Source organism: Eleutherodactylus coqui, chromosome 4 (genome assembly GCF_035609145.1).
Source record: "Eleutherodactylus coqui strain aEleCoq1 chromosome 4, aEleCoq1.hap1, whole genome shotgun sequence".
In the NCBI taxonomy this organism is placed as follows: Eukaryota; Metazoa; Chordata; class Amphibia; order Anura; family Eleutherodactylidae; genus Eleutherodactylus; species Eleutherodactylus coqui.
Window position 1 is genome coordinate 45,285,534 of NC_089840.1, and position 288,358 is coordinate 45,573,891.

Sequence of the window (288,358 nt, forward strand, 5' to 3'; positions counted from 1 at the left end):
CTGCCTCCTATGTGCAAGAATATAACTACTATAATACTGCTCCCTATGTACAAGAATATTGTGAGGGTATATATATATATTGCCATATGTTTTTTTATGCTTTTATACCTTTATGCAAGTTCTATTCAAAGTTAAAATGAGAAAAACATAATCTGTCGCCTTACATCAGATATTCCAAAGGCCTTGCAAGGCGAAGACAAAAAGTATCATAAACACCGCAAGGAAGAACCGGAGACGAAGGCCGCGTGCTTGGCTGTTTTCCCAGAGGCGCCGTATCAAGATAACGACTGTTTAACTACGTATATGACTATCAGTGCCTCAGCCGGAAATCCGGACTTAACATATATGGTTATGCGGTGAATTTGAGCCAATGAGACCATTACCCATTCCTAGTGATGAGACCAAAGGGTATAAGATCCCATGTAATCTGTAATAAAGTGCACAGTTATGTCCCCGTGTGAGGAACTATACCAGACCTCCGTTTGTGGTGTCTCTTCTTTACCGCCGGCAGCGGGGCATTGGGGTGGGCCTGATTGGTGCTGTACGCAGAATTTCCCTGACAAATGGCGCCCAACAAAGTGGGGCGGTAAAACCGGAGCCGTGCAGCCCTGTCCACTGGGATCCACGCCACGGGGAAGCCGTCCTGCTGCAAACCGAGCCTGATCAACTCACAGAACTCCAGGTAAGACCGGCATATATTTATGTTGTGTTTTACACTGAGAGTCTTGCAGCAGGAGGGACTATCTGTGTTTTGTGACCGGACGGGTTGGGTTAAGAGTTCTACACGGTAACTCGTGGGCTTCGGGTTTGCCGTCACGGACCACTGACCGTGATAAGCGCACCAATCGCTCACCCAGGGACTAGTCATTAGTCTATTTGTTGCTGAAGTCCATAATGTTTTTAACGATAGTGGAGATTGTTTGTTGTATCTGCAGAATTTTTTTCTCTTTCTTTTCATTTAGTCTCATAAGCGAAGGGACCCTCGGTTGTTTTGCCAGTATATAAGGGGATAACAATTTGATTTAAGAGGGATGCATTTTGTGAGACAGGCTTCATAGGAGAAGGAACTCTCGGTTGTTTTGCTCTATATATGGGGATAACGATTTGATTTCAGAGAGATGCATTCTGTGAGGCTGGTTCCATAGGACAAGAGACCTTCGGTTGTTTTGCCAGTATATAAGGGGCTGACAATTTGGTTTAAGAAGGATACATTCTATGGAGCGTGTTATTATTATTATTGTTGTTCTAATATGCGTAAGACCTTATTAAAGAAGATGGAGCCCCTCAAGGGCTACCGCCGTGCGGATGAATTGGTGGAGGAGAAACAAGGGTCCCAATCTGTAAAATGTAAGAAAACTCTTATGAAAATGTGTGACATCGACCCGCACGGTAGATTACAGTATGGTGACTGGGAGGAGGTCTTTAGAACCAAGAAGGGCGCCTTGAAAGACCAAGGGTTGCTAGAAAAAGCTGAAGTGAAAAAGAGAGAAATAGGGGAAACAAGCAAATTTGAACGGAAAGTTACAAAGCATGTGATTTGTTGGCAGAGAGAAAGAGGAAAAGGTGTATAATACTAGATAGATATAGATGTATGTGTGTGTATATATATGTATATATGTGCAAATGGTTAACTGAGCTCGCTTTTAGTGGGAGAAGGATTGTTTACTTGAAGCTGCAGCTTGTGTCTAGCTTTCAAGGTCAAGAGATAACAAAGCAGAGAGAATGCAATACTAACCCTGAAAACTATCTTTGCTTGCTGTAATGAAATGGAAGCTTGTAATGAATCTAATGAATTATAACATTTGTCTTAGAAGGCAGGAAATATAGCAATTTCTAAGGTATATTCTTACTGAGTTCTGAGGTCACAAATGGACACGTCTTGGTCTCTGTCATACAGCTGTAAGAAAGTTATACCCCACTCACATCCTGTGGGGGCTTTTAAGAATACAGGGGTTGAAAATCTAGAACATGTTGCGCTGTCAGAAGGTCCCGGCATATGTATTATTTATGAGTTCAAATGCAGGGAATAGTTAAACTAAAACAACTCTGTTCAGTCGGTGAATGCATATTCATGGAGAGATAACAGTTATTTTGCAAAGGTGGGGGCTTTCAGATTCACTCTAAGCTCAGGGTCACAGAGAAGGAAAGGAAGGGGGGATGAAAGATACCCACGCATTCTAAAATACTTCAGCGTTTAATAAAGCATATAATAGCTTCAGTAAATAAGAAATATAGAATGTCTCAGTCACTCAAACTTTTTCACATAATTTGTCAAAAATAGCGCTCATTCACAATCTCATCTCAATAGAATCATGTACTTTATAACATTATAGCACTCACCTCAATGTTTTTCAACTGATGTATGTATGTTTGTCAAACTTTTTATCTGTGCATCTGTATGTACTGGTACACCTTCAATAGGTGGTGGCGGGGCAGACTTGAGCGCATGGATTGATGAGAGTTAATGCCCAGTGTTCAGGCTGTGGTGAATGTAAAATGTGTGATGCAGGTATTGACTGGGGATAAAAGTCCCCCCCCCCCCCATGCATAAGACTTTACTTGGTTGTGATGTGGATGCGCAGACTGTGGAGCTTAAATGAAGGTGTGAAAATAGAAGCAAGCAGCCAGTATCGAGGGGGTGGAGCTAGATAATGTAAAAGTACATAGTAATGGGTCATCCCTCTTGTCCACAAAGGAGGGGTCTGAGAATCTTGAGCAGCTAGTAAAAGTTTTTTTTTTGTTTTTTTTGTTTTTTTTTCTCTCTCAAATTTGATAAGATATTGCAGGCAGGATCAGATTAATAATGAATTTGCTTAAAAGATATCACATTTCCAATATTAATAGGTGTTTGTAGATTATTCTGCCCTGATGTAACTCATGTCTCTGTTATTGGTGCTAACTAGAGATGAGCGAACACCAAAATGTTCGGGTGTTCGTTATTCGTAACGAACTTCCCGTGATGCTCGAGGGTTCGTTTCGAACAACGAACCCCATTGAAGTCAATGGGCGACCAGAACATTTTTGTATTTCGCCGATGCTCGCTAAGGTTTTCATGTGTGAAAATCTGGGCAATTCAGGAAAGTGATGGGAATGACACAGTGACGGATAGGGCAGGCGAGGGGCTACATGTTGGGCTGCATCTCAAGTTCACAGGTCCCACTATTAAGCCACAATACCGGCAAGAGTGGGCCCCCCCCCTCCCAACAACTTTTACTTCTGAAAAGCCCTCATTAGCATGGCATACCTTTGCTAAGCACCACACTACCTCCAACAAAGCACAATCACTGCCTGCATGACACTCCACTGACACTTCTCCTGGGTTACATGCTGCCCAACCGCCCCCCCTCCCCCCCACAGCGCACACCAAAGTGTCCCTGCGCAGCCTTCAGCTGCCCTCATGCCACACCACGCTCATGTCTATTTAGAATTGCGTCTGCCATGACGAGGGACCGCAGGCACACACTGCAGAGGTTGGCACGGCTAGGCAGCGACCCTCTTTAAAAGTGGCGGAGCGATAGCCCACAATGCTGTACAGAAGCAATGAGAAATAGAATCCTGTGCCACCGCCATCAGGAGCTGCACACGTGGGCATAGCAATGGGGAACCTATGTGCCACACACTATTCATTCTGTCAAGGTGTCTGCATGCCCCAGTCAGACCGGGCTTTTTAATTCATAGACACAGGCAGGTACAACTCCCTATTGTGAAGTCCCTGTCGACCCACAGCATGGGTGGCTCCCTGGAACCCACCGGCGGTACACAGAAATATCCCATTGCATTGCCCAACACAGCTGAGGTAGTAATGTCGTGCTTAATGCAGGTGGGCTTCGGCCCACACTGCATGCCCCAGTCTGACTGGGGTTCTTTATAAGTGTACAGATGTAGTAAAAACTCCGTGTGCACCTACAGCATGGGTGGGTGCCAGGAAGCCACCGGCGGTACATAGAAATATCCCATTGCATTGCCCAACACAGCTGAGGTAGTAATGTTGTGCTTAACCCTTTCCAATCCAATTTGTATATGGTTTTCCTAGGGGGCTTACTCTTTTTCTGCTGTTATACAACGGCGCTATATGCTGGCTAAAGCCAGTACTGCATGAGCTGACACGTAGGATAGGCTCCGACAGCAGAGAGGCTGGCAATATACAGTAAGAGAACCCCGACGGACGTCTACCAACAACGGAGCTGTACAGCCTTAAACCCTAATGTTTTCACAGGTCACACAGTGGACTGGAAAGGGTTAATGCAGGTGGGTTTCGGCCCACACTGCATGCCCCAGTCAGACTGGGGTTCTTTACAAGTGGACACATGTAGGTTTAACTCCCTGTGGACCCACTGCCTGGGTGGGTGCCAGGAAGCCACCGGCGGTACATAGAAATATCCCATTGCATTGCCCAACACAGCTGAGGTAGTAATGTCGTGCTTAATGCAGGTGGGCTTCGGCCCACACTGCATGCCCCAGTCAGACTGGGGTTCTTTACAAGTGGACACATGTAGGTTTAACTCCCTGTGGACCCACTGCCTGGGTGGGTGCCAGGAAGCCACCGGCGGTACATAGAAATATCCCATTGCATTGCCCAACACAGCTGAGGTAGTAATGTCGTGCGTAATACAGGTGGGCTTCGGCCCACACTGCATGCCCCAGTCAGACGGGTTCTTTAGAAGTGTACAGATGTATTAAAAACTCAGTGTGCACCTACAGCATGGGTGGCTCCCTGGAACCCACCGGCGGTACACAAAAATATCCCATTGCATTGCCCAACACAGCTGAGGTAGTAATGTCGTGCGTAATACAGGTGGGCTTCGGCCCACACTGCATGCCCCAGTCAGACTGGGGTTCTTTACAAGTGGACACATGTAGGTTTAACTCCCTGTGGACCCACTGCCTGGGTGGGTGCCAGGAAGCCACCGGCGGTACATAGAAATATCCCATTGCATTGCCCAACACAGCTGAGGTAGTAATGTCGTGCGTAATACAGGTGGGCTTCGGCCCACACTGCATGCCCCAGTCAGACGGGTTCTTTAGAAGTGTACAGATGTATTAAAAACTCAGTGTGCACCTACAGCATGGGTGGCTCCCTGGAACCCACCGGCGGTACACAAAAATATCCCATTGCATTGCCCAACACAGCTGAGGTAGTAATGTCGTGCGTAATACAGGTGGGCTTCGGCCCACACTGCATGCCCCAGTCAGACTGGGGTTCTTTACAAGTGGACACATGTAGGTTTAACTCCCTGTGGACCCACTGCCTGGGTGGGTGCCAGGAAGCCACCGGCGGTACATAGAAATATCCCATTGCATTGCCCAACACAGCTGAGGTAACGTCAGCTGTAATGCAGGTGGGCTAAAAATTAATTTGATTACACTGTAGGCGAGGGCCCACAAAAATTGCTGTATCAACAGTACTAATGTACATCCCAAAAATTGGCCATGGCCAGCCAAGAGGGCAGGTGAAACCCATTAATCGCTTTGGTTAATGTGGCTTAAGTGGTAACTAGGCCTGGAGGCAGCCCAGTGTAACGAAAAATTGGTTCAAGTTAAAGTTCCAACGCTTTTAAGCTAATTGAAACTTATAAAAATTGTTCTGAAAAATTATTTGAGTGAGCCTTGTGGCCCTAAGAAAAATTGCCCGTTCAGCGTGATTACGTGAGGTTTCAGGAGGAGGAGCAGGAGGAGGAGGAGGAGGAATATTAGACACAGATTGATGAAGCACAAATGTCCCCGTTTTGGATGGTGAGAGAGAACGTAGCTTCCATCCGCGGGTGCAGCCTACGTATTGCTTACGTATCGCTGCTGTCCGCTGGTGGAGAACAGAAGTCTGGCGAAATCCAGCCTTTGTTCATCTTGATGAGTGTTAGCCTGTCGGCACTGTCGGTTGACAAGCGGCTACGCTTATCGGTGATGATTCCCCCAGCCGCACTAAACACCCTCTCCGACAACACGCTAGCCGCAGGACAAGCAAGCACCTCAAGGGCATACAGGGCTAGTTCAGGCCACGTGTCCAGCTTCGACACCCAGTAGTTGTAGGGGGCAGAGGCGTCACCAAGGATGGTCGTGCGATCCGCTACGTACTCCCTCACCATCCTTTTGCAGTGCTCCCGCCGACTCAGCCGTGACTGGGGAGCGGTGACACAGTCTTGGTGGGGAGCCATAAAGCTGGCCAGGCCCTTAAAGACTGTTGCACTGCCTGGGATGTACATGCTGCTCGATCTACGCACATCCCCTGCAACATGGCCCTCGGAACTGCGCCTTCTGCCACTAGCGCTGTCGGCTGGGAATTTTACCATCAGCTTGTCCGCAAGGGTCCTGTGGTATAGCAACACTCTCGAACCCCTTTCCTCTTCGGGAATCAGAGTGGGCAGGTTCTCCTTATACCGTGGATCGAGCAGTGTGTACACCCAGTAATCCGTAGTGGCCAGAATGCGTGCAACGCGAGGGTCACGAGAAAGGCATCCTAACATGAAGTCAGCCATGTGTGCCAGGGTACCTGTACGCAACACATGGCTGTCTTCACTAGGAAGATCACTTTCAGGATCCTCCTCCTCCTCCTCCTCCTCAGGCCATACACGCTGAAAGGATGACAGGCAATCAGCCGGTGTACCGTCAGCAGCGGGCCAAGCTGTCTCTTCCCCCTCCTCCTCATCCTCCTCCTCCTCCTGTACGCGCTGTGAAATAGACAGGAGGGTGCCCTGACTATCCAGCGGCATACTGTCTTCCCCCGCCCCCGTTTCCGAGCGCAAAGCAGCTGCCTTTATGGTTTGCAGGGAATTTCTCAAGATGCATAGCAGAGGAATGGTGACGCTAATGATTGTAGCATCGCCGCTCACCACCTGGGTAGACTCCTCAAAATTACCAAGGACATGGCAGATGTCTGCCAACCAGGCCCACTCTTCTGAAAGGAATTGAGGAGGCTGACTCCCACTGCGCCGCCCATGTTGGAGTTGGTATTCGACTATAGCTCTACGCTGTTCATAGAGCCTGGCCAACATGTGGAGCGTAGAGTTCCACCGTGTGGGCACGTCGCACAGCAGTCGGTGCACTGGCAGCTTAAAGTGATGTTGCAGGGTGCGCAGGGTGGCAGCGTCCGTGTGGGACTTGCGGAAATGTGCGCAGAGCCGGCGCGCCTTTACGAGCAGGTCTGACAAGCGTGGGTAGCTTTTCAGAAACCGCTGAACCACCAAATTAAAGACGTGGGCCAGGCATGGCACGTGCGTGAGGCTGCCGAGCTGCAGAGCCGCCACCAGGTTACGGCCGTTGTCACACACGACCATGCCCGGTTGGAGGCTCAGCGGCGCAAGCCAGCGGTCGGTCTGCTGTGTCAGACCCTGCAGCAGTTCGTGGGCCGTGTGCCTCTTATCGCCTAAGCTGAGTAGTTTCAGCACGGCCTGCTGACGCTTGCCCACCGCTGTGCTGCCACACCGCGCGACACCGACTGCTGGCGACATGCTGCTGCTAACACATCTTGATTGTGAGACAGAGGAGGAGGAGGAGGAGGAGGGTGCTTTAGTGGAGGAAGCATACACCTCCGCAGATACCACCACCGAGCTGGGGCCCGCAATTCTGGGGGTGGGTAGGACGTGAGCGGTCCCAGGCTCTGACTCTGTCCCAGCCTCCACTAAATTCACCCAATGTGCCGTCAGGGAGATGTAGTGGCCCTGCCCGCCTGTGCTTGTCCACGTGTCCGTAGTTAAGTGGACCGTGGCAGTAACCGCGTTGGTGAGGGCGCGCACAATGTTGCGGGAGACGTGGTCGTGCAGGGCTGGGACGGCACATCGGGAAAAGTAGTGGCGACTGGGAACTGAGTAGCGCGGGGCCGCCGCCTCCATGATACTTTTGAAGGACTCCGTTTCCACAACCCTATACGGCAGCATCTCAAGGCTGATGAATTTTGCGATGCGGACGGTTAACGTTTGAGCGTGCGGGTGCGTGGCGGCGTACTTGCGCTTGCGCTCGAACACTTGCGCAAGCGACGGCTGAACGGTGCGCTGAACTACACTGCTGGATGGGGCCGAGGACAGCGGAGATGAGGGTGTGGGTGCAGGCCATGAGGCGGTAGTGCCTGTGTCCTGAGAGGGGGGTTGCATCTCAGTGGCAGGTTGGGGCACAGGGGGAGAGGCAGGGGTGCAAACCGGAGGCGGTGAACGGCCTTCGTCCCACCTTGTGGGGTGCTTGGCCATCATATGTCTGCGCATGGTGGTGGTGGTGAGGCTGTTGGTGTTGGCTCCCCGGCTGAGCTTTGCGCAACAAAGGTTGCACACCACTGTTCGTCGGTCGTCAGGCGTCTCTGTGAAAAACTGCCAGACCTTAGAGCACCTCGGCCTCTGCAGGGTGGCATGGCGCGGGGGGGCGCTTTGGGAAACACTTGGTGGATTATTCGGTCTGGCCCTGCCTCTACCCCTGGCCCTGGCCACCGCACTGCCTCTTGCAACCTGCCCTGCTGATGCCCTTGACTCCCCCTCTGAAGACCTGTCCTCCTGAGTAAGCGTTGCACACCAGGTGGGGTCAGTCACCTCATCGTCCTGCTGCTCTTCCTCCGAATCCTCTGTGCGCTGCTCCCTGGGACTTACTGCCCTTACTACTACCTCACTGCAAGACAACTGTGTCTGATCGTCATCGTCCTCCTCACCCACAGAAAGTTGTTGAGACAGTTGGCGGAAGTCCCCAGCCTCTTCCCCCGGACCCCGGGAACTTTCGAATGGTTGGGCATCAGTGACGATAAACTCCTCTGGTGGGAGAGGAACCGCTGCTGCCCAATCTAAGCAGGGGCCCGAGAACAGTTCCTGGGAGTGTTCCCGCTCCTGAGCAGGTGTCATTGTAGTGGAGTGAGGAGGCTGGGAGGAAGGAGGAGCAGCAGACAGAGGATTCGGATTGGCAGCAGTGGACGGCGCAGAACTGCGGGTAGACGATAGGTTGCTCGAAGCACTTTCTGCCATCCAGGACAGGACCTGCTCACACTGCTCATTTTCTAATAACCGTCTCCCGCGTGGACCCATTAATTGGGCGATGAATGTGGGGACGCCAGAAACGTGCCTCTCTCCTAATCGCGCAGCAGACAGCTGCGACACACCTGGATCAGGAGCTTGGCCTGTGCCCACACCCTCACTTGGCCCTCCGCGTCCTCGGCCACGTCCACGTCCACGTCCTCTAGGCTTACCCCTACCCCTCAGCATGCTGTATTACCAGTGATTAGATTTCCCAGGCAGGAAATAAATTGGCGCAAGACTGCAGGCCAAATATAATTTTTGCCCTTTTTGGAAAACGAAAGGCCCCACTGCCTCTAGTGAATGAATTATCTAAGTTTAATAACTGCGCTGTGTCCCTGCTTATGTGTCACAGAACGTGAGGGTAGCAGAGTTATTAACTGTGGCAGAGCAGGTATTTTTTTTCCCAATTAAGGAAAGCAAATGGCGAACCCAGCAGTAAACCGTAGCTGGCTGCGTATGATTTAGCAATGTTTTTCACGCAGCTCACACGTCTCCACAGGCGTAAGGACGGACACAGGCTGGACAAATAGATTTCTTTTCAGTTTTTTCCCACCAACAGGCAGCACTGCGTATATTCAATGAACCTGCGAAGTTTAATAACTGCGCTGTGTCCCTGCTTATGTGTCACAGAACGTGAGGGTAGCAGAGTTATTATAACTCTTGGAGAGCAGGTATTTTTTTTCCCAATTAAGGAAAGCAAATGGCGAACCCAGCAGTAAACCGTAGCTGGCTGCGTATGATTTAGCAATGTTTTTCACGCAGCTCACACGTCTCCACAGGCGTAAGGACGGACACAGGCTGGACAAATAGATTTCTTTTCAGTTTTTTCCCACCAACAGGCAGCACTGCGTATATTCAATGAACCTGCGAAGTTTAATAACTGCGCTGTGTCCCTGCTTATGTGTCACAGAACGTGAGGGTAGCAGAGTTATTATAACTCTTGGAGAGCAGGTATTTTTTTTCCCAATTAAGGAAAGCAAATGGCGAACCCAGCAGTAAACCGTAGCTGGCTGCGTATGATTTAGCAATGTTTTTCACGCAGCTCACACGTCTCCACAGGCGTAAGGACGGACACAGGCTGGACAAATAGATTTCTTTTCAGTTTTTTCCCACCAACAGGCAGCACTGCGTATATTCAATGAACCTGAGAAGTTTAATAACTGCGCTGTGTCCCTGCTTATGTGTCACAGAACGTGAGGGTAGCAGAGTTATTAACTGTGGCAGAGCAGGTATTTTTTTTCCCAATTAAGGAAAGCAAATGGCGAAGCCAGCAGTAAAGCGTAGCTGGGTGCGTATGATTTAGCAATGTTTTTCACGCAGCTCACACGTGTCCACAGGCGTTAGGACGGACAGAGGCTGGACAAATAGATTTGTTTTCAGGTTTTTCCCACCAACAGGCAGCACTGCGTATATTCTATGAATAATAACTGTGTTGTGGCCCTGCCTATACAATTCTTTCCCTGCAGTATCAATGGAGGGTGGAATGCTCTGCAGAGGCGATTTTGAGAAGCCCAAAAAAAATGCAGCACAGCCAACAGCAGCCTGGACAGTACTGCACACGGATAAATATGGCCCTAGAAAGGACCGTTGAGGTTCTTGAAGGCTACACTCACTCCTAACACTCTCCCTGCCTATGCAGCACTTCTGTCCCTAATGCCAGGTGCAACGGTCTGCAGAGGCGACTTTGAGAAAAAAAAAAATCCCACTGCTAACAGCAGCCAACACACAGCTATCAGTGGCCCTAATAAGGACCTTTGGGGGGTCTTGAAGCCTACACTAACTACCAATTCTTTCCCTACAGCAGCTCCGGTATAAACAGCACTGTCCCTCATCTAACTCACACCGCATCTGAGGCGAGCCGCGGGAGGGGCCGACTTTTATATTAGGCGAACACCTGATCTCGCCAGCCACTCACAGCAGGGGGGTGGTATAGGGCTTAAACGTTGCAGGGGGAAGTTGTAATGCCTTCCCTGTCTTTCAATTGGCCAGAAAAGCGCGCTAACGTCTCAGGGAAGGAAGTGAAAGTAACCAGAACACCGCATGGTGTTCGTCACGAATAACGAACATCCCGAACACCCTAATATTCGCACGAATATCAAGCTCGGACGAACGCGTTCGCTCATCTCTAGTGCTAACATCTTACAGGCCTTATCTGCATCCATCAAATCTTTTTACAATGTTGTACTACCTTAAACCCGGCTACTCTTCTTACAATTGAGTACCCTGGTTCAAAGGGGGGGGAGGAGAAGGCATAGGTGATCTAGGTATTGTAAATCAGCCATTTTTAATTTTTTTGCAACAAGATTCTGATCTTTTTGAAATAGAATATCAGCCTGATTGTCTAGCAGTGATGCAACAAGAAAATTTAAGTTTTAAAAAGTTATTGAAAGCCCTTGTTAACAATGCATATTTTGAGTTGTTTTTTATAGATGGTACCAGGGGTGATTGATGACTCCACACTGGATATGCAGTGGTCACACAACAAGATGTCCTAAAAGCAGAAGCTCTGCCTCCGCATGTCTCAGCACAAGAAGCGGAACTGAAGGCCCTCACTGAGGCGTGTAGAGTGGCAGAAGGTAAGACGGCAAACATTTACACTGACTCCCGGTATGCATTTGGCATAGCTCATGATTACAGCCCAACATGGAAGGCCAGACAGTTTTTTACCTCAGCAGGACAGCCAATTAAGAATGGTGCAGCGGTGCAGAGTCTCACGGAGGCCCTACTTCTACCTGACAAAGTGGAGAGCTCACACCAATTCCTACACTGGAGAAACAAGAGGCAACGCCATCACAGACCACACAGAAAGGCAGCGGCCCTCAAGCCATGGAAGAAAAGAAGAAAAGAAGAATTTAACAATAACTTTGGACTTTGACTAAACTTTGGACATTGACTAAAAACTTTGGACTTTGATAAAAACTTGGACTTTGATATGCTAAAGACTTTACAGTTAAAAGCCAGCAAGAAAGAAAAAGACAAATGGACTAAATATGGGAGCAGCAGAAACAGTACGGCGTATGGCGAACAGTCAACAGAGCTTGCCTACCACGGTCTGTGTGCCCCATGATGGCCCAGCTGACGCACAGAAAGACGCACCTCTCAAAGCAGCAATGATGTCGACGCTTGAACGAGGACGGGTTGCTCCTGGGTTTTCTGTAGCTGCTGCATCATTTGTCCAATTTTGCATGATCTTTGCCGTAAGCAACAGGGCAGAAGTAAAATTTGCCACATCACACTTGCCGGGGCCACTCTACCCATTTCAGGGATTGCAAATTGGCTACACTCAGCTCCCACTTGTTGGGAAGTATGAATATGTGCTTGTTGTTGTTGATTTCTTTTCAGGTTGGAGAGACCTACTCTGTTACCAAAGTAAATAAGCAGGTAACCGCACAGAAGCTCATGAATGAGGTAATCTGCAGATATGGGGCACCGGAAGTGATTGAGTCAAACAAAGGTACACACTTCACAGGTGAAATAATACAACTCATCATGTCTGTTTTGGGTATATTCCAGGCTTTTCACACACCCTACCATCCGCGGAGTAGTGGGAAAGTAGATACAAAAGGCAATGAAGAAAACGGGCAAATCTTGAATTGAGTGTCTTCCATTAGTTTTTCTTTTTCTCCGGAGGGTACATGCCTCAGTAGCAGAGTTTGGGGAATGATTTTCTTGTTAATTTTGTCATAGGCCTCTCCAAGGAATTGTCAATAATGCATTCTGCAGTCTCTGCTTTTCTCCCAGGTCTTACAGATGAGTGTCACAATCTGAAACCAGGTGACAGGGTCTATGTGAAAACGTTTGAGAGAGAAACCCTGTTTGAATGTCCCTACCAGATGTTGCTCACCACCCCAACTGCAGTCAAGCTCGAAGGAAAGCCCACTTGGATCCACACTTCGCACTGCAAAAAGGCCCTGGGTCCCGGAGCACAGAACTCATGATCCTGCATATCCTTTACATGCTATAATGTGGTACAATTCCTCTAACATACACCTTTTGACTACTGTACACTAGCCCCCTGTTTCAGGGATCAGAACAAAAGTAATACAATCAAATGTGCAATATGAAGAGTACACTGAGGGTGAGAATCCAACACCGCATCGTGCTAAGAGACAAGTTGACGCTCCAGGTGGTAACTTTGATCCACATGTATACATAGATGCAATAGGAGTGCCAAGGGGGGTGCCAGATGAATTTACTTCTAGAGATCAGGTTAAAGCAGGTTTTGAGTCCTTATTTGCTATTGTCACTGTTAATAATAATGTAGATTGGATGAATTATATCTATTACAATCAGCAGAGGTTTGTAAACTACACCAGGGATGCTTTTGCAAGGGTTAGCTGACCAGTTAGGGCCCACTGCATCCATGGCGTTCCAAAATAGAGTGGCCCTGGATATGATTTTAGCTGAAAGAGGTGGGGTATGTAACTTCCTGTATGTGTATTATGTGTATTATCCCTTTGATTAGAAAGAGTATGAGTAAGGGACTGGATAATGTGACACCAAAATTTCCCTTGTTTGAAAAAGATGAAGAGCCAGTTCCGATAATGCCAACCACGTACGATACCAGAAGAATGGAGAAATGCACTAGTACTGCGCCTGCCCCGATCTCCTAAGATGGATTGTCAGTGGAATTCCCATTTGCCTAGGGATAGTGCAGAAGACCTTACGTTCCGGCGAGGGCGCACACTGTGGGGTGTTAACTTGTACAGATAGAGGGTATGGATGCCCGGAAATAAGCCCAGGGAATCCATGGCCTCCTTCTGAGGTGAGGTAGGGATCCCCCCTCCTAGGAGTAGGGCCTTACGGGCAGTGGGGAAACCCTGACGCACGGGAGAGGCGACCGAGGAAGAGTGCAAGGTCTGGCACTTGAGCTCCATATTAAGTTTTTAGGGGGGTTTGTGAGGGTATATGTATATATTGCCATATGTTTTTTATGCTTTTATACCTGTATGCAAGTTCTATTCAAAGTTAAAATGAGAAAAACTTAATCTGTCGCCTTACATCAGATATTCCAAAGGCCTTGCAAGGCGAAGACAAAATGTATCTTAAACACCGCAAGGAAGAACCGGAGACGAAGGCCGCGTGCTTGGCTGTTTTCCCAGAGGCGCCGTATCAAGATAATGACTGATTAACTACATATATGACTATCAGTGCCTCAGCCGGAAATCCGGACTTAACATATATGGTTATGCGGTGAATTTGAGCCAATGAGACCATTACCCATTCCTAGTGATAAGACCAAAGGGTATAAGATCCCATGTAATCTGTAATAAAGTGCGCAGTTATGTCCCCGTGTGAGGAACCATACCAGACCTCCGTATGTGGTGTCTCTTCTTTACCGCCGGCAGCGGGGCATTGGGGTGGGCCTGATTGGTGCTGTACGCAGAATTTCCCTGACAATATAACTACTATAATACTGCCCCCTATGTACAAGAATATAACTACTATAATACTGCCCACCATGTACAAGAATATAACTACTATAATACTGCCACTATGAACAAGAATATAACTACTATAATACTGCCCCCTATATACAAGAATATACCTACTATAATACTGCCCCCTATATACAAGAATATAACTACTATAATACTGCCTCCTATGTACGAGAATATAACTACTATAATACTAACTCTTATGTACAAGAATATAACTACTATAATACTGCCCCCTATGTACAAGAATGTAACTACTATAATACTGCTTCCTATGTACAAGAATATAACTACTATAATACTGCCCCCTATGTACAAGAATGTAACTACTATAATACTGCTCCCTATGTACAAGAATATAACTACTATAATACTGCCCCCTATGTACAAGAATATAACTACTGTAATACTGCCTCCTATGTACAAGAATATAACTACTATAATACTGCCCCCTATGTACAAGAATATAACTGCTATAATACTGCCTCCTATGTACAAGAATATAACTACTATAATACTGCCCCCTATGTCCAAGAATATAACTACTATAATACTGCCTCCTATATACGAGAATATAACTACTATAATACTAACTCTTATGTACAAGAATATAACTACTATAATACTGCCCCCTATGTACAAGAATGTAACTACTATAATACTGCTCCCTATGTACAAGAATATAACTACTATAATACTGCCCCCTATGTAAAAGAATATAACTACTATAATACTGCTTCCTATGTACAAGAATATAACTACTATAATACTGCCCCCTATGTACAAGAATATAACTACTATAATACTGCCTCCTTTGTACAAGAATATAACTACTATAATACTGCTCCCTATGTACAAGAATATAACTACTATAATACTGCCCCCTATGTAAAAGAATATAACTACTATAATACTGCTTCCTATGTACAAGAATATAACTACTATAATACTGCCCCCTATGTACAAGAATATAACTACTATAATACTGCCCCCTATGTACAAGAATATAACTACTATAATACTGCCTCCTTTGTACAAGAATATAACTACTATAATACTGCTCCTTTGTACAAGAATATAACTACTATAATACTGCCTCCTATGTACAGGAATATAACTACTATAATACTTCTCCTATGTACAAGAATATAATTAGTATAATACTGCCCCCTATATACAAGTATACAACTACTATAATACTGCCCCCTATGTACAAGAATATAACTACCATAATGCTGCCCCCTATGTTCAAGAATATAACTACCATAATACTGACAGCCGACATTCTGGCATGCGTTTCGTGTACTGCGAGATGCACAAAACCTGCACAAAAAAAGGCCCCTATATTTTTTAACAGGTCTATTTACATGGGGGATGCTGCGAGATGCAAAACTTGCAACATATCCTATATTTATGTGATTGTTGAGCGAGAATAGTCCATGCAGATGTGCAGTCTCCCACACACCGCACAGAACACAGATGCAGTCGCATCCGAGAATCTAAGGTGTGATTTGGTATTAGCCTTGTTAATATGGCCTAATAATGCTATCCTCAGTGGTTTTCAGATGCTGCAATTTATCAATTTCAAAGTTCACAATAATTAATTTGATGCAGAAATTTTCTAATCATATTATCAACAGACCTGCGATAATTAATGTATCTCTTCTCTTCCGTTCCTTTGCAACATTTCCTTTGTTTTATCAGCTCTGTGCAACTTCCTCCCAGACAGCAACCAACCTTAAACGTTGAGATTCAGGCCGCATAAAAATAATATATTTTCTAGAGAGGTATGTGCAATTTCCTGTAGATATAAAGGCGAGGGCTTCCCTGTAACAATCAGCTTCCGGCTGAAAAACAGCCGCACAATTATATTATTGGGTGATAAATAACGTGCTGGGAATAGACGTGTAATTCTCTTGTTTGTAGCTTTGATCTACAGTATAATTAAGCTTCAGACCCCTCTTCACAACAAAGGATTGAGCTAAGCGGGTAGGTATTCTGCTCACAGAATGGGAACAAAGAACCAACAAGGTTTTATTACCTCTAATTCAATTAAATCTACAACTAACATATTCACAAAAGTCCGGCTTGTATCCACTTTTTCTAATTCTTTTGCTCCTTTTTGTAAAGCACAAATGTGGAGAGCATCTCAATAGTTTCCTTTCCCACAGTAAATGGAATACAGGCATTCTTTTAGGCACTAGACCCTGACCTTATGCACTCCTAAGTAAAGTACAATACAGCCATACATGAGATAATGGTCACCCGAAGTAGCCAATTTTAACCATTTTGGGTGGCCATCGCCTGAAAAAGTGATGCAAACGATTGTTTGTGATGGACGGTGGTAGACCATAGTTTGCCAAAGACCAGATCCATCCTGCTGGAAAACTTTTGGAGGCTGCGGCCAAAATTGAAAGGATTTTGCATCATCTGTCAAAAATTTGGCAATCATTTGCCAGACTGTTCAAACCTATAATAATTAATATTCACTGTCTCCTCACTGTTCCTCTAGTGGCCTGTCCCCACTGGCTTTCACTTCCAGGTGCATGTACTGATATAGGATCATGTGATCACATCAGAAGACCATCAGAATGTGCATGTGGTAATGAGGACTGGCCACCAGAGGAATGACTGGCAAGTGAGTGTTACTTCTGTTATGGTTAAAGGAAAAAGTTTGGTACCATGTTTGCCAGTAGAGCAAAAGGTGATTGTTCCCAGCAAGAGAAACCAAGTAATCCTCTAGATAGGCTACCTTTTAAAGTCTAACAAAAAGACAAGATATTATTGTGAGCTTTTGAACCTACTTAGGGTTCTTTTTCAGGCTTAACCGAATAGATCAGAAGAGGCATATGTATACACACATACGGAATTAGCATCGGAAGTGGATTCATGCACCACTGGACATCATGAGAAATCTATAGTACAGATAACAAACAGTCCTGGTGACCTCCTAACACCAATTTAGAGACCATAAAATGTTCTCATCCCTTATTAGTGGACAAATTAAGTATTTACTCCCCTACTCATCCTGTTCTGGTATTGTTTTAAGCGCAAATTAATCACACTATGTCTGTGCCATTACATATGTATGTGCATATACATACACAGGAAAAGGCGTATATATGTGTACATATACACATGTGTATGTCTCTTCAGATCTATTCCATTAAGCCTGAAGAGAAATGAATAATTAGGGACAGCATTTTGTGAGGTGGTCAAAAGTTAAATCATTTGTTATAAGGGTAATATATAAAAAGGATTTACCTAGCATTAGCGGCCAAACCAAGAGGTTTCAGGCAGGCCACTAAGACTAAGAATGTCCCATTGGCAATGAAAAACCTTAATCCTCACGTTTCCAGGTACATACATTAGATATGGAGAGCATCCAGATGTCATGAAGGAATCCAGGAATAGACAAGTAAGTGTAAGAAAAAGATCCAGCGCTCGTAAGGAGAAAGGGTAGCAAACCAAAATGGAAAAATGACTTATTTCAGAGGGAAGTTTCATAATCCTCAAGACCCCCCCTTATTTGGAAATTTTAGCCATTAGACAATTGAATGTTCTTTTGTCAAACCATCAATGCTATACAAGTGGATTTGTAGAAGTACAGGTCATGAATGCAATGCATTTTGGGGCGCCCTTTTCAAACATATAGAGCAAAGGAATGTTCTTACTTTTATAGGTGGAGATTCATTTCAGGAAATGGAGTGGTGCAGGTATCCCGCGGACGCATGTGAGTGACGTCACATGGCGACCGAGGAGCGTCACTGGGCTCCATGTATGTTCCACTACAGTTTGACTACAGTAACACCTCATAGGGGTGGGCGCACCTGAGTGACATCACACAATTGCACAGGAAGCGAGGCTGCGCTCCACTAGGAATCCACAAGCGTCGTCTGAACGATGTAATCCTGCTGTTGATGTGTTCCAGAGAGCATGGCTAGGTTCCCTGGACACATTAACAGCGGACAAATGGTTTAAATGGAAAAGGCATTGATCATAATAAAATAATGAAGATAATATTATATCTGGGATAAGAAAATGAGAAAGAAAGGGAAGTTGGGGTATGGAAAAAGAAAAAAGAGGGGGGGAGAGGAGGTGGTTCAAAGGCATAATTTTATACAGAAGTTAAACATATCAATAATTCTCATAAAAAAATTAATAAGCTAAAGATCTATACACAATGCTTTGTTATAGCTACGGATCTTAGAAAACAGCAATATATGAAAAAGTATTCTATATACCCATTATTCATAAAAAAATATATTATTTTTTCCCAGAAAAAAAGGTGTGGAATAGAAAATTAATGACTATAGAGGAACATTATCTAACATTGAATATTATAAAAATGTTTTTAAAAGCGAAGTTATTTCTAAAATCATTAAAACATACAAATGTAGACAATTGTAAATAGATTTCTATAATGAATCATGACCCTACTAAGTACAGACATAAGAACAGGTTTAGTGGAGGAATGATGTAAAAGTGTAATAGTTGTACAACGGGAAGGAATACATGAAAAACTAGATTTTTTTTCCCAGAACCTCATTAAAGCCATAGGGGACCAAACAATTTAAACAAAAAATCCAGAACATTTATTTCTTCCGCAGTCAATAGAAATTACCAGAGGCCACTTTACTTTTTGCACATGGATCACCTTCAGACCTGTAATATCTTTATTGTAGCAATGGAGGAAGTGTTTCGAAACGCCATGTTTGGGATAGCGTTCGAAATGTTAAAACGGTGTTTATTCATCCTACTGCGTAAAGTATTGGTGGTCCTGCCTATATATTGAAGTTTGCAGGGGCACTCAATCAAGTAAATTACATAGGAGGAACCACAGTTTAACGAATCCTTAATGTTAATGGGAGGATGACCTAAAGCAGTAGGGATCTCTATTATCACGTGTTGTATTATTTGGCAACACTTACACATTTTGGATCTACACTTATAAGATCCATTTGAGCCATTAGGAGTAGTTTTCTTCATTGCTGGTGAAAAAGAATGTAGACAAGAGGGGGCCAAGATGTTTTTAAAAAAGTTTTACTCCTAAGAAAAACAATCTTAGGACCATAAATCTTTCACATGCCTTATCACTGGACTAATTTAGTATTTACTCCTCTACACATACCGTTCTGGTTATTTTTTCAAGTGCAAATTAATCATACCATGTCTGTGCCTTTTCATATGTATGTGTGTATATATGTATGTCACTTGAAATCTATTCCATTAAGCCTGAAGAAGAACTCTAAGTAGGTTCAAAAGCTGCTATAACATCATGTTTTTTTGTTAGCCATTAAAAGGTATCAAATCTACAAGATCACTTGGTTTCTTACTGAGAACAATCCCAGATAGCCTTTGTTACTGTTGCTCGTGGGATAATTCATATAAGATCACTGACAGTATAATACAATATTTCTACTTACATTAGACCACTATCACTGCCAAAAAAGTAGAAACCAAAAACATAGCTTTTATTAAATTGTTTAAAAACTTAAAGTGGTGAAATACACAGAAATAATAATGCATTTATCCCTGACTAATGCATTCCACTAGAGGAACCTGAATATCTTAGATCAGTGGATAACCATTCAGTCAGATGGACCACAAGAACTAATATCTGTCATAGCAATCAATAGAACACCTAATAATCCCTAATAAACGCTATGATGTCCCTGGGCCTAGATGAGGTATGTGTTGTGGAAAGAAGGGCCCTGTGCTAGAACCTGCCTCTAATAGCCCCCTAAAAACTGATACAGCAAACAGGATAATCCACAAATGATGCCAACTGGCAACTAAATAGTTATCTATGTTATTGATGTAAAATATTCTGGGTCACTCTATTGAATGGATTATCATTTCCATTTATTTAACCACTTGACGTTTTCAAACAATGTTAAAAAGCTACGTTTTAGCTATGTTTCTACTTTTTTGGCAGTGATAGTGAAATTGTTCTTATAAATGATCCCATAGATGATCGACCATCTGCGTAGCAGCCAATCATTCTGGAATATTTTTGGGCACTCAAGAAGGATCTTGATTGGGTACAAAGGTGAGCAGCCAAAGTAACAAATGGAATGGATGGACTTCAATACCCAGAGAGGTTATCAAAATTGGGGTTATTTAGTTTAGAAAAAAGTTGGCTAAGGAGCGACCTAATAACTATGTATAAATATATCAGGGGACAATACAGAGATCTCTCCCATCATCTACTTATACCCAGGACTGTGACTGTAACAAGAGGGTGCCCTCTACATCTAGAGAAAGAAGGTTTCTACAACCACATAGAAGGGGGTTCTTTACTGTAAGAGCAGTGAGACTATAGAATTCTCTGCCTGAGGACATGGCGATGGCAAACTCAATAAAAGAGTTTAAAAGGGTTGGACACCTCTGAGTGTTACAATATTATATGTTTATATCAAGTCCGCAGTCAGTACATGAGAGCAGGTCTTGCAGCTCCTTATATTGCAGGAAGTAAGTTTATTTTTGTGTGTCAGAGGGTAATGCACTCCTGATTATAAAGTTCCTCAAATTTGGAAGTTGTTTGAGGGAGGGGAGGGTCCAGGAAAATGTTTTTCAGACGGTCATCCTTGTGTAGTGTATGATGGAGTTTAGTACCCCTAGCTGTGGATTGTAAGCACCACAAGCAGAAATGCACACATTTACATGCTTTGGCATGCTATAAATGCAGCTAATTATGGTTGTCTGAGGAACGTTCATGCATGCTGAATGCACTTGGGCACGCGAATCATCAAGATGTGCTGCTGGCACCTCTTCATGCGATTGCCAACCAATGACATCCCAGACGTGCTTGATGGGAGACGAGTATGGAGAAGCTGCAGGCTATGGAAGCATGTTTGGGCAGGCTACTCAGAATTGCACAAGCAACATGCGCCTAAATTCACAATGAAAAACGACTCTTGGGAGACGTCGGAGAAATGGCCATACTACTGGTATCCTTAACAAAATCAACATAACACTGAGCTGTTATTATACCTGGAATGAAGACTCTAGGGTGGTCCGGCTACCATACATTATACCACCCCACAACAAAATCTCAGAAGTGAAACCTGTGTGACATTCCCTTATGAAGACTTTTTCATGGCGTTACCCACGTGGGCTTCAGACAATCTCTGGCTATCATTACATCCAAAACAAAAAGTGAGACTCATTACTGAAAAGGATACGCCTCCATTCCACCCTCCATTGCCGTCTTGCTCTGCACCATGAGAGTGGTAGCGTGAGGTCAGTGGAACACTTGTTGCTTAACGTCTGGCTTGTAGCCTAATGTCGAGCAAGCACCTTTCGATGGTTTGTGTAGACACTGTTCAACGCCATGGTCTTGAGACGTAACGTCCTATTTCACTGGCAGTACAGAATGGATCACTACGCGCCATTCTTGTAATCTAATGATTTGTTCGTGCAGAGGTTCACTTCTGTGCACCTCTTGCTGCCATACAAGATCGTCGTTATTTTCCCAACCACTGGGACATTCAATGTTGAACAGTGCTGACATATCGACCTACAAACTGATGGAATGATAAACCAAGGTCTCTCAGTTCAAGGATTTTGGCCCTCTCAGTTTGCAATAAATGGCGTTAACTGGCACATCCTCAAACAGGAGGTATCACAGAAATCTACCACAAGATTTTATCCAAATTTTGAGGTTTCACGTGGCTGAAAAAATTTGCTTTTAATCTGGCTTTAATACCCTTGAAGTCTCTCCCACATGCCATAGCTGGAGCTAGGTGCTTGAAAATGTGATCATTTGCATATCTTAGCGACACCTTCAACTTTCTCGATTTGCATAACCTTACAGCTTGTCCTTCTTGGTGTTGCAATTTCAATGTTGAGGAGTGTATATCACAATCTAATAATTAGTACTGACATATTGTGTCAATTTCGTCCTGAAGCTTTATTAAATGACCATACTGTTTAAAGTAATTGCCCAAACTTTCTGCTAATGGGATCTCTATCCCGATGGTACTTTTCCAGCAAGGAATAACTATCATAATCATGATGGATTTTCTTCAGCAGAGAACTTTTTGATCTCTTGTGCAACTTCTTTCAAAGTCATCGGAGAAACTTTCAAAACTCAAGGTCTACTGTGATTAGTTGAAAAGATCACTAATGTCGTTCTGATGGTTGGGAACTTTGAAAAAGAAAATTCAGCAGAGTGTGGAAGGTAATAGATAGTGAAAACCTAAAGTACTCTGGCAACAGTTTGCAGCGAGGGAGGCACGACTGCAGAACGAGTGAGGTCACTGATAATGAGCTGCGCTGACGACGAATGCAAATCACACTCAGATTTATGAAACGCTTTCTGCTCACTGAGCAGGTCCTCTATATGCAAGCTGCTAATAAAGCAGGCAGGGGCTTAGCTAATGCAGATGTTACAGAGCCATTCATGTATCCGATGAGTAGTACTTATCACAACTACAGCTGTCACTATGAGCTGCTGTTCCTTGACTCATAGAAGGGGATAACAGTTTATGGAATACAATGGTCTAAGAGGATTTCATAGAACGTTTACCTCAAAAATAAAATCACGCATAAATATAAATCCTTGAGTCGTCCTTTAGTGTCAAGTTGTCCAAAACTGTGCTTATCAATTTCCTTGCAAGTACTCCAGCTCCTATGGAGATGTGACCTGAATTTCCCAAAGTCCTATATCCATAGAAAATTGGGCAATTGATGTTGTTATATAATAATAATCTTTATTTATATAGCGCCAACATATTACGCAGGGCTTACAAAACAAGGGTGAATAAAAACAAGACCACAGTTACATCTAGTAATCAATTGATGGAAACAGTAAGGGTGAGGGTCCTGCTCCAACGAGCTTACATACTACAGATAATGGGGTGATAGAGAAGGTAAAGGGGCTGGGGATGTGTATGGTATGGCGAGATGGAGAGTGAGGGGTGCTAAACACAATAGTCAAATTGGGCCGTATAGTGGCTGAATCAGTATGACTGCAGGGGGTGCTTGATTGCAGCTAACAGGGATTGCAGTCGGTCGGTCGGGGAGCATGCTATCAGGCGAAGTAAAGAGGATTTGGTTTAGAAGATGTGGTATGCCTCCCTGAAGAGGTGCGTTTTTAGAGCACACTTGAAGTTTTCTGTGTCAGTGATTGCCTGGATAGTTTTGGGTAGCGCGTTCCAGAGGACTAGTGCTGCTCTGGAGAAGTCTTGAAGTCAGGAATGAGAGGTTCGAATTAAAGGGGCACTTAGTCTGATTTCATTAGCGGAGCAGAGGGTGTGGGATGGGTGGTAGTTTGAGATGAAGGAAGCAATGTAGGGTGGTGTGGTGCTGTGGAGAGCTTTATGATTGAGGGAGGTGAGTTTAAATTGTATTCTGTATTTGATGGGCGGACAGTGCAGTGACTGGCACAGGGCAGAGGATTCCGAGTACCGGCTGGACAGGAAGATTTATATAATAAATCATAGGTAAGACGCTTGGGTTCTGTTGGGATATGATTCGGAATAATGAGTCGTGGGAACAAAAATAAACATTTACTTTTTTGAATGATAAATAAGATGGAACAGTTCACACCACGACACAAACAAATAGGATGACTAATTATAACTGCCTAGCAACTACTAGCTATGTTTATCTCTCTCTAACTCCAAACTCAGCAATAACTTCAAGGTAATACTGGGTAGCATTGTATTCACAAGCAAACATCACACATCAAAAGTTTACTATAGACATCAAAGATATCACAATAATGACTTTTAGCCCTTTCCAATCCCGTTTGACTTCTTAAGACATTATGATTTAAGGCTGTACAGCTCCAATGTTGGAAAACATCCGTCGGGGTTCTCTTACGGTATATTGCCAGCATCTCTGCTGTCGGAGCCTATCCAACGTGTCACCTCATGCAGTACTGGTTTTATCCAGCAGATAGCGCTGTTGTAAAACGGCAGGAAAAGAGTAAGCCCCCTAGGAAAACCAGGATACAAATTGGATTGGAAAGGGTTAAACCACTGAGGAAGTGAACAAATTAGCAGCCACAAGCAAGACAGACCAAACGGTATGCTAAGCATAGTACTTTTGAGGAGATACTCTCCTGACTTGCCTCACTCTAGAGTAATCAGGACTTTGTGAACCATACAGTCCATATAGCAATTGTCCCTAGTAATTTGCGCACACTAGCTAGTCAGACACCGGTCTCTTATGTGTCTAGCAGCTGTGTCTCAGTTCATGTATAGCTCAAGTGGCAAGGGCTAGACCTGGTTTCCACCCTCCTGAATAGTCACTGTCTGTGGTGGGCAAGCTGGATGAAGCTTGTTGGACCCGAAAGAGCAGGACTGTCACCCTTGAACCCTTCACCAGCTACAATCACCACTGATCTGCCCAGTTCCTTATGCATTTCCTTAGAGCTCTCTTTCTATATGTTTCCAGTACATTTCTATTGACCCCTTAAGGACATGGCCTATTTTGGGCTTAAGGACACAACGATTTTTGGGGGATTTTCATCTGCATTTTTCAAGAGCCATAACGTTTTTATTTTTCTGTTGACGCAGCCGTATAAGGGCTTGTTTTCTGCATCGCAAAATATAGTTTTTAAAGGTACCATTTTGAGGTGCATACAATATATTGTAAAACTTTTATTATTTATTTTTTGAAAGCAGGAAGACAAAACACATGAATTTTGCCATTGTTTTTTATTTATTTTTTTACAGCTACAGTCAAACAGCATAAATGACACAATACATTTTTTCTGTGTGTTGGTACGATTACAACAATACCAAAAACATAATTTTTTTAGGTTTTTCCACTTTAAAACCCCCCTTTTTTGAAATTTTAATTATTTTTGCATTGTTACATTCAAAGTCGAATGACTTTTAATGATACCACATATGTGGGTTTTTCTCTTAAATGTTTTATTTTTTTTTTCATACAAATAGGGGAACATGAGCTGAAAAGGAGTTTTGATGTTTTTTTTTCTACACTATTTCATTAGTTTTTTTTACACAATCTATGTCCATGCAGGGGATTTGTACCATAACACCTATGATCGCTATGGTAAGGTATTGCAGGACCTACATCCTGCAATGCTTTATCGCTGGTTATAACGATCATAGGCACTAGCAAAGCAGGATGCCTGTATCTGGCGTCCTGTTGCCATGACAACTTTTCAACCCTCTGATGACATAACAGAGGTAACAGCTTACCTCTGTGAACCCTTTACACGCCGGGATCTACATAGCGGAGGTCGCTGTCCCGATGCAACCCCGCTGTTGCAGCGGGAGGCCGGCTATCAGTAATAACCAGTTCCTCTGCTTGATGCCATGGGATCTCTTCAAATCCCGCGAGATCCACATGAGATAAGGTTATGTCATGTGGCCTTAGTCCCTTAACGACCAGGCTGTTTTGTACCTTAAGGACCAGATAGTTTGAGGGATTTTAAACCCATGTGGTGGTATAACTGACCTATTTTTTTCTTTCAGCTACTAAAATTATTTTTGCTGCGTTTTTTTTTTGTGACATATAGTGCTATTTTTTAATATCGTTTTCACTTTCTTTTCTTCTGTTTTTTTAGTTTTATTGGAGGTAAAAAGACAAAAAAAGATTTTTTTTAACATTTCTAGTTATTTTTTTTTAATTATTATATTTACAATTAAATAAAGTATGGGAATGGGTTCCTCATTTTCCTTCGGAAGTTTTGATATATAATATGTATGGTTTTGGATTACAGAGCACATACGGTAACGGTTTTGGTTGGCATCGGCTTTGGTTCATTTTCTTTCTTATGTATATATTTTTATTTTATTCTGTAATTTTGTTTTACTTATTTATGCAATTATTTTTTTTTACTATCTATGTCCCCGATGAGGTCATATAAGACCTCTGAGTGACATTCACATCCTCTTTTTTTTGTTTGACATTTTTCCATTGTAGTGGGGCATCCATAGGAGCCGCATCAATAGGAGCCCGAGTTACAGGGAAAATATCCTCCTGTAGTGACAATAGTCACTGGCAGAGCTCTGCTGTGCCAGGGGATCCCAGTGGTCACATGACCACCGGCTCGTGTAGTGGAAGAAACACTTCTACTTTCACTCTTTAGTACATAGCATTCATTACTAGTGAAAGGAGAAGGCAGAAGGAGTTAAAAACCAGTTATCCCTCCCCCTCTGGATTATCAACTGTGTCTAACAGCTGACAACCTGTCCTGCTTCTGAATGATTGCAGAAGAAGGGGCTTTAATCCCGCTTTGTTATTTTTAATATCAACCGCAATAAAGCCCAGGACCAAGCACCATAAATTTACTGTGCTTGGTCCTAAATGGGTTAAGTACCAGCCTGTCATGACTTAACCAGTACTATTGTACCTTGTCACCACTGGAAGCTAGGGGTTTGACAGGGCTTGCATGGAAGAACGCCCCTGTCAGGCCCCTAGCTGAAGGTCCTTGAAGGTCCTAGTAGTGTCTGCATTGACTTTTGGCTGGCCTAGAGGGTTAGGGTTAGTTTTGCAGTTACGCTTACATTATTAGCTCTAAATGCTTCCATGTTACTGCTGTAATTTACAACAAATAATGTAAGCCTAACAGGAAAACTAACCCTAACCCTCCAGCACAGCTACAAATCAATGCAGACTTTGGAGCTACCACTCTCCTCAGATCAAGCATCCCTCTTGCATCTTTCTTGGGCAACCGCTCCCCACCAGCCGTACATAGTGGAAGGACAGCTTACCACCGCGAGTGGTGAGTCACAGCGGCCCCCACCACATAGGAGACCAATACCAGAGAGGACACTACGGCAGGGAGAGCAGCAGGGACCCCAGTGACAGCTGCAGTGTGCACGAGGGGGGAACAGGAGCCCAAATTATGGTTATGGCATGGAGAGGAGGGTGGAGAACATTTTCTGTGGTTGTACAGCGTGGAACAATTCAGCCAATCGGGAGCTAGGGGCATAACAGGGGCATTCGTCCATGCAACCCCTGTCAAACCCCTAGCTTCCAGTGGTGACAAGGTACAATAGAACTGATGTAACCTTATGTCCTGTGGTGGAACAGGGTTAAGTATGTCCAGTAAAGTCCAAAGAATATAATAGCTCCTTTGAAAGCATTGAATTAGATTTTATGTAGTAGTGTCATGTGTATAACATTTGTCTGTTTGCATAACAAGAAATATGTGAGTAAAAGACATTTAGTTATATTTTGCTAACTGGGTCGCAGATGGTGAGCATGCAGCTTTGTCATAATAATCTTTGTAATGTTTTATTAAGATAGAAGTATCACACATGCTGTGGACTTTGAATTGTTGACTTGTTGATTTTGTGGGGGTTGTTAAACTACATAACCTCTTGCAGTGCAACTATAAAACACAAGAGCTTGGAAACAACACTTAAGTGTTTCTCATTGTTCTCTTCACTGGTGCATTGAAAAAAATTAGACATAACTGATTACTTTAACACTCCTAATCATTTCTATTGGCAATAATCTCTGCCTGTGTTGGAGATCCTTCTAGTGGCCAACTTGACTACAACAGTCTACATAACTGTCCATTGACTTTAATGCGGCTGGCTTTATACTAATTGTAGCAGGGGCAGCCTGCCACCTTGCTAGAGATATACAGGGTGGATCACTTGTCTTGGCTCTAATGACTTATGCACCTGTAGCTCGCATCACCAATGCCACATTTTATACCTGAGCTTGTGGGCAGGTAGCTGAATAGGATCCTTCCAAAGTTTTTTTTAAATTATGGAATTGTTACTTGAGCCCATTTTCCATTGTTACTTGTACACTATATTTATTGTATTGTGACAGTCCGTAAACCAAATTCAGGGATCTCAGCACTTTTGCCAAGTTGTGCCCAGGCCACTGTAGGTTTTGCAGCCTAACCTTATCATACGGCTTCAGGTCACTGAGGGGATACCCTCTATAGCACAGCTTACTCACCAAATGTATAGATGTACTAGTTCCACTTTGGAAACCAGCGGGCACCTCCCTGGGGCCTAGTGGATGTGAAATGACTACGTTTCATGGAGTCAACTTTCTTGGCAACAAAGACTTCACAGTGCTTTGCTGACTCATGGCTATACATAAATTAGACATATCTGAAATGCAAGAGTCCACTTCCATATAGAGTCCTAATAAACTGGGAGTTGTCCCTTTAAGGGCTGCCCATGTAGGGTTCAAACTTTAACAGTTAACATGATGGAAATTTGCAATGTTTAAACTTGACATTTGGCTTCTAGCTTTGTGCAAGTACGTTTAGCCCAAGGACAGAAGGAGATAGTTTAGCTGGTTGGTCAGCTACTTGAGTCCCCACAGCACATTCACTTTCATTGACAAACTGAATTTTGATGGAGGGCAGATAGTGCAGGTCTAGCAGCAGACCCTTATTCTTTCCGCACTGACTAGGATGGCACTAACTGGCTCAGCACTCTAGGATCCACAGTTGCACCCACATGGTGCCTCTCAGCCAATCATATCCAGGGGCAATTTATTTTGTATACATCTTAAAATATAAATGGGGGCCTCTGAATGGATTTTTGTAGTCCTGCACAGCAGATGTAATCTTCTGTATGCTCTCTTTTATAAAAGCCTCAAGAAAACACCATGTGAAAATGATGCATCATGTTATCATCTGCATGGACTGTAGCATACAAAGGATTGGAGATCCTTTTTAGATGATGTACGATACAACATCTGACGTGACACCCAGAAATCCTTAGGAAGTGAAACTTTATTACAGTGTCGACACTTGGCACAGAGGGACACTACTTATCTCAAATCTCTGAGTGGCTTGTTCACACATGGAGTAAGTACTCTTATTGTATATGCAACCCCCAGCTTGGCTCCCCTTACATGTGCAGTAAGTATGGTACATTAATGTTCTTGTAATGCGTGGACCCATTCTAGCTTATTGTATACATTTATCACAATTATTGGCATAACTCTAAATCTCGTGTATGAGAATAATCCCACCCCCCAACACAGTCTTTAGTAGGTTTTTCATTTTTCTTGTTGTCTTGCAGCTGTAGTTCTCCCACTCTCCTGGGTATTTGAAGCTAAAGCAATAGCTCTGTGCAAAAAAACACTCTCTCTGTATAGTAAACTTATCTGTCACGGCTTCCAGCAGGGGAAAGTCTTTGTTTGGTCCAAGGTACTTCTGGAGGTTTTTATGGTGAGCTTCAGGGAATCTGTCGGGTGTGGTATGCAGGCACAATCATGTAGGCCAATTTGACTCTGGTTTGGTGGATCCAAGATTCTATCTCAGCAACTTTAACAACGGTTAGAGTAGATATAATAACGGTGTATGGCACCTTGGCTTAAGAGGTCTCAGGTGCCAATCTTTCACCCAGACTTCTTCCCCTGGAAGAAAAAGAATAGAGATGAGCGAGCACCAAAATGCTCGGGTGCTCGTTACTCGAGTCGAACTTTCAGGCGACTCGAGCATTTTTGTATATCGCCGATGCTCGCTAAGGTTTTCATTTGTGAAAACCTGGGAAATTCAAGAAAGTGATGGGAACGACACAGAAACGGATAGGGCAGGCGAGGGGCTACATGTTGGGCTGCATCTCAAGTTCCCAAGTCCCACTATTAAGCCACAATAGTGGCAAGAGTGAGACCCCCCCCCCCCCCGCACTGTCAGCATAAAGATCGTTCTCCTCTGCCACAGCTGTAACAGCTGTGGCAGAGAAGAACGATGTTAGCCCATTGAATTCAATGGAGCCGGCAATACAGCCGGCTCCATTGAAAGCAATGGGCTGCCGGCGATCGCGGGATGAATTGTCGGGAAGGGCTTAAATATATAAGCCCTTCCCTGCAATTCATCCAGAAATGTGTAAAAATTAAAAAAAATATATATACTCACCTGGTCCCGGCAGACGGAGTTCAGCGCGGCCGGCAGCAGTCCTCCTGAACTGCTCTGAACAGCTGTGAGTAGTATTCAGCAGCCGGGGATTTAAAATCCCCGCCTGCTGAATGAGCTGCCTCTGATTGGTCACAGCCTGACCAATCAGAGGCAGATCTCACTCACACACCCATTCATGAATTTATGAATGGGTGAGTGACTGCTGCCTCTCATTGGCTCAGCGGGACCAATCAGATTCTGAGCTAGTCCTGGATTATCTTCTGCCCATACTCCTGGTATTTTCATTACTAGGTCCGGGGTGGGGCCTGAGTGATCTGGCTCATGAATTACAGCAAACAATCTCCATTGTTCCTCTTGAGGAACTGTGAGTGAGAAGATGTGGGCAGGAGTTGGAACATCTTTTCCAAGTTGTAAAGTCATCTGGTCATCCTGTTCAAAGGAAACGTTGGTGTGTAGTTTTGTCAACATATCCCATCCCAAAAGTGATATTGTACAGTCTGGTAGGTACAGGAATTGCTTTTCTGTCTCCCAAGGTGCAGTGCCGTGATACAATAAAGTTCCCTCCTTGTCCAGTAGCTGCCACAATCTGAGCTGTTCTGTGTGAAAGAGATGCTAGTTGTTGGGTTATAACTGAATGTTCAGCACTGGTATCAACCATAAAGTTCACAGAATGGTTCCCTACATTTATTCTGCCAATAGGTTCCTCGGGGAGCAGCAGATAGAAAACCGGTTGCCCTTATTCAGAGTTATCTTCATACAGTAGAGCAATAGGAGCAGAGTAAGATGGAGGTTTGTGGGGGCAGGCTTGAGTGGCTCTCCCATGTGCTTGTCTCTTTTGGGCCCGCCCCCTTCCTTCTTCCCTTCCTGTATGAGCAGTGAAAGTGAGGGGGCAGTATCTACTCCAGTTACCATACTTCCTGCACACTGTGCATTGGTCTCTATCAAGGGGTAGTCTTAGGGCCCACCCTTCTGTACTTATGAAGTTGGTGGTTCGTTTTGTGAATTGTATGAGGATGGGAGCTGTTTTGACTTGATTGCTACAGCAAGTAAGTCAGCGTTCTTTATCTTTCACACTCTTGATCTCTATTCACATTCTATTGTATGGCATTCATTTCAGCAAAACCTTCCTGTTTCTGAAACTTTCTTCTAATGTCACTAGCTAAATGAGCCACAAATGATAAATTAACCATACATTGGTTTTCAGCTTGGGACGGGTCAAAGCTGTGTCACCTCTGCCACTTTAGACACATACATAGTCTTCTTTCAATTTTATCGACATCTTCAATTATAGCCTTCCCATATACGATTGGGCTGTGTCCTCCACCATCAGACAAGGCAGTTATATGAGCAGCTGCATTTAATATATCGTGTGGGATATTCTCAATCAGGAACTCCCCAAAACTTGTGTCAATACAGCGACATTCTTCATTACTAAACAAAGGATGAAGAAGGTGCTGGCAACCTCCATAAGTGAGTTTGTGGGTGCTCCTGATACTTTCCAACAGCTCTGTTATTTTCTGCAGCTTTTCAGAGAATGAGAGAGTGCTGATCTTCCAGTTCAGAAGATCCAAACTGGTAAAAGAGGATATACAGAAAAACAGTATATCCATCTGCAAAACCAGTTTCTTGGAGGGATGTTTTGGGTTTGGCATTCTTAGATCTTGTTACATCTGGGGAGGATCTTATGAAGGGGCGGGGGCATATTTCCAGTGGTGTGAACCCTCCTGTCATGTCTGCTGGATCTGTAACCTGAAACACTATGTTACTGCACACCAAACAGTACAAACTAATAAAGACGACAGCAACAAGGAAACAAACTATCCCTAATGAATTTTCCCCAGGGAGGGTGCCTGCCTATATGCAGGTTACTCGTCCTGACCACGTACCTCGGCCACTAGCTGACCCTATGTGGATTAGGGGAACAACAAAGAAAACAAGATGAAACAGATATAAACAGCTGTATCTATTTGTGTGTAGTCACAGGTAAACAGGAGAACCAGCTCTAAGCTCTGGCTTCCTCCACAGCTAGCAGATGACAGAAAAACGACCCAAACACTCACCTTGCATACCTGCATGCATAGCCAGATGGAATAGCTATAGAATATATGAGGTATCAGTTCATATTTTGGCCAAGATACGTAAGTCCACTAGATTCCATTTCACACAAATATTGTAACCTTTTGTTGCTGAATTTCACATTACTAACTTTACGATACAGTTTACTAAAGTTTTGCAGCATGCATTGAAATGGTGATTGTGAGATCATACTGTCTATACTTGGTTGGTAATACTATGCATTTCCCTTATCTGCTGAAAATAACCGTTGAATTTTACAAAGTTTGGCAACTCTTATTTACCACAGTTTTTTTCCGCTGGTCTTTAACCACGATATACTTAAAGGAGATGTCCCGCGCCGAAACGGGTTTTTTTTTTTTTAACCCCCCCCCCCCCCCGTTCGGCGCGAGACAACCCCGATGCAGGGGTTAAAAAAACCACCCGCACAGCGCTTACCTGAATCCCGGCGGTCCGGCGTCTTCATACTCACCTGCTGAAGATGGCCGCCGGGATCCTCTGTCTTCATGGACCGCAGGGCTTCTGTGCGGTCCATTGCCGATTCCAGCCTCCTGATTGGCTGGAATCGGCACGTGACGGGGCGGAGCTACACGGAGCTACACGGAGCCCCATAGAGAAGAGGAGAAGACCCGGACTGCGCAAGCGCGGCTAATTTGGCCATCGGAGGGCGAAAATTAGTCGGCACCATGGAGACGAGGACGCCAGCAACGGAGCAGGTAAGTATAAAACTTTTTATAACTTCTGTATGGCTCATAATTAATGCACAATGTACATTACAAAGTGCATTATTATGGCCATGCAGAAGTGTACAGACCCACTTGCTGCCGCGGGACAACCCCTTTAATGACAAGATGTCTTCTCTTAAAAAATCTAATAAAGGTAATAAGATTTGTCTAGGATTTGATCAGGATCCTCTTCTATTCCAACGGGAATCGATTATTTACCTGCGCCGGCCTCTAACCTCACGCTTACATTACTTGACAGGGCATACTATCTCACAGTCACAAAACATATTATTTCCCAACTTCAGAATATATTTTATAACCCGGGTTCCTACCTTTTTTTAGCTGATTTTAGAATTTCCCTATATACCATTCAGCTCCATAGTCCCTTCGGGTTCCTATCAATTGCTTTGAGGGTTCAGGCAGAGCAGCTTGTGAGAGCATTCCGAAGTTCCCAGAGAAATCTGCTGAGAGGGATTCCTTCTGATCCAGTCTCCACACACTGTCTTCACTTGCAAAGAAGAGCAGACACAAAAAATGAGGTCTCCATCAGATGATCCCGGCAAGAGCCCCCATTTGATGTACGATACGACATCTGACGTGACACCCAGGAATCCATAGGAAGTGAAACTTTATTACAGTGTTGATACTTGACTCAGAGGGGTATTTAGGATCTCAAATCTCTGAGTGGCTATTACATTACATACGCAATGTTTATATAGTGAGTAGGCTTGGCTTTTTAAATGTTAACATTATTGGTTGAAGTTATCTCCTTCTTCAAACAAAGACCATGAAGTATATTAACTTTAACTAACAAAGGGAAAGGGGAGAGAGAGGTTGTTAGTAGGGGCATTACAGCTGCATTCCTTTTGGTATCCAATTACACAGTGTTTATCAGCTACATCTCGGGAGACAGTATCACACAGGATAGGATTAGATACATAGCTCAGCAGACACTGTGTTATATGGATAGAAGAAACCATTTTTTAGTCAACTACATTTTACACACAGAGTAATAGAATTTAAAAAGGTTCTAGTTAGTATGCAGTAGGCTACATTTAGAGATGAGCGAGTATACTCGCTAAGGCCTACTACTCAAGCGAGTAGTGCCTTAGCCGAGTATCCCCCCGATCGTCTGTAAAGATTCAGCTGCCGGCGCGGGTGACAGGTGAGATGCAACAGTGAGCAGGGGGGAGCGGGGGGGAGAGAGGGAGAGAGAGATCTCCCCTCCGTTCCTCCCCACTCTTTCCCCCACTGCTCCTTGCTCCCCGCCGGCCCCCGAATCTTTAGAGACGAGCGGGAGGATACTCGGCTAAGGCACTACTTGCTCGAGTAGTTAACCTTAGCGAGTATACTCGCTCATCTCTAGCTACATTACCTTTGATAGACACATATGTAATAAACAGAACAATATATAATATGCTTCAGCTGTTCGGCTGATACCAGAGAAACAATAGTTTCTTATAGGTCCTTGTACCACACAGATACAGAACGCTAAATCCTCTGTATAATTATAGAACTAAATGATACAATTCTGTCTATCTGCAGCCACCACTAGAGGGCGCTTATTGCATACTGTCTTATTATTGTGCTCAATGTGTACTCTGTGTGCAGAAAGCTACCTCTGGTGATAGCAGGTGGACAAAATGTCAATGCAAAGCATTTGGAGTTCTGTATGAGAAGAATGGAGGTCTGCCGACTATAAATAATTAATAAGCACAGAATTTTGGACCTATTTAGGGTGATTGTTGGGTATTCAATACAGAAATACATGAAAACTGTAAAAGATTAGAAACACTTTACATTGAATTAATGATTTCCACTTAGCCACATATATAATAAGAAACAGTAGTAGAAAACTCGCCGTTTCACAGGATGGAAATTTTAAATGTATTTATTTATTTTGACGAAAGACAGCAAAAATTGAACAAAGAAAGCCGAATGAAAATGTGAGTAAAAACTATCATTAAGTCAAATCTGAAAATTACAGGGGTGTGGATAACATTTTTTCACTAATAAATACTCAGCGCAAATTCCTTCTCCTCTGAATGTTTCTCCTACTGCTTATAATCCCTAATTAATGGAACTTACAAAGGCCAGAATATTAGCAGCAAGTTTTCAATATGTGAAATTAAGGGATAAAGGCAGGGAGACTGTGAAGGTCAAATAAGATAATGACAATAATTATGTGGATGGTGTAATTTCTCCGTGTTGTGGCAGCTTCTCAACCTCTGACGTCTATTCATTAGAATGGTATTTTTAATAATGGAAAATGTTGCACTTTTTTTTACTTGAGCCGTGTAGTGGCATTTGTATTGTGAGCGGAAAGTGATTTGACTGGTTGGATGTAACAATAGTGCTGCAATCACCTTTACAATGTCAGCAATTAGTAGTATGAAAATCATATAATCTTCCAAAAAAAAGACCCAAAGACCTCAAATAGTCAGCATTATGAAACAAAGAATATTACAATAAAGGGACTAGTAAAAATATTAAACCTCCAATTGTTCGTTTTAGAAGGCACAACACATTTGCTAACTGTACATATATAATTATATACAGAAAATGCCCAAGGTATACTAGCATGGTGCATATCGCTGTATATATAAGAACATGTATAACATATACAAGCTGTATATATATATATATATATATATATATATATATATATATATATATATAAAGAAGATGCCTGGGTTATACCAGCATGCTCCATATCAGTATATACGAGACTGGTATATAACTTATACCAGTTGTACATATAGAATTATATACAGGAGATACCCGGGTTATACCAGCATGCACATATTTAATTACATACAGAAGATACCCAGGTTATACCAGCATGCTCTATATTAGTATATACGAGAGATGTATAACTTATACCATCTGTACATATATAACTATATACAGGAGATACCCAGGTTATATCAGCATGCTCCATATCAGTATATACGAGAGATGTATAACTTATGCCAGCTATACATATAGAATTATATACAGGAGATACCAAGGTTATACCAGCATGCACATATTTAATTACATACAGAAGATACCCAGGTTATACCAGCATGCTCTATATCAGTTTATTCAGGAAGATGTATAACTTATACCAGCTGTACATATATAATTATATATAGGAGATTAACAGGTTATACCAGAGTGGTCCATATCATTATATACAGGATGCATAACTTATATCTTCTGTACATATATAATTATATACAGATGATGCCCAGGTTATACCAGCATGCTCCATATCACTAAAGACTAGATTTATTACTTGTACCAGCTGTACATATATAATTATATACAGAAGATCCTCAGGTTATACCCGCATGCTCCATATCACTATATACAGGATGTATAACTAATACCAATTGTAAACATATAATTGTATACAGAAGATACCCAGGTTATACCAGCATGTTCCATATCCATATATACAAAAAGAAGTATAACTTATACCAACTATACATATATAACTATATACAAAAGACACTCAGGTTATACCATCATAGTCGATATTCCTACATACAGGAGATGCATAACTTATACCAGCTGTACATATATAATTATATACAGGAGACACCCAGGTTATACCAGCATGCTTCATATTCTATATACAGGATGTATAACTTATACCAGCTCTCTATATATAAGTATATATAGAAGATGCCTGAGGTATACCAGAGTCATCCATATCACTATACACTGTAGAAGAAGTATAATTGTGGGTTTATTATGACACACTCATGCTTGATGTTCTTCTAGTATTACTTTGTAGGATATGGACGGCAGAGGTTATTCAGGTTTCTGACACCGGATATTGTTTTATTTTATGTTGTATTACTTTTAGCCTGTTTTTTCACTTTAAACTTTTTAAGGTGTCACTGTATAAAGCGCTCTACATTGTCCTTTTATGTTATCGATAGAGCAGTTTCTTTAAAAACAGCCTCCTATAAACAGCGATACCAGATGTTGCTGAGCCCAGGAAGCAGCTATCAACAAGTTCTGACAGTGCAGCTTTTCAGTATGCAAATCAGGCTTAAGAGAAGTCAAAGAGAAACAGCGGAGCGCAGTTCAATAAAGGACGTCGGATCTACATGCCACAGCGGGGACCATGAGGCGAATATTGAAGCCAAAGGCATTTTCAAAAAGAGCTTAGGCAGCCTTGCGTGTTTACCATCAAATGTAAAATCATTTCTATTCCAAACCACTCACACATATACTGTGCAAACATGAAAGTGCTGCATATAGTCACTCCACAAAACACAAAAATATACTGATACATAAATATAATCCAGATAGACAGTTAGGCCTAGAGATAGATAGATAGATAGATAGATAGATAGATAGATAGATAGATAGATAGATAGATAGATAGATAGATAGATAGATAGATAGATAGATAGATAGATAGATAGATAGAAAGAATAGGTGCATCAAGGAGGAAAGAAACACTAAATAAGTGCATAAACATATAAAGAAAGACAGAGAAATAATACATGTATAAAATGGAAAGATAGAGATTAGATAGATAGATTATACATTCAATTTAGGTGATACTCGATGGGTATCGTAGCCTTATCAATCAAGTATGCCTAATTATTGTTTAGTGCATCAAAGAAGATACAATGAGAAACACTCAGGTGATGCTTCCAAACTCTTGTGAAGTGTTTTATTATTTTCATAGTTTATATAGAGAAATCCAAGCAGTGATAACAATTGTTTTGTTACGCATTACAGATTGTGGATCCACTGGACCAACCAACCAAGCCTAGACCAGTCCTGGAATTGTTGACTGCTGACTCTTCGGATAGAGGGATCGAAGCCAGGAATTCAGAACAAACTACAAATAAGGAATACCGACAGAACTCAGAGACAGGAATAAATACAGAACTCAGAACAAAGAGACGGATACACACTAGCGGACAGACTAGAAGCAATACAGGCAGCCAAACACCCAAAATATTCACCAGCACACTTACACGAACAGATGGAATCGCTATAATAAGTACAAGTAATTAGTTCATGCATTGGCCAAGTTACTTAAAGGGGTTGTCCCGCGCCGAAACGGGGTTTTTTTTTTTTTTCAACCCCCCCCCCCCCACCCGTTCGGCGCGAGACAACCCTGATGCAGGGGTTAAAAAAGAACACCGCACAGCGCTTACCTAAATCCCCTCGCTCCGGTGACTTCTTACTTACCTGCTGAAGATGGCCGCCGGGATCTTCTCCCTCGGTGGACCGCAGGGCTTCTGTGCGGTCCATTGCCGATTCCAGCCTCCTGATTGGCTGGAATCGGCATGTGACGGGGCGGAGCTACCAGGAGCCGGTCTCCGGCACGAGCGGCCCCATTGAGAAAACAAGAAGACCGGACTGCGCAAGCGCGTCTAATCCGGCGATTAGACGCTGAAAATTAGACAGCTCCATGGAAACGAGGACGCTAGCAACGGAGCAGGTAAGTGAAAAACTTCTGATAACTTCTGTATGGCTCATAATTAATGCACAATGTACATTACAAAGTGCATTAATATGGCCATACAGAAGTGTATAGACCCACTTGCTTTCGCGGGACAACCCCTTTAATCCACGAGCCCACTTCAAGGGTCCTCATTGTCTCATGGTCTCCACTCTAACAGACAACTAACTGCAGGTTACCTGCCTGCAAGCAGGGCAATTGCCCCAATAAGGGTGGCCCTGCGCTGGAACCCTGGGTCTGACTATCCCTGATGGAGTAGCAAACACAGGGGCTGGTAACAGATGGAGAAGCACACAGAAGAAGGACAGAGCAAGGGACCAAAAACAGGGATGGGTACTGACAGAAAAATGACAAAAACAAATGTACACACAGATGCAGAGCTCAGACAGCATAAACTGAACCCAGAGACAAACTAAGGAATATAGAAAGAACTCAGACTGCATGCACAGAATACAGAGAGTGGGACAGAACTAAGATGGCACAGACAATCCTCAAACTCAGGACTACAAACACAATTCAGAGAGGGAGGCAGAACTGAGATGGCACAGGCAGAAATCAAAATCAGGAATACAGACAGAACTCAGACTGCATATAAAGAACTCAGAGAGCAGGGCAGAACTGAGATAGCACAGATAGAACTAAAACAGAAGTAGGTGACCAAAAAAGCTGAGTGTAAGAACACACACCAATTCTGAGGTAAAGGGAATTGCCACAGCTCACCTTAAATAGAGGAGTAATGCCTATTTAACCCCACAGGTGAGCAGAGAGCTGGTTAACCCTCTCAATGCTGGACAGAAGCAAATAGGGAGAGCAGAGATGTTTGCAGCTACCTGGAACCGAATGGGCGGCAGACATGAGTAGCGACTAGAGATGAGCGAGCATACTCGTCCGAGCTTGATGCTCGTTCGAGTATTAGGGTGCTCGAGATGCTCGTTACTCGAGACGAACACCACGCGGTACTCGTCTCGATTAAACGAGCACTGACCATTGAATTCAATGGAGCCGGCAATACAGCCGGCTCCATTGAAAGCAATGGCCTGCCGGCGAGCGCGGGATGAATTGTCGGGAAGGGCTTAAATATATAAGCCCTTTCCTGCAATTCATCCAGAAATGTGTAAAAAAAAAATATATATATACTCACCTTGTCCCGGCAGAACGATGTTAGCCCATTGAATTCAATGGAGCCGGCAATACAGCCGGCTCCATTAAAAGCAATGGGCTGCCGGCGATCGCGGGATGAATTGTCGGGAAGGGGTTAAATATATAAGCCCTTCCCTGCAATTCATGCAGAAATGTGTAAAAATAAAAAAATATATATATACTCACCTGGTCCCGGCAGACGGAGTTCAGCGCGGCCAGCGGCAGTGCTCCTGAACTGCTCTGAACAGCTGTGAGTAGTATTCAGCAGCCGGGGATTTTAAATCCCCGCCTGCTGAATGAGCTGCCTCTAATTGGTCACAGCTTGACCAATCAGAGGCAGATTCCACTCACACACCCATTCATGCTGCACAGGAGCGAGCATCGCTGGCTCTCTGACAGAGCGGCCAGCAGGGGGCTGGAGCGGCTGGAGGAGATTTCTCTCCTCGCTCTCCCCCACCCCTCTCCATTCACTTAACACAGCGGCTGTTCAGTACTGAACGGCTGCTGTTTACAGTCAATGATCATCGTTTAGCTCACCATTCCTCGTTTAGGCTGCATAAACAATGGACAATAACCTGAACAATGATCGTTCAATTAAAACAGCAGACATTCAGTACTGAACGGCCGCTGTGTTAAATGAATGGAGACCTCCGGCTGGCTCTCCTGCACTGCTGTCCAGCCCTTTCAGCAGGCAGGGATTTTTAAATCCCCGCCTCCTGAAAGGGCTGTGCTGATTGGCTGAGCGCTCAGCCAATTACAATCAGCGCTTAGCTAGTCATTCATGTCATTGGCTAAGCCGCTGGCCCCATTGAAAACACTGGCAATATTCCAGTGCTTTTCTTACGCTGCGATGCGAGTGTTTTCACTTGCTCTTGCAGCGCAAGAGAGAATAAAACGCAAGTGGGTGTCCACCCTAATACAAAAATCACATTTTTAACTTCTGAAATCCTTTCTAAATAAATACTGTGGAGCCAAGAGTGAAAACTTATATTAAAGTTGCTTTTGTCAGGCACATGGTAACATAGTATATAAAGCCGACAAAAGACATATGTACATCCAGTTCAGCCTATTACCCCCAATTTTTCTTATTTAAGGGAAAAAAATCCTTCCCGTCTCCAAGCCTGACAATTGGAATAATCCCTGGATCACCAACCCTTCTGTAGTAATTATCTATATATATAAAATTGAATGTATGCGTGTATGTCTGTCTGCCTGCGTGTCTGTCTGTTTGTCCTTTATGCGCTACTACACCATTCATCCGATCGCCATGAAACTTTGGGAAGTTGTTGAGTACACTCCTGGGAAGATTATAGGCATAGTACATTTATGCTATGATAAATGGCGCGCGTGCGTGCGTCGTCGACAGTTATGAACACCCCCCCACGTAGATCGTTCGATTTCCATCATTGCCACTAATTCTCTCACTTCCCGATGTCGTAGAAACATGAAATTTGGCACGAGCATTGATTATGTCATACATAGGAAAAGCTAATGGGTCCCAACTCGATTTTTCAATTCTATGCGCAAAAGAATTAACGTCCAAATTTTATGTACGGAATGTAATTTTCTCACATAGAAACATTAAATTTGGCACGGGCATTGAATTTGTCATAAATAGGAAAAGCTAATGGGTCCCAACTCGAGTATGCAATTCTATGTGCAAAAGAATTAGCGTCCAAATTTTACGTACGGAATGTAATTTTCTCACATAGAAACATTAAATTTGGCACGGGCATTGAATATGTCATAAATAGGAAAAGCTAATGGGTCCCAACTCGATTATTCAATTCGAAACGCAAAACAATTAGCGTCCAAATTTTACGTACGTAATCTAATTCTCTCACTTCCTGATATATATAAATGAATGTCTTTCTGTTTGTCTGTTCTTTATGCATTACTACACCATTCATCCAATTGCCATGAGACTTTGGGAAGTTGCTGAGTACACTCCTGGGAAGATTATAGGCATAGTACAACTATCCAACGATAGGTGGCGCGCGTACGAGCATCGTCGACAGTTATGCCCCCCAGACAAAGATCGTTTGATTTCCATCTCAAGCACGAAAGCAAAAGGCATTACGAGCAATGGGATGCGTGTTCAACCACAAAATGATGCATCCGCCGAATGTTTCGCAAGACAATTGCTGGATATTGAGAATGCTGAGGTAAAATGAAAGCTGTGCTGTGATTGGTTGCTATTTCTTATACTGCTGAGGTAACATGAAAGCTGTGCTGTGATTGGTGGCTACTTCTTATACTACTGAGGTTGCATGAAAGCTGTGCTGCGATTCTTTTTATATATTATACCACTGAGGTAACATGAAAGCTGCGCTGTGATTGGTTGCTATATATAATACCGCAGAGGTAACATGAAAGCTGCACTGTGATTGGTTGCTATTTTTTATATTGCTGAGGCAGAATAAAAGTTGCGCTGTGATTGGTTGTTATTTCTCTTACTGCTGAGGTAACATGAAAGCTGCGCTGTGATTGGTTGTTATATTTTATACTGCTAAGGTAACATGAAAGCTGCGTTTTGATTGGTTGTAATCTAGATATATAAAAACGAATGAATATATGTCTGTCTGTCTTCGCAGCAACGCGCGACGGGTAAGCTAGCAACATATAATATAACACTCAAGAAAGGCGTCCAGGCCCCTTTTGAACTGTTCTATCGAGTTCACCATCACCACGTCCTCAGGCAGAGAATAACATAGTCTCACTGCTCTTAAAGTAAAGAACGCTCTTCTATGTTGTGTAGAAACCTTCTTTCCTCTAGATGTAGAGGGCACCCCCTTGTTACAGTCACAGTCCTGGGTATAAGTAGATGATGGGAGAGATCTCTATATTGTCCCCTATTATAGTTATACATAGTTATTAGGTCGCTCCTCAGCCATCTTCTTTCTATACTACATACTCACACTTTTGATAAACTCTCTGGGTATTGTAGTCCACCCATTCTATTTAATATGTTAGTTGCCCAACTTTGTACCTACTCAATCTCTAATATGTCTTTCTTGAGTACCGGGGCCAAAACTGTCCACAATATTTTATGTGTGGTCTGAGCAGTGACTTGTAAAAAGGAAGAACAATGTTCTAATCATTGCCCCTAGACCTCTTTTGATTCACACCATGATCCTATTTGCCTTGCAGCAGCTGCCTGACACTGATTGCTCCAGGTAAGTTTACAGTTAACTAAAATCCCCAAGTCCTTTTCCATGTCAGTGTTTCCCACTGGTTTCTCATTAATATGTAACAGTGGCATATATTTCCCTGCCCATGTTCATAACTTCACATTTATCAGTGTTAAATCTCATTTGACACTTTTTTGCTCAAGCCCCCAACTTATCCAGATCCAGTTGCCACCGCCTTGCATTCTTTCTGGTGTTAATTTATTTACATAGTTTTGTAGCATCTGCAAATATTGATATTTTACTGTACAATCCATCTACCAGGTCATTAATCAAAAATATTAAAAGATTAGGGCCCAATACTGCCCCCTTTGGTACCCCACTAGTAATGGTGAAGCCTCCAATACTGCCCCTTTGGTACCCCACTAGTAATGGTGAAGCCTCCAATACTGCCCCTTTGGTACCCCACTAGTAACGATGACCCATTCAGAGTATGTACCATTAATAACCATCCTCTGCTTTCTATTATTGAGCCAGTTACTTACCCACTTACATATATTCTCGTCGAAACCAAGCATTCTCATCTTACATACCAACCTTTTATGCGTCACAGTGTCAAACACTTTGGAAAAGACCAGATACACAAGATCCAATGACTCTCACCGTGCCAATCTAGAACTTACCTCCTTATAGAAACTGATAAGATTGGTTTCACAGGAGCGATCTCTTACAAACCTATGCTGATATGGAGTTAAACAGCATTTTTCCTTGAGGTACTCCAGGAAAGCATCTCTTAGAAATACTTCAAACATTTTACCCACAATAGAAGTAAAACATACTAGCCTGTACTTTCCATATTCACTTTGTGACCCCTTTTTTAATATTGGCACCACATTGGCCATGTGCCAATCCAGTGGAACAGACCCTGTCACTATGGAGTCCTCAAATATAAGAAATAAGAGTCTGTCTATCACATTACTTAATTCCTTTGAAACCTGGGGTGTATTCTATAGGGACCCAGTGATTTGTCTATTTTAATCTTTTTAAGGTGGCTCTGAACTTCTTCCTGTGTTAGACTGGGGACATTTAGTGGAGAGTTTACTTTGTCACTTTGCATCTCATCTGACATTTCATTTTCCTCTGTCAATACACTGGAGAAAAAGCTAATGGATTTGTTTTCTCCTCATCACTACAACTTTCCTGCCTTTTTTATTAAAGGGCCAACACTTTCAGTATTAATCTTTTTACTATTCATATAGTTGAAGAACAGTTTAGGGTTAGTTTTACCCTCCTTGGCAATAAGTCTCTTAGTCTCCATCTTTGCTGCTTATATCTGATTTTATTTAATTTATTACATGTTGTAATGATAACAGCGGCAGTTGACACTGACAGTGGAAGTACCATAATACCATAGCAGGAAAGCCTGGTAGCACTTCCTCGAACAAAGTGGATTTGTCTGCATGCATTCAACCTTTTAAACTGTGGCACATGTGGATTTAGCCCTTTTCAATGTGCAAATCTCCATTGCTGATGCCGATTCTGCGTGGAAATGGTGCAGAATCCACATTAAGAAATCATGTCACTTGTCTTTTTTTCTGCATGCAGATTTGAAATTCACATGCAAAAAATACATACCATAAGGTTTAGATTCCCATTGAAAATAACAGGATGCATATTTCTGTGGGATTGGTGAGGAATCCATGAGGATTCTGTATCAAAGCCACTGTGAAATTCCACCATGTGAACATGAGTCAAGAGTATTACTATGTGTGGCTCAAATGGAGAACAAAGGAAGGCACTTTTACTGTGTAGGTGTCACATCCAACCTGGACACGCTGGATCTGTCAATCGCAGATCTTCCACAAGTGGAAATAAAGACAAAACAACAATGGAACCAAAAGATGGGAAGCATTGTCCCTATACAACTAAACACTGGGAAGGAGATCGCCCCGATAACAAAGGCACCTAGTTGACCCTACGTGGGAAAGGAAAACAACACAAGAAAACCAAAATTAGAAAAGAAAACAAACGCGGTACTTAGCTTGAGATGCAGCAAGTAACTAAACACTCCAGGAGCAAGCTTCTGACTTCTAGCCCAGTCAGAGAGAGACTGAAAATCAACAGCAGTTCAGCCCAGTATCAGGCCAGGCCAAATAGCCCTGACAATCACCCACAGGTGTGACCAAGCATGTCACACCTAACACCACACCAAGTGAGCCAGAAAATGTTGAAACATCTCCAAAAGCAGAACCAGACTTATCAGCAAGGCAGCAATCCCAGAACCGCCACAACAGTAGGACACCAAGTGGGCCACTATTGTCATCTGGGGAATCTACTGGAATTATTATTTATTTTTGCAGTGTAGTATTTTTGTGCAGTAGAACATAAACATTCATGGCGAAAATGGGTCAGCACCAGGCACAGTGTTGGGGGTCTCAGCAGCATTTGGAGTCTGTGTAACGTGTGGAGAATAGCTGTGGAGGGTTCTGCATAAACAAGGAGAGATAAGTGTGTGGACAGCAAACTCTATAGATGTGAGTCATGGCAGACATCTTAGCATTCTGGGCCGGACAGAGAAGAAAAGGGAGAAATACAATTTTGAGGAGGTGGTGGGGGGACCAATGTGTTAAACAGCCCTGGGTAGTCGGACAGATCTGGGCAATACATTTAGTGGCTTCTTGTGTCTGGCAGCTGAAACACTGCGTCCTTGAAATAGAGTTGTGTTTTTGTAAAGGTGGTGCATTTTATTATTTCTTTTTTTTCCTCGCTTTTCCAGCCAGGAATCTTCTCAGCACATTTTTAATAGTTTACGGTAATCATCAAGAAAATAATTTTTGTAGATTCCTTTTTTTTTTTTTACTAGAGAGAAATTACATTTTTCGCTATTAGGAAAAGAAATTGTGAAGACTGTTTAACTGTTGATAGATTTTAAAAATAAATAAATACACAGCATTGTGAATGTTTTCTGCAGGGTGACCTGGAGCATTCCACGTAATCCAATATTTAAAGAGTGATGTGTGTAAACTAAAAAGTATGTAATTTTACACAGTCTTCATAAAAAAAAGTCTTCTACTACTTTTGGTCTGCATCTTCTATGCAGATATCTGGGTCCCCATGGTAACAAACTACAAACAAGCCATGTGCAGTCTGATCATGCTGTCATACTCCATCCATCTGTCCCCTACTTGTAATCTATGCAATGAGTATTGAAGATTAGGAGGGGACAGATGGAATAGAGTAGGCCTCAAGAATCTGACTACATGGGGTTTGTTTGTAGTCTGTTACCATGGAGAGGAACAGTAGGAAATTTTTAATCCTTTTCCACACCATGCAGTAATGAAAGGCAGCAAAGTTTATAATGCAGTGGCCATTGACTGCAGGAATGTACTGTGCCTTCAAGGTGGCTGTAGACTGCAACCCATGGCTAGAAGAAGAAACATGAATGAACGTTCATAGCAGAGGTGAAAAGTTGAAGAGTGCCACTGGCCGATAAGAAGTCAGCACAGCATGCCTTTGCAGGAGCTTATGATGGAGTCCCTGCAGCAGCTTATCTTAGAGAAGGAGTCCTATGAGGGTCATTTATGGCTGGAAAATATTCTGCAGAGGTGTCGGCCATCTGATGCACTGGTAGATGTGGGTTCATGATTTTAGAAGGAAGGCAAAGGTAGGCTGTGGTGCCAGCCCAGGTCCTGCCAAGTGGGGTAGCAGGTAAAGAAACAGAAGCCTCAAGCCCAGAGCGCTTGTATGCACTTCTACCTGTCAGAGCCCCCCTGAACAGTGCGCCAGTAGAGCAGTAATAGTGGGAGGCGGGACTTTGGTGGGCACTAAGGCAGAGTGGGGGGTGACTGAATTGCGATCAGATGAGCAGTGGAATTCTTCACCCAGTGGCTCTGTTCCTGGTGCAGGGTTCCAGGCTCATCAGTGTGGTTGTGTGCTTTTATGAAGAGATCACAGAGCATGAGGCTTCAGGCAGTAGACCCACCCACCATCTTGATCAGCCAATATGTGCAGTACGGGGAGGGTTAGGGGAGCAGCAGAAATTTACAGTTCTGAAGGCCTGCATTGCCTAGCGTTCCCTTTCTTCCCTGGTGCCCCTGGATACCTTGGGTCTTATTGTGCTGGGTACCCAGTAGGGGTCCATTGCAGTGGCATTCATAAGGACAGAGAATAGAAGATTTGACTTCTGACCTAGCAGTTTTCCTCGGATTGAGGATCATCTGTTACAGGTTACATTACATTTTTTATTATTGCTACAAAATAGGAGGTTGTCTCTTGGGGCTTCTGAAAGCATCTTTCCTGCATTGTGTTTTTGCTTCGGCTACATGGTAGGAGTCATGTTACTAAAGATTTTGCGGTACTTCAGATAGCTAAGGGTTAGAGAAAAGAAAAGGTTGGAACTAGAGATGAGCGAACGCGTTCGTCCGAGCTTGATATTCGTGCGAATATTAGGGTGTTCGGGATGTTCGTTATTCGTAACGAACACCATGCGGTGTTCTGGTTAATTTAACTTTCTTCCCTGAGACGTTAGCGCTTTTTTTTGGCCAATATAAAGACAGGGAAGGCATTACAACTTCCCCCTGCAACGTTTAAGCCCTATACCACCCCCCTGCTGTGAGTGGCTGGGGAGATAAGGTGTCACCCGAGTATTGAAATCTGCCCCTCCCGCTGCTCGCTATGGATGCATTCTATATGCGCTCAATGGGGCCAGCGGCAGCAGCGCTGACCCCATTGAGAACATATAGAAGACAAATCCTTCTTCTCTGGCACAGCTGTAACAGCTGTAGCAGAGAAGAACGATGTTTGCCCATTGAATTCAATGGAGCGGCAATACAGCATGTTCCACTGAATGCAATGGGCTGCCGGCGATCGCAGGATAAATGGTCGGAAAGGGGTTAAATATATAACCCCTTTCCTGCAATTCATCCAGAAATGTGTTACACTAAAAATATATACCGGCGTATAAGGCGACGGGGCGTATAAGACGACCCCCCAACTGTCACCTTATACGCCGGCAATACAGTGGAGCAAAGAATAAAAATCATTACTTACGTTTTTAGATGATCTGCGGCGCTCCTGCAGGCTGTCACTCCCTCCTGGTCTACGGCAGAGTATTGCTTTCTCCACGAAAGACTTTAAATCCCTGCCTCCAGAAAGACACGTGCCTTCAGCCAATCACAGCCAATGACAATGATGTCATTGAATGGCTGTGATTGGCTGTGTTTCTGGAGGCGGGGATTTCAAATCTCTCTGTTATGTCAGTTATTTGGCATTTTGGAACTTGCATGTGTGGATTTATAGGAGTTTGCTTATTTTGGGCTGTGTTTTCTCTTGCATTTTTAGTGATTTTGCTCTAGCAAGCAAACATAAGAAGGGTGGGTTGATGGTTTTGTCGTGCAAAACATTTTAAAAGTTTGTGTTAGACAATCAAAAATGGATGATTTTGACAAGGGGTCATAGTTATCAATTAAAGCTTTGGGTTCTGGTTGGTGTCCAGCGCATTTAGGGGATGATTTCATTAGTGATCAATGAGGTGATGATCAATTTTTAGTTCACAGGTCGGGCTTGTGCTCACCTGGTTCCAGTTTGGTGCTGTTTTCTGTTCTTGCTTGCGAGAGTTGGGTTTGAACCCTGAAGAGTTTGGAACTCATTCATTTAGGATTTGTGCTGCAACTACAGCAGATGCTTGAGGTCTTGATGTGCCTACGGTTAAGTGGCTTGGCAGGTGGAAGTCAGAGTGTTATGCATCATATGTAAGACCAAATTTGTTGACTTTATAGTATACCTAGGTTCTTTTTTATAGTACTGCAAGGTTCTCGTAATAGTGATACATGCTAGTTTCAGTCTCAGATTATCCATTTCTTTGGATCATTGGTCATTCTTATATTATGGGTTGAGCAGAGAGCAAAAGAACATCCATTTGGTTTTTTACTGGGTTTCCACAACATTGAAGTACACTGGCGTGGCATTAGAGATCTCTGGTGGGTGAAGTTGTTATCCAAAGTAGTTTTCACCCAGCCAGTAATTTTACTGCTGCATGTTGGAGGTAATGACCTGGGTTCATTTAAAACTAGGGAATTGATTGTCTTGATAAAGCAGGACTTAGGCCGTTTTGGGGACTTGTTTGCCAAGACTACGTTGATGCTGTCAGAGTTGGTTCCGTGGAAAGGCTGGCAAGGAGCCAGAAAACCTTCAGCTATCGAGAAAGCCAGGAAAATGTTGAACATTCGGGTACTAAAACGCGTGCAGGTGATAGGGTGTGTGTCTATTTGACTTAGAGAATTGGGGGAAGATAATGCAAATGAGACGGCGTTCATATAAACCCAGTAGAGATGGCCATTTTTCTCTAATTTTTTACTGTACTTTTTTGAGACTTTAAAGCATGTTTATTTTTGCACAACTAACAAAGATGCATTAATTGAATTGACAAACGATCCTTAATAAGTTCCAGACGTGTTCCAGATGTGCGATTTTTCTTAGTGCGCCTATTCAGGTGCTAAAAAAATTGCTTGTCTGATCGAGCCCTAAAGGAATGGCTGCCCCCATATGTGTGCAGAAGTCTATTTCGCCATATGCCTCAGGCCTTTTAATTAGAATTAGAGATGATCGAACATGTTCGGCCCCGCCCCTTTTCGCCCGAACACCGAACTTTGCGAGTACTTCCGTGTTCGGGCGAAAAATGTTCGGCGGTCGCCGTGGCAGCGCGGGGGGGTGCGGCGGGGAGTGGGGGGGAGAGGGAGAGAGAGAGGGCTCCCCCCTGTTCCCCGCTGCTGCCGCCCGCGCTGCCACGGCGCCCCCCGCCCCCCGGCGGCCCCCGAACATTTACGCCCGAACACTGAAGTGTTCGGGAAAGCCGGTGTACAGGTGCGTAAGTGTCCGTAACGGACACGTTCGATCATCTCTAATTAGAATATATAGCTGTTCTAGAAAATAAAACTTAAAAAATGTGTATTTGAAAAAAATCTAAATCATTGAGCTGTATTTAATTTTCTAATTCAGACAGATTTTAAAAAATATAATAAAAAAAAAAAAAAAAAAAAATATATATATATATATATATATATATATATATATATATATATATATATATATACACTACCGTTCAAAAGTTTGGGGTCACCCAAACAATTTTGTGTTTTCCATGAAAAGTCACACTTATTCACCACCATGCGTTGTGAAATGAATAGAAAATAGAGTCAAGACATTGACAAGGTTAGAAATAATGATTTGTATTTGAAATAACATTGTTTTTACATCAAACTTTGCTTTCGTCAAAGAATCCTCCTTTTGCAGCAATTACAGCATTGCACACCTTTGACATTCTAGCTGTTAATTTGTTGAGGTAAGCTTGAGAAATTGCACCCCACGCTTCTAGAAGCATCTCCCACAAGTTGGATTGGTTGGATGGGCACTTCTGGCGTACCATACGGTCAAGCTGCTCCCACAACAGCTCAATGGGGTTCAGATCTGGTGACTGCGCTGGCCACTCCATTACCGATAGAATACCAGCTGCCTGCTTCTGCTGTAAATAGTTCTTGCACAATTTGGAGGTGTGTTTAGGGTCATTGTCCTGTTGTAGGATGAAATTGGTTCCAATCAAGCGCTGTCCACTGGGTATGGCATGGCGTTGCAAAATGAAGTGATAGCCTTCCTTATTCAGAATCCCTTTTACCCTGTACAAATCTCCCACCTTACCAGCACCAAAGCAACCCCAGACCATCACATTACCTCCACCATGCTTAACAGATGGCGTCAGGCATTCTTCCAGCATCTTTTCATTTGTTCTGCGTCTCACAAACGTTCTTCTTTGTGATCCAAACACCTCAAACTTGGATTCATCCGTCCACAACACTTTTTTCCAGTCTTCCTCTGTCCAATGTCTGTGTTCTTTTGCCCATCTTAATCTTTTTCTTTTATTGGCCAGTCTCAGATATGGCTTTTTCTTTGCCACTCTGCCCTGAAGCCCAAAATCCCGCAGCCGCCTCTTCACTGTAGATGTTGACACTGGTGTTTTGCAGGTACTATTTAATGAAGATGCCAGTTGGGTACCTGTGAGGCGTCTGTTTCTCAAACTAGAGACTCTAATGTGCTTATCTTCTTGCTTAGTTGTGCAACGCGGCCTCCCACTTCTTTTTCTACTCTGGTTAGAGCCTGTTTGTGCTGTCCTCTGAAAGGAGTAGTACACACCGTTGTAGGAAATCTTCAATTTCTTAGCAATTTCTCGCATGGAATAGCCTTCATTTCTAAGAACAAGAATAGACTGTCGAGTTTCAAATGAAAGTTCTCTTTTTCTGGCCATTTTGAGCGTTTAATTGACCCCACAAATGTGATGCTCCAGAAACTCAATCTGCTCACAGGAAGGTCAGTTTTGTAGCTTGTGTAACGAGCTAGACTGTTTTCAGATGTGTGAACATGATTGCACAAGGGTTTTCTAATCATCAATTAGCCTTCTGAGCCAATGAGCAAACACATTGTACCATTAGAACACTGGAGTGATAGTTGCTGGAAATGGGCCTCTATACACCTTTGTAGATTTTGCACAAAAAAACAGACATTTGCAGCTAGAATAGTCATTTACCACATTAGCAATGTATAGAGTGCATTTGTTTAAAGTTAGGACTAGTTTAAAGTTATCTTCATTGAAAAGTACAGTGCTTTTCCTTCAAAAATAAGGACATTTCAATGTGACCCCAAACTTTTGAACGGTAGTGTATATATACTTTTTAAGCCTAAGCTTGAAATTGTAGTTTTTAATTCACAAGAATAAATAGAAGATTTTAATAATTATTTACATGTTTGTAAATTCTGATACGATAGATAAATAAGATTAACATTTGAGAAAGCATGTCAAAAATCCAAAAATCATATAAAAAAAACAAATTACAAAAATATAGGAAAAATGTCCAATAAACATCTTATTCTCACAGATAAAAAATGTGCTTATATAAATACAGAAATTATAAAATTATAATATAAATGATATGAAATTATAAAAAATGAAGACTACATTGTGTTATAATTCATTAAAACATCAAAAAAAGTATGCAAAAAAATCTCCAAAAACAGTATTTTTCTTTATTTGTGCAGGTTTGAAAAAATAATAATGTCACAAAACAAAAGGACAAAAGGTCTAAAGATTACAGTATTTTACTGAGAAATAGACGCAGTTTTTAGCAAGATAAAATCTTGCTGAAAAATGTCTGCACCTTATCGTCCAGAGGCAGGGGGGTCTGATAGATCCAGAGATCCCTGACCGCTGCCCGAGCATGTATGTGCATGTATGTAGCAGAGCTGTACGAGCTGTGTGTGTGCACATGGAGTAGATTTGTGTGTTGTGGTAATGTGAATGTATGTGCTTGCATCATTGTTTGAAAGGACACGCTGGGTTTGATAGAGGCTGACTGTTCACCATTAACCCCCTTTTCTATAGTAGAACACCAAAGTTGATGACGGTAGCCCCTCCACATTGTTAGACCCCCAGAGACTTTTCAATTAGAATGAAATATTTTTTCCTGTTTGCTGCTGTCTAAACCTGGGGTGCAACTTATAGTCCGGTGGGTCTTATAGTCCAAAAAATATGGTAATTGCACTCTTTAGCTGCTAACAGGTAAAACAAAGCTGTTTCTGCTGAGAGTGTCGGAGGCTGGTGACACGGTGTTAAGGCTGTTCAGATACGCTAGATGAATATCTGTTGAACCGAAATAGCGAAGGAGGTTATTTTAATGAATTGAGTGCCAGAGGGGGCTTCTAACGGGAAGCATACTGTACCTGTCTGCCGAGCAGATGTGCTGAATCTTAATCATTATTTATAAGGAGCTTGCAGTCTTGCTATATACGACGCTGCGCCTTTGTCCCCGCAATACGTGCCCGTCTCTGTGCATTTCCTGCGCTCTATATAGTTTAACAACTCATTTTGTTGCTGCTAATTTAATCCCCACTGACTTTATGATGAGAAATATTGTTGTGATTCGGTGACTTATGCAAATCACAGCGGCTACATCTGGCGCCGGCAGTTGTATTTCTCATCTGCTCAAATCTGGAGATGAGTCGGAAACAAATGGTAAAGAGAAGATTCTGGAGTTTTATGCAAAATGTATGTAGGAAAGAGGAGATATTCTGGATTGTTGGATATTAAGGGGGTGCCAAATGAAAATACTGAACAACACAACTTTTAGGGGTTCTTTACCGATTCAGATGTTCTTCAGAGAGCCCAATAGTAGCCCAAGAAACTTCTCACGGCTTTATCTTCATTGTTAATCCACCTTCCACCATTGGACCTCCTTTATTCGGAACTAGGAATGGTAGAATTGATTCACCAGGTTTGAGATTTACATCAGATAAGGAAAAAACAGAGGAGAATCTCTATACTGAAACATTGGGTAAATCTTAACTAAAGTTGAGTATGGAGCAGTTGAGAATGGAGCTGAATACTATGATCATTGGGATTTTCTTGGGTGCTATTTAAGGTGGTCTTTGTATACTCAATTGTGCAGTCACTAAGAAGTCATTGATGTTAAAAATAAGAGATTTTTTTTTGTCCAGAAATACTGTTGCTTCAATAGGGTCAGGTTGGGTGGAGACCTAAAAGCAAAAGGAGGGAGGGTGAGTGATGTTATGGGAATAAATCATATCCCTCTGACTTCACTGTACTGCTCCAAATTGGTTACAATGAGAAGTGCATGCATGCAAAATAACTGACAGTGAAACAATGCTGGTCAATCATTGGTGTCCTTCTGGTTTATTAACATCATCACGGTACAAATATACCCCAAATGACGCAGCAATAGAAATACATGCCCCCGGAAACGATGAGAACTCATGATTGGCTCTAGGTGCTAATAGTTTAACATATGTTAACACCTTAAGGTGTGTGTTACAAATAAATATTCTGAGGAAACTAAACTGATTCTGTGTTAAATGTTCTATTAGCTTCTCTCCAAATGGAGGGGGTCATAAACCACTATCTGTGAACATTCCTAAGCCTGGAAAGATTTGTGGGAGTATGTGCAAGTTTCTTGCATGCACATACCAGCATATAATATTGAACAGGCTAACCATTTAGAAGCTGTCTTTTACTAAGAAGGAAGATATACCAATATATACGTTAGCCTGTAGTGTCAAAGACCTTTTTTTGTCAGAATAGAAGGCATATTTCAAGTTTTATGTAATCGAGTATGCTGATTTCAAAAATCAAGACAAAAAGAATTCTCCGCAAACTGGAACACCTCCCTAAATGACCGGAAAAAACGGAAAAATTCACTGCCATGTTTCGATACAAAAAAAATACTTTAACTATCCTTCTCCTAAATAGTATATGAGTACATTGAGTAGGCTAATGAGTATATGACTGTTGTAAAGATTGTAATTTTTTTTTGTACTGTACGTACAGAAATATAAATAACAAATAATGTGGTTATAATGTTTCATGTATTTTGGTTTTAATTAATAAGAAACAACAAATAAATATGTTTTCTTTTATTTTTGAGTATAAAATAAATAATAAACAACATAAATAAATGAATATATAAAATATGAAAATTGTTGATACAAATATGATTTTTCGTTTTTTCAAGTGTAAATAGGGAGGTGTTCCGGTTTTCGGAGAATATTTTTTGTCTTGATTTTTGAAATCAGCATACTCAGCATACTTGATTACGTAAAAGCTGAAATTTGCCTTCCATTCAGACAAAAAAGGTCTCCAACACCACAGGCTAATATATGTGTTTGCATAGGCTGATGTGAGAAACATATGAAAAGATATATATATATATATATATATATATATATATATATATATATATATATATATATACAATAGAATACATATATTATTACTATAACAGAGTCTTGGGTGGGCAGAGTTCGTGTGGTTTCTGCACATAGAAAACGTGTGTGGAAGCTTCTTCCAGTGGGCATGGAGTAGCCTCTGCAACTTTTGGGCCTTCAAACTGCAAGTAAGTGAAGTCAATTGGGCTGCAAATCACCGGGATACTAAATACGGAGTTAGAATCTCCAGACAGCTTCCTGCAACTCGACCTTGCCACTCTGCCTTGGGATAGGGGAAATAATGCCCAGGTGCTTCAAGTTACCCCCCTAGAGCAGGAGTTGACTAACAGCAGGAGGTGTGGAATTATTAGCAAAGAGGGTGTGGCTTGGTGGACTTAATGGGTCTCAAGGGCTGGGCTTTTTCTCAGCAGAAAATGTTTTTCTGCTACCTGCAGGGATTTAAAAAGAGTCAGCAGTGGACAAAAGAGATCAGGTAAGTCAGGTAAGTATGCTTTATTTGTTTGAAGTGTGAATGGATAAGATTAACCCCTTAATAAGGGGATTATTTTGCACCCTAATAACTGACCTATTTCCCTGTTATTTTTTTTTGTTGTTGTATTGAAAGAGCCATATCCCTTTTTTTTATCGACATAGCCACATGAGGGCTTGTTTTTGTGTGAAAAGTTGTATTGGTTAATGGCACAACTTTGGAGTCATACAAAGTGTTGTAAAGCTTCTATTTCATTTTTCGTGGGAAGTTATGTACAAAGAAAAAAAATTCCCCCATTTTTTTATGCAAACAAGGAAGATGGTGAATGTCAATAAAAAAAAAATAATTCCAACTGGTAAAGCAAATTATGAAGTTATTCTCTGGATCAGAATAATTACAGTAATAGCAAGATTATATTGTTTATGTTATTGAACATTTTAATATATATATATATATATATATATATATATATATATCTTGCTCAGTTAAATATATAACTCAGTTAAAAATATATGAAACTGAGCACTGCCTGTGATTGGCTGAGCTCTGTGACCAATCACAGGCAGCGCTCAGCTGTCATTAAACGAATGGCTGAGCGCTGCCTGTGATTGGCTGAGCGCTCAGACAATCAGACGCAGCCCTTTCAGCAGGCGGGGATTTTAAATCCCTGTCTGCTGTAAGAACTTCACTACAGTACAGGAAGAACAAGTGGCTAGATGCGCCTGAGCCCCGGCAGAGGCGGACAGGTGTCTATATCTATTTTATTTTTTACTGTAACTAAGGGTGATTTTCAGGGAAGGGCTTATATTTAAAGCCCTTCCCCGAAAGTCACTGTGGGGGGGCCGGCATCCTATTGCTTTTAATGGGGTGGTCAGCAGCAGCGGCCCCATTGAGAGCAATGCTGCATGGGGAGCGGCCTAGAAAAGGTGGCCTAATTGTTGTTCATCACAGCTTTTCTTCCAGCTGGCAAACCGCGGTCAGCTGGTCACCATTACATCGTGATCATCCAAAACAAAACAAAGTCATAAAACCTTTTATTGTTGCCATTTGGAATATAAGAACGCTTTTAGACAATGAAACAAACTTATGTCTGGAGAGAAAAAACGCACTAATAGCACGCAAATTTCCCGTTATAACATTGACATTGCAGTCATAAGTGTGACACATCCGGCGGGTAGGGGAAAGCTATGTGAGGTCTTGGCTAGCTATACATATTATTTGGTCGGAAAACCTACTTCAGCTAAAGCGGCCAGCAGAGTTGGATTTGCAATCAAGAGCTATCTTGCTAAATCCTTAATAAAGCCTCCAAAAGGTGTCAACGATAGGCTTATGACTGTTCATGTACATGTGTAGTACCAGGCAGTCGTTCATCTATGGTTGACTGTCTGTTTACTGTGAAAGTGTAGTACCCCAGAGTTGGATACTACTGCACTTCTGTGGTTCTACAAAGGTTTAATTCATGTTTATTGACATGCATTATGAAGCTGCTATTTTGCTGTAATAATGATGTGATTTCATGCCTCACAGTGTGTTGTTTACTGGCAATGTTCTCCAGTCCTTTAGTAGTACAGGTCACCTAGCAACAGACAGGGCAGTAGTTAGCCAGGTTCGGAAGGAAAGAGGGCCTGTGATAGGTAGATTGCCTTTATAGGCTGAGTTAGAATGACAGTACAAAAGAGAGGAGTGGTCAGAGCTTGGTCAGTCTAGTCAGCTCAGAGGAGACTGAAGAAGGCCCAGGAGAAAGAGAAAACATCTGCAGGTCATCACAGAGCAAATCAGTGCAAAGACTGTTACCTGAGAGCATCAGAAGGAAAAGGAGAAACTAAGTAAAGTAAAGGAAACTAAGTCAGCCATTCATAGGCACAGCCAGGGAGAAAAGCTAGAAGGAACAGCAGAGAGTAAAAATGTAGTTTTCTTGTGCCAAATCCCCTGAGGAAAATGCAGAAGTGATTAATGCCTGCAAACATAATTGTCTACCACAAAGTCATCTCATGTGAATAGTGTAGCGCTAGTTAATCTGAACTCTCCTCTGTTCTGGAAGATTAAAGCTGTTTTAGTTTACTTTGCAACCTGACTCCTGGAGTCCCTTACCACCAACTTTAGACCTAAGTACTGAGGTACCACACTACGTGCTCCAGAAGCATGGAGGTTCTACCCTGTTATAATTATTTCTCCACTTTATGTATTTTATTATTATTTATTGGAATGGGTCCCTACTCATTTATGGACTGGTGTCACAACAAAACAACATCTTTCCCTACCCGACTCCACAGGTAGCGCCCCACTGGGGTATCACCATCTCACCCTGCCTGACCCCATGGACAGCATGCAATAAGAACTGCCAAATTTACCACTATGCAGGGAAGAGCCAGGCCACATTTTCAATTGGAGAGGAGCAGCCTTGCCACCATGACTACCACCGTTTCACTGCCCTCCTCCTAGGTCTGGCCCACTGCACATGTGGCCCATAAGAAATATCTCCACCAAATAAGCGTGTATGCCCCTACATTCACATCACCAGACGAGTATACGGCTAAATTTTATGAAGACCTGCGTGGAGTCTTGCAAAATATTCCTTCTATCAATAAGATTGTTCTGCTCTTAGACTTTAACATGCAACAAGGGACCAAATATCTGGCCTGGAACAATGTTACTAGGACGACAAAGTGTTTCAAAAAGCAACACAAATGGTACAGACTTACTAACTCTCTGAGCAGAATTTGACCTCAGCATCACTAATACTTTCTTTCAGTTATCAGAGAAATATAAAAACGTGATGAATGCATCCTTGCTCCAAACATTGGCATCTACTAGACTATATCATCGTACGTCAAAAAGACATCAAAAATGTTGTCATAAATAGACCCATGCGCAGACCTAAAGGATGGACTGAAACATTGAAGTATTGCTTCTAGCCAAGTTGGCTGGCATGGAATGCATGCTTGTGCAGGGACAGCTTGGATGGTGAGGACATGTAGTGCGGATGGACTCTTCAAGACTGCCCAAAGCTGTGTTATATTTGAAACTTTTCTGTGGAAAACACAAAAAGGGAAGCCAATACCTTAGATATAAGGATTTCTTGAAGCGGTACTTAAGTCCTGTGGTATTTCACATGACACATGCTCAGCGAAGACCAGAATGGCGAAATGCTGTCAAAACAGGCACTAATGCCTTTAAACAATCCCGCCTTAAAGAACTTGACGCCAAACGCCAAATTTGGAAAACTTGCTCAAAGCCCTCCTACAACTACACCTACAATTCTAGTGGACTACTATACTGTGCCACCTGTGACCTTTTAGATCAAGTTCAGTTTTGAATGCATGCCAGAAGCTAGAGTGTCACAGTCGACGGACCCATCGTGCAGGACATTGTCATCATTATTGGTAATGTTAGTCTTGGTATAATGGGATTTGCTCAGTGACAGGATGGAAGTATTTATATGGGCCGTAATGATTACAGTAATACCATGTGTGTATGTTTTATCTTTCTTCACTTCTATAAAAACATTTTATTAAACTTTACTAACGTTTGTTGCATCATCTATTTAGACCCATGAGGGATGTCACAATGTGATCTTTGGCATACTCAGTATAGTAAAGAATTAAAGCAATCTATTAAGCTTTGCTGAAGGATTAGCCTAATAGGAATATAGCTGAGGCATGCCCGCAGGTCTTTCCTTGGCCTCTAGCTGACATGGTTACCCATCGGCATCCCACAATTTCATTTGTGAGGGGAGCGATGAGGCTCGAGGGAGTTGCCTCCCTCTGTCTAACTACCTAGATACCAAGGTCGCTATTGGCATCAGGGGAATTAAAGGACAAGGATCAGGGTTTCTCTGCTCCTGGCCATTACAGTCAACATGGGGGATCATGCAGAACACAGGACATGTCTGTCATGGAAGCTAAAGACAAGCCAGTTTATAATGTTCATTTGTATCATATAGCCTTAATGGCTTCGAAATAGGCAGCACCTTAATATATACCTCCAATTCTAACGTCTTCTGTGCTTCATAGTAAATTTGGCCCCAGCAGCCATATTTATTAACAAACATAACATTAAACATAGTAAACATTTCACCCCAATAGGAAAACCTAGAGAGAGATCCTTGGAGCCCTGAAAATTCTGTCACCTCCCCAACACGGGAAATAGTTGTAACTGCCACCCATCACATCCTAACCAACTCAGGCGATACTACTTCCCTAACCACGCCTTCCGATGCAAACCAACTGATTCGGGATGCCCACCACTCACCAACTAGCCTGTAGTCAACAAACTCCCGACACTGAGGCCGGCTAGCCATACCCTCTCTATCCACTCCCACCAGCTTTGCAGGGCACCACCCTGTCAAAGCCAAAAGGCGACAGACCCACATACTAATCAATCAAAGGGGGAAGGTAGCTATCCAGCCCCTGCCTTCCCCCACTATACTTTTATGCTGACTCCAAGGACCCCTTCCCCTCACTGCTGCCATAACAAGTTTCCCAAAAAATCCCCCCTAACCCTTCCCCTAGGGTGTGCCTCATCTCAGCTCTGCTGCCCTTCTTCTTCTTGCTTCTTCTTTCTGTCAGCTCCAACTGACTCCTCCTCACGTCTTTCCGATGTTTGTCCCCCATTCCCCTCTTTCTCCACCTCCCCTTTTACCCAGCATTCCCTAGCAAAGTTAACTCTTTCCCTCCCCGTTAACCCTGTCATGCCTGCCTTCCACTTATGCCCTGTGGTCTTCAGTTCTGGCATTCCTGATTCTGCTGCGTTCTATCCTGGATAGATGCCCTGGAATTACTTATACTCTTTACTTGTGTTCATAGTTTTCTTTTACTTTCTCAAAAAACAAATTGCATTTTTTTGTATTTTTTTGCATTTGTTAGAAATGTCGATGGTGTCATTCAGGAAACATAAGATCAATTGTTATGTTTTATATTCTATGTACAGACCATAAAACATACGCAGCCCTCAGGGACAATTCTTGTGCCAGGTCCCCTGTTGGAGCTATAATTTATTACTCTGTATATTTCCTTCTCTCTTGATTTTCTGTTAAGGAAATGATTGATATATTTCTTCTACATATAAACCTATAACAAGTCCAAGACCTTCCTGCTGGTATAAAATGTCACACATTATGTCACTGTTTATTAAAATGTTAATCGACTGTGAAGCAGCGCTGTGAAAAGTATGTGCGCCTTTTCAAGTGTCTCTTGTTATTGCATATATGTCACAATGCATGGTTTTGTATCTTAATGTATATATTGCATTAACAAAGTTTCCATGACTCACATAAAAAGGTAACTGCCCCCTTATCCTTAGATCTGGTTGCACAAATTATTTTTATGCCAAAAATCCATAATGCTATTACTATCCATTTTAAAGGCATTTCCAGCATTTCTACCATAAAAAATACTTTTTAAAATTTTTTTTTGGCTTTCATGCGTCTCAGTTGGTGCTACTAGGGGTGTGTTCTGAACATAATCAGTCTCCTTCCCCTCTGGCACCCCACTTGCTTGTTGCAGACAATTTTTGGTTAAACAGGAACAATTTGTTTTCTTATGTAGAGGCCCATCACTCTTTGCGGTTACTGTCACTGTACGTGGCACACATGTGTAATAGTTACAGTGTCTAGATGAGGTATACAGCTTGGTGGTTGCACTTACCAATAGCAAATTACAATTGGGGTAGTTTCGGCAGCCTACTAGAGACTGAGGTTTCCAGGGGGCCAATGGCCACCCAAACTGCCCCAACATCTAAGCAATTTAACAACCTGTATTCCAGATACTGGCTGCAGCATCATGACATCACGGTCCTAAGTTCAGGATAGCCGACTCCTTCCCCTGTCTCCTCTCTCTCAGTATAGTACATGTAGGAGAGAAGGAGGAGAGAGAGGCTATACCCAGCCCCAGACCGCAATGTGATAGAGGAATACAGGTTATTCAGTGTGACCAGTGTTGTGGGGGTAGTAGAGGGTCAACAGAGCAGTACTATTGTGTGTAACAGAGGGATAATACAGAGGGGCACTATTTGTGGCGGTAAACAGAGGGACACCATTATTTTTGGAGACACAAAGGGGGCTCTATTATTTGTAAGTTTACAGACAGTGTTCTATTATTTTGTCTGGGCACAGAGGGGGCTCTATTACTTTGATGAGCACATAAGGAATATTATTACTTTTCCATGGCATTAAGTGCACATTATTACGTTGTAACAGGGGCACAAAGGCATAAAGGGCAAAAGGAGGGTGCTATTAAAGTAGATGGAAAAGGAGACATAATAAGTAGTGGGCAATATGGAGGAATTATTACTCTATTGGGGCACTATTATTTTGAGTCAAAAAATTGAACACTAGTACTCAATGAGGCCACTATTGCTATGGGGAAGCACTGAGAGGGGTATTAAGGCTATGTATATTGCTGACTATAATAATGGTGGGCTACTTAATCCACCATTGGCACTTACTGTATGATGGACACAGTCTCCTAAATGGCACAACAGAAGAACAGTTGTAGTCAACTTGAAAAATCCATTAAGGGCTTATACTTAAGGTCACATCATGACCTAATATAGCTGATGTCTTTTGTCTGAACCTTTGTTCACTAGAGGTCTAATGGAGGACATCTAATAACAGCATGCCCCAAGAAGTTGTTGTTGGCAGAGATGCACTAACCTCTTGTATATCAATACCTAGGTGCCTTTGGGGTGTCTGTGATGGCTAAGTCACTACCTTTTCTTCAGAAACACCTTGACTAGCCCAGTGTATGCCTACAATGTGCATGTGAACAGCAACTGCAGATAAATAGAGAGCAGTCCCTTTAACCCCTTAAAGACTCAGCCTATTTTGGCCATAAAGACGCAATTATTTTGGTGGCATTTTCCTCTCCACTTTTCAAAAGCCATAGCTTTTTTTTAAATTATTTTTCATTGACATAGCCATATGAGGGCATGTTTTTTGCATGCCAAACTGTAGTTTATTCGCACAATTTTCTTCGTACATGTAATGTATTGTAAAACTTTGTTTTGGAGGGCAGGGAGTAAAAAAAACAAATTCTGCCACTGTATTCTCATTTTTACTCATGCAGTATAAAGGCTCATTCAGACGAGCATGTTTATGTGTGTACATACGTCCGCACAAAACCACGCATCTATTGGAACCATTGGTTCCCTATGGTGTGTTCACATGTCTGTGTTTTACAGGAATGCAAATGCACGTACCTGCAAAACATAGGCCATGTGTGCACCATAGGTCCGTGGTGCATGTCAAAATTCCCCACAGGGAGTCTCCTTGTCACTGAACACTGTGACAGCATTGTCACTGTGTTCAATGACAAGGGAACTCTCCGCTGGGAGAAAAGAATCCCTTGCCACAGCTGGGACAGCTGTGACAGCTGTGGCAGAGGATCACAATTTTCTGCCATTGCTTTCAATGGGGTCGGCACTGCTGCCAGCGGACCCATTGAAAGCAATAGGATTACGGCACCCCTGCAGTAATTTTCAGGGAAGGGCTTTAAATGTAAGCCCATCCCTGAAAAATCATTCCTAGCAGGTATAAAAAATAAAAATACTCACCTCTCTGCTGCTGCCGGGTCTCAGGTGCATCTAGCATCTTGGGTCCCGGCACTGTAATGAAGTTCTTTCAGTGGGTGGGGATTTGAAATCCCTGCCTTCTGAAGGGGCTGCGTTTAATTGGCTGAGTGCTCAGCCAATCACAGGCAGCGCTCAGCCTTTCATTGAACAACAGCTGAACACTGCCTGTGATTGGTCACAGCACTCAGCCAATCATAGGCAGCACTCGGCCATTTATTGAATTCCCTGGAAAAACTAATTAGCTCAGTTATGTGCACAAAATAGTTTTTCACTTGACATTTTTCCTAATCACGCCATTCTCATTATACTGTCTTGACTGCTGCATTTGAAAACCCCATAAGGTTGGCAGTGTATGAAATCCTGGCCCCGGCTAGTCTAGCACTAATGACCAGGCCTCCTTGGAAGACACTCATCTGGATTTTCCCATTCTTATCTGGATTCACATTTAAACTGATTCAAAGAAAATTTACAAATTTTATGCTGTGCTCTGGGGTCACAGGTCTAATTTCCATTCGGGGAAGCTCCAATCATGAAAGGGCTGATGTCTCTAATAAAGTGTCTATTTAGTGTACACGCTTCTAAATATCATATTTCTCATTCACCTTAGATAAAGTAAATTTTCACTAAATTTACTGCTTAATAAAGAGGCGAAACCAACCTCTCTGGTAGCTTCCAGGCTGCATTTTTTCCAAAAGTTAGGACCATGAGTTAATATTTAGATTTTTTTTCAAATTCTGAATCTCTTCTAAATCCATACTCCTCCACATATGCTAATTGCATCCATGAATAAACATGTTATGGGTAGAGTTGGTGCACTTAAGAAATACTTACTGCACACTTTCCCTAGATACAAGCCGTGACGATCTGGAGTTAGGAACGATTGTGTGGCTTTTATATGAAGTGTAATGGATTTTTTTTTTCACATTGGGTATTGAGGACCGGTTAGAATCGTGTACATGGAGTTCTCAATTTAGCGCTATCCTCTGAGACTTTTGCATTATGGCAGTTTAAATTGAGACATTTCATAAAATATTAACTTAAAAACTACTGTTTTAGTTTGTCGAATGAGAGTGCTTGTGTTCTACTCAACAGGGGATGATGAAAGTGAGATCCGGCCAACCGTGGGATGGAATCGGCTCGTTCCAATTACACGGCATCCTAATCATAAAGACGTTGACTCATATATATCAATCTGTCATTTTTATAGCTTTCATTTCAGTCTCTTCTCTATTAATCTTTTATTATTTCACTTTAAATGGTACGATCCTCCTAGGATGTGCTGATTACCTTATGTAATTCCTCCACGCTTAGATCATAGCAGAGCCGAATGCTCCCTGTAGCAAGTCACACTAATCAATCTCCCGGTGCTTCTATTCCATCCCGATGCCATTGGGGGGTACAAATTCCCGTCGTCTCTTGATGTCCTATTATTCGGGGGCTATAAAAAAATAGGTTTCAAAAAGGTAAAGATGATCATGCATGGCATATCAGGAGTATTAAAAGTTTACGGGGAACAATAAAAATTGTATTTCATCTTTCGCAATTAGATTTCTAGGGAATATGAAAACAACAGTTACATGATGGGAAGCCTGACAATGGGAAGCAGAAAGGAAGTGACAGTATATGACAAAACCAAAAACACAAAAGAGCAAAGGATGTTCAAAGATTTTCATCAGCACTGCTGCTGGGATGAGACATGACTCAATGGAAAACTGTTTTTAAACGTTCAAATTTATTTGACACGGTACAACTGCTGATTGGAGTCTTCATCAGGTATGCCAAAACAATGGCATCAGTCCACTTTTATACAGACTGTAATTACTGATATCATAGTTCAAAAGCCATGCATCAAAAAGGACACAGTACACATATAACTAAGATCATTAGTGTTGAGAGAACCAAACTAGTAGAACCCTCTTTTGGGTCAAACTTTGCTAAAAGTTTGGTTTGGCATACACCTGAACCGAGCTTTTATCAAAGGTCTACTCGAAACAGGGTTCTACTGGTTCAGTTTGGTAAGCACTAATAATATTTGTTTTACTGGTGTATAGCACTGTCAAAGCACCATAAAAGCCCCTTTAACACTCTCAGAATGTTATGTAGGGCTTTAATGGCTCTTAGGTGGGGTTATACACCAGTTTCAGGGATTTTTGTGAACTTCTGGTTCAAATTGAAGAAATTCAGACTCAACCATACATTTTGAAGAAGTTCAGCTAACTGGCCAAACTGAACTGTTAAAAAGTTTGCTTATCAGTAAACATCGTAAAAGAATAAAATAGAGGTCACTATTAGAGATGAGCGAACACCAAAATGTTCGGGTGTTCGTTATTCGTAACGAACTTCCCGTGATGCTCGAGGGTTCGTTTCGAACAACGAACCCCATTGAAGTCAATGGGCGACCAGAACATTTTTGTATTTCGCCGATGCTCGCTAAGGTTTTCATGTGTGAAAATCTGGGCAATTCAGGAAAGTGATGGGAATGACACAGTGACGGATAGGGCAGGCGAGGGGCTACATGTTGGGCTGCATCCTAAGTTCACAGGTCCCACTATTAAGCCACAATAGCGGCAAGAGTGGGCCCCCCCCCCTCCCAACAACTTTTACTTCTGAAAAGCCCTCATTAGCATGGCATACCTTTGCTAAGCACCACACTACCTCCAACAAAGCACAATCACTGCCTGCATGACACTCCACTGCCACTTCTCCTGAGTTACATGCTGCCCAACCGCACCCCCTCCCCCCCACAGCGCACACCAAAGTGTCCCTGCGCAGCCTTCAGCTGCCCTCATGCCACACCACGCTCATGTCTATTTAGAATTGCGTCTGCCATGACGAGGGACCTCAGGCATACACTGCAGAGGTTGGCACGGCTAGGCAGCGACCCTCTTTAAAAGTGGCGGAGCGATAGCCCACAATGCTGTACAGAAGCAATGAGAAATAGAATCCTGTGCCACCGCCATCAGGAGCTGCACACGTGGGCATAGCAATGGGGAACCTATGTGCCACACACTATTCATTCTGTCAAGGTGTCTGCATGCCCCAGTCAGACCGGGCTTTTTAATTCATAGACACAGGCAGGTACAACTCCCTATTGTGAAGTCCCTGTCGACCCACAGCATGGGTGGCTCCCTGGAACCCACCGGCGGTACACAGAAATATCCCATTGCATTGCCCAACACAGCTGAGGTAGTAATGTCGTGCTTAATGCAGGTGGGCTTCGGCCCACACTGCATGCCCCAGTCAGACTGGGGTTCTTTACAAGTGGACACATGTAGGTTTAACTCCCTGTGGACCCACTGCCTGGGTGGGTGCCAGGAAGCCACCGGCGGTACATAGAAATATCCCATTGCATTGCCCAACACAGCTGAGGTAGTAATGTCGTGCGTAATACAGGTGGGCTTCGGCCCACACTGCATGCCCCAGTCAGACGGGTTCTTTAGAAGTGTACAGATGTATTAAAAACTCAGTGTGCACCTACAGCATGGGTGGCTCCCTGGAACCCACCGGCGGTACACAAAAATATCCCATTGCATTGCCCAACACAGCTGAGGTAGTAATGTCGTGCGTAATACAGGTGGGCTTCGGCCCACACTGCATGCCCCAGTCAGACTGGGGTTCTTTACAAGTGGACACATGTAGGTTTAACTCCCTGTGGACCCACTGCCTGGGTGGGTGCCAGGAAGCCACCGGCGGTACATAGAAATATCCCATTGCATTGCCCAACACAGCTGAGGTAGTAATGTCGTGCGTAATACAGGTGGGCTTCGGCCCACACTGCATGCCCCAGTCAGACGGGTTCTTTAGAAGTGTACAGATGTATTAAAAACTCAGTGTGCACCTACAGCATGGGTGGCTCCCTGGAACCCACCGGCGGTACACAAAAATATCCCATTGCATTGCCCAACACAGCTGAGGTAGTAATGTCGTGCGTAATACAGGTGGGCTTCGGCCCACACTGCATGCCCCAGTCAGACTGGGGTTCTTTACAAGTGGACACATGTAGGTTTAACTCCCTGTGGACCCACTGCCTGGGTGGGTGCCAGGAAGCCACCGGCGGTACATAGAAATATCCCATTGCATTGCCCAACACAGCTGAGGTAACGTCAGCTGTAATGCAGGTGGGCTAAAAATTAATTTGATTACACTGTAGGCGAGGGCCCACAAAAATTGCTGTATCAACAGTACTAATGTACATCCCAAAAATTGGCCATGGCCAGCCAAGAGGGCAGGTGAAACCCATTAATCGCTTTGGTTAATGTGGCTTAAGTGGTAACTAGGCCTGGAGGCAGCCCAGTGTAACGAAAAATTGGTTCAAGTTAAAGTTCCAACGCTTTTAAGCTAATTGAAACTTATAAAAATTGTTCTGAAAAATTATTTGAGTGAGCCTTGTGGCCCTAAGAAAAATTGCCCGTTCAGCGTGATTACGTGAGGTTTCAGGAGGAGGAGCAGGAGGAGGAGGAGGAGGAATATTAGACACAGATTGATGAAGCACAAATGTCCCCGTTTTGGATGGTGAGAGAGAACGTAGCTTCCATCCGCGGGTGCAGCCTACGTATTGCTTACGTATCGCTGCTGTCCGCTGGTGGAGAACAGAAGTCTGGCGAAATCCAGCCTTTGTTCATCTTGATGAGTGTTAGCCTGTCGGCACTGTCGGTTGACAAGCGGCTACGCTTATCGGTGATGATTCCCCCAGCCGCACTAAACACCCTCTCCGACAACACGCTAGCCGCAGGACAAGCAAGCACCTCAAGGGCATACAGGGCTAGTTCAGGCCACGTGTCCAGCTTCGACACCCAGTAGTTGTAGGGGGCAGAGGCGTCACCAAGGATGGTCGTGCGATCCGCTACGTACTCCCTCACCATCCTTTTGCAGTGCTCCCGCCGACTCAGCCGTGACTGGGGAGCGGTGACACAGTCTTGGTGGGGAGCCATAAAGCTGGCCAGGCCCTTAAAGACTGTTGCACTGCCTGGGATGTACATGCTGCTCGATCTACGCACATCCCCTGCAACATGGCCCTCGGAACTGCGCCTTCTGCCACTAGCGCTGTCGGCTGGGAATTTTACCATCAGCTTGTCCGCAAGGGTCCTGTGGTATAGCAACACTCTCGAACCCCTTTCCTCTTCGGGAATCAGAGTGGGCAGGTTCTCCTTATACCGTGGATCGAGCAGTGTGTACACCCAGTAATCCGTAGTGGCCAGAATGCGTGCAACGCGAGGGTCACGAGAAAGGCATCCTAACATGAAGTCAGCCATGTGTGCCAGGGTACCTGTACGCAACACATGGCTGTCTTCACTAGGAAGATCACTTTCAGGATCCTCCTCCTCCTCCTCCTCCTCAGGCCATACACGCTGAAAGGATGACAGGCAATCAGCCGGTGTACCGTCAGCAGCGGGCCAAGCTGTCTCTTCCCCCTCCTCCTCATCCTCCTCCTCCTCCTGTACGCGCTGTGAAATAGACAGGAGGGTGCCCTGACTATCCAGCGGCATACTGTCTTCCCCCGCCCCCGTTTCCGAGCGCAAAGCAGCTGCCTTTATGGTTTGCAGGGAATTTCTCAAGATGCATAGCAGAGGAATGGTGACGCTAATGATTGTAGCATCGCCGCTCACCACCTGGGTAGACTCCTCAAAATTACCAAGGACATGGCAGATGTCTGCCAACCAGGCCCACTCTTCTGAAAGGAATTGAGGAGGCTGACTCCCACTGCGCCGCCCATGTTGGAGTTGGTATTCGACTATAGCTCTACGCTGTTCATAGAGCCTGGCCAACATGTGGAGCGTAGAGTTCCACCGTGTGGGCACGTCGCACAGCAGTCGGTGCACTGGCAGCTTAAAGTGATGTTGCAGGGTGCGCAGGGTGGCAGCGTCCGTGTGGGACTTGCGGAAATGTGCGCAGAGCCGGCGCGCCTTTACGAGCAGGTCTGACAAGCGTGGGTAGCTTTTCAGAAACCGCTGAACCACCAAATTAAAGACGTGGGCCAGGCATGGCACGTGCGTGAGGCTGCCGAGCTGCAGAGCCGCCACCAGGTTACGGCCGTTGTCACACACGACCATGCCCGGTTGGAGGCTCAGCGGCGCAAGCCAGCGGTCGGTCTGCTGTGTCAGACCCTGCAGCAGTTCGTGGGCCGTGTGCCTCTTATCGCCTAAGCTGAGTAGTTTCAGCACGGCCTGCTGACGCTTGCCCACCGCTGTGCTGCCACACCGCGCGACACCGACTGCTGGCGACATGCTGCTGCTAACACATCTTGATTGTGAGACAGAGGAGGAGGAGGAGGAGGAGGGTGCTTTAGTGGAGGAAGCATACACCTCCGCAGATACCACCACCGAGCTGGGGCCCGCAATTCTGGGGGTGGGTAGGACGTGAGCGGTCCCAGGCTCTGACTCTGTCCCAGCCTCCACTAAATTCACCCAATGTGCCGTCAGGGAGATGTAGTGGCCCTGCCCGCCTGTGCTTGTCCACGTGTCCGTAGTTAAGTGGACCGTGGCAGTAACCGCGTTGGTGAGGGCGCGCACAATGTTGCGGGAGACGTGGTCGTGCAGGGCTGGGACGGCACATCGGGAAAAGTAGTGGCGACTGGGAACTGAGTAGCGCGGGGCCGCCGCCTCCATGATACTTTTGAAGGACTCCGTTTCCACAACCCTATACGGCAGCATCTCAAGGCTGATGAATTTTGCGATGCGGACGGTTAACGTTTGAGCGTGCGGGTGCGTGGCGGCGTACTTGCGCTTGCGCTCGAACACTTGCGCAAGCGACGGCTGAACGGTGCGCTGAACTACACTGCTGGATGGGGCCGAGGACAGCGGAGATGAGGGTGTGGGTGCAGGCCATGAGGCGGTAGTGCCTGTGTCCTGAGAGGGGGGTTGCATCTCAGTGGCAGGTTGGGGCACAGGGGGAGAGGCAGGGGTGCAAACCGGAGGCGGTGAACGGCCTTCGTCCCACCTTGTGGGGTGCTTGGCCATCATATGTCTGCGCATGGTGGTGGTGGTGAGGCTGTTGGTGTTGGCTCCCCGGCTGAGCTTTGCGCAACAAAGGTTGCACACCACTGTTCGTCGGTCGTCAGGCGTCTCTGTGAAAAACTGCCAGACCTTAGAGCACCTCGGCCTCTGCAGGGTGGCATGGCGCGGGGGGGCGCTTTGGGAAACACTTGGTGGATTATTCGGTCTGGCCCTGCCTCTACCCCTGGCCCTGGCCACCGCACTGCCTCTTGCAACCTGCCCTGCTGATGCCCTTGACTCCCCCTCTGAAGACCTGTCCTCCTGAGTAAGCGTTGCACACCAGGTGGGGTCAGTCACCTCATCGTCCTGCTGCTCTTCCTCCGAATCCTCTGTGCGCTGCTCCCTGGGACTTACTGCCCTTACTACTACCTCACTGCAAGACAACTGTGTCTGATCGTCATCGTCCTCCTCACCCACAGAAAGTTGTTGAGACAGTTGGCGGAAGTCCCCAGCCTCTTCCCCCGGACCCCGGGAACTTTCGAATGGTTGGGCATCAGTGACGATAAACTCCTCTGGTGGGAGAGGAACCGCTGCTGCCCAATCTAAGCAGGGGCCCGAGAACAGTTCCTGGGAGTGTTCCCGCTCCTGAGCAGGTGTCATTGTAGTGGAGTGAGGAGGCTGGGAGGAAGGAGGAGCAGCAGACAGAGGATTCGGATTGGCAGCAGTGGACGGCGCAGAACTGCGGGTAGACGATAGGTTGCTCGAAGCACTTTCTGCCATCCAGGACAGGACCTGCTCACACTGCTCATTTTCTAATAACCGTCTCCCGCGTGGACCCATTAATTGGGCGATGAATGTGGGGACGCCAGAAACGTGCCTCTCTCCTAATCGCGCAGCAGACAGCTGCGACACACCTGGATCAGGAGCTTGGCCTGTGCCCACACCCTCACTTGGCCCTCCGCGTCCTCGGCCACGTCCACGTCCACGTCCTCTAGGCTTACCCCTACCCCTCAGCATGCTGTATTACCAGTGATTAGATTTCCCAGGCAGGAAATAAATTGGCGCAAGACTGCAGGCCAAATATAATTTTTGCCCTTTTTGGAAAACGAAAGGCCCCACTGCCTCTAGTGAATGAATTATCTAAGTTTAATAACTGCGCTGTGTCCCTGCTTATGTGTCACAGAACGTGAGGGTAGCAGAGTTATTAACTGTGGCAGAGCAGGTATTTTTTTTCCCAATTAAGGAAAGCAAATGGCGAAGCCAGCAGTAAAGCGTAGCTGGCTGCGTATGATTTAGCAATGTTTTTCACGCAGCTCACACGTCTCCACAGGCGTAAGGACGGACACAGGCTGGACAAATAGATTTCTTTTCAGTTTTTTCCCACCAACAGGCAGCACTGCGTATATTCAATGAACCTGCGAAGTTTAATAACTGCGCTGTGTCCCTGCTTATGTGTCACAGAACGTGAGGGTAGCAGAGTTATTATAACTCTTGGAGAGCAGGTATTTTTTTTCCCAATTAAGGAAAGCAAATGGCGAACCCAGCAGTAAAGCGTAGCTGGCTGCGTATGATTTAGCAATGTTTTTCACGCAGCTCACACGTCTCCACAGGCGTAAGGACGGACACAGGCTGGACAAATAGATTTCTTTTCAGTTTTTTCCCACCAACAGGCAGCACTGCGTATATTCAATGAACCTGCGAAGTTTAATAACTGCGCTGTGTCCCTGCTTATGTGTCACAGAACGTGAGGGTAGCAGAGTTATTATAACTCTTGGAGAGCAGGTATTTTTTTTCCCAATTAAGGAAAGCAAATGGCGAACCCAGCAGTAAAGCGTAGCTGGCTGCGTATGATTTAGCAATGTTTTTCACGCAGCTCACACGTCTCCACAGGCGTAAGGACGGACACAGGCTGGACAAATAGATTTCTTTTCAGTTTTTTCCCACCAACAGGCAGCACTGCGTATATTCAATGAACCTGCGAAGTTTAATAACTGCGCTGTGTCCCTGCTTATGTGTCACAGAACGTGAGGGTAGCAGAGTTATTATAACTCTTGGAGAGCAGGTATTTTTTTTCCCAATTAAGGAAAGCAAATGGCGAACCCAGCAGTAAAGCGTAGCTGGCTGCGTATGATTTAGCAATGTTTTTCACGCAGCTCACACGTCTCCACAGGCGTAAGGACGGACACAGGCTGGACAAATAGATTTGTTTTCAGTTTTTTCCCACCAAAAGGCAGCACTGCGTATATTCAATGAACCTGCGAAGTTTAATAACTGCGCTGTGTCCCTGCTTATGTGTCACAGAACGTGAGGGTAGCAGAGTTATTATAACTCTTGGAGAGCAGGTATTTTTTTTCCCAATTAAGGAAAGCAAATGGCGAACCCAGCAGTAAAGCGTAGCTGGCTGCGTATGATTTAGCAATGTTTTTCACGCAGCTCACACGTCTCCACAGGCGTAAGGACGGACACAGGCTGGACAAATAGATTTCTTTTCAGTTTTTTCCCACCAACAGGCAGCACTGCGTATATTCAATGAACCTGCGAAGTTTAATAACTGCGCTGTGTCCCTGCTTATGTGTCACAGAACGTGAGGGTAGCAGAGTTATTATAACTCTTGGAGAGCAGGTATTTTTTTTCCCAATTAAGGAAAGCAAATGGCGAACCCAGCAGTAAACCGTAGCTGGCTGCGTATGATTTAGCAATGTTTTTCACGCAGCTCACACGTCTCCACAGGCGTAAGGACGGACACAGGCTGGACAAATAGATTTCTTTTCAGTTTTTTCCCACCAACAGGCAGCACTGCGTATATTCAATGAACCTGCGAAGTTTAATAACTGCGCTGTGTCCCTGCTTATGTGTCACAGAACGTGAGGGTAGCAGAGTTATTATAACTCTTGGAGAGCAGGTATTTTTTTTCCCAATTAAGGAAAGCAAATGGCGAACCCAGCAGTAAACCGTAGCTGGCTGCGTATGATTTAGCAATGTTTTTCACGCAGCTCACACGTCTCCACAGGCGTAAGGACGGACACAGGCTGGACAAATAGATTTCTTTTCAGTTTTTTCCCACCAACAGGCAGCACTGCGTATATTCAATGAACCTGCGAAGTTTAATAACTGCGCTGTGTCCCTGCTTATGTGTCACAGAACGTGAGGGTAGCAGAGTTATTAACTGTGGCAGAGCAGGTATTTTTTTTCCCAATTAAGGAAAGCAAATGGCGAAGCCAGCAGTAAAGCGTAGCTGGGTGCGTATGATTTAGCAATGTTTTTCACGCAGCTCACACGTGTCCACAGGCGTTAGGACGGACAGAGGCTGGACAAATAGATTTGTTTTCAGGTTTTTCCCACCAACAGGCAGCACTGCGTATATTCTATGAATAATAACTGTGTTGTGGCCCTGCCTATACAATTCTTTCCCTGCAGTATCAATGGAGGGTGGAATGCTCTGCAGAGGCGATTTTGAGAAGCCCAAAAAAAATGCAGCACAGCCAACAGCAGCCTGGACAGTACTGCACACGGATAAATATGGCCCTAGAAAGGACCGTTGAGGTTCTTGAAGGCTACACTCACTCCTAACACTCTCCCTGCCTATGCAGCACTTCTGTCCCTAATGCCAGGTGCAACGGTCTGCAGAGGCGACTTTGAGAAAAAAAAAAATCCCACTGCTAACAGCAGCCAACACACAGCTATCAGTGGCCCTAATAAGGACCTTTGGGGGGTCTTGAAGCCTACACTAACTACCAATTCTTTCCCTACAGCAGCTCCGGTATAAACAGCACTGTCCCTCATCTAACTCACACCGCATCTGAGGCGAGCCGCGGGAGGGGCCGACTTTTATATTAGGCGAACACCTGATCTCGCCAGCCACTCACAGCAGGGGGGTGGTATAGGGCTTAAACGTTGCAGGGGGAAGTTGTAATGCCTTCCCTGTCTTTCAATTGGCCAGAAAAGCGCGCTAACGTCTCAGGGAAGGAAGTGAAAGTAACCAGAACACCGCATGGTGTTCGTCACGAATAACGAACATCCCGAACACCCTAATATTCGCACGAATATCAAGCTCGGACGAACGCGTTCGCTCATCTCTAGTCACTATATCATTCATAAGCAATATGGAAAGAATAAAATTAGCAATAAGCTGTTAATTATAAGCAGCTAGGTAAGAAATGTATGATCTGAAAAGAGGCTATAAAAGATCAAAAGGATGCAAAAAGAAAACTTAGCTGTAAGTGCCAGGGTAGTAAGAGGACGCTACCAAAGGATCTGTGGTACAAAAGTTTAAAATAAGACTGCAAAGGGTAAAGCAGGAAGAAAGCGGAATAGACTGCTTGTAGATTGTAGCTAAGCATTTACAATTGCAAGAAAAACTAAGGGAACCCTTTGGAATACCCTGTATTTCTGAATTGATTACCAATAAAATGTGTGATTGTTATCTAAGCACAATTGCAAACACAATGTACTTAAAAATACACAAACAGTTGTACAATTCATGTATTTTGTTGAGTCCATTAAATAATCATCCAAGTAAGTGAAACCTTGAGTTTAATAACCTGTCTATTCCCCGTTAGCAGAAAGCCCTTCCACCAAACGTTTCTTGTAGCTACAGATCACATTTGCACAATGTTGAGGAGGAATTATGGACTATTCCTCCCTGCAAATGTCTTTAAGTTCAACAATATTTCTGGGATGCTTTGCATGCACAGCTCTTTTCATGTCATGTCACAGCATCTCAATACAGTTAAGGTCAGGACTCTGACTTTGTCAATCCTTTTGCAAGGCTTTTGCAGCCCTTTACACATAAATGCATCTCTATAACACATCTTCTGAAAGTTGTTTGATTCGAGGCATGGTTCACACTAATCAAACTTTCTGCTGAACAACCAACTTGTCACTAACTGGACTTCTGCAGAGCAACCAATTAGTCCCTAACCAGACTTCCTGTGCCTTTATTCAATAGGCAAAGCACTTGTGAAACCCACACATCCAATCCCATCTCCTTAACTGAAAAATCTTTTCCCAATTACTGTACCACTTACTTAACACAAAGTTTCACTTACTTTTTCTCCCTGCACTGTGGATATTTAGTCAATATGCTCTGTAAAAGACATGAACGGTACAAATGTTTGGGTACAGTTTCACCGATGCAGTAATAGTATGCAGTTGAAACCCCACCGATCACCATTGGCTAATGGCTAGATGATTAGGACAATAGGAGGACAGTGTTATCACAAAAATGTGTGGTCACAGGTGAGTGGAGTTTCGGACACATGCAGTTTACCCCATTGTGGGACCTTTGTGTGTTATTAGTTTAGACTGTGTTTGACTATAATTATGATTTAGATATTAAGTCCACATCTTATTAGTAATTAATCCAGAAATCCAGGTAATTGCAAAGGGCTCGCTTTTTCTTACAAAATAAATTGATCATACAATGTTGTTTTGGATATATATGGAAAGTATGAGAATTACAAATATCTAAATAATAAAAACTTTTATATTATACTAGACTGACACAGCCTGAAGGTGTAAGATGTAATTTGGCTATATAGATACTAGTTTAATTTATCAGTGTCAAGGGTATGACATTTATAAATCCAATATGATACTCTGCATTTTAAGACTCAAGTGGTTTTGGCAGAAAGGCGAGATTTGCTTACAATGCACAAGTCACATCGTTAGATTGACATATGACAAGATGCATAGCCTTTTCGGTGGGGCTGTGTGTGGATTAATATGTACAGCATATGGTCCCAAATACAGTAATGGTAATGTACATTTCAGCAGACTGTTTTTGCCGGTAATTATCTTTTATCCCCCCCGACCTCAGAAGGATGGAAGGCTGAGTCAACCTTGAGCCAGCTACCTGACCCAAGTGGGGATAGAACCTGCAAACTTCACATCATGAACGTTGCAGGTTCAATCCCCACTTAGGACTGCACTTCTGTTGCTTTAGCACTCTGTGCCACACGAGGTCCAGCCCTAGTGTTGGGCTAATGCCTATTAGGGTGTGCTCAACTGGTCCTACTTATATTTTACAATGCACATTCAAATTCAATCACGTGAACTACAAACTCTGACTCAGAATTTAAAAAAGCTTTATCTAGAATATTTTTATATTCTGGGAAGTAGAAGCACAACTCAAGCGTCTTGGCTTCCTACATCCAAAGCTTCTAATAACTGGTGGAAATAAAGAGGTCCTACTTGGAGTCAAGATACTTTTTAATGCCTTTGTGCATTAAAGGGGTTATACAGGATTAAAAGTTATCCCCTTTCCACAGGTTGGAGGATAACCTTTAGACCAATGAAGGACCAACCACTGGGAGCACCATTGATTCCATGACAGGAGCTGTTATGGACTAAGATATACCTAGGCTCATATATCCTGTCTCTCCTAGAGACAGGCTATATGACATCATTTAATAACATAACATTATCAAATTAGCATCTCCCATCCTCTCCAAGCCAGGCTTGTGAATATTCATTGGCCTCCTGCTCACACCTGAAAAAAGGCTCTGACCCTGATCATCCTCCCTTTTTCGCCTTAGCCAGACTCTGTGTCTCTGAACTGCTCCAGGATAGAGGTTCCTGGTAGAACAAAGGGAAATGTAAAAACTAAAAATTACAGGTTATCCATTAGAGATGAGCGAGCACCAAAATGCTCGGGTGCTCGTTACTCGGGACGAACTTTTCGCGATGCTTGAGGGTTCGTTTCGAGTAACGAACCCCATTGAAGTCAATGGACGACCAGAGCATTTTTGTATTTCGCCGATGCTTGCTAAGGTTTCCTTGTGTGAAAATCTGGGCAATTTAAGAAAGTGATGGGAACGACACAGCAACGGATAGGGCAGGCGAGGGGCTACATGTTGGGCTGCATCTCAAGTTCACAGGTCCCACTATTAAGCCACAATAGCGGCAAGAGTGCCCCCCCCCCCCTCCCAACAACTTTTACTTCTGAAAAGCCCTCATTAGCATGGCATACCTTAGCTAAGCACCACACTACCTCCAACAAAGCACAATCACTGCCTGCATGACACTCCACTGCCACTTCTCCTGGGTTACATGCTGCCCAACCGCCCCCCCTCCCCCCCCACAGCGCACACCAAAGTGTCCCTGCGCAGCCTTCAGCTGCCCTAATGCCACACCACCCTCATGTCTATTTAGAAGTGCGTCTGCCATGAGGAGGAACCGCAGGCACACACTGCAGAGGTTGGCACGGCTAGGCAGCGACCCTCTTTAAAAGGGGCGGGGCGATAGCCCACAATGCTGTACAGAAGCAATGAGAAATAGAATCCTGTGCCACCGCCATCAGGAGCTGCACACGTGGGCATAGCAATGGGGAACCTATGTGCCACACACTATTCATTCTGTCAAGGTGTCTCTGCATGCCCCAGTCAGACCGGGCTTTTTAATTCATAGACACAAGCAGGTACAACTCCCTATTGTGAAGTCCCTGTCGACCGACAGCATGGGTGGCTCCCTGGAACCCACCGGCGGTACATAAAAATATCCCATTGCAGTGCCCCACACAGCTGAGGTAGTAATGTCGTGCTAAATGCAGGTGGGCTTCGGTCCACACTGCATGCCCCAGTCAGACTGGGGTTCTTTACAAGTGGACACATGTAGGTTAAACTCCGTGTGAACCTACAGCATGGGTGGCTCCCTGGAACCCACCGGTGATGCACAAAAATATCCCATTGCATTGCCCAACACAGCTGAGGTAGTAATGTCGTGCTTAATGCAGGTGGGCTTCGGCCCACACTGCATGCCCCAGTCAGACTGGGGTTCTTTACAAGTGGAAACAGATGCATTTATAATTCCCTGTGGACCCACAGCAGGGGTGGGTGCCAGGATGCCACCGGCGGTACATAGAAATATCCCATTGCAGTGCCCAACACAGCTGAGGTAGTAATGTCGTGCTTAATGCAGGTGGGCTTCGGCCCACACTGCATGCCCCAGTCAGACTCGGGTTCTTTACAAGTGGACACATGTAGGTTAAACTCCGTGTGCACCCACAGCATGGGTGGCTCCCTGGAACCCACCGGCGGTACACAAAAATATCCCATTGCATTGCCCAACACAGCTGAGGTAGTAATGTTGTGCTTAATGCAGGTGGGCTTCGGCCAACACTGCATGCCCCAGTCTGACTGGTAATATGTACCTTAACAGTAACCGCGTTGGTGGGAAATGGCCTCGCCGCCATCATGTCTTTGGGAAGCCTCTGTTTCCACACCCCAGAGACATACCATTAGCAGCGGTATAGGCAGAGCCCATAATTAGTAACATTTCAGCCGTAGCATTAGCGACAGGCCCCACTAACATATCACTAGCAGCATTATAGGGGGAGCACAGTCTTAGTTCCATTTCAGTAATAGTAGCAGCCTACACAGGCCCCAGTAACAATTCCGAAGCAGCAGTATAGTGGGAGCGCAGTCTTCGTTCCATTTCAGTAATAGTAGCAGCCTACACAGGCCCCAGGAACAATTCCGAAGCAGCAGTATAGGAGGAGAGTAGTCTTAGTTCCATTTAAGTCATTGTAGCAGCCTACACAGGCCCCAGGAACAATTCCGAAGCAGCAGTTCAGTGGGAGCGCAGTCTTAGTTCCATTTCAGTAGCTGCAGTATAGCCAAGGCCCAAGTTACATTTATGTAGCTAAAGTGTAGGCCAACCCCACACACACTTCTGTACCATGAGTGCAGGCGAAGAACATACAAATTGCTATGATTACACTGTAGGTGAGGGCCCAAAAAAATTGGTGTACCAACAGTACTAATGTACCTCAGTAAAAATTGGCCATGGCCAGCCAAGAGGGCAGGTGAAACCCATTAATCGCTTTGGTTAATGTGGCTTAAGTGGTAACTAGGCCTGGAGGCAGCCCAGTTTAACGAAAAATTGGTTCAAGTTAAAGTTTCAACGCTTTTAAGAGCATTGAAACATATAAAAATTGTTTAGAAAAATTAGATGAGTGAGCCTTGTGGCCCTAAGAAAAATTGCCCGTTCAGCGTGATTACGTGAGGTTTCAGGAGGAGGAGCAGGAGGAGGAGGAGGAATATTAGACACAGATTGATGAAGCAGAAATGTCCCCGTTTTGGATGGTGAGAGAGAACGTAGCTTCCATCCGCGGGTGCAGCCTACGTATTGCTTACGTATCGCTGCTGTCCGCTGGTGGAGAAGAGAAGTCTGGGGAAATCCAGGCTTTGTTCATCTTGATGAGTGTTAGCCTGTCGGCACTGTCGGTTGACAGGCGGGTACGCTTATCTGTGATGATTCCCCCAGCCGCACTAAACACCCTCTCCGACAAGACGCTAGCCGCAGGACAAGCAAGCACCTCCAGGGCATACAGCGCTAGTTCAGGCCACGTGTCCAGCTTCGACACCCAGTAGTTGTAGGTGGCAGAGGCGTCACGGAGGACGGTCGTGCGATCGGCTACGTACTCCCTCACCATCCTTTTACAGTGCTCCCGCCGACTCAGCCTTGACTGGGGAGCGGTGACACAGTCTTGGTGGGGAGCCATAAAGCTGTCCAGGCCCTTAAAGACTGTTGCACTGCCTGGCTGTACATGCTGCTCGATCTCCACACCTCCCCTGCTACCTGGCCCTCGGAACTGCGCCTTCTGCCACTAGCGCTGTCGGATGGGAATTTTACCATCAGCTTGTCCGCCAGGGTCCTGTGGTATAGCAACACTCTCGAACCCCTTTCCTCTTCGGGAATGAGAGTGGGAAGGCTCTCCTTATAGCGTGGGTCGAGCAGTGTGTACACCCAATAATCCGTAGTGGCCAGAATGCGTGCAACGCGAGAATCACGAGAAAGGCATCCTAACATGAAGTCAGCCATGTGTGCCAGGGTACCTGTACGCAACACATGGCTGTCTTCACTAGGAAGATCACTTTCAGGATCCTCCTCCTCCTCCTCCTCCTCCTCAGGCCATACACGCTGAAATGATGACAGGCAAGCAGCATGGGTACCGTCAGCAGTGGGCCAAGCTGTCTCTTCCCCCTCCTCCTCATCCTCCTCATGCTCCTCCTCCTCCTCCTGAACGCGCTGAGATATAGACAGGAGGGTGCTCTCACTATCCAGCGACATACTGTCTTCCCCCGGCTCTGTTTCCGAGCGCAAAGCGGCTGCCTTTATGGTTTGCAGGGATCTTCTCAAGATGCATAGCAGAGGAATGGTGACGCTAATGATTGCAGCATCGCCGCTCACCACCTGGGTAGACTGCTCAAAGTTTCGAAGGACCTGGCAGATGTCTGCCAACCAGGCCCACTCTTCTGAAAAGAATTGAGGAGGCTGACTCCCACTGCGCCGCCCATGTTGGAGTTGGTATTCCACTATAGCTCTACGCTGCTCATAGAGCCTAGCCAACATGTGGAGCGTAGAGTTCCACCGTGTGGGCACGTCGCACAGCAGTCGGTGCACTGGCAGATTAAAGCGATGTTGCAGGGTGCGCAGGGTGGCAGCGTCCGTGTGGGACTTGCGGAAATGTGCGCAGAGCCGGCGCACCTTTACGAGCAGGTCTGACAAGCGTGGGTAGCTTTTCAGAAAGCGCTGAACCACCAAATTAAAGACGTGGGCCAGGCATGGCACGTGCGTGAGGCTGCCGAGCTGCAGAGCCGCCACCAGGTTACGGCCGTTGTCACACACGACCATGCCCGGTTGGAGGCTCAGCGGCGCAAGCCAGCGGTCGGTCTGCTCTGTCAGACCCTGCAGCAGTTTGTGGGCCGTGTGCCTCCTATCTCCTAAGCTGAGTAGTTTCAGCACGGCCTGCTGACGCTTGCCCACCGCTGTGCTGCCACGCCGCGCGACACCGACTGCTGGCGACGTCCTGCTGCTGCTGACACATCTAGATTGCGAGACAGAGGTTGAGGAGGAGGAGGAGGAGGAGGGTGCTTTAGTGGAGGAAGCATACACCGCCGAACATACCACCACCGAGCTGGGGCCCGCAATTCTGGGGGTGGGTAGGACGTGAGCGGTCCCAGGCTCTGACTCTGTCCCAGCCTCCACTAAATTCACCCAATGTGCCGTCAGGGAGATGTAGTGGCCCTGCCCGCCTGTGCTTGTCCACGTGTCCGTAGTTAAGTGGACCTTGCCACTAACCGCATTGGTGAGGGCGCGTACAATGTTGCGGGAGACGTGGTCGTGCAGGGCTGGGACGGCACATCGGGAAAAGTAGTGGCGACTGGGAACTGAGTAGCGCGGGGCCGCCGCCGCCATCATAGCTTTGAAAGACTCCGTTTCCACAACCCTATACGGCAGCATCTCAAGGCTGATAAATTTGGCTATGTGGACGGTTAACGATTGAGCGTGCGGGTGCGTGGCGGCGTACTTGCGCTTGCGCTCCAACAGTTGCGCTAGCGACGGCTGGACGGTGCGCTGAACTACACTGGTGGATGGGGCCGAGGACAGCGGAGGTGAGGGTGTGGGTGCAGGCCATGAGACGGTAGTGCCTGTGTCCTGAGAGGGGGGTTGTATCTCAGTGGCAGGTTGGGGCACAGGGGGAGAGGCAGCGGTGCAAACCGGAGGCGGTGAACGGCCTTCGTCCCACCTTGTGGGATGCTTGGCGATCATATGTCTGCGCATGCTGGTGGTGGTGAGGCTGTTGGTGGTGGCTCCCCGGCTGATCTTGGCGCGACAAAGGTTGCACACCACTGTTCGTCGGTCGTCAGGCGTCTCTGTGAAAAACTGCCAGACCTTAGAGCACCTCGGCCTCTGCAGGGTGGCATGGCGCGAGGGTGCGCTTTGGGAAACAGTTGGTGGATTATTCGGTCTGACCCTGCCTCTACCCCTGGCCACCGCACTGCCTCTTGCAACCTGCCCTGCTGCTGCCCGTGCCTCCCCCTCTGAAGACCTGTCCTGTGTAGGCGTTGCACACCAGGTGGCGTCTGTCACCTCATCGTCCTGCTGCTCTTCCTCCGAATCCTCTGTGCGCTCCTCCCTCGGACTTACTGCCCTTACTACTACTTCACTGCAAGACAACTGTGTCTCATCGTCATCGTCCTCCTCACCCACAGAAAGTTCTTGAGACAGTTGGCGGAAGTCCCCAGCCTCATCCCCCGGACCCCGGGAACTTTCCAATGGTTGTGCATCAGTGACGATAAACTCCTCTGGTGGGAGAGGAACCACTGCTGCCCAATCTGAGTAGGGGCCCGAGAACAGTTCCTGGGAGTCTTCCCGCTCCTGAGCATGTGTCATTGTAGTGGAGTGAGGAGGCTGGGAGGAAGGAGGAGCAGCAGACAGAGGATTCGGATTTGCAGCAGTGGACGGCGCAGAACTGTGGCTGGACGATAGGTTGCTCGAAGCACTTTCTGCCATCCAGGACAGGACCTGCTCACACTGCTCATTTTCTAATAAAGGTCTCCCGCGTGGACCCATTAATTGGGCGATGAATGTGGGGACGCCAGAAACGTGCCTCTCTCCTAATCGCGCAGCAGTCAGCTGCGACACACCTGGATCAGGAGCTCGGCCTGTGCCCACACCCTCACTTGGCCCTCCGCGTCCTCGGCCGCGTCCACGTCCTCTAGGCCTACCCCTACCCCTCAGCATGCTGTATTACCAGTGATTTGATTTCACAGGCAGGAAATAAATTGGCGCAAGCCTGCAGGCCAAATATAATTTTTTAACTTTTTTTAAAAAGGAAAGGCCCACTGCCTCTAGTGAATGAATAATAAGTTTAATAACTGTGTTGCGGCCCTGCAAAAGTGTCACAGAACTTTACTGTTGCAGAGTTATTAACTGTGGCAGAGCAGGTATTTCCCAGGCAGGAAAGAAATTGGCGCAAGCCTGAACTCAACCGTAGCTGGTTGCGTCTGATTTTTTTACGTTCTCCACGCAGCACACACGTACCCAGAGCCCTGATGGCTGTCAGAGGCAGGGCAAATATACTTTTTTCCCTTTTGTTTAAAAGGAAAGGCCCACTGTGCCTATTCAATGACTAATATAACTGTGTTGCGGCCCTGCAAAAGTGTCACAGAACTTTACTGTTGCAGAGTTATTAACTGTGGCAGAGCAGGTATTTCCCAGGCAGGAAAGAAATTGGCGCAAGCCTGCACTCAACTGTAGCTGGTTGCGTCTGATTTTTTTACGTTCTCCACGCAGCACACACGTACACAGAGCCCTTAGGACTGACAGAGGCAGGGCAAATATACTTTTTTCCCTTTTGTTTAAAAGGAAAGGCCCACTGTGCCTATTCAATGACTAATAACTGTTATGTGGCCCTGCCTACACAATTCTGTGCCTGTAGTATCAATGCAGGGTGCAATGCTCTGCACCGCCGATTTTGAGAAAAAAAAAAAAAAGCAACACAGCTAACAGCAGCCAGCACAGTACTGCACACGGTTAAATGTGGCCCTAGAAAGGACCGTTGAGGTTCTTGAAGGCTACACTCACTCCTAACACTCTCCCTGCCTAAGCACCACTTCTGTCCCTAATGCCGGGTGCAATGCTCTGCACTGCCGATTTTGAGAAAAAAAAAAAAATTTCTCCACTGCTAACAGCAGCTTGCACACACGTAGATGTGGCCCTAAGAAGGACCGTTGGGGTTCTTGAAGCCTACACTCACTACAAACACTCTCCCTACAGCAACTCCAATAGAACAGCACTTTCCCTCAGCTAACTCACACGGCATCTGAGGCGAGCCGCGGGAAGGGCCGATTTTTATACTCGGGTGACATCTGATCTCCCCAGCCACTCACAGCAGGGGGGTGGTATAGGGCTGGAACAACACAGGAGGAAGTTGTAATGCCTTCCCTGTCTTTCAATTGGCCAGAAAAGCGCGCTAATGTCTCAGAGATGAAACTGAAAGTAACCCGAACACCGTGTGGTGCTCGTTACGAGTAACGAGCATCCCGAACACGCTAATATTCGCCCGAGCATCAAGCTCGGACGAGTACGTTCGCTCATCTCTATTATCCATGTGAGGATAGGTCATCAGTAGTATTCTCCCTGGAAAACCCCATTTAATCCATTGCATTCACTTCCATTGTTGTGTAATATCAAAAACAAGCCGAATTGTATATCTGCTGGACTAATGATGCCTTGCACACCATGTTTGATGTCTATTAGTAGATTAAATCATGTTCTAAAATATGGCAGTCATAGTTCCTCTCCTGGAGAGCCTCCTGAGGAAATATGACCGAAACATGAAATTGTATTTCCTTCTTGCAACTTTGTGCACGCAGACAGCTTTTCTCTGCTGTCATGGTTGGAGGTCAGAGAATAGTATGTGTATACTGCAACTGTCCAGAGATTTCTGCCTGTCTTCTCAAATACAGTTTTGACTGATCTGATCCATAAGAACTGACTTCATGATTGTTATTCCTTTTATTTTCAATAGCTCTCTTTTGTATATCTATATATATAAAGACGAAAGCCCTCACTGACTCACTGACTCACTCACTGACTGACTGACTGACTCGCCAAAAGTTCTCCAACTTCCCGATGTCGTAGAAACATGAAATTTGGCACACGCATAGATTATCTCCAAAATAGGAAAAGTAATTGGGTCCCAACTCGATTATTCAATTCTAGCGCAAAAGAATTGGCGTCGAAATTTTACGTACATAATCTAAATCTGTCACTTTCCAATGTCATAGAAACTTAAAATTTGGCCCGAGCATTGATTATGTCATAAATGGGAAAAGCTAATAAGTCCCAACACGAATATTCAATTATATGCGCAAAAGAATTAGCGTCCAACTTTTACGTACGGAATCTAATTCTCTCACTTCCCGGTGTTATAGAAACTCGAAATTTGGCAGGAGCATTGATTATGTCATAAATAGGAAAAGTTAATGGGTCCCAACTCGATTATTCAATTCTATGCACAAAAGAATTAGCGTCCAAATTTTACGTACGGAATCTAATTATCTCACTTTCCGGTGTCATAGAAACGTGAAATTTGGCAGAGCATTGATTATGTCATAAATAGGAAACGCTAATGGGTCCCAACTCCATTATTCAATTCTATGCGCAAAAGAATTAGCGTCCAAATTTTACGTACGGAATCTAATTTTCTCACTTTCCGGTGTCATAGAAACGTGAAATTTGGCACGAGCATTGATTATGTCATAAATAGGAAAAGCTAATGGGTCCCAACTCGATTATTCAATTCTAGCACAAAAGAATTGGCGTCGAATTTTACGTGCGGAATCTAATTTTCTCACTTTCCGGTGTCATAGAAACGTGAAATTTGGCACAAGCATTGATTATGTCATAAATAGGAAAAGCTAATGTGTCCCAACTCCATTGTTCAATACTAGCGCAAAAGAATTGTCGTCGAAATTTTAAGTGCGGAATGTAATTTTTTCACTTTCCGGTGTCATAGAAACGGGAAATTTGGCACGAGCATTGATTATGTCATAAATAGGAAAAGCTAATGGGTCCCAACTCCATTATTCAATTCTATGCGCAAAAGAATTAGCGTCCAAATTGTACGTGCGGAATGTAATATCTTCACTTTCCGGTGTCATAGAAACAGGAAATTTGGCACGAGTATTGATTATGTCATAAGTAAGAAAAACTAATGGGCCTCAACTTGATTATTTAATTCTATGCGCAAAAGAATTAGCGTCCAAATTTTACGTACGGAATCTAATTTTCTCACTTTCCGGTGTCATAGAAACGTGAAATTTGGCACGAGCATTGATTATGTCATAAATAGGAAAAGTTCATAGGTCCCAACTCGATTATTCAATTCTAGCGCAAAAAAATTGGCGTCAAAATTTTACGTGCGGAATGTAATTTTTTCACTTTCCGGTGTCATAGAAACGGGAAATTTGGCACGAGCATTGATTATGTCATAAATAGGAAAAGTTCATAGGTCCCAACTCGATTATTCAATTCTAGCACAAAAGAATTGGCGTCGAAATTTTACGTGCGGAATCTAATTTTCTCACTTTCCGGTGTCATAGAAACGTGAAATTTGGCACAAGCATTGATTATGTCATAAATAGGAAAAGCTAATGTGTCCCAACTCCATTGTTCAATACTAGCGCAAAAGAATTGGCGTCGAAATTTTACGTGCGGAATGTAATTTTTTCGCTTTCCGGTGTCATAGAAACGGGAAATTTGGCACGAGCATTGATTATGTCATAAATAGGAAAAGCTAATGGGTCCCAACTCGATTATTCAATTCTATGCGCAAAAGAATTAGCGTACACATTTTACGTGCGGAATGTAATTTTTTCACTTTCCGGTGTCATAGAAACGGGAAATTTGGCACGAGCATTGATTATGTCATAAATAGGAAAAGCTAATGGGTCCCAACTCGATTATTCAATTCTATGCGCAAAAGAATTAGCGTCCAAATTTTACGTGTGGAATGTAATTTTTTCACTTTCCGGTGTCATAGAAATGGGAAATTTGGCACGAGCATTGATTATGTCATAAATAGGAAAAGCTAATGGGTCCCAACTCCATTATTCAATTCTATGCGCAAAAGAATTAGCGTCCAAATTTTACGTGCGGTGTCCAAATTTTATGTACGTTATCAAATTCTCTCACTTCCTGATGTCATTTTATATAAAGGAAACGTCGCATGGTTACCTCCCCGTGGTGTTTCCCGGGTAACGCAGATAACTATGCAAAATGGTGAACATATTTTTTCCCTCAGTATCTCTAAAGTAAGCACGACTTCATAAGATTTTCCGTGTGAACACCAGATAAACACCAGTACCAAATTAACTCGGGCGAAGCCGGGTATATCAGCTAGTATATATATATATATATATATATATATATATATATATGTATGTATATATATATATATATATATATATATATATATATATATATATACTGTATTTCGCTTTCCCTTTGCTTATTACCCCATATGTAAAGTACTCTTTATAAGCACTGTATTTAAAAGGTTATGAGCTATCTAGGTTATAGGGAAGCCGTACTAAAACCAAACCATTTTCAAGGCATGCAGTTGCAGTTCCTTTTTTTCAAGATAAACAGGATTTTTGAGTGGTACAGCATTGTGATATCCGTGTGTGCTTCTTTTATTAATTTCTTTGGTTAGCCCTCTTCTAGAAAAATGTTGTGAAAATTTGTGTCTGATATTTCTATATACAGTAGTATGTCTCTTAATTCAAACATTTTTTCTTACCCAGTGATATTTGCTAAATGGAATGCTTTTATCCTATTTTTGAGTATTTTTAAAATTTGGAGGCTGGATGACCTATTTTCTATCACTTTTCTATTTTGGTTTCTTTTCACTTATTCTCCATGTCCTTTTTGTTCATTATTACCTATTCCCCATAACTTATTCAATGTTTTAGTCCCTTATGACCAATTGCTGAAAACATTACCAGCCCTAATGGTGGGATGCTCCATCATTTACTATCAGTCCACCATCAGGGCTGATGGTGATTTCCTCTTACCTGCACTAATCAGTAGCTTTGCTACCAGTCCAACATTAGGGCTGGTAGCATTTTTATCTTACTTGCATCCACCAGTCACTTTGCTACCAGTACACCATCAGTAGTAGATTTAAACAGTCCTTTTTTCCTTGCTGATTTGGCACGCTTTCCATCAGAATGTGCCAAATTCTATCATCTTCTCAAAAAAACAACTGACTACTAAGAAAACTCTAGCAGTAGAAATGCGTCAAGCCATTTTTTTTCTTGGGACTGAAAAGTCTAAATGATAGATTTCAAATCAGCACAGAGAGACTTACTCAAAGCCTCTCCTGCTAGAAATGCAGCTAAGAACCGCAGCCTGATTAGACAGCTGAGAGCGAATGTCAGTTAATCCTGACATTGTTCTCTGGACCACCATATTGTGGTGAACAACCAAAGTGTATATTCGCTAGAAGGCTAGCAACCCATTTAATAATGAGATTAGTGAGATATCAATATTTCACTCAGTCTGAGATAATCTCCTGGGTTCTTTTAAATGGTTGCTAGTCTTTCATCTGTGGGCCATTTTTGTGAGAATTATTTTCTTGAGGTCCCAGCAAATGTAATTTAATTATTGTAGGATAGCTACGATCCATGTCTAACATTCTCTGTATGTAGGGAAGGAAAAGGGAAAAACAATGCCTATTCTTAGTTTGGGGAGAAAAAAGAAAACAACCATAGCTCATATATCTACTAGGTCAAAAAAGTCTACTGGCCATTTTCTCAACTTCTATATCTCCTGCTGAGGTAGTGTTGCTATTTTTGGGTCTGTGGCACTAAAAATACGAAACTATACATGGTCAGGGCTGACCTACGTATTCACAGCTTGTCATTCACTTTTTGATTCATTATGACCTATTTTCCTTATTTTACTTTTACGACATGATTTTACGATACTCTGTTGGGAGTTGTATGTACTATAAGTGTCTAATGTGGCTACCAAGTGATTGTGATGTTGAGTGTTTTGTTAACGTGCAACAATAATGTATTGAATTTGTATTGTGAGGAATTGGAAACCTTCATAGAAATTCATAGAAGGATAGGTGTACACATCACTACGTCCTAGTAATATGGCTTTTGGCCTAGCGATACCTGCCATTGATATGGCCTTGTCCCTGGTGCCAAGCTGTAGTAATGATAAGATATTCCTGGTGTTTCTAGTGCCCAATTGTTTGTATAGCTGCTAACATGTAGAGAGTCACATGCGGGATGCTGAAGACACTGGCTGAGGAATACTAACATAAAGGGGTTCTACCAAAATTGACTTTCATCATCGATTCATGGGATGGGTGATAAAAGTCTGACTGGAGGAGATCTCACCAGTAAGACCCCAACAGATCTTGAGGACGGGCATCTACATCCTACTCTCCTTCTCGCCACAGGCTCACTGCTCCCCTCACAGTGAAGAGCAGAGTGAATGAACTGGCAGTCAAACAAGTGCAATGTTTCTCCATTCATTCTCCGTGGGACTGCCAGAGATAGCCGAGTACTTCTATTTCTATTCTATTCTATGAAATGAATGGAGACAAGCTACACACATGCAATCACCTCTCCATTCAATCTCCACATCACTGGGTGGGTGCTATGAGCCCATGATGAGAAGAAGAGGGGTCACAGGACCTCATTCCCAGAATCAGCAGGAATCTCAGTGGTGAATTCCCCAGCGATCAGCCTTGAATCACCTATCCTATGGATAGGTGATAGAACTGAAATTTGGTACAATCTCTTAAATTTAAACTGCAATGTATCATTTCCTTCTGTCTTGTTGAAATACAGTATTTCTTGGACCATTATGAACTGTCAGAAATGTCTTGTTGAGCACTGTGGTCCGTAATAATTAACTATTCTCAATGTCTTGTTGAGCTTCATGGTCTGTAAAGACCTATTCTTCATGTCTTGTTGAACTAGATGGGTCATAATTAGAGATGAGCGAACGTACTCGTCCGAGCTTGATACTCGTTCGAGTATTAGCGTGTTCGAGATGCTCGTTACTCGAGGCGAGTACCACGCGATGTTCGAGTTACTTTCACTTTCATCTCTGAGACGTTAGCGCACTTTTCTGGCCAATAGAAAGACAGGGAAGGCATTACAACTTCGCCCTGCGACGTTCAAGCCCTATACCTCCCCCCTGCAGTGAGTGGCTGGCGAGATCAGGTGTCACCCGAGTATATAAATCGGCCCCTCCCGCGGCTCGCCACAGATGCATTCTGACAGAGATCAGGGACAGTGCTGCTGGTGCCGGAGCTGCTATAGGGAGAGCGTTAGGAGTTATTTTAGGCTTCAAGAACCCCAACGGTCCTTTTTAGGGCCACATCTAACCGTGTGCAGTAGTGTGGAGGCAGCTTTTTGCACTGTTGCACATTTTTTTTTTTTTTTTTGTATATCGGCCGTGCAGAGCATTGCGTCCTGCAGTAATTTTCCATTGTCCAGGGCCAGTAGTGGTGAGGCAGGGACAGAAGACATATTTAGTGTATATAGGTAGTGGGCCTTTCCAAAAACATTTGGGAAAAAAAATCTATTTGGGCTGCCTGTGACCGTCCTCTGTGTACTGGGTCTCTGCTGGGGGTAGTTGTCCTAATTCATACGCAGCCAGCTAAGTGTTACAGCAGGCTTGCGCAAAATTCTTTCCTGCCTCTGTGTTGCCTTTTACATCACCGCTGTATTCCTGTCCACAAGTGTACTGGGTCTCTGCTGGGGGTAGTTGTCCTAATTCATACACAGCCAGCTAAGTGTTACAGCAGGCTTGCGCAAAATTCTTTCCTGCCTCTGCTGTGCGTTTTGTAAGCGAAGTCAGCCTCCAACCACAGGCCAATAAGCGGCACATTTAATTACAGCGTTCTGTTTCTGCACTACTGGTAATACAGCATGCTGAGGGGTAGGGGTAGGCCTAGAGGACATGGACGCGGGCGAGGACGTGGAGGCCCAAGTCAGGCTGTGGGCACAGGCCGAGCCAGTGCAGTGGCCAGGGGTAGAGGCAGGGCCAGACCGAATAATCCGCCAACTGTTTCCCAAAGCGCCCCCTCGCGCCATGCCACCCTGCAGAGGCCAAGGTGCTCTAAGGTGTGGCAGTTTTTCACAGAGACGCCTGACGACTGACGAACAGTGGTGTGCAACCTTTGTCGCGCCAAGATCAGCTGGGGAGCCACCACCACCAGCATGCGCAGGCATATGATGGCCAAGCACCCCACAAGGTGGGACGAAGGCCATTCACAGCCTCCGGTTTGCACCACTGCCTCTCCCCCAGTGCCCCAACCTGCCACTGAGATCCAACCCCCCTCTGAGGACACAGGCATGAGAGCCTACTGGCCTGCACCCACACCCTCACCTCCACTGTCCTCGGCCCCATCCAGCAATGTCTCTCAGCGCAGCGTCCAAACGTCGCTAGCGCCACTGTTTGAGCGCAAGCGCAAGTACGCCGCCACGCACCCACACGCTCAAGCGTTAAACGTCCACATAGCCAAATTGATCAGCCTGGAGATGCTGCCGTATAGGCTTGTGGAAATGAAGGCTTTCAAAAGCATGATGGCGGCGGCGGCCCCGCGCTACTCGGTTTCCAGTCGCCACTACTTTTCCCGATGTGCCGTCCCAGCCCTGCACGACCACGTCTCCCGCAACATTGTACGCGCCCTCACCAACGCGGTTACTGCCAAGGTCCACTTAACAACGGACACGTGGACAAGCACAGGCGGGCAGGGCCACTACATCTCCCTGACGGCACATTGGGTGAATTTAGTGGAGGCTGGGACAGAGTCAGAGCCTGGGACCGCTCACGTCCTACCCACCCCCAGAATTGCGGGCCCCAGCTCGGTGCTGGTATCTGCGGCGGTGTATGCTTCCTCCACTAAACCACCCTCCTCCTCCTCCTCCAACGCAACCTCTGTCTCGCAGTCAAGATGTGTCAGCAGCAGCACGTCGCCAGCAGTCGGTGTCGCGCGGCGTGGCAGCACAGCGGTGGGCAAGCGTCAGCAGGCCGTGCTGAAACTACTCAGCTTAGGAGAGAAGAGGCACACGGCCCACGAACTGCTGCAGGGTCTGACAGAGCAGACCGACCGCTGGCTTTCACCGCTGAGCCTCCAACCGGGCATGGTCGTGTGTGACAACGGCCGTAAACTGGTGGCGGCTCTGCAGCTCGGCAGCCTCACGCACGTGCCATGCCTGGCCCATGTCTTTAATTTGGTGGTTCAGCGCTTTCTGAAAAGCTACCCACACTTGTCATACCTGCTCGGAAAGGTGCGCCGAGTCAGCGCACATTTCCGCAAGTCCAAGACGGACGCTGCCACCCTGCGGACCCTGCAACATCGGTTTAATCTGCCAGTGCACGGACTGCTGTGCGACGTGCCCACAAGGTGGAACTCTATGCTCCACATGTTGGCCAGACTCTATGAGCAGCGTAGAGCTATATTGGAATACCAACTCCAACATGGGCGGCGTAGTGGGAGTCAGCCTCCTCAATTCTTTACAGAAGAGTGGGCCTGGTTGGCAGACATCTGCCAGGTCCTTGGAAACTTTGAGGAGTCTACCCAGATGGTGAGAGGGGATGCTGCAATCATTAGCGTCACCATTCCTCTGCTATGCCTCTTGAGAAGTTCCCTGCAAAGCATAAAGGCAGACACTTTGCGCTTGGAAACGGAGCGGGGGAAGACAGTATGTCGCTGGATAGTCAGAGCACCCTCATGTCTATATCTCAGCGCGTTGAGGAGGAGGGGGAAGAGCATGAGGAGGAGGGGAAAGAGACAGCTTGGCCCACTGCTGAGGGTACCCATGCTGCTTGCCTGTCATCCTTTCAGCGTGTATGGCCAGAGGAGGAGGAGGAGGAGGAGGATCCTGAAAGTGATCTTCCTAGTGAGGACAGCCATGTGTTGCGTACAGGTACCCTGGCACACATGGCTGACTTCATGTTAGGATGCCTTTCTCGTGACCCTCGCGTTACACGCATTCTGGCCACTACGGATTACTGGGTGTACACACTGCTCGACCCACGATATAAGGAGAACCTTTCCACTCTCATACCCGAAGAGGAAAGGGGTTCGAGAGTGATGCTATACCACAGGACCCTGGCAGACAAACTGATGGTAACATTCCCATCCGACAGCGCTAGTGGCAGAAGGTGCAGTTCCGAGGGCCAGGTAGCAGGGGAGGCGCAGAGATCAGGCAGCATGTACAGCGCAGGCAGGGGAACATTCTCCAAGGCCTTTGACAGCTTTATGGCTTCCCAGCAAGGCTGTGTCACCGCTCCCCAGTCAAGGCTGAGTTGGCGGGAGCACTGTAAAAGGATGGTGAGGGAGTACGTAGCCGATCGCACGACCGTCCTCGGTGACGCCTCTGCCCCCTACAACTACTGGGTGTCGAAGCTGGACACGTGGCCTGAACTCGCGCTGTATGCCCTGGAGGTGCTTGCTTGTCCTGCGGCTAGCGTCTTGTCAGAGAGGGTGTTTAATGCGGCTGGGGGAATCATCACAGATAAGCTTACCCGCCTGTCAACCGACAGTGCCGACAGGCTTACACTCATCAAGATGAACAAAGCCTGGATTTCCCCAGACTTCTCTTCTCCACCAGCGGACAGCAGCGATACCTAAGCAATACGTAGGCTGCACCCGCGGATGGAAGCATTGTTCTCTATCACCATCAAAAACGGGTACATTTTTGCTTCATCAATCTGTGTATTCTATTCATCCTCCTCCTCCTGAAACCTCACGTAATCACGCCGAACGGGCAATTTTTCTTAGGCCCACAAGGCTCAGTCATATAATTTTTGTAAACAATTTTTATACGTTTCAATGCTCATTAAAGCGTTGAAACTTGCACCTGAACCAATTTTTATTTTAACTGGGCTGCCTACAGGCCTAGTTACAAATTAAGCCACATTAACCAAAGCGATTAATGGGTTTCACCTGCCCTCTTGGTTGGGCATGGGCAATTTTTCTGAGGTACTGTACATTAGTACTGTTGGTACACCAATTTTTTGGGGCCCTCGCCTACAGTGTAATCCAATTAATTTTTTGCCCACCTGCATTAAAGCTGACGTTCCATCAGCTGTGATGGGCAATGCAATGGGATATATTTATGTACCGCCGGTGGGTTCCTGGTACCCACTCATGCTGTCGGTCCACACGGAGTTGTAACTCCATGTGTACACTTCTAAAGAACCCCAGTCTGACTGGGGCATGCAGTGTGGGCCGAAGCCCACCTGCATTTAATCAGACGTTACCTCAGCTGTGATGGGCACTGCAATGGGATACATTTATGTACAGCCGGTGGGTTCCAGGTACCCACTCATGCTGTCGGTCCACACGGAGTTGTAACTCCATGTGTACACTTCTAAAGAACCCCAGTCTGACTGGGGCATGCAGTGTGGGCCGAAGCCCACCTGCATTTAATCAGACGTTACCTCAGCTGTGATGGGCACTGCAATGGGATACATTTATGTACAGCCGGTGGGTTCCAGGGAGCCACCCATGCTGTGGGTGCACACAGAATTCCCATTGCGGAGTTGTACCTGCCTGTTACTATTTATAAAAAACCGTGGTCTGACTGGGGCATGCAGACACCTTGACAGAATGAATAGTGTGTGGCACATAGGTTCCCCATTGCTATGCCCACATGTGCAGCTCCTGATGGCGGTGGCACAGGATTATATTTCTCATTGCCTCTGTACAGCATTGTGGGCTATCGCCCCGCCCCTTTTAAAGAGGGTCACTGCCTAGCCGTGCCAACCCTCTGCAGTGTGTGCCTGCGGTTCCTCCTCATGGCAGACGCACTTATAAATAGACATGAGGGTGGTGTGGCATGAGTGCAGCTGAAGGCTGCGCAGGGACACTTTGGCGTGCGCTGTGGACACTGCGTTGTGCGGGGGGGGGGGGGTTGGGCAGCATGTAACACAGGAGAAGTGGCAGTGGAGTGTCATGCAGGCAGTGATTGTGCTTTGTTGGAGGTAGTGTGGTGCTTAGCTAAGGTATGCATTGCTAATGAGGGCTTTTCAGAAGTAAAAGTTGTTGGGAGGGGGGGGGGCCCACTCTTGCCGCTATTGTGGCTTAATAGTGGGACCTGGGAACTTGAGATGCAGCCCAACATGTAGCCCCTCGCCTGCCCTATCCGTTGCTGTGTCGTTCCCATCACTTTTTTGAATTGACCAGATTTTCACAAATGAAAACCTTAGCGAGCATCGGCGATATACAAAAATGCTCGAGTCGCCCATTGACTTCAATGGGGTTCGTTACTCGAAATTAACCCTCGAGCATCGCGAAAATTTCGTCCCGAGTAACGAGCACCCGAGCATTTTGGTGCTCGCTCATCTCTAGTCATAATGAATTATTGTCTACTGTATGTCTTGTTGAAATCCCCAGTCTATAATGACTTATTATCTATGTCCTGTTGAACTACTTTATATATAATGTGATGTACAGTAGTGTTCTTAATGTCTGGCTGAACTACTTGGTCTTTAATAATCTATTCTCCCTGTCTTTATGAAATATTTAGACCGTTAAAAAAATATTCTCAATGTCTTGTTGATCTTTTTGGGCCATTTTGACTTATTTTTCATGTCTTGCTGAACATTTTGGACTATAATTAACTATTTCTACATCTTTTTTGACTGCTTAGCCTGTGATAAATTATTTCCTATGTCTTATGAAGCTGCTATTTGTTATCATAGTGGTTCAGTGGTTATCACTGTTGCCTTACAGCACTGATATCCTGGGTTAAAATTTGATTGTGCAACATCCGCATGGAGTTTCCATGCTTTCGTAGTTTTTATGGGGTTTTTTTGTTTTTTTTTACAGGTTGCATGGTTTGCTTCCACATAAAAAAACATATTGGGGCATATATACTTAGACAGAAGGTTCATATAACGGTCTAAGTAGACTCTGTATTGGTATTTCTGCCATAAATGTAATAAGAGGCTTGTGCCTTTTAATGCATTTATGACATCTGGTGGCACCTCCATGTTCCAGAACTGAAACGTACGCCACCTCAAAACAATCCCTGGCTTTAGTAACAGGGATTGCTGTAAATGATGACAGTATATGTGTAGCATTGCTGAATATGCTAATGCTATTTAAAGGCTATATACACCTTTGCACTCTTTTTTTTAAATCAATGTGCTTTTGTAAATGAGGACTTTTTGTAATTGATTTTCTTTAAAAATTTCAGATTCTTTGATTTGTACACTTGAATTGTTTTCCAAGACAATGCAGACCGGAGGACTAAATCTTAGCAAATTCCGTCCATCAGATTAAAATGATTGGCTCCTCCTCTAGGTTCCCTGTTGTGAATGGGCATTAACTGTATTTCCACTGAGCTATTACAGAAGGCTGTAATGGGGGATGGTAGAAGGGAGGCAGAGCTCAGAAAGCTAATATTGCAGGGGCTGTAAATCACTCTGGATAAATTTCTGGCTTTTATCAGTAGTGTGGGAAAACGGACGAGCAGCTACTCAGACTGAGGGTGGGGTAGCTGTGTAATATTGAGTGGGCGTGGTTATGTGGTGCCCACCCACGGAGAAGTTGGTGACTGGGTTGGCGGTGAATCCACTGCCCCTCTCCTGACTATGGCAGCACCAACAAAGTAATTAAAATGGAGGCAATTTTTTAATTTGTGACGCCAGCCTGAAGATGGGTCAAAACATGTTCCAGGCAAAATAAGAAGCCAAATGATTAAATTAAAATAAAATGGAAGTGGTAGTCCTTCCCCCTGGAGAGGGGTGTGGTACCTGAGTGCAGAGGGTGATGTGGTGAGAAGGGACTCCAGGAGTCAGGATGAACGGTGAAACAATAAACGCTTTATTTACAGAGCAGAATCTTCGGTGGCGAACACGTTATACAATGGGCATCCCTGTATGTCCTGAGATGGACAAATCCACGCCATCACAATAATCACATCTGCTCAGAGAAATCAGTCGAGCTGCTACATGTGTACAGTTGGACTTTTTCATAAGTTCAAGCTCAGGAAACGTTTCTGTACCCTAGGCTTTTACTCCTTCTGTTTCTCTCTCTTTATTTGCTCTGTATTTCTTCTTCTATCTACTTCTTCTTGCCATTAATTCACCTCTTCACTTTATTTCATTACACATACAAACTCTCTTTTTCTTCTCTTGCTACTGTTAGACGAACTATCTCTTTCCTCCTTGATTAATGCATAAACTGGTTCTCTTTCCTTTTCTTTGTTGTCTATGTGAACCATTGCTCATGCTTTCTCTCTGTCGTCTCAATGCAAACTTTTTTTGTACTCACACTTCTACTTCTCACCGCACTGTATCTCTCTTTAGCTCTGGGCTTTGCTACTGCTCTCTTCACTTGCTTTTTCTGTCTTCTCCTCAACTTCCACTTCCTCTGTTCTCACTAAATTCACTCAACCAATCCGTGAGGAGGAGTCATCCTCCAATCACAGAACAACTATCTCCCTGTTACCTAACTAGCCAATAGGGTATCTCCCTGTTACCTAACTAGCCAATAGGGTACAGTGTGAGTTACCAGACAGAATATGCATGAAGAACAAACATTTAACATTCTTAAAGTAGTATGCACATATTTCAGTAAAGGAACTGCATTGCCTTCTGTAGGGGGATACTACAGTTATGCTACGCAGACTCTGAAAGTGGAGAAGGGAGGTGGAGTTGAGCTGTGTACATTCATGTATGAAACTAGGTGATCAGTTCTAGGAACGCCCCCGGAACTAGGAACCTGAATTTAGGAGAGCCAGCAAACCAATCACGAGGCTTTCTAAATGAATAAGAAGGAAAACTCAATTGAAAAAAACAGTTAGGTGCATCATTTTCTTTCTGCATAGTAAGATGTGTATTGATTTTTCATGCACAAAAGTATCCATAACCTTTAAAAAGAATCCATAACCTTTAAACAACAGTAAACAAATAGAAACGTAAATGATGAACCATTTTTTTAAATCTTGCTGAACTGCTTAGCCCATTTTCATGTCTTATTGAACAATATTACCATAACAGGGATGTAGATATGGTATAGAGGTTCATAGGTAATGCATAGGTGTGTTGTCAATAGTCCCTAAGGGTACTCAGCCAGACTTGTCACCAAAGAAGAGATAAGTACAATAATCCATGGTGGATAGGGGGTCCTAATACTACTTCTGCACTGGTTCCCAGAGGCTTTTTTTGTCAATTGGTTTGGGTTTCATTTTCATGGTCCTTGCATCTAAAACTCCCCATGCAAAAAAAACCCCTGAAGAGTGAAGGAAATCTATTTTATATATACTTTTATTCTCTTAAAAGCAGTACCTGGAATAACGTCACACCTGGGAATTGTACAAGTGTCAGCTCAGCAGTTATAGCTTGAAATGTTCTATAGCAAAAGGTCAGAATTTTGTGTGGAACAATTGTAGTCAAGGAAACCCGTATAGCGCACATGCTTTTATTATATCCCAAAGTGGTTTATGTTCTGAAAGGGCAAAATAAACCACAATCTCCTATTTGTTTTTGTAATTGGAGAATATACTGTGGACAAAAGGGAATTAAAAAAAATCAGAACCATTACTTACAATATCTCTCCAGTATCCATATCTTTACCATGGCTTCCAACAGACCTTGATCTAGAAAAACAGTCTTACATTTTGGGCTCTGCCTGATATGTGCAAAATATGGCACTCTTTGGCCACTTTTTTCACAATGTGGGTACTGTTTGGTTGGATGTGAGCACTATTGGGATATACATTATATTGGCATAGTATACCGCTATGTGCACTATTTGGATTTTTTTGGTTCTTCTTGGGCAAAGTTTGGCTTTATGTGGACTACACAGTTGCAATCAAAGTTATTCAGCATCAATTCTAAACTAGGGTTATTTGCCAAAACTATAGATTTTCAGCTGTTTGCAAATAAAAAAAAACTGGAAGGGTTATATCACCTGCAGTTGTTCAACCCTCCAATCTGCCGGATCCGTGTTCTGTTTTCAGTCATCCAAGATGCTCAATGCAATTTTAAGATTACCTAATTCCCACAGTGTATTAATAGTTTTAGGACTACCAATGCACTATACTTGCTCTCTGATTAGCCAGAGCTGCTCATGCTAGAAGCGCTGGCCAGTCAGACAGCAGTACACAGTGTGCATTACCTAGATAGAAAATTTCTGCAGCCATCATAGACAGCTAATATAGGGCCCGAAACGGGTGTATTGGAGAGGCGGCAGAGAAGAACAACTGCAGGTAATATACCCCCCTCCACCCCTCCCCCCCCCCCCCCCAAAAAAAATAAAAAATACATCTTAGAATTGCTGTTTTTTCTTCATTTCACTCCACTTAAAAATGTTCAAGTTTTTCAGTATGTTATATGATACATTAAATAGTACCATTGAAATATATAACTTAACAAAATAAAACCTTTAGACGGCTACAGTAACGAAAAAATAATTTTGGGGAAAGTGGAAAAGAAAAACAAAACAAAAAAAGGGACGCATGTTTAAGTGGTTAATTACTATTGCAGTCTCAGAATACTTCAACCCCCTGAATAGAACCTCTCATTAGAGCACTCATTTACAAATCAATTGTTGTCTCAAGCATACTTGATGCAACTAATCAAGAGCTTCATCACTTACATCAGGTGTGCTTAATTTAAAACACATCAAATACCTGCACTGGCTTGTTTGTAAATTTAGAAAATAAACCTAATTTGCAAGGAGATTAAATAATTTTCATTGCAACTGTATATGTCTGATGTTGATAAAGTACGGCACTCTTTGAAGACTGATATTGTACTAAGTATGCAGTACGTAGCTATGTTGGTAATGTTTGGCACAATCCAAGTACTGTTTACAACTGTATCAACATTAAATGGGATTCTTTTTTGACTGTTCAGAAATGTGAGTGCAATTTGCTTTTATTTAGATAGTATCTGACTAAGGCATATCGGCCGGCCATTTTCACAGCTGGCTGATATACGCTTTGCTGGGGGCAAAAAAACTGGTGAATGGGCGCACAAATCAAACGTTTGTGTACCTGTTCATATGGTCTGTTGAGGCCGGCGCAAATGCGCTGACCTCACTAGGCCATCTCCCATTTCCCCAACCTCCCCATCACAGACTTACCATTTCTTCATCCCTGCTCGGTCTGTGCTATGTGAGGGGGCAGAGCTAAGTGTCGGTCCGCCCCGCCTCCTCCCATTGATGGCTATGGACAAGGGGCGGGGAAAGGGCGGTCATTTAGATCCACCCACGTCCCACCCCTTGTCCATAGCCATCAATGGGAGGAGGCGGGGCGGATTGGCACTTAGCTCTGCCCCCTCCCATTGCACAGACCGAGCGGCAGGAGAGGTAAGCCTGCATGGGGAAGGGGAGTAGAACAGAGGGAGGTAGTTTAGCACCCACGCTGCTAAACTCCCTCCTACCTACGGTCGCTGCCCATGCAGCGGCCCGACGTATTCCGGCCCAAACATAGTTGCAGAACTATGTTTTGGGCTCGACGTAAAAATGCCCAGCGCTATATTGGCCGGCCGGGCTTTTTTACGTCTGGCAAGTACGTCCATGTGATCTGATGTATTGGAATCCGGCCGTGAAAATGGCCGGCCGATATGCGCTCGGGGGAAAGAAGCCTCAGCATGCCAATTATATACTACGTGCGTAATATTTGGCTTTATGTTGGCTCTATGTATTTGTACACTGCATACTGTACATAGGTTCCATGTAGCATTGCCTGGGCACTACATAGCATTCTTTGGTAATGTGCACTAATTTTCTGGGTACTGTATAGCACTATTTATCTAAGCACATTATGGCACTTGGGGAATATATGCATTATAGGTGTTATTAAGGTGGAGTCAAATTCTGAAATTCTGTGCCATGCTGTGCTGCTCCTCATGGGCTTGTAATTGTTTAGTGCTTGTTTTGCCATTTTATTTGGCAAATCAAGCACCTACAAGGAGTTGTCCTTTTGCTGCAAAACTCGGCATGCAGTTACATCTCAGGCAGATATGCAAATGATTAGAGTTGTGGTGTGATTAGATGGACGGCCTTACTACCTGAGACCATAAAAGTGGTTCCACCCTTGGCCTATAGAACGCCTCTCAGAAGCTACTTGTGTGTAGTCACCTCTTTTTCCACTTGTGTAGAGCTTGTTGACCACTAGACGCCTCCACGATGCAATCACAAAGATTTCATCTAGTTAACAGAGTTTGAGAGGGGCACATGATTGGAATGTGAGAAGCTGGATGGTTGTATTGACCATATTTGTATTTGGAAGCAAAGGGTTGAGTGTAGAGATGAGCGAGCACACTCGTCCGAGCTTGATGCTTGTTCGAGCATTAGGGTGCTCGAGATGCTCGTTACTCGAGATGAGCACCACGCGGTACTCGAGTCAATTCCATTTCCTTCCCTGCATGTTTAGCACCCTTTTCTAGCCAATAGACAAGCAGGGAAGGCATTACCACTTCCTCCTGTGACGTGCCAGCCCTATCTCACCCCCCTGCAGTGAGTGGCTAGCGAGATCCAGTGACCGCCGAGTATTTAAAGCGGTCCCGCCCGCGGCTCGCGTCAGACACACACTGGGAGAGTATAGGGAAAGTCCTGCTGCTACTATAGGGAAAGTGTTAGTGTAGGATCCTGTCTTCAAGAACCCCAACGGTCCTTCTTAGGGTCACATCTGACCGTGTGCATTACTGTTGTGGCTGGCTGGGAGCAGTTTTGCACAATTTTTTTTTCATCTCGGGCTGTGCAGGCCATTACAGCTATAGCGTTCTCAGTCTGCAGTGTATTATACAGAGTATAGGGAAAGTGCTGCTGAGATAGGGACAGTGGTAGTGTAAAATCCTGTCTACAAGAACCCCAACGGTCCTTCTTAGAGCTACATCTGACCGTGTGCATTTTACTGGATGGCTGCTGGGAGTTGTAGTGCTTCCATTTTAGTATTACACAGCTAGGCCTGTTTGCAGCCTTCCGTAATATTTTTTTCTGACTGGAGTTTGCGTTAAAAAAATGCTCTCAGGGTGAAAGTGTACGCAAATAATTCCATACTTATTTACACCGTTCTGTGTCTGCAGTGAATTAGACGCACAGCGTAGGGCCAGAGCCACTTCTAAAGGGAAAGTGATATACACTATACAGCCTGTATCCTCTGTGCAAAAAAAACAAAAGCTCCTTCGTTGGGCTACATCTGACTGTGTGCATTTTACTGGGTGGCTGCTGGGAGTTGTAGTGCTTCCATTTTAATATTAGCAGCTAGGCCTGTTTGCAGCCTTCCGTAATATTTTTTTCTGGCTGGAGTGTGTGTTAAAATACCGCTCTCACCGTGAAAGTGCACGCAAATAATTCCTTACCTATTTACACTGTTCTTTGTCTCTCACCGATAAACAGTACTATAATATTACCGGGGCCACTGCAAAGTATTATAGCTCAGCCGCTGTGCAGAGCGTCTCATAATACCATTTCCGTTGGTGGGGTTGAGATCGCCGCAGTTACCAGCACTATCCACTGGCTTTACAGTCTTCTCCCACTCCACACAGCCTCTATAATCTACAAGTCTCTGCAAGCGGTAAATTACCCCTAGGTATCAGCGCAAGACCGCGGGTTACTTTTTTCTAGTCACACCATAAAGCCTCCATTATCTACTGTGTGCGGTGAATTAAGGCCCAGTTGTTAGTACTGTACAGTGGGGTAATTTATTTGGACCCTGCTCTATTCGTAATCCGCCATGATGAGGAGTAGGGCTAAGGGTCAAGGACGTGGACGCGAACGCGGATGTCCAAGTGAGGGTGTGGGCACAGGCCGAGTTCCTGGTCCAGGTTAATCACAGCCGGCTGCTGCGGGATTAGGAAAGAGGCAAGTTTCTGGGGTCCCCAGCTTCATATCACACTTTAGGGGTCCACGTGGTAGACCTTTATTACAAACCGAGCAGTGTGAGCAGGTCCTGTCGTGGATGGCAGAAAATGCATCCAGCAATGTATCGACCACCCAAGCTTCTACGCAGTCCACTACTCCCGGCTTAGGGGCTGCAACTCTGAATCCACTGGCTGCTGCTCCTCTTTCCTCCCAGCCTCCTCACTCCATGAAAATGACATATTCTGATGAGCAGACAGACTCCCAGGAACTGATCTCGGGTCCCTCCATGAGTGGGAAAAAATGGTTCCTCTCTCACCTGAGGAGTTTGTCGTGACCAATGCCCAACCTTTGGAAAGTTCCCGGGGTCCGGGTGATGTGGCTGGGGACTTCCGGCAACTGTCTCAAGAGCTTTCAGTGGGTGAGGAGGAGGATGATGAGACACAGTTGTCTATCAGGGAGGTAGTAGTAAGGGCAGTAAGTCAGAGGGAGAAGCGCACAGAGGATTCAGAGGAAGAGCCGCTGGATGAAGAGGTGACTGACCCCACCTGGTTTGCTAAGCCTACTGAGGACAGGGCTTCAGAGGGGGAGGCAAGTGCAGCAGCAGGACAGCTTGGAAGAGGCAGTGGAATGGCCAGGGGTAGAGGCAGGGCCAGAGTGAAGAATCCCCCAACTGTTTCCCAAAGCACCCCCTCGCGCCAAGCCTCCGTGCAGAGGGCTAGGTATTCAAAAGTGTGGATGTTTTTCAGTGAGAGCACGAACGACCGACGAACAGTGGTGTGCAACCTGTGTCACACCAAGATCAGCCGGGGAGCCACCACTAGAAACCTCACCACCACCAGCATGCGCAGGCATATGATGGTCAAGCACCCCACAAGGTGGAACGATGGCCGTTCACCGCCTCCGGGTCACACCACTGCCTCTTGCCCCGTGCCCCAACCTGCCACTCAGATCCAACCCCCCTCTCAGGACACAGGCACAAGCGCCTCCTGGCCTGCACCCACACCCTCACCTCTGTTGTCCTCCACCCCATCCAGCAATGTCTCTCACCGCAGTGTTCAGCTGTCGCTAGCACAAGCATTGGAGCGAAAGCGCAAATACACCGCCACGCACCCGCACGTACAAGCTTTAAATGTGCACATTGCCAAATTAATCAGCCTGGAGATGCTGCCGTACAGGCTTGTGGAAACGGAGGCTTTCAAAAACATGATGGCGGCCACTATTTTTCCTGGTGTGCCATCCCAGCCCTACACCAGCACGTCTCCCTCAACATAATTCGTGCCCTTACCAACGCGGTTACTGAGAAGGTCCACTTAACCACCGACATGTGGACAAGTACTGGCGGGAAGGGCCACTATATCTCCCTGATGGCACATTGGGTGAATTTGGTGGAGGCTGGGACCGAGTCAGAGCCTGGGACCGCTCACATCCTACCCATACCCATAATAGCGAGTCCTACCTCGGTGCTGGTATCTGCGGCGGTTTATGCCATCTCCTCCAAACCATCCCCCTCCTCTTACGCAACCTCTACCTCTCAATTAAGAAGTGTGAGCAGCACGTTGCCAGCATTCGGCGTGGCGCGGCGTGGCAGCACAGCGGTGGGTAAGCGTCAGCAGGCCGTGCTGAAACTACTCAGCTTAGGTGACAAGAGGCACACGGCCCCCAAACTGTTGCAGGGTCTGACAGAGCAGACCGACCTCTGGCTTTCGCCGCTGAGCCTCCAACCGGGCATGGTTATGTGTGACAACGGCCGTAACCTGGTGGCGGTTGTGCAGCTCGGCAGCCTCACACACGTGCCATGCCTGGCCCACGTCTTCAATCTGGTGGTTCAGCGGTTTCTGAAAAACTACCCTCACTTGTCTGACCTGCTCAGCAAGGTGCGCCATGTCTGCGCACATTTCCGCAAGTCCAACACGGATGCTGCCACCCTGAGGGTGCAACATCAGTTTAATCTGCCAGAGCACCGACTGCTGTGCAACGTGCCCACACAGTGAAATTCTACGCTGCACATGTTGGCCAGGCTCTATGAGCAGCATAGAGTAATAGTGGAATACCAACTCCAACATGGGCGGCGTAGTGGTAGTCAGACTCCCAAATTCTTTACCGAGGAGTGGGCCTGGATGGCAGATATCTGCCAAGTCCTCGGAAACTTTGAGGAGTCTACCCAGATGGTGAGCAGCGTTGCTGGTTTCATTAGCGTTACCATCCCGCAACTATGCCTGCTGAGACGTTCGCTGCAAGGCATAAAGGCCGACGCTTTGTGGTTGGAAAAGGAGACGGGGGAAGACAGTATGTCACTTGATAGCCAGAGCACCCTCATGTCTATATCTCACCGCGTTTTGGAGGAGGAGGAGGGGGAGGAGCAGGAAGAGGAGGAGGAGGGGGAACAGACAGCTGGGCACACTGCAGAGGGTACCCATGCTACTTGCCTCTCATCTGTTCAGCATGTATGGGCTGTAGAGGAGGAGGAGGATCCTGAAAGTCATCTTCCTAGTGAGGACAGCCATGTCTTGCATACTGGTACCCTGGCACACATGGCTGACTTCATGTTAGGCTGCCTTTCTTGTGACCCTCGCGTTAGACGCATTCTGGCCAACATGGATTACTGAGTGTATACCCTTCTTGACCCAGGGTACAAGGAGAACCTTTCCACTCTCATTCCCGAATAGGAAAGGGGTACGAGAGTGATGCAATACCACAGGGCCCCGGTGGAAAAAGTGATGCTAAACTTCCCATCTGACAGTGCTAGCGGCAGAAGGCGCAGTTTCGAGGGCCAAGTAGCAGGGGAGGCACGGAGATCAGGCAGCATGTTCAGCGCGGCAGGGGAACACTCTCCAAGGTCTTTGCCAGCATTATGGCTCCCCACCAAGTCTGTGTCACCACTCCCCAGTCAAGGGTAAGTCGGAGGGAGCACTGTAAAAAGATGGTGAGGGAGTACGTAGCCGATCGTACCACCGTCCTACGTGATGCCTCTGCTCCGTACAACTATTGGGTCTCAAAGTTGGACACATGGCACGAACTTGTGCTGTATGCCCTGGAGGTGCTGGCTTGCCCTGCCGCTAGCATCTTGTCTGAAAAGGGTGCTTAGTGCGGCTTGGGGAATCATAACGGATAAGCGTACCCGCCTGTCAACTGCCAGTGCCGACATGCTTACACTCATAAAGATGAACAAAGCCTAGATTTCCCCAGACTTCTCTTCTCCACCGGCGGAAAGCAGCGGTACCTAAAGATTCTTTTTGATGCAACCGGATAAATAAGCATTCTTGATCACCGGAAAAAAAAGGGGGAATTAGCTTTGTCAATCACTCTCGGATATTAGTCCTCCTCCTCCTACTCCTCCTCCTGAAACAACATGTCATCATGCTGAACTTCCAATTTTTCTGCAGCCCAAAAGGCTCTGCTTACAATTTTTTTTACAATTTTTCTAAGTTTCAAAAGTATTGATACTTTACCAGAAACCAATTGTTTTTACTGGGCTGCCTCCAGGCTCTGTTGCAAATTAAGCAACAGCGAGCTGTATCTTTAAAAAATATTTCTGGGTTTCACCTGCCCTCTCGGGTGATAAATTTTTCAGAGGTACACTTCTACTTCACAAGTAAAGACCTATGCGGAGCATCGATCATATACAAAAATGCTCGAGTCGCCCATTGACTTCAATGGGGTTCGTTACTCGACACGAGCTCTTGAGCATCACGGAAAGTTCGACTCGAGCAACGAGCACCCGAGCATTTTGGTGCTCGCTCATCTCTAGTTGAGTGTCTTAATCCTGCCTTTACTGTGAAGCAACACAATGCCCCCACTACTATTATCATGGTCTGGGGGCCATCACAAACCTACAGTTGGTCACTCCTAGTGGTGTTATGAGGGACAATGACAGTTCACAGATATGTTCAGGATACCATGCAGCCGCATGTGTTGACTGTCATGGCAGCTTCCTAGAGGCATTTTTCAGCAGGATAATGCTCAGCCGCACACAAAAGTGGGTCACAGGAATGCCTCTAAAATATTGCCACACTTCAGTGGCCTGCCCAATCACCAGATGTATTGCCAATACAAAATCCATATTAGCATCTTGGACGCCAAGTTCAATAACCTACGAGTTTGCACAATCTAGAGGCTCTAGTTAAAGCAAATGTAGACCGAAATGCCGCAGGATACCATGCATAATCTGTATGCCTTCATGCTAGCCCGCACAAATCACTTACAGTATCCAAGTTAGGGGTTGCCCAACAGGGTACTGGAGCCTCCATTCCCACCAATATCACATCTTGTATCCAAGCTAGAGGCAGTACAACAGGATACCAGAGCCTCCATGCTGCCAGTATCACATTCTACATCAAAGGCAGAGGTCGTACAAGAGGGTACTAGAACCTCCATGCCTGTTCATATCACATCTTGCATTCAAGCAAAAAGCAGTACAACACGGCACTAGATCCTCTATGCCCGCCCTTATCACATCTTACACCCAAGCTAGAAGCATTACAACAGGGTGCAAGAGCCACCATGCCCACCCATGTCACATCTAGGCTATAGGTGACCAATAGGGTACTAGAGCCTCTATGCCCACTCATATCACATCTTGTATCCAAGCTAGAGGCAGTAAAACACATTTTTAGAGCCTCATTGCTGCCTGTATCACATCTTACATTCAAGCTAGAGGTGGTACAGTGGGATATTAAAGCCTTCATGCCGGCTTGTATCACATTTTGTATCCAAGATAGTGGCAGCCAAACAGAGTACAAGAGCTTCCTTGCCCACCTATTTCACATCTAGTATCGAAGCTAGAGGCAATTCAACAGGGTACCACAACCTCCATGTCCACCAGTATCCACAGGGTACTAGAGCCTCCATGCCACAAGAATCGTATCCTAAATCCAAGGTAGAGGTGGTACAACAGGGTATTAGAGCCTCTATGCCTGTCTATATCACTTCTTACATCCAAGCTAAAAGCGGTACAACAGAGTACTAGAGCCTTCATGCCCGCCCTTATCACATCTTGTATCTAAGCTAGAGGCAGTACAACAGGATACTAGAGCCTCCATGCCAACCCGTAACACATGTATTGTCAGGCTAGAGGTGTCCCAATAGGGTACCAGAGCCTCCATGCCTGCCAGTATCACATCTTGTATCCAAGCCAGAGGTGGTAGAACAGGGTACTAGAGCCTCTATGCCCACCCATATCACATCTTGTATCTAAGCTAGAGGCAGTACCACAGATACGAGAGCCTTCATGCCCACCCATGTTGCATCTAGTATGCAAGCTAGAGGCGGTCCAACAGGGTGCAAGAACCTACATGCCCGCCCGCATCCCATGTTGTATCAAAGCTACAGGCGATACAACAGGGTACTAGTGCCTCTATGTCTGCCCGTATCAATTCTTGTATCCAAGCTAGAGGTGGCAAAACAGGGTACTAAAGCCTCCATGCCAGCCATTATCACATCTTTCATCTAATCTAGATGCGGTACAACAGGGTACATGAGCCTCCATGGCCGCACGCATCACATATTACATCCAAACTAGAGGCAGTACATTAGGGTAGTATAGCCTCCATGCCCACCCGAATCACATCTTGTATCCAAGCTAGAGGCGGTCTAACAGGGTACAAAGCCTCCACGCCAGCCTGTATCACATCCAAGATCCAAGCTGGAGGCGGTCCAACAGAATACTAGAGCCTCCATGCCACCCATATGACATCTTACATCTAAGCCACAGGTGACACAACAGAGTACTAGAGCCTCCATTCCTGCCCGTACCACATCTTACATCCAAGCCGAAGGCAGCACATTGTGGTACTAGAGCCTCCATGCCCATCTGTATTTCATCTTACATCCAAGCTATAAGCAGCCTAATAGGGTACTAGAGCCGCAATGCCAGGTAGTGTCACATCTTGTATCCAAAAGCTAGAGGCAGTACAGCAGGGTAGAAGAGCCTCCGTGCCCACCCACGTCACACCTACTATCCAAGCTAGAGGCAGCACACCAGGATACTAGAGCCTCCATGCCAGCCAGTATCACATCTTGTATCCAATCTAGAAGCTGTGCAACAGGATACTAAAGCCTCCATGCTGCCAGTTTCACATCTTGTATCCAAGTTAGCGGCAGCCCATTAGGGTACTAGATCCTCCAGGATCACCCATGTCATATCTATTTTCAAGATAGAGGTGGCCCAACAGTGTACTAGAGCCTCTATGCCTGTCTGTATCACATTTTGTATCCAAGCTTGAGGCAGTTGAACAGGATACTAGAGCCTCCATGTCCACCGATATCAAATCTTATATTCAAGCTAAAGGTGGTACAAAAGGTTACTAGAGCCCCCATACTGCCTGTATCACATCTTAGATCCAAGCTTGGGGCGGTACAAGATGGTACTTGAGCTTCCCTGGCTGCCCGTATCACATCTTATATCCAAGCTAAAGGCGTCACAACAGGGTGCTAGAGGCGGCACAGCAGGGTACTAGAGCCTACATGCTCATTCGTATTACATCTTGTATCCAAGCTAGAGTGGTACAACAAGGTACTAGAGCCTCCATGCCGACCAGTATCACATCTTACATCCAAGCTAGAGCTGCAATGTTAGCTAGTATTATGTATTGTATCCAAGATAGAGGCAGTACAACAAGGTAATAGAGCCTCCATGTCCATCCATATCACATTTACTATCCAAGCTTGAGGTGGCTCAACAGGGAACTAGAACATCCATGCTAGCCAGTATCACATCTTATATCTAATCTAGAGCCAGTACAATAGGATACTGGAAATTCAATGCCACCCATATCATATCTTAGATCCAAGCTTGAGGCAATACAGCAGGTTACTAGAGTGTGTCACATCTTGAATCCAAGCTAGAGGCAGTCAAACAGGGTACTAGAGCCTCCATGCCCGCCCATATCACATCCCAGATCTTGTATCCAAGCTAGAGGTGGTGCAACAGAGTACTAGAGCCTCCATGCCCCCTGTATAACATCTAGTATCTAAGCTATAGGCGGTTCAACAGGGTACTAGAGCATCCATAACTGCCCATATCATGTCTTACATCCAAGTTAGAGAGGGGTTCCCACAGGGTACTAGAGGCAGTCCAACTAGGTACTAGAGCATCTGTGCCAACCAATTTCACATCTTACTACCAAGCTAGCATCAGTACTTCAAGGTCCTCGTGCCTCTGCCTCCATGTCCACCCATTTCACATCTAGTATCCAAGCTAGAGGTGGTAAAACATGGTACTACAGCCTCCACGCACGTCCATATCACATCTAGAATCCAAGCTAAAGGTGGTCCAACAGGGTACTAAAGCCCCCATGCCTGCCCGTGTTACATCTAGTATCCAAGCTAGAGGCAGTACAACAGGCTACTAGAGCCTCCATGCTACTCATATCATAGCTTACATCCAAGCTTAAGGCGGTATAAAAGGGCACTGGAGCCTCCATGCCCGTAAATATCACATCTAGTATCCATGCTAGAGGTGGTACAACAGGGTACTAGAGCCTCCATGGCTGCCTATATCACATCTAAAATCCAAGCTAGGGACGGTACAACAAGGTACCAGAGCCTCCATGTCCACCTATATTACATCTTACATCTAAGCTAGAGGCAGTACAGCAAGGTACTAGAGTCTCCATGCTTGGCCGTATCACATATGTTATCCAAGCTAGAGGCAGTCCAGCAGGGTACTAAAGTCTCCATGCCCACCTGTATCACATCTTGTATTCAAGCTAGAGTTGGCCCAACAGGCGATCAGAGTCTCCATGTCCCCCTGTATCACATCTACTATCCAAGCTAGAGGCGGTACTACAGGCTACTGGAGCCTCCATGCTACCTGTATCTCATCTTACACCCAAAACTATAGGCAGTATATTAGGGTACTAGCACCTCCGTGCCTGCCCATATCACATCTTACATTCAAGCTAAAGGCCGTACAACAGGGTACTAGAGCCTCCATGTCTGCACATATCACATCTAGTTTCCAAGCTAGAGACGGTCCAACAGGGCACTAGAGCCTCCATGCCTGCCTGTATCACATCTTGTATCCAAGCTAGAGGTGGTGCAACAGGGTACTAGAGCCTCCATGTCCACCCATATGACATCTATTATTCAAGCTAGAGGCGGTACAACAGAGTACTGAAGTTTCCATGCACACTCGTATCACATCTAGTATCAAAGCTAGGGGAGGTACAGCAGGGTGCTAGAGCACCTCTTCAAGTATTACTCCCTTTCTGCAATTAATTATCCTCTTGATCACTTACTTATATTAAGAATACTATCACATAGAGAAACAATTTCTAGGTGCCTAATTTTTTTGACGATGAGTGTATATTAGCCTAAAGTATACCGATTTACTGATTAATTGCCCAATAACCCAACATTCTTCAAAATCCTTTTTGCTACAATGTAATATTTAGGCACTATCATATGATTCTGCTGTGACCCAATGTCAAAAATCGTATGTCAATATATCATAGGATTTGCCTGTGTGTCTGTAATCTCACCAGTCCGGATCAATTCTTGTTGGCACATAAATTTGGGACCTGGATGAGCAGCCTCTTATCAGAGTAAGATTGCAGAATGTTTCAATTCCCTGACAACAAGCAGAGATCTTGAAGAGCATACACAAGGAATATTAGAAAACTGAAGAATATTTAAATAGACAATTAATAAGCTTTAATCATATAAAAGTGCAAAACGGCTGTAGAGACAATAAGGAAAAAAGCATTCAATACCCAATTTCACATCGGCTGGTAATACCGGGCACTGAAGGATTTTCAGACTTGGCAGTATTGTATTCTATGTCTTCACATCAGTGAATTTCTACAAAGCAAAAGAGACCAGTGATTATTCTGGCTGTAATCCCTGTCCCGGCCTCGGTGTCTTCTCCCAATATAAATTTGTGCTTGTGATTGCATTGTTCAATAAACTGGCAGGACTTTCCGTTTTCTGCAGTGTGTGGAATTTTGCATCGAGAGATAGAATGCTGATTGGATTAGGATGTAAGGGGCTATCCAAGGGTTAAAGTGCTGCTATGGCAGTGAACTGAGAGATGCACCAAAATGTGCTCCAAATTATTGCATATCTGCACCACATTTTGGCATGACCAAACAGAGCATGCCTGAGGCACACTTTTTGATTTGCTGAGGCTCCGCACTTAAATGGAGAATTTCTGCTGCACCACAGGAGGAGCGTACGGACTGAGTAAGAAAGCAGATATGCTGCTGTAGATTTGCTGCAATAGTCTGCAGATGAGCTGCTATGGTCAAAGAGAGGCAGGACTGGGCAGCAGGAGTCTGGATTTCTAGGGGTGAAAAGCCTGTTTGAAGAGGGCAAATAGTGCTGTGCAGAGAAATTGGAGACTGCCTGGAGCTGCAAGGGGAGAGAAAGAAAGATAGTCTTTGCTACAGTCCCAGGCTGGTAGAAGTATCATAGTTGCTTCATGGATCCAATGGAACCATAGTGGATTTGTACTTTCATGATTGGACAAGCCTAGGCCTGTAGTAGTGATGATTTCCATGCAAAAAACTAAGTAAAGCCAGCCTCACTTACAACTCACTGGCAGGAGGTTCAACCTCAACCGCTACTCTATACCATAGTTTCTATTGCTACTCCAACTTCAGCCGCAGTTTCCTCAGGGCCCTTTTGGTCCTGCATCCTTAGCTCCCAGTCATCAGAGCCCTTTTTATCCTTCAACTTCAGTCACTGGTCATCAGAGCCTTCTCGGTCCTGGGGAAAACACAGCCCCTGCAGAAAGTGGTTTCTGTAACTTGAAGAGTAGACCTCTTGGATGCTGCTCTCACTTGTGACGCAGCTCTTTTAACTTTTATAGCAGGAGGCTAATGCACCTGGAACTCTTCCAGTGCTTTGAGGCTGGGGGTGGGGCTTAGCCTCATACATTGTCTCTGTTAGGGGGGCAGTCTTCGGGGTGCTGACAAGCTATGAGCTTCACCGTCGTGTGATCCTGGAAGTGGAGCCTCTTTTACATTGCACTTCCTGTACCTCTACTAGTGCTGTAAGTGCTGTTTCCCCCTCTCCCTGTTGTTACACTGGCAGGGAAGTGGGGCTTTGGGTACCTTCACCACTTCCCCCCCCCCCCCCCCCATCTGAGGCTCAGGGTGGAGGGGCAGAGCTTCTTCCCAGCAACTAGACCGGTCTCTTGTCACAGCGGCTGAGCCGCTAGCATAAAGGGGAGCATGGGACAGCGCTTTACCCTTACATTATGACTAAATTCTAACCACCTTATATAACAATGTGTGATGTACTACATGTACAAAGTTGCAAAAGTGCATTTAATTTTGCACAGGAGAACAAGGGGAATTTTTCAGTTGCTGTAGTGGGCACTAATGTACTTAGAAACCTCCATTTAAAGTGTAACTGCGCTTTCTAAGAACTTTTGTCATGTGAAAGAGAGAAGCGTCAAAAGTCTTGAACGGTGGTGTTCTGGCTGCTAAGACCCACACTGAATTGCTAGAAAAAGTCAGCTGCAGCGCTCATTTGAGTGCTAACATTGCACACTAGCTGAAGACGAGCCTATAGATTTTCTATTGAGCCCATCTCCAACTAGCGAGCCATAACAGCAGTTGGATGAACGCTTCAGCTGCCTCATTCGAGCGTTTGGTGGCGGCTGGACCTCAGTAGTCAAAAAATGTTGACATGTCAGAAGTTTTCAGATAGGGCAGTTACACTTTAAATATCCTGGTTTTCAGGTCTTTGCTCACTTAGCGCTGCCGCATTTCAACTTAACTCAGAAGCACTATAGGATGGGTCCCATCACCAATTGAAAAAGGTTTTCAAGTTCATATCTGTAATGATGGAGAACATAATAATAATTACAGTAAAATTCCATAAATCTGGCAATGTTGTATTTAATGGGAACCAGTCACCACCATCTTACCCCCCAAAACTAACTTCACTGGCCGGCAGGGGATAAAAAATCATTCACTTCTAATACCAGCTCTTTTTTCCTAATGAGCCAATGTACCACTGCAATTCGGTTCTGAAGTTATCCCACACCACAAGCAGATCCACCGAGAAGAGTTATCTGGCCAAGAAGGGTGATGCCGATTCATGAGCTAACCACGCCCCCTTTCTTCACTAGACTGGATTTCCTGTTTAACTTGAGATTATAAGACCTTTCTATATGGAGGAAGCGGCTGTTAGCTCAGCAGCTAATGAATCGATGTGACTTTTCTCTGCAGATTTGTATATGATGTAGGATAACTTTAGAATCGAATTTCAGAGGTGCGTAACTCATTAAGAAAAGAGAGGGTAATAGAAGTGATGACATTTTCATCCCTCGCCGGCCAGTGAAGATAGTTTTGGGGTTAAATGGTGGTAACAAGTTTCCTTTTAAAGGGTTTTTCTACCAAAGACATTTACTCCTATCCACAAGATAGGAGCTGATTACTGAGGGTCCAACTGCTGGGACCACCTGATATTCTGAGACCCAAATGCCCCATGTGAATAGAGCAGTGGTGCTCATGTGTGATGACCACTTCATTCATTTTTATGAGATAGGAGATAGCTGTGTGCATCAATCTCCACCTATCCCATAGAAGTGAAAGGAGTGGTGTTCGAGCATGCTGCTTCATTCCCATGGGGTATTTGGGACACTGTTCTCAGGATTGCTGGGGGTCCCAGTAGTCAGACCTCTATTAATAAGACATTTATCCACTTTAAAGGGTTTTACCACTAAATACATTTATCCCTATCGATGCACTTGGCTATCTGCCTTCGCCCCATAGAAGTGAATGAAACGGTGGTTGAGCATGAGCACCACCTCTCTATTCCTATGTAGCATTCAGGGTGCACCATTGTCTGGATCACTGGGTGTCCCGACAGTCAGACCCCCAACGATCAGCCATTTATCCCTGATCTTGTGGATAGTGAATATCTTAAGTGAGATGATCAACCTCCAAGAAGATGACTCAAAATAAAATGCTACCAGAAAATGGGCCTCCACTGAGATTTTCTAGAAAAACATTCAGGACTGCATGCCAAATTAAAGGAATTTTACTAAACTGTCCCAGAAACCCACCTTCAAGTATTGGATAAAATCAGCTAGCAGCCAAGGATGAAGAATTGGCACTAAATACTTCACTACATGAGACGATAATTGTATCAAAAATACTATATGCGGGCCATTGTTTAATAGTAGTAATAGAATATGAATGGGAATCTTTAATTCTGCGCATTGTCCCTTTAAGATTTCAACTACACAGGTTAGTGACGTGTTTAGCTCTGCTTCATCCTATACCAGCAGAACAGGGAGCAGAACTTGCCAGGCCTGATTGATGTTGATAGTGAACTGGATTAGAACAGTAATCCAACAGAACAAATACCGGCAAGACATGGGTCATTGAGTAACCCTTCAAGACTGTCCCAGAACAATGAGAAGGAAACACAGTCCTTTTCTTACAGATATCATTTTTATTTCGGTTCCATCTTTGCCGGCTGCCTATTAATTTACACCTGAACAATTGGAAGGTAGATAGGAAGACGGCGGATGATTAAGGGCCGGTCGTGTGACAATGGACGGATTGATTCTTCGCTGGTATTACAAATCTGTAGAGCGGAACTGAACTTTTTCCCCCCTTATTACTTTTTTTTATTTTTGAGGATCAAAAGAAAATGTGAGAAGAAAAGGTTCTTTGGAAGGAGAAAAGAAAGGACATTAATGCGGAAGAAAGGAGACTCGAAGACGTGTGGAGAAGAGTGATGTAACCCTGACTTGAGACTGGGAGTGAATAAAGACTCTGTTATGTTCAATGCTTCACTTTCAACTACGCTCAGACTGACCGCAGAACAATGTCCTAGTTGTGAATCAAACAAGCATCGAGGTCTCCTGGCGGGAACTGGTGGGCAAAATGGAAACCAACCAAGCTCTCTTCTAACTAACACAAGCAAAAGGCACTTGTCCTTTGACAGCCAACACGTTACATTCTTGGGCCTGGTGTTCATGGGTCACCTTTGTACTGTATATAGAGAAATGCTCTACACTCAGAGTGTGATCTGTATCCCTTTTACTTATTCTATCATGTCCTAGGAATAGTCAACAAAGAAAGTGACACCAGTACAGCATGTCTCCATCCAAGCGACCCCAATAATAGTGTCAGACAGCTCCCTGCAGCAATGCTGCAAGAAAACTATTAGTTATATTCTTGTATATAGGAGGCAGTATTAGAGTAGTTATATTCTTGTACATAGGGGGCAGTATTATAGTAGTTATATTCTTGTACATAGGGGGCAGTATTATAGTAGTTATATTCTTGTACATAGAATGCAGTATTATAGTAGTTATATTCTTGTACATAGGGGGCAGGATTATAGTAGTTATATTCTTGTACATAGGAGCAGTATTATAGTAGTTATATTCTTGTACATAGGGGACAGTATTGTAGTAGTTATATTCTTGTACATAGGGGACAGTATTATAGTACTTATATTCTTGTACATAGGGGGCAGTATTATAGTACTTATATTCTTGTACATAGGGGGCAGTATTATAGTAGTTATATTCTTGCACATAGGAGGCAGTATTATAGTAGTTATATTCTTGCACATAGGGGGCAGTATTATAGTAGTTAAATTCTTGTACATAGAGGGCAGTATTATAGTAGTTATATTCTTGTACATAGGAGGCAGTATTATAGTAGTTATATTCTTGTACATAGGAGGCAGTATTATAGTAGTTATATTCTTGTACATAGGGGGCAGTATTATAGTAGTTATATTCTTGTACATAGGGGGCTGTATTATAGTAGTTATATTCTTGTACATAGAGGGCAGTATTATAGTAGTTATATTCTTGCACATAGTGGGCAGTATTATAGAAGCTATATTCTTGTACATAGGAGGCAGTATTATAGTAGTTATATTCTTGTACATAGGAGGCAGTATTATAGTAGTTATATTCTTGTACATAGGAGGCAGTATTATAGTAGTTACATTCTTGTACATAGGAGGCAGTATTATAGTAGTTACATTCTTGTACATAGGAGCAGTATTATAGTAGTTATATTCTTGGACATAAGGGGCAGTGTTATAGTAGTTATATTCTTGTACATAGGGAGCAGTATTATAGTAGTTATATTCTTGTACATAGGAGGCAGTATTATAGTAGTTACATTCTTGTACATAGGAGCAGTATTATAGTAGTTATATTCTTGTACATAGGGGGCAGTGTTATAGTAGTTATATTCTTGTACATAAGGGGCAGTATTATAGTAGTTATATTCTTGTACATGGTGGGCAGTATTATAGTAGTTATATTCTTGTACATAGGTGGCAGTATTATAGTAGTTATATTCTTGCACATAGTGGGCAGTATTATAGAAGTTATATTCTTGTACATAGGAGGCAGTATTATAGTAGTTATATTCTTGTACATAGGAGGCAGTAATATAGTAGTTACATTCTTGTACATAGGGGGCAGTATTATAGAAGTTATATTCTTGTACATAGGAGGCAGTATTATAGTAGTTATATTCTTGTACATAGGGGGCAGTATTATAGTAGTTATATTCTTGTACATAGGGGCAGTATTATAGTAGTTATATTCTTGTACATAAGAGGCAGTATTATAGTAGTTATATTCTTGTACATAGGGGCAGTATTATAGTAGTTATATTCTTGTACATGGGAGGCAGTATTATAGTAGTTATATTCTTGTACATAAGAGGCAGTAATATAGTAGTTATATTCTTGTACATAGGGGCAGTATTATAGTAGTTATATTCTTGTACATGGGAGGCAGTATTATAGTAGTTATATTCTTGTACATAGCGGACAGTATTATAGAAGTTATATTCTTGTACATAGGAGGCAGTATTATAGTAGTTATATTCTTGTACATAGGGGGCAGTATTATAGTAGGTATATTTTTGTACATAGGGGGCAGTATTATAGTAGTTATAGTCTTGTACATAGGGGGCAGTATTATAGTAGTTATATTCTTGTACATAGGGGGCAGTATTATAGTAGTTATATTCTTATACATAGGGGGCAGTATTATAGTAGTTATATTCTTGTACATAGAGGGCAGTATTATAGTAGTTATATTCTTGTACATAGGGGTCAGTAATATAGTAGTTATATTCTTGTACATAGGGGGCTGTAGTATAGTAGTTATATTCTTACACTTAGGGGGAAGTATTATAGTATTTAGAGTGTGGTATTATGTATTATTATGTTATATTCCTGTTAACATTGGATGTTAAAATAATAATAATTGCTGCTCCACTAGTAATAATATAATAGCAATTAATAGATCTTTGTCCTTTTTTCCATAAAGAATAGAATTATTTTAGATCAACAATATTCTTTATTTTCTCAGTTGTCAACTTACTTTGCAAATGACACTATATTCAGGATTTTAGTGTAAGTTTCCAACAGTTAAATATTCTTCAGTATTTCCTGATATTTTTTGAAACTACAGATCTCTTGTCTAGCATCCAGGGAGATGTCTTAAGGAATATATCAGTGAAGTGCCATTACCAAATAGGTGACATAATACTGACTGTGTCCCCTGGGAGGGGAGCACAGGATCTCAGTTGTGTTTCCACCTTCTGTTCACTGGTAATAATAGCTCTGAATGTGGGTGCAGGAATGACCTTGCCTATTATATAGAAATACATCTGGGAGATCACATAAAAATCTGTCCATCATGCAGAATTTTAAGTTTTCAGTATGCACTTTTGAAGGTTACCAGCACTGAGCAATTGTTTTATTTTAGGTACAAAAGGCAGAAAACTAGAATTTAAAGTACCATCTATCCTGGAAAATTACATTCAGAATACCATAATCTTAAACCTGATAGTCTGGAAATCTCACTGTATACTGTAGGAAAGACACAAATAGCAGTGTTTGACGGAGGTGGTTGCTAAAAGTAAAGGTGACAAGTTTTTCGTCATTGTCGTGGTGCTACCTATGTCATGTGACCTTTTATTCCAAAAATATTCCAATTTTAGGGCAGATTTACTACTGAAAATGTGCCTGTTTCCTTACACAAATTAGGACACAAAAGTGGCTTATACGCTTTGCACCACATTTATGATATCTTTTGTGCAGTTTTTAGAGTCTTTTTTTGTTGGCCAAGCCCGAAAAGGGGGTGTGGCTTTGTGGGAATGGGCGTGGTTTCACTTGAAAAGTAGGCTTGGCTTTAATGTGACTTTTCCTGCTATAATGTTGTCACAGAATCTGTTACAAAACTAATAGAACTAAAGGTGGTAAAACGTTAGAATAGACGGCCTTAAACATTGACAGTTTTATCATTCAGCAAAACCACTGTGATAAACAAGCCACATTCTAAGACTGTCTTGCCAGAGTTTGCACTGTCTAACAGATAGTATTAGTAAATCTCCCCCAATGTGCTGACGCATTTTGAGACTCTGATACAGGTTTACTGAGAGCTGCAGATTTGCTATTGAAAATGCACCAGTTTTATGATGTGTTTTAGACAGATTAGACACTGTTTTCAGCATGGCTTCATATGAAGCGCAGTGCCTTTGCAGGTAAAGGGGAGTGGCTTAATAAATTTTCCCATCAAAAACCCGTTGGGTAACTAAGGTAACTAATAAATGCTGTCTATTAAGTTACACTAGACAGTCTAAAGATCCACCAAATTTATCATCCAGCAAAGTCACTGTAATAAATCTGTTACATTTTAAGACTGTCTGGGGCAGATTTAGTACTGAGAATTCGGCAGCCTCTGTCTGTGTAAATCTACTCCTGTTTGGAAATGGCCCCTTTGTGTCTATTTCTTCCCCTGGACACCCGTTGTCTCCAGATTTGCTGTGTGAATGCACTTCCCTTAATTTGATGCTATAGTGCTGAGCCTGGCACGTTGAGCCATTTGGATATGTGCCTTGTGCCTCCACTCCTCTCTCACAGCATGAAGACTCACAGAGAGAGAGAGAGAGAAAGCCGCTGCATCTCCATCCTCTCCGAAAGTAATTTAATGTATTTTTCTTTTTTTTTTTCTTCAAATCAATTTTTATTTAGTTTTCTCGATACAAAACATACATCGTACAGCGGTGACAGTGTTCTAACAAAGCGGCGACTTCCACATTTGCGTTCAACATGCCTATGAGTTAGCTTCATAGGTGCCGCACTATCTTGAGGGTGATTAATGTATACAGTGCTGTCCTGTCATCAGAGGTAACTCCGTCACAAAGGGACAGCATTATAGCGGGCCGTACAAACAGCATACCATCGTGAAGAACAATGAGTAACATCGTAAATTACACTTGTAAGCATAGGGAGTGTGGTGGGACCAGACGGGAAGGTAGTGATCGGGGGGAGGGGCAGGGAATGGGTGGGGGGAGGAGACAAACCTTTAGTTCGTAAAGATGTCCAAGAGCCTCAAACTCCTCCAGGGGTTCCATATCTTAATGAAATTATCGTGGGTACCCCTATTCCAGCTCAATAATTCTTCCAGGTTATAGATCCTGTCCACTTTTTCCTTCCATTGTTTCATGGTGGGGGGTGCATCGCACTGCCATAGCGAGGGGATCAGAGCCTTTGCAGAATCCATGAGAAAGGCCATAAGTTTGTCCCTGCGGCGTTGGAACATCGAATTGGGCTTCCATAAGAGCAGCACCTCTGGAGTTAGCGGAAAGTTCTGCTTTATCCTACCCAGTATCCCCTCCACTCCCCCCCCAGAAGGATCCCAGAGACGGACAGCTCCACCATAGATGTAGGTAGGAGCCAACCTCTCTCTTACACCTCCAGCATATGTCTTGGTCAGCTAGTTTGTATGCATGGAGCCATTGCAGGGTCTTGTACCACCACACAAGTAGCTTATAATGGGATTCCTGAGAAAGAATGCAGGGGGAGATGCCGAACAAGGTGCTTAGTATAGATTTGATCTCATCCTGGGTAAGTATTATATTCAATTCCTTTTCCCACGAGGAGATGAACGTTGGCTTACTCATAGACTGGGGAACAATATAATTTTTGCGGATCAAAGGGATTTTCCTCGAGGTGATATTCTTGCTGCTCAAAGTGCTCTCGAATGGTAACAGAGGTCTGGTGGATTTAAAAGTTTTAATAAAATCCCCTAATGTTCTAGTTAGTGAGGCCTGTTGTAGAAATGAGAATTTGTCGGCAGGTAACAGCGTTTGTAGGATCTCTGTGGGGTGGGGGTGGGCCTGCGCTTGTAGGTCCCCTACACAGTATTTATCAAGTTTGTTCCACCACGAGATGGTGGCTGGATCTGACCTACAGCCCATTAATTGATGAACTAAATTAAGCGGGGTGATAGGAGATGGGGTTGGAGCTAATCTGCTCCTCAGACAGTCCCAAACCTCGCAGGGGCCTCTCAGAAGAGGATTAAAGTTCCTTGCTCTGTAGCTATTTTTCTCTGGAAACCAAAGCATTTCCATTAGTGTTTTCCCACTCTGTCCACTCGCCAGCTCTGGGAGTAAGCTGTCTTTTATCGGGTAGGCCAAGTTCATTCAATAACTTAGTTGAGCTGTTCGGTAATAGTCTGGGATGTTAGGGAGATCAATGCCACCCTCCACCCCCTCCTGATCATGAGACTGCATGCCAGCCTCGGTCTTCTTTGCCTCCAGATGAAACCTGAGAAGACTGTACGCAGGGGTTTGAAGTAGCTTGATGGGATGTGTATAGAAGGCATTATAATCCTATAAAGGATTATTGGGAGAATATGTTTTTAGAATGTTCTTCCTGCCGAACCAGGAGATAGTTGGAATATTGTAAGCTCTCAAGAGGTTTTTTATTTTATTTAAAATTGGTGTAAAATTTGTCGCGAACAGATCTTCTGTTTTTTTTGTTATTGTGACCCCCAAGTAGTCCAATGAGGTCTCCGACCATGTAAATGGGGAGTTCGGTTTCAGAGTTCTGAAGAGAGTTTGGGGTATAGATATATTTAATGCGGAGGACTTGTAGAAGTTTATTTTGAAGTTTGAGAATTCTCCAAATTGGTTCAAATGTTCCACAAGTCTGGGTAGGCCCTCCTTAGGATTGGTGATTAGGAAGACTATATCATCTGCAAAAGCAGCTGAAGATAGTCGTTTATCTCCTATGGATAGTCCCTTTATGTTCGGGTCCTGTCTGATTTGGGCTAGAAGAGGCTCTAGGGTTAGAATGAATAGAGAGGGGGAGAGAGGGCATCCTTGACGCGTTCCATTTTTGATTTCAAACGGATGAGATAGTCCGTCATTTATTTTTATTCTTGCATGCGGGTTGGAGTAGAGCGAAAAAATGGCAGACACGAATTCCGTGGGGAATCCGAAATTGAGTAAGACACTTTTCATATAGGCCCAGTTGACCCTATCAAACGCCTTTTCAGCGTCAGTTCCTACAAAGGCGAGAGGGATATTATGGTGTTGGGCATACTGGGCCGCATGAAGAAGTCTATGGCAGTTGTCTCTGCCCTCTCTCCCCTTCACAAACCCCTCCTGCTCCTCGTTGATCAAGCGAGGGAGAAACCTCTCCAGTCTCCTAGCTAGGAACTTCGCCCACAGCTTAGTATCAAAGTTGATGAGAGATATGGACCTATAATTGCCGCATATAGTGGCATCTTTGCCTTCCTTATGGATTAATGTAAGTTGGGCTTCCTGTGCTTGTTTGAGTAATTTAGCACCGGATAGGAGGGCATTGAAAAGGTCTGTTAGCTTGAGGACCAGGACCTGTTGAAAGGTTTTATAATAGGCCAGTGTGAGGCCGTCTGGGCCTGGGCTTTTGTTTGGAGGACACGAAGCCAGAAGTTCTTTTACTTCATATTGTGAGACGGGGGTCAATAGTGAGCTTGCTTCGTCTTTATCCAGTTTGGGCATGCTCAATTGGTGTAGAAAGGAGTCTATTTGCTCCTTAGTTTTGGTAGCCTCCCCTGCTGGCCTAGATCTTTGTAGATTATATAAATCTGCATAGAAGAGTTGGAACTCTTTGGAAATTTCTGGGGTAGTCTCAGCTAGTCTCCCAGAGCCAGTTTTGATAGATTTAATTAGATATTTCATCTGCGCTTTATTAATTAGGGACGTCATGAATTTACTGCCCTTGTTTCCCTGAGCATACACTACATGCTTCATAAATAATGTCTTTTTATTAAACCTGGATTCCAGAACAATGCATATTTTCCTTCTCATTTCGTCTAATTTTGCTAAGTTAGTGATTGTTTGGGAAAGTTTGGCCGTCAATTCCAATGATGCGATTTGGATGAGCATATCGTCTATCTCTTTTTGTGCCTTTTTTTCTGGTCCTGGAACCCAAGGCTATCAATAAGCCCCTGGTGAAGGCTTTATGGGCCTCCCAGACCGTGGGGATGCTGACCCCTCCATTCAAGTTAAGGAGGAAGTATTCCTCGATTGCCTTGGTAAGGGCCGCATTATCCTTATCGGAGTCCAATAATGAAGGGTTAAGCCTCCATCTCCATTCTCTACTGGTATATTGAAATGGGCGCAGTGTGATATGAATTGGAGCATGGTCGGCGACCGTCATCGGTTCCACCGTGGCTTTTATAAGGGACGTGAGGAGGCTAGAAGACACGAGGGGGTAGTCCAACCTCTGGTAAGAGGAGTGGACCGGGAAGAAAAAGGTAAAGTCCTTCGCTGAGGGGTGGAGCAGTCGCCAGGCGTCAACCAGTCCCAGTTCCTGTATAGCCTGTATAGTTCATGTACTGAAAGCCTGTAATGTACATAAGGAAGTGGCCATGGACTGCAGGGATGGAGCATGCCTTTAAGGCTAAGAAGGGCAGCAACCTCCAGTCTGGGGGTAAATTTGAGTACAAAGGGGTGTTACCTTTAGAGGTAAAAAGTGAGAAGAGTGGGAGGGGTGGCACATTCTGCAGAGGGACATCAGTACATGCAGTCTGAGGAGGCCTTGGTCACCTGGTATGTCTTTAGCATTGCTGCAGAATACTCCCTAGCCCAACCTCTTTTCCTGGGAGAGAAGGGAGGGGCCAACCAACTGACCTCAGGCCTACGGTGAAGAGATAGTGCTATTCGACTCTCATGGCAATGAAGCTTTCCTGCATGCGTCCTGCTAGGTACGGCATGATAGGTCTGAACCGTGAGTAACAGTTATGAATATGACCATACAGTCTGCCAATCTGAATAGATCCTACATAGCAGAGATTAACCTAATATGGGCCGGGCACCGCTAAAACTAAATTCATAACTATTAGCAACCATATTCCCAATAACAACTAAGCAAGAGAAAAATGTTGCTAAAGCAGCAACATTTAAAGGGATATTAACCAAGTAATTATTCTTCTACTTATATGCTGTAATACTCCATGTTGTACTATAATGACTGTTATTCTGGAATTGCACCAGAAGTGTTAGTAAAGTTCTCAAAGTTGTTTCACGAAATTCATGTGTCAGAAGTCTCATTTCTGCTCTCTGCATCACTAAACAGCTACCTTGACAAAAGGGTAGATTGGGACCCAGGGACCTCAGGTTAGCAACACCACCCCGGCACATGACATAGAACTTCAACACCCAGCTAGCCTGCGGTATCATCCCACCGGTTACCACACTTGTATACAAATCATATGGCATATATATGCTATACCATTTTCTTAACGCTCCCATAAAAAATAATGGACAATCCTTGAACACAAATTGCTCAAAAATAAGCCACCCTGTGATTTAACTCGCAATTGGACAGAACTTGGGCATGAAAATTGTTTGCGTACATATGGTCTAAGAGCCAAAATGGACAGCCATTCTGCATGAGTAGCTACCTTTCTGACGGTCTTGCGCTAATCGTATCTTCTATTGATGGCCATTTATATGAATAGTTGCCCTGTAATTCTAAAGTCCTCTAGGGGGCTTCATTTTGTACGGGACTCTCAAAGGACAAAACCCCTTTAAGGCTTGCAGGTTTTAGTCGCTGAAATATTGCATACTTCAAACTATAAGAAACAAAGTTGCAGCATACTATAGTGACCATCACAAAAGATCTGATCTGGTTGCCGTATAAGTTCAGCCGAAACTTCTTCACTCAGAGAATATATAGTTAAGTCCTATTCTAGTTTTAATAGACATTCTGTTTATCGAGTAATGCTTTTTTATAAATGATCTGCAGGAGGGAATTGATGGAAAACTGATCAAATTTGCCGACATCACAAATAGCTGACACTAGGAAAGAGAGAGAGTATTCAAAAAAATCTAGAAAAGCTTGCACAGTGGGCAGCGACTAACAGAATTGTATTTAACAAGGAGAAATGCAAAGTCCTACATCTGGGCAAGAAAAATGAAGAAAGCACATACAGAATAGGAGGAATTGAGCTAAGCAGTAGCACATGTATAAAAGACTTGGGTATACTAATAGATTATAGACTGAACATGAGTCAACAATGTGATGCAGCAGCCAAAAAGGCAAAGACAATTCTGGGATGTATTAAGAGAAGCATAGAGTCTAGATCACGTGAGGTCATTATCCCCCTCTACTCTTCCTTAGTCAGACCTCATCTGGAATACTGTGTCCAGTTCTGGGCACCCCACTTTAAAAAAGACATAGACAAATTCGAGCAAGTTCAGAGAAGAGTTACCAAGATGGTGAGCGGTCTGCAAATCATGTCCTATAAAGAATGGTTAAAGGATCTGGGAATGTTTAGCTTGCAAAAAAGAAGGCCGAGAGGAGACTTAATAGCTGTCTATAAATATCAGAAGGGCTGTCACAGTGCAGAGGGATCAGCCCCATTCACATTTGTACAAGGAAAGACTAGAAGCAAGGGGGAGGAAACTAAAAGGGAGGAGACACAGATTAGATATCAGAAAAAACTTTCTGACAGTGACGGTGATGAATGAGTGGAACAGGTTACCATGGGAGGTGGTGAGTTCTTCAATGAAAATGTTCAAACAAAGTCTGGACAGACATCTGTCTGGGATGATTTAGTGAATCCTGCACTGAGCAGGGGGTTGGACCAGATGACCCTGGAGGTCCCTTCCAACTCTATCATTCTATGATTCTATACTTAACTTTTAATGATAAATACCGATTTTACAAAAAAATTAGTGTTTTTATGACAAGTTGATGCATTTTCAGCACAATGAAAAACTAAAGCAGTGGCCGCCACATGTATTGTAAAATCCCATTATAAAGCACACACAGCCGAAATCAGCTTTGATTCTCCAACTGAAATTCTAATGCAATATTAATAGCTACTCAGTAGGGTCAGAAATAGACTACTCTTAAATTTGCCCATTTCTCAGTCCAGCTGGCGTCGTTCCCTGGTGATAGAGTGAATCAGAAAATTGATATTAGCATCATTAAACCAAGAAACTTTAATAAGTGAACCACGATATAAATATTATGCGAGGAGCGCCTACAAACAAGAACATAGGGGATACTTGACAAATATATCTATTACATATACACAATAGGGGGCCTGAAATAGGTGTGGAAATGTTAAATTGCAGAAAGGTTTTGTCCGGCATATTAAGAAGTCAAGTTGATTTATGTTAAGAATAGTTTGGGCTCATATGAGGATGTAATAAAATCAGATTACCCCCACCAAAGTCATGCTCCCTCGAAACCATAGCTCACACCTAAACTACCAATGGAAGAGGTTATCCGGGATCAAAAAATATTTCAAGGCTTTTCACAATGCTGTAAAACAATAATAGACGCTATACTCACATCGCCAGCTCCCCAGACACTCATGCTTCACTGGTGCCCGCTCCGCCACTGGTTTTCACTTCTGGCTGCAATGATTCAGTGATGACGTCATCGATGCCAAAGACGTGACTGCTGCAGTCAATCCCTGAACCGTACTCACTTCTGTGAGTGGTTAGCTGCAGTGATCACATGTCCGTCATAGAGACAATATTGCTGCTGCAGCCAGTAATTAAGACCAGCAGAAGACCAGACACCAGAGAAATGGAACTTTCAGAGAAGTGGGTGACGTGACTGTAGTGGCCCAGTAGATCTATTCCTGTCCCCCTCTATAATATCATACATGTTATGTCTTATGTTGGTGCGCTGTGCAAATCTGTCTTGTCATTCTGTTATGTGTATAGCACAGCTGCAGTGTGTGATGGGTTAAGTGTTTGCAGGAGCCTGCAGATTGCTTGTGAATGTATCAACTTATGTCCTGTCATATGTTATGAGTGAGAGTATAAATAGGAGTGTTTGGGAGCGGGAAAGGGTCCATGTCTTCTGGGTTTCTGATAAAGAGTGCTGGCTGCATAGGGGTACCTTCAACCCTCATGCAGTGAAGAATGAACGAAGAAGAGAGGTTTCCTGGATTGACTGTTCTAGCATGAGAGAAGCATGAGCGCCCAATTGGAGAGAGAGATCGTGAGCAAACTGTGAGTTTTTCCCAAGGCCCAGTGCAGAGGTACTCTTTGCTAATTGTTCGCACCCAAGCGTCCTGAAGTCTGGGACTGCCGGTTGGATGTACTCCTCTCCAATTGTTCATGCCCAAGCGTCCTGAAGTCTACGACCGCTGGGTGGAGGTACTCTTCTCCAATTGTTCAGGCCCAAGTGTCCTTAAAGGGGTTGTCCCGCGGCAGCAAGTGGGGTTATACACTTCTGTATGGCCATAATAATGCACTTTGTAATGTACATTGTGCATTAATTATGAGCCATACAGAAGTTATAAAAAGTTTTATACTTACCTGCTCCGTTGCTGGCGTCCTCGTTCCCATGGAGCCGACTAATTTTCGCCCTCCGATGGCCAAATTAGCCACGCTTGCGCAGTCCGGGTCTTCTGCTCTCTTCAATGGAGCCGCTCGTGCAGAATGCCGGCTCCGTGTAGCTCCGCCCCGTCACGTGCCGATTCCAGCCAATCAGGAGGCTGGAATCGGCAATGGACCGCACAGAAGAGCTGCGGTCCACGGAGGGAGCAGACCCCGGCGGCCATCTTCAGCAGGTAAGTATGAAGACGCCGGACCGCCGGGATTCAGGTAAGCGCTGAGCGGTTTGTTTTTTTAACCCCTGCATCGGGGTTGTCTCACGCCGAACGGGGGGGGGGGGGGGTTAAAAAAAAAAAAAAAATGTTTCGGCGCGGGACAACCCCTTTAAGTCTAGGACCGCTGGGTGGAGGTACGCATCTTCAATTGTTCACATATGAGCATCCTGAAGCCAGGGATTGCCGTGTGGAGGTACTCCTAATCAAGTCTGTCTAAATGCCTGCACTTGGAATATTGTCTTCTTTGCCTTGTACTGTTGGAATTATATTCAAGTAAAGTTCTGCCAAGCCCTGAACATTCGCAGGGACCTGAGGTACATTATATCTGTCTGCGGCTCCCTTATTTTCTGCCAAAAGTCAATCTGGTGTGTAATGGAATGGTGACGTTACCCGTGACAATACCTATCCCTGTTCTACCATTTATTGGGAATTCCTCTTCTGGGGTGTCCGAAAGAGGCCCAGTGCTGCCCTGGCTGCGTGTGTCCCTTTGGGAGGGAGCTTGGTAAGGGCCACCATGACAAGCCAGCATCTTACCCTTCCGCTCCTCAACATATGCCCCGTGTCCGGGGACGCCCTACGGGATGCTGCATGAGTATGGCACAAAATATTTTCTATTTTCCTGCGTATTTTCGCACCAAAGAAGTCTATGGGAGGTATGCAAGTGCACACTCAATATGCGCACAAGTGCACAGTAGGCTGCACAGTTCTGTGAAAAAAAAAATATGTGGACCTCATTAGGCTAAAAAAAAACTTTTAAATCACTGTAAGGGTGTTTCATGCACACAGGTAAACTAGCCCTGCCTGCACAAAAAGTACATTACTATGCACCGATATGCAGGCAAATCTATCTCATCAGGTCTTATCTAGCGTATGTTTCTGGTATAATTTACACTAGTTTCTCCCAGTTTCAAGCATTGTACCAAATTGTCCAACTTTTTTACACCAGAAACTGGCATAAAATGTTTTATAAATATCCCACAATGTGTTTTAATTGTGATCAGGAATCTTCCCCAGGCATTGCAGACAATGAACAAACTCTGCTGACTGACTACAGATCCACTAAAGGTAATTAGATTATCGGCTGGCTGATGAACTTGTCATAGCATCACATACTATGTCCATTTAGGTGATTGTTCTTTATGGTGATAGCTCGTTTATGAACATTGCCCGTCTACAGAGCGGAAAGTCATCGGATGTCATTGTGACACATAGCATTCATCACACAGGATATAAATGACGCCTACCTAAGGATAAACATATTAATCTCCATATAACCCAAAGGGCAAAGCCATTGTCATTTCTTGGTGGCTCAACGGTCACCACTTCTCCTACAACACTGGGCTGGGAGCTCAAATTTAACAAGGAGCAACATCTTCATGGAGTTCATAAGCTTCTACATACATATGAGGGCTTCCTCATGGTACTGTAGTTTCCTCCCGTACAGAGAAAAAGGCACCGTAGCAAAAATGAAAATGGTGCTATGTACATACTACCCTGTAAGTCAATTCCTTTTGTAAGACAGTGCAGTGACCCAGACCTAGGAGGCATTGAGGAGCAAGAGTAAAAAGAAGATGGTAGTCATGGTGGCTCTACTGCTTCTCCTGGCAGATGGCAAGAACAATGTCTATGGGCCAAGCTACAGCCAGTGGTAAAAATGATAAAACAAAACAATAAACTAAATAATATGGGCAGATGTTGAAGCCCACTACCCATGGAGTCGGGTAAGGTAGGATGGTGGTTTGTCATGATGCCAGCCTGTATACAGGTAGGAATAATAAACACAAAAAATTGGGGAACTATTGGGGGAAATAGTCCTTGCTCTCCTGTAGTGTTGTGTGGTACCTCAGTGCGGTTGATGCAGATGATGGGGAGTACTTCAGGAAGAAGACTTTGGATGGTGAAAGCAAGTTAACACTTCTTTTGAGATCAATATTCATCTCATGTGCACAATTACAAACTTCTCCTCAGTGTGATATATTTTAGATCACAGACTCCATGTACGTCATTCACAATAGATAGAGTTAGTATCTGGGAACGTGAAGGGTTAACTGGTGTCTCGCTCCTTTCTCTGTTCCTTCTCCCCAGTTAACTTTCTCTTCTTCTCTCTCTCTATCAACTCTCTCTCCAGCATAAATTTGGTTTAGTACTTACACTTGGATGTTGCTTCCCACCACACCGGCTATGGTAGATGTTTTTCTTGGGGAGCCCCGGTCTCTATCTCTGTCTTCTCTCTACCAGCTCTAGGACTAGACTAGCTAACCCCACCCAATCTCTGTCTTTTATTCCCTACCCACTAACCAATCCTGAGCTAGGAAAATACTGACTAACCAATCCTTCATCTAACTAGGGGTAACTGACAGATATAGGAGTAGGTTAGGATGTATTCTGCAAAGTCATGCAGTGTTAGTAGTAGCAACACCAAAATTAACCCATTATCAACCATTTTACACAATACACATAATTTCACGCAGTTACAAATAAATAACCATATCAACATACATTGAATTAGGTTGTAGTAGTAGTGCTGTAGGACCCCAACTTTGGGGTACTGCAAAAGCGTCTTTTATTTTTCTGTTGGCGTAGCTGTTTGAGGGCTTGTTTGCTTCAGGATGAGTTGTATTTTTCAGCGGCACTATTTAATGTACCATATAATGTACTGAAAAACATTTAAGCATTTCCATATGGAATGAAATGGGAAAAAAAGTGCAATTCCACTATCCTGTAGTTAGGGGCTTTTTTTAACGGCGTACACACTGCAACAAAAATGACGATACCTTTATTCCATGGTCAGTACAATTATGATGATACTAAATTTATTTAGGCTTTTTTTCCTGCTGTATGGCTTTTTAAAAAATAAGGTATCGTAAAAATAATATTTTCTGCCGCCTAGTGGCAAAAATGGGGCTAGGTGTAGCTACAGCAGGTGCAGAGGTAGCAGTGGCACTAAAGCCCAAGTGCTGCATATGAAGACACCAGTATTATAAGTGGCACATAGTCGTGGGGACTGTTATACAGCAGTGTACTGATTCGAGCGCAGGACTTCTGTCGAGCCGTACAGCAGCTAGCCTCGAGACAGTTTCACAATATTATCAGAAATCATAATAATGTGTTTGCTCGTGCTGTGAATCTGACTCGTGTGTACAGTTCTCGGGCTCCAGTAGACAGTATAGATGTTCTCTGCATCTTTCAATTATCTACAAAGCCGACTGGTGCGAATCTCATGATAAGAGAGCTGTACAGTACAATGGCTTTATAATCAGATGGTGACTCAACTGTTCGGGAGTAAATTACATCTCATGCTGGTTAAGTTATAAAAAAAAAGAAAATTAAGGACTTGTCAACACTTACATAATAAACACAGAGTATACAGCTCCTCGGCCAGGGGTATATAGCAGTCTCTCAATGTACAACATTAATTGGTTCCAGGAGGACCATTGTATGTTAAGACTACAACTCTACGCAAAAGTGGTAATTGGTTTGAGAGCCCCCAAATGTCAATCAGAAGTGACATAAAATGAGGATTAAAGAGCACTAGGCAGATAAATACAAATAAAGCAAGTTACATGTAATAGTCAGAGAGCTGCTGGAGGCTGTAAATCACTTTCTACATAGAGGACAGGAGCTTCTTCAGGCTCCTGTACAGTTGTCGCGGGTTAGGGGGTATCACGATGCTGATTCAGGTTACGATGCAGCAGAAGGAGTTACAAAACAATAAAAGTTTTATTTGCATACAAAGAAATGAAAATAAGTAATATAATAATAATAACAAGGAAACAATTTACCTTGTGTTGTAGATTTACCCTTTTCTGACAAAATCCTGAGATAAATAGTACTTTACGTACTTGTAAGAAAACAGTAAAAAGTTCACACACAATGTATCACAACAGCAGGGCAGGAAACAATATTAGGTATATAATATTTCATATCTACACTGGAACTTCCGTTTGGAGGTTCTGTCGCAGATCCGGCACCAAATAACGGTAAGTGCCGTAAAATGCCGAACAGCTGAGCAGAAATCAAACAGACCCCATTATAGTTAATGGGGTTCATTTGGCGCTGTTTGGTTCCATCATAAGATGGATTTGTTCGGCCCGGGGATTCCTCTTTCCTGTTCTTATAATGGAGCAGGAAAACTGAACCCCCTAGTGCAGATGTGAAAGCAGCCTTAATATTACTATTCAGTACTCAATCCTTTTTACACAGAAACATAGATCACACAGTCCCCTCTTTAAGGGGTTAACACTTTGACGGCAGCAAACTTGACGGCAACATACAACCCCAACCGAGATATTATGAATGCGATGGCACACGTTCCTATGGCTCTATCTCAGCCCATAGGCACAAGCACTTGACCAGTTCAAACTCTACTAAACAGTCCTGTGTTATTAACGGTGTGCACACCTACAGTCGAATTGGGACCAGCCTCACTTATGTATATCATGTAGGAGTACTAACTTCAACCGGCTCAGGCTAATCCAAAGTCGGGAGTGTTCCTTTACCATGGTGTCTCGAAGTCCTTGTTGCTGTTCTGTCCGGTCTCCTGATTTCTCAGCAGGTCATCCTAGGTCCTTTGGTGATTTTCCTCTCTCTTATGGCTCCTGCGGCAGGACAATGTTGATTCATATCTATGGCATATACTGTGTGCTCCGAGCTGTTCCTTGCCCTACAGTATGCAATCTGGTCCCATGCTGCATCTTCACTGTGCAGACAATTCTAACCCAATATATTTTTGTGCCTACTGGGACCAGCAGTACTCCAAACTACGCTCTGCCTCTGCACTCCGTCTCTTGCAGCATCTCAGCTCCTTACAACTCTGATTCTTTCCTCTTGTGATGCAGTTTTTTCATTTTTATATGACATCCTACTCCTCCTGAAATTTTTGGGGCACTTCTAGGGAGGGGGCGGGGCTTAATTCTTCAGCACTGCTAAGTGCTAAGAACTTCCACCACAACTCACCGCTGTTCTTCTGAACCTAGCACATGGCTCTGGTTCTGTAGTCCATCACCTCCCCCTGCCGATTTGACAGAGTGGCAGAGCCTAGCGCAGATAAAGTGGCCACTTGTCAGAGCAGCTGGAAGCCGCTATAGTAAGAGGCAAAAACCAAGGCATATGCTCCTCCTCCTAAACAGTACACAGTGTACCAGAAAATGGCATGGAGCCATCTCTCATGTGGTGTCTAATAGAGCAACTCATCCTGCCCCACATAAAGGCCAATGCAAGACATGTAGCACTGTATTATAGAAAGGCGCTACTAGACAGCCAATCAGTGTATGCATTTAACTAATACTGGTGTTACACCAGAGAAATGTCCGTGCCGATTGGTTGGATTTTCCAGCAAAGTGTATTTCCCACTGATCTCAACTGTATAGACACATTATATGTGAAGTTTTGTTTTAAGTTACAGTGGCCATAGAAAGACCAATGTAGGATGACAATATTGTATCTTGAGGCCATTGTAATTTGAGGAAATACTGTATCTTCCACTGATGCAGACACAATCCAGCAATATCTTGCAACCATCACTAGGGGAGCTCACTGCATGCAATTTGCTTTACACTTCTAACTGAATTCAATAATAGTTACATAAATCTTAAAACAACAAGCTCCCCCTAGTGGTGGCTGCAGATGGCCAAGATTTTATCATGTATCTCTTTGCCTGTTTAAACGAATTGTGACATCAACTCCTTTACTGCCCTATACCACCAGGGTTGCAGACAATGGCCTTCACTACACTAGACCTAGACCTGGGTGCAGTTTAAAATTATTTGCCTGGATGCAATGTGTCAATGTACTGTATATCTGGCTGATCTAGCCTTAAAGGGGTTGTCCCGCGAAAGCAAGTGGGGGTATACACTTCTGTATGGCCATATTAATGCACTTTGTAATGTACATCGTGCATTAAATATGAGCCATACAGAAGTTATTCACTTACCTGCTCCGTTGCTAGCGTCCTCGTCTCCATGGTGCCGTCTAATTTCAGCGTCTAATCTCCTGATTAGACGCGCTTGCGCAGTCCGGTCTTCTCCCTTCTGAATGGGGCCGCTCGTGTCGGAGAGCTGCTCCTCGTAGCTCCGCCCCGTGACGTTTGCCGATTCCAGCCAATCAGGAGGCTGGAATCGGCAATGGAACGCACAGAGCCCATGGTGCACCATGGGAGAAGACCTGCGGTCCATCGTGGGTGAAGATCCCGGCGGCCATCTTAGCAAGGTAAGTAAGAAGTCGCCGCAGCGCGGGGATTCGGGTAAGTACTATCCGTTTTTGTTTTTTTTTACCCCTGCATCGGGTTTGTCTCGCGCCGAACGGGGGGGGCTATTGAAAAAAAAAAACAACCTGTTTCGGCGCGGGACAACCCCTTTAATTATAAGGGCACTGTACGTTAACATTTATTTAATGCGGTTCTGTGTTATCTGAGAGAACAGTGTCTAGGTCTCTAACTCTTACCCACTACCTAAAAAGCCTAGAGGGAGCATTACTTATCCTGTGCAGCTTTTCAAGATGATCATGTAATAAATAGAGGGAGATAATGATCTTTTATAAAAGCAGACTGCTTTTGAGAGAAGGTCAGGAACTGATCTGCTTTGTCTACTCATGCACATGCAGTCCTTGCACTTTTGTTCAGCCACCACTAGTAGGAGCTCTCAGCATTCAGATTTTTTTTCATCTCTCATTGAGTTCGTCTATCTGTATAAATCCATATGCAGTGAGCTCCCCCTAGTGGTGGCTGCAGGCGGCCACAGTTTCATAATTTGACCCTATGACTGTGTGAAAGGAAGCAAGGGATTTGGAGTTTTGTGTAAAAAAAAAATGTAGATCTGATTTCTTTCAAAATATACATGAAGCAGTGTGTGTAGATAATAATAAAAAAATCTTTCTTTACATAATGCCAACATATTGTGCTACAGTTTAAAGATCAAATGGTACACAACAGACAAAATAAGACATTGGATACAGAATTTAACTAATAAATAGTTGATGATAAGGACCCTGCTCACAAGAGCTTACAATCTATGCGGAAATAGGGATGATACATGAGGTACACGTTCTTGTTCTGTACAATAGTCCAGCCATCTGTTATATAACTAGGGTAGTATATATAAAGCTGTATGAGCCGGTCACCAGCTAGTATCTGTATATGTACAGATATGAAGTGCATTAGGGCGTATGAGGTGTAGGGGATACAATGGGATGGAGGGGTCAAGTTCTGGGAGAGAATGTAGAAGAGTAAATGCAGAAGAGTTAGATTAGGCAATGTGATGAGCCTCCCTAAAGAGGTGTCCTTTTAGGGCATGCTTATAACTGTAGGTGTTGTGGATTAACCTAATAGTGTGGGGTAGAGCATTCTAGAGAGCAGGTGCAGCTTGGAAAAAGACTTGGAGACACGAGTGGGAAGTTTGGATTATGGAGGAACTAGACTAAGGTCATTAGCAGAAAGGAGAGCATGGGTAGGGCGGTAGAAAGAGATGGGGGAGGAGATATAGGAGGTGCAGCTCTGTGGAGAGCTTTATGGATGAGCGTTATCAGTGCAGTGACTGCCACAGAATGGAGGCATCGGTGTGGGATGGAAAGATGAGCCTGACTGCTGCATTCAGATAAATATATCACTCATACCTAGAGTACACTACTTTGTCCTCATTATGCACACAGCTGAGCCTGTATGAAAAGTCCCTGGGAATTGTGTGCTTTATATGGTGCCATAACAGGTTTTCGTATTGTGTTCCATATGTCAGTGTATTATGGAGATTTTCCCACTTAAAAGCACCATATTCCTCCATCATTAACAGAAAACTTTTCATACCCTCCATATTTTACCCCATCTATTTAGGGTTTTTTTTTCTTCTTTTTTTCCCTTTTGCCCCTTTCTTTTCTGAAGAAATGCATCTGGTTTTCAAGAGGAGAAATCTGTGTTGGTTGATTATTTTTAAACTTCCTGATGCGGAATCAGCTGAATAGAGAAGCAGAGTCATTAGCATCATGCAGAGGAGGAAGACTGATGATTTCATTGTGTGCCGTCTATGAGACTAAATGCCACAACGATTTGCTCTATAATACCCGTCTGATAGAAATGACATTATTTAGTCTATCGGACGTTGAAGACGCTTGTCACAAAGACTTCAAAATGACACAGCGCAACTTAAAGGAAGTCTGCCACCTATTTTTTTGTGCCATAAACCAAATGTACTGTATAATGTGAGATGTTAAGTGGAATCCACAGATACCTTTATTTAGGTTTGGAATAATTTCACAGTTCAGATTATTAGCCTTTATGTTTATCCCGCACCATATGTAAATGTTACGTTTGTGCAGGCTGTGGGAACAGCGAGCTACACGAATGCAACCTCTTTAAAGCTGAAGAAAAACCAGAAGGGAAGGATATGCATGATCACCATTCACAACAAACATAAACTAAACATCCTATCACCTAAGGATGAAAGGGGTTATACCAAACATAAACCGAACATGCAAGCAACAAGGGAAAAACAGGGACATAGGACCTACACCAACACCAGGCTCCAAACACTTACCAATGTACTAAAACATCAAATATCAATTACTACAAGGTATTAGCCCATATTTGGGCCAAAATACTGTACATACTCGAGTATAAGCCGAGTTTTTTAGCATATTATTTTGTGCTGAAAAAGCCCCCCTCGGCTTATACTCAAGTGAGGTAAAAAGAAACAAAACGCAATACTCACCTCCCAGCCAGCATTTGTGTCCATGGCGCGATGCTCATCCCAGTGGTGCGGCAAGCTGCTTCAGACTTCTCCCCGCTGTCATCTCCCTGGCTTAGTTTTGAATTGCCTTGCTATTAGCGCTGTGTGAGATAGTGCTGTGATTGGATCGAGAGCCAGCCAATCAAAGCCGGCACTCAATCACTCACAGCCATTCAGTGAATGACATCACTAAATGGCTGTGATTTGTTTATCGTGTACCCGCTATGATTGGCTGGCGCTCGATCCAATCACAGCGCTTCCTCACACAGCACTGACGGTGGGGGAATTCAAAACTGAGCCAGGGGACACAGATGCCGACTGGGAGGTGAGTACTGCGTTTTTTTTTACCTAGTATATACTCGAGTATGGCTAGGTTTATACTCAAGTCAATAAGTTTTACCAGTTTTTTGTGGTAAAAGTTATTGACTCAGCTTATACTCAGGTCGGCAAATACTCGAGTCTATACAGTATGTAAATTCACAAGCCCATGTCAAAGGTCCTCATTATCTTGTAAATCCCAAATCTAACTAGCACAGATAAGGAAATCCTGCCTACAATCAGGGCGATTGTTCTAATAAGGACGGCCTTACACTGGAACTTAGGGGCCTCGCACACCCTAGATGGGAATAGGCAGGAATACCAGACAAGGAAAGAGCAAATCAGACAAGGACATGATACACTACAGGCATCTGCACGCCTACGGATGCATGGGAATTCCAACATAACACACATCAAGAGTCTGCACACCTATAGACATACACTGAAAAAGACACTATTCATACCAGGTCCACATACATTCACACCAGGTCCACATACTTTATTCTTCCTCCATAAAATGTATGCATTTTATGGAGTGTGAATAAAGTTCTACAATTTAACTTACTAACATGAATTGAGTTCCTGAGTGGTGCACCCTTATATGTATCTTGGACTGAATATTGAGGTCTGAGGCATCTAAAGCCTTATACTATGGAGCCAGCACCTCTGATGATTACTTCCCCACAGAGTGAACTTATTTGGTGTGCCACTGACAACAGCTGTTCCTCTACTATTCACACCAGGTGTCTGCACACCTACAGACAGAGACTGAACAAACAGACACTAAACAAGTTATTGTTCACATCAGGTGTCCTCACACCTACAGACCCTGAACAAGTCATTGTTCACACCAGGTGTCTGCACACCAACAGACACAGGTAAATTGCACCCAGAACCTTATGCATGGATACATACACTGAAACAGACATAGTTTAAGCGCCCACACCCAAACACATAAGGAGCAGAGCATCAGACATTACCAATCTGACTGAGTAAAGGACATCCGATGTCTGAAACCACACCTGACAGAAGGGTAAAAGAGCAAGTTTAAGTTGGTCTAATCTGTGCTTACCTTTTGTGCCTGTCTTCTGTTATTCAGCTTCATAATTGTGTTGGAATCACGCCCACATTTTCAAGAAAAAAATTGTCAGTCATTCGTTCTTTTCAGCGCAAATCAGTTGTAAATATGTTGTAAAAGTGGTGCGCAAGTTACACCTCAAATCTGGTGGAAAGAGCTTCATAAATAATGCAAGAGTAGCAGGCATTGTCCTCTCATTCTGGTGACTATAGTAAAGTTGAACAAGACTTTAATGCTCTGACCATGTCTGGTTAATACAAGACAAGTGCAACAGGTTTGTGTGTCTAAGGGCTCCCACCCACTGGCGATATTTTCTCTACTGCGATGCGATTCTAAAGTTAAAGTCTAGCATGGCAGTGCGAGAAAAAAATCGGCATGACGCCGGGATATCGGCATCACATCGACATATCGCCAGTTTTTTCAATGAGGCCAGCGGCAGCAGCGCTAGCCCCATTGAAAAGAGATGGAGAATGCCAGGGACTTTTGCCACAGCTGTGACAGCTGTGGCAGAAGTGCCCGGCATTCTATTCCATTGCTTTCAATGGGATCGGCAGCTCTGCTTTCTGCCAAGCCTCGTGGAATGATTATCGGGGAAGGGCTTGAAATATAAGCCCTTCCCCAATAATCATCAATAAGTGGTGAAAAAATAAAAAAAATTATTACTCACCTCTCCTGCGCTCAGCCGCGTCCTCCTGCTGGCTCCCCGGCACTGCTATGAAGCTATTTTAGCAGTCAGGGATTTAAAAAGCTATATTTAAGAGCTATATGTGATTGGCTGAGCGCTCAGCCAATAGCTAAGCAGTAGCTGCTATTGGCTGAGCCCTCAGCCAATCTGCACAGCCCTTTCAGGAGGCGGGGATTTTTAAATCCCCGACTGCTGAAAGAGCTTCATAGCAGTGCCGAGGAGCCAGCAGGAGGACGCCGCTGAGCGCAGGAGAGGTAATATTTTTTTTTATTTTTTCACCACTTATTGATGATTATCGGGGAAGGGCTTATATTTCAAGCCCTTCCCCGATAATCATTCTGCGGGGCTTGGCTGAAACCATTGATTTCAATGGGATCGGCAGCAGTGCCGATCCCATAGAAAGCAATTGAATAGAATGTCGCGGACTTCAGCCAGAGCTGTGACAGCTGTGGCAGAGGATTCCTTCATCCCCGAGGTCCCCGCAGGTATGAAGGAAACTCCTGCCACAGCTGTCACAGCTTTGGCAGAAGTCCGCGGCATTCTCCCTATGCTTTCAATGGGGCTAGCGCTGCTGTCGCTAACCCCATTGAAACCACTTGCGATATGCCGGTTCTATACCGGCCTCTTTCTTGCGCTGCGAGAGTTTTCTCGTGCTTTCGCAGCGCAAGAAAGAAAATATCGCAAGTGGGTGGGAGCCCTTAGTAATATAGTAGAAGCAAACTTTAATGCCTTTGCTCTCTGCTTAATATAAAGCCAGAGAAGTTCTTGTTTAGAGCTGAGAGAACTTTCAAAATTTGGGTCAGTTGAATTTAGTCAAAAAGTTTCGTTCAAATTAATTAGAACTGTCTTGTAGCACTCTCACCCTAGGTTCAAATCTGACCAAGGACAACATCTGCATGGAATTGGAAACCTCCATGCAGATGCTGCCCTTGATCAGATTTGAACCTAGCACACCAATGCCACAAGGCAACACTGCTAACAGAGCTACTCCTATTAGGGTGTTCAATGGTAGTTTTAGGGGTTTTTTTTATGAACTTTAAGTTCAGCCGAAACAGACCACCTGAGATCTGTTTTTTTGGGCAAATTGAACTTTTAGTAATGTTGAACCACAATTTCGGGTTCTACAGGTTCACTTCACTCATCTCTGGTGTACTGTAGATGCCATATCTGATAAAAAAAATACTGTATATCTAGCATCTTTTACTATTCTCTGTATCTTCACTATCAATTGCGAGGCTGTGCTATTATTCCAGTAACAGACCCATTTTGTTATTTTTACCGTTGTATTGTACGGCGGACGATTCTAGAATTGATTCTAAAATAATTTTTCTATTATTCTTTTTCTTCTTTGATGAAGCCGAGAGCCTTGATTTTTCTGCAGCTCCAAGGCTGGAGGTGTAGAAGTGATTTTCTTGTACAGCCGTGTCTGACGTCACTGCAATGTGATATTATAGCCAGGTGTTACCATAGCAGCTCTATTCACAAAGCCTGGAGTCACTTCAAGACACAGTCTGCAACAATGACCATCGGGTGTCGGAAGTGAACGGTAACAATGAGGGTAGGAGACTGTGCAACATCATCAACATTGTACCTCTGCTTTATGTCCCTGACTTTATCCCCCCCCCCCCACATATCATGATGCTTGCACCCCCTATAGCAGTGATGACGAACCTTTTAGTGACTGAGTGCCCAAACTGCAACCCAAAACCCACTTATTTATCGCAAAGTGCCAACACGTCAGGGGGAGGGGCTTTTCACGATGTACTATTTTACTCCCAACGTTCTAAAAAGGACAGGGCTGCTTTAAAATAGACAGCGTGCAGATTTTGACTGCTTTTTGGATGCGGAAATGCTGCAGAATGTCCTCAGCGGAAATTTCTGTCGCAAATTCTGCAGCATTTCTGCATCCAAAAAGCAGTCAAAATCTGCATGCTGTCTATTTTGAAACAGCCCTGCCCTTTTCTGCCGCATGTAAACATACACCAGCAGTAATAGTGACATTCCCCAGAGCAGCCCCCGCGGTAATAGAGACATCCCCCAGAGCGGCCCCCGCGGTAATAGTGACATCCCACAGAGGCCCACAGTATAATAGTGAGACGCCACAGCGGCCCTGAGTATAGTAGTGAGACCCCACAGCAGCGCCCAGTAATAATTGTGCCCCCACAGCGTCCCCCAGTAGTGACAGTGCCCCCCTGAGGCCCATATACTTACCCTCTCATCCTCGTGGAAGCTCCACTATTCTTCTGCCTGGCGCGCCGCCAGCAGCGCTGATCGCAGGTGCACACTGTGCCGTCAGTGTGTTGCCGGATGCCTCCTCCCCCTGCTCCCGCGGAACCTAAGAGGAGACGTCAGGGTAGGAGAAGGCGGATCCCGGCTTCACACTGACATCACAGTGTGTGCCGGGATCAGCGCCGCTAGCAGTGCAGTAAGTGAATACCAGCAGAGGCGCCGCGGCCCCTGCCGGTATTCATTGCTAATGTGGTGAGCTGCTGGCGACAGCGCATGCCAGCAGGGCGGGCTCGCCACCACTGCCCTATAGCAACACTCCTGTTGTCCTCACTAACATCCTCACATGAGGAAGCAGGTCAGTGCACTCCTCTCCTCAAACTCTTTTATTGTAAAACTAAAAACCATACAGCCAAAAAAATGCAAAAAAAAAACTTGTGCAATTTGCAACAAAACATGAATAGACTTGTAATAAGTAGGGACACAGTTTTTTGGGATGGCGCAAAAAATGACTAGGGTGAAATGGGGCATGTTTTGGGGTGTTGTGAGGGGCGTGGCTTATAATAACATATGTTTTTACCTCCAATATTCTAGTGACAGCAACTAGTAATATTACCCCCAGCAGTGGGCCAAAAAGTAACAGTGCCCTCTGTAGTATCCCCAGTAGTAACAGCACTACCAGTAATGACCTCAATAGAAAGAGCACTCTCAGTAGTGGCTGCAACAGTAACAGTGGCCCAGTAGTGGGCCAAAAAGTAACAGTGCCCTCTGTAGTAGCCCCAGTAGTAACAGCACCCCCAGTAATGGCCCCAATATTAACAGTGCCATCAGCAGTGGCTCCAATACTAAGGGTGGACACACACTGGCATTTTTTCTCCACTGCGAAGCGAGACTAAAGTTAAAGTCTCGCATCGCAGAGCGAGAAAAAAGCCAGCATCACGTCGGGACATTGGCATCACGCCGGCATATCGCCAGTCTTATCAATGGGGCTAGCGGCAGCAGCGTTAGCCCCATTGAAAAGAGAAGTAGAATGCCGGAGACTTCTGCCACAGCTGTGACAGCTGTGACAGCTGTGGCAGAAGTCCCCGGCATTCTATCCCAATGCTTTCAATAGGATCGGCACTGCTACCGATCCCATTGAAAGCAATAGTTTCTGCCAGCCCCACGGAATGATTATCGGGGAAGGGCTTGAAATATAAGCCCTTCCCCGATAATCTGCCAAAAGTGTGTAAAAAATGTTTTAAAAAATTATACTCACCTCTCCGGTGCTCAGCCGCATCCTCCTAGTGGCTCCCCGGCACTGCTATTAATCTCTTTCAGCAGTCGGGGATTTAAAAATCCCCACCTCCTGAAAGGGCTGTGTAGATTGGCTGAGGGCTTAGCCAATAGCAGCTACTGCTTAGCTATTGGCTGAGCGCTCAGCCAATAACACACTGCCCGTAGCTATTCATTCATGCCGATCCCATTGAAATCAATGGGCTAGAATGCCGCGGACTTCTACCACAGCTGTCACAACTGTGGCAGAAGTCCGCGGCATTCTCCCTATGTTTTCAATGGGGCTAGCACTGCTGCCGCTGGCCCCATTGAAAACACTAGCGATATGCCGGTCCTATACCGGCGTCTTTCTTGCACTGCGAGGCAGGAGTTTTCTCGTGCTCTCGCAGCGCAAGAGAGAATATATCGCAAGAGAGAATAGTGCCCCAATAGTAGCAATGGCCCCAGGAGTAGTCCCAATAGTAATAGTGCCCCCCAATAGTAACAGAGACCCCAGTAGTGGTCACAATAGTAATAGTGTCATTAATAGTAGAACCAATAGTAATAATTCCCCAAATAGTGGCTGCAGTCTTAATAGGGCCCCTTGTTTGTGCCCTCCCCATCCTAAACCTGGGCCCTGGGCAGCAACCCCACAGCTTCAAGTATGTCATTCATCTTGTCTTGCTTCTATGTGGCTGCACTGCTAGAATTAGAGGCTATGATCCCCAACCTCCCCTCACACCATCTGTTCTGCGTACAGGACATTCAGAACGTAGACGCCGGGAGGACAAGTTGGGGGTCACAGTCTCTGCTTCCAGGGAGTGACATACTTCATGCTGTGGGGTTGCTGCCAATCTGAACTCACAGAAAGCAATGGCAGGTAAAAAATAAATACCGGCACCAGCTCTTCCACTTAACTACCGGCTAGTGAGTCCACAGTGGCAACCATGCACAGAGGTGATTAGGAGTGGCAACCCTCCACGGAGGTGATTAGGAGGGCAATTTATAGCAGCTTTAAACTTTTACTGTACATGCATTTATATTTTAACACTCCATGGAGGCCGCATTCCCTTTATTGCTACAAGCAAAGTGTCTATCAGACCTCACAGCCACAATGGTTAACACGTCACAGGCCACAACTTTCAGGTCACAGACCTTGCAGCTTCAAGGTTTAACCACATGCAGTTTCTAATGTCCTGTTGTCTCAAAGTGGACCTCTCTGACACAGGGGCAATGCTCTCAGTTGCTAACTTCCTTCCTGACTCCTTTCTATGCCCCCAGTACATACCCCACTGTACAGGCTCCTGCCCATCTCTTCATGGCAGCAGTCTCAGTACCTTGTCCTACTTACAAGAAGGCCACAGTCAAACTCAACCCATCACACTTAGCAGACATCAGTAATAATGCTAACTCTTCTGTCCCCATCAGTAATAATGCTCTTCTGTCCCCATCAGAAATAATGCTAAAACTTCTGTTCCCATAATGAAAAATGCCCCTTTTTGTCCCACTTAGAAATAATGCCCCTCTTCTGCCCCATTATAAATAATGCCATTATTTCTAACCCCATAGTAGATAAGGCTGCCACTTTTGTCCCCATAAGTTATGTTTCCAATTCTGCCCTATAATTAATAATGCCTATATTCATTTATCACAGTCAAGAGAGGAGCCAAAGTGTCCGTAAAGGGCTGGACCTGGCAACTTCCTCAAAACAAGTCCCTCAAACACTGGTCTCACTTCATCTTCTCCAACCACATCTATTAAAATATCTACCCCAAGCTCAGAGGCAGCCCCAGCTAGGACATGCTTCAAAACATCCAACATAAAATCTTTCTTCCTCAATAGCTATGACTAATAGGATTTCATGACTAGTGTTGTTTATCTTTATTGGGTGGAAAAATTGCCCCTATTTTTGCCAAATCTAATCGGCCAAATACAACTTGATTTTTGGTGAAACTTGCAGGATAATTGAATTTCCCAAAATAACTGCTATAGATGACAGAGTTCGGCTAATCAGCAGCCAGGGTGCCTTGTTGACGCCACCAAATGTTTCCTCCATCTTGTATATGGGAAGAAGTTTCATTGGATGCCTGTATCACATGACCAAGCCATATATTACATAGACACAGTGTAAGCAGCGGTAATTTTAGAGTTGATCATAGGACAGAAAAGCTGCATCATGTTTATATGCTATATGACACGGGGTCTGTTGTTAGGGCCAGATATTCTACAGAGGATATATTGCTACTGGGTGTGAAAGCTTGTATACCAGTAGACAACTTAAATGGGGTTTTATTGGAGGGAACAGGGAAAGGAGCTGCCAACGTGCTCTCCTAAAACTCATATGTATAGGGGAATGTAGCCACATGGCCAAAGTGCTGTTGACAGCTCTGCAGGTCTAGACTAATACGTGGCTGATGCTGCACAATCTGAAGCCAGGCAAGGTTGTGTGTTACAAGGGGGCAAACCTCCTGGCAGCCCTTCACCCGGGAAATCTTACACACATACCTCGCTTGGCTCATGTGATGAACTCTTAGTGCAGCACTTTCTTAACAATTATCCAAGTTTATATCCACTGCTGGAAAAGGCCAGGAAACAGCTTACACTTTCGGCATTCAAACCCAATCGCTTCTTGTCTGGCGGAGTGCAGTGACAGTTGGCCTACCAATCAATTGCCTCATCGGTGACACATCTTGATGATCTAATTCCACATTGCATATGTTGCAAGCGGCAGCAGGGAGTGATGACGGACTACCAGATGGTGTATGCCGTTAGCAGATGACTGTGGCTGCAGATCAAAGATGCTTGTGCTGTTGTAGCCTGCTTTGAGGAAGTGACCAAAATGGTCAGTTGTGATGGCGCACTGATCAGTATAACCATCCCTGTCATCTCACTGCTGGAACAGATGCTGTTGTTGTCATAGAAGGAGGAAAGCATACCAATCTCACAACTGTCTGGCCAGTCTGTCATTACTCAATACAGCAGGGAGGGTAACTTTGGGCAAGAAAGGGGGTGTCTTCTCCAACATGTTTCTCCACCTATGGGAGAAGTATAGAGAATGAAGAGCCAAGGAGGAGGAAAAAGAAGAAGAGAAGGAAAATATTATAGGTCCAGAGGCAGGAGAGGCAGCTATGCAATGTTCCTTCCATTCATCACTAATTCCAGCTATTATACGGGGATGATGGGACCAGCCAGAGGAGACTCTTAGGCCTAAACCAGAGGAACGTGGGCCATCACCCTTAGGCACTTTGAGGCATATGAATTCTTTTATGCTGCAGTGCTTGCAGAAGGACCATTGCATAGCCCACATCAAAACATCAGATCATTACTGGATGGCCAACTTCCTTGATCCCCGCTACAAGGCCAAAATGACAAATCTCATTCCAGCAGTTGAGAGGGACCTCAAAATGCAGCATTATCAGGACAGACTACTAAGTAGCTTGAGCAGAGCATTCCTCGATGACCACAGTAATGGCTCATGACAAACAAGCAGGAAGGCACCGCAGCAGCACCACAACTAATGGCAGGAAAAGACTAATAGCCTGAAGCCATAGGATAGGGCTGACAGTCACAGGTAGCACATATCCATGATGGTCCATGAGAATGTAAACTCCTGCATGGATGTACTCAGACATGGCGTTGACCCTTTGACTGCTGGTTGTCTAAGTCAGGCCATTGTTCACCACCATGATGTTATCCTGACCTCTGAACTCTCACTCTATGATCTCACAATTGTTTTCATTGTCTTTTCAGTCAAATGCTATCATAAAATACTCTGCGGTGCTGTGCCAACTGTCTCTTGTTTAATTCCAAGTCTGTGACTTCCTTTTTGTCTCATTTTTCTCCTCGCATTACATTAGCTAAATACAGGGGATGGGCAAAAATATGGAAACACCGTACAAAATACATAGGATTTTAACCATTAGCACTGAACTGCCCTTTTGGCCCCTGCTTGGCTGAGAACTTTCCTGCCAAATTTGTGTTTACTTCACCTCTTGCCCTGCTCTGGGTGGTTTTCGAAACCAGCTGGTAACAGCAGTTGAATGGCTCAAACCCTTTGACCAATGCAACCTTGTTGCTCGGGCAGATGTTCATATCTGCCCGGCAGCATCTGTGTCATATTACCTCCTCTTAAGTTACATGGGATTATAAATCATATTTCAATAAGACATGCAGAATCTGATTTTAAAGCATGCATTTTGTACAGTGTTTCCATATTTTTGCCCACCCCCCGTAGGTAACTGTGCTCTGCAAAAGCTGAATATTATTCTCTAAAAATACTCTGTGCTACTGTGAACATTCTGAGGACTAATCACATTATACTGACTATAGTCTGGTCACATCTAACTGAGCACATCTTATAAGTATCAGCAATACCGTCTCCTGAGACTGGATGTGCAGACAAGATTTCGGTTTTCTCCTCTTCCGGCAGTGAGAGGGTGATGGGAAGATTCCAGTGCACAAGTTTTTACTCTTTTAACAGTCGTTTCTCAGCTTTCCAGGTCTGCGCATTATGTAAATGACGAGATCGTGGGGCTCCGACTAAATTGAGTTTTTACAGTCTATTCTATAAAGTGTAAAATGTGACATTAAAATTACTGCTGCCGCCTCCTACACCTCAGCCGAGAGCGCCGGAATTATATTTATATAATGCATATATAAGACAAACTGCTGTAAGATTCGGGATCATGTACGATTAGAACTCCAGCAACTACAAATGTAGCAGAGCTGAGTTTGCCAGTGCAGCAGAGCAGAATGTGTCAATGCAGTAAATATGAGTTAGTAAAGTCATGCTGGTGACGAGGCAGCACAATATATGAATGGCCAGAAAACTGTCAGAATGTGCTAGAAACATGGTGGAACTGACGAATATCATGTTAATAAATAACACATACCATTTTTAATCTTGTTCTACAGCAGGGGTATCCAACTCATTTTCACCGAGGGTCACATCAGCATCATGGTTGCCTTCATAGGGCCGTTTATAAGGACTCATTCACAGGGGCGTATTTAGGCTTCATATTACGTACGGATTTTTTTCACGTAATTCGGTTAACTTAAACACCATTGATTTGCATTGGGGTATTTAGACATTCGATGTGAAAAAAATCACAGCATGCCCTATTTTGGTTCTATATTACGGACCCAAATTTCTGCTTTAATTCAATTGGATACACAGTGAATACGCATGATACATGCATATTCACGCGTGAATGCCGGAGGGATCGATGGGATCTTCCTGCAGGTCTTTTTTTGCGCACGTGAAAAACGTAGTGAATACATGTGCAATAAAATGCAAGAAGGTCTAAATACACAGCGAGGTTGCTCTCACAGAGACCACTATTAACCCTTTCCAATCCACTGTCTGACGTCTGAAGACATTCTATTTGAAGGCTGTACAGCTCTGATGTCAGAAGACATCCGGCAGGGTATTCTTACTGTATATTACTGGCCACTCTGTTGTCGGGGGCCTCTCCAGCATGTCCCATACCACGTTATTGGCTCTAGCCAGCAGATGGCGCCATTGTATAATGGCAGAAAGAGAAAGTCCCCTAGGAAACCCTGAATCCAAAATTGGATTGCAAAGGGTTAACCGCAATTAGCGTGGTATTTCAAACGTCGTGCTAACCTCGGTATAATGCTCCATTGATTTAAATAGGGCTTATCAGACCAGGGTTGTCTGCTCTATCTTCGTGCATTTTAGTGCTTTTTAATGCACCTCATCACCCATCAAATGCTGTGACATGCATTCAAAAATGCCAGACGGAAACGCGGTAAAATATGCATGCGTGAGAAAGGCCTGAATACACAAAGTTTTAGAGCTTCTTCACAGGAATGTATTTGCGCTTGTTTTTGCATGCGTAAAATATACGCACGCTGAACACAGAGAATAGGACCCATTGATTTCAATGGATTGGCTCACGGGAAGTTTGCTACAGTTGTAACCAGTCTAGCCATAAACACGCCAGCAGCACAAATCTCTCACCTGTTCTGATAGTTTACTACACTGTATCAGTGTGGGTAACATGGATCAGGTTGTGTCGCTCACAGAGGATTGTCTAGACTGGATATAATTGTAGCAAAACATCAGCTTTGAGAAGTATTACCATAAATCTGTAGGTTTTCTGCCTCCGGATGTACCCTAAAATGTTCCCATGCACCGACATCAAGCAGAGATCTTGAAAATGGGGAGAAATTAAAATGCATAGTCTATTAGAAGGTTGCAGACTTCTGAAGTACTGCAGTGTATGGTATGTGATCAAATGTTTGCAAGTGTCCCTTTCTGCAGGGGGAGGAGGCAGGCCAGGCTGGGAGCAGGGCACTGAGCTCCCGCCCCCTCTCCGCCCTATCTCCGCCTTTCGCCACTATTTGTAATGGGAGGATAGGGACGAAGCTGGACTTAGCTCCGCCACTGTCACGCCCTCCCATTGTAAACATTGTCAAGGGGCGGAGAGGAGACAGAGAGGGGGCAGGAGCTCAGTGCACTGCTCCCAGCCCGACCAGCCTTCTCCCCCTGCAGAAAGACACCATATATCGACCGGGCGTGAAAACCGGATGTGTGAATAAGCCCTATAATTGTTAAAAATAATGTATACAAAAAGTTTTAAATAAGCCTTTTTTCTGTATCAATTATTAAAAGATCAAGACAAAAAAACCCACAAAACATTTAGTACCGCCTTATCCATAAAAGTCTGCTCAATCAAAAGAATGCATTATTAATCCCGTACAGTAAATGTTATCAGAAAAATAATACACAGCGCCAGAATTTGGCTTTTTTGGTTATAGTGTCTCCAAGAAAAAAAAAAAAAAAAAGCTATCAAAAAGTCGCATGTCCTCCAAAATTGTAGCAGCAGAAACTACAGATCGTCCCACAAAAAATGAGCCCTTGCACAACCCCATTGAAGAGAAAAAAAGCTATGGCGGTCAAAAGACGGCGACAGAAAATAATTTTAGATCACTGAACTCTGTTATTGGCTGCAGCCCCTGTGACATCCCGAAAATTGGGCGGGACTACTGCTGTAAACGGAGACCAGAGCAGAGGACCGAGCAACGCTGCAGGACACAGTGGGGAGAGGTGAGTATATCAGCAGTTGTTAGTTTTATGGGGAAGGAGTTGTCCCAAGGTCTTACAACTCAAACAACCCTTAAGGCCATTTCCACACGGCCGAGGAAATCACGCGAGATTTGTGCATCTCGCAATGCACAAATGTCACACAAATATGAACCACATTCTTCTAAATGGGGTCGTACACATGAACAGCATGTCCTGTCTTTCGGCATGCCCTCTCATCACATCGCCCACTGTTTTCAATGGGGCAGGCAAACCATCATACTGTGTGCGCGATGCGAGGTTTACCCATTGAAGGAATGGGAAACACTCCGCAATCCGCTGCTGCCCGTAAAAGCCCCCGGAATGATGTGAGGCGGTTTTAACACAAACATACTACTCATCCACAGTGATATTGCATGTTGGCGAGTACAATATCAGGCCACGTTTCACGGCCCGTTATCGCACTCGCCCATGTGAAATTAGCCTTAAGGGGTTAAACTGCTCCTCTTAAACTTAACTAATTAAAAGGGGGTTCCTGTTGATGGAGTTACTCTTCTATACCGCGCTAATCCCCAACTGGACAATGACAAACACCAAAAACCTCTTTAATATCCACAAAACGTCTTATCTAACCATTAAAAAGTTGAAAAACTACAGTGACTGTATAGACGCTCAAACCAAACAAAGTACAAAAAAGTTCTATTGTTAGGGGGCAGCAATGACATTTATCAGATTTTCGGGAGATCTCCTAATAAGCTCCAGGTTTTCAGACCTGTCAATAGAATTGACTTAAGACGTTCGATGACAAACACTTAGACACGGCACCTTCTTCTACCTTTGCCTTGTAGCCAGATGGATTAAATCAATCATCGTCCCCGGCAGGAGAAATATTAATGGATGACAGTAGACATTTCACACACAAGTTTCCTTCAGATGCGATGCTGGGGAAGAGGAGGGAGAAGAAGAGACATCTTCATACGATGGATATTTATTTGTTGCCTCTGCCGCTGACAATTCTGCCAGAAATGAATGTCTTCGAGGCTCGGCTTTTATTCTGCACGTTTTCCGTGTTCCACAGAACCAGGTTAGATAAATGTCACTTCTCACTTGAGTTTATCTTCCGCTATCTCTTTCTTTCTCAGATAATTCTTGGCAAAATAAATGTCCTGCTAGCGCGTGCTTAATCTTCCCTGTTCCTCTGTGACAATCATTTTGTGAAGCAAATGTCCGTGTAAAGCTCAGTTTATGTCCCTTGTCTAAAACTTTTTGGTTTTTTTTCTCCTTTCTTGCCGACACAATGTATGGCAGAAATTTAAAAAGCATTCCAATCCCAAAAGTCCTCCCGTTGTCCTCTTCTGTTAAGCTAAAACGTAAAAAGCTCTTATACCAGACGTGATAATTTCTCTCTGGGAAAAGATAGATGGCTGACAACTAATAGGATGGCCAAGACAGCTCCTATAGGGCTTGTCACTCAGTTTTTTTCATTCCCTTGAATGCCACAAAAACATTCAGGTGTTCCTCCAGTTCTGTGGAATAATAGTGTTCTATGGAAAAATGGGTCCAAAGTGAAGCTTTGTGGGCAAAACTGGTCCTACATTGCCCACCATTGCATAACAGCCTCCCAGGAGATAATCGTGCCACTTGTGTCATTTCACAGGGTGTCGGATAAAAGAGTGCAGGATCTGGACAGGAGTTACCATGGGAGAAGTGAGTGACCTTATTATTTTACTATGGAAGGACATTTATGTAATGAGCTGTTCTAGTATTAATACATAGTAACATAGTATGTTAGGCTGAAGGAAGACAATGTCCATACAGTTCAGCCTGTTTCTACTTCCCCCTGTTGATCCAGAGGAAGGCAAAAAAAAACTCTAATGAGGCAGAAGCCAACTTAGCCCATTTGGGGTAAAAAAAATTCCTTCCCGACCCCATAATGGCAGTCAGAATAATCCCTGGAGCAACGTTTGAAAGTTCCTACCTGACTCCAAGACCCCGAGTCAGGTAGGAATGATTACTATATATATATATATATTGGAGTATTGTAATTGTTTTATTGAATTATTAGTTTCGGGATCGTTATAAAAATATAATTACTCCTTTTTATTTCCTTGTGGTCAGTGAAGTAATGCCTTTTTTTAGGGGGGTGTTTAGGGGAGGGAGCACCATTTCACTACTGGCCTCAGGCAGCAAAAAAGGCTAGCAGGACCTGTGGGTAGAATTGGTCCAAAAATGTATTATATGGATAGTAACTAGGTCTTCTGAATGGCTTGCAAAAAGTCCTTTTAGTGCATATGGTCAAATAAAACATTGTTACAGAGGGGCCTTTTTTAGTCAACTCTCTTAATATGTACAAGTTGGACATGACTCATGCAGTTCATTAAGAAAAAAGTGCCAATGCAAATGTTAACATAACATAGAGCAGGAAAAGAGCTACGTGGGGTGCAAAGCAGCAGACAATAGTACAATCGGCACATGGTACCTGTTGCAGATTTCACATTGGACAAGGACTTTTTGGAGATTGTGGCATTCAGAGTCCCCTGCAAGACTGGAATGGTTGCTAAAAGGGAAGACCAGATTGTATTCAGCAGCAGTTCATGAAGATAAGACATGCTTTAGGTGTACTGTCCCTTTAAAGTTTTTGAGTTTAATAACAAAAACAAAAAACCTGTTTCATTTCTATCTCCTCATGACAGCTCATAAGTCAGGAGCACGGATCTCTGGACTTTATCTAATGTCAGGCAAATAACTTTACTATATGCTTGTGTGGTTTTATTATTACACCAGTGACAGTATATTCCTGGTTTTACGGCCTTTCCACTGCTCACTAACCACTAATTGAAATAATTTTCCAGCAGAGCACGTCTGTTATTGTTTAAAATCTACGCGGCTCTGAATGTATATTAATAAAGATTTTATTTTCTGCGACACTCGGGAACGTCACCTTCTTATCATCTCCATGATAGTTTATTGTCAAATATTTATGGGAAATAAAGATGTCTACAACGACGGCGATCACCAGAGAACATCATATATGACCGTAAATATATGCATATGTATGTGCGTATATTTATAGATATAAATACTAATATAATGCATGTACTGTACCCTGCACCTGCTTTAAATAACAACATGAAAGGAATAGAAGGCACTCAGTGTTCTTAAAAATTCCTAAGCAACTTAAAAGAAAAAAAAACTTATAAGAAAAAAAAAACTTATCAGTGCTTTTTAGAACTATTAAAATACTGACACATATGTACAAGAATAAAACTACTATAATACTGCCTCCTATGTACCAGAATATAACTACTGTAATACTGCCTCCTATGTACAAGAATATAACTACTATAATACTGCCCCCTATGTACAAGACTATAACTACTATAATACTGCTCCTATGTACAAGGATATAACTACTATAATACTGCCCCCTATGTACAAGAATATAACTACTATAATACTGCCCCCCTATGTACAAGAATATAACTACTATAATACTGCGTCCTATGTACAAGAATATAACTACTATAATACTGCCCCCTATGTACAAGAATATAACTACTATAATACTGCCCCCTATGTACAAGAATATAACTACTATAATACTGCCCCCTATGTACAAGAATATAACTACTATAATACTGCCCCCTATGTACAAGAATGCAACTACTATCGCACTGCCCCTATGTACAATATTATGCTTAATAGTTTTTCTTAGGTTGCATGTTTTGTTTTGACTTTCCACTATATATAAATTATTATTCTATATTCTACATTCCCTTTTCCAATTTTCCAGACAGGTTTCCTTTGATTTATGTGATTTGCTTATAATACTATATTACTGCCCCCTATGTACAAGAATATAACTACTATAATACTGCCCTCTATGTACAAGAATATAACTACTATAATACTGCCCCCTATGTACAAGAATATAACTACTATAATACTGCCCCCTATGTACAAGAATATAACTACTATAATACTGCCCCCTATGTACAAGAATATCACTACTATAATACTGCCCCCTATGTACAAGAATATGACCACTATAATACTGTCTCGTATGTACAAGAATATATTAAATACAAGCCCCTTACTGTATGTTTAAGAATATAGTATAATACTGCTCTCCCTGTAGAAGATTATAACTACTATCTACTGCCCCTTATGTACAAGAATATAACTACTATAATGCTGCTCCATATGTACAAGAATATAACTACTATAATACTGTCCCCTATGTACAAGAATATAACTACTATAATACTACCTCCTATGTACAAGAATATAACTACTATAATACTGCTCTCTATGTACAAGAATATAACCACTATAATACTACCTCCTATGTACAAGAATATAACAAATATAATACTGCTCACTATGTACAAGAATATAGCTACTATAATACTGCTCCTATATACAAGAATATAACTACCATAATACCGCCCCCTGTGTACAAGAATATAATTACTATAATACTGCCTCCTTTGTACAAGAATATAACTACTATAATACTGCCCCCTATGTACAAGAATATAACTACTATAATACTGCCCCCTATGTACAAGAATATAACGACTATAATATTGCCCCCTATGTACAAGAATATAACTACTGTAATACTACCCCCTATGTACAATAATATAACTACTATAATACTGCCCCCTATATACAAGAATATTACTACTATAATACTGCCTCCTATTTACAAGAATATAACTACTATAATACTGCTCCCTATGTACAAGTATATAACTACCATAATACTGCCTCCTATGTACAAGAATATAACGACTATAATATTGCCCCCTATGTACAAGAATATAACTACTGTAATACTACCCCCTATGTACAATAATATAACTACTATAATACTTCCCCCTATATACAAGAATATAACTGCTATAATACTGCCCCCTATGTACAAGAATATAACTACTATAATACTGCTCCCTATGTACAGGAATATAACTACTATAATACTGCTCCTATGTACAAGAAAATAACTACTATAATACTGCGCCCTATGTACAAGAATATAACTACTATAATACTGCCCCCTATGTACAAGAATATAACTACTATAATACTGCCCTCTATGTACAAGAATATAGCTACTATAATACTGCTCCTATGTACAATAATATAACTACTATAATACTGCCCCCCATGTACAAAAATATAACTACTACAATACTGCCCCCTATGTACAAGAATATAACTACTATAACACTGCCCCTATGTACAAGAATATAACTACTATAATACTGCCCCCCATGTACAAGAATATAACTACTATAATACTTCCCCCTGTGTTCGAGAATATAACTACTATAATACTGCCTCCTACGTACAAGAATATAACTACTATAATACTGTCTCCTATGTACAAGCATATAACTACTATAATACTACCTCCTGTGTACAAGAATATAACTACTATAATACTGCCCCCTGTGTAGGAGAATATAACTACTATAATACTGTCTCCTATGTACAAGAATATAACTACTATAATACTGCCCCCCATGTACAAGAATATAACTACTATAATACTGCCTCCTATGTACAAGAATATAACTACTAAAATACTGCTCCTATGTACAAGAATATAACTACTATAATACTGCTCCCTATGTGCAAGAATATAACTACTATAATACTCCTATGTACAAGAATATAACTACTATAATACTGCCTCCTATGTACAAGAATATAACTACTATAATACTGCTCCCTATGTACAAGAATATAACTACTATAATACTGTCCCCTATGTACAAGAATATAACTACTATAATACTGCCTCCTATGTACAAGAATATAACTACTATAATACTGCCCCCTATGTACAAGAATATAACTACTATAATACTGCTCCCTATGTACAAGAATATAACTACTATAACACTCCTATGTACAGAGAATACAGAGACTATGTACAGATGATAGAATTGTATGGTAATCTTCCTGGCTTTGCTGTTTGATGTCATATCTTCTTATGGTGATGGTGTGGTTGGCAGTGATGGTGGTAGACATCATCAGTATGTCAGGACTGCTTACCTCTTCTCCTCCCTATTACAGCAGCATCTGTTTCTCGGTCCTTGTGGATGGAGCCGGGATGAGTTATAGACATGTTATTTGAGAAGTTATTATTATAATTTGCAGGTTTGCTATTTTATCACATTTTCAGTGCCACAAATCTCCCGCTTCATCTGCTTAGAAATTGCACTGACTCAAACTGTCATCCTGAATTAAGTGCTAAACCTCTTCATAGATTATATTGCTTTAGATATTGGAAAATGCCCATACTTTCATGTTTCAGTTGGCATGTCACCTCCACATAGTGGCAGCAGATTCTTTTTTTTTCCCCAATAAACTCCTGTTCACAACAATGAAGCCTATCAAATTACTAGGAACTAAGGTAGCATCTGCCTCGTCAATATCAAAAATGTCTGGACCCCAGGACCGTGGTTCTATATACAGTATGCACTGATATACATATTTAATTTTGCATCTAAATACTCTAATATCCCTAATATACAATAAATACCACATCTTCGACAATGCCCCAAAGCAAACTCTTAAAGGGGTTTTCCAGTGAAATACTATTGATGACCTATCATCAGGATAGGTCATCAGTAAAGATGAGCGAGTATACTTGCTAAAGGCAATTGCTCGAGCGAGCATTGCCCTTAGCGCGTACCTCCCTGCTCGAGACGAAAGGTTCGGGTGCCGATGCGGGGGAGGGGTGAGTAGTGGCAGTCAGCAGGAGGGAGCGGGGGGGGGGGGGGAGAGGGAGAGAGAGATCTCCCCTTCGTTCTACCCCGCTCTCCCCCGCAGCTCCCTGCGGCACCCGAACCCTTTGCCTCGAGCGGGCAGGTACTCGCTAAGGGCAATGCTCGCTCAAGCAATTGCCTTTAGCGAGTATACTCGCTCATCTCTAGTCATCAGAAGTTGATTGGCCGGGGTCTGCTGCGTGGTTGTCCTGCTGATCGGTCGGGGTCCCGAACAATGGACCCAGCCAATCAACTATTGATGAACTATCCTGATGATAGGTCATCAATAGTATTTCACTGGAAAACCCCTTTAACTGTATACATGGTGGTGTTCATACTGTGGCTCTCCGACTGTTGCAAAATTACAACTTCCAGCATCTGCAATCCAAAGACTATTGGGGTGCGAGACCCCACAAGCAGGTAGATTAGGAGCCAGAACACATTTTGTGGTAAATAGTAACAGTCTTTACTTGCAGCTGAATTAGCGGTATAGTCTCTAAATTGGCACGCAGTTTCAGAACGTTGCAGCTGAGTTTCAATACTTACCCCACTACAACCTTTGCCATAAGCTGAAACCTACAATTGGGTCCCCTTAAAAATGACCTTTATTAATATGTAGTAAAATATATTGTGTGCGCACCATTTGCAGCAATTGGTTACAATTTAATCCTAGTGGGCACTTGAGCCCCCGAAATTTTTGTTTGCGGTTTCAATACTTGGAAATGCTGAGTCTAGAATTTGTCAGCACTGTCCCCGCTTGTCAATCCTTGCAGGATGAAGTTGCTCTCTCTCCAAATTTGCTGGATACCCTCGACAGTTCACAATAGCATGCACTCAGTCTCTATGGAGTATTTTCTCTCTCTCAGCAATATACATATGTAGCAACACTGATTTGGAAATCAAGCTATTTGCATAGTGCGGCTGTTGCCATTAATTGCCAACTATGCAAATAGCTTAGCCACAAGTTTTACCGCAGTAGCATGCGGTATTATTGTACCTTGACACGACCGGAAGGTAGGAGTTTGACAGGAGGAACGCCCCTCTCACACCCCTAGCTCCCGATAGGGTGAAGACACGAAGGTCCTAGCAGGACAGTGTGGATAGATTTGTCCCAGCGCTGCTCGCTTTGCCTGAGGGTTACTATTGTTCTTAGGCTTACATTATTACCTGTAAATGCTGCCACATTACCGCTGTAACATGGCAGCATTAACATGTAAAAATGCAAGCCTAAGAAGAAATGTTACCCTCACCCTAGGGTTCCCCGCTCACAGCTGCCAGCTTGACCACTTCTGCTCTGCTGCGTGGATTGTCAGCTCCATGTCAGCTGGTCCCCCGCTCACAGCTGCCACGCTCAGCGTTTGTGCTACGGCGCTGTGAGTGTCAGATGCCACCCTCAGCGCTTCTTCTCCGACACTGGGAAAGCCGCATCAGGTGGAAGGAGGGTGGGGGGGGAGTCCTGCGGCGTGTGCTCCTGCACTGGCCGGCCACCGGATACCACTGTCTCTCCCCCGGGCCTGTTGCCACAATGCAGCCGCCGGTATGTGGAACTGAAATTGGTTGGGGGTGCCTATTGTGTAGCATTGCCAGCGGCGCAGGAAGAGCGGGTTTAGGATGCTTTTGTCTCAGTGCAAAAACACAGAGCTAGGTTGCGCCTTGTACTTCGATGGCCAGGAAGGCCATTGGAGCTCTGGCAGTGCGTTTGCACCAGGGCCCATAGGATGCATTTTCCGGCAACTTGCAGTGCCATTCCAGGACCTATGTGCCAGGCTGCTGTGCAGCCAATCAGGTACGGGGGGTGTCACCCCCCTGTCAATCTTGACTCCACCAGGAATTCCTGGTGGCGTCAAGATACAATAATACTGTAGCTTGCTAACACGAGATGCATGAGATGCTACATCGGAAGGAGGTCAACACTACAACTCCCTCTGCTTGATGGTCTGCATTGACTAAGCAGTCTCAGCTCTGTTCAAAAGACTCCAGAGCTTCTCCGCAGCTCATACCTTCAGGCTATACATAACCTCTCCCACAGCGGGCTACAGAACTTCTCTCTCAGCTCAGGACTCAGACCATACCCAGCCTTGCACAGTTCTATCATTCTTGCTCACTACACCACTGTAGCGATCACGGAACACTTTTTGTATGCTACATCACACCACTTTTAACAAACTTAGACGCTACCCTATGGGATGAGACATACCTTACCATTCGTCCAATTGCCTCATATGCTCCAACTAGCATGTTGTTTGCTTATGCAAACCTTCAGAATGGTCACTATGACAGAGATAAAGTCCAGCCACCCATGAAGGACAGGGGCATAACTATAGAGGATGCAGGGGATGAGGGTTGCACCCGGGCCCAGGAGCCTTGGGGGGCCGATAAGGCCTCTCTTCTCCATATAGAAAGCCCAGTACTATGAATAAAGTATTATAGTTGGGGGCCCTGTTCCAGGTTTTGCATTGGGGCCCAGGAGCTTCAAGTTACGCCTCTGATGAAGGCCATAATCGTGTCTGCTAGATCAATCATGCTACATATTTGCATCGTTTAGATTGTGCAATAAATACTAGCAGTTATAGCATGTACCCGACTACACAAAGTTAACATTTCCATCCCCCTTAAAAGGGCATGTTGGAATTTGTAGAATTTGCAATAGCCGGATATCATCTGGAGTTTACCTTGTGGTTCTCCAGCTGTTGCTAAAGGGAACCTGTCATCAATTTTTACTAAAGTTGGCAAAGCCCAGTGGTAGAATCAGAGGTGTAACTTGAAGCTCCTGGGCCCCAATGCAAAATCTGTAACAGGGCCCCCAACTATAATGCTTTATTAATAGTACTGGGCTCTCTATATGGAGAAGAGAGGACTTATGGGCCCCCTAAGACTCCTGGGCCCGGGTGCAACCGCATCCCCTGCAAACCCTATAGTTACGCCCCTGGGTAGAATCAATACCTACACTTGTTTACAAAATACATTTTCCCATGTCCTTTTAGTTAGGCATTCCAGAGGAATTTCAAAAATGTCTGTGCCACATGTAAATCCCGCAGACGGCTCCAGTGGGCGGGCCGGACCGACTCTCTTGTCTGTGGCTTTTCCACTACATTCTCCACGCTGCACTTGCAAATCTCAAGGCGCCACTGACCAGCGCATGCTCAGATGAGTGCTGTGCTTGGGTCCACAAAAGGGAGCATTCATCAGTGCATGGGCCAATCAGCAGCACCGCACGATTATAAAGCACAGCATGGATGATGTCGAGGAAAAGCCCCAGAGAAGAGAGACGATCCAGACCGCCCAACAGAGCAGTTTGCGTGATTTAGATAAGGCGCAGGAATTTTTTGAAACCTCAATTCAGGTATGCCTAAATGAGCCATGGTAGATTAGTTTTCAAAACAGGTGTAGGTAATGATTCAACCACTGGGCTTAGTTTACTATAGTAAAAGTTGATGACAGGATCCCTTTAAACATGCAATAGTCGCCAACAAACCACATTCTGAAAGCCAGTACTTTTTTTTTAAGGGATCATGATCAATATTTCAAAAACTTGCTATCCCATTAGAGCGTCACAGTTCCACTTACAAGGAAAACATATTACCCAGTAATACTTGCCAGTTTCCACTCCCTCCCTCTAGGTTTGTCATTTATCAGACGCTCTGAATGAATTTTAATGAGGCGATCCGTCTCCCCTAATCATTTTTTCATTGTATCACCCTAAAGCCAAAATTCACCTTTTTTTAATTTCACATCCCGTTTTTTTTTTTTATGAGAAGTCGTTACGATGACACTAAAGGAGAACGTTTCGTGAATTGTCACTTAATTACCTTCCAGTTGTGACCCGTGTTTAACTCAGAAGATTGAAATCAGCATTAATGTGAGAGGGGCCGGTAGAGACAGAACCCCGGGAGATTTGGAGGTCATTATTAATGGCTTGGGAGGAGATAAAGGGATTTGAACACAAAGGCAAATTAAGATGAAAGTTGAATTTCTCATCACTGGGCACAGCTGCTGCTACTCCGAAGAAGATATACTTTAAATCTACCTGAGACAGTGGCTCTCGGTGTCTTGTCAAGGTTCAGGATCTAAACATTGACTTAAATTCTCAAGGGCATTACTAAAGACATAAGAATGTTTAAGAGGCCATGAGGTACAGTAGAGGCAGGGCCATATTTATAGCTCATGCTGGCACTGAAAATCAATGTATATTCAGTGATAGCGTGTTTGCCACTCGTACCTGAAGCTTAAATAAGCCACTATAGCATGGACAATAGATGGTCCAACCTTGGAAAAGTTTCTGAAGCATTTGGTTGGCATGAAAACTTCTTACAGGGGTGCAGAACACATTATAACTGGAGATGCACATTAGGTCCATGTTCTACTGTACCTCTTTCTGTTATAGTATAATATGTACATAATAGTACCATACAATGCTCAAATAATAGTGCAACACAATAAACACATACCTGTGAGCACACAGTCACAGACTCGTTATTCTTAAGTCCTGATGCCTTCTGAATTTTGGTACCATATTGATGCGCACAGCCACTCACTGCTTTCCAGCAGTCAAGCTGGAAAGCAGAAGTGAGCTGAGATAAGTTAGTCTTCCAAGTCTAGAGCTAGGCTCAAGCTTGAGCCTAGCACTGGTTCTATAGGTTCTATAGACAAACGTATTAAAGTTTTAAGCTTTAGTAAAGAACTGCAATGCTTACAAAAATTTTCAGTAATACCCCAGAGTTGGGTACTCCAGCACTTTATGTGTTGACTATGGTCTTAGAATCAGGCTAAAGTGGGATGCATAATAAGTGTGAAAAGTTATGATTAGAGATGAGCGAGCATACTCGTCCAAGCTTGATACTCGTTCGAGTATTAGGGTGTCCGAGATGCTCGTTACTCGAGACGAGTACCACGCGATGTTCGAGTCACTTTCATTTTCTTCCCTGAGAAATTTGCGCGCTTTTCTGGCCAATAGAAAGACAGGGGAGGCATTACAACTTCCCCCTGCGACGTTCAAGCCCTATACCACCCCCCTGCAGTGAGTGGCTGGCGAGATTAGGTGTCACCCGAGTATTAAAATCTGCCCGCCCGCGGCTCGCCACAGATGCATTCTGACATAGTTCAGGGAAAGTGCTGTTGATGCCGGAGCTGCTATAGGGAGAGCGTTAGGAGTGATTTTAGGCTTCAAGAACCCCAACGGTCCTTCTTAGGCCATAGAAATCGCAGAACGCACCTATGTGCGATCTGCGATTCCTGTTCTCTTCTCTATATGCGCTCAACGGGGCCGGCGGCAGCAGCGCCGACCCCATTGAGAACATATAGAAGACAAATCATTCTTCTCTGCCACAGCTGTAACAGCTGTAGCAGAGAAGAACGATGTTTGCCCATTGAATTCAATGGAGCCGGCAATACAGCAGGTTCCATTGAAAGCAATGGGCTGCCGGCGATCGCGGGATGAATTGTTGGGAAGGGCTTAAATATATAAGCCCTTCCCTGCAATTCATCCAGAAATGTGTTACAATAAAAATATATACCGTATATACCGGCGTATAAGGCGACGGGGCGTATAAGACGACCCCCCAACTGTCACCTTATTCGCCAGGAATACAGCGGAGCAAAGAATAAAATTCATTACTCACATCCCCCGGCAGTCTGCGGCGCTGCTGCAGGATGTCGCTCCCTCCTGGTCCCCGGCAGAGCATTGCTTTCTGGACACAGGGCTTGAAATCCCCGCCTCCAGAAAGCTACTGTGATTAGCTAACACGCCGTCAGCCAATCACAGCCATTCAATGACATCATTGTCATTGGCTGTGATTGGCTGAAGGCACGTGTGTTTTCTGGAGGCGGGGATTTCAAGCCCTGCGTCCAGAAAGCAATGCTCTGCCGGGGACCAGGAGGGAGCGACATCCTGCAGCAGCGCCGCAGACCGCCGGGGGATGTGAGTAATGAATTTTATTCTTTGCTCCGCTGTATTCCCGGCGTATAAGGTGACAGTTGGGGGGTCGTCTTATACGCCCCTTCGCCTTATACGCCGGTATATACGGTATATATTTTTATTTTTACACATTTCTGGATGAATTGCAGGGAAGGGCTTCTATATTTAAGCCCTTCCCAACAATTCATCTAGCGCACACCGGCAGCCCATTGCTTTCAGTGGAACCTGCTGTATTGCCGGCTCCATTGAATTCAATGGGCTAACATCGTTCTTCTCTGCCACAGCTGTTACAGCTGTGGCAGAGGAGAACGATCTTTATGCTGACAGTGCGGGGGGGGGGGGGGCACTCTTGCCGCTATTGTGGCTTAATACTGGGACCTGTGAACTTGAGATGCAGCCCAACATGTAGCCCCTCGCCTGCCCTATCCGTTGCTGTGTCGTTCCCATCACTTTCTTGAATTGCCCCGATTTTCACAAATGAAAACCTTAGCGAGCGTCGGCGATATACAAAAATGCTCGGGTCGCCCATTGACTTCAATGGGGTTCGTTACTCGAAATGAACCCTCGAGCATCGCGAAAATTTCGTCCCGAGTAACGAGCACCCGAGCATTTTGGTGCTCGCTCATCTCTAGTTATGATGTTATTGTTCATATGCTTCACTGTAATGTGTGTTCTGGCAATTTTCTCCAGCCCCTGGTGAGTACAGGTCACCAAGCAACAATCAGGGGAGTGGTTAGGCAGGCTTATCAAAGAGTAGAGAGTCTGGGATTGGTATCTTAGATTCCCATTACAGGTTAAACTAGTGTGGCAGTATAAAAGGGGGAGTGGGTGGAGTTAGGTTAGTCTTCTAAGTCCAGAGCTAGGCTCAAGCTTAAGAGAGGCAAGGGAGAAACAAGGAGAAAAGCCAGTGCGGTGGGAAGTGGAACATCAAAGTGTGAGTAACCAAGGGCAAGTTGTTCTGCAGACATTAGCAGTGGAAAAAGATAGAGAGAGAAAAGAAAAAGAGTTTGGTCAAGAGAAAAACTTCATCAAGAAGCTAGTTTTGACCTGCAAGTCAGAAACAGTCAGTTCTTTGTAATCCCATGCCTAGAAGTAAAACTGGAGTGTAAAGTCAGGGGTTCAAGCAGGGGAAAGTCAACCCTCACCTCTCAAATCTAACCAAAGTGTTTTTCTAATGTCAGGTTGTCTTCATCTACCTCACGTAAATGTAATTCAAGTTGTGCAACTGCTGCCAAGTAAAGAACTCTCTCTCCCTGACAATAAAGTGTTAATGGGTTTTACCAGCTAAATCCTGTTTCCCACTATCTATACCATCTTCAACATCTGCACTGAGGTACCACACTACACGCTCCAGAGGCAAGGACAACTACCCACTTTTTTGTTTATTTCCCCACTTTCTTATATATATATTTTATTTTATTTTTTCGGAACAGGTCCCTGTCCATATACAGACTGGCGTTACAACAAAAAACATCTTCTGCTACCTGACTCCATGGGTAGCGCCCCACTGGGGTATCACTATTTTATCCTGCATGACCACGCCTGCTGAAAGAGCTTCAGAACAGTGTAGGGGGAAGAAAGGCTAGACGCGCCTGAGCCCCAGCAGCTGAGGAGAGGTGAGTGTAAATTTTTTTTATTTTTAACACATTCTAGGGATGATTTTTCGGGGAAGGGCTTATATTTAAAGCCCTTACATGAAAATCCCTGCAGTGCTTGCAAGCAGCCCATTGCTTTCAATGGGACTGCAGAAGTGCCGGTAACATTGAAAGCAATGGGATGACCACAGCTGTGGCAGGGGATTCTTTACTCCCCGCAGAGATGAAGAAATCCTTTGCCACAGCTATCACAGCTGTGACAGCTGTGGCAGGGGATTCACAGTGCTTAGTGACAAGGGGACTCCCCGCTGGGGAATATTGACGTGCACCACGGACCTATGGTGCACACATGTCCTATGTTTTGCAGGTAAGTGCGTTTGCACGCCTGTAAAACACGGATATGTGAACACACCATATGGAACCAATGTTTCTAATAGGAGCGTGTTTTTGTGCGCATAACTGTATGCACATAAACACGCTCCTGTAAATCCACCCTTAATTCATTGTTCAGCCGAAGAGTGAACAATCCTAGCATTCACACATACCAATTATCGCTTATATGTCATCGTTTAAAAGAATTTTGAGCGATAATCATTGCGTGTAAATAGGGCTTTACACTACCTGCTCTCTGATTGGCTAGAGTTGCTCATGTGATCAGCACTGACCAATCAGAGAGCAGTGTACACTAGATAGTTAGAAAATTGCTGCATAGCATCTCTGGCAGTTGAAAATAGGGCCTAAAAGTGGTGAATTGGAGGGGCAGCAGAGAAGAACAACTGCAGGTAATATATCCTCCACCCCAAGGGCGTAACTATAGAGGGTGCAGGGAATGTGGTTGCACCTGGGCCCAGGAGCCTTAGGGGGCCCATAAGGCCTCTCTTCTCCATATAGGGATCCCAGTACTATGAATAAAGCATTATAGTTGGGGGCCCTGTTACAGGTTTTGCATTGGGGCCCAGAAGCTTCAAGTTATGTCTCTGTACAGCATGGTTTAGGTATGGGTACGGGTACAGATACAGATAGAGGGGGGGCCCAGCTCACGTTTTGCATCAGGGCCCCTGAGCCTTTAGTTACGCCCCTGCTCTACCCCCTGTGGACTTAGGACAGAATTTTGCCCTGAAACTAGAGGGGCGCTTTAATAAACCTCCAGACATAAGTATTATATATATATGATTATTACTTTTTCTCAATACAATAAATCTTTTACCTGAAGATTTTCTTTCTTTTATAAACTTGGTTAAACTTTTTATTCCTGCGCTGTCTCTAAGCAGTAAAACTCAGTAAAGGTCCTGAATACACATGCCCTATAGAGTGACATTTTGAATCTCTCTATTAGTGCTGTAATATTTTTATACCAAGTAGTAAAAGGAGGCGACATGATGTTTGTTTCCAGGACTCTTCTGTAACACGACATTTATAAGCCCAATTTCAGGATTGTGTAGGTTTTGTTTTTTTTTCCAATAATTTGTGATGCAAAGGAAAAACGACTGTGTAGGCAGCAAAATCTCCTGCAGCATCACAGAGGAGTCTGGTTACAAGAGGAGTTATAAAATGTATTATATATGGCGCCAGCAAGACGTGCAAAATATCATAAAACTGCAATACTGTACACCCTGGACAGATGACAAACTCCTAGTTATAAGCAGAGAAACCGAGACTCAGCTCATGGAAAGTAAGAGATATTATCACAAAAGGTTATCCAAAAACGACCTAAATATCTAATTATTTCAGTTTACTTTTAACTTTTACAGTAAATTAATTTTAAGTTTCTAATCTATAGTGAGGGCAATGCCATATAGCAAATGGAGTGCATACCCAGGAGTTTTATCCAGGCTCTGGAGTCAGAGGTGGCCCAAAAGCCCCTTTGTCACATTAATAGTCACCGGAATTCTAAAAGGCACATAGTGGATGAGTGTCGTTTTACATATTTTGCATTGGTGCTCAAATACTTCAAATATACAGTATTCACAGTCTATAAAACCAGGTAGTACTAAGTAGACTAATAAGTCCTGGACTGTTCACACAACCTGGGCCCCCACCAACCCATCATAACTGGTGACATTCATTTTTCAGTTTCTTCTCTAACCGGGCCCATACTACCATGAAGACTTCTTCCAGCCATGACTTGTCTCTGCACATCCTGCCCTCTAATGCCCTTCTCAATGCTTTTCTATAGTAATAATGCTCTTTTTTGAGCTCCAGTTACACCACCTTGTGTGACTCAAAGTAATAGTGCCCCCACACAATAATTCCCCTCCAGTGCTCACCATAAGAAATAATGCCTCCTTTGTGACCTAAAGTAATCGTATGCCCTGAGCAGTAAAAATTCTACTTTGTTCCCCCCCTTTGCAAGGTAATATTACTCACTTCAAACCTTGTAAAAATAATAATACCCACTCTGTTTCCCCACAAATACAGTCCCCCTCTGTGCTCCCACAAATAATGCAGCCCCTTTCAGCCTACACAAATAATAATACCCCTCTGGTCCCCACCGTTAATAGTGCCCGTCAGTGCACCCATAAATGGTGCCCCTCTTGTCCCCCACAGAAAATAGAACTCCCTCTGTGTTCCCACAAACAGAGCCTTTTCTGTGCCCCCACAAAAAATAGAGCCCCTCCAGTGCCCCAAAAAATAATAGTTCCCCTCTCTCCTATACCTTCACAGCCCCCGCTGTGCTCCCACAAATAATAGTGCTCTTCTGTTCCCTATCAACAACTCCCTTTGTGCTCCCACAAATAATAGTGCTCCCCTATTCACCCTCCAAAGCCCCTGCAACTCTGTTCACACTGAACAAGCTGTATCGCAAAAACTGCAGCATCATTGCAGCACTATCTGGCCAGGTATAGTCCAATTCCTTCCCGTCTCCTGCAAGTACTGTACTGAGAGAGAAGACAAGGAGGAGTTGGGCATATGCCCGGCGGGACCGCACATGATCATACTGCAACTTCTGCAATACAACTTACTAGTGTGACTGGGCTGCAGCAACTCTTATGTTGCGGCGGTTTGGTGGCCATGGCCCTCTGGGAACCTTGGGACTCGGATAGCTGCTCAGAATGCCGCAATAATAATCCACCACTGAAACATCACTAAGCACACAGCGGGCAGACCTATTAACATCTAGGAAAATAGTGAGTGCAGCTCTGGAATATAACACAGGGTGTGACTCAGGATCAGTGCAGGATTAGTAATGTAATGCATATACACAGTGACTCCACCAGCAGAATAGTGAGTGCAGCTCTGGAGTATAATACAAGATGTACCTCAGGATCAGTACAGGATAACTAATGTAATGTATGTACACAGTGACTCCACCAGCAGAATAGTGAGTGCAGCTCTGGGGTGTTATACAGGATGTAAGACAGGATCAGTACAGGATAAGTAATGTATATAGTGACTTCACCAGCAGAATAGTGAGTGCAGCTCTGGAGTATTAAACAGGATATAATTCAGGATCAGTACAGGATAAGTAATGTAATGTATGTACACAGTGACTCCACTAGCAGAATAGTGAGTGCAGCTCTGGAGTATAATACAGGATGTAACTCAGGATCCGTACAGGATAAGTAATGTAATGTATGTACAGAGTGACTTCACCATCAGAATAGTGAGTGCAGCTCTGGAGTATAATGCGAGATGTAACTCAGGATCAGTACAGGATAAGCTATATAATGCATGTACACAGTGACTTTGCTCTCCATGAAGTCTTTTTCTAGGTGTAGTCTGAGAGATGGTTTTCAGAGTTGAACAAACACTTAAAATATGCAAATGTTGCTGTTTATTTATTTCTTCTTCCCAATACGATCATTTCAATTTCTTCTCCTTCAATGAAACAGAATTTTCTATCAGACACACACAGACCTGTACACGGATTATAGCAGCTGCATCCCGGGAAAAGCTGCTTTCTTCAATAAAGTCTCTGGCACAGTCTAAGATCTCCTTATACATTTCTTTACATTTCGTGGAACCTGCATATTATTTATTTATAAGACGACTTGTCCAAAATATAAGCAGGTATTTACCTGATGAAGTCATTATACAGTAATGTCTGGAAAGACGTCTTGCCTGAGGCTGTGTGGCTTTAGATGTAATAACAATGCTGCCATCTGCTGATGACAAGCAGGTATGTCCACCTATACAGTATGATCAGATCTCTAATAATGTGAATGGAAAGCAACCTGTGGCTCTAGCCACTGGTGAACTACAGCTGCCAGCATCCCGTTCCAGCTGCGACTGGGAGTTGCAGTTCTCTACCAGCTGCGGTACCACAGGTCGCAAACCAGTATATTCAGCATAGTATTGTTTTACTAATTTTAGTAGAGAATTAATGAGCAATAGGCACCTAATGGACTTAACTGGGATCACATTATCAGATACACTATGTAGACAAAAGTACTGGGACACACATAGAAGTTGATGACATTCAAATTTATTCACATTTGTCAATATGATGTTGGGACGCCTTTGGCCTCAATGACTGCAATATCCCTCCAAGACTACTTTCAACCAAATTCCAAAAGATGTGTGGATGGATTTGTCTTCTTTCCTCAAGGAGAACTTCAGATAGTGTTGCGAGGGATGAAGGGCATGTTGGGCGTCCATGGATATAACCTTCTAGTTCATCCTAAATATGCTTCATGGGATTGAGATCTGGACTTTGGGCTGGCCAAAGAAGTGTGCAGATGTTCTGCTCCTCCAACCAAGAATCAACACTGCAGCTCTATGACATGGTGGTCGGCCATGTTGGTAGACACACTGAGCTGTACCAAAGTATTTCCAAATGAAAGGTAATGCCTCATTGTCTAGAATGTTTTTGTATCCATTGGCATTGAGTGTAGTCTTTACTATAACCAATGGCCTTCCCAACAGAAATACCTCTACACCATAACAGAACCTCTTCCAAACATCACTGTTGGAATAAAGCAGTCGTATAGAAACTGCTCTTCAGGCAACTGTAGTGACCGAGAGTTGCGGCCTCGGACTTTGTCTTTGCTTTAGGAAGATGCCGAGGTCGACTTTTGCTAAGTAGGGGGGAACTGTAGTGACCCAGAGTTGGGGTCCCTCCAGCACTTGTGGGTTGTTCATCCTTATGTGTAGATTTGATTGTGCTGGTGTCTTCAACCTTGATGGAGTCTGTTTGTTTGTCCTCCTAACCTGCTGTGTCGAATGTGGTGTCTGAGGGGTTGGGGAGGAGTTTAGACAGAAAGTTGAGAGAAGGAGATCGTAGGATGTAGTCGGTAGAAGAGATTGTGTGCACTGACGTCAGCGGTGCTGACACTCCTGCCGGAGCTTAGCCTCGGTCCGGTCTCACATGCCAAGAGACTTATCCCCTCCGGAGACTGGAGCTCAGGGGACGCAACCTGTGGGAGAAGTTGGGACTGCGTCGCCAAGGAAGGGATAAAATCCACCACAGCTAGCACAGGGTGCTGAGGAGTAAGAGACGAGGAGAAAGAGTGTTTGAGAATTTTTTCTAAGACAGGAGTGACTGCCCCAAGAGAGTGTCCATGAGATAACTATGACTGAGGATGTGTGTGCCTTGGGGGAAAAAAGGACTCCTTGTTTCCAAGTGTGTCAGAAAGATGTGCAAGGGAAGTAAGCATCTGAAGAAACATGGTACTTAATTTGTTCAAGAGCCCTTGTTTCTCATGGAAAAGCAAAAGCCCTTATATTGTACTGGAAAATCAAGAGTTAAAAATGTGAGTGAAAGAAAACTGAATGCCTCCCGTTTCAAAAGACATTGTGGTGGTAGACTACTACGATTGACTCATCACTCATTCGGGGCACTGGCATCACAAAGACAATCTAGGTCTAATCTTTGGTAGTAAGGACTGCTATATCTTATCCCCCCTGCAAGTGGCAGAGCTAGGCTGCAATTTGGCTCTCAGGAGAGGAGACGGTAGTGTCACCATGATACACCACAATCTTGTACCTCGCCATCTCCCCAACTGGCTCTTGGTCACTGCAGGCCGCACCTTGGCGTCACGAACAGGATGATACCTCCGCGCCAGGTGTGTCAAGTTGCCAGGTGCAGTTTTCCATGTCCGCCTGTGTTGGATTACAAAAAAGGAAAAAGAAGAAAAAGCCAACAGCACAGGAATGTACATGTCAAAGATGCCCTACAAGTTAGAGGAGGACTGAGGATTTGTGTTCCTTGGGGGGGAAAAGGACTCCTTGTTTCCAAGTGTGTCAGAAAGATGTGCAAAGGAAGTAAGCGTGTCAAAGATATGTGTGTTAATTTGTTCAAGAGCACTTGTTTCTCATTGAAAAGCAAAGCTCTTATGTTGTACTGGAAAATGAAGAGTTGAAAATGTGAGTAAAAGAAAACCAAGTGCCTCCAGTTTTGAAAGACATTGTGGTGGTAGACTCATTTATTTACTGCGAGTGACTCATCATTCATCTAAGGGTACTGGCATCACAAAGACAGGCTGCACTTTGGCTCTCAGAAGAGGTGCCACCATGATACACCACCATCTTGTACCCTGCTGTCTCCCCAACTGAAGGCCTGGCTCTCGGTTGCTGCACAACCACCACATCAAAATGGGCCACCCAAACCAAGGATGATGTACTGTGATTCATCTGTCCACAACGCTTGCTTCCACTCATCTACAGTTCAAGAATGATGCTCCAAGCACCATCACAAGTGCCTCTGTTCATTCACTGCTGTAATGTTGGGCTTGTGTGCAGCCACTCGTCCATGCTAACCCTCCGCATGCAGTTCCCTATGAATGGTTCTGGTGCTGATGGATGTAAAAAGTGCCTGTGAGAACTCCTAAGTGAGTGTTTTGGCAGACAATATGTGTGATGCTTTCACAGCTGGCACAAGGCTTTGTTGACCACGTTATGTCAGTTTACGAGGTCTCACTGTGCACACACCTCATGTTTTCCATTTCCAAATAACATTGCCAATACTAGATTTTGGAAGCTCCAAAAGTGCTGTGATGTCCCGTACTGATTGATTGCTCAGGTGACATCCCACCACCATACTCCATTCTCAACTCTATGCTCTTGTGGCATTCTGATGGTTTCTGCATTGGGTTATGCCTGTGTGATACTCTCCTTTTATACCTAATGCTCACACATCCGATTTACATATCCTCTTCATCTAACGGCAGAGGATTGGTGAGGAGTCCAATACTTTTGGCAACATTGTATATTCTAGAAGAGAGATACCATCAGGGCATTGCAGGGAGTACTACTGTCAAGGACCCAAGCAAACACATTGTAAGAGCAGTGAGACTATGGAACTCTCTATTTGAGGACATGGTGATGACGAGTTTAGAAGGATACTGGACGCCTTTCTCAAGCCTTACAATATTGTATATTATAGTCCTTAACTACTTCAAAAAGGTCGGTGATCCAGGGATTATTCTGATTGCCAGACTTAGAGTCAGGAAGAAATTTTTTCCCCTTAAATGAGAGAAATTGGCCTACTTTCAACCTAATTGTTTTTTTTATTTCCTATGCATCAACATTGAGGTAACAGGCTGAACTAGATAGACATATGTCTTTTTTCAGCCTAACATACTACATTACTATGTATGTTTGTATATTTTATATGGAATACATAAAGCTTATGTTTTAATTTCTTTATCAATAAAGTGGGCTTTTTTTGTCTGTGAGTTCCTATTCCATTTGGCATTGACCCAACTTGTATACTTGACTGCCTCTTATTGCCTGCTGCCAATCCTGACCTCTCCCTTTCTACCTCTTACAACTGAACTCCACCTATCTCAATCTGTGCTCTGTCTAATTAAGATTTCTGCCCTTTGCCTTGGTACATCTGCCAAGTGTGCATGTGAACTGAATGTAAAGAGGGGAAAAAGACGATGCCAGACAGCTCTGGTAGTGGCTTATCTGCCAAGAACAAAAGGATCGGGCAGTTGAAATCCAACTACCTGATTCTTAGTTCCCCCAATATCTGCTATCTCTAGAGAGTTGAAAGGTCTCCATACACATAAGATGATGGGTCGGTTCACCGAACTTGGCGGGATTGGCCCATTCATAACCAATGTGTTTTGCCATCCCTACCCTCTTCCACTTGTAAGAACATTGATACTTACCACTCATGAAGGTTGTTTCCGGCTTGGCTATCATTGGTGCCATCACCCATCATCAGGGTAAACAGAAATAGTAAATTACAGTATTAAATGTATATGATTAGAGCCATTTCATGCTTGCTTGAAGAAGGCACCAAGGTGGCCCCAAACACGTTGCAGTTGTATTGCAAACAATTCTACGGATTCTCGTCTAGTTGCACAATTTCATTAGTAGCCTCACAGGTTAAAAATATTGAAGTGCAGTAAGTAGAATATATTCCATGTGTTTTACAGTGTACTAAAACCGAACGTGGAGCACAATTGCTAAAGGCGACTTTTTACCAATGCTCACTTATCACAAAATCAATTGCTGTATAATGTTGCTTTCTATGTTCGCTCATGGAACTAAAGACTCACTAGAGTACATGGCATCTAGGATATATTTTATGCTTCCATAGAATATGACAAAACGAGGGACTTATCATTGTCTCGTAGCTGTAAAATTGGTGAAAGACATACTGAAAACTAAAAAGGGGGATTGGCTTCATATGTAACAAGCAAGACATCTTTGAAGCAGCTTAGAATAATTGAGAATTTTGACTTTAAAAAATGGGCATGGTATGGTGTCGTTTAGGTGAGGCTTGGTGGTTGTAGACATTTAATTGGGTTAGAAGGATCCCTTCATGATAAAAAAAATTATAAAATGTCCTCCTTCTTGTACCCCTATCGATCAGTTGTAATCTTTTGGGAAACCAAGCAGAAAATGATCAGTTTTCCTGCAGCACCCCCACAGGAGACTTTCAGCATTACATAGTGTCCATTCACATGAATGTGTAATGCAGGAAAGGACAGATCCTTCAGAGGGAGAGATGTACTTTATAATTGTTCTCCATTTTGGCCAAGAGATGCAGACCCGACAACCTCCTCTATTAACTTGGCCAGTGAAGGGTGATTACAGAGAGCTTCTCTCTCACTCTGGAGGACCTCGCCTGTCCTAAGTTACACAAACAACTCATTGATATGAAAGGACATTGTGTAATGCTTGATTTTCCCTCTGGGGACGCTGTGGGAAAATTAAAAAGTTTCTGATGGAATTCCCAACAGATCACAGCTGGACGTTGGGAATCCCAGAAGAGGGATACTTTATGATCAGCATATTGTCAAGAGACCTGTCTAGTGTCCAAAGTGGTGCAATTAATATATTCCAAATGCTAGGGCTGACAATTTTATTGTAATGGCCTAGGACTAGAGATGAGTGGACGTGCTCGTTTAGAGCAATTAATTGAACGAGTATCGCTTTTTTCGAGTAACTGCTTACTTGGGCGAAAAGATTCGGGGGGTGCCGCGGGTGAGCAAGGGGTTGCGGGGGTGGGGGAGCAGGGGGGAAAGAGGGAGCTCCTCCCTGCTCCACCCCGCCGCCCCCCAGCGCCCCCCGAATCTTTTCGCCCACGTAGGCAGTTACTCGAAAAAAGCGATCCTCTCTCGAGTCATTGCTCTAAACGAGCACGTTCGCTCATCTCTACCTTGGACCATCAACAGTAATAATGCTCCTACATATGGGCTATGGGCTGTTTGCTCATATATGGTAAGAGCCTCCATTACATCACAGGGATACTTTATTGGGGGTTACCAATCTATGTCTGTTCCATTGTTTTGTGCCATACAAGAGAGTAAAGTATGTATATGAGGGTTTTTTTCTGATCCCCACCATTGGAGAACAGCTATTACAGTAGTAGTACAGCTATTATAGCTTCTGATCCTGCTGCTAGGAGTGTTAGCAATGCCCACAAGCTTGTTACTGTATGATGAAAGCCCTCAACATGATGCCGCGACTGACTATTGTCCATTACATACATTTTAGTCATGGCCCCACAAGGGAAATTTGACCCAATGGAACTACCTGGAAGAGGAGTAAAGCAACTTCAATAAAAAAAATTCTAAAAAAAAAAGCCCAGTTAATTTTCACTACAGATTATCCTATTATTCCTATTGGCACAAATGTAATAAGCAAAAATAATTATTTCTCCGAGATCATTTTTCTGAGCTCCAAACTTTTGCATTTTGGGAATATATTTCAATGAAATTATTTTTTAATTATTGTAGTGATTCAGAAAGAAGAAGGAGAAATCACATTTGTGCAGGAGAAGTCTCCGCATTAACATGGATTCCCCCTAGGATCTGAGTTATTGGTGTGCGAGCTCATTAACAGTAATTATTTCACTCCACAACCTAAAAAGATAAGATGGCGGCGCGTCTCGGTAAGAAGCAGACAGTTAATTTTCATGCGGAAAGTTATCGGGATGGGTTAAAGAGGTTTTCAGTGTTATAGAAATACAGCTTAGTCAGCGTATAAGTTCTGAAACTTTATGATCTATTTTGTTTCAATTCCTCAACTTTTCAATCTAGCTGTCAGTGAATGTGAACACTGTTTACTGAATGACGACCCTTACAGTATGTAGCTAGTTGTAGGGGACAACTCTCTCACCAGTGTGCTTTGCCTCTCTAGTCTGAAGTTTTCCCGTTTTGTGTTGCTATCATGGCGGCTGAGCTGGCTTGTGCCATAACAATAGCACTATCATATCTCTGGAACGGAGGGAAGTCCTTGCCCTACCTGACAATGGTGGGGCTAAGCCTAGCAGAAGAACAGGGAGACCTCATGAAGAGTCTAGTGTGACCACATGAAGAGCAGAGGGACCTGTAGCAAGTTATATAGCCAGGTCCATGTGCACTAAGTTCACCAGAATGGTGTATTCAAGGGTAACCATTACCAAGCACTTGCGAAGGGAAAAGTGGTTTGGCACAAAAAGTAGTGGATTATGCCAGTGACCCATGGAGGTGCCAGTAGACTCCACAGTGTTTTACTAGGGACAAGATGCAGCCAACACCCAACCTTTACCTATGAGGACACAATATGGTAGCAGGTAGCTTTATCTGTGACCCACGGAGACAAATTCTTCACTCCCAGATTAGGGCACATGTCACAAGGCACAACCATTCTCAGAAGGGAATAGTGTAGGGCTGACGTCCTCCTCTCTAATTTAGACTGCTTGATCATTGTGGCAAAAAAAAATTGCGCTGGAGATCTGCGAAGTTGACTGCAGAACAAACCTGGGTTTAATGATACATAAGCCATTATTGCTTGATGCTGGTCTTGTTAATATCCAGGCCCTAGCCACCTTAAACTCTGACCCACCATAATACAGTCATTCACTGAGCCATCCCTCCCACTCTGCACACTTACCTCTGGGAGAGTCGATGCCTGACAGTTCTGGCTGGAAACTCCTTGGGATTTATTTGCACGCAACAGGAGGCAAGAACAGCACTGGAAAAGGCAGAGATGGAGGCAGAGCCGCAGCACTGGAGAAGAGGCATGGGAGGAAATGTTTTTGCTACCTTTGCTTACAATAGGTTGGGACTGAGAAGAGGCCATTTGGCCATTGATCCTCCTGCTCGAGGGGTGTAGCTAAGGGCTCAGGGGCCCAGATGAAAAAGTTCAGCTAGGGCCCCCACACCCTCTTACAAGACTTGATACCTGCTGTCTGTGGTCTGCTCGGAGTTCTGCAGCATCACTGGGTCTCTTAGGAGGCCCACCCATGTGACATAAGCAACCAGGGATGTTGCTAGAAGTCTGAAAAGATTAGGGGCATGAGCCAATAGTAAATTGGGGCCCGTTCGGCGCTATCTGGTTTCCCAAATGAAGCAGGTAAATGCAACTCCTGCCGCAGATGTGAAAGCAACCTAAGTTAGATACTGCAGTTTACCTCTCGGATATTGCTATATAATGCAATCACCATATAATAGTCAGACACCAGCTCTACACAGTGACAGTGATTATATTGCATTTGGGGTTACTTTACACAAAATGACTGTCGGGATATATACAGGAGATGTATAACTGATACCAGCTGCACATATATAATTATATACAGGAGATCCCCAGGTTATACCAGCATGATCCATATCACTAAATACAGGAGATGTATAACTTATACCGGCTGTACATATCTTATTAAATATAGAAGATATCCAGGTTATACCAGCATGCTCCATATCACTATATACAGTGATGTATAACTTATACTAGCTGTACATATTTAGATACAGGAGATACTGTCGGTATTATTGCATCTTGACGCCACTGGAAGCTAAGGTTTTGACAGGAGGAATGGCCCCCTCTCACCCCCAGCTGCTGATAGGGTGAAGGCACAAAGGTTCTAGCAGCACAGTGTGGATAGATTTGTGCCCACGCTGCAGCCTTACCCTCCGGGTTACTATAGTTCTTAGCCTTACAGTATTACCTGTAAATGATGCCATGGTACCACTGTAACATGGCAGCATTTACATGTCATAATGTAAGGCTAAGAACTATAGTAACCTTGAGGGTAAAGCTGCAGCGCTGGGAGAAATCAATGCAGACGCTGCAGCTTGTCTCATGCGTCCCGCCCGCCATTGAAGCCAAGCGTGGTACTTGGCCAGCCGCTCACATCTCGGTCCCGGGCGCAGCCTTACTCCTACATCCCCTCCGCCGCCTAACGCCTCCGTCCTGGACAGTGGCTGTCTGCTCCACTGTGACGGCAGCATCAGTGGTCCATGACGGACGTTCCTGGGAAAGCACTGTCAGTTAGGTTTGGCCTCCCTGCTGCCGACGGCGCGCAGCGCTTCTACGCTCGGGGGCCTGCCACCACCGCCGGGGAAGGCACTTGTTCCAGCCAGAGCTTCTACTGTGAGGGGGCTATCGCCTTCTGGGCTGCCGCCGCCAGGAAGGCACTTGTTCCTGGGGGTGCGTGGCTGCAGTGTCAGAGGGCGCTGTATGGATTTTCTATTACTCTGTAGTACCCTTGCAGGACCTGAAGGCGAACACCCTGTGCAGCCAATCACATTCAGGGGATGTCACCCCCTCCTGTCAATCTTGACTCCACCAGGAATTCATGGTGGCGTCAAGATACAATAATACCGATGCTATCATACCAAGTCAAACCAGCAGGTTATCACATTTTCCAGTCTCTTAGTCTCATACTGCTGCTATACTAAGCACCTGACTCCACCCCCAGCTCATTTTGCACTGAGAACATGCTGCTGAAGGTGGAGTCAGGTTTTACAGTAGCTGCATGAGACTAAAGGCCCATTTAGACAGGACGAATATCGGGCAAACAATGCCTGACACCCGTCCCCACACTATACGCTCCCGTGCTCCTGCACAGGAGCTAGTATTGCTGGATCACAGCGGGGAGGCTGCAGTATAAAGGATCGCTGATGAGCTGATCGCTGATCGCTCAGTGTAAATAGCAGCCATTCAACACAGAACAGCTGCTATGTTAAGTCAATGGACAGAGGCAGGGGAGAGCGAGGAGAGAAATCTCCTGCAGCTGCACCGACCCCTGCTGGCTGCTCTGTGAGCGAGCCAGCTCTACTAGCTCCCATGCAGCAGCACTGGAGCGAGGACACAGAGGGACAAGTGTCAGACATCATTTTTTTTTTTTTATAAATCAATGTTTATTGGTTTTGTGAGAATTACAGAAACAAAAACAGTCAGAAGTAATAATAAGAGGTACAAACAGCATTCCAATATACTTTTCGTGTCACCTTGGTTATCCCAGTTGGAGACAACCAAAGTGGCTAAAAACGATTCAGAGGGAAAGGAACTTTACTAGAATCAAACTCTATGAACCTCTTCTATGAAAAAGAAGAGAATGAAAAGGGAGGCTGTGGCAACCGCGCTGATAGCCCTGAATATATAAACAGCCACCTGCTGTTTTCTGACGCACAGGACGAATAACGGTACAAATAGGATAAGTTGGGGGGGGAGAGGGAGGAGGAAGATGGTGCTCTCCAGGATAGGCCGGTCCCGGAATGTCAGTTTGAAATGCTGCCCAAAGGGTTTTTCACCGGACACCATCAGGTGCCGAGAAGATCAACTCGGGAGCAACATGGGCGACAGGGGGGGGAGGGGGGAGGTTTCAAGAGAGGCATACATGGTATGGATGGGGTGCCTGTCCGCCGTAACCCTTACGCTTCCTCTATGGCTCAACCCTGAATCGCTCTCCTGATGGCCCGCCAGGGCCCCCAGATCTCTAGGAACCTGTCATGCGTTCCATTGGACCAGCTTGAAAGTTCTTCTAGGTTTGCTAGCATATTGACTCTGGCCCTCCAAAGAGTTAACGTGGGAGGGACCTTCTGCTTCCACATCACTGGAATAAGGGATCTAGCTGTATCCACCAGGAGAGCGATCAGTCTATGCTTGGTCGGGCGAAAGGTAGGGGTAGGTCTCCACAGGAAGACCACATCAGGGGAGAGCACCAAATCGGGGGAGATCTTTTTCATCTCACCCGCCACGCTGCTCCAGAAGGGAGCTATAATCGGACAGTCCCACCATATGTGGAGATAAGAACCCGTGGAGCTCCCACACCTCCAACACTCATTCCCTGCCACCAGCTTGTGATCGTGTAGCCATTGCGGGGTCCTGTACCACCGCGCCAGGAGTTTATAATGGGACTCCTGGGCGGTAACACAAGCGGAGAGCCCAAATGCTGTTTTTAAAATCGATCTGGTCTCACTATCAGATAGAGTGATGCGAAGTTCTATCTCCCAGGAGATGAGGAAGGCAGGTTTCGTCCGGGAAGGGCGAGATACGTAGTTCTTGCGAATGTGAGCTATTTTTCTCAGGGAGGGAGTGGAGAGGTTACTAATCGCGGTTTCAAAATGGGTAAGTGGCCTGGAGGAGATGCAGGTTTTCCTGAAATCATTTAGGGTTCTCACCATATGGGTCAGAGTCAGGAAGGGGAGGGGGCGATTAGGTAGGAGCTCATTTAGGGTAGTGAGGGGTGCTTCCTGGGTGAGGGCGAATACATCTTGAAAGTGTTTTTCAGAAAGCATCCTCCAAGCCCGTGTCGAGCATGAGTCCAAAGGAAGATTCATATATTTGTAAAGGGCAGATAGTGGTGTGCGTGGGGAAGGGGGAGGCGCCAGAGTTTTCCCTAGGGCGCCCCATGATTCCATCGCCCCCTCCAAAAGGGTTTTTTTTCTGCGAACCTTACACCTCCTGTTCTCTGGGAACCAGAGGTCCTCCACCAAGGTAGGGCCATAGGACCCTTTTGCTAAGCGCTGAATCAATGGGTCTCTATTTGGATGTGTGAGTTCTATCCAGTGATTCAATAGGTTAGCTAGATAGAATTCACGCGGACAGGGTAGGTCCACTCCTCCCTCCGTGCGCCCCCTAGTCAGAAGGCTGTAGGCCAGTCTGGGTTTTTTTCCCATCCAGAGATATCTGGAGAAAAGTGAGCGGAGCGTCTTAAAGAAGCTGGGTGGGAGATATATAGGGAGGAGCCTCATCTTATAGACGATAATGGGGATAATATAGGTCTTCAAGATGTTCCTACGGCCTAACCAAGAAATAAAGGGGAGATCGTAAGAACGTAATAGCTTCTTGATTTTCGTTAGGGTGGGGAGGAAATTTATCGCAAACAGGTCCTCCGCCTTCTTCGTTAATTTTATACCCAAGAAGTCAATGGCCGAGTCGGACCACGAAAAGGGGGATATTTTCTTGATAGCCTTGAATCGGGAAGTGGGAATTGAAACGTTTAGGGCCACGGATTTAGTAAAATTAATTTTAAAATTAGAAAGGTCTCCGAAGGTCTCCAGTAGGGAGGTAAGGCGAGGAAGCCCCTCCTCCGGGTTAGTAATAAGAAAGACGATATCGTCGGCATATGCTGCCGTCGACAGGACCTCGTTCTCGATTCTCAAACCCTGTACAAGCGGGTCTAGTCTGATCTTTTGGAGGAGTGGCTCCAGAGCGAGTATAAAGAGGGTGGGGGAGAGGGGACACCCCTGCCTAGTACCGTTTTTTATATCAAATGGTGGGGAGAGAGAATTATTAATCTTAAGCCTTGCGTGGGGCATTGCGTAAAGAGAAAAAATTGCCGATACAAATTTGGGGGGAATGTTAAAATGGAGCAAGACTTGTTCCATGTACAGCCAATTCACGCGGTCAAACGCCTTTTCGGCGTCCGTGCCTACTAAGGCGAGTGGTATGTTATGGGTTTGAGAGAATCTGGCTGCATATAGGAGCCTTAAGCAATTATCTCGTCCCTCTCTACCCCCTACAAAGCCCGTTTGTTCTGGGCTGACTAGGGAAGTAACGTGTTTCTCTAGGCGTTTTGTTAAGATTTTGGCCCATAATTTCATGTCGAAATTAATCAGGGAGATGGGACGGTAGCTCCCACAGGACTCAGGGTCCTTGTTATCTTTATGCACCAGGGTAATGTGCGCTTCCTGCGCTTGTCTAGGCAGGGGGGTCCCACTCAGGAGAGAATTATAAAGCTCAGTTAGTTTGGGGATAAGGGAAGTGATAGGGGTCAATCATTATTAATCAATAACCTAACATAAGAAAGATAAGGAAACAGTGTAATAAATGTGACATTAGTTATTTGGTTATATAATGTTATGTATTATATGTAAAACATTCCGGAAGTTGCTAGTAGAATTTGGATATAGAATCATATGTAAAAAGGTATATTCAAGCGTTTATTTGAATATTGATTTTAAAATACTAAATGTATGATTAATTAGATTTTATTCAGCTATCTTACTGAATACCAACTTACCAACTTTGTGCTGACTCCCAGTAGGTGGCTGGACCAGTTTTGTCTATGTGAAAAGTAGAAACAATGTCCCCTCTTTTGATGTGCAAATTGTTGATGGATCTTTAAGATTACATTCTGACTAAGTAGGTACTCAGACAGCCAGGAGACAATCTTTATTATCACATGTAATTGTTTTATGTATAGTTCAAACAGCTTTGTTGATACCTTTTGTTTAAAAGGCTTTTGATTTACAGCCCTATTGTAATCTGTTGGAATGAGGGTTTGGTCAGCAAAAGTAGAATGAAACTAGGTATTGGAAACGCCTTCTTTACAACTTGCATATAAACTAGCAATGTACAACAATAAACAGAATTCATACTGATATCACTAGACGGTCTGTGTAGTGGCTTATTATGGTTCTCTATGAGTACTCTATATAATATTTCCTCTTAATTTGGATACAGGCAACATTCGCATTACGGTCTGCGTTCCAGACCCCCCACAGTTTATTTGGCGCCCAACGTGGGGCAGAAGCTAACTCCTTACCTGCAGCCGATACCTGACTACACTACCTGCCGACCAGCCGGACGAGAGGCCACGGGACCCCAGATCTACAAAACACCGGTATACGGTAAGCTCTTGACTTGCCACTCAAGCTCTGGGCTCTCCTGACTTCATTCAGTCCTCGTGTCGACAGGGGGTGAGTTGCTGTATGTTATATAGGACGCTTCTGCCTGTTATTTACGGTGTTCTTAGTGACCGTGCTAGACGGAAGAACTCTTGTGTGTATATTGCCATGTTGCCTGTAGTAATTGTTGAAATCTGTACGTTGATAGTCTGTGTCGTGTTAGCCATAATTTGCTTTTACTGAGTCTGTTATAATATCACCAGAAGTTCCCTTAGAAGAGAGGTCTGGTCTCCCCTAAACCCCCCCTTAAGGAGTCCGTAAAACTATTCCAGGACCAGGGGTCCTTAGTGTACTCTGTGAAATAGAAGCCTGTGTGAAATAAAAGCCTCTGTGAAATAGAAGCCTGTGTGAAATAAAAGCCTGTGTGAAATAGAAACCTGTGTGACAAATAGAAACCTGTGTGACAAATAGAAACCTGTGTGACAAATAGAAACCTGTGTGACAAATAGAAACCTGTGTGACAAATAGAAACCTGTGTGACAAATAAGGTTCTGTGTGCCATAAGCTGTGTGAGAAAGGGAAGGGGGAGACGATTGCAGACAAGTGTATAAAATATAGAAAGATAGGACTTAGAAAAGCAGGAACCTTTAACTATGAGTTCTGGCAATAGTACGGGAAAAAGCATGAAAGATATCAGAAACGCCGGTCTAGAAAAAGGAGTAGAGGCCATAATAAGATATAGCAAAAACGTAAATGTAGAACAATGGGATTGTGCACCGAAGGATGACGGCATACTTGTGTACTCATCCCCGGTGCCAAACCCGGCTAGGATGTACCCGGTCCTACCAACCGCGGACAGCTCCGACATTCTTCTTGACTGTCAGGATTGTCCCAGGTGCGGACAACAAAACCCTTTACGAAGACAAATGGCTTTAACTATGTGTAGACGGGAAAAGAATGAAACTATTGAATGTTATTTTAGTAGGCTGGGAACGAAGGCTAGGGACATTGGTTTCACCCTCTGTGCAGATGAAGTGTACTACCCAATGATGTGTGAGGTGTTCATGCAAGGCATCGGCCCATCATTGGCAGATAAAGTAAAGGCATGTACCCCCGGCTGGCGACAAGCCAAGCCCATGGACTTGTATAAAAAGGCAGTAGGGTTTGCTATGGATGAGAAGCGCCCTGTAGCGGCGGTTAAATACTATAGCAACCAAGGGGGAAAGGTGCAGTTCCAGGACAGACCCAACAGAGGAATACGTAAGTGTTATAATTGCCGCAAGAATGGCCACCTGGCCAAGAATTGCCCTTGTCCCAAGAACCCTCATGATCAGGAGACAGATCAGGGCACCACTCCCAGCGGCGACAACGCACCGCATCGCCGGAATCTGTCCCAATGAAAACCACTATCGTTTGTCTTGTAAGTCTTGTTGTTATGTAAACTAATCTTTGTTGTACGTCTTAGTGTTCTTGTAATGTCTAATTTCTAAGTGTAAGAAAGTTATACCCCACTCACATCTGTGGGTGTTCAAAAGAACAATGAAGTATATATATACTGGGTGGTTTTTTTTTGGTTTTTTTTTCCTGAGTGTAAAGAAGGTATGAGCTATGGGGGGGTTGTATTGTCTCTGTAGTAAGGAATGGTGTAAGCAGACTGTGCAGGTTAATAGGGAACAAAGAAAGTGTAGTATAACTTGTTAAAAGAAAGAAAAAAAAAAGCAAGTCAATGAGTTAAGGAAAGGTAGAAGGTTTAACAATGCACGGTAATAATAGTTGCTATCTGGAGTGGTGAATATAAGTATGTGGGTGGAAATGGGCATAAGTTGTATTATGTTTGTCATTGGGTAGCCTATTCTGAGCGAATCGTGTAAAAACCGCGGTACTAAGAGTTTTTCTTATCTATACATAATTCGCTCATTATTGGAAGTCTGGTGTACAGTAAATACAATCCCAATTTCTACTTCACATATTATCAGTCTGTATGAGTGAATTAAAAACCCCAGTGAGTGTGAATTCGTGTATTAATGAAGGGCCCGTATGAGAGTTAGATTGTGTTATATGGTATATACTGTCCGGTGGCTAGAAACTAAATGAGGCAAGAAAGACCAAACGCTGAGCCAGACCACAGGGGGTGGAGCTAGGTGATGTAAGGAGATGGGAGGGAAGAACAATAGGAAGAGGTGTTCTTCCACCCTCAACACAGACCAGCCTAGGAGAGAAGTATACGTCTAGTAATTACTAATAATTAATGCTGTTTAAAGTCTGAATGTTTTAGTTGCTTATTAATATCTTAGCTATTGTTTCATAGAGATAAAATTCAGGGTCATAGAAAGGAAGACAGACGCTGATGAAATAAGAAACTTGTAATGAATTATGTGAATTATACGGTCTTAAAAATAGAGAACATATAGGGATTTTTTTTTTAAGATATATTTTAGTTTCTTTGCTTTTTGTGTAAATGTCAGTTCTGTGATTGGTTGGACGTCTATATCACTGCTAAATGCTGTTAGTACTGCACTGTCTCTGAGAGAATGTTCTGTAGGAGAGACATGCAAACGACCAGCATCGAAGGGGTGGAGCTAGATAATGTAAAAGTAGGTAATGTTTCATCCTTCTTTTGTCTACAAAGGAGGGGGTGAGGAGCTTGGGCAGTTAGGAAATTTTTTTTCTTCTTAAATTTGATGAGACATTGCAGGCAGGATGTGGATTATTCTGCCTTGTTGTAATTCATGTCTGTTATTTGTACTAATATCTTACAAGCCTTATCTGCATCCATCAAATTTTCACCGGATGGATCGGTACAGGTTGAGACCTCAAGTGACAGTTCAGAGGAGGTTTGTAAACTAACTGCTCTCTTGGTGGATCCGGCTCATGTATTTGTCTTGATAGCTACTGCAGAAACTCAGCTTTCCGCAGGTCCTGACAAATAGTAAGCCACCTCCAAGACAAACTCCAATTCCTGAGTCATTGCTTAGCCCAAGGAACTGGATATCTGACATAGGTGATCCAGGTATTGCAGGTCAGCAATTTCTAAATTTTTAATTTTTAATTTTGCTACAAGGTTCTGATCTATTTTAAATAGAATACCAGCCTGATTGTCTAGCAGTAATTGGTGCAAGGGGTTTCAGGAGTGCCGATTCAGCTGGCAGAAACTGAACCACTAGAGGTAATGTTTAAAGGGTCACGATGCCTCATGCGCTTCCTTGTGCTGGAAAGTCCTGAAAGCATATTGGGAACCGAAATGATGGGATCCTTGGGATCTTGTATCGAATTTCACCCGTCCGGTGAGGCTCGTATACACCCCAGGTCTGAAAGTCACCCGACCTTCGGTCGGATGGCAGCAGACCTAGCGACACCTCTCCCTGTCTTCACTCTTACGCACGCAGAGAAACAAGTTCTTAGTGTCGTTCCTTTGAGCCTTTGGGCTACCAGTCAGACGGACCTCGACAGACTGTCTGTATTTGTTTGTATTTAATTTCAGAGGAAAGCAGTACTGTTGGATAGTGCTGCCACAAGGGGCACAGTATAGCCCAATACCAGTTCACCAGATTCATGAAACTGGTATTAGACGCCTGGCCAATTCGCGAGGGCACCGCCCTCTTGTAATATGTTGATGATTTGTTTTTATTTTCTTTTATGTACTGCTGACACAAATAGTTACCTCAATGCATCACTAAGCCTTTTGTGTTTCCTCCATCAGAGTAGAATGGCTGCAAAGCCAGCAAAGAGAAACTTCTTAGATCACACCATGGTGATCTACACCCCACATGACATACATGGTATCCTGACACAGGTAAGCCGTAGACATCTGTCTCTTGCTAGACGGATCAAAATGGAACTTGCATTTACACTCTTCATCCAATGTCTCATTTCAACGTTGCACCACTTTGAATCCGGCCACCTTATTGCCATTAGGTGACACTGATTCAAATGGGGGAGTAAGTACAGAGGACCAGCTTTTTGCAAATTCTCTGACTGATGAAGAGGAGGCCTTTTGACGCAGAACACCAGCATGATTGTGACAGCTGGGTTCGCACATGTCACTGACAAACCCCTCCTAAACCCCCACCTTGAAATGTTTGTGGATGGATCTAGATACCTGAATGACAAAGGAAGGTTTGTAACAGGTTTTGAAGTAGTCACACTGAATGAGATGCTTGTACAAAAACCACTGCCGCCACACATGTCAGCGCAGGAACTGAGGCCTGTACGATTGAAAAATATACCACTACTAATATCTACACTGATTCCAGGTACGCCTTTGGTACTGCACACGATTATGGACCCATCTGGCGGTCCAGGAGCTTTCTCACGGCACAAGGCAAGCCCATTAAGCTATCATGTTGCCAGGACAGGTGGCCATAATAAAGGTTAAAGCACATACGCAGGGGCAGTCACCAGAGAACAAGGGGATAGGGCAGCCAAGGCTGCAGCCCTCCTGGACAGTACGCAAGACCCCTTGTGCTGTAAGTTGGATCTTGGTCCCACCACTCTTGTTGATTTGGGATTTGGCGTCCTACGGGACGTAGATGATGTACCAGCGGCTGCCTACACCCACCTCGCCGTCCTAGCTCACGGGAAAGTGCATGCCTCTCGGAATGCCATGGTTTCTGTTATGGACAAGGTATGGTATGCTCCAGGGTTGGACAGGTTGGCGAAGGCATATGTGAAGGCATGTGAAGTGACCACTGTATCCTATTCAGAGATTACAAATCGATTACATCCAGCTTCCCAAATCAGGCAGGTATGAGTACGTCCTTGTGTGCGTGGACCTGTTCAAAGCCACCGCACAATGTACAGTGACTAAACTTGTGTCAGAACTTGTATGTAGATTTGGGGTACTAGAGACAATTGAGAGTGACAGAGGTACACAATTTACAGGTTAAGTGATGCGAGAGGTGATGTCAGCCTTGGGGTGGAACAAGCGTTTTACACTCCATACCACCCGCAGAGTTTAACAGAGTTGAAAGAACTAAAATGATATGCTTAAGTTAAAAGAAGTGTTTGGCTCTATGCCAAGATTAGGCCTGTACCATCCACAGGCCCTACAGCAGGGGTGTGATAAGGTTATTGAATATGTACAAGAGCTATGTCGTAAACTGAAAATAACACCCGATCTAGTGTTTTCCCCAATTCCAGACCCTGACAACCTAGAGGGGACTCATTTCTTGCCACCTGGAGATTGGGTGGTCGCAAAAAGACACGTAATAAAGGCCTTGGACCCAAGGTTTGACGGACAATACCAAGTTCTGTTGTCAACACCTACTTCTGTAAAAGTGGATACATGCCTCCCACTGCAAGAAAGCTCCCGAGCCAGAGGAAAAGTGATGGGTGGGATCCCGGCGTTGTTTGGGTGGGGGAGGTAATGGACATTTTGATTTTGACTTTTGCATTTGTCTTATTGGACTATCTTCTTATTGGGAAACACCACTACGAACGATCCACATGGAGAAGCGATGGACTGGATGGGCAAATATTTCCCACACGTGTATGCCCAACCTCAGGAGTGGAGAGGACATTTTGCGGACTTGTCTATTATCTGTCCCCACTCCTGTAGAGACTCTTCGAGACATACCCAAAAATACACCCCTTTAAGTGTCTAATATGACAATGACGATATTGATGTTGATAAATCTAAGATTACTGTATTGTAAACTTGATTGACTTGCAATATTTGATATTATGTCTTCATATCTTGATGGACATAGAGTGCACCATTCCTACCTGGGAACCCGACACCTATGGGTGACAGAACCAGGAGATAATGGTGGCTCTGGTGTCCAAATGGGGGAATGATAGGGGTCAATCATTATTAATCAATAACCTAACATAAGAAAGATAAGGAAACAGTGTAATAAATGTGACATTAGTTATTTGGTTATATAATGTTATGTATTATATGTAAAACATTCCGGAAGTTGCTAGTAGAATTTGGATATAGAATCATATGTAAAAAGGTATATTCAAGCGTTTATTTGAATATTGATTTTAAAATACTAAATGTATGATTAATTAGATTTTATTCAGCTATCTTACTGAATACCAACTTACCAACTTTGTGCTGACTCCCAGTAGGTGGCTGGACCAGTTTTGTCTATGTGAAAAGTAGAAACAATGTCCCCTCTTTTGATGTGCAAATTGTTGATGGATCTTTAAGATTACATTCTGACTAAGTAGGTACTCAGACAGCCAGGAGACAATCTTTATTATCACATGTAATTGTTTTATGTATAGTTCAAACAGCTTTGTTGATACCTTTTGTTTAAAAGGCTTTTGATTTACAGCCCTATTGTAATCTGTTGGAATGAGGGTTTGGTCAGCAAAAGTAGAATGAAACTAGGTATTGGAAACGCCTTCTTTACAACTTGCATATAAACTAGCAATGTACAACAATAAACAGAATTCATACTGATATCACTAGACGGTCTGTGTAGTGGCTTATTATGGTTCTCTATGAGTACTCTATATAATATTTCCTCTTAATTTGGATACAGGCAACATTCGCATTACGGTCTGCGTTCCAGACCCCCCACAGAAGCACCAAGGGATTTGTAGTATATAAGGGGGAGGCCGTCCGGGCCCGGGCTCTTGCCGGGTGGAGACGAATTTAGAAGGTCGCCCACCTCTTGTGGAGTGATCGGAGACAAAAAGGATGCAGCTTCATCCTCTTGGATTTTGGGGAGATTTAAGTCTATGAGAAAATGGTCAATTTGTTTTTTAACGATGGGAATGTTTTCAGCGGAGAGGGGGTCCCGTAGATTATAGAGGCAAGAATAGAAAGCTTGAAATTCTTTGGCAATTTCGGGGGTGGAGGTGACACGCTGACCTGAGGGGGATTTAATGGCCTTTATGAGATTTCTTGTTTGGGCTTTTTTAATGAGGGACGACGTAAACCTACTACCTTTGTTTCCTTGCGCGTATGAAATGTGTTTGAGGTAGAGATATTTTTTATTAAATTTAGCTTCTAGGAGAAGTTTAAGTTCTGTGCGAAGGAAACCAAGTTTTTCAGCAGATGCTTTACACTGGGAGAGTTTAGTCAGGCGCTCTAACTTGGCAATTTGAGAAAGTAGGTCGTCAATGTCCTTTTGCTGCTTCTTCTTTGCCCTGGAGCCAGCGGCAATCAGAAGTCCTCTCATAAAGGCCTTATGGGCCTCCCACACTGTCGGGACTGACAAGTCCTCTGAGGTGTTAAGTTGGAAGAATTCCTCTAGAGCTTTGCTTAACTGGGATCTGTCTTCCGCTGAATCAAGGAGAGATGGGTTAAGCCTCCACCTCCACTCACGCGGGAGGGAATTTGGAAGGTGGAGAGTCAGGTGGACTGGGGCGTGGTCCGATATGGCCATGGCGTCTATCATAGCTTTTTTTGAGTGTTGCAACAGGGAGGAGGAGACGAAAATGTAGTCTAAACGCTGGAAGGAGGAGTGGACCTGCGAGAAAAAAGTATAATCCTTGGTGGATGGGTTAAGACATCTCCAGGCATCAACTATGTTTAGCTGTGAAATGCACCTAATGAGTTTGCTCAACTTTTTCTGCGAGATTTGGGATTTCCCTGACGAGGAGTCCATATCAGGGGATAGAGTGAGGTTAAAGTCCCCTCCTAAAATGACCTGGCCACTAGCGAAGTGTTTGAGTATTTCTAATTGAGTTGTAAGCCATACTATCTGGTCTTTATTGGGGGCATAGAGATTTGCAAGGGTCACTTTATTTTCGTTAAGGCGTCCTCTCAGAAAGAGAACCCTGCCCTCCTCATCTGCGTAGCGAGCCTCACAAAAAAAATTAAGAGATTTGTGTATTAACGTTGACACACCTTTAGAAGCGGAGGAGGGGTGGGAGCTATGAAAAGCCATCGGGAACTGACCTCCAGGGAGGGATAAGCATCTGTCCCCTTTAAAATGGGTCTCCTGTAGGAACACTACCCCTGAGCCATACCTTTTCAGAAGAAGGGCCACGTGGTGTCTCTTGTTTGGGGAATTCAAGCCGTTGACGTTAAAGGTCGAGAACTGGAGAGGTCCTGTCATCCCGATCTCGTGGGCGGGCAGATGATTTCCTAACTAGGAGAGGAAAAGAGCAAGCAAATTACACAGGTGTAGGCCTAAATATCAAATCCAGGGGGGATCCCCTGGGCGAGCACCGGGTTAGAGGTAAGGAGTGGGGAGAGGAGGGGGAAAGGGGATGGAGCAAAATAGGAGGTAGACACAAGAGGAAAGAGCGGGTAGGGAGGTAGGTTGCAAACCACAACCTAAAATAGAGGGTTAAGGTCAACGGTTCCTAAAATTAAGGAGACCGCTGAGGTGGGGGGCGAGTTGTTTGGGCCCTACAAAGGAGGTCCAACAACTACTTTGGTATCGGCCTAACCAGATAGGCGCCCGCAGAGGCCCCGACACCAACAGGTAGAAATAGGGAGCATATAATCGCTACTAAAGGAGGAAAAACAGCGTTAGTGCAAATAATCTGCTTAAAACAGCAACAACGAACAATGTGATCAAAATAGGCGATAGCCCAAGATCTTCAATAACGAGAAGTGAATGTCAACTTGGAGACACATCACAAAAAGTCGCAATCACCCGGAGGGTCCGAACTGGATAAGTGTGAAGCCAGGTCGGCGTCCGGTGGGAGGCATAGTGAAGTTCTAGATGACATCACTTCTTCAGTCGTCAGGGGCAACAGGAGGGTCTTTGGCCTTCTTCTTTTTGTTTCTGGGCGACTTAAGGTTACTCGCCACCTGCCAGGATTCTGGGAGGGAAAGCTTTGGAAGCTTAGGGAACTCCGGAAGGGGGAGCCAGTTTGGCAGCTCTATTGGGTCCATCTCAAGGTGCTCCCAGCAATTACTGAGGTCGTCTGGAGTACGAATCAATAATCTGCGGCCGTTGTATGATATATTAATGCCGAAAGGGAAGAGCCACGCGTAGCGAATGTCTCTTGCTCTGAGGGCTTCCAGAAGAGGTCGCATAATTCGCCTCTTTGTAAGAGTAGCAGGGGATAGATCCTGGAAAATTTGGATTGAAGAGTCCCCGTATGTTAAATTTTTGTGTTGTCTGGCAGCTTTCAGGATGGCAGACGTGTCCTGGAAGGTGAGGAGCCTGCAGATAACATCCCTGGGGGGCTCTGCAGGCGGGGGAAGGGGTCTAAGAGCGCGGTGGATGCGTTCCACAGAAATTGTCGCCGCTCTGTCTTGCCCAAGTAGCTGGCCAAATATTTCAATGGCAACTTTAGACAGGGCCTCCGCTGCCCAGGATTCAGAGATTCCCTTGAAACGGATATTGCACCTCCGGTTACGATTCTCCAGGTCCTCCTGGAGAATGAGGGCTTTATTTAAATTGTCGTGCTGTTCCTTTAAGACTTTAGCCATGGCCAGGGCATGAGATGTAGCAGAGGCAGAGGCAGACTCCAGCTCCTCAACTCTGCCACCCATCTGCCTTATGTCAGCTTTTATCTCTGTTAGCTCGTTTATGAGGGGGGACAGAGCCTTTGAGATAAGCTCCTTCATAAATCCCCGGGACACAGGGCTGGAATCCTCTTCATCAGAGAACTCTCCCTCCCCCTCCTTACTGTAGGCAGATGCAGCCTCCGAGGCCGGCACTATCTTGATGGAAGGGTGGGGGGAGCGGGAGCTGTGCTCCTTCAGAAAGCGCTGCATCCCTGTCTGGCTTTTGGAGGTCCTGGGTGTGCAGGCTTGTTCTCCACCTTTGTCCCTTACAGGTTTGGGCATTTTGATGCTGCTATCAATGCTGTGGGTCCCCTGTGGGCGCCTCGCTGAGGGAGCTCTGGTCTCAAGCGGCCATCTTGCTCAGGAGTTAGGCCACGCCCCCCTGTCAGACATCATTTGTCCGACATTTGTCCTGTCTAAATGGACCTTAATAGGCCAAAAGATGTGAGGATGTGAGTGCAGATTACAGCCTGGAGTTGCGGTGTGGGGGTTGGTGCAATGGGGGGTGGGACTTTCTCCTAGGAGCTGCACTACAGTTTCAAGGGGACCCCTGACTTAGGGGCCTAGTCGCTACTGCGACCTCTGTGACCCTTACATCTATACCACTGCCCTGCTCCAAAGAGCTTTCAGTAGCTAAATGATGTGCCACCATTGGGGGTACGCCACTGCTCTAGACTGATACATTGTAGAAAACTAGCAGAGAGATGTGTGCAGCTGCTGCTGATGTGTTGAGCTCACAGAGCATTGCCTAGACTCAATGTGATTCTATCCACTTCTCAGCTGAGAGCAGGACTAGCTATGTGCAGGACTGCTGTCCCCGAATGAAACAAGGAGGTTGTCGTTCACTGACAGCAAATAAATATCCATGAAATGATGAAGAATTGAAACACAAACTATATCAGAAAGAAGTTTTCAATTACACAGCAGCTATTTCTACATAAAAATGAAAAACCACTTTAAGGACTAGAAATTCGGCCTTTGCTTCCTTCACAGAGGGCAGAACATCAGGAATGCGCTTGGGTGTACATATTTGCAGGTCACGCAGCAAGGCTGGGCAGTAAACCAAGCAGTTTATCTAACAAGTGTTTCAAAGGTTCCTTAAGCATTCCGAGCCTCATTTATCAAGTGCCGCACTAAATTTGCTGGCGCCATTGTCTGCCAGAACATTTAGCCCTGCAAAATTGGATGCAGCTGCATTTAAATATATGTGCTAAATTTTCACAGACAGGCAAATAGTGAAGTGAACTTTTCCTTTGGGTGTCAGAATTATTTTTGGGTTCGAATTATTGCTTTTTTTATTACTTAAATGCAAAATGACAACCGTGTATACCAGGGGTGTCCAACCTTTTGGTGTCTCTGGGCCACATTGGAAGAAGAAGAGTTGTCTTGGGCCACATATGAAATACACAAACATTAACGATGCAGGATATCATCCTCCACTGTCCTCCGCATCTGGCCGCTTTCTCACGGGCGCCAAAATTATGCAATTTTCTCACGATGCAACAGTGCTACAAATCGCATGTATGTGAAGCCCATGCTTTCCAATGGGTTCCTTCACATTAGCGATGTTTTGAAACAAAATTGCGTCTCTTTACACCCGCGATTTGTGATTTTTTTGTAGCACGTTTCCATATGGATCCTTCCTTTGTGTTGCATCGAATCTCACAAAATCGCAGTTTTCGTGCGGTGCAATGCAAATTTTACAGTAGAGAGTCCTACTGTTTGTCCCTAAAATAATCCCTCACTGCATAAAAAAACCCAATACATTACCTCTCAGGCGCTGTCCGCTCCGCTGCACTTCTCCTCCGGCAGTTCCGCGGCACTAGTTTGTAGTCTTCAACCACTGCTTCCTGGTCAGGGGTTAAAAAAATTCCACCTCCAGGAAGCACTGTCTCTGATTGGTATTTGAGCGCCGTGGCTCAGCTAATCACTAAGGCACTCGATGAACCAATCAGACCCAGCGCTTCCTGGAGGCGGGATTTTTGAACCCCCTGACCAGGAAGTGGTGGCTGAAGACTACAAACGAGTGTTGCGGAACTGCCGGAGGAGAAGTGCGGCAGAGCGGACAGCGCCTGTTAGGCAATGTATTACTTTTTGCTTTTTTTAACGTAGCTGGAGCTTATTTTATGGACAAACAGTACAAGCTGCATCGCACCGCACAAAAAACGCATCCCTATTGACTTCTACCGGGCTTTTGGCACACAAATGTGCAGGAAAATAGAGCAAAGCAGCGTTCTTCTTTGACCGAAATGCACAGGAAAAATATGTGCATGCGAATGAACCCATTGAAATCAATAGGTTCTATTTACTGTGTATTGCGCATACAAATTTTGCGTGCACATATATGTGCTCAAATACACCTGCATGAATCCGGCCTTAAGCTATCTTCACACATAGCAGAAAATCCACATCAAAAACTGCATCAAAATCTATGACCAAGATCGCGTCAAAATCTCTAAGGTTGGTGCAATTCTATGCCACCGACCTAAAATCTGGGCTGGATCTACAGAACTTCTTATTCTGATCATCCTGATTAATGAGTAAAACACAAGAACTGAAGTGAAAACTGACACAAAGTAGGCAGGAGAAGCAGGACAAGAGACTACATGTAGAGCTCCATTAGGACTCCATGTACAGTTGGTGACTACTGGCTCTACAATGACTTCTATCACCTTAAAATGAGTATTCTGAATAATAATACCATATAATTGTTTCCCTTTATGGACCAAATGCCTACAGTCTTCTACTAAAAAAAAAAGGCAAAACCTCTATGAACATTGGATCTGGAGCCCACATTTGTCTTGGTTTGCAGCTATTCCTCATTGACACATTATATTTAGATATAAACTTGATAAATGACTGCATTCGGTGTAAATCAGTTACCTCATCCTCTGGGCTCGGGGTCTCTCCAGCTGAAATCAGTTATCACTGACAACAAAAGACGAGGGAGAATTACAGGAGATGAGAAGCTGCATCGCTTATGTTAACACAACTGCTGGACTGTTGTGCAGAGTAATGTCCTCCGTCCTGTCACAGGGCTCCGTATAAATAATGGTAGCGAGGGCCGTAAAGGGACAGAACAATGCCGGGCCGCATACATAACCGCGAATTACACAACTCTTCAATTCTGCTCTCGCTTCTCATGTCAGGACAGTTTAAGGAGACTTCTCATTTGGAATAGACATGAAGGAAACATTTAAAGGGGAATTCCAAAATGGAACTAAAAGGGTCATGCCCCTTTAAAATCTTGAATTGCTATATAATGTCCCTGAAGACTCTTTGTCAATACATCTTTATTGTTCTTGTACCCCGTCATCTTCTTTTTTTCTTCCCACTCCCCCATGTCCCACAGCTAGGGTGTTCACCTTCACTACTGTCCAATTAAAAAAAAAAAACAATGACCAGATAAGTAAGGAGTAATGTTGAGAGAATGGAAACAGATGAACCCTGTTTCAGATCACATTTTGTTAGAGGTTCGGTTAGGCACAAGCCTGAACCTCAGGCGGTTCACCAAACCCACCTCTTCCTCCTTTTTCCTCTTCCTTGTTATTCACCAGTTTTAATGGTATGGGTGAAGTTTTGGTTTAGTTCAAACTAATTTAGACTGTAACTAACTTTTTTTCAAAATTCTGCAAATCAACTAAACTTTTAAAAAGTTTGCTTATCACTACGGTAATAAGGAATGTACCGTAATTTGGGCATGTGGCTTCATGTGAAAATCTTTCATATTAAGTTCCTTTCTGGTGTGCATACCTATCTGTTGGAGGCTGGCCCCACTTACAGTTCCGTTGGATGGGAGTCGTCGCTTCTATCGACCCAGGCTACTTTCTCCCTCTTGGTAGCAGGCAGTGTGTGGCCCCTCAACACAGCGCTCTTGTCCCTCTCCAAATGGCCTTTTCACCTCAGGAATCCAGGCTTCAAATGCCCTTCACTATCTTTCTCCAGCAACAGCTCCTCTGCAGATTGTTGTTCTACCTGTGGCAGCTCCCCAGCAGCACCTCTCCCCTCTTACACTGTCCCTTGCACTGTACGGTTGTGCAGCTCAAATGGTCCCCTTTTATATCAGGCCATCATCTCACTAGAAAGTTCCCGATGGGCATGCTCAGTCCTTTCTCTCCTTCAACTTTTTAGGTCCTTCCAACCCGTGACCTCCCAACAGCCAATCAAAGAACAGCACATAGGAGACAATATTTCAGTGCAGTTTTTTCTAACTGGCCACTAGAGCCCCAAGTTTCCCATCATCATAGTACCTAACCCTTTAGGGTAGGCCCTTACATAAGCATCACTGGTGGTCTAGTGTGGTGCATTACTCACCTTCACAGGCTTATCTCTTCTCTGACAGAAAGATGACCACAATCTGCTAATTATGTTAAAAGAGATTAGGGTAGGAAAGTGTAAAGAGGACTCTGCTTCTGTGATTAATCGGTCCTCAGCCACCTTAGGTCTGGCTGCTGAAACTGATCATCTTATTGCCATCTATTCAAATGGTTGTCATTCGAACAGCAGTCTAGTGGACAGAATGCAGAACTACAGGAAAAACTGACATTTACACATATAATACAGTAAGTGATTGGTTTGAGAGCATGGAGACTAATGCAGCTCTTCATAGCAACTCCTATGCTTGGTTGGATGCCCTAACTGCACCATGATGGTCTCTGAATACCCCGTCAGATCTTTGTGACTTCATTGATGCAATCATTTATTGGCAAAGAAGACTTTCCTATTGTTGGTTGTTTTTTGCTGTATACGTTTTTGGGCCAGAATCTTCCACTGCCAGATGGTTCATGTACTCGTTCCTTCCAACTGTGTAGACCTACTCATTTATGTCCGGAGAGGTCTCATACATCTGGCTGTGTTGACTATGCCTTATGCCATTCTTTGTGTATTTTGGGTGGAAATAATAATAAAAATAATAGTTTTTAAGTATTTATGCCAGAAATAATTACTGTTTGAGCCGTGTGAGCTGAGTTGGTGTGGTTATGGGCAAATAAAGTCTGAGGCCTTTCCAATCCACTGTCTGACGTCTGAGGACATTCTGATTGAAGGCTGTACAGCTCTGATGTCAGAAGACGTCTGGCAGGGTATTCTTACTGTATATTACTGGCCGCTCTGTTGTCGGGGGCCTCTCCAGCATGTCCCAAGCCGCAGTACTGGCTCTAGCCAGCAGATGGTGCCATTGTATAATGGCAGAAAGAGAAAGCTCCCTAGAAAACCCTACATCCAAAATTGGATTGCAAAGGGTTAATGTAAAAGCCACAAAACTAAACCAGAAGCACCATTCCTTCTCCAATATAAAAGGTAACAAATTAACACACATTTGTCCACAAATCTCATCACCTGCCAACTGCATGTTACCATGCGACGGTTGCTGGTCCTTCCGGGGCAGCGGTGTGCGGGGTCCCGCGGTCAGGGCACGTGCCTCTCGGCTTGTTGTTCAACTGCCGGGGGCAGGTGCCTGGCTGACGTGGTGCTGGTGGCGCGCGGCGCCGGGCGTGCACGCATCTGTGAGTGCAGCTGCTGTGCACAAGCTCCCTTTTATGATGTTCTGTTGGGAGTTGGCTGCCTCCCTCTCTCCACCCGTGGGAAGAAGCTTTTGCTTAAAGATCGGGCAGAGACTTGCAATCACTGCCAGTTATTGGTTTCCCTCAGTGTGCTAGCTAGCCTGTCTCTGTTAGTCTCCTGCTTCTGTCAGCTTGTCTGCTATACCTTGCTATTATCCTCCAGGTTTTTCCACCTGCCTCAGTTCTGCTTAGTATTGTTCGTGTTGGTTATTTACATCTTCCTTTTCTGTTGGTATTCTACCTTTTCCATCCAGGTACACCAGCATCCCTTTTTCGGTCCCTAGTGAGAGTAAGGACCGCTGCCTAGTTGCCCGCCTGGGGTTAGCCAGGAGTGGAGGCAAGCAGGCAGGGACAGAGGTTGTGGTTGAGATCTAGGGCACCCGGGCTGGCGTATCACGGGTAGTATATGTAACACTGCATCATATATGTCATAGAATAAACAAATATATGTGAGCCATTGCTTTGATTTTGCTAAGAAAACTCCCTTCCAGTTCCTTTTTTTATACCAAAAGACTCCAGGTGGTGCCAGCTCCTTCCTGCCATGTAAATTCAATGACTTTTTTGTGCCCAGAGCCCTTACATGTTTATTTGTTCCAAGTCCATAGATGCCTGGGGTCAACTTCTTCTAGCTATGAAAGATTCAATACTTTTTGCACCAGGACCTTCCAACCGAGAAGGCTAATTACTTTTTGTGCCGAGAAGCCTCAGAGATGTTGCATACCAGTTCCTTACACATTCATGAATTTTTGGTGCACAGAGTCCTCACATCATGTTAGTGCCTTCTGGCTGTGTACAACCTTCCCCATGCATCATAAATGTCACTCTGTAAAAAGAAATAAAGTTTGGTACCGTGTTAGCCAGTAGAACAGAATGTGATTGTTCTCAGCAAGAGAAACCAAGTAATCTTGTAGATACGATACCTTTAAAAGGATTAACAAAAAAAAGATGTTATAGTGAGTTTTCGAACCTACTTCCTTAAGCATAATAGAAAAGATCCACAGAAATATGTATATAATAATAAATAATAATCTTTATTTGTATAGCGTCAATTTATTCCGCAGCACTTATATATATTAGCTGATATACCCAGCTTCACCCAAGTTAATGTGGTAGTAGTGTTTACCTGTTGTTCGCACAGAGAATTTTATGAAGTTGTGATTACTTCAGAGGAAGCGAGGCATAAAATATGTGTACACGTAGAGGAGCGTTAGATTCTCCTCAGGCTGCATCTACCAATGTCCCTCTGGAGAATTTGCCACCCCTCCCACTCTCCTCACTTTTTACCTTTAAAGGTAACACCCCCTTTTATTCAAATTTACCCCCTGACTGGAGATTTCAGCCCCTTCTTAGCCTTAAAGTCATGCTCCATCTCTGCAGTCAATGGCCGCTTCCTTTTGTACTTTACAGCCTTTCAGTATATGCACACAGAGGTCAGTTATATTCTCCTCAGTATATATATATATATATATATATATATATATATACACACAGAGGTCAGTTATATTCTCTTCAGTATATACACATAGAGGTCAGTTAGATCATTCTCAGTATATACACATAGAAGTGGGGTAGATTCTCCTCAGTATATACACATAGAGCAGCATTAGATTCTCCTCAGTATATAAATAATTTCCCTAGGCTTTATGGTTTCTGAGTAAAGAACTATGTCACGTATCGCAGATTAGAAGTTAGAGAATGAGATTAGGTACATGACATAGGGGTGCATTTACTTTTGCAATTAGCATTGAATAATCAAGTTGTGACCCATTTACTTTTTCTATTTAGGACCTAAGAAATGGTCATGCCAAATTTCACGCTTGTACGACACCGGGAAGTTAGAGAATCACCGTAGTGGCGAGTCAGTCAGTCAGTGAAGGCTTTTGCATGCGGGAGCCTGCAGCGGACTCCAACCCTGTGCCCAGTGGTATCCGCGTGTACCTGTGTAAAACCTGTATTGTGGATGGCTGCGGCGAGCCGCGTCGGACGTGCGCATCACAGATTTTACAAAACTCTGTTTTTTCTGCACTTGTCACTAGCCAATGTCGATTGCAGATGGGCCGTGGGTCGGACTGCTTCAATGGAAGCCGTCCACATGGAATCCGGGCAAAAATAGAACATGTTGTGATTTAATTTTCAAGAACAGACGGTATGAGCAGACATGCAAATGTTCTACTTCCAATGAATGCTGCAATCGTCCATACAGGCGACAATCACGGATTCCGCAATTTAAACCCAGTCATGTGCAGCCGGCCTTACACCTCTGCTCACTCTGTTTTTTATTGTTTTAAGTGCAAATTAATCACATCATTTCTGTATATATATATATATATATATATATATATATATATATATATATATATATATATATATATATATATACACACATATATATATATATATATATATATATATATATATATATATATATATATATATATATATATTTTATATTTTTTTTAATTTATTTATAAATATACGTATATACAGTCAAACCTCCAGTTTCGTTGGTGATCTGTCCAAAAGCAATCAGCTAACCTTGAAACCAATGAAACTTGAGGCAATTATTTCCATAGAAATCAATGTAAATCCAATAAATTTGTTTTAGACATTTCAAAAAAATGCTCCAAACAACATTTTTGTACAGCGTTTAGCACTGCTTTTTCAGTGCAGCTCTAAACGCTGTTCAACGCTCTCATTCATTTCAATGGGGCTGTTCAGACAAGTGTTTTCGGCCCTGCATTGCCCATTGAAATTAATGGGCAAGGGTTTCAGCGCTGTCGAAAATGCGGCACAACTTGGTTCCGCATTTTTGGCAGCGCTTAACGCCCTAGCTATACTACCTAAGAGAAAACAAAAACAATATATTCACCTTGCAGGTGCCATCAGTGTTCCGGGGGCTACTCTCCTGGACCTCCGTGCAGGCTGCTGGACACTTGTGAAGCCAGCAGAGCATCTTGCTGGTGATGGGGAGTTAATTCCCCCATGCCCAGCTAGAGATTGCTCTGATTGGCTGAGTCAGTTGAGGAACAGCCCGCTCAGCCAATCACAGCCAGCGCTGGATGCTCCAATCACAGCCATTCATCCATGAATGGCTGTCATTGGAGTAATCCATAAATGGCTGTGAGGTCACATGGGCCGGTGGGAAAACTGGAAGCAGGCGATGAAAGTGGAGCCAAAATCCTGCAGTGAAGAATCGGCAAAAATGGAAGCTGGTGAAAGAAGAAGGCGACGAAAGTAGACGTATGACTGTATATAATATTTGGGATCTATTCTATTATGCCTGCGGAAGAACCCTAAATAGGCTCAGAAGCTCACTATAACATCAAGTATTTCTGTTAGCCATTAGAAGGTTCACTTTGTTTTTCTTAATGAGAGCAATCATATTAAACTTCATTCTCTCATATCAGTTCCTTCTAGTTGTATAGAAAGTCATCTCCTTGGATAAGAGTAACACTGCCTTCTGCTACCTAACATTTAAACTCCTTAAAACCTGCTCACCTATTCATTGCATCCAATCTCTCTTTCCCATTTCTCGTGCCCACCAACCTCTATTGTTGTATTCAAACTTCTACTGTCACCAACCGTGTGCTCAGCTGCGTCTTACCTACTTTATTCCCAAGTGCTTGCTTCTGCTCTCCAACCATCTTATCTTAGGAGGCCACTTGGCTCTTCTTATGGTTCCTCACTGGAAGTACTCTCTACTTGTCACACTTAATTTTTTCATCCTTTTGCTCTTCACCTCCATTCTTCTACGTAGGCTATTTGTGTGCCAAGAAGGTTCATCATTGGTTCAATGGCTTCCCATTATGTGGCTATTTAGTTTTACATCAATATGATGTAATTTGGTACAGTATTTCCCTCTGACTATGTAGACTCTTTCACTAAGTAAGTCTAAGCAAGAGTAGAAGCTGGTAAAACCATCACTCTAATCATTATTTCCATACCACACAATCAAACTTACAAGTTCGATGAGGGTTTGTTTGGTTGGTGCTGATACCCCTGCTAATCTCTGCTTGTTGGAAGATTTTTTTGATTCCCTTTCATGACTTTGTCTCTCCTATGACAGTCCCTTTAAGACTCTCCAGCTAAAGCTTAATGTTTCTTTCTCTAATTGCCCCTTCTGTCTCACAATGTGTCTTGTTACTTGGCTAAAAAAAGAATAAACAACTGAGTCCACAAGAAAGGCAAATAAAAGAAGAAATCTTACTACCTCCAGATCTGTAAACCCTCAAATGTGAAATCATTGCTTGCAAATAAAAAGCATGCAGCGGAGTACATTTCTCCCTCTGTCGCGCCCGCTAATTAGACTTTTATTTAACTTCCTGTCTCTCTATTCCTTGCTAATGGCGTTCATGGCAGTTTGAAGTTTTCTGTCAACTCCTCGTAATAAAAACTCTGTCACATTTCTGCTCATTATTCCTAACATATAGACGCTCGCCAACGCTCAGATGCTTCCCGTTACAGTACAGAAACCAGCTGTTCACTTCTTCCTCGGCACCAACGTCAGAACATTGTACAATCGCTTGATAGATGTACAGTGCACAAGGGTTACGTGGGATAAAATGTGGTAGCTGAGATTCCCTTCCTTCCAAGAGAGCCGCGTTTGATAATAAAGCTGTGACGTAACTGTTAGGAGTTTTGTATAATGGGTCAAGAAGGGTGTTGTCTCTCCTTAAGGAGAGCACCCAAAAAGTATGTGGAGACACCTATGGGGTGAGTGGGCTGGGAGTAGGGGCTATCATCTCTTCCCAAGGAAAGCACCCAGAAGGGGCGTGAGAAGACACCTGAGAGGTGCGTGAGTAGACTTATAAGGTCATGCATCCTCTTCTGGGTAATATGCAAATAAGGAAGATGGAACAATACCTCTGCAGCGCCACCTTTTGGATGGCAGCATTCTTTCAAATCACTCTCCGCTGCCAAAAAAATTAAAAAAAAACGTAATTTTTTCCTTCTGCTTTGCTTAGATTCATTCAAAAACTGTGGAGTCAAAATATGCAGTACACCACTAGATGAATTTGTTAAGGGGTCTAGTTTTTAAAATGGGGTCATTCGTGGGAGTTCTCCATTGTTTTGGCCGCTCAAGGGCTCTAAAAGTGTGCAATGGGGCCTAAATCACCTTCAAGCAAAATGTCCGTTCTGAAAGCCACCAGCTGCTGCTTTCGGTTTGGTCCCCGTTGTTCTTGTGGACATAATATTAGGGCCACAATGAGTATGTTTCTAAACACATGACAAACAGGGCTATCCATTTTGGGGTGTCAATCCTCATTTTCATGTGCACTATAGATAAAAATTCTGTCTTTGAAATGACATACTTGCAAAAATATCAATTTTATTTTTTCTCCTCTAAATTGCATTAATTCCTGAATAAAATCTGTTTGAATACATTAAGGGGTGTATTTTTCAAAATGGGGTCATTTGTGAGGATATATATCATTCTGACACATATGAGCCTTTGCAATCTTGGCTTGGTGTAGGAAAACAAAATGTTCCTCAAAATGTTGATAAGTAATGCTAAATTTGTACATTTCCTAAATGGTTAAAAAAAAAAAACTAAGTTTTTCAAAGGTGCGTCCAGAATATATATCTTTAAAAAAAAAATATACAGTATGTTTGCACATATTTGAGATATTAAAGTTGAAAATGTGAAAAAAAAAACATTTTTTTCCCAAATTTTCCCAATTTTGGCACTTTTAATAAATATTCACAAATTCTTTCGTTCTATTTTTACCACCTAAATGAAGTACAATATTTGGCGAAAAAACAATGTCAGAATCACTTAGATATGCAAAACCTTTACAGAGTTATTCTATGTTAAAAAGAAATATGTCAGATTTCCAAAATTTGGCTCCGTCACTGAGGCGCAAACAGGCTTCGTCACTAAGTGGTTAAATGATACGGTCTGAGGTGGTAGTGTGTATTTTGGTGTGCATAGGACTGTGATTTTTGCTCCATTTGCAACGAGTGCAAGATTGAAAGAATTAAGGTAGAATTGAGGCCCCCTTGTAGATACACCTAAGTCACGTGCTGAGAAACCCTAGTATGTGCCAAATTAGTGGCAGGGATGGAATCTGCTGCTGTTGAGTTGGGCCTCATACCTATGGTCGGGTCAGATTCCAACAGCGAAATCTCGCAGCGGAATCAGACCTGGGGTCTTCCAGAGACCCCATACTCACTTCTCCAGATCTACCGTGAGCGTCACGGCCAGCGAGCCGGCGTGCATGCATAGTGTAGCGCATGGGCTGTGACATAATTTCCTGCAATACTTCCGCTGTGCCCACTGCAGAGAACATCGCAGGACGGACGGCTTCCATGGGACCCAAACTGTGGCATTGTGTTCTGCACACACACAGCCTGCACAGTCTCTCAGAGAACCAGTGCAGGACCTTAAAAAAAGAAGCTGGAAGATATAACCGATCTGCCGGAAACTTCCCACTTCTTTTTTGAATTCCTGCACTGTTTACATGTTGCCAAGGAGAACATCAGCTTATCAGAAGCCAGCCAATGGTCCCCGTGGCAGTGAGAGCTGGTGATCGGCTGTCAGATGATAGCCAGGCACCAGCTCTTACAGCAGAGAATGGAGAAAACCCCAAGCTCTGCTGTTTAACTCTTTACATGCCACAGTCTGTGCAACCGCAGCATTTAAAGGACTGATGATGGGAGTGGGCTCCCTCTGTCACCATCGGACCCCCCACAATGTGATCAGGGTGTCCTGATGGATCTCTGTGGCACCCGGAGGCTTGAATATAGCCTCTGGGGCTGTCAGAGATCTCAGCTATTTAACCCTTTACATCCCATGGTCTGTGCGACTGCAGCATGTAAAGGGCTGTCAGAGGGAATGGGCTCCCTCTATCACCATTGGACCCCCCTCAATGTGATCAGGGGGTCCTGATGGGTCTCTGTGGCACACAAAGGTTTGAATATAGCCTCTGAGTCTGCCAGCTAAATTAGGCTATGATGCTTAGACTCTGTCTGAGCGCCATAGCCTGTCTAATACCCTGATATGCCTTAGCATAGCAGAGTATTAGAAGGCTAAACGAAAGTATCATGGAAGTCCCATAAAGGGACAAAAATGTAAAAAAAACTTTAAAAAGTAAAAAATTATAAAAAAATAAAAACGCCAAAACCCCACCTTTCTCCCTTTTTTTTTTTAAAAATTAAAAACAAAATTACACATGTGGTATCCCTGCATTCATAATGACCCAGAGAAGGAAGTTAGTGCATTATTTAATCTGCAGGGTGCATGGCATGAAAAAAAAAAAATTTAAACGTGGTAAAAGTAGCTAATTTAGCCTATCTCACAAAAAAACGGAATAGAAAGTGATCAAAATGCTGCAAGGATCAACAAATGGTACTAATAAAAAGTTCAACTCATCCTGCAAAACAAAAACAATTACACAGCTCTGTTGATAAAAAAAATTAAAATGCTAGGGCTCTTTGAATGCAGTGATAAAAAAATAATCATTGTGGTTGACATCAGTCCTGACAAGTGGTGCACAGTCCAGCAATAATCATTATTATGGCCATTTCTGAAAAAGTTATTTGGATGTTTTTTTCTTTAAGTTTGACAATGCAAACCTATGGCGTACACTGCAATAATGGCTCCGAAACAAAACTGAGCAATATAATGTCCCAGAAAAATTTTCCGCTTCAGCACAAACAATAAGATTAATTGTGTCTTATACAAAAAAAAATTACTTTTCAGGAAGAATAAAAAAATGCAATATTGTCCTCCTCCTACAGATCAGTAGAAAGGACAGGAAAAAATGTTCTGCAAGTTATAGCAGTAAGCAAAAGTTTCAATAACCAAGGTCAAGAAGTCATAAGCATGGACGACAATGCAAGTCAATGGCTTCTCCACCACTTCATCTGATCTATTATATACACAACATGAGGGAATGTGCTCAGCTACGTCTAAATATCCCATAACGAAGTAATCATCCTTGTCCATCGCCTGGCTTAAGGAAGTTAATTAGATTTGCCTGGCACGATCTCCGTCCTTTCGGCTGCACAGGCTCCTTGATAACAATAATTTTACTCATTAAACATTAAGTTATCGCCTGTGATCATCGATGCTAATATCTCACCTGGCATCTTGACTCTGTAACGGGTCATTTCAATGTGAGCTGCGCGGCATGAAGGTAAGAAAAACTTTCTTTAAAATTGTAATTTCCCATTCCTAGGCTTATTTGTATGTATTATTGGCTAGGTTAGTAATTAAATGGTAGATCCAGACTAAAGCAAAGTCTTAGTGTCTATTGGAAACGAAAAAGGAAACACAATAATGCTGGACATTTAAATTGAATATTGCCAAATATGTATGAAGAATATAACTATTATAATACTACCCCCTATGTACAAGAATATAACTACTATAATAGTACCCCCTATGTACAAGCATATAACTACTATAATAGTACCCCCTATGTACAAGCATATAACTACTATAATACTGCCCCCTATGTACAAGCATATAACTAGTATATTACTGCTCCCTACGTACAAGAATATAACTACTTTAATACTGCTGCTATGTACAAGAATATAACTACTATAATACTGCCCCCTATGTACAAGAATATAACTACTATAATACTGCCCCCTATGTACAAGAATATAACTACTATAATACTGCCCCCTATGTACAAGAATATAAGTAATAAAATACTGCCCCCTATGTATAAGAGTATAATTATTATAATACTGCCCCTATGTACAAGCATATAACTACTATAAAACTGCCCCCTGTGTACAGGAATAAAACTACTATAAAATTGCCCCCTATGTACAAGAATATGACGACTATAATACTGCCTCCTATATACAAGAATATAACTACTATAATACAACCTCCTACGTACAAGAATATAACTACTATAATACTGCCTCCTATGTACAAGAATATAAGTACTATAATACTGCCTCCTATGTACAAGAATATAACTTCTATAATACTGCCTCTATGTACAAGAATATAACTACTATAATACTGCCCCTATGTACAAGAATATAACTACTATAATACTGCTCCTATGTACAAGAATATAACTACTATAATACTGCCCCCTATGTACAAGAATATAACTACTATAATACTGCCCCCTATGTACAAGAATATAACTACTATAATACTGCTCCTATGTACAAGAATATAACTACTATAATACTGCCCCCTATGTACAAGAATATAACTACTATAATACTGCTCCTATGTACAAGGATATAACTACTATAATACTGCCTACTATGTACAAGAATATAACTACTATAATACTGCCCCCTATATACAAGAATATAACTACTGTAATACTGCCACTATGTACAAGAATATAACTATTATAATACTGCTCCTATGTACAAGGATATAACTACTATAATACTGCCCCCTATGTACAAGAATATAACTACTATAATACTGCCCCCTATGTACAAAAATATAACTACTATAATACTGCTCCTATGTACAAGAATATAACTACTATAATACTGCCCCCTATGTACAAGAATATAACTACTGTAATACTGCCCCCTATGTACAAGAATATAACTACTATAATACTGCTCCCTATGTACAAGAATATAACTACTATAATACTGCCCCCTATGTACAAGAATATAACTACTATAATACTGCCCTCTATGTACAAGAATATAACTACTATAATACTGCCCTCTATGTACAAGAATATAACTACTATAATACTACCTCCTATGTACAAGAATATAACTACTATAATACTGCCCCCTATGTACAAGAATGCAACTACTATCGCACTGCCCCCTATGTACAATATTATGCTTAATAGTTTTTCTCAGGTTGCATGTTTTGTTTTGACTTTCCACTATATATAAATTATTATTCTATATTCTACATTCCCTTTTCCAATTTTCCAGACATGTTTCTTCTGATTTATGTGATTTGCTTACAGTAAATAAGGCATTTGTCAGATGGTGATGGGATCTCTTGGTACCATTGTGTGTAAATAGCTGTGGGGTTAACCGTCCTTTGCTCTTTGACAAGTTTCAGAGTAAACTCCTGCACAAGTCTGAAGACGTCACATGATCTCCATTAGACTTTTGTCACTTTGATGTTGGTACCGTGACTTCCAGATAGTTAATTTGCACATCTCAGGGACCTCTCTGGTGGTCGGGAACACAAATCCAGAGGTCAAATGTAAGTGCTGCCAAAGAAAGTGGATGTGTGACCCTGTCCGTCACATTCACTTAACCTTCATTGATCTCCTGCACATTTATCTGGTGGAACATGGTCTATGCTCAGGAGATGCGGATGGTTCATATGCCAGAGGCTGCTGCGGAGGATCAAGGTGCCCCCGATGACAAGTTGTGCGTCACCTTTCTTCTTCACACCATTAACCTCAAGTAAATTAAATGGAAAGATAATTATCTCAGACAGGAGTTGATTTAGAGGAATTTAATTTCTTATATATTTTTTTTTAATTTCCTAAAAGTTTTGGATTTTTGTTTATCTCTTTTACTAGAGAGGTTTCTGCACTGCAGGTATTCCATACTTCCTACGCTGGTGTTTAGGGTGACTCTTTTTCATGTAACCCCATCCACCAGTATAGACGCCTTCTCCACAACGATAGCTGTCTCCATTAATTTCTCAAAAACGGTGCCCACCCTCAATAACGCCAATATAATATAACTGGACCAATGTATGATGTCACACAAGGGGTGTTACTCCCCCACAGGGGGATATGGTGCAGTTCTTGCACCTCAACTCACTTTTACACCAAAGCTGCACTCAAGCACAATATGCTTGCTTGCAAGACAGTTAAAGGGGATGTCTGCCCTCTTTTTCACGGATGACCTATCCACTGGATAGGTCATTAGTCTTTGATGACCACCACTCAGGTCTGCTGTCCACCAGCTGATCATCCGACAGGCTGTCAGTGTAGCAGCCGGATGTTGTCATTAGCTGTCAGCATAGGAAGTGCGTGAACCAGCTTCACTCCCATTGAAATCAATGGGAGAGTCGCACTACTATTTTACTTCTTCCTTCTCTGCTGTTCAGATCGCAACATCCAGTCCTGACCAGGGGAAGAATAGGAAGCGTCATTGCAGTGCGGCTCTCTCATTGATTTCAATGGGAGCAAAGCCGAGACACGCACTTCCTTCTCTGTCTGCGTATGCAGCCGACTGCACTAGACAGCAGTCTGGATGATGAGCTGATGGACGGGGGTCTTGAGTGGCGGACCCCTGTCCAACAACTACTGATGGCCTATTCAAAGGACAGATTACCAGTAAAAAAGAAGGCAGAAAACCCCTTTAATACTTGTGTCTGGCTCTTGACGCTGGCATGAGCCCTTACTCAAGGATGGCACAGTAGTGGAAGTGGACACAGGACAATTACTGCAGCAAGTATGAAGCATTTAGATTAATAGTTACACTCTCATATGGGTATACAGCTAGATAATGACACACAGCTTAGAGGTCACAGACTCTAATGGGCACACTCAGCTTCGTGGTTGCAATCTTAAATAGTTTTTTTTTTCCAGGAGTTTAATATGCATAACCTATCCTTAGAATAGGCAATCAATTTGAGATCCATGGAGCCCAACTCCCGCACCTCCATTGATTATCTATTTGAAGATTAGCGACTCTGTGGCATCCAGGAAGGAGCTACAACGAAGCAGACTGCACTATTGATGTCAGCCACAAGCAGGAGCTTCAACATTACAAAAGAGGTCACTGCAGCTATTAGAGAATATAGACTTTGGAAACTTCCAGAATGGGGCTTTGATTGACTGTGTAACCCCATGAGACACTGTGGGAAGGACTAGCTGCCATCCTGTAGCTATGCCACTCACTGTCTCTAGTAGAGAGGGCAGCAACTCTGACAAAACACAGCAACAGAGGACTGAGCATCCTGGCCAATGGAATTGGCAAAGGCAGCTGGATACAGGTGTAGCACTGTCCTCATGCTAGGGAGCAGTGCAGAATAAAGCCAAAAGGCCTTGGTGACCGGGAGCAAAAACCAGGATTAGAAGGGGGCACTGATGACTTGGGGGCCGAACAGGCAAAGCCAGATGTGGACCAGTCGAACAACTGGGGCAAAGGACCCTGCAGTACGTGGCATTAAGTATCATTCTCCACAGTGCCTAACTTTGCAGCGGCAATGTTGAAGAGAACATTTCTGTGCATCTTGAAGCCGGAGCATGAGGCTAGCTAGAACTGTTTGCGGGTGTAATAATGCCCCCCAGGATTATATTATCTAAATTTCTGTTGAGGGTGGGTGTCACGGACACTTGGGGACTGCATTAACGCTAGTGCATTTAGATTTGGCATCATTAGGTAAGCAAGGCCTTGCAAGGGTTAAAGGTTTTAGGGTTACAGTGTAATGTTTCTGATATAAAATCTGACATGGAGATGTGTGTATTATATGTGGGATTTAATGTAATGTGTAATGGTGCAGGAAAGCATCGGATGAAAGGGAGCAGCAGAATGTTTAACAGCACACCATGTTTAGAGATCTATATACATGGGGATCGAGCCATGGCTATTGCGTGTTGACCTTGATGGTATTGGCGCCTTCGATGTCGGTTCGTCCTGCGTGCTAAGGACAAGGCTCCTATGGAGCATTAGAGGTCGGGAGTATGTATGAGGCAGCACAACGAAGTGGTTCATGCAAGTGACCCTGATGCTAATGTAGTCAACCACAATGGGCGTCTGGTAAGGAAAGGACACAGCTCTTACAGAGCTTCAGGGGTCGATGCAACCAGTGTCGGTCATGATGAGAAAAGCCCAAGAGTCGTATGTCTCGCTGGTGCCAGATTGAGATAACGTACGGAGATGTAAGTACAGGTGTGAAATACCAGGTGGTAAAAATGTCATTTTGCAATTATAATTTAAAAATTGGTTACTTTCGCTTTACGAGGCGTTATGCCAAGTGTTATTATTAGAGATGAGCGAACGTACTCGTCCGAGCTTGATGCTCGGGCGAATATTAGCGTGTTCGGGATGCTCGTTACTCGTAACGAGTACCACGCGATGTTCCGGTTACTTTCAGTTTCCTCTCTGAGACGTTAGCACGCTTTTCTGGCCAATTGAAAGACAGGGAAGGCATTACAACTTCCCCCTGTGACGTTCAAGCCCTATACCACCCCCCTGCTGTGAGTGGCTGGGGCGATCAGATGTCACCCGAGTATAAAAGTCGGCCCCTCCCGCGGCTCGCCTCAGATGCCTTGTGACTGAGTTAGCTGAGGGAAAGTGCTGCTGCTGGTGCTGCTGTAGGGAGAGTGTTAGGAGTGAGTGTAGGCTTCAAGAACCCCAACGGTCCTTCTCAGGGCCACATCTATCCGTGTGCAGTACTGTGGAGGGTGCTGTTAGCAGTGTTGCACAATTATTTTTTTTTCAAAATCGGCTGTCTGCAGAGCATTGCGCCCTGCAGTAATAGTCCAGGGACAGAAGTGGTGGTTAGGCAGGGAGAGTGTTAGGAGTGAGTGTAGGCTTCAAGAACCCCAACGGTCCTTCTTAGGGCCACATTTAACCGTGTGCAGTACTGTGCAGGCTGCTGTTAGCAGTGTTGCATTTTTTTTTTTTCAAAATCGACTGTGCAGAGCATTGCGCCCGGCAGTAATACTACAGGGACAGAATTGTGTAGGCAGGGCCAGAAGACATATATTATTGATTGAATATAGTCAGTGGGCCTTTTCTTTTTAAAAAAAGGGAAAAATTCTATGTGCCCTGCCTCTGTCAGTCCTCAGCGTTCTGTGTACGTGTGTGGTGGGTGGAGATAGTAAACAAATCATACGCAGCCAGATACGTTTAACAGCAGGCTTGCGCCAATTTATTTCCTGCCTTCCTGGGAAAAATCACCGCTCTGCTGCACTTCATATAACTGCATTTCTGTGGAACAGATTTCTTATCTGATTGAATATAGTCAGTGGGCCTTTTCTTTTTAAAAAAAGGGAAAAATTCTATGTGCCCTGCCTCTGTCAGTCCTCAGCGTTCTGTGTACGTGTGTGGTGGGTGGAGATAGTTAACAAATCATACGCAGCCAGCTACGTTTAACAGCAGGCTTGCGCCAATTTATTTCCTGCCTTCCTGGGAAAAATCACCGCTCTGCTGCACTTCATATAACTGCATTTCTGTGGAACAGATTTCTTATCTGATTGAATATAGTCAGTGGGCCTTTTCTTTTAAAAAAAAGGGAAAAATTCTATGTGCCCTGCCTCTGTCAGTCCTCAGCGTTCTGTGTACGTGTGTAGTGGGTGGAGATAGTAAACAAATCATACGCAGCCAGCTACGTTTAACAGCAGGCTTGCGCCACTTTCTTTCCTGCCTGGGAAATTCCTTGCTCAGCTGTAGTTAATAACTCTGCAACACTAAATTTCTGTGACACATTTGCAGGGGCACAACACAGTTATTAAACTTATTATTCATTGAATAGACGCAGTGGGCCTTTCCTTTTAAAAAAAAGGGAAAAAAGTATATTTGGCCTGCCTCTGACAGTCCTCAGGGCTCTGGGTACGTGTGTGCTGCGTGGAGAACGTTAAAAAATCAGACGCAACCAGCTACGTTTAACAACAGGCTTGCGCCACTTTCTTTCCTGCCTGGGAAATTCCTTGCTCAGCTGTAGTTAATAACTCTGCAACACTAAAGTTCTGTGACACATTTGCAGGGGCACAACACAGTTATTAAACTTATTATTCATTGAATAGACGCAGTGGGCCTTTCCTTTTAAAAAAAAGGGAAAAAAGTATATTTGGCCTGCCTCTGACAGTCCTCGGGGCTCTGGGTACGTGTGTGCTGCGTGGAGAACGTTAAAAAATCAGACGCAACCAGCTACGTTTAACAGCAGGCTTGCGCCACTTTCTTTCCTGCCTGGGAAATTCCTTGCTCAGCTGTAGTTAATAACTCTGCAACACTAAAGTTCTGTGACACATTTGCAGGGGCACAACACAGTTATTAAACTTATTATTCATTGAATAGACGCAGTGGGCCTTTCCTTTTAAAAAAAAGGGAAAAAAGTATATTTGGCCTGCCTCTGACAGTCCTCGGGGCTCTGGGTACGTGTGTGCTGCGTGGAGAACGTTAAAAAATCAGACGCAACCAGCTACGTTTAACAGCAGGCTTGCGCCACTTTCTTTCCTGCCTGGGAAATTCCTTGCTCAGCTGTAGTTAATAGCTCTGCAACACTAAAGTTCTGTGACACATTTGCAGGGGCACAACACAGTTATTAAACTTATTATTCATTGAATAGACGCAGTGGGCCTTTCCTTTTAAAAAAAAAGGGGAAAAAGTATATTTGGCCTGCAGGCTTGCGCCAATTTATTTCCTGCCTGGGAAATCAAATCACTGGTAATACAGCATGCTGAGGGGTAGGGGTAGGCCTAGAGGACGTGGACGCGGCCGAGGACGCGGAAGGCCAAGTGAGGGTGTGGGCACAGGCCGAACTCCTGATCCAGGTGTATCGCAGCCAACTGCTGCGCGATTAGGAGAGAGGCACGTTTCTGGCTTCCCCACATTCATCGCCCAATTAATGGGTCCACGCGGGAGACCGTTATTAGAAAATGAGCAGTGTGAGCAGGTCCTGTCGTGGATGGCAGAAAGTGCTTCGAGCAACCTATCGTCCACCCACAGTTCTGCGCCGTCCACTGCTGCAAATCCGAATCCTCTGTCTGCTGCTCCTCCTTCCTCCCAGCCTCCTCACTCCACTACAATGACACATGCTCAGGAGCGGGAACACTCCCAGGAACTGTTCTCGGGCCCCTGCTCAGATTGGGCAGCAGTGGTTCCTCTCCCACCAGAGGAGTTTATCGTGACTGATGCCCAACCATTGGAAAGTTCCCGGGGTCCGGGGGATGAAGCTGGGAACTTCCGGCAACTGTCTCAAGACCTTTCAGTGGGTGAGGAGGACGATGACGATGAGACACAGTTGTCTATCGGTGAGGTAGTAGTAAGGGCAGTAAGTCCGAGGGAGGAGCACACAGAGGATTCGGAGGAAGAGCAGCAGGACGATGAGGTGACTGACCCCACCTGGTTTGCAACGCCTACTCAGGACAGGTCTTCAGAGGGGGAGGCAAGGGCAGCAGCAGGGCAGGTTGCAAGAGGCAGTGCGGTGGCCAGGGGTAGAGGCAGGGCCAGACCGAATAATCCACCAACTGTTTCCCAAAGCGCCCCCTTGCGCCATGCCACCCTGCAGAGGCCAAGGTGCTCTAAGGTCTGGCAGTTTTTCACAGAGACGCCTGACGACCGACGAACAGTGGTATGCAACCTTTGTCGCGCCAAGATCAGCCGGGGAGCCACCACCAACAGACTCACCACCACCAGCATGCGCAGACATATGATGGCCAAGCACCCCACAAGGTGGGACGAAGGCCGTTCACCGCCTCCGGTTTGCACCGCTGCCTCTCCCCCTGTGCCCCAACCTGCCACTGAGATCCAACCCCCCTCTGAGGACACAGGCACTACCGTCTCCTGGCCTGCACCCACACCCTCACTTCCGCTGTCCTCGGCCCAATCCAGCAATGTCTCGCACCGCACCGTCCAGCCGTCGCTAGCGCAAGTGTTTGAGCGCAAGCGCAAGTACGCCGCCACGCACCCGCACGCTCAAGCGTTAACCGTCCACATAGCCAAATTTATCAGCCTTGAGATGCTGCCGTATAGGGTTGTGGAAACGAAGTCCTTCAAAAGTATGATGGCGGCGGCGGCCCCGCGCTACTCAGTTCCCAGTCGCCACTACTTTTCCCGATGTGCCGTCCCAGCCCTGCATGACCACGTCTCCCGCAACATTGTACGCGCCCTCACCAACGCGGTTACTGCCAAGGTCCACTTAACAACGGACACGTGGACAAGCACAGGCTAGCATGGCCACTACATCTCCCTGACGGCACATTGGGTGAATTTAGTGGAGGCTGGGACAGAGTCAGAGCCTGGGACCGCTCACGTCCTACCCACCCCCAGAATTGCGGGCCCCAGCTCGGTGGTGGTATCTGCGGCGGTGTATGCTTCCTCCACTAAAGCACCCTCCTCCTCCTCCTCCTCCAACGCAACCTCTGTCTCGCAATCAAGATGTGTCAGCAGCAGCGCGTCGCCAGCAGTCGGTGTCGCGCGTCGTGGCAGCACAGCGGTGGGCAATCGTCAGCAGGCCGTGCTGAAACTACTCAGCTTAGGAGATAAGAGGCACACGGCCCACGAACTGCTGCAGGGTCTGACAGAGCAGACCGACCGCTGGCTTGCGCCGCTGAGCCTCCAACCAGGCATGGTCGTGTGTGACAACGGCCGTAACCTGGTGGCGGCTCTGCAGCTCGGCAGCCTCACGCACGTGCCATGCCTGGCCCACGTCTTTAATTTGGTGGTTCAGCGCTTTCTGAAAAGCTACCCACACTTGTCAGACCTGCTCGTAAAGGTGCACCGGCTCTGCGCACATTTCCGCAAGTCCCACACGGACGCTGCCACCCTGCGGACACTGCAACATCGGTTTAATCTGCCAGTGCACCGACTGCTGTGCGACGTGCCCACACGGTGGAACTCTACGCTCCACATGTTGGCCAGGCTCTATGAGCAGCGTAGAGCTATAGTGGAATACCAACTCCAACATGGGCGGCGCAGTGGGAGTCAGCCTCCTCAATTATTTTCAGAAGAGTGGGCCTGGTTGGCAGACATCTGCCAGGTCCTTCGAAACTTTGAGCAGTCTACCCAGGTGGTGAGCGGCGATGCTGCAATCATTAGCGTCACCATTCCTCTGCTATGCATCTTGAGAAGTTCCCTGCAAACCATAAAGGCAGCCGCTTTGCGCTCGGAAACAGAGCCGGGGGAAGACAGGATGTCGCTGGATAGTCAGAGCACCCTTCTGTCTATATCTCAGCGCGTTCAGGAGGAGGAGGAGGAGCATGAGGAGGATGAGGAGGAGGGGGAAGAGACAGCTTGGCCCACTGCTGACGGTACCCATGCTGCTTGCCTGTCATCATTTTAGCGTGTATGGCCTGAGGAGGAGGAGGAGGAGGAGCCTGAAAGTGATCTTCCTAGTGCGGACAGCCATGTGTTGCGTACAGGTACCCTGGCACACATGGCTGACTTCATGTTAGGATGCCTTTCTCGTGACCCTCGCGTTACACGCATTCTGGCCACTACGGATTACTGGGTGTACACACTGCTCGACCCATGCTATAAGGAGAACCTTCCCACTCTCATTCCCGAAGAGGAAAGGGGTTCGAGAGTGTTGCTATACCACAGGACCCTTGCGGACAAGCTGATGGTAAAATTCCCACCCGACAGCGCTAGTGGCAGAAGGCGCAGTTCCGAAGGCCAGGTAGCAGGGGAGGTGCGGAGATCGAGCAGCATGTACAGCACAGGCAGTGCAACAGTCTTTAAGGGCCTGAACAGCTTTATGGCTCCCCAGCAAGACTGTGTCACCGCTCCCCAGTCAAGGCTGAGTCGGCGGGAGCACTGTAAAAGGATGGTGAGGGAGTACGTAGCCGATCGCACGACCGTCCTCCCTGACGCCTCTGCCACCTACAACTACTGGGTGTCGAAGCTGGACACGTGGCCTGAACTAGCGCTGTATGCCCTGGAGGTGCTTGCTTGTCCTGCGGCTAGCGTCTTGTCGGAGAGGGTGTTTAGTGCGGCTGGGGGAATCATCACAGATAAGCGTACCCGCCTGTCAACCGACAGTGCCGACAGGCTAACACTCATCAAGATGAACAAAGCCTGGATTTCCCCAGACTTCTCTTCTCCACCAGCGGACGGCAGCGATACCTAAGCAATACGTAGGCTGCACCCGCGGATGGAAGCATCGTTCTCTCTCACCATCCAAAACGGGGACATTTCTGCTTCATCAATCTGTGTATAATATTCCTCCTCCTCCTCCTGCTCCTCCTCCTGAAACCTCACGTAATCACGCTGAACGTGCAATTTTTCTTAGGGCCACAAGGCTCACTCATATAATTTTTCTAAAAAATTTTTATACGTTTCAATGCTCTTAAAAGCGTTGGAACTTTAACTTGAACCAATTTTTCGTTAAACTGGGCTGCCTCCAGGCCTAGTTACCACTTAAGCCACATTAACCAAAGCGATTAATGGGTTTCACCTGCCATCTTGGCTGGGCATGGCCAATTTTTACTGAGGTACATTAGTACTGTTGGTACACCAATTTTTTTGGGCACTCACCTACAGTGTAATCATAGCAATTTCTATGTTCTTCGCCTGCACTCATGGTACAGAAAGGTGTGTGGGGTTGGCCTACACTTTAGCTACATAAATGTAACTTGGGCCTTGTCTATACTGCAGCTACTGACATGGAACAAAGACTGCGCTCCCACTATACTGCTGCTTCGGAATTGTTACTGGGGCCTGTCTTGACTGCTACTACTACTGAAATGGAACGAATACTGTGTTCCCCCTATAGTGCTGCTAGTGATATGTTAGTGGGGCCTGTCCTAATGCTACGGCTGAAATGTTACTAATTATGGGCTCTGCCTATACCGCTGCTAATGGTATGTCTCTGGGGTGTGGAAACAGAGGCTTCCCAAAGACATGATGGCGGCGAAGCCATTTCCCACCAACGCTGTTACTGTTAAGGTGCATATAACCACGGACACGTGGAGAGGACACGTAGTGCCTCAAAAACATCCCCCGCCACAGCCCACTTAATCCTGGCCACATTCCGAAAACCAACAAAATAAAACCGCGCTACTAGGGCCGCAGTCACCACCACATTACCACCAACGCGGTTACTGTTAAGGTACATATTACCAGTCAGACTGGGGCATGCAGCGTTGGCCGAAGCCCACCTGCATTAAGCACAACATTACTACCTCAGCTGTGTTGGGCAATGCAATGGGATATTTTTATGTACCGCCGGTGGCTTCCTGGCACCCACCCATGCTGTGGGTCCACAGAGAATTATAAATGCATCTGTTTCCACTTCTAAAGAACCCCAGTCAGACTGGGGCATGCAGTGTGGGCCGAAGCCCACCTGCATTAAGCACAACATTACTACCTCAGCTGTGTTGGGCAATGCAATGGGATATTTTTATGTACCGCCGGTGGGTTCCAGGGAGCCACCCATGCTGTAGGTGCACACGGAGTTTAACCTACATGTGTCCACTTGTAAAGAACCCCAGTCTGACTTGGGCATGCAGTGTGGGCCGAAGCCCACCTGCATTAAGCACGACATTACTACCTCAGCTGTGTTGGGCAATGCAATGGGATATTTTTATGTACCGCTGGTGGCTTCCTGGCACCCACCCATGCTGTGGGTCCACAGGGACTTCACAATAGGGAGTTGTACCTGCCTGTGTCTATGAATTAAAAAGCCAGGTCTGACTGGGGCATGCAGACACCTTGACAGAATGAATAGTGTGTGGCACATAGGTTCCCCATTGCTATGCCCACGTGTGCAGCTCCTGATGGCGGTGGCACAGGATTATATTTCTCATTGCTTCTGTACAGCATTGTGGGCTATCGCCCCACCCCATTTAGAGAGGGTCGCTGCCTAGCCGTGCCAACCCTCTGCAGTGTGTGCCTGCTTTTCCTCTGGCAGACGCACTTATAAATAGACATGAGGGTGGCGTGGCATGAGGGCAGCTGAAGGCTGCGCAGGGACAGTTTGGTGTGCGCTGTGGACACTGCGTCGTGCAGGGGGGGGGGGGGGTTGGGCAGCATGTAACCCAGGAGAAGTGGCAGCAGAGTGTCATGCAGGCAGTGATTGTGCTTTGTTGTAGGTAGTGTGGTGCTTAGCTAAGGTATCCATTGCTAATGAGGGCTTTTCAGAAGTAAAAGTTGTTGGGAGGGGGGGGGGGGGGCACTCTTGCCGGTATTGTGGCTTAATAGTGGGACCTGTGAACTTGAGATGCAGCCCAACATGTAGCCCCTCGCCTGCCCTATCCGTTGCTGTGTCGTTCCCATCACTTTCTTGAATTGCCCAGATTTTCACACATGAAAACCTTAGCGAGCATCGGCGAAATACAAAAATGCTCGGGTCGCCCATTGACTTCAATGGGGTTCGTTACTCGAAACGAACCCTCGAGCATCGCGATAATTTCGTCCCGAGTAACGAGCACCCGAGCATTTTGGTGCTCGCTCATCTCTAGTTATTATGCAACATTCAAGCACAGCGCCCTCCTGTGGAGAAAAATATTGTTCATCTGGTTGCTGTTCAGTGATTGCAGCAATTTTTATTTTAAAAAAGTATTGCTCTCGCCTTCATCTTCGCTTTTGAAAAGTTATAACTTTTTCATTTTTCCATTGAAATGGCCATAAAAGGCCTTATTTCTTGCGTGGCAAACTATAGTTTTTATTGGTACCATTTTTTGGGTACATATAATGCATTGCATAACATTTATTAGGGTTTTTTGGAGGGCAGGAAGAAAACACACATTAATTCTGCCATTGTTTTTAGTTTTTTTACAGTGTTAATCATGCAGCAAAAATGCCATGATACATTTTTTTTCTATGGTTTGGTATAATTAGGATAATACCAAAATTATATTTTTTAGGTTCAACTTTTGCACAATAAAAAAACCTTTTTTTGGAAAATAGTTATTTTTTTGCATTACTACATTCAAAGTCTCATAACTTTTTTATTTTCCCATCAGCAGAGCTCTGTGAGGGCTTGTTTTTTGCATGAGAAGCTGTCTTTAATGGAACCATTTTGGGGTACATATTGCTTTTTTAATTACTTTTATTGTGTTTTTTGGGTGGGAAAAATGAACAAAAGAAGTATTTTGGCTCCATTTTTTGCTTTTTTTATAGCATAAAAGCTGGGCCAGGGCTATGTCCTTGGTCTTCTTTGCCAGATGTTTAGTTTGTTAATGTTTTCTATTGTTGAAAGGTCTGGACTGCAGGCAGTAGGTTCAGCACCCGGACTCTTCTTCTGTGAAGCCATGCTCTTGTGATGGATGCAGTATGTGGTTTAACACTGTCTTGATGAAACATGCAAGGCCTTCACTGAAAGACATTTTTTGGATGGAGCATATGTTTTTCTAAAATCTCTATATACTGCTCAGCATTGATAGTGCTTTCAAGATGTATAAGCTGCCCATGCCATAGGCACTAATATAACACCATACCATCACAGATACAGGCTGTCCTATGGTGCGCTGGTAACAAGCTGGATGGTTCTTCTCCTCTTGAGTCTGCAGGACACAGCATCTGTGGTTTCCAAAAAGAATTTCAAATTTTGATTTATCTGATCACATAACAGTTTTACATTTTGCTTCAGTCTATTTAAAATGAGCTTTGGCCCAGAGAAGAAGCCGGCATTTCTGGATTGTGTTGATATATGGCTTCTTCTTTGAATGATACAGCTTTCATTTGCATTTATAAATTGCACATTGAACTGTGTTCACAAACAATGAATTCTGGAAGTATTCCTGAGCCCATGAAGTGATTTACATTACAGAATCATGTCTGTTTTTAAGTGCCGCTTAAGGTCCCGTAGATCTCAAGCATTAAATATTGACCTTCAGCCTTGTCCTTTGTGCACATGAATTCCTCCAAATTCTCTGAATCTTTTGATGATATTTTGTACTATAGACGGTGGGATATTCAAAGTCTTTGCAATTTTATATTGAGGAACATTATTCTGAAATTGTTTCACAATTTTTAGACGCAGTTTTTCACAGATTGGTGAACCTCTGACCATCTTTACTTCTGAGAGACTCTGCCTCTCTAACATGCTCTTTCTCCCAAGTGTAGTGTATAGTATTCAGTGCAGTGACAACATAGATCAAAGGCACCGAAGTGAGGTATCGAAGAGACAGGCAAGAATGTAATCAGTATAACAGATTACAAGGCCAAAACAGGCAGAGTTCATGCATTACAGTAAGACATGCTGAGGGTAAGGGTAGGCCATGATCACGCAACTTGTAGTCAAGTTACAGAACAAAGTCAGGACAGGCAGAATTTGTGAGGAGCTGTGTAGCTGAGAATGTGCACCATAACCCGTGTTTGCCAGAACAGCTTGCTGCTGGGTACAGATATTGTAAAACAATCACTGAAAACGGCCATGTACTTACTGATACAGGAGGGCAAATATGTGCTGCACCTTAACATGCAGGCAGCCATACTGCCAAATGAGGGAGACAGTTACACCTGTGGGGGACACCGATGAGACAGCCACTCACACAACCTCCTAATATAGAGGGGGGTGGCAGATTGGTGTATACTCCTTCATAGAGTAGATACAAAGTGCCAGACCTTCTGATACATGTAGTGCACCATGCAGACAAGCAACCTATTAATGACGCCATAATTATTCATTTTTATATTTCCCATCTGTGATACAGATATTGTAAAAGGAGTGGCTACTGGCCAGGAGGATGCACTTCTGAGACACCGAGGCATGAACAGCACTACAGAGAGTTACCAAAGGAGGACCACAGCCAGAGGGAATCAAACGGAGGACTGGAATCCCATACAACGAACCCCATGCTGGAGAAAGCAACAACACATTTGTCAGGATCCCCAAAAACTCTCTGTAGAAGAGTGTTCCCAGCTTTGGACTAGTCTGAGTTAGTCGAGTCTGTACTCCCACACAGCTTGCGTAAGTGAGGCCGGCCTCCATTCACAATGCATGTGTGTAAACCATTGGAGTGACAGGTCAGGACGTAACAGTATCATTGCATAGGATTCAAATTGTTCAAATATGTGTGATTACAATCTGTGATAGAAAACAGAAAGAAAATCTCTATTATGGCAAGTATATTACTGGGATTGTGATGCTGTGTTTTCAACAAACTGAAAAGTAGTGTCTTCACCCCTTCAATGAATGGACTGTGTGTTTGAGAAACTGTGAATCTATCATTGGTCATCTTGTAATAGGCAATAATATTGTTTGCCAGTATTATTGCCTAATGTGTTACTCAACTTAAGGTCCAGGTAGCCGAAGTTAACGGTACTGAAGTCTACGTTAAATGTTACCTTGCTTTCCTGATATTATACCTTGACTTATTTCCATTCTCATGTTCGCAAATAAACAGTATTCCTTTTTGTAGGTCTTTCGCCTACATCGCATATCCTCAACTTATGTTGCAATACTACCTACCATGGTACACATGTGTGTGCACTCTATTGGTAAAGGAGATAGTCAATGCAATACTGTGGTGTCTGCCACACAGAACACTCGGAAGACGCTGATGGCCATGACTGGAGGAAGAAGTGAAAGAGGCAATGTGGTCTGCAGCCATAAGCGGCCTTAAAGGGGTTGTCCCGCAGAAGCAAGTGCAGTTATGCACTTCTGTATGGCCATATTAATGCACTTTGTATTATACATCGTGCATTAAATATTGGCCATACAGAAGTTATATACTTACCCCCTCCGGTGCTGGCGTCCCCGTCTCCATGGCGACGACCAAACGTCACCTCTGGTCGCCGCAACAGTCGCGCTTGCGCAGAGAGGAATTCTCTTCTGGATGGTCCGGGCTCACGAGCTGCGTCCTGGCTCCTCCCCCTTCTCAGCATCATAGCGTACATCCGCCCCTGTCACATGGTGCCGATCAGCCAATGAGGTGGCTGGAATCGGCAGTGGAGCGCAGACAGCAGAAGAACATCCACGGTGCACCATGGGAGAAGACCCGCAGTGCACCGTGGGAGAAGACCAGCGACAGCCATCTTAGAAAGAAGATTTTTTAAAGTTGCTGAACAGGGATTCAGGTAAGAGAATTTTTTTTTTTTTTAAATAACACCTGGCAGCAGTATTCTTTTACAGGTACTGGGGGACTGGGCAAAAAAAAATTATTCTCTTTAGGCGAGGGACAACCCCTTTAATGCAAGTCTGGAGAAGCAATATATTCAATAACAGATAAACCTTCAGTGCAACCCCTCCAGTACTTACAATGGTCACCCACTCAGAAACTTGTGGTCACTGGGCCACCTGGAGAACATTCACCTCCTAAATATATTAATGAGAAGCTCCAAGGAGAGAAGTAAATATAGAATATATTATATTATATACTCCTAGCTCTTCCATATGCTGTAAATAAAGCTACTGCAGTAGAGTTCAGCTTGAAGATCTCTTTCTCCCGTCTTGTTATTTTATTAATGGTGTCCATCTTTTATATAGATGGCGAGACAGAAAGACCCCTGGGACTGAGAATTGTGTTCCCTCGCATTAATTAAGCCTCATGTCGTTTTAGATGGCATCAGGCCAAATATAACTTATCCCCATAATGGGATTTTCTCATTATTCCTTTAAAATGACACAAAATACTGTAGACCATTAGGAGCGCACTCGGCTCTTGTTTTATATGTCTGAAAAGATGTTCTGTAGAATAAGTGATGACTATTACCAAACACGATCACCCTCGTCTGAGAATGGCCCATAATTCATGCTGACGAATGTGATGTCGCCCTTACGCCTTGCATAGCAGAGTTTGATCAAATGCTGACTTTCTCCATAGGCCAGTATGTAAGACTGGAAGCTGGCGGCTTGAAAGTTTCCTGTCTTCACTGTTATCTGCCTTGGAGTATGTAAGCCTGAAACTATCCCTTCCACAAATGCTATATATACATAACTCAAGTGAGATAATTACATAGTTTTAAATGAAGGTACATCACCGACAGCCCTCCCCCCCCTCCCCCTACCCCAAGGAATACACTTCTAGAGATAATGAGATTTGAAATATCTAGATTAAGTACGTCTAACCTTAGTCATTGAGAGTCAAATAATTACATAGATCGCGCTTATTAGGGGCCTTGATTGCCTCCGTGTCATGTCCTTTTAATTAAATATTTAGATAATAAAATTGGACGATCGCTATTAAATTATTATGGGTGTTGCAAGAAATTTCAGGGCGTCATGGAAACTGCAGCTTCGGGAATTTAACCCAAAAGGAAGAAGAAAAAAAAAGTTTTTAGAAGTGTCAAACTTTTCAGGACAATCCAGGTGAGGATTATAGGAGATGATGAGGTGACTGACGTGTCAATGTCCTTCTGCATTACAGTCTGACATGTTGCTGCAGCCGCTTATATTCAAGTTAAACATATCAGGGACGGATAATTAACCGACTGCCGACCTCCTGATAATGATATACGTGCAGCTGGCAGATAATGTACTGTAGAAGACCAAGGAATGGCTCTACATGAGTGTGCAGGGGACTCCTGAAGAAAGGGGAGACCTCCCAGACTCTCAGAAGAGTAGGCATCTCCTGGATTACCGCCACCAACCTTGACATTAGGGGTTCTGTAATGGCAGCAGGGATCGGTGTTTATCTCTTCTGCCTGTACAGTAGTGCATGCAAATGCAAGCAGAAGACATCCTTGCTGCCACTCATTAATCATCAAAGGGCACTGTCGTTGGGACTAATGTAGGGTGCATTGTCACTGGCACTCTTATGGGGTACTGTGGCTGGCACTAGTTTAGGATGCACTGTGTCTGGTCTGGTACTGTTATAGGGAAAATGGGTGCACTGTGAATGGTACTATTTTAGGGTACACTGTCAATGGCACTCTTATGGGGCACTGTGGATGGTACTCTTTTAGGGTTCACAGTGGCTGGCACTCTACCGGGGTGATTTGACCAGAACAGCTCTGAGTTTTCTGCAATAGCCACTGATTCAAGGGCATTAAGGCCGCCTGCAGATGGCCGGGTCGGATCCCCTGCGAGAAATCTCGCAGTGGACCTGACCCATGCCCCTGCAGGGATCAGTGTGGCTCTCACCTTCTCCCGCGGCTTTGTGATGTGCCAGATGCTGGCCAGCAGGCGCATGTGCAGAGCAGAGCCGGGACATCGGGAGTGACATTTCTGTGTAGGCCTCTGCGAGACCCGCACAGAAATAGAGCATGCCGCGATTTGTTTTCCGCGTGTATTTTCACATGGACAAATCTTGGCCGTCTGCAGAGGATTGCATTTTTCAATGCAATCCTATGCAGGCAGGCACGGGCGGAAATTCTGCGGGAAATCCCACTGCAGAGTTCCCGCCCGTGTCCAGGGGGCCTAAGTTGGGGTTGAGGTTTTAAGGACTTGTCCTATATATCAAGTGGACAAATGTTTACACATTTTGCGCTATATTTCCCAGAAGTGTTTTCTTAAAAGTAGACAAGTATAATATAAATCTGCTTAAGAGTTTGCCTGGGTAAACATGTGGATATATGAGGTAAGACAATTATAGAGAAGTTGGGGATGCTGTATTACCATCTCCATCTTCCTGATCACTGGATATACCCAGGAAGATAGGACTTCAATAGCAAGGAGTTTTATTGTAAAAACAGACCAAATAGTGTATAGGAATTTGATATCATGTTCTAAAGGGGTTTCACAGCGATGTTACTGTGAGCAACACGTCACCATAGTTAGCAGTGATTGATCACTTCAGTCGCATGACTTGTCAAAGTGCTAACGACCATTTGTCCGTCTTTCCGTGCGTGTGAGTTGAATGCAGAGTCTGACAGCACCTATCAATGTCAGTTACCGGCTCTTAACTCAGCCCCCTGATCACATGACAGTGATGTCATCAAAGGTCTTTTATCCCTGTGTACTGAATGAGGGATTATGAGTGGATTACATCCCCCACAAACTTCTGCGGCCTCAGTTGCTATGGATACACCAGTATTCAGTCTGTCAGTTTGTATGTTGTAAGACAGCTGGACACCTGTGTGGAGACTCCAATAAATGACACCTCACAAATGTACATATGCATAGCTGGTGTGCTGATAGAACCTGTGATGATGTCACTGTCATGTGATGAGTCACATGGTCTCTGAGTTGAATGAGGGATTATGGGCGGAATACATCTCCCACAAACCCCTGTGGCTTCAGTTGCTATGGATACAGCAGTATTCAGTCTGGCAATTTGTAGCTGGCTGTGAGACAGCTGCACACCTGTGTGGAGATTCCAATAAATGACACCTCACAAATGTACATATACAGAGCTAGCGGGGCATATTGACCAACAACGTTGAAGCATAGTCCTTCACCACTATCTTTACATCTCCTGAACGTGATATCATATCATCTCAAGTGCTAATGCCGCCAACATCAGTCCAGCCATCATCCAATCGTCAACCATTGTCCAGTGCTGAAACAAACCATCGCTGTTGTGCAAACATGTCCCCACAGAGGGTTCAACGCTGTCGTGAAGCTAATGCACCTCACATGACACAGGAACAAGCCACAATTTCACTTCAGCGAGCAGCTGGAGTTTGTAAATCTCATGTAGCTGATATGCAAAAGCTGCAAGCCAACATGTCTCCTCAGCGAGCTGCTGAAGTTCGTAAATTACATGCAGCTAATATGAGAAAGCAACGAGTGAACATGTCTCCTCAGCGAGCGGCTGAAGTTCGTAAATCTCCTGCAGCTCATATGCGAAAGCAACGTAGTAGAGCCGTGTGGTGCATTGAGCCACCAGAAACACTGGTACTATAATTTCCTAATAAATACTAGTTCATGTTGATGGCACGTCATTTTGTAGAAATATATGCAGACATAGGCAAAGCAGGTAGAATGAGAACATTGAGAGATAAGACTAAAATCTAGCTTTAGAAATGGGATTTAGCCATGAGGAGAGGGTTAGTCATTCTGCTATCCTATTGCAATGGGGAAGTGCTCCTACTGCAGTTAGTTGCCTGAAACCAGTCTAATAAAGATATTTACTTATGAGTCTTAGGCAGTGAGAAAACAGTGCTCCTATTGTCCTGAAAAGATCATGTGAACGGGCAACTTCAAGCTATGTAATCCGAGGCGTGTGCCGCGTGCTTTCAAGGCTCCCTATGGAAAACATGCAGCAAAGATAGGACATGCCCTATCTTTGCACACACCTTGTCCTATCTTTATTAGATGCGCTGATTCAGCGTGCCTAACATTCTTTCATGTGAATGCTTCTATAGGAACCTATTGGTTTGTATAAAGGCGTGTTCTGAGCGCTGCTTAGTAGCGCTAAAACCACGCCCGTCTGAACGACCCCTTAGGGGGATAAGGTTGCTCCTTGAATACAATAAAATAGGACGATAAATAGATCATCTTGCACTTTCAACACTTACAGTATTTTTCCTTAAGGCCTCAAAAACCCTTTAAGTAAAAGTCCTCACTATGAACATGTTGCATATAAGATGCATGTAAGCCTACCATCTCTGAACCTTGTGACCCTCACTTTTTTTGGACTGTAAGATTTTACTTTTTTAGTGCACTTTTTTATCTTATAAATCCCTCCACATTTTTCAGAATTTTTGAGCTTAAAGCTTCAAATTTCTTGAATCAACGTAACATGAATCTTTTTCCTACACCGAAGAAAAGTTGGATAAAGTTGTGAGAAGAAATGCCTGGCTTCAAGGACTTGACTTTCACTCCCAGCTCCGTCTAATCCTCTCTGTCCTCTCCATCCCATGTGGCTAGTGCTCAGCTCCTGGCAAGGCGGGGGATATTAATGCTTGCTCTGCTAGACTGGAGATTAAAAGAATTAAGACATATGTGCTGCGACAGTAATTGTTTTATATGTTTTTTTATTGTTCTAGTGGACCGCAAAGTACCCAATTCAATTAACAAAGTGAAAACTTAAAAAAAAAAAAAAATTAAAATTAAAAGCATAAAAAATATCAACTAAGTAAAAAGAATTTTTCTTGGTCTAGAAGACTTTAATTGGATCTATAGGAAACTGAAAATGCTAATTTTGTTTTATAAGAGCTAATAAAATGCTAATATAATAAAAAAAATTCTTGAACAAAAACTGACTTTTTTTAAAAGCAGAAAGACTAATAACCTAGCATAGTAGAAGAAGAGTAAGCAGAGGTGTTGGATTTGGGTCAAATATATCCCACTTACCTCTCAATTTAGGCCTGAAATTTTATTTAGTTTTTTTCTTTTTTTTTTGCAAAATTCAGAGGGCATTAAAAAAAGACAAAAATAGCTGTTTCGGTTGTTTCACTTCCTTACAAGTAACTTTGACAATGCAAAGGTCATTTTCTCTTAGTTGAAGTGTTTGAGACACTGGAAATCCATAACACAGAATATGGTGTTGTCCTTGGGCACCCCAGGTATCCACACTCTTTGCGCTCACATTTTGTAATTTCCTTTACAGTTTTTTTCTCTTTACCCTGCAGCTGCTTATGACCTGTGTGGAACAGACTTCCCATTCATTTCATATTTTACTAAGAATATTCTTTAAAAAAAAATACAGAAATAGACATACAGGGTGATGGTGAGCAACACAGGTTCTAGAATACGATGCAGCAGGCAGAGTTAAAAAAATAAAACTTTTATTTTAAATACCGAAAGCGGATGGAATGTGTCCATGTTGGGGAACTTGTGCCCCAATTTTTCTGAACTAGAACTTTGCTTTGGTTCATCTGTTCTCCCCCCATTTTTAATATACCCTAAAAAAATACAGTCTCAATTACAAATGACCCTTTGACATTACCCTGTCCACTTAATTCTTTCGGGCAGCTGTACTACAACCATTTGCGTTGTGATACTTTGTTGGGTCTTGGAGGTTGCACCCCACGGATCAAGCACTGCTGACCTATCCTTAGTTCTGAAGAAGACCTTTAATATTCATAAAAGAGAAAATAGTAAAAAAGAGAAAACAATGTTTTACTTTTTGTATGCATTTAGCAGTTGTGGTGGTACCAGATATGCACGTTACATATGTACTGCTTCAGAAAAGTTTATTGTATTTTTCAAAGCATTTTTTGCAATCACTGAGCCTCATTTATTAAAACTGTTTAAGAGGGAAACTACCACTGTTGTCCTTAGCAATCAATCAGAACTCAATAAAGGGGTTATCCAAGTATTTTTTTTTAATTAGTGCTTCCTATAGCAATATATAATAAAAGATCCTGTTCTCACCTTTTCTGACTCTTCGCATGACCAGTGTCACATCTCCGTCCTCAGCGCCGGGTCTGTTTGCAAGCTGCAGATGCACTCTATGAGCGGGATATTACAGACTGCTGCAGTCAATCACAGACCTCTATGCTCAAATATTGAGGTCTGTGATTAGTTGCAGCAGCCTGTGAAAGCCAACTCAGTGTCAGAAGGTAACCTGAAGCTGGGCCGCTGGAGCTGTGGAGACCCAGGAAAGGTGGGCATGGAAACTTTAAAGGAGTTATCGCGCAACAGCAAGTGGGGTTAAGCACTTCTGTATGGCCATATTAATGCACTTTGTAATATACATCGTGCATTAAATATTGGCCATACAGAAGTTATATACTTACCCCCTCCAGCGTTGGCGTCCCCGTCTCCATGGCTCCGACCAAAGGCTTCTGCTGCTCCGATTAGACGCACTTGCGCAGTCTTCCCTCTTCTGTCCCGCTCCGGCGTGCTCGCGCCGCAAAGGTCTTCTGCGCATGCCAATATTTAAGGCACGATGTATATTACAAAGTGCATTAATATGGCCATAAAGAAGTGTTTAACCCCACTTGCTGTTGCGGGACAACCCCTTTAATTAAGTTTGTCATGTGGAGCACTAATTTAAAAGACTCAACTTTTTTAAATGAGCGCGGCTGCTCGGGTCCCTACTGCTCCAGTCTTGGAAACTCCCACACATCCACATAAAGTACATTGCTCATATGACTGCTGCAAGAGCCCTCAGGTATTTTGAAACCCTCAGGCAGGAGAGATCTTTTGGGGCCTGCTGGCGGGGAAACCAACACCTGAATCACGGGATGTGTGGAGGTCAGGGCTGTATCTCCAACAGGAGCTGGAAGACTCACCGTGATAGGTGGTGTGGTAGCACTACTAATGTTGCTCACCCGCCCAGTACCAAGGAGCTGGTAGTATGCCCAGTTTCATGGCTATAGAAAATTGGACAGGGGTTTTGTAATGTCTTGAGAAGCCATCATAATCTTGCTCAGAACTTCCAAACTTTTTTAAACATGAACAACAGAAGTCCTTGTTCGAGGAGTAATTTGTCAAGCTTATCTTGCAAAAACAAAGAAACAGTCTCTATGCCATCTGAAAGCATTTATATTTCCAAGGGAAGCCTGTTGTTACATAGTGACCACAAGGGCAGAGACATAGGCTGCATAATCAGTCCTCTGGCATCAGCGGGAAACATCACTTAACAGGTCCTCCTGTTCTTCCCAATGCAGTTCTCCAGATGCAATGTGTTTCCTCTGATGCACCATCTCACCTGCACAACAATGTGGGCCACAGCTCCATGTATAGCAGGTGGTTAGGGTGACAATGTCTTGTGCTCACTCTCCCAATACATGAATGCTCTAAAGTCTTTGGTGCCAGTGCAACCTTATATATAGGACCCAACATGTGCAGAGGTGCTGTCGTGGAACCTTCTTTTGGAACCACGCCTTACTCAATTTGGAATGTTTACAGCCCTCCATATTAATTCTGAATTGATAATGCGCATAAGAAGTTCCCACACTGACACGATGTTCAGCATGCATAGCTTCCTCAATTCTAACTTTAATCATCGGCGTGTAGCCTATTTTAAGAGTTTAACAAATCCGCCCATCTGGGCAGGTCAAATGTTACATGCATACAACGTATTGTTTAATTATTGGATAAGCATCTTGCAATTCTTCCATCCTCCGGTCATCTGTGATTGGCCATCAGGTGGTGGATGAAATGAGTGGGTTGTCTTGGAGCCACGTGGGGTTCCTTCGATATGATTGGATGTTACATCATGAACTATAAATTGCACAAACCTCCCATGTTATTTGCATACGTTTCCAGTAAAGTCGCTGGGGAAATTTCTGCGGTTGTCCATGTCTGATTCCTAGTTCCGTATTAGTGCATGCAGCTGGACAGTCAAATATATTTATACATGTTGGTTACGGGCTAAATTGCTAAATTCAATCTTTGTCAGCAGAGTTTTATAAAACAGATATTTCATATAAGCGGAAGTACCTATTGCATAACTTGTAGCAAGACATTATATTTGTAGCAAGACAGAAATATGTATACAGAATGTTCAATTGACAACTGTCTACTGCCAAAGCCCACCGATCCATAATATAGGAATACTGGACTTCCACCACAGACCCCCCTTGAAACTATCTGTTTCACTAAACTCGCCCTGCTCCGTCCCACCCCAATCCCCCACCGCTGACCCTAGACTCGCATTGCGTTGTAGTCGACTAGGCCTACTACTGCCATAGGGGTATAGGATGGTTCGACATCATCACATTCTGGATCCATGATGACGACGGTTGCGCTGACAGTGGGCTTTTTGTTGGACATCGTAGTGAGACGGGCGGACCAGGTAGTCATCAGGGTCGGAATACACTGTATGCAACAACAAACAGAAATTAGGATGACTATAAAGGTGACAAATATAATCAGGTTAGGAGAGGTGCGACTTTTACTATCTCAGGTAAACACTGCATAACTTGTATAGAACCCCGCCTTCTTGACGTTAACTCGATTCATCAACAAGAGTGCAAAATCAGGGCTATCTAATTACTGATCAATATGACTGAACCCCTGTCTCATTAGTAAGTGCATTATCATATATATTAGTCTGGAAGGAAAGAGCTACAAGGTGATTATTCCCACTTCCCTTTTCCAGAGGCGGCAAGGTAACAGGACCAGGGGCGTTGTAACACCGGCATGTTGCGTGGACATAAGCAGAGTGCACTGCAGATAAAATAAAGCAAAATCTTAGCGAAAACCTATCACAGTGTTCTAAATACACAATGTTTCAAAACTTATTTTTCCCTTCTCCTGTTAGGTACCTTACTGAGGAAACCAGACTAAGGTTAGCTCTTTTTAGTTAGTGCGGTCAGCTTCTTTAATGGCAACTGCGTCTTTACCTGTGGGTCACGTGTTGTCTGGAATGTAGGTGCAAGTCTCCCCTATTGTCTTACAGGCACTCCCTTTTTTGGCTAAAATCGTACCTAGTGCCATTCTATTTTGGAAAGTCATAGTCGAGGTAGGTCCTATTGGTCGACTAGTCCCTATAAGGCGTCTCTAGTATAATTTATAAACCGCTGTTAATTATAATAAACATAATTAATCCAGTCAACATTTATTTACCCTAATGATCGGGAAAATGGACTCGAATCTAGTTTTAACTTGGTCTCTAATTTTTAAAACTTGTCAGGTACCCCCCTTGGCTATCCTATGATGTCAATGTATACGTGTAGATCAAAACTATCACCAGGAGCCTCTCTTCTCACTCTAATGTGCTGTTACAATACTAGTAGTGTGCACAGGTACGCACGGCGTGGGACTCCCTAATCTTCACCCACACCAATGTCCCTCCTGGAGATAGTCCTAATGGTGAACACGTCCAGGTCGCCTCACCCTTGCGTCAGGGTTTTCCCACTGCCCGTAAGTCCCTACTCCTAAAAGGGGAGGGATCCCTACCTCACCTCAGAAGGAGGCCATGGATTCCCTGGGCTTATTTCCGGGCATCCATACCCTCTATCTGTACGAGTTAACACCCCACAGGGTGTGCCCTCGCCGGAACCTAAGGTCTTCTGCACTTTCCCTAGGCAAATGGGAAGTCCACTGACAGTCCATCTTATGAGACTGAGGCAGGCGCAGTACTGGTACATTTCTCCATTCTTCTGGTAACGTACCTGGTAGGCATTATCGGAACTGGCTCTTCATCTATTTCAAACAAGGGAACCATTGGTCACATTAAAGGGAGAATACACGTACAGGAAATTGCATACCCCACCTCTTTCTGCGAAAATCATATCCACAGCCACTCTATTTTGGAACGCCATGGATGCAGTGGGCCCTAACTGGTTAGCTAACCCTTGCAAAGCATCTCTGGTGTAGTTTACAAACCTCTGCTGATTGTAAGAGATATAATTCATCCAATCTACATTATTATTAACAGTGACAAAAGCAAATGAGGAATCAAAACCTGCTTTAACCTGATCTCTAGAATTGAATTAATCTCGCTCCCCCCTTGGCACTCCTATTACATCTATGTGTACATGTGGATCAAAGTTACCACCTGGAGCGTCAACGTCTCTCTTAGCACGATGCAGTGTTAGATTCTCACCCTCAGTGTAGGCTTCATATTGCACATTTGATTGTATTAATTTGTTCTGAAACCTGAAACAGGGGGCTAGTGTACAGTAGTCAAAGGTGTGTGTTAGAGGAATTGTACCACATTATAGCATGTAAAGGATATGCAGGATCATTAGTTTTTTCAGTGCGAAGTGTGGATCCAAGTGGGTCCAAGTGGGCTTCCCTTCGAGCTTGACTGCAGTTGGGGTGGTGAACAACATCTGGTAGGGACATTCAAACAGGGTTTCTCTCTTAAACTTTTCCACATAGACCCTGTCACCTGGTTTTAGATTGTGACACTCATCTGTAGGACCTGGGGAAAAGCAGAGACTGCAGAATGCATTACTAACAATTCCTTGGAGAGGCCTATGACAAAATTAACAAGAAAATCATTCCCCAAATTCAGCTACTGTGGCATGTACCCTCCTGGGAGAAAGAAAAACTAATGAAAGACACTCAATTCAAAATTTACCCATTTTCTCTATTGCCTTTCGTATCTACTTTCCCCCTACTCCGCGGATGGTAGGGTGTGTGAAAAGCCTGAAATATACCCAAAACAGACATGATGTGTTGCATTATTTCACCTGTGAAGTGTGTACCTTTGTTCGACTCAATCACTTCTGGTACCCCATATCTGCAGATTACCTCATTCATGAATTTCTGTGTGGTTATCTGCTCATTTACCTTCGTATCAGGGTGGGCCTCCAACCTGAAAAAGACTCGAGCAACAACAAGCACATGTTCATACTCCCCAACAGGTGTGAGCTGAATGTGGTCAAATTGGCAATCTCTGAAATGGGTAGAGTGGTCAAGGCAAGTGTTATATGGCCACCTTACTTCTGTCCGGACTTGCACATGGCAAAGATCATGCTAACTGGACAAATGATGCAGCAGCTACAGAGAACCCAGGTGTCACCCATTCTTGTTCAGTGTCGCCGTCATCGCTGCTTTTGATTCTGGGTACCAGCTGGGCCATCATGGGGAACAGGGACCTCTGTAGGCAAGTTCTGTTGATTGTTCGCCATACGCCGTCCTGTGCTGTCGCTCCCGTATTTTAGCCCATCTGCTTTCTTTCCTCGTTGACTTGTAACTGTAAAGTCCTTGACATATCAAAGTCCAAAGGTTTTATCAAAGTCCAAAGTCTTATCAAAGTCCAAAGTCTTATCAAAGTCCAAAGTCTTATCACTGACTCATGCTGTCAGTATCTATTCTTCTTTCTTCCACGGCTTGAGGGCCGCTGCCTTTGCTGTGTTGTCGGCGAGGGTGTCATCTCTCGCTTCTCCGTTGTAGAAATCGGTGTGGATTCTCCATTGCCAGGTAGTGGTAGTAGGGTTTCCATGAGACTCTGCACCGCTGCACCATTCTTAATTGGCTGTCCTACTGAAATAACAAGCTGTCTGGCCTTCCATATTGGGCCATAATCATGAGCTATGCCAAATGCATTCCAGGAGTCAGTGTAAAAAGTTGCCGACTTACCTTCTACCACTCCACACGCCTCAGTGAGGGCCTCCGGTTCCGCTTCTTGCCCTGAGACATGCGGAGGCAGAGCTTCTGCGTTTAGGACATCTTGTTGTGTCACCTCTGCATATCTGGTTCGGAATCATCAATCCTCACCCTGATACCATCTACAAAAGAAAACTCAAAATATGCATCATTAACAGTGTGTACATCACTACAATAATGCTATTTAAAAAATAGCTGATCCGCCATACTCAAATCACCTATGCCTCCCCTCCCCCCAGGAATACCTGATTAAAAGAAGAGTAGCCGGATTCAAGGTATTACAACATTGGGAAGCTCAGAGCAATATTGGGGGAGGCATGGAAAGAGCACATTGTAGTCGGATCTAATAGGCCAGAGCTAAGTGCTTGGGTTGCACTTGCATGAGTACGTTCTGGGTGTCATTTGGCGTGTGGACCACTAGGGGGTAGTCCAATACCAACTTAGAAGATTTGTCAACCATTGCCTGTACTGCTGCCACCGCAAAAGCAGATGAGGGAGCTCCTCAAGTCACTGGATCCACCCTCATGGCTGTGGTTGTCCTTCGTGCTTTTGTGTCAATACTGTCATATAGGCGGCAGTATGAAACAAGGCCCAGAAAGGTGGGGAATTTGGCAACGGGTGTATGTACAGGTATGGCCTGCAGAACTTGGTTAGTCTTTGGAGGCCTCCAGGCCTTACAGCCTTCTGCAAGAGAAATTAACAGTGAAATTGTGGCCGGTTGGCAGTTTTTCCAAAGCATCAGCACACAGCACCTGATCTGCATGGCTGACCCTTCACCCCCTTTTTTTTTTTTTTTTTTTTTTTTTTTTTTTATTTTATAAACTAGGGGGATACTGTTTGACCCAGGGGTGTGTATCTGGGTCTCGTATATATTATCATGGTTGATACATCCAATTTCCCTATGCCTGTCTTGTGGGTGTCCCATAATTTGTCAGGGCCCGTGGAAAGCTGAGTTTGGGACAGGAGAAAAAAACAAAACTTTTTCTTCTGGCTATCTATGATTCTTACCCCCTCCTTGGATAAGAGACGTGCTCTTGCATCATCTAGCTCCACCCCTCTGAGTGTGGCTAATCACTTACTTCCTTATTCTCTCATTCAATGTTTGGCAGTCCTTGGGTACACATCACAACCCAATAAAGATAAAGTCTTATGCATCACACAATTTACATTTTACAAATTACGGGTCAATCTGCCCCGTTCCTCCTGTGGATACCTGGCCTTATCGTTACCTGCTTGTTTCCTATTCCTTGGCCTCTCTACCGTCTCTCTTTCTCCCTGTAGTTTATTTATTTTATATTGTCTGTGAATATACGTTACTTGTGCTGGGACTACAGGGCAAGTAACTTCCTCTTTTTAGAATCTCTCCCTCCCGTGACAGCCTAGCGAGAGGATTACAAGGGAGATAACGGGAGTACGTGGCTAATTTTTACTTCTACAACAGTAGACAGTTGTTGTCCCAGACTTCCGGCGACTGGGCAGATGCAGTCTTAGATGCCGGACATCTCCATCTGATTGGTAATGTACTGCAATTCTCTCTATTCACTAAGCTGGTGTCTTTGTATATTAATACAGACGCCATTGCAGCCCACCTTCACTTCCTCTTTTCTGACACTTAGAGAAATTCTAACGTCTAATGCATAAATCACATATATTATGTTGTAACTTCTGTCACAGCGGTGGTTACAATTGAATTGGGGACTTGGCAAGCCGCTGTGGCTGTAAACATAGATGTATTTTCTTGTGGGCATGGTGGGGCTACGCAGTCTGTATTCTTAAGAGCCCCCTCAGGATGTGAGTGGCATACAACTTTTTACATTTATGACGGGCGTATGACAAAGATTAGATTCCATAACAAGACATACTAGTAGTTTCAACATCCAATATTAGTTAAATAACTAACAAATGTTACAGCACAAGAATTGCTCCGCTTCTATTAAGAGTTCCACTTCCTCTTTTTAAATGAAGTTTGCAGCTTTTTTTTTTTTTTTTTCTCTAAACAATTACGGGCACAGTTGAGCAGGACTGATACTACTTCTATATGACAGACAAACAAACTATTCCTATATAACAACATGATTATAAAAGTCTCCTCAGACGCCGGACATAATATGCCCCGCCCTAGAGTCTCTAGCATTTCTGTCGCTACACAGTTTATCAATCTACCCTCAGACGGAGGGATCTACTGGTGGACATTTAAACCATAAACAAATATTTGTGGACCACCATCCTCAAACAGTGGACCGTAACCACAGCGGTGGGCAGGGTAGGAATTATTCTGACCCATCCGAGGGTACTTTTCGTCAATAACAATCCTTTTTTGCAATTTGGGCAAGACATGTGTGGTATTCTCATACCACAGACAAACAGACAAATAGACGGAGCACCAGTACGGCTGGTTTGGTCTAAACTGCCCCTCGGGATACTGTCTGGCAGGCCCCCCTCCTAGGTCTATTACCAGACTCTACCGGAGCAGCGTTGCCTGTCCAGACGTTTGACCGTTTCCTGACTCTAAGGCTGTAGACTCCAAACCTGACTAGAGCAGGACCACCTAGTCAAACTACCCCGTCAGGCCCCCCTGACTCTAAGGTTTTAGACTCCAAACCTGACTCGAGCAGGGGGCCCCTGCGGGGACTTCCTCTCCCTTAAAGCAATTCACTGACCTTGCCAACCGACCAGTACTCTCAAAACGACAGGCATGTAAACATTCCTTTATATCTTATGACAGGTTCTTATCGAGTGATCGAGACTTAAAGAAGTACCTGTCGTCGTGCGGATCCAAATCATTCGGCCTGGCACGGCACATAGGCGAGCCTGAACTTAGCCACACAGGTATAGATAATTAATTTATCTCACCGTGTTCTGATGATATTTTGGGCCCACCAAGTCCAAGGTCGCATATGTCCGTGTCTTCTGTCCGAATTCTATGGAACCTATCGATCACTGCCCGCATTCTCCACCAGCTGTCGTGGAACCTTCTTTTGGAACCACGCCTTACTCAATTTGGAATGTTTACAGCCCTCCATATTAATTCTGAATTGATAATGCGCATAAGAAGTTCCCACACTGACACGATGTTCAGCATGCATAGCTTCCTCAATTCTAACTTTAATCATCGGCGTGTAGCCTATTTTAAGAGTTTAACAAATCCGCCCATCTGGGCAGGTCAAATGTTACATGCATACAACGTATTGTTTAATTATTGGATAAGCATCTTGCAATTCTTCCATCCTCCGGTCATCTGTGATTGGCCATCAGGTGGTGGATGAAATGAGTGGGTTGTCTTGGAGCCACGTGGGGTTCCTTCGATATGATTGGATGTTACATCATGAACTATAAATTGCACAAACCTCCCATGTTATTTGCATACGTTTCCAGTAAAGTCGCTGGGGAAATTTCTGCGGTTGTCCATGTCTGATTCCTAGTTCCGTATTAGTGCATGCAGCTGGACAGTCAAATATATTTATACATGTTGGTTACGGGCTAAATTGCTAAATTCAATCTTTGTCAGCAGAGTTTTATAAAACAGATATTTCATATAAGCGGAAGTACCTATTGCATAACTTGTAGCAAGACATTATATTTGTAGCAAGACAGAAATATGTATACAGAATGTTCAATTGACAACTGTCTACTGCCAAAGCCCACCGATCCATAATATAGGAATACTGGACTTCCACCACAGAGCCCACCCCACATAACGACCAAATGACCACCAGCCAGTAGCATATAACAATAACAATATAGAAATAAAACATGCAATAACCACAGGAGGTCCCTATCAACTAGGTTGCTAATACATGAGTAATGCAACAGGCAGTGTCACAAAAGTAGAACGGGAGGGGAAGCAACCAATCACAGGCCTCGGCGGTCTTTTCTGCATGAACGGCATGGGACCGCTGTGAGTGATTGGTTCTTCAGTAGTCAAGTGAACGTCGAATGGCAAACCTCTGGGATGAGATCGGCAAGCACCAGATCGACAGCATTGGACTGCGGGACATTTAAAAAGTTAGTATGGGTTATTAGTTCTGTTTCATACCGTTATCTGCCCTCAGACAAGTTTTTTTATAAATCTCTGAAAACTCTGATGCCAGAATTCCTGGTTTGTCTGTTGTGGTGTAGGGGGTTAATGTAATTATCCCTGGTAATTTAAGCAATAAAAGCTTAATGTCTGTATTCTTGTAAGGGAAACAGTATTGTTATCATCACTGATGGTCTAGAACAGAGAAAGTGTGAAAAGGGTTTTCCATGATTAACAAAAACTGCCATGGGGCAGATAATGGTATAAAACAAAGGAAAGGAAAATGTATCCTCAACTTTTAAATTAGCCCTGCCACTCCTGTTCCTACTTCTTCAGTTTCGGAAGCTTCTGCAGCATTCACATAACATACATTGTTCACGTGACTGCTGTAAGGACCCTCGGGTATTTTGAAACCTTCAGGCTAGAGGGGATATGGGGGGGCCTTCCGGCTGGGGAACCACCACCTAAATCACGGGAGGCATGGAGATCAGGGATGTACCCCCAACAGGAGCTGGAAGACTCACCTAGACAGGTGTCGTAGTAGCACTGCTAATGTTGCTCAGCCACCCAGCACCAAGGAGCTGGTAGTACGCCCCGATTGCAGGGCTTAAGAAAATTGGACAGGGGTTTTCTAATGTCATGTTTCAAGTCATAGATGGGTGGTTTATTGCTGTACATGTAGACGCTGGCTGCTTTCGTATATCAGTGTCATAGATGGTGCTGCATTTTTCACAGATGAAGTCACAGATATAATCCTACCTATTTGGGTTCAAAAGGGAGAGAGGCGAAGATGAAAGAAGGAGAAAGATGGTAAAGACCCCAACCCTTAACTGCCTTTAATTCATGAAATCAGAAGATGAAAAAAGTGACAAAGAGAATTCCATTGCTAATGTTGTTTTTAAGGTATTTTTATGTGGCTTTCAATATTGCAAAGATGGGTCATGCAAAACAGGATATGTACTGGCCATGCAAGGTGAAGTACTACTACATCAACTACTCCCACCTAGTATGTCAGCCTAAGAGGTAGAGCTGAAGGCACTCACTGAGACATGTAAGATGACTGGAGTTAAGAGGTAAGCTACACACAAGGACCGGATACTCTTTCAGCATCACCTGCAATTATTGGCCCACTGGCATAGTAGAAGCTTTGTGGGATCCTTGGGTAAACCAATCTGGAATACAGAAGCAGTGTCTTTGTTGTACAAGGCTTTAGTTTTTCCCAAACAGGTAGCCATCATTAAAGTCCAGGCTCATAGCAAGGAGACAGCTCCTGAGACCCTAGGAAATTGGAGAGCAGATGCAGCAGCCAAAGCATTGACCCAACTCCCCTTGAATGAGCTAATGGTCGTTAACCTGGTTGTAACCGAACCGTGTGTGGATATATCTCTGTTGTCTATCTTGCAGGAATAATCCTCAAAGAGAACAAAAAGAGGAGTGCACAAAAAGGGTAGAAAGCTGGATAAGAGGAGAGTCTGGAGAAGTCCCTTAACAGTAACACTGGCCAGAAGGGGGGGAACTGTCAAGAGACTATGGTCCGGGTACGGAAAACTGCTTGCAACCTCTGTCCCTACCTTCCTGCCCCCCTGGGCTAAACCTCCAGGGTGACAGCTGGGCGACGGTCCCTACACTCCTCCAGGGATGCAGGGCTGGAGTGGATACAAATAAACACAGAGACAAACAATACTAAGGCTGGTCAAGAAATCCGGGTCGGCAACAGGAGGGTACGCAGTACAAGGGGTCAGGCAAAGGCAAGGTCAGGATACACGCAGGAGTCCAATCAGGAAGTCAGTCAAAAACAAGGACCGCGAGTTCTGCAGAAGAACAAGCAAACACTGGCAATGCTGGAAGAAAACAGACATGTTTAAATGCTGTCAGAACTCCCGCCCCAGCAGCTGATTGGGGCAGTGAGCCTGACAGCAGCAGGGCTCAATCAAGGAGACGCTAGGAACACCTTCCCCAGCCATGCTGAACAGATGGATGCTGAGGAAGCATGCCCAGTAGTCATGAAAATTAGGACACGGCACGGGGGGGCACCCGCTGCGTCCCTAGCAACCCGGCGGCGACCAGAGTTACTGCGGCCAGGGGAGTTCATCAGAACCGGGGCTCTCCTGCACCGTACTCCTGGGTGACCTGGGTGATAGGACCGGCAGTGCGGGCACAGAGGCCCCGAGAGTCACCGATCCTGACACCTTGTTTTGCTTTTCATAGTAGTAGACCGGTCAATTATGCCAGTCCAATACCTACGGGCATCTCTTCTCTTTGTAAGATTACTCATCTGCAACAAAGAGACACAGCTAAATGTACATCGTCTTACGACAGCCTAAGACAGTCCAAAAGTATGTTCAATATGGCAATCTTATGGAGTAAAGCAGTCTTTTCCAATGGACAACCACAAGACCTTTTATCCTCATTCGCCGGAGGATAAGGATCATTAGGCCTTACCCTTACTCGTCAGAGGGTATGCAGCTGGAGGAATGATTGCACAAGGACTGAGGCATTTATTAGAATCATGAGATGAAAAAACAATGTCAAAATATCTTTGCTTTAATGCTATATTTGCTTCTGAATTCTATCCAATGCTTATGCAAATGTGGAACAAATTATTAGAAGCCATGGATTATCTAGATGACCAGATCTTTATTTTGTTGGGTATAGTTTACGCTTTCTTCCAAATATTATTGCCGTGCTCAGGGGTGTAACTATAGGGGATGCAGAGGATGCGTTTGCACCAGGCCCAGGAGCCCTAGGGGGCCCATAAGGCCACTCTTTTCCATACAGGCTCCAGATTTTGCACTGGGGCCAAGAAGCGTCAACATACGCCTCTGGCCGTGCTTATCTGCTCATGCTGTATTTAGAATCTTATTGGTTTGTATACTTTATTTGCTTAAAATGTGTAAGAAACTAATCAAACTAATCAATGTTGTACGTCCTAGGGAATGCCCATGTAAAGATGTTCACCCTTGTCACAACTCAATTTGCCTCATCCAGCGCTCAAGTTTTCCTAACCCAGAGGAGTTCTCAAATTGGGGAATGGAGTGAAGACAAGTCCTCCTTGGAGGCTACCTCCAGGAAGGTGAAGCACTGAAGGCTCCCATGTGGGATTAGTCTGAGATTAATACATCTTCATGTGAAACTTGTGGACATATTGTGTCCCTAGGAAGCAGGAGGGGTATGATCATTTCCTGGAGTACATCTATAGTCTTTATATCCAAATGCTTGTACTTCTTATCAAATAACAATGTATGCAAGCGTCATATTGCATATTATCAAACATTTTATAATGATTTGTTAGTTTTAACACTGCAGAGCGGTAACGTAGGAGGGTGTCTATTTATAAGAGGTCCTTTATAGATTTCTTGGTTCTACATTTTGTAATAAAAACTCTGGTGAATGGGCTTCGATTGCTCCATGTTGTGTTCTTCTCCAGTGCACCATAGAGACAATTGGGCATACCTGATTGCTGAGGCTTCGATACTCCTTGAGTATCACTTAAATCAAGAGATTACTCCAACACCACTAACCTTAAGGGTAGATGCACACGGCATGTCCACATTCTGGCTGCGGAATCCCGCACAGAATCCAGCCCTAACCGCGGCCAGCGACCCTGTGTACCTGTCACTCTTCGGCTTCTCTGTGCTGCAGATGGTCCGCATGGCTCACCGTCGGACATGCGCAGTACAGATTTTTTTTTTGGAACTCCTTCTTTTCGACCTTTCCGCAATGTCAATTGCAGAAGGGCCAAAGATCAGACAACATCCATTGACTTCAATGGTAGCCATTTGCGAGCAATCTGCGCAAAACTAGAGCATGCTGTGATTTATCATCCGCGAGCGGAAACTGCAAATGGTTTCCACTCGTGTGCATGAAGAATCACTTTTCCATAGCATGGTATGGGTGGTATTAGCTGTGGAATCCGGAGGCAAACTTCCGCCACGTATTCCGCAATTCAGATCTGCCCATGTGTATGAGTCCTAACTGTGAGTGGGGCAACAATGAGTAAAAAGCTACCATGTACCCAGTCTGTGACCTCAGAAATGGTAAACATTTAGAGCGAACCTTGAAGGTGATGAATCATTCATGACTGAAGGACTTATATTTACTGATGTGATATTGCATTATGGGAATACAACAGGTGTGGCTTGGGGCAGCATATTAAAATATTGCATAGGGAGATGGAGTCGAGAAGAAAAATGAGGCATAATAGCTAGAAGCTGACACGTCTGACCTTGTCTATACAACTTATGATTCTTCCTTTAAGAATGTAAGATATTATCTCTCCATTAGGCCTTCACAAGTGAACCAGTCTCCAGTGTCACATTACTACATTAATGCATAGCTGAGAGTTATGAGGATGAAGTCAAGGTCAATCACAATGCAACCCTATGGGCACCCCTCTTCCCCGGCTCCTTGCCCTATAGACGGTGGAACTCTGTACAGCGTCTATGCTGGCGGCACACTTTGCTGATACTTTCTTCATGCAGACAGTATATCCACCAGCCATAAAAATCAACAAAGACATGGAAAGAAAATAGCGGAGATCTCAGGCTCCTGGTAGCCGGTAATTTCCCCTGTGAGCCGCGCTCTGCTTCTCTCTGCTAATTTCTTATGAAGCTCAGAAACAAGAGAATCTCACAGCACAGAACGTGTCTCCAGATTCATTACAAAAACTCAGTAAATAGCAGAGGAGAGGGAGACGTCTTCTCTTGCTCTTCGTCTGTTCTTCACTGTCTCTTCTCTGTTCCCCATTCATTGCCCCTGTATTCTCTCTCTCTTGTTCTCTCCTAGTCTGTCTCTCTATTTCTCTCTTTTTCTCAGTCTCCCTTGTTCTTTCTTTCTCTCGGTCTCACTATTTCTCTCTTGCTTGGTCTCTCTTTCTCTCACTCTCTCTTGTTCTTTCTCTCTCATTCTCCATTGTTCCATTTTTCCCACTTTTCTTTTTTTCTCTTTTCCTCTTCATTTCTTTCCTTTTTCTTTCTTTTTCTCTTTCTTGTTCTTTCTCTCTCGTTCTCCATTGTTCTATTTTTTTCTTCTTTCTATCTCCTTTTCTCTGCTGTCCTTTTTTCCTCCATTTCTCTCCCTTTCTTTCTTTTTCTCTTGTTTTTTTTTATTTCCCTCTCACTCTGTCTCTCTTACTCCCTTCTTTCATTGTCCATTATTCTTTCTATTGTGCCACTTTTCTCTTTCCTCTCTTTTGTTCTCTCTTCTTATTTCTCTATTTTTTCTTTCTTTTTTCCTTATTAAGTTTCTTTTCATCTTGTTCCTCTTTTTTCTCTCTTCTATGTTTTGAGTTTATAAAGACATAAGGAAAATGGACATTTCTATCAAAGAAAAACAGAGCAGGCAACCGTACTTACTGATTTAATGGCATACAGATATTATGTGTGTGTGTATATATATATATATATATATATATATATATTAGCTGATATTCTCCGGCTTCGCCCGAGTTAATGTGGTAGTAGTGTTTACCTGTTGTTCACACGGAAAATTTTATGAAGTCGTGGTTACTTCAGAGGAACTGAGGAATAAAATATGTATACACATAGAGGAGTGTTAGATTCTCCTCAGATTGCATGTACCGATGTCCCTCTGCAGAATGTGCTACCCCTCCCACTCTCCTCACTTTTAAGCCTTAAAGGTAATACGCCTTTTTTTCAAATTTACCTCCAGACCGAAAGTTGCTGTCCATTCTAAGCCTTAAAGGCATGTTCCATTTTTGCAGCTTATTGCAGCTTCCGTATGTGTTTTAAATCCTTTCAATATATGCACAGAGGTCAGTTAGATATTCCTCAATATATACACATAGAGGTGAAGTAAATTCCCCTTAGTATATACACATAGAGGTGAGGTAGATTCTCCTCAGTATATACACAGAGGTAAGATAGATTCTCCTCAGTATATACATATAGAGGAGTGTTAGATTCTCCTCAGACTGCATGTACCGATGTCCCTCTGCAGAACGTGCCACCCCTCCCACTCTCCTCACTTTTTACCCTTAAAGGTAACACCCCTTTTTATTCAAATTTACCCCCAGACTGGAGGTTGCGGCTAGAGACGAGCGAGTATACTTGCTAAGACACATTACTCGAGCGAGTAGTGCCTTAGCGGAGTATCTTCCTACTCGTCTCTAAAGATTCGGGGGCTGGGTGGGGCGGGGAGGAACGAGGAACGGAGGGGAGATCTCTCTCTCCCTCCCTCCCCCCCCCCCCGCTCCCCAGCGCAACTCACCTGTCACCCGCGCCGGTACCTGAATCTTTACAGATGAGCGGGGAGATACTCGGCTAAGGCACTACTCGCTCGAGTAATGTGCCTTAGCGAGTATACTCACTCATCTCTAGTTGTGGCCCCTTCTTAGCCTTAAAGGCATGCTCCATCCCTGCAGTCCATGGCCGCTTCCTTATGTAATTTACAACCTTTCAGTATATGCACACAGAGATCAGTTATATTCTCCTCAGTAAATACACAAAGAGGTGAGGTAGCTTCTCCACATTATATAATATTCCATAGTAACTGAGGCTGCGGGGGTTTGTAGGGGATGTAGTCCACCTGAAATCTGCACGGGGATGAAGGACCTGTAATGACATCACCATCATGTGATCAGAGCGGAGCATGTAACTCAGTCCTTCAGGATGAAGGACCTGTGCTGACTGGGAGGAGGCAGAGAGGGGGCGGGAGCTCAGTGCACTGTTCCCGGCTCTTCCAGCCTCCTCCCACTGCAGAGAGGGACGCCATATATCATCCGGGCGTAAATCCCCGCCGATATACGGTCGTCTGAATAAGCCCTAAGACTGATCTATGTAATGCCAGTTTTAACTCCCTAATAGTCACATTTGGGAAAACCCTCCTGAAAAGGTCTTTTTTTTATTGTAGATTTTGAACTTATATGTCATGTAATATTTGGTGCACAACTTAGTTGCGTAAGTGCATTTTAACCCCTTAATGCCATAACTAACTTTAAGAACCAGTAAGTCATTTCACCTTTTGTGTGCAATAATTTTTTATTTTTTATCAATGTAGCCGTATGACAGTTTGTATTTTGCAGGATGAGTTCTGAGTTTTTATAGGGACACATTTCGGGTAAATATAATTGTTTTGAGACAATGGGGAAAAAAAGTTATTTTACCATTGTTTTGTGGGATTTATTTTTATGGCGTTCACAATATGGTCTAAATATTATTATAGTTTATAGTACAGGTTTTTATTGCTTTTTTTCAGTATCCAAAGGCTTGTGTAAGATGAAATACATTTTTTTTTATGTGAAAATATTTAGATGCCATAGTCAGCAATGACCAGGGTTGCCAACCATCCAGAAAGTCCTGGATAGTCTGTAAAAATAGGGGATGTCTTTCCAGTGTCTGTGAGAAATATTAGGTGCATTTGTGAATTTATTAAGGCTGGTGATATTTGAGCATGGTATTATGACTATATTTAACATCATTTCATAGCTCACATAAAATACTGATAATGAATTCATCAAAATCTGACCTATATACATGTATTATTCATCATCTTTATCATTCAGTATGCTTTTTTGATATGTCTGTAAAATAATGCTGGCTGTCCATGATTTATGGATACATTGTCCAGGAAAACTAAAAAGTGAGGTTGGCAACTCTGGTAATGACTGTGGCATATGCAAGGTTAAATTGTTTAGAGGAGTCATTTTTTCACTCCTTTTTTGGGAGAAAAAACCTACACGTGACAATCAGAGAGCAAATATACTCTCTTATTGATAGGGGTGATAACATGAACAAAAGGTCATGTTGCTCTTCCTTGGGACAGGTAGATATACAGGAGAATCACAGATCTTCTCTGCAGCCTCTAGTGTCCCCACTTTCTCTGCTCTGCACACCGACTGAAAGTGACAGTTGTAAATTCAGTATTGCAGACTCCACTTCAAATAATTGAAGCTCCATTTCTTTCAAAGTTTCCCAGGAAGTGAATGGTAACTATGTCTGTAATATTACACTTAGCTACTGTAGTGAGAGAATGGAGCTGTCTGCTTCCTGAAGAAATCAGTTGAGTGCACAAGCACACTGGCCCAGTGAGCAGCTGATCGGTTGGGGATCCTGAGTGGCAGAATTCACCAATCTACTATTGATGGCCTATCCTAAGAAGAGACCATCAATATTTTACAACTGGAGAAGACCTTTAAGTGGTTATGCCTCTTAATACATTTGGCATACTTCACACTACAGCAACCTAAACATAGACCAGCATATGAAGCCCCTGTCTAAAGAAATCTGTTCCACTGTCTCTTTTCTTTACTCCATTCTCCTCTTCTTTCTCTAATTTTTCCTCTCTTATTTTTTCTCCACAGTAAAGGCAGGATGGAGGTGCTCACCCCGAGGTCTCCAGACACAAACATGTCCATCATCAGTGCCCAAACTAAACCTGGATTCATAGCTGAAGACAACCCAGTTCCACTCTGTAGCAGTCCAGTTTCATCGTTCATGACACCACTGCAAACAAAAGTGATGGTGGGTAGGCGTAAAAAGCAGTACATGTAATGGGCTCTGTGAGATGAAATGTCCTTCAGCTAATTGCCTGGTTCCTACAGACACAGGGTCCTGTAACAATGGCAGCTATCTCTGGATGACAGACAATAAAGCAATTGGAGCTGTTTGTGCTTGTCAGATGATCAGACAATCTTCTCTACAGGTGGTCTATTGAAGACATCCTGAGCCCAGTCACCTTGCATGCCCTCACACATCCACTGGTCCCAACACCTCCTAAGAGTCTGGTCAGAATGGCCAAGATGCAGGCAATTCTTTGATACAACCATCCAGCTTCTCACATCCCAATAAAGCGCCCCTTTCAGACTCTGGTAATGGGTGAAATCTCTTCTCTGCGTTGTAGGGGCATCTAGTGGTCAACAAGCTCCACACAAGTGGAAGATGAGGTCACTGCACACAAGGAGCCTCCGAGAGCTTTTTATAGGCCGAGGATGAAACTAGTGTTATGGCCTCAGGTGGCAAGACCTTTCATCTAATCATACCACAACTCTAATAATTTCCATATCAGCCTAAGATGGAACTGCAGGCCGAGTTTTGCAGCAAAAACGCAACTTCTTCTAGGAACAGGATTTTTATGACAAAAAAAGAACCTTCAGTAAAGACTGCCACCTACAAAGGCAAAAGCAGTAGAAGTACAACAGAAAGATATTCTACAAACAGTAGGCAGCAAAGTAGATTCATACTTTATGCTATTCGGTATTTTTTAAGGATTGTTGACGGTCAATGGGTGTCAAAGGCAGTACATGTAATGGGCTCCATGAGACCAAATGTCCTTCACTGTAAAGTGGCACATAGCCCAACACCTGTAGTCCATACAGTGCAGTTTTAATATTCTATGGCACTTCCTATAAAATCATAGACTTGCACTGACTGGCTGTAACATGCCTCTTCTCCGATCTCTTATCAAGCTTTGGTTTCTGATTTCTCTAAATTGTGTGATATTTATAGCCCATCTGAATATGATAAAAGTGTGAGAAATGAAACTCCTATCAGAATTCCACCACCTGATAATATAGGTTTGTCCCAGGGAGACACTTTCATTAGTAAATGTCACAGAAGTGGACAACTCAATCCCCAACCAATTAGAGAAGTAGAATATTCCCAGCTGCTGCGTTCACCAGCAATCACCCCCCCCCCCCCCCCTCCGCCATCCGAACAAGATTTCAGAGCTCACTCCAGGCTCGCCACATGCAAACAGACACAGGCCTATAAATTGCACTTTCAAGTAAGTAAATTGCGCATTTCACTGAGATGAAGTGGGCAATTAGCAGCTTCTAATTCAACAAACTAAGGACCCTGATTTGTAGTCTTGGCAATGGGGGAAACGTGCAGCACGGTGGAAAAAATGTGGTTGCAAACAGCGTTCAAAGCTTCAACGCAATTCACATTATTCCGGCACTAATCTCTTAGATTCCTCTCTCTCTCCGGAACAGCTGGCCTCATTAAAACAGTATCTGTAGGAATGGGTGAGCAGCTTCTGCATAACCTCTTGCTGGGGGCAACCATGCACGATCAGACACAGCGAGAATGTGCCAAATATTGAGTTAGTGGAAAAGAAAAACTGAATATAAAAGCAGAAAACAACCCAGTGGTCTCCAAAGAGGAATCAGAGGGGGTAGAACTGAATTATTAATAAATGGGGCCCCAGGCAAAGAAGCAGGAGCCCCTCATCTGTATAAACAGCAGAGATATCACTGTGTGTAAATATCAGTTACATATATAATTACATACCAGAAGATACCCAGGTTATACCAGCATGCTCCATATCACTATATACAGGAGATGTATAACGTATACCAGCTGTACATATATAATTATATACAGGAGATACCCAGGTTATACCAGCATGGTACATATCACTATATACAGGAGATGTACAACTTATACCAGCTGTACATATATAACTATATACAGGAGATACCCAGGTTACACCGGCATGCTCCATATCACTATATACAGGAGATGTATAACTTATACCAGCTGTACATATATAACTATATACAGGAGATACCCAGGTTATACCAGCATGTTCCATATCACTATATACAGGAGATGTATAACTTATACCAGCTGTACATATATAACTATATACAGGAGATACCCAGGTTATACCAGCATGCTTCATATCACTATATACAGGAGATGTATAACTTATACCAGCTGTACATATATAACTATATACAGGAGATACCCAGGTTATACCAGCATGTTCCATATCACTATATACAGGAGATGTATAACTTATACCAGCTGTACATATATAACTATATACAGGAGATACCCAGGTTATACCAGCATGGTATATATCATTATATACAGGATATGTTTAACATATACCAGCTCTATGTATATATTTATATACAGTCTGTTGATGTCTGGGAAGTGAGCATACCAATTGCTGGAGTCTTGGGAGAGGAATGTTGTCCCATTCTTGTCTGATGTAGGATTCTAGCTGCTCAATAGTCTTTGGTTGTCTTTACCGGATTTCTGTTTCATAATGCACCAAATGTATTCCATTGGTAAAAGGTCTGGACTACAGGTGGCCAGTTCAGCACCGGGACTCTTCTTCTGCAAAGCCATGCTGTTGTGATGGATGCAGTATGTGGTTTAGCATAGTCTTGATGAAATTTGCAAGACCTTCCCTGAAAGAGACATTGTCTAGATGGGAACCTATGTTGCTCTATATACTGCTCAACATTGCTTGCGCCTTTCAAAGTGTGTAAGCTGCCCATGCAATAGGCACTAATGCAACCCCATGTTACGTCCATGCAGGCTGTGAGAACAGCGACCTACGCGAACCTAATCTCTAGGAGACTGAATGAAAACCGGGAACAGCATTTGCACTCGAATTGACACCGCAACATAAAACCTAACATGCAAACGACACCACAGACTACAAGAACAGACGGAAAAATACTTACCAATGTACCAAATACATAGGTAGTAATGGCTAATAAGTAATAGGCATTGATTTGTATTTTGGCCAGAATACGTAAGCTCACAAGCCTGTGTCAAGGGTTCCCTTATGAGTCCCTACTTCAAAAAGACAACTAAAACCACAAAGAGGGAACCTTGCCTACAAGTGGGGCGATTGTCTCTATATGGACGGCCTCATGCTGGAACCTAGAGGCCACTGACTTGCTTAGCTGGTAACAAGCAGCAGACCACAAACATCATTCACTCAAGCACACCTACAGATGGACAGATAGACAAAACAAGGCCCTAGCATCCGCCTAGCAACAGGCGAAGGGGACTGAACAGGACAGGCTCGGGCATCCACCCACCAAACGGACGGGCTGGACAAACAAGTATGGACCCAGTGTCCGAAAACCAACGGATGAGTGAAACAAACATAAAACGTAATTCAGACACAAAGCAAAACAGAACATCAGAAGGAGTTCAGACAAGGAAAATATAAACAGAAACCAAACTAAACCGCATGCATGCAGACCATAAATAAGACTGACAGAACAAGACACACAAAACAAAGATCTGCATAACATACATCCTAACACCCAGGTAAGTTAGAAGATGTAAAAGTATACATAACCAGCTCCATCTAGCAAGAGGGGCTGGTATTTAAGCACACAGACCAGTGGTGATTACGTGGCTGGAGAATTCCACACTATCATCTAGCCAAATCAAATCAACCACACCTGCAGCAGTGTGCTCCGGGAAACCCATAGTACTACAGGTCCCAGGAGCATGACATAATACCCCATACCATCAGAGATGCAGGCATTTGAAATATGCCCTGATAACAAGCTGGATGGTCCCTCTCCTCTTGTGTCCGCAGGACATGGTGTCTGTGGTTTCCAAAAAAATTTCAATTTTTGATCTATCTGACCACAGAATGTCAGGACCAGCGGCTCCAGGGGCCTCTGTGCTGGTGACCTCCCCTGGCCGCTGTGGTCTGGGATGCTGGCGCCTGGTGCGTGCTCCCGTGCTCAGGGGGGCGGCGCCTGGGTAATTGGGTTGCTGGGGCTGTGGCTGATGCCATTCCGCGCCGTGTTCCTGTTGCCATGACACCCTGATTAGCATGCTCTGCATTTGTTGCTGGATTTCTGGGTCTCTGCACTCGCTGCCTTATGTCTGAGTCTTGCTGCTGTCAAGCTACCCGCCCCAATCAGTTGGTAGCGCGGGACTTCTGACAGCATTTATACCTCTCTGTTCCTGTCAGTGGTTTCCAGTGTATATTTGTCTCCAGGCTACACCCACGTTATTCTGATTTGATTCCCTGTTGTGACTCTCTGCTTTTGGACCCCACTTTGACCTTGCCTGATCCCTGGTACTGCGTATTCTTCTGTTGCCGACCCGGACTTCCTGACTTGCCTCTGTGTTTGTTAGTCTCTGTATCTGTTTGTAAGTCTGATCCCTTGCCCCACTTCCCTAGAGAGTATAGGGACTGTCGCCCAGTTGTCGCCCTGGGGCCAAACCTAGGGCGGCAAGTAGGTAGGGACAGGGGTTGCGGGCAGCTTTTAGAGACTACCAGTACCCGGACCGCAGTTCCCTGACAGTTACACTGGCCCAAAAGAGGTCAGATTTTTGCATCCAACCGGCTACTCTGACCCCTTCTATGGAGGCCATGGCGGCCTTAGCTAACCAGGTCCAGGCCCTGACGAACCTGGTTCAGGACCTAACCACTCGTCTGCAGCATCAAGAACAGTTGGTGTCTATGGCTTTGGTGCTGCCCCCCTCTGTTTTGGACAGTTTTGGAGACTCGGGCTACGCTTCTGGATTTCTTTTCCAGGGAGAACCCATTTCTCCGGCATGGAGTACCAGAGAGTGGGAATCATGATTACCCGCCTGAGGGGAGGCCCTCAGAACGGGCCTTCTCTTTACCTTCCGTCTCTACCACATGACAGTCTCGTGACGCCTTTTTTTTCTGCTCTGGGCTAACTTTATGACGAACCGGACTAGGCAGCCTATGAGGTTTCGAAACTGATAACTATGCACCAGGGTCGGAAGGTGGCAGAGGACTACTGCTCCCAATTCAGACAGCACTGCACTGAGTCAGGGTGGAACGACTCAGTCCTCAAGGACTTGTTCTTGAATGGCCTTTCCGAAGACCTAAAAGATCTGCTGGTGACCCAGCAGGAGCCTATTACCCTGGAGCAAGCTATGTCATTAGCCATCCGAGCCGACCGTCACCTGAGGGTCAGATGATCTGTTCAGTCCAGTCCAGTCCACGCAGCCTCCCCGGCAACTTCTCCTGTAGACTGAAAACTTCACCTCTCTCCGCTGAACCGATGGAATTGGAGACGATGTCACCTAAATAGTGAAGGGAATACCGGTTAAAGAAGAACCTGTGTTTGTATTGTGGAGAGTCTTGTCATCGGATCTCAATCTGCGGGAAGAAGCCTCGGCAGGAGAAACTTCAGGTATTCCCAGTTGTGTCTAAAATGTCCTTGCCCTGTGCCTTAGATTTTCATTCTTTATCTCATACAGGGCAAGCTGTTGTTGATTCCGGGGCCACAGCAAATTTTGTTAATTTTGATTTTGTGGCTCAGATGTCTGATTCCTTGCTACGTTTAGATCCTCCCATTCAGGTTTCATGGGTAGACTCCACACCATTGCGTGCTGGCCTCGTTAATCTTGTTAACCCGGAGTTAAGGTTTATGGTGGGAGCAGAGGCGTAAATTAAAGCTCTTGGGCACCAATGCAAAACTTGTAACAGGGCCCCCAACTATAATGTTTTATTCATAGTACTGGGCTCCCTATACGGAGAAGAAAGGCCTTATGGGCCCCCTAAGGCTCCTGGGCCCGGGTGCAACCGCATCCCCTGCATCCACTGTAGTTATGCCAGTGTGTGGGACCCTTACATGCTGAGTCCTGCACTTTTCTCATCCGTGGACATAGTGTTAGGGCTACTCTGGCTAAAGGAACACAACCCCGTTATTATTGGGACACATTGGAACTGGTCAGGTGGGGTTCCCACTGTGCCAATCACGTGCATCCCGTGGAGGTGGATATCTCCACTTGTGAGGAGATTGAGTTGCCAGATTACCTCTCTGAGTTTTCTGATGTTTTCTCCAAACAGTTATCAGAAGTTTTGCCTCCTCATAGGGATTGGTACTTTAAGATTGATTTGATCCCTGGTGCCAAACTCCCTAAGGACGGATCTACAACGTAACGGTCCCGGAGAGGGAGTCCATAAAGTACTATATCCAGGACAGTTTGGCCAAGTGGCACATCCGACCCTCGGAGTCCCCTGTGGGTGCCGATTTTTTGTTCGTCGAGAAGAAAGATGGAGGTCTCAGACCCTGTATAGACTACAGGGAGCTAAATAAGATAACTGTCAGAAACTAATATGCTCTTCCGCTCATCCCCGACCTCCTCAACCAGGTTTCCGGGGCCAAGTGGTTTTTAAGCTCGACCTGAGGAGAGCTTATAACCTCATTCGTATATGGGAAGGGGATGAGTGGAAGACGGCATTTAATACACCTCTCGGCCACTTCGAATACCATGTTATGCCATTTGGGTTATGTAATGCCCCAGCAATTTTTCAAGGGTATATGAATTCCATTTTTCAGGATTTCATAGGTGTATTCATCGTCGTATACCTGGATGACATCCTGATTTTCTCCTCTGATTGGGAGGCACACCGTGTACATGTTCAGACCATGCTGATTCCCCTCAGGGCTAACAAGCTGTTCACAAAGTTGGAGAAATGTGTTTTCGGTGTTCAGAAAATATCTTTCTTAGGGTATATCATTACACCATGTGATATTAAGATGAATCCTGTGAAGGTAAAGGCCATCACGGACAGGGCTCAGCCAGTCACCTGGAAGGCTCTGCAGCATTTCCTTGGATTCTCAAACTTCTACCATAAGTTTATTAAGAACTTCTCTGTGGTGGTTAAGCCTTTAACAGATCTTACCAGAAAGGGGGCGGATGTGAGTCTTCCGATGCACCTGTGGCCTTCGCTACTCTAAAGGCCGCATTCTCTTCTGTGCTCGTCCTCATCCAACCCGACCTATCCTGTCCATTTGTGGTGGAGGTAGACGCCTCCGTGTTTGGAGTGGGAGTGGCACTATCTCAAGGTCTTAACACACTCACAAATCTTAGACCATGTGCCTATTTTTCTAAAAAGTTCTCATCTACTGAACGGAACTACGATATAGGTAACCGGGAATTATTTGCTATTAAGTGGGCTTTTGAGCAATGGAGGCATTTTTTGGAAGGGGCTCACCATCAGATCACAGTGCTCACAGACCATAAAAATCTTATTTATTTAGATTTTTTACAGTGTAGACTAATTTTACATTAAAACTAGATTTTATTTCCAAATATTAAAATACAGCCATGTGGGGGCACACCAACAAAAACAAACAACATATAAATAAAGCCCTTTATAGGGGACTAAATCAAGACCAGGTTACCCCTTTAAGGAGGAAACAATGGGGGAACCTACCAGTGGTACTATTTGTTGTTGCGTTATAAACCAGATATGATGGTTAACGCAGTCCCACTGGTTGTAAAAAGATTTGGATAAGTATAAAACACATGTTTTTCCAGCCTTTTGTTCCCCCTTTCCCAACTTTTTAAAGATGTGTTTCTGCCATAGATTTCTAAATGAGTTAATTTTTTAAAATGAAATGCAAAAATGTTGCACTTTCAATTTCTGATATGTGTTCTACAGTCTGTTGTGAATAAAATATGTCTATATGATATTTCCAAATCATTGCATTGTTTTTTTTCTTTACATCTATTACATTTTATGCAGTGACCCACCTTTTTTGCAATTGGGGTTGTATAATTATACACAGAAGATATATAGGTTATACCAGCATGGTAAATATCACTGTATACAGGGAGATGTATAACTTATACCAGCTGTGCATATATTATTATATACAGAAGATACCGATGTTATACCAGCATGGTAAATATCACTATATACAGGGAGATATATAACTTATACCAGCAGCACATAACTTATACCAGCAGTACATAAATAATTAGATACAAGAGACACCCAGGGTATACCATGGTCCATATCACTATACAGATAGTCCCCGACCTGCGAACATTCGAGTTACGAACTTTGGTACATACGCACAAGGTTGTCCTGAGGTTAAAAGTTAGCACGTAAGGATAACTCGCATGACTGCCGAGTGGCGGCAGCGGCAAGAAAGAGCAGCATATGTCGTAAACAGTAGCTCTCTCTTACTGTACCCACGTGGTTTCAGTAGAACGCGTGTTGTGCATTCTCACATGTCGGGTGCTAAGCGCAAAAGCTGTGGTAATGCAGGTAGTGCTAAGAAATGACAGGCTATCACAATGGAAACAAAAGCAGGCATCTATAATGCTATAAAGAACATGATGTGAACTTACCACTTCCACCATGAATGGAGTTTGGAAGAAACTGTGCCCCATGTTTGTCCATGACTCCCCTAGTTCAGCAAAGCTACAGGCAGAAGAACAAAATGTAGTCGACAACTTAGTGAGCATCAGCGAGAAGCTTGACCTTGATTTCGAGAAACAGGACTTCCATGAATATTTTGCTGTGCACCACCTGGAGCTGACAAATGAAGACCTCATTGAACTGGAAAACCAAAGGAAGGAGGAAGAAAAAGAAGAAGAACTGGAAGTAGAACCAGCATCAAAGCCATTCCAGACCAAGATGATGGCACAGGCATTTCAGATGATTCAAGACTCTGCAACTCTTTGAATCACACGACCCGAATCTGAAACGGTACACGAGGGTTCAGCAGCTGTCCACGATGTACTTCACTGCTACCGAGCCATATATGATGCGAAAAAGAAGGCCACCAACCAGACATCCTTACATTGGCCCTTTAAGAGGATGGAAAAATGTGACGAATCTCATCATGACCCTGAACCAGTGCCATTGACATCAGGTGTTACAGCATACACGCCAAAATCTTCTCACCATCACCCTGATGCTGACGTCCCATTATCACCTAGTGCTGATCAACCATCCTCTCCTGTTGTTGATGCACCATCATCTCCCATTTCTGATTCTCAACCATCGCTCGCCACCTCCTCCACTTCCAGTCGGTAACTCGAGTAACTTGCCGCAGAAAGCTAGTCCACATACACCAGGCATGTCACCTTATCAAGGTAAGATCTTATTTTTGTTACTATTTTTACACCCAACGATTATATTACTTGAATGTGCATTTGTTCGGACATAAGAACAAAATGCACTTATGAACAGCCCACTGGAACAGAACCTGTTCGTAAGTCGGGGACTATCTGTATACAGGAGATGTATAAATTATACCAGCTGTACATATATAATTATATAAAGATTATACCCAGGTTATACCAATATGGTAAATATCACTATATACAGGGAAATGTATAACTTATACCAGCTGTACATATATAATTATATACAGAAGATGCCCAGGTTATACCAGCATGATCCATATCACTATATACAGGGAGATGTATAACTTATACCAGCTGTACATATATAATTCTATACAGGAGATACCCAGGTTATACCAGCATGGTCCATATCACTATATACAGAAGATGTATAACTTATACCAGCTCTACATATATAATTATATACAGAATATACCCAGGTTATACCAGCATGATCCATTTCACTGTATACAACATGATACCCCAATGGGAGAACATAGTGCCACCAAAATGACAGCACAGCAAAGCTATTGCCCAAAACAATCTTTATTTCATACATCAGATGTTTCCAGGTCTGGAAAGTGAACTTTGTATAATGGACAAATACAGCAACAGTGACACTTACTGGTGACAAATATATTATATCTCAGGGTGATGGTTATCTCAGTTTAAAAAATATATATATTTTACAAAGATGGATAGAAATACGGTATGAAAAATCCTTGCAACCATTTCAAATATTTTTCTCCTTTTAGATGAGGACTCAACAGCTAATTCTGGCTCCGCAGCAGTCATGGTCAAGTTACTGGTTACTGTGAAAGTGACACAACCTCAGCATGTCCTTATGGGGGAAAAAGCTGCATGTCAATAACAAGAATCCCAATATGATCAGAGCTCTTTAATCAATAAAAGAGGGCTGGGGCCAACAGAGCAAAGTGCAAATGGTTGACAGGTAGTTTATGCAATAAATGTCTTTGGCCTGTTCCATCGAAGAAGAGAGTGGCCAACTGACAGCATGTTAAGCTTGTACATTTGGTGCACAAGTGGACTGAAGGATTGGAGATGTGTTGTGGACCTGCTGAGAGCTGTGTTGAGGCTTACCTGTCTTCTCTGGGCAGACCTCTGAATGTGAAGCAGTTCTGCTGTTCCACAGAGCAAGGCAAAGTTGTTGGGAACCCATTTAAATAACACCAGCCTGCAGTCTTGCCTAAGTAACAAGGTTCCTTGGATCATGCCGATTTGTGTAGGTCTTTGTTATTTGCTATTTTGGATGTAACCCGGACTGTTTCCTAACAATTTCCTGATTCTGCCTTGAGAGTGCTGATTGCCCTGACTTGTATCTGTCTTATATTGAATGACTTTTACCAGCCCCAGCCTCTGATTTGTATGATCACGCTTCAATTTATCGATACTGGTACCAAAGGTTTGGAAATACCATCAGCAAGTAATCAGGTGCGGTTATAATGGACTGGGAACACAACTTGAAGATTCCTTATGCGAAGTCCGTATCACTGTGAAGATGATATAAAAGTGAAGATTGCTAAATTCTACAATCCTTCGATTTAGCCCTAGCCATATCTAATAGTGACACAGTAGGTCCATAACTCTAAAAGGAAGCACTGAGCTTGTGCATCCCAACCATCGAGCAGCCAAAAGTTATCAAAAAGCATGAGCTTCAATGGCCAGAGTTCTAAGGAAAAAATGTAGCAATACTTATGGTATGGTATGTTCACACAGATCCACAGATTTGTGCCGTGGTCTTATGCATGGATCCACATGCAGATTTAACCCTATCTATGCAGAAATGTGACAAACGGAATTCCAATGCGTTTCACTTTAAGAAGTGATGCAAAAACCTGATCTTGCCCGTTGGAATTCCGCACATTCCAAGCAAATCTGCACCAAGAATCATGGCAAAAAGCTGCAAATTTGACAAGTTTTTGAAGCAGAATTCAGGTAGAAAATTCCTCATTGGATTCTGCCATGTGACCATACCCTTAAAAGTTCAGTATGAAGTTGCTCCCTTTATGGTCAACATATGTGGATTGACTGGTTTAGAATATCCATTTTCAAATATTCTATTAGGGAATTCTGGGTTAATACAGACAGAAAATTGGGGAAACAAGGGGAAACAAGAAGTAAACTATTGTAGAGGACAATGGAAGAACCACCACTCTACTGGTACTCAATACATGCATTAGAAATGGATGGTGTATGGTACACTTACTTGGAGGCGGAAGGGGGGAGACAATCTCACACCCCTAACTACCCCAACAGTGTCCAGGAACACATAAACCATGACAAGCGGCACTACTCTCTGCAATCAAGATAGGACCTTCATTAAATGCATACTGAGGCTGAACACATTTTGGAGAGCAAAGACAATTAGTCCCTATCCTCAGGAGTGAATTAAAACAGTACAGAGAGTACTTAAAGCATTTACATAAATAGAATGCAGGATCTCCACTTCATCTGTCTTGAGCATCCCACTAAACTAAAACATCGGGGTGGGGGCTCCGGTCAAATGACCCAATGGGGCTGCTCCAGATCACAAGTGGGCTCCACTGTGGAATGCAATGAATAGTGAAAGATGGCTGACACATTTCAGGTCATATGAAGTTGGTTTGTACAATGCTGCCATCTACTAGAAATACTGGGACTTGGTACGACTGCCTTGTGAGTCAAGGAAAGAGGTTGCTAATTCCATATGGAAGAGAATCAAACCTCTGTTCTGAATGATATTGGTGTTTAGTGTCAATTTGGACTTGGTGTGGTACCAACGGTGTGTGGCACCACACACCTGGTGGGTTATTACCTAATTTTGGGTTTATGTTTCTTACACCTGATCCCCAAGGTGTCCTTTAGGATTTTTTAATTAACTGTATTGGACCCTAACCTTGACGCTGTTAGAGTTAGGAAATGCAAATGATGGAACTCTTAAAGCCCCTAGGACTTGGGTAAGAAGGAAAATGTGGAAGAAGACTGAAATTGTGGTTAAAGATCAACTTTTATTTGACCTTAGATAATCTTGTCTCAAGACATTTTTGCCCTACTCACGGGTCTGCCTCTACTGATCATCACCTCACTCAATTTGGGCTATTATGATGAAGACACAGTTTCTGCTACAATGACCAAACTGTCCCATTTACCATTCATTCACTCGCCAGTTCTTAAGCATATTGTAGACAAATAGTAAAGTATAGCAAATGTACCCCACTACCAAGCAATATTTTAAGAAACTCATGTTCCCAGCCGCTTATGCAGAGAAAAAGAAAAAGAAATACGTATAGTTAAAGCCTTTTCTCTAAATATTTTAAACAAATAAATTAGATTAAGGAAAGTTTTTAATTAGTGATCATTTTCTTCCCACAAACTTGTAGATGAGATCAACAGGGAGTTCATTTATTTTTATCAGTAGCCTAAGTACACCTGTAGAATCACAGCCTGTTAGACATTTCAGATATTGATGGATACCAGTAGGTCATCTGTACCTGTGACTAATGCCCAACAAGGTTGAAACAAATAGCATCTGACATCAAGGACTAACTAGCAGGTTCCATAGTCAACCCAAACACACCAGTGGAGATTAATTATGACCCCTGATCTGGATTATTTTGCATGCTAAAGAAGATTATCACTCAACCACCCCTTGTTGAGCTGATGTAGATGATGTTCTCACTTTCCACCACATACATTGCTCAGCTACTTGAATTTCCTACTTCCATACCTTAACAGCTCTGTGCGGTGTCCTTGATCCAGCCTTCACACATACCGCCACCACCAGATCCAACAGTTCCTAAATGTGAAGGGGCTTAGAGTTTTCTACCACCCACATGCATGCTCTCTGCTCTGTCCTCGCTCTTCATCTTTTCCACCATACAAATCTGCCATCTTAGGGCTTATTCAGACGGGCATATATCAGTCGGGTTTTCACGTCCGGCCTATATACGCTACCCCTTTCTGCAAGGAGAGGAGACAGGACGGGATGGGACGGGAGCTAGTGCACTGAGCTCCCACCCCTTCTCTGGCCCTCGCCACTGTTTGCAATGGGAGGGGTGGGATGGGGCAGAGCTAAGTTCTGCCCCATCCCACCCCTCCCATTGCAAACAGTGGCAACGGGTGGGGAGAGGGAGGAGAGGGGGCGGAAGTTCAGTGCACTAGCTCCCATCCTTCCTCCTCCCCTTGCAAAGAGGGGCCGCGAAAATCGTCCGGGCCAGAAAACCTGACCGATATACACCTGTCTGAATAAGCCCTTAGGCTGTATTTACACAGGCCAGCACAATATGTCGGTCCAGGAAACTCATATCAATATCACACTTGTGAATGTGATGCAATTTGTGAAAAAATGGCATCACATTACGGTACATGCGATTTTCTCACACGATTTTTCAATAGGAAAATGTAAAAATCCCATCGCACTCGCATGAACCTAACATCTGCATGCAAGTGTGATGCGGTTTTTAACTCATGCATAGCGAATACTGGGCGAGATTTCTCCCACCTCACAGAAAAATAGAATATGCTGCATTTTGAGTGTACAATTCCACACCTTCCATAGACTTCCATTGGGCCCTTTGGTGAGCAAATACACAGAAAAATAGAGCACGAAATGCGCGCGCAAAATTTGTAAATGTGAACATCATCAACGGGTTCTATTCTCTGCTTATCACGTGCGCATATTTTATGCGTGCAAAAACAAGTGCAAATATGGTTGTCTAAAGCCGCCTTTACGCGGGCCTATGCACAATAGTAGGCGGAATAGTTGCGCTACGAGCAATGTTTTTTTGCGTGTGTATTGGCGTATTTTACTGCACTTTTTGTGCTCGCAGGGCACGGATGTCTGTGCACGGGACATTACTATGCCATGATTTAAATGACTATTTAGCCTAACGAGTTCCACATGTGAACTTTTCTGTGCTGCTTACGGTTTCCGCGCTCCTTTACGCACCGCCATAGAATTCTATGGGGACCTTTGGTGCATTTAAATGCTCATGTTCTATTTTTTGCGTGTGCAAAATCTGGAAATAAGTATGAACTCATTGACATCAATGGGCTCTGTTCTCTGCATACTACATGCGTAAATTTTACATGCTCAAATACGCGCATCTCAAGAAGCCGTAAGAAAGGCTATGCAACTTTTCTCCAAGGGCCCCAAAGGAGCCGTATCATTTGCCTCCAGGGTATGTATGCCTTTAGAGAAACAAGCAAAAATAAAACCGGGAAAGTAAATGAAATGTTCTTTCGATGGATCCTTAATTAATAGGAATTTTGTGTATAAGTGCAATAAATTAGTCCTGATTCAGTGCCAAACATGCTGCTTTGGATGAAAAGTATATAGTTTTAAATTTGTAATTACATTTCTGAAATGGAAAAAATGTGTTTCCAAAAGTCAAAGAAGTCGTCGAAACCAGTAATGAAAAGTTATTAAATCACTGCCTGCTGTGTTCTCTGACAAGTGGTTTCCAAGGACAGAATGTTACAATTCTTTAATTTTTTTATTTTTTTTTACTGAAATGTGTCATTTTATTTGTGATTTTTTTTTTTTCGCTTTATAAACAAATTAAAAAAACAAAAAAATGACATATTTATAATGGATTTATAAGAGTGACTGAATCTGGTATCGGGGGACAGTTCTAGGGTACATGTGTTACCTACATTTACGGAACATAAAATTAAGTTTAACCTTTTCCTCTGTAAAGTGCAGCTCAAAGACATTCAATAAAAAGGAAGAAATTAAAAAAAAAATGAAATGAAAAATTTACATATACATTGTCAGAGCATCTGCTCTCGATATTCCACTTAAATTGAGATTTCACTTTTTTTTTTTTGACTGACAAGTCAAATTATTTTTCTGCCCAAACGTGTCTACGAGCAATTTGAAACACAAATTTGTTCCATTTTTGTTTTGTTTTTTTCCTTCTAAACTTCCAAGTATCATTCAACTGGAGAACAAATGCAATAATCAAAAAAAGTACTTTTTCTGAGTTTCTTAAAAAATATATTTTTTTCCTCATGTGGGGAGTCCCTATCTGGGTCTAATTTGTCTCTACCATTGATTAAATCATCATCAGAAGTAGGCTTTGTATCAAAGGAACATTAGACAGCTCTTTCTGCATTTTTGAATTTTAAGCAGGCCTCAATCACTGAAGTTTGATTGTTGAAATTCTTAAAATACACTCGTTGTCAAAAAAATTCAAGCGCCTAGAATGAGTTGTCGTTTTACTGCAAAACTCGGCATACAGTAACATTTCAGGCAGATATGTAAATGATTAGAGTTGTGGTGTGATTAGATGAACGGTCTTGTCACCGGAGGTCCTAAAAGTGGTTCCACTCTTGGCTTATGAAAAGGCTCTCAGAGGCTTCTTGTGGGTAGTGGAGAGTTTGTTGACCCTTAGATGACTCTACGATGCAAATAAAGGGATTTCACACAGTTAACAGAGTTTTAGAGGAGGTGTGTTACTGAAACGTGAGAAGCTGGGTGATCGTATCAATGAAATGCCCGCCACTTGGCCCGTTCTGACCAGACTGTTAGGAGGTGTTGAAACCAGTGAATGGGTAAGGGTACAAACATGAGCAGAACAGATTCAGGACACCCCTGACAGATCAGAGAGAGAGCATTGTCTAATTGTCCAATAAGCACAAGCAGCTCCATTTCGTTGTCCACCATCCAGAGACAAGTGGCACCATCTTTACAAGCCCCTGTGTCTATCGGAACAATTTCCAGGTGCGTGGCTGAAGGACAAGGTCTCGCAGTACCTATTAAGTAAACTGCCTTTGAAACCTACCCACCGTTACCTTCATTTGCAGTGGTGGAGTGAATGACGAAACTGGACTGAATCTTCTATCACAGAATCACCAACTGGGTTGATCAGGGAAGTGCAGTGGATATAGTATATCTTCACCTTAGTAAAGCATTTGACAAAGTATTTCATACCATACTTATTGAAAAAATGACCAAATATGGGATTGACAAGGCAATTGTTAGGTGGATTCACAACTGGCTGAGTGATCGTACTCAAAGAGGGGTCATAAATGGCTGCACATCCAAGTGGAAGAATGTATCAAGTGGGGTACCACAAGGCTCTGTCCTAGGCCCAGTGTTGTTCAACATTTTTATAAATGATCTGGAGGAGAGAATTGATGGGAAACTGATCAAATTTGCCAAAGACACAAAGCTAGGAAGGATAACGAACACTAGGGAAAAGAGAGAAAGTATTTAAAAAGATCTAGAAAAGCTTGAACAGTGGGCAGCGACTAATGGAATGGTATTTAACAGGGAGAAATGCAAGATCTACCTGCATGATGAGAGGATGCGGCTATCTGCCCTCCTTAGTCAGTAAGTATATGGCCATTTTCTGTGATTGTTTTTATGTTTTTATATTTCCCTTTCTGTGACATATTTGTATGCATGCTAGAGTTGGTACAACAGGGTACTAGAGCCTCCATGTCCACCCGTATCACATCTTGTATACAAGCTAGAGGCGGTACAACAGGTTACTAGAGCTTCCATGCCTGCCTGTATCACATCTTGTATCCAAACTAGAGGTGGTAAAACAGGGTACTAGAGCCTCTATGCCTGCCCCTATTGCATCTTGTATCTAAGCTAGAGGTAGTACAGCAGGGTACTAGAGCCTCTCTGGCCACCTGTATCACATCTTGTATCCAAACTAGAGGCGGTACAACAGGGTACTAGAGCCTCCATGCCTGCCCCTATCACACCTTGTATTCAAGCTAGAGGTGGCACAATAGGGCACTAGAGCCTCCATGCCCGCCTGTATCACATCTTGTACCCAAGCTAAAGGTGGTACAACAGGGTACTAGAGCCTCCATTCCCACCTGTATCACATCTTGTATCCAAACTAGAGGTGGTAAAACAGGGTACTAGAGCCTCCATGCCTGCCCCTATTGTATGTTGTATCTAAGCTAGAGGTAGTACAACAGGGTACTAGAGCCTCCCTGGCCACCTGTATCACATCTTCTATCCAAACTAGAGGCGGTACAACAGGGTACTAGAGCCTCCATGCCTGCCCCTATCACACCTTGTATTCAAGCTAGAGGTGGCACAATAGGGCACTAGAGCCTCCATGCCCGCCCATATCACATCTTGTACCCAAGCTAAAGGTGGTACAACAGGGTACATGCCTGCCCATATCACATCGTGTATCCAAGCTATAGGCGGTACAAGAGGGTACTAGAGCCTCCCTGCACACCTGTATCACATCTTATATCTAAGCTAGAGGCAGTACAACAGGGTACCAGAGCCTCCATGCCTGCCCGTATCACATTTTGTATCCAAGCTAGAGGTGGTACAACAGGGTACTAGAGCCTCCCTGCCCACCTGTATCACATCTTATATCTAAGCTAGAAGCAGTACAACAGGGTACTAGAGCTTCCCTTCAAATGTTCAGTTTTTCACAATAAATTCTCATTTTGCTCTGATATTGTAATCACCTACTTATATCACCGTTACAATCACACAGAGAGAGTTTCATTCGATTCTGACAACTCCTTCTAGGTGCTTGATTCTTTTTGACAATAAGTGTATATGGATTCTCTTATTTTCCGATTTAAGTAGCATTTTGGAATAATTTTTCACCAAGTTTTCGAATAAAATATAAGTGTTGTGATAAATTCTTTTTAATGAAGTGAAAATTCAAAATGAGATAGAAACTAAATTTGTCCGTATTCATAAATATTTCAAAACGTATTCAGAGACTATTCCATGTTATGTTAGGAATAATCACTAACTTTTTTCATTGCTGTGCAGTAATTCATGAAAAACATAGCATGAAGAGTGATGGTTGTCGGAGTAAAGCAGATTAATGCATTTGTTGCTTAAGTCACGAAAATAGGGGTCAAGGAATTGAAATGACCCGAGGCCTGCACAGGCCCACTTTCATACTGATATACTGTAAAACTTGGAGAATGGCTAGTGGTGAGTCATCTGGATGTTCTTGCACTGTAGATCATACACAATGTCAATCAGCTGCTACTAAAGCCGGATGTAAAATGAGGCAACTCAAATGTGGCCAATAGACTAACAATTATATCAAATAGAATTAAAATAACTGAATGGTCTTACTGGATAGTATTTGTACCCCACCTGAAGTTGTATAGAGTAGCCTGCTGTGTCATTGTTCCATGGAGAGGGATAGAGGACTGAAGTAGCTGGACCACAACTGATCTAACATTTGTCAGCTATAACAGCTGAATATTGAATAACCATTTAATGTCTCCAGCCACATACTATATTTCAGCGAAATGCTGTGAAGGGAAAACAACCATTTTTATCATTATGGTTTTTTAGTAGAAGTTACATGACTATTACCTAGTGGGGGGATTATACAGATATGATATAACAGGATCATACAGGGTAATTCAAAACTCCGGGCCTCCCAGAATATCTTCTCAACAAAGAGAGATAACAAGTAGGAAAGTTTGTAGAACACTTAGATGAATGGGGAGATGTGGGGGTCATGGGTGGACTTATTAACACTATGTTGGTGTCTGTCAGCCTTGGTGGCAGCCAGCTTGACTTCAGCCCAAGAACTTTCAGTGGAAAGGGGCTCATGCGATACACAATTTAAGGGTAAAATTTCATCAGAAATTGATAAGTTCTGCCATTTTTAATACCTACAAAAATTTCCAATTTATGGATGACAACTTTATTAATACTCAAAATGGAATCATCCATAACTCAAAAATGCTTTCAGGTAATAAAAATGATGCCAACTACCAATTCCTGATTATATTCTACCCTTAAATCATGTATTCCCTGATCAACTTTCCATTGAAGTCTCTTAGGGGTAATTCCAAGATGGCTGCCAGCAAGATGTCTGACAGGCACTACTGTAGTGCCAAAATGTTTTCACCCATACATCTAAGTGTTCTACAAAAAAATCCTACGTGTATCTCTTTTGGTTCAGAAGATATTCCAAGTGGCCCTGACTTTTGAATCACCCAGTAGCATGACCAAATCTGCTTCATCAAGTTATGAATGATTTTTTTATTTGTTTGTTTCATGACAAACAACTGTGAAAGAGTATTTGCCACTCACCCGATTTCTTATTTTTTTGATAATTTATCACATGAATGCTTCAGATCATCCAACTCATTTTACTATAAAAAAACGACAATATGAGGAAACAAAATGTAGCTTTTATATGATTATTTCATTTAATGAAGATAAAGAGTCATTCAAAATGTGTATCACCCATGTGAAAAAGTAATTGCCCCCGTAAACCTAATAATTCATTGTGCGCCCTCGGAAGTAACAGCTGCAAATCAACATTTGTGATATTTAGGATTCAGAAGACGCATTCATAGTGTAATATGATCAACCTGAACAAACATAAAGAAAGTCCTATGATGCTGTAGAATAGTAATCACTGGCGTAACTATAGCGGATGCAGGGGATGCATAAGGCCTCTCTTCTCCATATAGGCAGCCCAGTACTATGAATAAAGCATTATAATTGGGGGCCCTGTTACAAGTTTTGAAGCCCAGAAGCTTCAAGTTAAGAGATGAGCGAGCACCCCCGTTTAAGGCTGATGCTCGATCGAGCATCGGTCTTGTCAAAAAACTGATTACTCGGCTGAGCATCATGCGGGGGGGGGGGGGGGGCGGCGGCGGATGGTGGGGGGAGAGTGAGAGAGTTCTCCACCCCCCGCTGCCCCCCTACATGGTGCTCGGAGGAGTAATCTGTTACTCAACAAGACTGATGCTCGATTGAGCGTCAGCCTTAAAGGAGCATGCTCGCTCATCTCTATCCAAGTTACGCCTCTGCATTAATAGGTTAAGAGAAGTTGGGGGGCCCAAGATAAATTTTTGCACCCAGGCCCATGAGCCTTTAGCTACGCCCCTAATGATGCATCCACTGACTTTGAGGGCTCGCTCTTTTCAGCGAAAAGGTGGTAACACCCTCTGTTCTAGTAGAAGTTGATCAGGCAAAATCTAAATCCAAGTCTGCAGCATAAAGGGGCAAAAGGTTTTACCCTGCCTTTTGAGCCATGTTTCAGGTAGGTCCGAAGGTGTATAGTTTCACCTTGTGGGGAGCACCAAGTAGGTGTGAGGAGATTTACAATGCCATGCATGCTCCTCTGGGAAATTTAGTATGCAAATTGGAATTAGAACAATGCCTCTGCAGTGTCACTTTCTGCAAGTCAATGTCTGACCTTTTAACAAGCCTTGTAACATTGATTAGGAATATAAGCCAAAGCCAGAGTCTTCTCCAGAAGAAAAAGATACCCATGCATAGACAGTTTTTTTCCCCTCATCAGTGTACAGTAGGTTTCTGGCTTGGCTAGTGAGAGATCTGTGATGTGGGTCAGAAGGGGCAAAGTTTCCACTTGTGGAGACCACCTAGTAGCGGTGAAGAGACTCATAAAGCCATTCATACTCCTCTGGGAAATGGAAGATGGAACAATGTGTCTACAGTGCCACCTATTAGAAGGTAAAATAAAAACACAGTGGGATAGCACCTTGGGCAAATGGCAATAGATACAGATAATTGGTATTAGATAAATGATAAGGGTAAAGGTCGATTTACACACACAGATATCCCTCAAAAGATTGAAAGATTAGAGATCGTTTTGCATAAAGTACTAATAGGCACTAATTGCTATTAGTACTTTATTAGCTTCATTTGCGTGCAAATGAGTTTCTGGGATCTGTTACAGAACTCAACAGGAGGTCTGGGCGCTGTAATTTGCTGTATTGTTCAGCCACAGGCTCCCAGTGGAGAATTCTGCACCATGGACAGCAGATACAGTATGCTGTCCTGCTAATCAGCTGTTCTGCCAGAGCTGAGAATTGAGAACAGCTGTAACAATGTTATCAGCTGTAATCAGCTCTCCACAGGCAGAGCACAACATGCAGTCCTGCTTATCAGCTGTTCTGCTGAATGACGGTTTTCAAACACAACTGAAAACGGTTGCTCGGCCAAGCAGTGAAAGATGGGCACATTTATACACAATGATTATCGCTAAAAAGATGGCTTTTGAGCAAATTTTGAGCGATAATCATTGTGACTAAACGGGCCTTAACCTACCTGGTGTGGACAGTCCTCGAGGAAGACTGTCACCACACCTGAAGTCCAAGTCTGTGCACATGGGCATCCAGAGGTAATATAAGAGCCACAGGACAGATCCAAAAATGGTGGTTTTTGGTCAACGCAACAGAAAAAAGAGTAAAAAAAAATCCCGCGCTCAACAAGAAACGTATTGGGTTAGGATTCAACCAAAACAGCCATAGTTGTATAAAGGGAAATATATATTTAAAATATTACAAAAATACATAAAAACATACAGATTTTGAATTCAACACATTTTGGCGATACTATGGTGGTACATTCATTTAGGGCACATGACACCCAAAAACAAAAGGGTGTTTTGGGGTGTCTTGTGCCCTAAGTGAATGTCCCACCATACCTATTTAAACATGGTCTATGTCAGTGCACTTTATGCTTGAGAAAGGCGACATAGTATCGCCAAAACGCATTGCATTCAATACCCTGTATGTTTTTTATATATTTTTGGAATATATTACATATATATCCCTTTATACAACTATGGTTGTTTTGGTTGAATCCTATCCAAATACATTTCTTGTTGAGCGTGGGATTTTTTTTCTACTCCTTCTGTTATCTATTAGAAACTTGAATTCATGCGAGTCAATGTCTGGCCTTTTAGCAGGCTGTGTCAAATGACTGGGAACATAAACCAAAGCCATGTTTCAAAAGGTTCAGACACTGACTCAGAGTGTATCCTCCTATAGACGTCACTACAGAGTTTTATTCCTTCCCCTATACTCTTTCCCAGGAAGCATTGCTTGTAAATCTCCTTACTAAAAGATCTCTTCAAGGAGAATCAGTACCTTCTGGAAGACATGGGCAAGATAAAAATTCTGCTCGTCGATATATAGAAACTGCTTGTCATGTGACCTTACAGCCAAGCGCTGTCTTAGTGTCATTGTCCCAATACAGTGACCCCCTCCGGTAAATAGATATTTAGAATAAAACTCAGAACAAGCCCCATTCCTCTCAGAGAGCCGTGTCCAATTTACTATTCATTTTTTGCATACATTTTACATCACTGTTTACTATGTTCAGACTTGGTCCCAGGTATGAAGATACCATTTATGAAGTTCTGTAAGAAATAAAAATAGTCTGATGTACATATTAGCACCTTCCTTTCAGCAAATGGTGGGATCAGTGGAGGTTACATTTCTGTTTGCACCATATCAAAGTAGCTTAATGGATTTGTACAGCATTGAAGTCAGGTTTTATGGTGTTTTCAGTGGTTGCTAAAAATGCTGCTACTAGATGCTCGCTGCAAGTCAATGAAAGAATATGATGTTCCCTATATATGATTTTTTTGACTATTGTTTTTGGAGCCTATATATATATATATATATATATATATATATATATATATATAGGCTCCAAAAATAATGTATTCTGGGGTATTATCACCTGCTCAGTATCGCACAATATCGGGTAGCAGGTCTCTATATGCCCCTCTCTGCATTGAGGAGACTCATGAGCTCTGAGTGTGACAGGAATCAAAGCTTTTCTCAGATTCCTGCCACACCACACAGGTGCTCTTTCTCACCAGTTTAATAGAATGACCACTTTGGAGCCCTCTGCAGATCATTGTGCTAAGGGCACTGCCACAATATACATTGAGCGTTTGTTAGACATATATATGGCTTGCATTCAGCAACAGTTAGCTTGCATTGAGCAACTGATATAGTTTTATTTTGTTCCTACTCTCCCCTATTCCTGTATGCCAAATCCCACTAGAGTCGCCTCCTGGAGCATTGAATCTGGCAGCGGGGTAGTCTCCACTGCTCACTGTTAATGGTTGATGTCAGAATTGATTAACAGTGAGTAGTGGAGACCACCCACTTGACTGTTTCAAAATGCCAAACTTCAAAGCTCTTGGGACTCTGTACAAGGGTATGGGAGGACTAGGAGTAGGAACACTAGAAAAGGTGCAAGAGAGTCAGCAGAGCCAGGGGTGCAAAGCCATGATGACCGGAGGACATGACATGTCCTCTTTAAGGCTATTTACTGTTCACCAGAAATGTCCCGGTCTCTCTCTCGTACTGAGACATTCAGATGGGAAGAATACACACATTGCTATCAGCGTAACCTTTGGTCATTATTATAGTGAATACAAAAATGGCATAAAACGTGTATTTTAATTGGTAAAAAGTTACCTGCAGAAGGACTATTTGGAGGGGGGGGGGGGGGGAAGGTGCATTCTGAAACTTTTGTCTTGGATAACACACTTGCCCAACCACTGAGCATCAGCATTAGAACATGTGAATGTACCCTTTTGACTTAATAATTTGTATGTACCATTTCTCGGAAAAAGTAGAGAAAAAGCTCAAAAAACCATTTCAAAATAAAAACTCCAAAAATTCCAAAAATGTTATCATTATATCAACTACCTCTAAAGTCCTCGTAATAAGTGTCCTCACTGCTACTAGTTTTCTTTGTTTGTTCCTCTACAGTCCTATCCGTCTTGATGCCTGCACATCCCATCTCCTCCGTAGTGCTACACTATATACTGTGTAAGGAGAATCTAGTTTTTTCCAATTCAGCTGGCAAATTTGCATTTTGATGAGCTCTCGACTCGTTAAAAGATTATAAAGAGAGGGAAAAAAACTGATATGATACAACAGATAGAATGGAAAAGCTTTTAAGCTTGAAGGTATCAGAAGGTCAAATGAGCCCAACGCTGATAACAGCTGAGGTCAGTCTGCAGCCATCCCAGGCCGAAAAATCATTTGTGAAAATGAAATGGATTTCTGATGTGAATTTCGCCCTTGAATGTTCACTGTTTAAAGGTATTTTCCCCACCCCTGCACGTTCCTCCCAAGGTTCAGCTGTTACTGTACTTCTTCATTTTGCTTTCCTATCATGAGTGTATAAAGTTGGGGTTGTATGTATTCCAGACATCTCCAGGAGTCATTGAGGAAGAAATTGGTGTCATAGGAGCAGCTGAAGGTCTCTCCAAATGTATCATGGCATAAAAGAAGAACTGGCTCACCCCGTCCACCCACCATAGTGCATTCTTCATTGCCTATTCACTCATCTTGAATCATTTTATGAGATTTTGGAGCCTTTTTTGGAAAGCAGTATGAGATCTGTAAATTTATAATTATACGTTTAGGAGCTTCTATGGGTCCCAATTAGAGATGAGCGAGCACCAAAATGCTCGGGTGCTCGTTACTCGGGACGAAATTATCGCGATGCTCGAGGGTTCGCTTCGAGTAACGAACCCCATTGAAGTCAATGGGCGACCCGAGCATTTTTGTATATCGCCGATGCTCGCTAAGGTTTTCATTTGTGAAAATCTGGGCAATTCAAGAAAGTGATGGGAACGACACAGCAACGGATAGGGTAGGCGAGGGGCTACATGTTGGGCTGCATCTCAAGTTCCCAGGCCCCACTATTAAGCCGCAATAGCGGCAAGAGTGCCCCCCCCCCTCCCAACAACTTTTACTTCTGAAAAGCCCTCATTAGCAATGCATACCTTAGCTAAGCACCACACTACCTCCAACAAAGCACAATCACTGCCTGCATGACACTCCACTGCCACTTCTCCTGGGTTACATGCTGCCCAACCCCCCCCCCCCCCCCCCGCACGACCCAGTGTCCACAGCACACACCAAAGTGTCCCTGCGCAGCCTTCAGCTGCACTCATGCCACACGTTGGCCTCATAGCCACACCACCCTCATGTCTATTTATAAGTGCGTCTGCCATGAGGAGGAACCGCAGGCACACACTGCAGATGGTTGGCACGGCTAGGCAGCGACCCTCTTTAAAAGGGGTGGGGTGATAGTCCACAATGCTGTACAGAAGTAATGAGAAATATAATCCTGTGCCACCGCCATCAGGAGCTGCACACGTGGGCATAGCAATGGGGAACCTATGTGTCACACACTATTCATTCTGTCAAGGTGTCTGCATGCCCCAGTCAGACCGCGTTTTTTTATAAATAGTCACAGGCAGGTACAACTCCGCAATGGGAAATCCGTGTGCACCCACAGCATGGGTGGCTCCCTGGAACCCACCGGCTGTACATAAATGTATCCCATTGCAGTGCCCATCACAGCTGAGGAAATGTCATGTTAAATGCAGGTGGGCTTCGGCCCACACTGCATGCCCCAGTCAGACTGGGGTTCTTTAGAAGTGGACACATGCAGTTACAACTCCCTGTGGACCCACAGCATGGGTGGGTGCCAGGAAGCCACCCGCGGTACATAAATATATCCCATTGCATTGCCCATCAAAGCTGAGGTAATGTCATGTTAAATGCAGGTGGGCTTCGGCCCACACTGCATGCCCCAGTCAGACTGGGGTTCTTTAGAAGTAGACACATGCAGTTACAACTCCCTGTGGACCCACAGCATGGGTGGGTCCCTGGAACCCACCGGCGGTACATAACTATATCCCATTGCAGTGCCCAGCACAGCTGATGTAACGTCAGCTTTAATGCAGGTGGGCAAAAAATTAATTGGATTACACTGTAGGCGAGGGCCTCAAAAAATTGGTGTACCAACAGTACTAATGTACCTCAGAAAAATTGCCCATGCCCAACCAAGAGGGCAGGTGAAACCCATTAATCGCTTTGGTTAATGTGGCTTAATTTGTAACTAGGCCTGGAGGCAGCCCAGTTAAAATAAAAAGGTGAAAGTTTCAACGCTTTAATGATCATTGAAACGTATAAAAATTGTTTACAAACATTATATGACTGAGCCTTGTGGGACTAAGAAAAATTGCCCGTTCGGCGTGATTACGTCAGGTTTCAGGAGGAGGAGCAGGAGGAGGAGGATGAATATTATACACAGATTGATGAAGCTAAAAGGTCCACGTTTTTGATGGTGATAGAGAACAATGCTTCCATCCGTGGGTGCAGCCTACGTATTGTTTAGGTATCGCTGCTGTCCGCTAGTGGAGAAGAGAAGTCTGGTGAAATCCAGGCTTTGTTCATCTTGATGAGTGTAAGCTTGTCGGCACTGTCGGCTGACAGTCGGGTACGCTTATCTGTGATGATTCCCCCAGCCGCACTACACACCCTCTCTGACAAGACGCTAGCCGCAGGACAAGCAAGCACTTCCAGGGCATACAGCGCGAGTTCAGGCCACGTGTCCAGCTTCGACACCCAGTAGTTGTAGGGGGCAGAGGCGTCACGGAGGACGGTCATGTGATCGGCTACGTACTCCCTCACCATCCTTTTACAGTGCTCCCGCCGACTCAGCCTTGACTGGGGAGCGGTGACACAGTCTTGCTGGGGAGCCAGAAAGCTGTCAAAGGCCTTAGAGAGTGTTCCCCTGCCTGTGCTGTACATGCTGCCTGATCTCTGCGCCTCCCCTTCTACCTGGCCCTCGGAACTGCGCCTTCGGCCACTAGCCCTGTTGGATGGGAATTTTACCATCAGTTTGTCCGGCAGGGTCCTCTGGTATAGCATCACTCTCGAACCCCTTTCCTCTTCGGGTATGAGAGTGGAAAGGTTCTCCTTATACCGTGGGTCGAGCAGTGTGTACACCCAGTAATCCGTAGTGGCCAGATTGCGTGTAACGCGAGGGTCACGAGAAAGGCATCCTAACATGAAGTCAGCCATGTGTGCCAGGGTACCTGTACGCAACACATGGCTGTCCTCACTAGGAAGATTACTTTCAGGATCCTCCTCCTCCTCCGGCCATACACGCTGAAAGGATGACAGGCAAGCAGCATGGGTACCCTCAGCAGTGGGCCAAGCTGTCTCTTCCCCGTCCTCCTCATCCTCCTCATGCTCCTCCTCCTCCTCAACGCGCTGAGATATAGACAGGAGGGTGCTCTGACTATCCAGCGACATACTGTCTTCCCCCACTTCTGTTTCCGAGCGCAAAGCGTCTGCCTTTATGCATTGCAGGGAACTTCTCAAGAGGCATAGCAGAGGAATGGTGACGCTAATGATTGCAGCATCCCCGCTCACCATCTGGGCAGACTCCTCAAAGTTTCCAAGGACCTGGCAGATGTCTGCCAACCAGACCCACTCTTCTGTAAAGAATTGAGGAGGCTGACTCCCACTGCGCCGCCCATGTTGGAGTTGGTATTCCACTATAGCTCTACGCTGCTCAAAGAGCCTGGCCAACATGTGGAGTGTAGAGTTCCACCGTGTGGGCACGTCGCACAGCAGTCGGTGCACTGGCAGATGAAACCGATGTTGCAGGGTACGCAGGGTGGCATCGTCTGTGTGGGACTTGCGGAAATGTGCGCAGAGCCGGTGCACCTTTCTGAGCAGGTCTGACAAGCGTGGGTAGCTTTTCAGAAAGCGCTGAACCACCAAATTAAAGACGTGGGCCAGGCATGGCACGTGCGTGAGGCTGCCGAGCTGCAGAGCCGCCACCAGGTTACGGCCGTTGTCACACACGACCATGCCCGGTTGGAGGCTCAGCGGCGCAAGCCAGCGGTCGGTCTGCTCTGTCAGACCCTGCAGCAGTTCGTGAGCTGTGTGCCTCTTCTCTCCTAAGCTGAGTAGTTTCAGCACGGCCTGCTGACGCTTGCCCACCGCTGTGCTGCCACGCCGCGCGACACCGACTGCTGGCGACGTGCTGCTGCTGCTGACACATCTTGATTGCGAGACAGAGGTTGCGTTGGAGGAGGAGGAGGGTGGTTTAGTGGAGGAAGCATACACCGCCGCAGATACCAGCACCGAGCTGGGGCCCGCAATTCTGGGGGTGGGTAGGACGTGAGCGGTCCCAGGCTCTGACTCTGTCCCAGCCTCCACTAAATTCACCCAATGTGCCGTCAGGGAGATACAGTGGCCCTGCCTGCCTGTGCTTGTCCACGTGTCCGTTATTAAGTGGACCTTGGCAGTAACCGCGTTGGTGAGGGCGCGTACAATGTTGCGGGAGATGTAGTCGTGCAGGGCTGGGACGGCACATCGGGAAAAGTAGTGGCGACTGGGAACCGAGTAGCGCGGGGCCGCCGCCGCCATCATGCTTTTGAAAGCCTCCATTTCCGCAAGCCTATACGGCAGCATCTCCAGGCTGATCAATTTGGCTATGTGCACGTTTAACGCTTGAGCGTGCGGGCGCGTGGCGGCGTACTTGCGCTTGCGCTCAAACAGTTGCACTAGCGACGTCTGGACGCTGCGCTGAGAGACATTGCTGGATGGGGCCGAGGACAGCGGAGGTGAGGGTGTGGGTGAAGGCCGGTAGGCACTCGTGCCTGTGTCCTCAGAGGGGGGTTGGATCTCAGTGGCAGGTTGGGGCACAGGGGGAGAGGCAGTGGTGCAAACCGGAGGCGGTGAACGGCCTTCGTCCCACCTTGTGGGGTGCTTGGCCATCATATGCCTGCGCATGCTGGTGGTCGTGGCTCCCCAGCTGATCTTGGCGCGACAAAGGTTGCACACCACTGTTCGTCGGTCGTCAGGCGTCTCTGTGAAAAACTGCCACACCTTAGAGCACCTTGGCCTCTGCAGGGCGGCATGGCGCGAGGGGGCGTTTTGGGAAACAGTTGGTGGATTATTCGGTCTGGCCCTGCCTCTACACCTGGCCACCGCACTGGCTCGGCCTGTGCCCACACCCTGACTTGGGCCTCTGCGTCCTCGCCCGCATCCACGTCCTCTAGGCCTACCCCTACCCCTCAGCATGCTGTATTACCAGTAGTGCAGAAACAGAACGCTGTAATTAAATGTGCCGCTTATTGGCCTGTGGTTGGAGGCTGACTTCGCTTACGGAACGCACAGCAGAGGCAGGAAAGAATTTTGCGCAAGCCTGCTGTAACACTTAGCTGGCTGCGTATGAATTAGGACAACTACCCCCAGCAGAGACCCAGTACACTTGTGGACAGGAATACAGCGGTGATGTAAGAGGCAACACAGAGGCATGAAAGAATTTTGCGCAAGCCTGCTGTAACACTTAGCTGGCTGCGTATGAATTAGGACAACTACCCCCAGCAGAGACCCAGTACACATGTGGACAGGAATACAGCGGTGATGTAAGAGGCAACGCAGAGCAGGAAAGAATTTTGCGCAAGCCTGCTGTAACACTTAGCTGGCTGCGTATAAATTAGGACAACTACCCCCAGCAGAGACCCAGTACACTTGTGGACAGGAATACAGCGGTGATCTAAGAGGCAACACAGAGGCAGGAAAGAATTTTGCGCAAGCCTGCTGTAACACTTAGCTGGCTGCGTATGAATTAGGACAACTACCCCCAGCAGAGACCCAGTACACTTGTGGACAGAAATACAGTGGTGATGTAAGAGGCAACACAGAGACAGGAAAGAATTTTGCGCAAGCCTGCTGTAACACTTAGCTGGCTGCGTATGAATTAGGACAACTACCCCCAGCAGAGACCTAGTACACTTGTGGACAGGAATACAGCGGTGATCTAAGAGGCAACGCAGAGGCAAGAAAGAATTTTGCGCAAGCCTGCTGTAACACTTAGCTGGCTGCGTATGAATTAGGACAATTACCCCCAGCAGAGACCCAGTACACTTGTGGACAGAAATACAGTGGTGATGTAAGAGGCAACACAGAGACAGGAAAGAATTTTGCGCAAGCCTGCTGTAACACTTAGCTGGCTGCGTATGAATTAGGACAACTACCCCCAGCAGAGACCTAGTACACTTGTGGACAGGAATACAGCGGTGATGTAAGAGGCAACACAGAGGCAGGAAAGAATTTTGCGCAAGCCTGCTGTAACACTTAGCTGGCTGCGTATGAATTAGGACAACTACCCCCAGCAGAGACCCAGTACACTGAGGACGGTCACAGGCAGCCCAAATAGATTTTTTTTCCCAAATGTTTTTGGAAAGGCCCACTGCCCATATACACTAAATATGTCTTCTGTCCCTGCCTCACCACTACTGGCCCTGGACAATGTAAAATTACTGCAGGACGCAATGCTCTGCACGGCCGATATACAAAAAAAAAAAAAAGTGCAACACTGCAAAAAGCAGCCTCCACACTACTGCACACGGTTAGATGTGGCCCTAAGAAGGACCGTTGGGGTTCTTGAAGCCTAAAATAACTCCTAACACTCTCCCTATAGCACCAGCAGCACTGTCCCTGAACTATGCCAGAATGCATCTGTGGCGAGCCGCGGGAGGGGCCGATTTATATACTCGGGTGACACCTGATCTCGCCAGCCACTCACTGCAGGGGGGTGGTATAGGGCTTGAACGTCGCAGGGGGAAGTTGTAATGCCTTCCCTGTCTTTCTATTGGCCAGAAAAGCGCGCTAACGTCTCAGAGATGAAAGTGAAAGTAACTCGAACATCGCGTGGTACTCGTCACGAGTAACGAGCATCTCGAACACGCTAATACTCGAACGAGTATCAAGCACGGACGAGTACGTTCGCTCATCTCTAGTCCCAATCAATGTGCATGAAAAGAAGATAGATAGATAGATAGATAGATAGATAGATAGATAGATAGATAGATAGATAGATAGATAGGAGGTAGATATGCAACGTCCTGCAGCAACCAAGACACGAGGCCCACGCTGAGAAGATGGCGGGTTTAGAGATGGCACTTGTCACGGTGGCTCTACCAAACTCCTCCCCAGGCTGTAACCTCAGCCAAGGCACCGCTAGGCCTCTTCCAGGCAACGCTGTGACAGCCGTTACCTGAATAAGTGCTGTGGTGGATCTGAAGAGTTGTCACGGGTAATCCCACCGCTCTTTTACTCCGTTGGATCCCCGATGGGCAAATAAGAAAGTCCGCACACAGTTGAATTTGGAAAACGAAATCACTGGGAACGGACAGTGACTGGAACTTTACTCCACCTTACAACTTCACACACCAGTGCAGGAATAACAGTTCAACAAGGTCAGGGAGGAGAACACAGGTTGACACCGGGCCTAGACACACATGTTCCGGGACACAGGATGACACCGGGCCTACAGTCTAAGTTATCTGTATAACTCCGCTCCTGGAAACACGCAGACCGAAGGCGGACACAACACTCCACTGACACTTACTTGTAGGTGGATACTTGAACACTGCACGGTGGCTCGTTCTCTCACTCTTACTCAAGGTAGGGGTCCTGGAGTTGGAACATCCGGATACCTCTTCTCTGCTTTCATCCTTCACCACGAGGGTTGAAGGTACCCCCATGCGGCCGTCACTCTCCCTCCACACTCTACTGTTGAAGAACTGGAACTTGGAACACACTCTTGCACACACTGCACTCTTATATATACCTTTCATACCCATGTGACAGAACAATTGGTTACAATTTCCAAACATATCCCAGACATTAACCTCTTACAAGCTGCAGCTGTGCAATACACATAACTAAAGACAAGACAATTTGCACATAGCATCCACACTGAAAATACCACATGTATGACAGTTTTGGATGGGCCAGATATATAGACTTCGGGCCACAACAGATATAAAGATAGACAGATAGATAGATAGATAGATAGATAGATAGATAGATAGATAGATAGATAGATAGATAGATAGACAGACAGACAGACAGATAGATAGATAGATAGATAGATAGATAGATAGATAGATAGATATACATAGATGCATAGATAGATATAAGATAAATAGAGATAGATAGATATGAGATTCTTAGATAGATAGATAGATAGATAGATAGATAGATAGATAGATAGATAGATAGATGATAGATAGATACGAAAGAGAGATACATAGATACATAGATAGATATGAGATAGATAGATACGAGAGAGAGAGATAATGAGTTAGATAGATAACTTTGCCACAAATTACAGTATAATATCATAAGCTGTTATCTGTACTTGAAGAAGTTGTTCCATCAAGGCATGTGGATGTCATGGAGGGGGATTACCTGCCCAGGACCCTCTTCTATGTTCCAGGGGGTAGGCCCACTAACAATGCATTACTTAGACAGCTACTACAGGTGGATATTTATGACTCGTCGTACAGATATAGCATGCACCAAATTAATGCTTGAGCTGCTTCATCTATTTATTTGTCGTTCGGCGCGTTACCACAGTTGCGTAGCCATTGACATATAATTACAGTTGAGCTATATATATTGCAGAGGTCTGCTGCGTTAACAGCACAATGCATGTTAAAAAGATTTTTTCGGACTAAACTATTGATGACTTAAAGGCCCTTTTAGGCCTCCCGTCCACGGGCGATATTTTAATGCAGTACCCGTGGCAATAATTCGCACGCGGGTAACGCAATGAACGCTTTCCATAGAATAACTATGGAAAGCGCAGCCCAATGTACATGAGCAGAAAATCACGTCAATTTTTTCGCTCGTGTATAAGAATCGCGGCATGCCTCGATCATAATGATAGGTTCATCGCGTAAAATCGTACGGAAAACCGCGGTGACATAATGCTCCCCTGCGGCGGCTCCTGTGGCGATATATCGCAACGTCCGTGGGCAGCCAGCCTAACATGCAACAATTATCTCTCAAAGTTTGTTCAAACGGCTGAAAATGAGCGATAATCGTTACATGTTAACGCGGGCATCGTGCACTTTTCATTTGAAGGAGGATTTTAGCCACTAACTGATAAAGCAAATACATTTATCTTTCAAAAGATGGCAGAATGTTCTCCCAGCGGCATGTTTACACTAGCCGGGAGGAGTACAATGCAATCTGCAGGCAGCCATGACAGACTAAAGAAATGTAAACGCGGCTGTTTACACAGCTGGGTGTAATCACACACTGGGCTCTGCAAACAACTCCTACAGGTCTTTTTACATGCAAATGAAGATGATAAAGTTTTAATGGCCATTAATGGCCATTAACACTTTATGCAAATAGATCGCTAAATCATTCAATGCTTCAGTCGTCTGAAAGATTAACTTTGTGTGTAAAAGGGCCTTTATCCTCAGAATAGGTCATCAATAGTTGATAGGCGGAGTCCATTGCTCGGGATCCCTGCCAATCAGCTGACTGGAGAGAGAATGGCTCTCAGGTGAGCACCGCAGCTTCTTCTCAGGCCTGCGACATCACGTTTATCGGTCACATGGCCTGGGAGCAGGTCAGTCTCATTCCAATAAATGGGATTGAGCTGCTATAGAAAGCACTGCCTCTATATAGTTTATGGCACTGTGTGTGGTGTGGACTGAAGTCATTGCTGCGGTCACCTTTAATCGGTGAGGATTCCAAGCGGTAGGTCCACGGCGATTAACTATAGGTGTATTATCCTGAGGCTAGGTCATCATCAGTCTGGTCCCAGAAAAACCCTTTAAAGGGGTTGTCTCTAATAAGATAGACGCCTTAAGACCAGTTATCACACTGCAGAAAAAATACATGGAATGGACAAATTCAGCTTTGCTATATCTATGAAAGAAATAAGCATTTATCAGATGCCCTAGACTTTAACAGGGTTACTATAGCTAGACAATGGCTTCAGTCATCTGACATCTAAATACAAGGTGCAGATGCCCCGGCTGACAATACTCAGGCAGGACAACCCAGCTTTGTCCAACTGCAACATCACGGCTCTGTGGCAGCTAACCGCAGTGTATTATGTCAGTATGACATTATGAGCAATGCTATTAACTCCTACGGGCTGCAGTGCTGCAATTACATTGACAAACGCTAGATGGGGAGATAGCGCTATGTGATATGCAATATACAGTAGAATGGTTACATACTGTACATGGAGCTAGTGGGTCAGGAGGGGGCTCAGCGTAATACCATACAGGAAAATTCACATTTTACCTCTGATGATTTCCATTCTACGCACTTTGGACCCCCTGACTCCTATTCATGTTGCATATATACTAGAAGTATTAACCCCTTCCAGCTGCTGGCCTTTTTTTAGTTTTCAATTTTTCGTCCCCACTTTTAAAAAATGTTTTTTTTTCTCATTTTCTCTGTGACAGAGGGCTTCTTCTTTATTGTGGGACGTATTGTGTTTATTAATGCTACTATTTAATATAATCTATTGGAAAACTTTTAAGAGTTTTCTAAGTGGGGCAAAATGGGAAAAAATGCAATTGCACCATTTTAGGTTGGTGGGGCGTTGTTTTACAGTGTTCACAAAGCAGTAAAAATGCCGTGTTATCTTTATTCTGTGGGTCAGTGTAGTTATGATGATACAAAATTTATATAGTTTTTTTTTTTTTTTTTTTAAACTTGGCCCCGTCCCACCCCTCTCATTGCAAGCGCCGTAGTGGAGGAGAGAGGTAGAGAGCCGGTGAGGGGGCGGGAAGGGGGGGGGGGGGGACTGTTCAGATGGAAGCGTTTTCACGGCCGGACGTGTAAATAAGCCCTTAGTTGCGGTATCAAAAAATTGAAAATAAATTGGTATCTGTGCATCCATAAAAGTACGCTTGTGTAATTAGGCCCTAAGAAAGCCCTAAGAAAAGGCTAATTTCTTATTTGAACTTTTTTTAGTCTCTAAACTAGACTTAAACTTGTAATCGTTTGATCGCTTATACAGTATACTGCAGTCAGGTCTGTAGCTAGACTTTCCTACACCCGGGATAAGTATTTAACGCAGCACCCCCACCACTCCCCCGACATAAAGCCATCACCGTATGCACATCAAAAACTTAGGGGAGTTTAGTCCTTCTCTTAAATGCAACCTAACTTAAATTGGCTTTACAGTAAGGCGCTGTTCACATTACATTAACCCTTAACAACTTGGAGCCATAAATTTACCGTGCTTGGTCCCGGGCTTTTTCCCCCGGCCAATATTAAAAATACGGTGTTGAATTAAAGCTCCTGCTCCTGCTATGTAGCAGGAGCAGGTTGGGTCCTTGGCTGTCACAAATAGATGAAGACCCGGAGGAGGAGGCAGAAGCAGTTTTTTAACCATTTCTGTCTCTCTCTCGAAGACTACATAGAGCTCAATGAGTGCTATGTAGTGTATGGAGAAAGTGCAAGTATAACTTCCACTATTCAACCCAGTGATGTCGGGACCACCGGGTGCCCCCTGGCACATTAGAGCTGCAGGGTCCTAGCAGAAGCTAATCAGATCTATTAGTGACTACTGGAACTACAGGGGGATGTTTTTCCCAGTAACTGGGGATCCAATGGACCTGCTCTATCTTTGTGCGTCTGTTTGGGCATCAAGGGTTCCCATAGACATGTATGGGAATTGTCCAAATCCACGAACAAATGCACAATATGCTGCGCAATTCAGTGAAAATAAGAATACATCTGGAACTCATTACGCTAAATAGTTCTTTAAATCCGGGCATTTTCGTCTGCCGTGTACAAATGACCATGTCTTGCATGTGCAAAGCATACAGTAAAATACTCTGATATGCTGTGATCCCATCAGCGTTAGCAATCTCTGTTAGGAAGTTTGTTGTAGATCAAGCACAAAATGCCAGAAGAAAAAGTCCTGCATGAAGGACTTTGTTTGTCCAGTAAAATGCTAGACAGCTGAACGGACACTATTATAATCAATGAGGTCTCTTTGGTGCCGTTCAGAACCGTCATAAGACAGATCTGTTCGACCAGAGGGTCCCTCTGTCCTGCGTCTATAACGGAGCAGGATAGCGAAACCCCCAAGCGCAAATGTGAGAGTGTAGTGGCCCGGAGTTAATTGGGCCCCTCCATAATGTTCTATGTTTGTCTCATGTTAATGTCTTGGGAGTGTCTTGTTTGTGGAGTGCATTTGATTTATGTGTATTACATGGCTGCAGGACTGAAATGGTTAATGTCTGGTATGTTCTGTCCTGTCTGAGAAATGTATCGTTTTGTGTGTGTCACATGGTGTTGTTAAATATATGTGTTGGTAAGCAGACAAGGAGTTAGTTAGTGTGAGTAAGAGTGTGAAGAGGGAGGTCCGACAGTGAGTGAGTGACACAGACATCGGTCTGAGTGTGGAGAGAATGGAGGAAGCTGACCAATGGCCTGATGCTCAGTCTGGGCTTAACTTACTCAGGAATCCTTGGCGTTTCTGGTGAGTGGTGGGAGTGAAACCAACCGCTCCTTACGAAGAAGACGAAGATACAGCATAGTGAGTGCTGACCAGTAGAGAGAGAGACTTTGCCAGGAGTTGCAATCACAGAGATAACTTGGACTGTGGATTATCTGAATACCCCGAGAATCCTCCGTGTTGCAGCACTTTGGCTTGTTATATCTGTAGCAGGACTGTTTGTTAGAATTTAAATTCAAGAGTTTGCAGTAAATAGACAGAGCCGACCATTCCGATTCTCGCTCAGTAAATTACCCTGTGTGTGGACTATTTTATTACATCTGGGAGGACGGAGTGGTGGCGTCACGAGTGATAATTGGACTTAAGGTAACCCCCGGTTACTATCCCCTTGCTCTGCCCCAGCAGCACCTTCGTCAGGTCCTGAACTACTCCGAGGGGAGGAGATGGTAGAGCCCCGTGACAAGGCCTTTCTCTACCCCGCTGTTTCCTTGGCTGTGGGCCTGCTCCTTGGATGCTGCAAGAGAAGGGAACAAGCAAGTAAAAGGGGCAGGGAAGGGACTGAGGGCTGCATACTGTGCCCCTACACTATGCCAGCCACCCCAATCACCCATCACAATGATGGGGTGCGTTAAAAAGCGCTATCAAATGCTGTGACAGGCATTCAAAAAAAGCCAATTGAAATTGTGGTACAAATGCCGCCATTTCTGGCAGCATTTTGTGAATGTATGTATGAGAGTCGCCTAAGAGCCTGTTTGTAACTAAAGTGACTGTGCATATTTGAGTGTAATAACTTGCAACAGGTCTGTACTTGTGCTAGAGACTACAAATTGTTCCTGAAAACCCAACAAACCTTAACAATTTTGCAAAGGTATATGAAAATGTGTTACATTCTTTTAGGGCGAGCACCCACTGGCGTTTTCGTTCTCCACGGGAAAAAAACGCAGCGTTTTCGCCGCGTTTCTCACGTTTTTTCCACGCGTTTTTCGCGGCGTTTTCCGTTAATTTCCATTGACATTCATGGGTGCATTAGGAGAAAAATAGGGACACATATGCAACTGACAGTTCCTATGTTAAAAACGCAAACGCAACGCAAAAAAAACGCCAGTGGACAGGAACACATGTTATCTCTATGCCTGTGCAGGAAAAACGCAAAACGCAGGTAAAAAAACGCCAGTGGGTGCTCGCCCTTAGGCTGGGTTTTTACACATCCTGAAATCTCGCGGTTTGGCTGCAGTGAAAAAACTTGAGATTTCCACTTGGAAAGTGCTGCTTCGAAACGCGTGGCACTTAGACACAGGTTTTGGAGCGGCTTGGCCACACACTCTCATAAAGGAGAGCGTGGTCACAACGGAAAAAATAAAATTGACATGCTGTGGCTGGGGCCTCTACACCGCAGCGCCGGCTTCGCCACAACAGGTTCGCCGCCCTGTGCGGACGAGATTTCCACATGGCTAGCCAATTCCAGGATTAGGGGCCGTAGGCGGACTTGCCGCAGCGAAATTCCGGACGGAATTTCCACGGAAAATCAGCCCTGTGTGAACCCAGCCTTAGGGTGGTGTCACACCTGCAGCTGACATCCCGCATTTCTGTGGCCAAACAGCTCAGTCTCAGGACAGAACCAAACAGTGCCGAACTGTCTGCATCAACCATAAAGTGATCCGTTCGGTTTCCGCTCAGCTGTTTGGCTTTTAAGGTAGTTTCATACGGGCGATCATAATATTGCTGCAAAAAATATCGCAACTATTCCCCCCGCGATTTTTGAGCATCAGCGCTGCTTTTTCTCACAAAATCACTGCTGCCACTTTTTGTGCGATTTTTTTTCGGGCGAATTTGCCGTGATTTTTTTAGCTCAAAAGCCAGTGGGACTTTTTAATGTTCGAAACGCATCGCATCACAAGAAAATCAGAGGCTCCAATGGGAAACATGGGAGATTAAAAAAACGCAAAACGCAGAAAGATTCCTCGCAACATCGTAGGAGTGAAAACATTGCAAATATGAAGGAAAACATTGAAAATCATTGGTTTCATAATTCTAAGTCTTTACTCACTCTCGCGTCATGCGAAAATCGCCCGTGTGAAACCACTATTAGAGGGCTTTTTCTTCCATTATTTTGAGCCGGATCTGCGAAAGGGAAACCGGCCTTAAATTGCGTAAGAAGTTCAAGCGAATATACTGCTGATTCCTGCTAAGTGCACATTTATTACCAACAGACTCCAAGACATGAGATTGTACAACATGGCGAGGTGCGTCTATTAATCACCTCCTTCTCGTATTTTTACAGCAACTCCCATCAAGCTAGAAACTAAAACACACAATGGAGTCATTCGTCGGCCGTTAAAGAGTAAATATCTTTATTATTACAAAATGTATAAAAGTAATTTTTCCAAAAATGACTTTCCAATAAATTACAAAGCACCAGATATAAGTACCCGGCTCAGCCATGGGTAGATGAAATTGATGTTTAATTCCACATTAGTATATAGCTATCATAAATGTGTCTGCCGCATGCATAAAAGAGGCATCACCGCGTATCGCAAAAATGTGCTGTAAGAAAATACACCAAATATAAATCACTGCACTAAAGCGATGCCGGAATATGCTGCCCACAGACAGATCATGCCAGCCGCACGTACACACTGCTTGCCCACATGCCCTCCCTGATTTAAATGGCCATAAAGCTTAATGAGGTCCCGGTGGGTTCTGTTCCCACCGCGTATTGCGCATCCCGTTGCTTATTGTGCAGACATTTTCGCACCTTCCATAGACTTCCGTGGGACCTTCGGTGCACAAATAGAGCAGGTAGTATTTTTTTGTGTGCGCACTAAATGTGCCCCAAAAAATCGTTAATGTGAACAAACCCATTGGCATTGATGGTTTCTATTCTCTGTGTATTGCATGCCGCTAATTCCGCTCGCACAATGCGCGGCACAAATGCGTTTGCCTGAATCCGTTCTTAGGTATTAGCAAAAAGTTATCATAATTATGCTTGTCGCATGCAAGTAAAAGCACCACATGCATTCCAGCCAAATAGCTCAAAAGGATTTATTACCTCTGTCGTTTCACTTTATGCAAAGTGTACAGAACGGCCTCTTCAGGTGAACATATTTGCACGCTTAAAATAGAAAGATACAGAGATGGAAAGATACACATAGGGGTCCCCCACATTTGGTTTTCTGATCACTCATATACTAAACTGCAATACTTATGTATTACAGTGCATTATTTGGTATTTGTGCATCACTTGGTATTGGTATTCACCTATTAGCATGTTTATGGAGCGTGGGAGGCAACAGTGCTAACCACTGAGCCACCATGCTGCCCATTAGTATTACTGTACATTGTCAGCTATGGCAGGCACAGAGGTCACTGTTAGGCCTCCAGCTACCACAGGAACCCATCAGCCCTCCTTGATCAAATTGTAGGGGGGCTGATGAAGTAACAAAAGAAGCTCCACCCCTCTGTTAACCACTTAGATGTTGCAGTTGATACTGACCATAGCATCTTAAGGGCAAACGACTGGGATCAGAGATATTTTTGATCCAGGGCTTTAGTACAGGTGATGGCTCAGACACAACTCCTGAGCCTGTGCCATCACTATGCCACGCTATTATGAATTTTTCTGTGTCACTGCAGATAGTCAGAGTAAACAATGCTACCAGCATATTTCCTTCTCAAGTATGGCTGACATTATACTTCTCTTTACACAGTCACAAAAGAATATTTTTTGTTGTCTGCAGCCAACTGCATTCATATTTATATAGCTCCCATTATAGTACATTCATTCAACCTACTTGCTTGCACTGCTTGATGTCCCCTATTATGACACTGGTTAGTATTAAGCTCACTACATACAGATGCACACTGCTCCTGTTGAACTCAATCAGAATGCTGTATTCACTGAGCTCCCCCTAGTGGTGTCAGCAGGCAGTAGGAAAGTAACTATTTACCTCTTTGTAAGAGAAGAAGTGGAAAGTTCATTCAGACATCAACCCTGAACTTCTTCTCCTATGTAACATTAAGGAACTATAGGAAGTGCTGCAATGGAAGTGTAATGTAAATATTTACATTGTCTTCTCTAATTGTTTCAATGTGGCAGTCGGCCTAGATTATACTAATTAGTGTTGCTGTTGCCTAATCCCATGAAACAAAAGACAGAGAGGAGGAGAAGGGCCAAGCTTTGTCACCCATTGAATTTCTGCCCTGGTAACTTGTGTTTAATCCGTACAGTGGGCTCCAGCTTTTTGTCCTCTATTGTGATACGTTTTGACATCTGGCCAAGGACTGTGTTTGTAATTAGTGCGGAAACAAATACATCAAATGCAGGAGAAAAGAGACATGAATTATCACCAGAAGCCAGTATGTAGACTGGTATTACTCCAGCGAATCCCTTTAAAAGAAAAATGATTACAGACCATGTAAAGGGGATGAAAATGTTAACTTTGTGTAGTCGGGAAGATGCTGGAGTTGCTGATGTTTATTCCAGAACTGTTACTGCATACCATGCAAATGTGTAGTTTGGTTAATGTAACACACACCGTTGTGGCTCCCGTGGACAACATGAGGTCTTGATTACATTTTCTGTGGCCTTTCTTAAGGCTTATGTGACCACTCACCAAGCTGGGTGGGGCATGTGTATCTGTTGGGTAAATGGCAGGTAGCGAACATTTTGCCCCGCAAGGTGGTGCCTATGGTGGGGTGTGACATGCAAAGAGAAAAGCAAGAGGTCTGTGCAAGATCAGATGCGGCCTCAATCATGAGCTGTGAGTGAAGTTCTGCAGCCTGGAGGGGTTATCTGCCGGGAAGCGAAGCCATGGGGCCTCTTAAATAGAGGTGAGAGTGCCTCATCAGTGTAGACCATCAAGCTGAGGAGACTCTGATAGTTGAGTTTTTGTATTGCTGAGAGAAAGATAGAAAGTCCACCATAGAGACCGTGAGTGCATATAATTGTCAACTGTCAAGTTTGCCCAAGAAACCTTGCCACCCCACTGAGTATTTAAAGAGTATGTAACTAGATCCGCAGAGACTAGCAAGCTTGGAAAGAGTCAGCTTTAGCCATTTACTGCAACATATGCTCCTTTCTTAATCTACTTGCTGGTGGTGTCCCACAACTGACTTCAGGTCAAATATTTCGACTTTACTGAACACGACTGCAGATCCAGTGGTACAAAAGGTTAATGGTTGCAGTCAGTTTTAGAGGCACACTATTCTTCATGGTTTCTACATGTAGGTAAAGCACTGATTTGTATCAATTACAATTACATACAAGGAAGCTTTGATGTTTAAAGATGATGTCAGTTGATCTAAAATTATGGGGCAAAGTGTTTGTGGGTATTAGAATTACACTTTGTTTTCACTGATTTGTCTAATCTCAATGTACTTCACGATCACGTGCCACAGAGTGTGGGTTCAAGCCTTTAAGCTGCTGATCTCGTGACCTTCTCTCCTGCTCATCCTCCCCCTTAAACGGAACAAGACAGCTGCCCATTTTAGTGCACTAGGCCCAATAGGCTATTAAAACAGCCCTGCTGGCAAAGAAAATGAACACTGCCTTTCTGAGAAGACAAGTCCAAAATTTCCATTGATGAAAGTACATTGAGGTCAGAGAGAAATAATAATGTATCCGTGGATTCTAAATCAAGGGTTAAAGTTTTTGACTTTCTCACTAAAAATCCATTTTTCTTTGAATGTTTATTTCGCTGGAAGAGATTGAACTTTTTTTTCTCTCTTTTAGATAAACAATACCTTCAATTTTTGAAACTATGTTTCATTGTTATAGTCTGAGAAAAAGAGAACCATAAATCTTAGATGCCCTTATGTGACTGCCATCAAATGCTGCTCTATCTACAGATGCAAGCGAAGCAGGTGGCACCATGCTGAGAACTCATCGAGATGCCGTCTACCACATCTGCTAATCATGATGCATATCTCAGCCTAATAGCGTTTATATAGATAATGCATAATACAGGAACATAAAACTCAGTATATGCAATAAAATACAGGGTTACGAGAAAAGAAATAGACACTTTCAGCGTTTTATGGAAACCGAAATATTATTGATATAGCCGAAATACTTCCTTGTTTTTTAGTAAGTCTTTAACTTTGTATGACTTAGGGCTCCTTTTACACGGGCCGATCAATCGTTCAGATTCCTGCATCCAATTATCTTCCAGTGTAAATGCAGCCCCGACTGAACAATGAAGGAGAATTTGTTAGCTTCTAGTTTGTTGTTCATTTTCTGCATCTTCTGCATATAATTATATATCTACAGCTGATATAAGTTATATATCTCCTGTATATGGTGATATGCAGCATGCTGTATGAAAATTTGTTTTGCAGCTGTATGCAGCATGGTTTAGGTATGGGTACAGGTACAGGTGGGAGGTGCCCCTGCTGAAGCTTTGTACCCAGAGCCTTTAGCTACGCCCCTTGTTGGGGATCTAAAGTTCTCTGTTGGGCCATGAAATGTGGATCTCTCACTTGCCCGGTGTTTAATTCTCTGGATATGCATTAGTGGAAGATGAACCCGACCAATTAGGGAAGATCAGAGATTCTGCTGCTATTGCTTGCAACGAATGGAAAGTCTACTCATGTACCAACTGAATGATATAATAGAAGAACAACCATGCGTTCCTAGTACAGGTGCAATTATCAGGAAGGTGGACAGAAAATCCAGGAAGCAGCAACAGAGATGTAGTACTACCGAGTACACAGTATAAGGTCAGTTATCACTAACTGGTACCCGGGAGATGAGCAGAGTCAGAGACTTTCAGGAAGGAGAAGTTGTATTATGAGAGTTCTCCCATGAGAGGCCGGCTTGCAGATAGTTGCCCTAGGGGTGTCAAGCAGGAAAAGAGGGAAGAATATTCTCTTCACTAAGAGGTCTGGTCCCACTGGTTTCTCGTTCCCTCCTCCCGTGTGCGGTAAGCAGCCTCACCTCGGACAATATCAGTGATATAGACCAGTATCCAGGAGAGAAAGTGACTTTGTTACTGACATAACGGCAAACGGGATTAGAGACTATGTTACTAGCTACTGCGTGCTAAAGAAAAATAGACTGTTCCCTTTAGGTCCGATAACAGCCCGCTGTTACAGTTGCAAGATATGATTGTTAAAATAAAGCTATTCAGCATCATGGAGTTGAAGGATTACTGGTGTTTTCCCTGTCGCCTGCATGTTCCAGCAACTCCACGGGCCTACATTCAAACCCAACTTATGCCAGAACCCATGTGGTTGGAAGAACCCAGCTAAGAGTTTCTGTTGATGCCCCTGACTACATACGAGGACCAGGGTACCATGACCATGCAAAAGTTAAGCTCCTCGCCGTCAGAGGTGCCCAGGAGTGATCAACCGGCGTGGCGCCTCCCGCTGGAAGGTAGAGGACACTCCAGCCTGCATCCTTCGACCTATCTGCACTGGAAAAGACTATTACATTTCCCCAGGCATTACTTTCACAATCTTAGGCTTAAACATGCAACATAACATTCCAGTTAAACTCATGGGCGTACGTACCGTAGAAGCAGACCATGCAACTGCTATAGGCCCATTGGAGAGAGAGGCCCTATTTCTGATTGCACCATCCCTTTTGCTACTTGCTATCAAGAACACATGCAGGAAAGAGGGACTGCATTTTTAGCAATCAGGTGGAGAATTTTAAAGGGTATGAATTGGAAAGCAAACACAAGGCCTTCTGGTCCAACCCGGTAAAACCAAACATAATGGGACACCCTTTTAAGTTTTTGCTATGGGGCCCTGTGTCTTTTACTCTGTGTATGCCACTGGTTAAAGGAAATCTCTCATCTGCCTAAACCACCATAAACTAATTTACGGTGCTGTTAAGGCAGGTGATCAGGAGCCGGGTGGAGGTTTTTTCAATACTCACGTTTTTCCTGATTCCCGCATTGCCCGCCACTGAAGTCTGTAGACTTCTATAGGAGAGTGTGCGTGTGCGGGACTTTATAGGTGGGCACCGCGGGAACCAGGACGCGGGTGAGTATGAAAAGCTCTGGTCTCCTGCCCTAACAGCACCATAGCGTCCCTTTAAACGACCACACAACATGACTGTAAACTCCTGCACTGGTCACCAACTTGCTCCAGCAACACAAAACTCTCTTTACATTACTTTACAAGCACTGTTATATCGGCCTGCCCTTCATGGCAATGTTGAGTATTCAATGTATGCTACTGTTATAATGTACCGGAGCAGACTGGTCTGATTTGGGCCCTTAAGCAGCGGGATTTCTCTGACCTGAGCAATCTGCCCTGCTCTGCATGGCGGCATTATTTGGTCAGTATTAACGGTCCAAACAACAGAAAGGGGCGCTGCCATGTTTCGCCATTGACTACCATACTGCCTAATCTGGACATATTCTAGTATATTTTTTATAGTCATACAAACTTCTTTGCAAAAAGAGAATCTAAATGCACCTGGAATCTCAATTAGCAAAGCGTCTTGCTGGATTTCCGAACAGAACGTATCTCGGCGTTGTGTTTGCCCTGAACATATGCCGCCCTGTCAGTCTGAGGAATTGGAGCTTTCAATGACAACTACATTCACAGATGGAAGAGAAATTGGATGTTAGGTGAGGAATTGCTTTGCTGGATTGTAAGCGAAAGGAATAAAAATGACAACCAACCCTTGACCTTGTTGTCACAACTTTGCTGTTTCTCAGTAAATCAGGGCAGGTTATTGGTTTCTCGTTCCCTGCGTTGTATCCGAAGTGTATAAAGCATTAAAACAATTTCAAGGGCATTAAGGCCCGACACGGAGGTTGGGTTACTTATGGATCCACTTGTTACATTTTTGACAGATCGAGAAGGATCAAGCTTGTTGAAATCTCCATCTTTCTCTCTTCTATTTAACCCCTAGATAACAATACGTATATATGTGGTCCTCCTGAACCCTGTGATCTGCAATCGGACCCCATGTGCACAAATTGTCCTTCTGACAGTCGGGGAGCAAAGAATAGAAAAAGAATGATGGAGCAACTACAGCGAAAACCAGAAACAGAATTTAACCCCTTAAGGACCGAGCATAGTAAATTTACGGCGATAGCAAAAATACG